The following is a 288,358-nucleotide window of genomic DNA, read 5'->3' on the forward strand; positions in this document are numbered from 1 at the left end:
ATGTGCAATTTAATCATTATTTATCTTATATATATAGACAGGCGATAGACCAGGAGAGGAAATTCATCTGATAATACCGGTAACCATATGTTGTTAACTACTGCTGAAATTCAGGTGTTTCCCGAGTACGTTACAGGGGCAGTTGTCTGTTACTGGTCGGGACTTAGTAAAGTAAGAGGAGAGGTCTTCATCGTCTGCGGCGCAGAAGAATCGTCTTCATCGAGAACCTCGTTGAAGTCAACTCGTTCCAGTAAGACAACACATCAGAGGTTGTTCAACGAAGACATTGTGCCTCCTGACGAAGCAGACGTTTATGCTGACTCTCCGACGCTACTATCTGTAGTACCAGTAAGAGCGACAAGCGACAAGAGCGACGATGCAGTCTACCTCCACGACGACACGATCGTCCCCTGCAACCATGACAGCTGTCAGCTGTTTGACGACCAGCCTCCACAGACGTCTGTCAACAGAGACAACAACAACGTAGAATCATTGCAGCTGCAAGTAGACGAAGAATACGCCTCAGCGTTCTCGAACGCTTCATCTACTCAGCATTAGTTCCAGTCTACAACGCAGAACTTCGACCCCGACTGATGACTTCATGATGCAGGTTTACAAGCGAGAAATGATGGCAGAAGGATGGAGCACAAACAACGTTGAAGAGAGAACTGCACAGCAGAACCCTACCTGATGACAGACAACAGCCTCGATACTCAGCCCTGCGAGAAGCTGTTCCTAAGACAATCATGTTCGTCCCACAAGCCTACAGTCGAAAGGAAGAAGAAGAGGTTCGGCAAATGTCCCTGAGTCTACAAGAGGTTCGGCGAACGTCCCTGAGTCTACAAGAGGTTCGGCGAAAATCCCTGAGTCTACAAGAGACTATGAAGTCACATCAGCAAACCGAAAAAACGCAGAGAGATATCAGCAACGCAGACAGCTACAGGGTTCGCGAACCCTCAGATCAACAGGCAGATTCCAGCAATGCACACATCTACAGGGTTCGCGAACCCTCAGATCTACAGGAGGAAGATTCGCGAAAGGAAGATTTGCGGAAGGAAGGTTCGCAAAAGGAAGCTTCACGAAAGTAAGATTCATGAAGGGAGCATTCGCGAATGCACTCGTGAAGACACAGTTCATCAGAGCGAGAATCGACTCATAAGATGAAGAAAGTGATGGCATCCTTTCGGATTCGGAAGTTACATCCTGGATCGCAAGTGGTCTGGACTTAGCGTCTCCATCCAAAGAGTCGAATGAAGTACTCACGTACAAGATGTTGAATGAGGATTTCGACTCTTTCACGATCCCGCCCATCGAACCGGACTTCAGATCGGTTAAGGAAGACATCGTACCTTCCGGCGAAGTAGACGTTCATCTAGATTTTAAGACCAACGATTACGTTCACACACACTATTTCATCGGTGAGACGATCTTCCCCTGCAGTTACGACAGCTACCCAGCTGTTTGATGATCAACCACCAGCAACGCAGATGTCTGTCATCAGGGATGAAGACAACGCCTCAGCGATCATGAACGCGTACACCGCATTTTATCGAGTTCAGCCCACATCGCAGAACTTCGTCCCAGGCGTGTTAATGAAGCAAGTTACAACGATGTCAGACAATGTTCGAGAAAGCACCAAAGATGAATCTCCATCATGCATGCAGTCGTGAATTGAATGTTCGTAGATGCCAGACTGGCTACGCAAAGTAAACCTGCATGAAGAAGATGTTGTCAACTTTGCACGAATGCAGCTACATTCAGATTTTCTCCATTTGACATCGTGCCTGCACAGTTTACAAGAGATTAAGGGAACATTCTGACAGTCGACGCCAGCCTAAGATTGGTGTCATCGCAGTTCCTCATTGAGACATCGCATCAGTCCCAAAAGTTATTAGATTAACATTACTGACAACCAGTAACAACGTCAAGGAAGCGTGGGAACCTCATCAGAACATCTAAACAAGATGACGACTGCATTGTCTTCATTGAAGAATAAGAAGTTGAAGGATAGAGACGCATCTCCCAGGGGGTAGTCTACTTACATCAGCACTAAGCGGCAAATAATTTTGCGCGCTTTTACTCAACCAACTACACCCGTGTTCACTCGTGTTATTCCTGGGTAAGCCGAATAGCAAGGTTACGGACAAGACTGAGTGATGATGAAGGAACCAACGACTGCACAAGATTTCATGATGATCGATTTGCTGCAACACTGGTGAGGTCACATATCTGGAATCTGATTGGTCCATGAGAGACAATGCCCTGCGCAGAAGGCGGTCGCAGTTCACGTACCAGGAAGTCGTCTACAATTGTAAACAACCCTTCCAACGTGGAAAGACTTCATCTGGGACAGATGGTTTCTAGATGGTACAGCGTGGTTCCATCGTCTTCATGGGAGGCATATGGTCTTCTTCTGACAGCAGATTAAGCGTTGTTTATCTGGAGGCTTGCAGTAACAAGTGACAGATGGTTTCTGTTCGCGGCAACCAGTCTACTATAAATAGACTTCACATTGATGTCAGCTCGCTTTCAACATAGATCGTTGGCGATTTGAAGATGAAGAATGACGCATCATTGCTGCATATCATCGAGATTCCGGTAATAACATCTTCTTTACCACTGAAGCGTGTACCTGGTTGGAATTACCTCAACCATATAACTGTTTTACATGAGTAATCAGCTGATTGGAGCGCCTCGACAGCAACAAGCGTTGTGCTGTGTTGGATTCTGGCGGAAGCGTTGCAGTTAGCAAGATTTGTTGTCAATCAGAATGGCATCATATTACCGGCAGATCGATGAGTCAAGATTCAAGCCACAGTCATCTCTCCGTTGTCAGCAGATACGACCGTAGAAGTCTCAAAGACGACAATATTATTTGGATGTGAGCTGACAAAGCAGCAGGACTAGAACCTCCAAGAGTTTCCAACCAATACGAAGTCAGAGCTGCTAGATATCAGTTTCAATGGAGGGCTGCTTTTGGAAGTCGGACACGGAGTTTGCCAACCTCAACCTCAGAGACATCACCACCGAGGATGCCTCCGGCATTCACCAGTTTGGGCCACTTTTTGTAGCACTACACCTAACGGTTCCACAAAGGCGCTGAGTTGGGAATCTCACCCTTTATCACGTTGACTTGTTCATAACCTTCACTCTAGAGGGTTTTGGTTGAGAGTCCATGCGCTCCGTCTACACCAGACTAGCAGGACTGATTAAGACTCTGTACGGGTAAGGGATCGCAACTCATTTATGGTAACGATCTTATCATAATCTATGGGTTGTTTATAGATAACTAGTAAGAACAAGATACTAGTATATCTAAAATCCACATGAATCTAAAAAGATTCACTTGTCTTAGAGAAGTATGACAAGATGTGGTCCCCCCGAGTTGACAGCGGAAGTTAGAAGAACAGGATCCAGGAAGTGCAGTTACACATTTCCCATGGGGGGAATACAGGACGTATCTAAGAACAGCTGATGAATCCACGAAGTGGCTTGACCCACCACCAATCCGTCGGATTCTGGAAGCCAATAAGCATGAGTCAGGATAAGGAAAAATATGTAATTTTTTGAGTAAAATTGATATTTTATACTTATCCTGACTCATGATGTCAAGCCCTCCCAGCCTCCCCGCAGAAGACACTTCGGGTTTCCCAGCAAACCCAGGTGCATGGGCTTATTCAGGAGAGAGTGACAAGCATGGCAGGTCACATGACTGTTTGCGCGGGAAAAGGGAGGCAACTCGTGGGTGAGAGAATTTTTACGTCCTCTTCAGGCAACTACAAGGGATTCTAAGTGTTCCACTACCATTCGCATGGAAAGAAGAGAAAGCCAATAAGCATGAGTCAGGATAAGTATAAAATATCAATTTTACTCAAATATTACATTTATGTCACTGTGATGACATCAATTTAGGATTAGGCCGATGTCAAGAAAATATTGATCACTTACGTGGTTTAGGGAAGTTATTTTGGTTGACGATGCATTAGGTTTGATTGAAGAAAAACAAACACACACAAAGGAATTGGTGAGGCGATAGGCGGTATACTTTAAATATGTCAACGGTGAGTTTAATAGTTTGAGGCATACATTTCAAAAGAATGGTGCTTAAATTTACTTTGATGAAATATATGTGTACATATATGATGAAGATGAATTTGCAAAAAATAAAAAACTCAAGAGAATTTAGAAATAAATCTCTCATTTTTCTCCACTTGGGGAAAATGCGACAACTATGGGGTATGTCCTTGAAAATAACAGCTTAGAAAACGATGTACATGTATTTCATATGAGCAAAATTCATCACCGTGTAAATACCACTCACCCCAAAACACTCGCACAATCCAGTGATTACACCCGTGTGGTTACTTACGCCTACTTGTAACGCCTGCCCTTATACCATTTCCGACTCAACAGATGTTATAATTTGCATTTGATCCTTGTGGATTTGTACCATCGTTGCTGCTTCTTTTTCTTAATGTTTGATTGATGTCTTTCTCATCAGAGTTAAAAGTGGCAGCAATACGACCAGACAAGAAAACGTCAGACCTGCTTCGTGATATAAATGAATTATTGTTCTAAGCCGAGACTCTGTGAACTACCATCCAGAGAGATGTTGAATCCAAGTCCTTGACCGTTGCATCATGAGAGTTCCAGCAGGTAGCTTCCTCCAGACGCTGAGATTCACCCGTTAGGAACACCAGGACATCATCACACATGTCAATAGTTTGACATTAAAAATGACAAATACCAGAATCCAGAATTGTAACTTGTTTTTATTTCAGTGTGTAATACACCTTTTCATGTTAACTTGTAAGGTACAACTCAGATTATACGATTTGATATATATGTACATGCTGAAGTATCTTCTTATCATCAGACGGAGACTCTACGGAGGAGCTGCCCGTGCACTCGGCACAGAAGGGGCCCTCCTCAATCTTGTCAGTCATCAGGAATATATCATATCACATTATAATTCTTGTGGGTGTTTAGGTACATGTTGAGCACATCCTAGGAGTTTCACATGAAAGTTTTTTTATGGTAAGAGGGTACTTTCTTGAAGAGCACCTGCTCGCCTCTGAAATGAAAGAATGATTTTATTGCCGTTGGGATGACTGGTCAGGACATATATCCACGTTTAAGGGAGGACTTGTTTCTGGTAAATTGGCAGTCCAAGCAAATTCTGATCAAGTCAACTTTCTTATTAAAATGAAATTTTAATATGTCCACCAATCGATGACCCAAGCAACCTAACAATGACAATGTATAAAATTAGGGCAGTAGAAAGTCGGATTCAATTCCCCACACGGGTTCTATGTGTTCAGCCCATTTACGGTGTCCTGCTGAGATATTGCTTGAATATTACTAAAAGCAGCATACAACCGTACTCACTCACTCACTCACTCACTCACTCACTGACCAATACAGCATGTGGACCTGGAACATTTACATACGATGATGTAGTATCTTGTTCCCCCTCATTACATTCCCAACAGTTCCATTTGTAAAACAAATTTGTTGTGATGTCTCCTCAGCATAAAACATCCAAACCCAGTCAGACAAACCAAAATGGATAATTATGAAGATTAACTTACCAATACTTAATTTTCTTCTTTGCCATCCTTTTCTGCATCGTCAACCTTCTTGTCGCCACCCTTGATTGTCTCCCCTTTCGCCTCTTCATACGAAAGAGGAGGAATACCCTTTGCCTCATAGACAGGTGGAACAACTCCTACTGTGTAAATATTGTCCGGCAGTGGGATTTTCACAGCTTCTCTGCTCAACTCAAACGAGTGCTTCGAGCGGCGACATTTGAGACACAGACAACATGTGAGACTGAGAACGAAGAGAAGGGCAAAGATCCCGAGAGCAACAGCAAGAATCAACCACAAGGGATAGCCGAAAATCTCCACCTTGTGTTCTACATCCACTGTAGGATGGGCCTTGGATGCTATGTGGTCGGGGTCCTCGTTGGTGAAGTCGGTCTTCATCACTGGTACTGAAAACATTTAACATGTCAAGTAAGTCAATATTCGTCTCTGTGACAATACGGTCATGTAACCTTCTGATCCTCCACACAAAGTCCTTGGCATACTCCACGGTAATATTTATAATCCTGCATTTATTCACGTATAATTGTCAAAATGGTTTTATTGATGCTTTTCCCCAATAAAGCAACATACGCTACTGAGCCTGGCACCAAAGGTCTTTGGTACCTTAAATGGTATTTATTACAGACCGGTGTCCTCCATCGTATAAACTTGTTGTTCAGAATGTTACTGCTCTCGTCTATATGCCAGTGCATTTACAAAGATTGTTGTTCTTTCGTAACACATTTGATGTTGCATTATTCCGCGTTTTTCAAAATCTAGTCTCAACAACTGTGAATCGCATTAAATTACAATATCTTTAGTGGCTGTTTCAACGTTTTGACACGTCAGAGTTTTTCGCTCCCCTTTGAACAGTAAATCAAGTTCAGAAATACGACAATTGTCCTGGGCAAGTTCATGTGTTGAAACAGGTGATAGGTCTCTTTGTTGAATTCGGTGATTCAGCAAGTTCTTTGAGCTCGTGTCGCACGATACAGATTTCATCACATAGTTCGTTTAGATGTAGTCCATGAGATACTTGTGAACATTCTGTGATGCTTAGTTTGACACTGTGATATTAATCCCACTCACCAGGGTTAGGGCTAGTCTCCAGCGAGGTGGTGGCCGGGTCAACTGAAACAAACATGGAAAAACACACATCAAAAAGTACAGGCATGCCTGGGCATTCACATAGTAGCAAGACTAATGCATCTGTGTGTCTATAACCCTCGAGTATAATCGAACCGTGAAGATCCGATGTAGAATAGGTCTTCAGCAAACCATGCTTGCCACAAAAGGCGACTATGCTTGTAAGAGGCGACTGACGGGATCTGGTGGTCAGGCTCGCAGACTTGGTAAACACTTGTCATCGGTTCCCAATTGCGCAGATCGATGCTCATGCTGTTGATCACTAAATTGTCTGGTCCAGACTCGATTATTTACAGACCGCCGCCATATAGCTGGATTTTTGCTGAGTGCGGCGTAAAACTAAACTCACTCACTCACTCGAGTATAATCATCAGGGTGGAAGGCATCAGGTTGTATATTGCTTGAAGGAATGAACAGCCAAACTTATGCCGTACATCCACCTGGCGAATTAGGGGCAGCCAGTCTCTATAAGTCAACCAATACCCTCTCTGGACTCAGGATCAAGTTCCCAGAAACTCATGCTTGTCATGAAGCCGTTTACAGTTGGTGTTCGGGTTGAGTGACTTGGCTGATTGCCGTCACCTCATCCCAATGGCATGGCTCCAAACGTTTTGAATCATTGGTTTGTCGAGTCCAGATGCGATTACTTACATGCCATCGTCACTGCGGACACAAACAACACCCACTCACTCAAACACCACTTATCAAACACTATCTATTCAAACTTGTTCATTTCTGTATCTAAGCATAAACTTCAGGAGGGCTGCATTTGAAGCATGCAACATGGGCGACAGACCACATCACCAGCATACCCTTCCTCAATAGCAGTATCAATACAACCTTCTTCATTGAAAGATCAAACAAAGTCAGTATGCATGATTTCGAAAATATAGTCTGGAACATATACGACGATAAACTTCAAGTAATTTCATCACGTCTTGAAAAGCAAGGACATATAGAATCTCCTGGTACATACCTGGTTTGGGCTGCTCAACTTCCGTTACAGCGACTACTGGAACTGAAAGCATGTCGGACAAGTTGAAGTGTGTTACGTTAAACACTGAGGCTGTTGTTGGGTTATCTACACTACAAGACCCACAGGTGTTACGGGAAGGGGTGTGGCAGGACAGCTGCTGCTCTCTGTGTACAGATGGACCCATACATACTTCCTCTTCAATGTGTGGAGTTGGTTCACCTCAAAATACAAGGCTACACCCACGTTTTGGGTCCCTGGGGGAAATCTGTTCTATAGTTTTACTTATGGAGGCACTCAAAGCGTCCTACACATGAATGGTGGCAATTAACTAACATTACAGTGGGACGCGGGTCTTACATAGGTGGGAACAATTCCTACATGGTAAATATTATCAGGACAACGGATTTCTACAGTTCTGCTGAACTCGAGTGAGTGACATCAACAACACTCGTGACCGCATGGATGGCGGATTCATGTCCACAGATCTAGTTGGTTAACCGCACCCTTGGATACACGCGAGGGAGTGAACGTTCAGCAATATTCCCACTATACCAGGACTGTCTGTATATTATAAGGTCTGGATCAGGCATTCACACGTGGATTCTAACATGCACCTAAAACCCTTTCCTTTTAAACCCATGTACCAGTACTAGTAGCTGATGACGTCAAGGTACGGGGACCCATAGCCAGGCCATTCGTCGTAACCACCCGATATACATCAATAGGCTATTTACACGTGTATGTAGGTCTTACCAGGCCATACCTTGTAACCACCCGATATACAACAATGGACTATTTACACGTGTATGTAGGTCTTACCAATCTCGCACATTTCTCCGGTGTAGCCGTTGGAGCAGACGCACATAGCGACGCCGTCAACGTTCTCGCACACGCCGTTGTTCTCACAGCCGGGAATACAGATGGCTGCAACACAACATGACCTTCGTTACCAGCAGGTCTCGGTGAGTGAGTGAGTGAGTAGGGTGGGCAATGACCAAGAATGCAGTTCCACCACTGCTATCAGAATAATGTGGAGCACGTCCAAAAGGACCACAGGACAGAGGTATCTACAGCTATGCCGTGCCGACCTTCAACACACCGGACTTGCTTCAAGCAGTATTTCAGATAAATATACTCCGACACCAAGAATGACCTTCAAGCACAGAACCCACGGAGTATCGAACCCGAACCACTCAAAAATACAAAGGAAATACTCACGGATTTCACAGTGGTCTCCTCCAAATCCGCTTGTACACTCGCAAACCTCAACATCGTCCTGGATCACCACGTATCCGCCGTTCATGCAGGAGCGTCTGATCGGCACCTCGCCAGCCAGGACCTCGGGTACCTGGGGCACCTGCGGTACCTCATCGGGGGTCTGGGGCTCCGTGGGAGCCTGAGGCATCAGCTGGGGAGGGAGTACAGGAGGGAAGCGGGGTTGCTGGGGCTGGTTCGGGAGACTCTGTCTGGTCGGAGGTCTTGAGACTGCAGATGTACGTAAATAGTAATACTAGTAATAGTCCGCTTATATGGCGCTCACATCCAGGCACATTGCCTGCTCACTGCGCTACGTACATTACTATTCCCGGTTATAGGACACTATCGTAGTTTCCGATACTTTTTCAACTCCCTGGGGATCATACATCCATGCTGCCTGTTAGGCGCAATGAACTAAACACTCACATTGCCAGAACATCCTCACGGGTACCCATTTTACAGCTGGGTGTTTTCGGAAGTATGTACCACGTGTGTGTGTTACCTTGTAAAGCACAGAGGTTGCCCATGGCGTTCAGAAGGGATGACAGCATCCTCCGTGTGATGATCACCCTCATGCCACGCCCACACGCCGTCTCCCCGGCCATGATGCACGGTCTTAGACGTCGTCCTTGACTGCAACAGATATGGCAACGTTGATCACAAACACTAAGGGAGAGATCTTGGTATGACCACTTCAGCAGTCTATAGACTGTAAGTGCGGGTATATTTAGAGGACACAGGTAACCCATTAGTCCAGAGCTTTCTCTCATCGTCAGGGCTATCGCCTGTTATATAATTGCTCACATGCAAGGGTTAGAATCCTAAATTCACCCTGATATTGATTATGGAGATATATTTTTGTGGTTTCAAATGTAAATTTCATTTATGACTGAACACGTTGTCCTCCTCGGTTTCCTACCCTAATTTGCGCCGTGAGATCTACAGGTAACCTAGATCTGACAGTAGTCTTCTACCCAAAGGGCGTTACCATGGCAACTCAGAACCAAGAAACTGATGAAAGAGCTCCCGGATGTAACACGTCGATAACTAACGTCCAGGTCACCAGAGAAGTCAAACCTTATTACCTGCATATTACTCGGGCTACTTCCGGCTTCTGGGGATTGAAGACGTCGGCAGGGGCGGCCAGGACGCCGGCCTCCCGGAAGCATCGCGTCACGCCTACTTCGATGATCTGCTTACACTCCTGGTCTGAGGCTGAACAGGAAACATTGCCGAAATATAAATGAAACTTCTACAACCGACCTTCAGATCCACTCCATGATGGCCACAGCGGAGATATATCAGTTTCTTCAGACAACTGAATACCAGCCCACACATATACATCTGCATTTGAGAGGTGCCATGCTCCACCACCCAGTGTGTCTGTGGCCGCCACACGCAACTCGTGAAAGTGTAACATTATGTTGGCCATCTTAATACGTCAATAGAGTGGATAAATCTGCTACTGTCCATTTGTCTGAGCCGAGACCCCTGTTGGTTCCATTTAACTAGGTATTCCAGTCTGGGGATAATCAAAGAACCATGGAACACCCTTTAGTGTGTGTTGCAAACCCCACAGGCAATGAAAGAGCAACTCAAGTCATGTACAATGGTGTTCTTCTCTTCTTTTTTGTAGTATGCATAGGTAGTGTAGCATATAGCTGAATGAATGAGAGCAATGTTTTTTTAGTTATTCGCGGTGATCCATTATGCTAATCAAAAGTAATATTTCCCTCTTCTGGAGATTTGTGGGCACTTGCAACAAACATCGAACTCTTTCACAAAATATCCACGATAAAACGCCAACTATAATGTTTGGAGTTTCGGGTCAACACCGATCCCCATGTACCAGATAGCTGGTCGGATGACCGGACAAAATACAATTTCAGACTGTCACCAGCTTGACCAAAACCAAAACTCGGCTTGTAAGAAATCCAATACAGCTGGAATATGACTGTCTGCATCTGCAGCGCAATCCAACATTTAGGTTATGATACTAAGATAAACTCACCGATAGAAGGTACGTTGTGAGATGGGCTCCCGTGAGTTCCAGCCCTTGCTGGGGCATCTCCTGTAGGGTCCGACTGTGGCATCGCAGGACTGACTGTAGGCTCCTGGACATCTGGCTCCTGGGTTCGTGGAGGAAGCTGGTTGACTGCAGATGGGTTCACCATTGGTGGAATTCCAAGTCTGGTTGGCATGACAACGGGAGGCGCGATCACTGGACGAGGGGTGTTGGGTGGGATCCTGTTAATGGTCGCAGTGTTGACTGGGCTCCCCCTCATCAGTGGGATGGACGGGACGCGGTTGATGTATGCCGTCTGTGCCGGAGCCTGAACCGGAAGTCTATTCACTTTTGGCAGCTGGTTAATGGCTGCTGTGTTTATAGGAGGTGTGATGTTTGTGCTACTGGGCCGTCGGACTCTGTTGATGTAGGCAGTGTTCACCGTGATTCTGGTGGGTCTACGGTGGACTAACTGGTTGATGTATGCAATGCTCATTGGTGCCTTTACTGCCGGCCTTTGTCGTTGTGGGAGCTGGTTGATATATGCAACGTTTGGTGTAAGTCTAGGCGTGCTACCTCGTTTAGGGAGCTGGTTGATATACGCAACGTTTGGCGTTATTTTGGGTGTGCTACCTCTTTTGGGGAGCTGGTTTATATACGCAACGTTCGGCGTTATTTTGGGTGTGTTATCTCGTTTAGGGAGCTGGTTTATATACGCAACGTTCGGCGTTATTTTGGGCGTGCTATCTCGTTTAGGGAGCTGGTTTATATACGCAACGTTTGGTGTTATCTTTGGCACATTACTTCTTTTAGGGACTTGGTTTATATAGGCGGTGTTGACGGTAGGCCGGGCATAAGGGTTAGGGTTCTGGGGAACCTTGTTGATATAGGCTGTATTGACCACTGGCTTGGCGGGTGACGCTGGTGCCCGGGGGGACCTGGTTGATATAGGCGGTGTTTACAGTGGGGCGAGGTGACAGCCCCATCCTAACATTATTCATGGTTTTCCGTGTCCTGCTGTTCGTTCGGTCCATCAGGAGTCTGACCAGAGTTGGATTAATCGGAAGTGGACCTCTACCCGATGGCGAGAGTCTGGCTAGTTCCCTGATAAGTCGACCAAGCTGAAGGTCTGGTCTGCCACGGGGAAGGGCAGCTCCTGGGTGCCTCCCCATCGGGGGTAGGACCACTGGGCGGGCCATCCTTGTCAGCGGACTCCGGGCTGCTACGGGAGACTTGTTCTGGCAGAAGGCCCCAGAGAAACCCGGCGGGCAGATGCAGCAATGTTTGCCTTTCCTTGGGAATCCGCCATTGAGGCATGGACCGCGCTGGGATGGGGGGAGGCACGCTGGTGGCTGCGGGGAGATAATATGAGGTATTACTGGGGAGATAATATGAGGTATTACTGGGAGATAATATGAGGTATTACTGGGATTCCAGAGTCAGAAGACATTGCTACTGTTGTTGTTTAAGGAAGCCAACCATCTGATACTCTAGGTTTGGGAGGCTTGGATTTTTTGTTTCAGAAAAGGTTTAAATAGTAAACTTGGAGTTAGGTATTTTAACAACAGATCTATTTGTTTCTATGTGCAGGATAACAAACAGTTGTTGTCCAAAAACATTGCTTGGATTCCACATTGAGAGAAACACCGTGAGGCAGAGACTGACAACATAGGTCTGTTGAAAATGCAAGACTCGTTCCCCTATCAATAAAATACGTGCTATAATCACGACAAACCAATCAGAATGCGTTTATGATTATAGGCAATTGGGTCAAATAATCCCTCATTTATTTATGTTATTTATTGGTATAGCTGTTTGTGTACAATTGCACAGAAGTGACACTGACAGCTGCCATACTGAACAAGTGGTTGTAAATGTCGGCCGTGTTATATTCAGAAAAAAAATTATATATATAATGTTACAAAAACTGATTGTGGACATGATAAACTAAGACTGAACCAATTCACTTAAATGTTTACACTGGGCATGAGCCGCTGTTCGGCTTGTCCTGGAATGACTCGAGTGATGGTGAAGGTGAACGTTACTTCACTCACGTATATCGCACTTCCCTGAGGGACTTCTCCTCCAACCTGGGCAGCACACCGGCACGGGGACGTATCTGTGGGTGGGCAGCGCTATCTGACGGGTGCACATCCTGTAGCCGCTCCTTGGGAAGAAGCAGGGTTTACTGTTATGTTCAAGCTTTACATTAGGTTAACATTTACAACAACAACAACTACTACTACTACTACTACTACTACTACTACTACTACTACTACTACACTACTACTACCACTACCACTCACTACCACCACACCACTACCACCACCACTCACCTCCACCACCACCACTCACCACTCACCACCCACCACCACCACTCACTCACCACCACTCACCACTCACCACCACTCACCACTCACCACCACCACCACTCACCACCACCACCACCACCACCACCACCACCACCACCACTCCACCCACCACCACCACTCCACCACCACCACCACCACCACCACCACCACCACCACCACCACCACCACCACCACCACCACTCCCACCACCACCACCACTCACCACCACCACCACCACCACCACCACCACCACCACCACCACTCCACCACCACCACCACCACCACCACCACCACCACCACCACCACCACCACCACCACACCACCACCACCACCACCACCACTCACCACACTACCTACCACCACCACCACCACCACCACCTACCACCACCACCACCACCACCACTACCACCACCACTCTACCACCACCACTTACTACTACCACTACCACTACCACCACTACTACTACCACTACCACTACTACTACTACCACTACTCACTACTACCACTACTACTACTACTACTACTACTACTACTACTACTACTACTCTACTACTTCTACTACTACTACTACTACTACTCTACTACTACTACTACTACTACTACTACTACTACTACTACTACTACTACTACTACTACTACTACTACTACTACTACTACTACTACTACTAAAGCCCGTACAACAATTACGTGAGTTTGTACCGCCGCTGTTTGAAGGCCTTCTATAATGAGATCTACTGACCATTGCAGCCTCATGATCATCAGAGTGATGTCAGGGCTGACCACTTTTGGGAGAGGGATTCCTGTCATGTCCCGGGGGTGGCAGAAATAGGGCACGGGGACCTTCACGAGGCTGGTCTCCTTCTTCAAAGCCACACATCGCTGGTGGTCGATAGGGATCAGTGGGGGCGGGGAGTCCGGCAGAGGGCCCAGGCTGTAACAGACATGCTCACAAATAAATATGGGTTTTCTACATATATACATTTTCTATAATTGTACTAGAATATATGCCATAAGGTAAATACAAATGTATAATTAAATTTTGTTGGCAAATGAGGTCATGTTAACAAAAGCAGACAAACATATATAGCAAAATATTTATGATATATTTTTTATATATTTAGTTTGTTTTTTATTCATGTATTTGTTTGTTTGTCTTAAGCCCGGGGTGGTGCTGACTTCAATGCAGAATATGAGCGAGAGAGTTTGCACCGCTATTAAGATTATGTTTGCCATATCAAAGCTAGGGAAACAAAGTATGGGTTTCAAACTCTCTACTCTCAAACTCTCTACTCGCATATTCACCGTGGCAAATGTACACTTTTCTAACTATGGTATCCCACCGATATTCGGTATTGGGAAGCTTGCGTTGGGTGTGGCGTGTGGCGTGTGGCGTGTGGCGTGTGGCGTGTGGTGTGATGTTGGTTTGGGGAGAGGAACAACTCTAACACATCAAGTACTCACTGACGCCAGGTTTAATCAAACCTACAGTATTATACATGACGCTGGTGTACAGCCACATGAAGCCGACAAGACGTCACCTGAAATACTGGCCAAGCTAGCGTTAACTCATCCCTACCTTTCCTTTAGGTACCCGAGAAAGACAAGACCTCACCTGAAATACTGGCCAAGGTAGCGTTATCTCACCCCTACCATTCCTTTAGGTACCTGAGAAAGACAGGACGTCACCATCCAAAATATCTCTGTTTATCTTCTATATCTTTGCTAGTGTAGCAGTCTAAAGAGACGTACTTTACCGTGCTGGCATGTGAAGGATCTCATTTGTAAGAGAGAGAGAGAGAGAGCCCTAGACGTGCCTGACACAAGGAATGCTTCCCGTCAACATCAGGATGTAACGCGTAATTCAAATCTATTTACTTCCGGACAAACCAATTGGATGTTGTTTTTATATGTTCATACACAGACCTACCTGGTAGATTCATTTACAATACTGGTCATATATCTGAGGCAGCCATAAGCTGGAACTTTGCTGTACTTTGTAACATTCAAAATAATGTGAGTCAGGGGAAACCCTTCTGTCTAAAGCGGCCTTCACACGGCAAACTAAAGTTTGACGACACACGTTGTTGGAATTTTAAAAATTGTCAAACACATGTTGCAAAACATTCGTGTCATTTGAGCGCCATGTCTCTATCGGTGCGGCCAGGTGACGATTTGGTTGACTGCGATTGGTTGTTTCTGAACAACACGCGATTGACAACACCAAAAGTTTGATGGAAAAGTTGGTGAATATAGAGACCGATACTATTTCTCGACAACAGTTTGACAACTCTGAAATTGGTGTTGGTGGCGAGTTGTTAGAATGTTCACACTCTGAAAATTGAGTGTTGTCAAACTTTAGTTTGCCGTGTGAACGCCGCTTAAGGAGGGACAAATCCGTTGCCCTTAGTCGCGTCCCTTAACAGTGTCAGGATCCGGCTTCGGGTCGAAATACAATGCCATCGTGCTTGGATTGCAAACATCTGACTTGCGTGACTTAAGACTTTCCTAACATGTTAGGCTGTACAGCTTGTTTACGGCCATACATCAAACACGCTTGTATCTTGTCCGACTGCATTTAATATGAAATGCACGCCTGCAAGGCCAAGCAAAATGCGCATGTGCTGTAGCTAATGACCTTGACGAGTGAATGTAACTGCCTGGAGGTACACTGAATATTCAAGGACTATGTAAAGGCCCCTCCCACTGGTACATGCCACACAGACGCAACGTTACATGTCAAGCTGCATACCTTCCTCTGAAACATACAATATAGCTACAACCTGGCGAACGATTAATCGAGAAAAGAACACTGAAAAGGCCGTGTGTCTTTTTTAGAGAGTGATATCACAACCGTCAGAGAACAGCAACACTGCTCTGTTGTACACGTCCTGTGTATCTCTGTTAGGATAACCAATCTCAACGCCACTCTGTTGTACACGTCCAGTGTATCTCTGTTAGGATAACCAGTCTCAACGCCTCTCTGTTGTACACGTCCAGTTATCTCTGTTAGGATAACCAATCTCAACGCCACTCTGTTGTACACGTCCAGTGTATCTCTGTTAGGATAACCAGTCTCAACGCCTCTCTGTTGTACACGTCCAGTTATCTCTGTTAGGATAACCAATCTCAACGCCACTCTGTTGTACACGTCCAGTGTATCTCTGTTAGGATAACCAGTCTCAACACCACTCTGTTGTACACGTCCAGTGTATCTCTGTTAGGATAACCAGTCTCAACACCACTCTGTTGTACACGTCCAGTGTATCTCTATTAGGATAACCAATCTCAACGCTACTCTGTTGTACACGCCCAGTGTATCTCTGTTAGGATAACCAGTCCCAACACCACTCTGTTGTACACGTCCAGTGTATCTCTGTTAGGATAACCAGTCTCAACACCACTCTGTTGTACACGTCCAGAGTATCTCTGTTAGGATAACCAGTCTCAACACCTCTCTGTTGTATATGTCCAGTGTATCTCTGTTAGGATAACCAGTCTCAACGCCACTCTGTTGTACACGTCCAGTGTATCTCTGTTAGGATAACCAGTCTCAACGCCACTCTGTTGTACACATTCAGTGTATCTCTGTTAGGATAACCAGTCTCAACCCATTCCCTTCCACAGCTCACTTCGGAGTCCGATTCGATTGAAGTCGTCCAATCAGATCACCCAAAAGAAATTCATACTAAGTTATGGATAGGAGAGAAACGAAGAACTGGTGGCGAGAGGGTCCATGGTGGCCATCATGGCGGACATTAGGGTTTGGTTTGTTGGTTAACGCCGCACTCAGCAATATCCGTGGAGATTGATTGACAACAACAACAACAACAGCAACAACAACAACAACAACAACAACAACAACAATAACAACAACAACAACTACTACTACTACTACTACTACTACTACTACTACTACTACTGTAAATAATATAACTAATAATAAGATGAAGAAATGGACGGTTATATCTTCATTGGTTAAAGTGTTCTTTATGTGACTCATTGCTGGTGTACACAAAACTATGGACGGTCTGAGGGAGCGATCTGTAAAAAGGTGAAAGGCTGTACCACTGAAGTATTTTCTCTGTCTGCTGTCGAGCTTATTTCTGATTTAGTAGCTCAGGGGTACTAATGAAAACATGAACACTGGGTTCTCTGAAAAGAATACAACGTGAAGGTCATAGGTTGTGTATATTACTTCGCAAAACATCTCCACCACAGTCACGGTCTGGCTCTGCCCTGACTGATGCACAATAAATAATACCTCCCCTTACAGAGCCACGCACGATGTCGTGTGACCCCCAGGCACCGCGAGGCATGCGTGGTTCTAACAGTGGGCCTCATGTCTCCACCGTTCAACAGCGCATAATACTGAGATACAGGAAACATCTTTGGAAAAGACAGTCTGTGATTTTGTAAGAAAATGCTCAATGTGCTCAACGTGCTCAACCTGCATTTTCGTATTGTCGAACATTCCTGATCAGCTTTGCTACACAAAGGAACGTACTCTCAACATTTCTACAGGAACTTCCGTCGGGTACTTGTCAAAATAAAAGTAAAATTTGTCGTGCGCAACAAGCGTGACCCAGAAATGTCGACAGAGAGTATAAAGATATTAATGTCGAGGAACAATACAACCACAGACCCACAAGAAGTAACAACGTACTCTTTGTCGGTATGATGTAGTGGTATAGATGACGGATCACTGTAGGTCATGATCAATGTATATCACCTGAATGAACCACTCACCCCCGGGGATGTCATCAAGGGATATACAGAAGAAAGAAGCTGCTTATGGAAGGATCAAGTATTTTCACCAAACAGTTTTTTTCCAGAGAAACCGAAGGAATAGTAAATACCAAACTCCAGATAAGACAAGACTCCATGAACATGAGTAATTTCTAAGTTCAGGGACTTAAGACTCTTCAAATTATCGCAAGGAAACCTTTCTTAATCAGGACGCACCATTTCTTGCGTATTCGTCCGGATTAAAGAAGTTCCAGATTAACTAACCATGTGTAAAGTTATTATTGTGCTGTATGTTGAGTAAGTCGTTCCAAGCAAGTCCGTCCGGTGGGAGATCTGTCCATACTGAGAGGATCCAGATAAACGAATGTTTGTTGTATACTGACGTCAAACAATGAATGAATTTGATTCAGTTTTGTTATATTTTAGACATGTTCAGGAGAACACTCTTTCCAAATATGGTGTTCAAATCGAACTTCTCAATGAACACCGGCAATGTTTATAATGATCCCGTTGTTTACACATTTAACAATAAATGAGGATTTATTGTATTGACTATATTATATTTCCGGATGTAACGAAACCCGTTTAGAAGCTCCACATCGGGACATGGTACTGACAGATCAAGGATAATAATTACAAGCGAATCCAGGGCTGAAACTCATTACAAGCAGTCACGTGGGTGATTTCTCTGTAAACTATCAATGTATCTATGTTGTAAACACGGAGATTCAGATGTAAATTATACAAGAACTATATTTTCTGTGTTTTAGTGTGCATCTACTAAATTTAATTTGTTCCCCAACGCCCAGCTAGTAATAAATATAGGTAGATATATATGAATCTGTATTGACTGAATAAGAAATGGGTTAAAGAAATTAGGGTATCGGGAAACCGTCATGCACTCCCTCCCCTACGATGTCTCCTCAATCACAATGAAGGCTTATACATGTATCAATCGTTAATCACCCTCATCGTATCAGTAACTTATGATGGTTATACTCATTCAACAAAGGACTGTCCCGACATTGATGATGATAATATTAGTTATTGTGTGTGACGTCACTGACACTGACGGATGGATCCGATTGTCATTGATGCATTCGTCTTTGAGTCGTCACGGCCGCATCATTGTCGTGCTTCATCACCATAACTCGTCCTTAACGCGACCATAATCTCAGTATCACGTTGTACGACGTTCACGGATATAAAACACACCTCGGTGCTGTATGTTATTACCCGGTCATATGTTATTATACACACTCTAATAACTTAAAGTGTCAACATTTGTTGACTGATCGTGCCTCACTGTGGTATTGGATCACCAGTTCGGGGCGTGTAAATCGTTTCTGAAAGCCAACATCAGTAAACAATGATCTGTTTGATTGGCATTTTAGAAGTTGGTGAATAATAAGAAGTAAGATACGTTTCAGAATAGATTCTAGTGGTTAAAGCGTTGGTTCGTCACGCCGAAGACCCGGGTTCGAATCCCCACATGGGTACAATATGTGAAGCCCATTTCTGGTGTCCCGCGCCGTGATGTTGCTGAAATATTGCTAAAAGCGGCGTAAAACCTAACTCAGTCAGTCAGTCAGTCTTACTTTTTTATCATCAAACTGTCTTTCCACTTTTAATTTAGTAAATTATCTTTTTGAATATTGTACTTTTTTAGCCAGCGCATACATCAGTGTCTGTCAATGCCTGTATCAACATGATAGATATATTCATTTTTCAAAACCGAATGAGTGAAAAACGCTTTATACTGCGGGAATGTAATCCCTGCAGGAAACATACAGGACATTTTTACTAATTAGAATGGGTTTTCTTTATTCAATTACTGGGCGATACGCATGCTCTATATATAATGAAGGAGGAAGGTTTTACTCATTTACGAGTGACCCGTGAAGATCCGGGGTAGAATAGGTCTTCAGCAACCCATGCTTGCCACAAAATGCGACTCTGCTTGTCGTAAGAGGCGACTAACGGGATCGGGTGGTCAGGCTCGCTGACTTGGTTGACACATGTCATCGGTTCCCAATTGCGCAGATGCTCATGCTGTTGATCACTGGATTGTCTGGTCCAGACTCGATTATTTGCAGACCGCCGCCATACAGCTGGAATATTGCTGAGTGCGGCATAAAACTAAACTCACTCACTCACTCATTTACGAGTTTGGTGAAACAAACAAAAAATAGAACAACAGGTAAGAACAGTGTAATATATACTCACCCCAAAAAGAAACGCATCATGAAAATAGCAATTTCATGTAGCAATGAATTAAAACGTGATTCATTTTACAAAAGGTTTTGCTCTGTTTATGAGTCCTATGGTGTTTATGTTTGAAACATCACAACAAAACGCACCATCCGTAAAATACCCGTATTTAAGAGCATGATTTTCAATTTAGGCGTGTAGTGTCACAGAATACACAATTCACATGCAATGCACGTGAAAGTTGGGGATCAAATAGTCTCAATGATGGGTATAAAAGGTTGATCGCTGTCTGTCGATTATTCACTGTATTTGGAATATTGTTGACGAACGCAAAATGCCACGTCTAAGTGAAGCCAGCCGTTATATCGCCATTGGATTTGCTTGAAGCTGGCCAGTCTCAACGTGCAGTTGCCCAACGCATGAATGTTCACCAAAGCACCATTTCACGGCTCTGGGAGAGATATCACCGGCAGAATGCGGTAGCAGATGTCCCTCGTAGTGGGCGACCTCGAGCGACCACTGCGGCGCAGGATCGCTACATCCGGGTACATCACCTGCGTCATCGAACAGCTACGGCGACCAGTACCGCTCGACAAATACCCGGATTGAGGCGGCTTTCTGCACAGACCGTCAGGAACAGGTTGAGAGAGGCTGGTTTACGTGCCAGAAGACCTTATTTTGGCCCTGTGCTTCGACAACAACATCGTCGACATCGAGTTCAATGGTGCACCAACGTTCAGGCCTGGAACCTACCGAATTGGCGTAGAATCTGGTTCAGTAATGAATCACGATTTCTATTAGAAATACGCAAGGGAAGAATGCGGGTGTACAGACGTCGATGTGACCGTTTCGCCGACGCTTGCGTTCCCAAGGGGGACAGATTCGGCCGGGACAGTGTAATGATGTGGGGAGAGATCACCTGCCGTAGGAGAAGTGATTTGGTGATGATCCAGGGCAACCTGACAGCTCAACGGTACTGTGACGAAATCCTACGCCCACACCTCCTTCCAATCACTGATCGCCAGAGGGAGTTGTTTCAACAGGACAATGCCAGGCCCCACACAGCACGTCACACTAGAGACTTCCTCCAGAACCACAACATCAATGTGCTCCCCTGGCCCTGAAGATCACCGGACTTAAACCCGATCGAACATCTGTGGTATACCCTGGACAGACGGGTGCGACGCTGTAACCCTCAGCCCCATACACTCCAGCAACTTGCACAGGCACTACAGGCAGAGTGGTCTGCGATTGGGCAACACGAGATTCTGAGACTTATTCGTTCGATGCCGAGGCAGTTCTGGATGCCCACGGTTGTCACACGAGGTATTGCCTTTAGCGCCACCACACGTCTCCATGTGACACTCAAACTGACTTTCCTCGAATTGGTGCCAAAGACGGATAAGTCTGCATTCCCAGTGTGCAATTTCGCTATATTTCATTGACTCATAAAGCCTACAAGATGTTTCAAAATAAACATAAAAATACAGTTGAAATTCCTATATGCGTTTCTTTTTTGGGAGAGTATATTTGGTGACACGTTTCCAACAAAAATGACAAACTGGTTTGGGGCTGATAAAAGTATGTACTTTGTGAGACCCTACCACTTTGCCCTGTTCTCTCTTATAACTATCTTTACGCTCGTAGTATGTCAATATTCAGACAGTTTATAGTCTATAATGTGAAAACCATACCACCATGATTGATTGTCCTAGATTATTTCGTCATGAGAAACACTTCCTTAAAGATGTGGTGTATCAATTAACTGTCTTCCTTGACGGTTTCCATTGTGCGCTGGGCGATGGAGTAGCCGAGTGATTAAACCGTTCGCTCCTCACGGCTTGCCCTCATATCGCCTACACCTCATATCGCCTACACCTCATATCACCTACACGCCGAAGACCCGGGTTCGAGTTCCCACATGGGTACAATGTGTGAAGCCCATCTCTGGTGTCCCCCGCCGTGATATTGCTGCAAAATTGCTAAAAGAGGCGTAAAAGTAAACTCACTCACTCACTCCATTGTGTGTTGCTGTTGTACAGTAACCTTACCACTCACATCAACGTAGGGCACGTCACGTCTTCAACTAAATAATAACCTGAAGCTGGCTGTTTTAATACCATTTTCAACGAAACAGCTCTGAAAACTATTCTGTGTCATTTAAGTCACCTAAAAGTAGTCCCGCCATTAAGTGTCATTTCGCATTTAAATCCAATTGTCCAGATATATTATTTCATTGCTAAATAAATGATATAGCACGAACTAGAAATAAAGAATGCTGCACAAATAATATTTAATATATTTCTTGCTTCTTGAGATCCGACCTCTTTCGTGACATCTGTAGTATTCCTGTCTTTAACCTTTCACCCCTGGGGACGGCGACCTTGACGATGGGTTATGTGTGGGGCATGCGGACAATGGTGACAGGCGTGACAGTCTGTCACACACACGGATACAGATGCCATGCGACCTCAGAATCCTTGGGTCGGTGTAAGTAAGATGGACTTGTCCTGACTTCGTGCAGGTTAAGGGTTCTTCTTAGAGAAAAGTCTTTGGGTCAAAGTTTGCATTAATGTATGCAGGTTACAGAGGTCAGCGTGGATGTGTAATGGTGGAAACATACGTCAGAGTCCACGTTCTCTGTTTGGAAGAAAAACGTTACGTTCTTCCATGAACTGTGAGTCATTGCATGACAGTGATCTGCACGTGACGCACCTGCATGGAAGTCACGTACACCTGGGCACTTGATGCTCACGTGTAATCTAAGATTTCAAACATTGTTGTATTCACTGAAATAAAACCTCGTTATCTGACTTAAACGCATATGTTTTTCAGCTTCTTAACTTTATATATAGAACAACGAAGTCATTTTTCTACATTATATGTGTGTGTCTCGCGGCTTGCCATGTACAGAGAGAGCGTGTCAAACCGCGGCGGATAAAAACACGGCCATATGTCCTGCCATGGCGGCGGGGTAATTAAACACCAGAACCTGAAGTTAACTACACGATGTTGAAAATATTGCACTTATAGAACTGGATTTACAGACAAGAACGGTTAGCTCTGAACACGATTATGACAACCTCTGCTATGGTCATAAGCCCGATAAATTAAGTCGTTTGGTTTCCATATACACTTTATCATCTTTAGATGCTTATCTTATTTGATGACTCAAAAGCCTCAGATGCTACATTGTAGAGTTGCGTCCTTAACTCGAACCCCAATTGCAGAATTTCTGCCAGATGTAATTTAGTATAATTGTGTATCACACAAATATAAATATATTATATATATATTGTTGTTGTCACTTCCAATTTTGCCACGTGGAATAATCATTTAATTACTATGATTGTATACAGGTAACGGGGTATATAAAGCTTGGACAGAGGACCTGCCACACTGTTGGTAGTTAAAGACCTCTCATCATCCTGATATAACTGAACTGTTTCTAAGAGCAGAAACAGAACATTAACAGCCATAGGGCTGTAAAACCACCGCTCGAATGAACACTGACATTTATTGATGAAGACAGGCACTGATGAAGACAGGCATTGACAAGACGTTCTCATGAAATCGATCTTTATGACGTAACCATGTATACATGGGATTACATCCATTTAATCTGTGTAGTGTTTTTGTCAAAAGAAGAAATAAAAACGGGGGAACAAAGGAATGCCGCAAATATCCCCGACCTGGGACACTGAGCTCAAGTCACGTGACACCTTTATTCGTGAACGCCTTGAAATAATGTCATGCAATGTTTAAGCCTCAGAGTTTATTTCGTGTTTTGAAGAACGGAATAAAAACTGATGGCTTCCTAACAGATGATTCTTTTATGTGGGGCTAATAAGTTGAACGTCATAAACATCGTGAGATTGTCCCTTTTCAGATGTTCTTGTATGGGAAACGGGTAAACGACGGGTGGGAGAAACTAAGTGAAGGCAAATATATGTAACTGTCACAACATCAATCACCAGAATTTGTGTATGTATATATTCTAGTTACACGTGCACGTATTTGGACAGGATTTCAACGACAATACAACTTCCCACGTGGAAGGAAGGTCAGAGATAAGAAGGTCAGAGATAAGAAGGTAAGGGATGTTAACTGAAGCGCTTTTCGAGTTTAAACCCAACAAGATTTAGATCGTAGTATATATCAGGGGAGGGAAGTGTAGTGGCGAACCTGGCTATACCACTATAACGCCCTTGATGCTGAGAAACTAATATTTATAATCAGATTTAATGTCCGATTCGAACCACGATCGTACGATCATGACACAAATAATGGTCCAACTCTACCCAGCTAATTGCGACGCCTTAGACAACATGGCCGCCAGTGCCCCATTATTACGGGTTACTTGGTACAGTTTAACTTTCAGCATTTGCTAAGCTATGGCACAGCTTGCACTCTACTAATGCGCTTCACACCCAGTAACATATTCAAATAACACGACAGGCCGTATAACATTTACATAATGTAACGTGTAAATGGACGATAGTTCTCCGGAACTCACTGTACACCTGGATTAGACCATTCCTTGGTCAGGTGTCGAACTGATATCAAGACCTGTGTCTAAATGTATTGCATTACTAAATCCATCTGTATCGGTAATTAGATATATATTACAATAAACGAGAAAACTAAGATGTGGCCATGTAATTACGGGACAATCACGTCCACGGGCAAACCTCGTTGGGGATCATTATCAGGCGATATGTGTTGCCATGGTTCCCAAAGTAAAGGGGCCGAGTACATTCTTTGTTTTGATTACTCCAACGTACCCATTTAAAACTGCCTTTATATATAAACAGTACGTACAGTTGTATCTGTATAAACCATTAAACGTTTTACAGATAATTACAATGGTATTGGCTTAACGCTGTTTTGTCAATATTTCAGATCTGTCTCCGGATCTCAGCTTGACCTTGGATAAAATCCCGAAAGGATGCAGGTTTTACACAATTAACCTTAGAACAAATTTGGAGTGAATCCTGGATTCGAACCAACTCGTAGCATCACCTTGGCCCACTGGGCCACCCGTGTCTGCATAAGCCGATTTAGTGATGTATCCTGTTCACTTACCAATGTTAATGTTGCACAGAATTGTTATACGTTACATAAATGTAAGCGGTATTCGTAAAGAGACAATGGAATGTCAAATCAATAGTACAATCCTAGATATTCACGTGAAAAGTCGTTATTAAATATTGAGGAAATTAAGTATACTGCTTTCATGCATACTCCCTCTCGCCTTTCTCCCAGCACACCATAAAGATTAGTTGAATGGAATATATGTTATTGGGTAAAGTTTCACGGCGTTTTTAATAGTACTTCATCAATATTCCAGCTTGTTACACTAGGATAGGGCTCCCTACAGTGTTCCTGTTGTAGACTGACCTTATAACCTTAGCATAATGAAGATATCACACAGCAGCTATAGGGAGGATGTAGAACTGGCGATACAGCTGAAGAAACCAGTATGTCGGCTCTTGACTCAGTAGGCTGAATCGGGATTTTAGAAACTGAAAACTTCATGAAACATGAAGATAAATGTGATCGAAAACGAAATCTTCAACTTTACAAGACGTGAAGAAGCGACCGCGCGTTAGTGTTTGAACTTGATTCAACAAATCACTCATGTAGTTGATGCATATTTCACGGAAACATATTGAAATACAAATAAACACAAAACTGTTCTGATACTATTTAGTAGACATTTGTCCCCCTGACGAGCCACGGCGACCCTTCCTCCAGTTACGTATGAAAGACATGACAAATATGTTTTAACCTCAGGGTAAACTAATTACTACTGCCCTCCATGTTTGATAGGTACGGCATGTGTGTCAACACTGACACGGGTCAAGACAGGTTTGTTATCCTGTCCAGTCTTTGTGATCAAGCTGGTTTTGTGAAATATTTCTCACAGTTTCATACATCTTCTTTATGGACATGTTTGTGTTTGCAGGTGAGGGCATGACGTCATGCGCGTCAACCTCTCGGCGTTATGTCATGCTCGTCGCCAAGTGGCAGTTGGTAATGACCAACAGGCTTGGCTAGTTCCCACAGGACTAGAGGTAGGTCAGTGTGTAAATACACATATGTAATTCATGAAGAATATACGTACTATGAATAAAGGTTTTGAGAGTTTTCTGTTTGTCTTCTTTTGTTGTCAGTTTGCATGTTTACCCCAAAAAATGTTTACCTTCATAAGTTTGAAGTATATGTGCCAACCATTTGAAATAATTTTATATCGCAAATAAATGTTCTCATTTTTCGAAACAAAAGAAACGTTTTCAGTTGACACTTCAAAGACTCTCATATTTCAATTGGGGTTTATCCATCACAACCGTTACTTTCACAATAGAAAGTAATTATTCTTGTCAATTTGTACTAAAAATACGCTGTGTTTACTAGGCCATCAATCGTGACACTGTCAGCACGTTTCAGCAAAAATTCATATCACTGTAAAATAATATGCACGTTTTCTATAGTAGTCACACGAACACATTATCTGAAGATAATTAGCTGTAAGTGAAGAAAACCTTAAACGAAAATTATTCACGGACCTTAAAAACTTTACCTATGACCCAAGAAGATGGATGACAAGCCTTAAAGCCAACGCCAGTTTAACTCTTTACACAATCAAAAACAAACTTGACTTACCCTGGAAGAGCAGGAGGAGGGGGAAGGGCCCCGAAAACTAGGGGGACAAGGAGCGTTAGGAAACCTTGCCACACACCCATCTTGCTGGTCTGTTCCACAAAGATTATCCCACAGGTGTCCCTGGTTCCGGGGACAGTCTGACTTTATTCCAAGTCGGGGAGTAAGTGACGACTCTTCACGGCGATCAGGTAGGAAGACAAGCCCGGGGGTATGGGAGACGGGATGTCACATATAAATCACGACCCACCAGTCCAACTCTCGTAAAGATCCCGTGAGAGGTGGAGACTCTACTGTCATCTTGTAGGTAATTCTCGTCGTTTTATAGGCAACAATGGTTTGGTCAACGTAAACTTTGAATTATGATATTACACCTGTTGGATTTGCATTGAGCGTGAGTCGGTGAAGTAATGTTGATTAATACAGGTTTACCTGCATGGCTACATACACTTACATGTACATAGATATAGGGAGAGGCGTTTCTGGCTGGTTCTTTATAAATGAGCGTTGCATATGTTACAGTTTTAGTTTGCATTTCATCATTGGAGAATGGAAGGTTTGAGAATATGTAATCCACACACCAAGGAAAATGTATAAGAAAACTTGGTCTGGAGATGGTGGTAGGATATATGATGCTTCTCTACCCAGCCAACTGAACTGAACTTTATACACACTCCGGCTGTGCTCTGCGGCATTAGAGGTACACGTTTACATCATTATGTACAATATAAATACATGTATGAAACATAAAGTGCTCATATATACAACCCACCTCCCCATACCCAGTAACTCACCTACCCCCACCCTGTAACCCACTTCCCCCCGCCCCACATACCTCGTAACCCACCCTCACCGCCACCCATCCCATAACCCTCCTTCACCGCCACCCCAACCCATCCAACACACTCAGTTTTCTAAATATGTATATGAGATTAATAATGAGGAGTCTTAGATCAAGGTGCCTCCTCGAGTTCCACGTGCATACCGTAATGGCCGACCTTAGCTCGAGGTTTAAAGCGTTAGCGTATTGTAGGTTTCACAATTATAGTTGATAACAGGTATTGTTTACAGATGTTCTTAAACTACTTAATGACATTAAACGATTTCACGTGCACGTTACCTATTTAAAGACATTGATTTCTGTATGTAACCTTCTAGATGACACGGGTTACTGTTGTCTACACCTGTATGTTACCTACTTAGTGACACTGGTTACTGTTGTCTACACGTGTATGCTACCTACTTAGTGACACTGGTTACTGTTGTCTACACGTGTATGTTACCTACTTAGTGACACTGGTTACTGTTGTCTACACGTGTATGTTACCTACTTAATGACACTGGTTACTGTTGTCTACACGTGTATGTTACCTACTTAATGACACTGGTTACTTAATGACAATGGTTACTGTTGTCTACACCTGTATGTTATCTACTGAATGACCTGTTACTGTTGTCTACACGTGTATGTTATCTACTTAGTGACACTGGTTACTGTTGTCTACACGTGTATGTTATCTACATAATGACACTGGTTACTGTTGTCTACACGTGTATGTTATCTACTTAATGACACTGGTTACCGTTGTCTACACGTGTATGTTACCTACTTAATGACACTGGTTACTGTTGTCTACACGTGTATGTTATCTACTTAATGACACTGGTTACTGTTTTCTACACGTGTATGTTACCTACTGAATGACACTGGTTACTGTTGTCTACACGTGTATGTTATCTACTTAATGACACTGGTTACTGTTGTCTACACGTGTATGTTATCTACTTAATGACACTGGTTACTGTTGTCTACACGTGTATGTTATCTACTTAATGACACTGGTTAATGTTGTCTACACGTGTATGTTATCTACTTAATGACACTGGTTACTGTTGTCTACACGTGTATGTTACCTACTTAGTGACACTGGTTACTATTATCTACACGTGTATGTTACCTACTTAATGACACTCATTATTGTTGTCTACACGTGTATGTTACCTCCTTAATGACACTGGTTCCTGCCATCTACGTTTGTTCGTTACCTACTTAATGACACTGCTTCATAAACAATCACAATTCACCAACTGATCGATCTGCCGTCACCATTGTGTAGCAGGGATCAGTAATGGTAAGAGTACGCATGTCGCGAGACTTACAGAAGCTCCCGTAACGTCATAGGTGCATATTTGTAATGTCTGTCTATTAAATATGACAAGTTTTATCCTGATGTCCAGGAGCTAAACGCACATATTAAATATGACAGGTCTGTTGTGACAGAGCACTGAAAATAACAGATCATCGCGATCCAATAACGATTGTCAATCTGAAAAAAGATACAATCTCCAAAGCACATTGAATCATGAGAGAGAGCTTTTCGGCCACTCCCAGGTCTCAGACATAGCCTCCCGACTGCTTGGATTTGCTCTTAATGCTGTAATAGATTCAACGCTTCGTCGCTTTAAGTTACATCAATACCTTGTAAAATGTGGGATGAATGACTGCTGTGACAAGAAATTGAAAGTTTACCAGCAGTTTACTGTTTTTTCAAGTAAGCATATCAACAACAAAAACTCATACTGCGCTCGAAAGGAATCGACATTTCGCAAACATAGCATGAGATATGTAGTTCTACATTTAGCTGTAATATTACACTCGGCACAGAGGTAAATCCAAAGGTTCAGGAGAATACATGGGTACCTTTTGACGTTTTCAAGACATTTGTTTGTTGAATACAACAGTTATAACGTAGGCACGTGTATCCACGAGAACGGCTCCTGTGATTGATTTGTTTCTGGTCAAAGTCTCTGTCTGAACCTGTATAGCCACAAACACTACCAAGGTGGTCAGTTACTGTTTGTGTGTGTGTTTGTTTGTTTGCTTGTAGGGATGGTAGAAACAGTACCCATGCAGTGTCCCATGCTTACACCTATTTAATAACTAATAAGACCATTGAACCATTGCAATATTCAACATCTGTGATAGGTGATGCCACTATAAACGCTATAGATTTGCACTCTCAACGTGCGGGACATCATTACCCAGGGATCAGAGTGAATTCAAATTTTATTCCCAGCTCCCCGGGGAGTATACGAGGTAGTTAGCGTCTCTGTCACATCTGGCCTTGTCCCCTAGACGTCAGTGACCATGACCAGCTATATTCTTACAGCAAGATAACCAGGGAAACTACCAGGTTTATTACTGCATCTTATATGATCAAACACGCATATATATCGCGTGCAGACCTTACTGCCCGCTTGTCCCGTTGTCGAGATGCGGTTTGCCTAGTGCTAACGGTGACCAACTCACTCACTCACTCACCCACAACTGCACTATTCCACCTCACTCACTCACTCGCCTTTGTAACTGAAATAACACTATGCTCCACGATCTTGCGTTTAGTTAGGGACCCCGTGGTTTTATATGGTTATGTCAGTCTGTTGGAAGTGTAGACATGATTCTTAAAGAATTTAGAACTCGGTCTGTTAATATGTTTATCCATATGAGGCACTTGGCTTCAACATTGATTTCAAAAGCTGTGCCTTTGCGTGACGTCACGTCTCAAACAGTTTATTACATTATACGATAATGAGATTATTACCAGCATGTTTATTCCATACCTTAGATGTCAAATCAATACACAGGTCATGGCATCATCAGTGGAAGGTTCAAGGTGACTCTTCTTCCCATTTTATCTCAATAAGTAGGCATGGTGATTAATGTTTTCTATTCCAAACACTAACGACATGTGTTGATGTCTACTTCACCCAAACTAGATGTCATGTGCTTGTCCGTAGACCCTACAGGTACAGCTGTCTCCTATTGTTGATGTCTACTTCACCCAGATGTCATGTGCTTGTCCGTAGACCCTACAGGTACAGCTGTCTCCTATTGTTGATGTCTACTTCACCCCAACTAGATGTCATGTGCTTGTCCGTAGACCCTACAGGTACAGCTGTCTCCTATTGTTGATGTCTACTTCACCCAGATGTCATGTGCTTGTCCGTAGACCCTACAGGTACAGCTGTCTCCTATTGTTGATGTCTACTTCACCCAGATGTCATGTGCTTGTCCGTAGACCCTACAGGTACAGCTGTCTCCTATTGTTGATGTCTACTTCACCCAGATGTCATGTGCTTGTCCGTAGACCCTACAGGTACAGCTGTCTCCTATTGTTGATGTCTACTTCACCCAGATGTCATGTGCTTGTCCGTAGACGCTACAGGTACAGCTGTCTCCTATTGTTGATGTCTACTTCACCCAGATGTCATGTGCTTGTCCGTAGACCCTACAGGTACAGCTGTCTCCTATTGTTGATGTCTACTTCACCCAGATGTCATGTGCTTGTCCGTGGACCCTACAGGTACAGCTGTCTCCTATTGTTGATGTCTACTTCACCCAGATGTCATGTGCTTGTCCGTGGACGCTACAGGTACAGCTGTCTCCTATTGTTGATGTCTACTTCACCCAGATGTCATGTGCTTGTCCGTAGACCCTACAGGTACAGCTGTCTCCCTATTGTTGATGTCTACTTCACCCAGATGTCATGTGCTTGTCCGTAGACCCTACAGGTACAGCTGTCTCCTATTGTTGATGTCTACTTCACCCAGATGTCATGTGCTTGTCCGTAGACCCTACAGGTACAGCTGTCTCCTATTGTTGATGTCTACTTCACCCAGATGTCATGTGCTTGTCCGTAGACCCTACAGGTACAGCTGTCTCCTATTGTTGATGTCTACTTCACCCAGATGTCATGTGCTTGTCCGTGGACCCTACAGGTACAGCTGTCTCCTATTGTTGATGTCTACTTCACCCAGATGTCATGTGCTTGTCCGTGGACCCTACAGGTACAGCTGCCTCCTATTGTTGATGTCTACTTCACCCAGATGTCATGTGCTTGTCCGTGGACCCTACAGGTACAGCTGTCTCCTATTGTTGATGTCTACTTCACCCAGATGTCATGTGCTTGTCCGTGGACGCTACAGGTACAGCTGTCTCCTATTGTTGATGTCTACTTCACCCAGATGTCATGTGCTTGTCCGTAGACGCCTACAGGTACAGCTGTCTCCTATTGTTGATGTCTACTTCACCCAGATGTCATGTGCTTGTCCGTAGACCCTACAGGTACAGCTGTCTCCTATTGTTGATGTCTACTTCACCCAGATGTCATGTGCTTGTCCGTAGACCCTACAGGTACAGCTGTCTCCTATTGTTGATGTCTACTTCACCCAGATGTCATGTGCTTGTCCGTAGACCCTACAGGTACAGCTGTCTCCTATTGTTGATGTCTACTTCACCCAGATGTCATGTGCTTGTCCGTAGACCCTACAGGTACAGCTGTCTCCTATTGTTGATGTCTACTTCACCCAGATGTCATGTGCTTGTCCGTAGACCCTACAGGTACAGCTGTCTCCTATTGTTGATGTCTACTTCACCCAGATGTCATGTGCTTGTCCGTAGACCCTACAGGTACAGCTGTCTCCTATTGTTGATGTCTACTTCACCCAGATGTCATGTGCTTGTCCGTAGACCCTACAGGTACAGCTGTCTCCTATTGTTGATGTCTACTTCACCCAGATGTCATGTGCTTGTCCGTAGACCCTACAGGTACAGCTGTCTCCTATTGTTGATGTCTACTTCACCCAGATGTCATGCTTGTCCGTAGACCTACAGATGTCATGTACTTCACCCAGATGTCATGTGCTTGTCCGTGGACCCTACAGGTACAGCTGTCTCCTATTGTTGATGTCTACTTCACCCAGATGTCATGTGCTTGTCCGTGGACCCTACAGGTACAGCTGTCTCCTATTGTTGATGTCTACTTCACCCAGATGTCATGTGCTTGTCCGCTGTAGACCCTCACCCAGATGTACAGCTACAGGTACAGCTGTCTCCTATTGTTGATGTCTACTTCACCCAGATGTCATGTGCTTGTCCGTAGACCCTACAGGTACAGCTGTCTCCTATTGTTGATGTCTACTTCACCCAGATGTCATGTGCTTGTCCGTAGACCCTACAGGTACAGCTGTCTCCTATTGTTGATGTCTACTTCACCCAGATGTCATGTGCTTGTCCGTAGACCCTACAGGTACAGCTGTCTCCTATTGTTGATGTCATGTGCTTGTCCGTAGACCCTACAGGTACAGCTGTCTCCTAGTGAAGGGGACATGGACGTCCGTGGTCCAGTCTGACCTCTCGGCACAACAGTCGGTGTGAAAAGGTTAGTTCTCCTGAGTGACCGTGGCCCGTTATTCCTTTTGGAGTAGCCGCCGAGTTCATTACAATCATTTATTGCAAGGATCTGAATTTCGTATAAACAGGATGTCTATATCAGACTGTCTGGTATAACTAAACTGGTATAACAGTGTATATAAATATCTATCTATCTATCCATCTACATATCTATCTATCTATCTACCTACCTACCTATTTATCTATCTATCTATCTATCATCATGCGTGTGCGTGTGTGTGTTCAAGCAGAAGCCAGTCGACTGTCCACTTGACCCCACAAAGAACAACAACCATATTTTCCAGCTCACCATGTAAGAATGAAAGTCAACTTTACATGGTACCAGCTAACCATTCGTATTTCTTCACTTGTAAAGAGCACCTGTTTTCCAAACCTTCACACACGGTAACCTTTTTAAACATGCCAGTGTACAGCCAGCCGCATATAAGAGACATTACTCATAGAGCATGGGTGAGGCGACACCTGTCTTCGTTATTGTTACAATATTAATCCAGTTCCTTGTAGCGTTCTGGGTTTTCACAACTATTTTCTTCACGCCCACTGACGAGAAACATTTTTTTCGCTGTTTATGTTTATATTTTCTGACGACTTCAAACGCCACGATTTCCCATTATGCAATCAATCGCAAAAACACGTGACGCGATTTGAAACCAAACTATCAGGGCTCCTGTCTCTATCCTGAATGAAGGATGACGATGTCACAATGTCGTATGACAGCTCCATACATCACTCTTCTGTCTAAGCAGTCCTGTTATATAACGCACACCTATCAGTTAGCACACTGTGAGGAGGTCTGTGCAACATACGTGATGCCGGAATGTTACTCAACCTGTCTGGCGCAAGTTAGTGATGGAACCAGTCGGACTGTTTGATCGACGGTTGACCGACAAATATTGTGTCACTGAAGATGGCCCTGACACAAAATATGTCATTACATACATGTTGAGTGTGTTTTACTATTTTGATAAGTTCTGTCATCTCCACTGTGTCACTATAACCCCCGGATATAATGCAACGGATAGTCGGGTTTAGCAACTGACACATTGCAAGTAAATACTACTGAGTGAGTGAGTGAGTGAGGCAGTGAGTGAGTGAGTGAGTGAGTGAGTGAGTGAGTGAGTGAGTGAGTGAGTGAGTGAGTGAGTGAGTGAGTGAGTGAGTGAGACCAAAATGGGCTTCACACATTGTACCCATGTGGTGATTCGAACCCAGGCCTTCGTCGTGACGAGCGAACGTTTTAACCACTTGACTGCTCCACCGCCCCAACACTGATAAGTGACATGACACTTTGAACAGTAATATAGTTCACTTATAACATGGCGAGGAAGTAAAAGCCCAAGTTGACTGGACGGCTACCACTGTCATGTATATATGGTGCTGACAATCACGATGTCAATCATTACAATAGCAAATATATATGTAAAGGGGTGAAGTTCAGCAGCGTACAAGAGTACATATGGAGATTCTCTCCTACGAGTTTCAACTTTATCTTGGGGGAGATAAATTAAAAAGCGTTGGAGAAATATTCATTTTGTGTCATGGTTTTGTGAGGAGTGAGTGAGTGAGTGAGCGAGTATGGTTTTACGCCGCTTTTAGCAATATTCCAGTAATATCACGGCGGGGGACACCAGAAATGGGCTTCACACATTAACTATCAGCCTAATTATGCATTGCATAAAGTATTTTATAGGGATTGATATTGCCTCTTGTGCTAATACAATAATCTATATCAAACAAAGTTTTAAGTCTGTGAACTCGAACAATTAGACACAGTGGTTAATAAGTCGGGGTAAATTCCCCTACCTCGAGTTTCCATTTGGTATCAGAAAGTGAGAGAGTAGAAATCCCTTCGGCAATACGTCATCCCCCATAACAGTATGAGTGAGTATGGTTTTACGCCACTTTTAGCAATATCCCGGCAATACCACACACTGCCCACCTTTAACTGGATTCGGTACGAACTAGTTTCTTCAGATATGTGGTCACGCCGACCCGTATTCGATTCCCTACATGGGTACAATGAGTGAAGCCCATGTCGGGTGTCGGACGGAGTGATATTGCTAGCTTAATACTCCCAACGGAGTAAGACCACACTCACTCACTCACTCACATTTAAAGTCTGAAATGACAAATGACAATACTGTATTACCCGTGAGGGAATTCTTGTGTAAAGTACAGCGCTCAAACATTGATGAAATTATTAAATTGTTTTCATACAATAAATAACAGACATATAACACGCTAACAAGGTAAGACAAACACTAGGAATCATTTAAAAGATTAATACTGGCAGGAACAAAGGATTTCATGCCACGATTGGATTTAAAACGGGGTAAATTATAATGGCGCCTAGAAGGCAGTAATTTATATTCATAGTGGATGGGATGATCTGGATCAGATATAATCTTACGGGCTGACTTGAGAACTCATATATTTCATTTATATTAGGTAGAAAGAGTTGTCAGTCAGCCCGTAAGAACGTGACACCAGATATCACTTGATGGTCTCGGCTGTGCTGCAGCCAAATGTTAAAACGAAATGTACATAGTTTTTAAATAGTATTTAGTGTCTCATAAGCCTTATCGGCTGGGTGAATTTTATTGATTCTATTGTGTATTTTATTTCATGTAATCGTTCACGTGACACTTTATTAAACTATATCTGTCTGTCTGTCTATGTTGGTAAACCGGAAACACTTCACATGCCGACACTTCACCTGCTGTGTCCTGTACATAACCAGAAATGTCTCTGACACGTATGTTTTTAAGGGCAGCACACACGTATTTCCAGAACATATTTTACAGGAATATTTTCATGATTCGGTAGCTTTTTAACAGGAGAGGACATAGTAGGAAATCGCGATTTCTGGCCGACCGGTTACGGAAAAACAAGACATACTTTTATCGGGTAATAGAGTTAGTGAGTGAGTTTTGTTTAGTGCCGCTTATAACTGTGTTCGAGTTATATCACGGCGTGAAAGCTTCATGTTCGAGGAAAGCCGGAACTGACGCGGGTCTCAGACGTTTATCGTGACCACTGGTTTCGATCCCACAGCCATTGTACTCTAGTGTACTTAAGGGAGGCAACTCTGCGCAGCGCCCTGGATGACTGGTCCAGTCGTACCTCAAGGTAACACAGTAATGCTTTTTTCTTTTAACACAGCGTATTTGGGCTACTGAAGCCTAAAACGACACTAAAATGGCTAAATCGGTTTTGTTCCCATTTTCAACACAAACTTGATCCAACCTTCAGCAGTTATTACAAACTGTTATCAATATTGAGTCCACCTGTTGTAAAGTCACTTATTTCAGTTCGCTATTTCTATTGCATATATCACAACCTGTAAACCAATGGTAAAATTCATAGCGAGCTAACGCTTTATCTACTGTGCTATTTTCAAGCGTTAAGCCGTCACCAAACATGTAAATGTAAGAACGATTCTCCAGAAACAGCAGTAACCAAGCATCTACGACTGTTGCTATAACGACTGTTTCTATAACGACTGTTCGATATTTTCTTACAATTTGTAAAAAATGAAAGCAAATGTCACCTGTGTAAGCAAATATGTGACTGGACTTCATCATTGATTACATCTATGTAAAATTATGGGGTAAAACAAGGAAAAGGCATCCCTATGACTCTAGCCTTTGGTGATTTCATATTTCAAAGAGCGTCATACAACTCTTGCTCAGGCAAGATCAAGGTGATTTCGTCGTTCAAGGTGACAACATTCGTGTGGGACCTCAGGTGTATCTGACAGTACACATACAGATTCGTCCTCCGGCCATCTGGGTGTATCTGATGGTACACCTACAGTTTCGTCGTCTGGCCTGGAGATGTATCTGACGGTACACCTACAGTTTCGTCGTCTGGCCTGAAGATGTATCTGATGGTGCACCTATTGTTTCGTCGTCTGGCCTGGAGATGTATCTGACGGTACACCTATTGATTCGTCGTCTGGCCTGGAGATGTATCTGATGGTACACCTATTGTTTCGTCGTCTGGCCTGGAGATGTATCTGACGGTACACCTATTGATTCGTCGTCTGGCCTGGAGATGTATCTGATGGTACACCTATTGTTTCGTCGTCTGGCCTGGAGATGTATCTGATGGTACACCTATTGTTTCGTCGTCTGGCCTGGAGATGTATCTGATGGTACACCTATTGTTTCGTCGTCTGGCCTGGAGATGTATCTGATGGTACACCTATTGTTTCGTCGTCTGGCCTGGAGATGTATCTGATGGTACACCTATTGTTTCGTCGTCAGGCCTGGAGATGTATCTGACGGTACACCTATTGATTCGTCGTCTGGCCTGGAGATGTATCTGACGGTACACCTATTGATTCGTCGTCTGGCCTGGAGATGTATCTGATGGTACACCTATTGTTTCGTCGTCTGGCCTGGAGATGTATCTGATGGTACACCTATTGTTTCGTCGTCTGGCCTGGAGATGTATCTGATGGTACACCTATTGTTTCGTCGTCTGGCCTGGAGATGTATCTGATGGTACACCTATTGTTTCGTCGTCTGGCCTGGAGATGTATCTGACGGTACACCTACACCTTCGTCGTCTGGCCTGGAGATGTATCTGACGGTACACCTATTGTTTCGTCGTCTGGCCTGGAGATGTATCTGATGGTACACATATGGTTTCGTCGTCTGGCCTGGAGATGTATCTGATGGTACACCTATTGATTCGTCGTCTGGCCTGGAGATGTATCTGATGGTACACCTATGGTTTCGTCGTCTGGCCTGGAGATGTATCTGACGGTACACATATTGATTCGTCGTCTGGCCTGGAGATGTATCTGATGGTACACCTATTGTTTCGTCGTCTGGCCTGGAGATGTATTTGATGGTACACCTATTGTTTCGTCGTCTGGCCTGGAGATGTATCTGATGGTACACCTATTGGTTTCGTCGTCTGGCCTGGAGATGTATCTGATGGTACACCTATTGTTTCGTCGTCTGGCCTGGAGATGTATCAGACGGTACACCTATAGGTTCGTCGTCTGGCCTGGAGATGTATCTGACGGTACACCTATTGTTTCGTCGTCTGGCCTGGCATGCTCTAAAGCGCATGGTGCACATTGTGACCCCGGATACCTCAAGCTGCCTGTAAGGTGCTAGAAGGTATATAGTCATATGACTTGTCCCATCGGGTACCCATTTTCTGCTGGGTGAACAGGGGCAATTTTGAACAAACTCACTTGCCTAAGGTGAGACCACATGTATCACATGTGCTTCGTTGTTGGGCAGGACCGAAGTCCTAGAAACTCTCAGGAGTCAAGCTGCCAAACACGGTCACCCATCCAGGAACTATCCGCACCCAACGTTGCTGAACTTCAACTTATTTGTGACCTGGGCTGTATGAGAGTAAACACAAATTTCACCAACCTGCAGCCAAGAAAACGTTTACAATACAAATGCAATTGAAAGGGCCGTAAAATATCAGCAGTATATACCCTGTTCGTGTTGTATCGGGGATATGGCAAATGGAACCAGGCAGCGAGACCGACAGTGCACTGGGATGACTGCATATTGCAACTGGGGCTACGCTAGTGTCAGTGGGGTACGTATTATACTTAGACACGTTGTGGAATCAGGTCGGATAACACGTGGTGGTTACTCAGTTTGGAGAGAGACAATGTCCTTGTCTTACACGTGGCACCAAATGCATCATGTGCACTTACACTGACAACGGACAACAGTCTGGAGTTCAAATAAATGACATAATTCGGTTTGGGGCTGTTCTTGTTGTTTTTAAGCTTCAATGTCCAACACTGTTTGTAGTTACTGTCGGGTTATTTCGGGTATTTTCGGGTATTTCCGGGTATTTTCCTGTCCTGTGTTCAACGTCTTCCGTGTTGCTTCAAAATCAATATTCCTCTGTTGTAATCAGGTAATTAATTGTTTGATATCAGGAAAGAGGAACTGGTGGATGTCAAATGTTAATTCAGGTTATTGGTTTTAGGTTTATATGAAGATGGAAGTCTTGATCCAGAAGATACTCGTATTGAAATAAGTTATCTGGCTCGTACATAACAACCGACTTCTTTTCTTCCGTTTGCTTTTAAGCATTGTTTTCAAAGAAATAATAAATATTTGAAAAAACATAACGTAATTGCTGGGAGTTATAAGATATTAATAATACCAATTCAGCTTATCTTTCAAGAATGATTATATTATCTAACATATTTTATTGTACCAAACGTAATCGTGTTAATATTTAAACGAATATCTGTCTCTCATATATTAACTAATTAAGTTGACAAATAGAAATTCTACAAAATTGTTAGCGGTATTCATGTAACTTTACCGCTAATTAATATTTAGAGTTCTCTCCCTTAGAGCACCTGCCATAACAAAATTATTTCGATGCTGAGACCGCCTGTGTTTACTTCATGAGTTCTTGCAACGGAAATGTGCGTTGTGCATGATACGACTGCACACGGACATTTTGCACATTGCTGTTCAAGTTGAAGTAAGTTATGGCGCGTAAGAAATATGCGGTACACCTTTGCATTTTTAAAATGCCTGGGGTACAATGACCTCGTCTTGTCAAGTCAATGACCCATCTATGGCATCAGAAAGTTTGTGCTACAAAACTGTTGTTTCTTTGCCATGGTTGCTCTGACGTGTGGTTGTCGAATGTATGGTAGTTAGTGCTTGTCAAATAGTATGTTTCAATGGCAAAGGGACATTAATGTATCGCCCATGTTTGTTTCCGCTTGTATCATTGTGACTCATGACTGTGGTGCCAATATGAGACTGAGAGGGAGGGGCGGGTTATTGAGTGTAGCTGTTTGCTCTTGATGCTGTGAAGAATAATGATCTGTTGGAAAATATGGAATAATGTAAGAATACAGTGTGCTTGAAAACATAATTAAGTTCCCTAGACACAGTGAGGTGCCATTATATATTATGGGTCAAAGTAAAACCTGCAGGCTAATGGAAGCAATTTATAAATATGGCACAACATTGGCGAAAGTGGCCATGGTTGCTTCAGACTAAACTTGTGCCATGTGTTATTTAAGATGAATTTACATGAAAAGTAAGAAAACGATCATTGTCATTTTCACTGTTTACCATGTTTACATGATTTATAAAACTCATTATAATGTACGTCTATACCGATATTTGTATTAATTTTGATATTTTACATTTCAGAAATTTTGAGTTCTAATGTACAGACATTAAGAGTGTTCACCATGTTCAATACATTATGTTTTGTTTCTTTACATATCTCTGGGTGTTCTAGCTAATGAAATTTTATTCTTCCATAATTTGTCAAAAGGTCAACCTGGTTTGTTAAAAATCTTAATCTAATTGTCCAAATCCAATATCCAAACTATTACAATTAGTTTTGCTATCACTCAGCACCAGTATAAATGGCTGTCCAATCAGATGGCAGGACTGGTTAAACCAAATGTCAAGTGTTCTCTAAAACATATCTTTAGAAAACATGCTAATCTCTTTGAGCCAAACAAGTATTAACTGCAGGTGAGTTACAGAGCCTTGCATTGTGTTGCAGGTGATACAGGAGCAACATGTAAGGTCTTCATCGGGGATGTTCTCGACCATACAGTGCTGACTCAGCCAAACACGTCACCCCGGCCACAACAGCCATGGCATCAACAGTGTCTCAAGCATCTCCCACACCTAGCAACCAGTCGAGCAACACCTCCACCCCTACAGACATCATGATCGTAGGGTGTCTTGGCAGCTTCCAGACTGTTGCCTGTATCAGGTAAGTACTGCATGACACGTTGTCTCCCTCAACCAGACTGTTACCTGTATCAGGTAAGTACTGCATGACACATTGTTTCCCTTGACCAGACTGTTACCTGTATCAGGTAAGTACTGCATGACACGTTGTCTCCCTCAACCAGACTGTTACCTGTATCAGGTAAGTACTGCATGACACATTGTCTCCCTCAACCAGACTGTTACCTGTATCAGGTAAGTACTGCATGACACATTGTCTCCCTCGACCAGACTGTTACCTGTATCAGGTAAGTACTGCATGACACGTTGTCTCCCTCAACCAGACTGTTACCTGTATCAGGTAAGTACTGCATGACACATTGTCTCCCTCAACCAGACTGTTACCTGTATCAGGTAAGTACTGCATGACACATTGTTTCCCTTGACCAGACTGTTACCTGTATCAGGTAAGTACTGCATGACACATTGTTTCCCTTCACCAGTCTCCTGCTCAGCAGCTTCCGTAATATGTCCCTAGGTCAGGCTAGCTATTCTCGAAACGTTCATAGACCTACAAACTTCTTAAACCTATTCTTAACACATCAAAGTTACGAAGTCTTAAGGGTTCGAACGTTTTGAGAATATGGGCCCAGATCTGTATGTTGATTCAGGTTATCTCCCTTGACCAGACAGGATGTCTTAAACAGATGCTTGGTACATATGGCTGGCTTTGTCCTGTTGGTAATGATCACAGGCTTCTGATGTATGCTTGATACAATAATTATTCATGATTTCCAACAGAATCAGTGTGTTAATCCTGCAGATGGTGATAGTGGAGTTCCTGTCCTGTGTGATGATAGATGTTTTTGATTTCCTACAGGAACAGCGTGTTAACCCTGCTTGCCGTGATAACGGCGTTCCTGTGTGTCATGAAGGTGGCCAAGCTCCACATGGTGCAGCACCAGGCCTGCCATCAGTACATCATATTCTACTGTGCTTCACTGGAATGTCTCCTTGGGTGAGACTTCTTACTCAGCTTAATCACATGGGGACAGTTAATCTGCTATAGACTATAGATAGTTAATCTGCTATAGACTATAGATAGTTAATCTGCTATAGACTATAGATACTTAATCTGCTATAGACTATAGATACTTAATCTGCTATAGACTATAGATAGTTAATCTGCTATAGACTATAGATACTTAATCTGCTATAGACTATAGATAGTTAATCTGCTATAGACTATAGATACTTAATCTGCTATAGACTATAGATAGTTAATCTGTTATAGACTATAGATAGTTGATCTGCTATAGACTATAGATAGTTAATCTGCTATGGACTATAGATAGTTAATCTGCTATAGACTATAGATAGTTAATCTGCTATAGACTATAGATAGTTAATCTGCTATAGACTATAGATAGTTAATCTGCTATAGACTATAGATAGTTAATCTGCTATAGACTATAGATAGTTAATCTGCTATAGACTATAGATAGTTAATCTGCTATGGACTATAGATAGTTAATCTGCTATGGACTATAGATAGTTAATCTGCTATAGACTATAGATACTTAATCTGCTATAGACTATAGATAGTTAATCTGTTATAGACTATAGATACTTAATCTGCTATGGACTATAGATACTTAATCTGCTATGGACTATAGAATGTTAATCTGCTATAGACTATAGATAGTTAATCTGCTATAGACTATAGATAGTTAATCTGTTATAGACTATAGATACTTAACCTCTTATAGACTATAGATACATAATCTGCTATGGACTATAGAATGTTAATCTGCTATGGACTATAGATAGTTAATCTGCTATGGACTATAGATAGTTAATCTGCTATAGACTATAGATAGTTAATCTGCTATAGACTATAGATAGTTAATCTGCTATAGACTATAATCTGATAGACTATGGATAATAGTTAATCTGCTATAGACTATAGATAGTTAATCTGCTATAGACTATAGATAGTTAATCTGCTATAGATCTGCTATAGACGATTGATAGTTAATCTGCTATAGACTATAGATAGTTAATCTGCTATAGACTATAGATGGTTAATTGGCTATAGACTATAGATAGTTAATCTGCTATAGAAGATAGATAGTTAATCTGCTATAGATGATAGATAGTTAATCTGCTATGATAGATAGTTAATCTGCTATAGATGATAGATAGTTAATCTGCTATAGACTATAGATAGTTAATCTGCTATGGACTATAGATAGTTAATCTACTATAGATAATAGATAGTTAATCTGCTGTAGACTATGTATATAGGTGTTCACTGGGTGTTGGGTAGGTCTATATCAAGGTATGTTCTCTCTACACAGGGGTGTTCACTGGGTGTTGGGTGGGTCTATATCAAGGTATGTTCTCTCTACACAGGGGTGTTCACTGGGTGTTGGGTGGGTCTATATCAAGGTATGTTCTCTCTACACAGGGGTGTTCACTGGGTGTTGGGTAGGTCTATATCAAGGTATGTTCTCTCTACACAGGGGTGTTCACTGGGTGTTGGGTAGGTCTATATCAAGGTATGTTCTCTCTACACAGGGGTGTTCACTGGGTGTTGGGTAGGTCTATATCAAGGTATGTTCTCTCTACACAGGGGTGTTCTCACACTGGGTGTTGGGTAGGTCTATATCAAGGTATGTTCTCTCTCTACACAGGGGTGTTCACTGGGTGTTGGGTAGGTCTATATCAAGGCATGTTCTCTCTCTACACAGGGGTGTTCACTAGGTAGGGTCTATATCAAGGTATGTTCTCTCTCTACACAGGGGTGTTCACTGGGTGTTGGGTAGGTCTATATCAAGGTATGTTCTCTCTACACAGGGGTGTTCACTGGGTGTTGGGTAGGTCTATATCAAGGTATGTTCTCTCTACACAGGGGTGTTCACTGGGTGTTGGGTAGGTCTATATCAAGGTATCTCTCTCTACACAGGGGTGTTCACTGGGTGTTAGGTAGGTCTATATCAAGGTATGTTCTCTCTACACAGGGGTGTTCACTGGGTGTTGGGTAGGTCTATATCAAGGTATGTTCTCTCTACACAGGGGTGTTCACTGGGTGTTGGGTAGGTCTATATCAAGGTATGTTCTCTCTACACAGGGGTGTTCACTGGGTGTTGGGTAGGTCTATATCAAGGTATGTTCTCTCTACACAGGGTGTTCACTGGGTGTTGGGTAGGTCTATATCAAGGGTATGTTCACTCTCTACACAGGGGGTGTTCACTGGGTGTTGGGTAGGTCTATATCAAGGTATGTTTCTCTCTACACAGGGGTGTTCACTGGGTGTTGGGTAGGTCTATATCAAGGTATGTTCTCTCTACACAGGGGTGTTCACTGGGTGTTAGGTAGGTCTATATCAAGGTCTCTCTACACATGTTTCTCTCTACACAGGGTGTTCACTGGGTGTTGGGTAGGTCTATATCAAGGTATGTTCTCTACACAGGGGTGTTCACTGGGTGTTGGGTAGGTCTATATCAAGGTATGTTTCTCTCTACACAGGGGTGTTCACTGGGTGTTAGGTAGGTCTATATCAAGGTATGTTCTCTCTACACAGGGGTGTTCACTGGGTGTTGGGTAGGTCTATATCAAGGTATGCTCTCTCTACACAGGGGTGTTCACTGGGTGTTGGGTAGGTCTATATCAAGGTATGTTCTCTCTACACAGGGGTGTTCACTGGGTGTTGGGAGGCTTTGCTCAACTGGACTTCGTCCTGCAGTGGCTGAAGCTGCTTCAGTTCCTAGTGATGTGCCACTTCTACTGGACACTGGCTACCAGAGCTCTACGCAGGGAGAAGATAGCAAAGAGGTAAGATATTCTATTTAATGTGGCATAACATTCAACTCGCTCATTAGGAAACCAAGCCTGTGGTCCAGTTGACAACTCACTTTAGAGTAGATCTCTTGTCCGTTATTTGTCCAAAGTTTATGGGGTTTTATCCAATCCTTTCATGTTTGTGGCAGCAAAATGGAAAGATGTCTTAGCTTAAAGCAAGAAGGCTGTGGTTCCTTGGCGTTCCTGTGCTTGTACATGATGTTTCCTTGGCGTTCCTGTGCTTGTACATGATGTTGAACTCAAACATTTCTCTTTCTGTTTTTGTGATTATTAATATTCCCACCAATCTGTAATCACATCAGTAGGTTGTGCTGAGGCCAGGAAGGCCTGTCTGGTATTTCATGAGTGACAATCCTACTGCAGGTTCTTGACACCATTTCTGATGGCAGCGTGCGTGTACTTCACCGTAATCACTGCGCTGGGTATCATCAACGTCCAGTCAACACTCACAGAGTGCATGCGTAAGTCTGCTGCATCATCCAGGCATAGTTCATCCATACAGACGACTGCTTCCTCACTTGTATGTCTGGTGGGAAGAAATCTGTTATCCCTGAATTAGATGAAATCTGTTATCCCTGAATTAGAGGGAATATGGCATCTCCGAATTTGATGGAATATATTTCTAAAAAAGACCAATTGTAGCAAATATGATGTCCCAGAATTAACAGAAATATGGTATTTCTGCATTAGATGGAAAATGGTATTTCTGCATTAGATGGAATATGGTATTTCTGCATTAGATGGAATATGGTATTTCTGCAATAGACGGAATATGGTATCTCTGAATTATACATAATTTGGTATCAGTGAATAAGAACGCAAGTGATATCTCTGAGGTAGAGGAAATATGAAGCCCATTTCTGGTGTCCCCTGCAGTGATATTGCTGGAATATTGCTAAAAGCGGCGTAAATTTAAACCCACTCACTCACTCACATAATTTGGTATCGGTGAATAAGAACGCAAGTGATATATCTGAAGTAGAGGGAATATGGCATCTCTGATTCCAATGTATGCTTGACATTGTTCCCCACAGAGCCCTACTGGCTGGAGCTGTCGGCAGCAGAGTTTGTTATCGTGCAGCTGTTTGCTTTGGCTGGATTCTACATCACTCGACGCCTCAACGAAATCAGCACCCTTGACTCAGTCAGGTGGACACAGAAAAGAGACCTTTGGTGGTAGGTAACATGTTCATGAAGATATTCACCAACTGTACAGAGTAGTGTCCCTTGATTGTGCCAGGATCCACTGGGCCTTGGTTCCAGTCATGAATTTACATCTGTTATGAACAGTGGTCTTTGAAAAATCTGTAAATGTGCTTGGGTTTACCAGGAAATGGTCCCTCCTCGTTAATAATAGTGCGAAAAGTGACAACAAAATAATTATCGTTTGTTGAACAACTTTTTTGTTCGGGTGTCCAAAATTATTACACAAATCATCAGAGTTGGTCTGTCGATTTCATGTGACTCTGCAAAATTTGGTTTTGTTGTAATTATTGTCCCTGCCGCAAAGTGGAATGGGGGACTATGTATTCAGCAGCGTCTGTATGTACGGACGTACGTACGTCCCGATTGTCGTTAACGAGATATCTCATGAACTCTTGTACCCAATGTCTTCAAATTTGGTGACAGCCTACATTGGGGGATTATGCAGACAACAGTCGATTTTGGTGACCTTGACCTTATTTTCAAGGTCACCACAACACTTTGACCACTTTTCAAACTCTTGTTAATGCGATATCTCATGAAGTATTGTACCCAATGTCTGTGATGTAAAGTAGTGTGGTAAAACCCATCTCACTCACTTGTGTCCTGCTTTTCAGTATCATCGTGGTATTTGAGATATCAGCCCTCGTTGGGTTTATCTATGACGTCACTCTCCAGATCAGTAAGTTTCTTTAAGAAGATTTACTTTCTTTTCTAAATTAAAATTGATAGAAATAAAAATATTTAAGAAATGTTTTGGTCTCTGCTACTTATACATGTAATGTATCCCAACACGAGCTGAATTCAACGTTCTGGTGATTTCAACGATTGCATTGCTCGCGCTATATCGGGTGAGTACGTGTGCGATCGGTGTGCACAAACAGTTTCACTGGTAGGTTGGGTGCCCAGTCGGTGTCTTGAGAAGTTTTATTGACAATGGAAATCGGGAAGTAAATTTATATGAAAAGCAAACAAACATCAATATTATTTACCCGAGATCGTTAATACCACTTACGATGCAAAATCAGTTCCCTTTATAACAAAACATAGCAAGCGAAAATTCAGTAAGATCAGTCGTCTGCTGGTGACAGGCAGTATATAAATAGGAAGCCACATGATCACAACACTCTCTCGCAGTGTGGAGCAAAAAGTATGGCTGATCATCGAAAACCCATACAAAATACCCGGATGTTACGAACGGCAACAGTTTCGCCGATACGATGTCATCAACGCTATTTTTGTAGGAAACACTTGATATTTTTGTGTGAAATAGATGAATATATCCTTTATCAGTCGAGGTTAGTAAAATAAAAAGTTTAAATGATATTACAGATAAAAATTACGTTTTTGTCTTACATCGTAAAAAACCCCTGACACCGGGATATTGTACACACATAATGATAGCATTTGTGGTTATTTCAGTTGACATTAGCAGTGTGAAGCTTGTACAATTTGAGGTGACATTCACCTCATACAAATGCTCATCAACTTGTCAGACAAGTGACCGTATGAAAATTAACTTCCTCAAATTGAATGAGGAGAAAACTGAAGTTCTTCTTGTCGGCTCCTATCAACAACTACAAAAGATACCTGATTCTAAAATCACATGCAGAATTGGAGATACACCAGTAACATCATGTAAACAAGTACAGAATCTGGGCGGTTTTTTTTGACTCCAACATGACAATGAAGAATCAAGTAGCAGTAGTTTGCAAAACAGGTCATTTCCATCTCCATCAGATTGGAAAACTCCGCAGATACCTTTCTCAAGATTCAACTAATATGCTAGCTCAATCACTTATCATCTCAAGATTAGATTACTCTAATTCCCTGTTATATGGCAAATCCTCAACACTCCTTCATATACTTCAACTCCTCCAAAATACAGCTGCCAGAATCATTACCAGGACATCTAAGCACCAACATATCTCTCCTGTTCTCAAACAACTCCATTGGCTACCAGTTTCCAGCAGAATCAAGTTCAACATCCTATTCCACACCTTCCAATGTCTCCAAGACAGACTCTGCTCCTATTCCACACCTTCCAATCTCCAGAAGCCCTTGTTCAGCCTCACACACCTTCCAATGCCAGACAGACTCTGCTCCTATTCCACACCTTCCAATGTCTCCAGGACCTTCTCCTAAAGCCTCAGCCCTATTGTAAAACAGCCTAACATGGCTCCTAGAAGACAAGGAGCGTATTTTCAGAATGCAGCAGATTCAAGGCAGCAGCATCTATGTGGAATGCTCTTCCAGACGACATCAAGCTATCAGAAATGCCAACAACATTCCGGACAAACTTAAAAACCCATCTCTTCAAAATTGCCTATGACTGTTAAAACAAGAGGCACCGTGTATATACTGTGTATATACTGTGAACATGTGAAAGCGCCAGTGAACAGTATACCTGGAACCTTTCAGCTATACAAAATGATTAGATTAGATTAGATCAAAACTTCAGGGTGACTGGATAATTGTCATCTTGTTTGTGAACATAAAACCTCACTCATTAGGTACTTCTGTATTCTGTAGTCAAAGGAAGCTCGTCAAGCCCTAAAGACCCATCTCAATCCAGGTTCATCTCAATAGTTCATCTCAATAGTTCATCTCAATATGTTCAATAGTTCATCTCAATAGTTCATCTCAATAGTTCATCTCAATAGTTTTTTCCTTAGTGTTCTGTGAAGAAATATTCAGTGTTCTGAATACATTGTATTTGCAATGCAGAATATTGACTGCACTGTGGTTTTGTATGGAGTCATGAAAGTCATAGGTTTTTATGTTTAATTCTTACTGTAATTGTTACAAGTTGAATGAATCTCCACCATGTTGAGATATAGCTTTATGAAACTACAGGTTCACTATCTGCTCTCCTTTCAGTTGGAGATGAAAGCAAAGGTTGCAGTGCAATATTTGTGAGTATTTTACTTGTCTGATTGTTGATATTCAATGGTCAAGTTTTCCAGGGTATTATTCAACAACAATGAAGAATGGAGAATTAATTGCAGTTTCCAAAGTCAATTTCATTCATAACCGCTATGTCAGAACCTGATATGAGGATCTGAGTTGTATTTCTTGTGATAATGTTATGTCATATCAATGACAACAGGGAAGGTACACATATATTCACAACAGGAACAGAATACCAATCTGTCAGAGGGTTTCCATGGCAACCCTCGAAACATATATACACTGACATTGCTTAGACGTGTCTTTTTTCTGCACAGTATTCGATAACAGCAGTGAGCATCATAGTGGCCTTTCTAACTTGAACATACCCGTGAAGGTCGGGTTAGAATAAGCCTACAGTAACCCATGCTTGTCGTAAGAGGCGACTAATGGGATCCGGTGGTCAGGCTCGCTGGCTCGGTTCCCAATTGCACAGATCGATGCTCATGCTGTTGATCACTGGATTGTCCGGTCCAGACTCGATTATTTACAAACTGCTGCCATATAGCTGGAATATTGCTGAGTGCGGCGTAAAACTAAACTCACCGAATCACTCTAAGTTGAACACTGAGCCTATATGAGTTCCTACTGAAACTAGTGAAAGGGGCACTGCCATAATGTCAGTGTGATGTCTCTCATCCTGAAATGAAACATTTGTTTATTGGAATAAGGTCTGTGAAATGTTTCCATGGTTTCAGCTCTACACTCAGGAACTGTACTCCCCAATCTTCGTTGTCTTCACAGTGAGTACCATGTAGTTGATTGTAGCCCACCACTCAGGCATGATAGTAGCTCGTATGCGACATACCCACAAGAGCTGTGCTCTCTCAATATTGTTGACAAATCAGGGTTTAATGATGATGGCAGTATGGAAATGGTTAGCTTGGATTATGAAGCAATGTTGTGTGTTGACATCATGATTACTTTGTGTTGCTGCTTGTTCACCTCGTTATCAAAACAAAAATTATTGTCCTTTAAAATGTCAGATGTTTTTCCATCGATAATATATCATTTTTAACTTACCTTACCTCATGATAATGTGCATATTACCTTTGCTCATCCGATACAAAGATTGGAAATGTGATCGATAAGTATCCTTGTTGAATGCTATCATGAAACTGGTGACGTGTTGATCTCGTCCGGCGAGCGGAAGCACCCCCCCAATCCCGTCATGGGACAACGAGAACACGTCACTTTATCCTTAATCGCACAGCGAGTTGGCATGTATACAATATTTCTGTTTCTTTTCTAACTCTATGTGTTTTTGCTCACGGTAAGGTTTTCCTATTGTATCCTTCTACCATGATATGATGAAAAGCTACTCACCGTTGGCTGTTTTTTCTCACTGTCACGGTCTTCGCGGTGTGTTGTTTTGCTTTGTTTTGCCACGTGTTGTTTATCCAGCTTCATACCTTTTGTCAGTGTTTTTGTCCTCGCTAGACCATTGTATGTATCTTGCTTTCTAGTTGTGTCATATTTTTGTGTGTTTGTTTCTTAAAGGTTGGCACATACTTGCTAGATGCTACCTGTGTGTGCATTCTCTGCAGAGCTACCTGTTTGCTCTCTGTTGTTGTTTAGTTTTGTATTCCGCTTTTCACCTGTCGCTGTTGCGTTAAGTTGTCGGCGTTTCTTTCTTATTTGGGTAAGCGTGCGGTGTATACCAAAGTTATGTGGTTTTGCGTGGGCCTTGCCTTCCCATATAGGCTTATATTTGCTTTATCATAACTGTTTGTTATGCTATATTTTCTTCGTTATAATGTTAATGTTTACTTAACATGTGTTCAACAGTAATTGTTTTTCTGTTGTTGCAGTTTGCTGTGGTTAGTTCATGCCACGGGTTTACTGCAATCGGTGCAAGTCTCAGAAGTCGGCTAAAGACCCCCATCCTGCTTGCCCGGATTGTTTGGTCGACTCAGCATGTACTTGGACCTCTCGGTGCTCATGTTGCTGGCACCTACCTTCCACTTTAAAGCGTTCTTAGCTGCTCGGAACAAACGTTTTACTCAACGCAAGCGCCTCATGTCTTCTAACGACGCCTCTGAGACTGCTCAGGTTCCTTTGACGCCTACGGCTCAGCTTGGGAACGTCTCTAGGCCTTCAGCGGATCGGTGATCTACGACTTCGCCTCCCTGCCAGTCCTCATCTCCGGAACGCTCCAGAGCGAGCCTCCTCACACAGGCCCAGATCGACAATGCTGTGAATCCTGGCGCTCCATCTATTCTTCAAGATTCCCAGCTTATGGAGCTCTTGGTTGGTTTACTGGAACGGGAGGATCGTCAGCGTCCAGATGATCGTTCTAAGGAACGCCAGCACTCCTCTGATCGTCCGTTGTCCGGAGATGACCAGCTTTTGCCCACGAATTGGCAACGCTCCCCTCAACCTTCACCAAGCCGTTCACCTGCGCGGGATGCTCAGCATTCTTCCAAGCGTGCAATGGAGTATGACGCTCGGGGTTCTTCACCCAGACGTTCCCCTCGGCGCTCCTGTTCTGCCAGGCGCCTCGCCAGCGCTCACCTCGGCGTTCACCTAGGGGCTCTCCTCGGAGACAACTTTCACCTCTTCATCGGTGTTTACGTTCCTGATCAACTTGTTTAGGTCGCGGGATTCCTCATCTCTTGTGTCGGAGGCTCAGTTTGTTCTAGATTACGAGGAAGAAGACAACCAGGGTCTGACGCACTTGGGCATGGAGAGTGTTTACGCCTGGATAGCTGATAGACTTATCACTTGCCCTTCTCCAGGGTCTGATATTCCTCATGCTACCTCCATTTGGGATGAACCAGCTCTCCTTCTGCCACCGCATCCCATGGTTGCTGATGCCATTGCTTCACTTGATGAAGATTTCCAAAAGTTATCTCTCAATCCTTCCATCAAGCCTGCTAAACATCGCCGTCAGGATTACAAGGTGCATTCTTTTGACTTTGTGGATTTTGGCGCTACACAAGATGAAGCGGCCAAACGATTGTCGGATGCTTCTCAAGCTCAATACAAGGTCCCAGATGCCAAGTTGTTGGCGATTGATACGGAACTCCGTCGAACCTTGAAGCCCCTCTCTGTGCTTGCTTCGGCCACGGAGGCCATGTCTCAAGATCTCTAGGAGGATAACCCTTCCCGCTCAGATCATCTTACCACTATGTTTAGATGGCAGGCGCCCGTTTGCTGCTCCCACCTTATTTCGCGGATAAGATCCCGGATGTCTTTTCAGAGCATGCCTCCTTGACCCAAACTGAGATTGCGCTCCGATCTTTTCGTCACTTCGCCACTTTGTCAGCGCCAGCTACCAGGACCACCAACCTTTACCAATCCAGGAGGACGTTGGTTCGTGGAGCCTTTAGAGGGCGTGGCAGGGGACGTCCCAACGACTTCCAACGTCGTCCCACCGGTAACCAAAAGGACCTGGGCAAGACCGGCAAACCCAAGTACAAGCGCCGCTGATGTTTTGATCGGTCACGGCCCCCAGCCGTCCATATCCGTGATATACCTGTAGGCGGGAGACTCGGGGTCTTCTGGCCCAACTGGACAATCCTAGGAGACCCCTTTGTCACCAATCTTCTCAAGACAGGCTACAAGTTGCCAGTAGCCATGTCGCCGCCTTTGACCACCTCGCCCGGTCTCACGAATATTCCATCGTTCAACACCAGCACCTGTTGACCAACATTCAGGCGTTGTTGGACAAGAAGGCCATAGAACAAGTACTAGAGCCTAGCAAGCCCAGGGTTTTACTCTCCCATCTTCTTGGTACCCAAAAAGAATTCTCAGAAGATGAGGATGATACACAATATGGCGGTGTTCAACAAACTTTACCTTCCGAGAGCCGCCATTTTCATTTTTCAAGATGGTATCTCTGATCCAGCTACGAACCAAACTGTCCCCCAAGGATTGGTTGGTCAGTCTGGATCTTCAAGACGCATACCTTAATGTTCCCGTTGACGAACCTCACCGGAAGTTCCTGAGGTTCATTTTCAACGGTCACCATTACCAGTGAAAGGTCCTGCCGTTTGGCATCTCTATGGCCCCATGGCTTTTCACTCAAATTACAGCACCGAATTCCCGGTATCGTCATCTTCAGGGGATAGAGTTCGACCAATACATAGACGACTCTCTCATGAGTCACAAGGCGTGCCGGCTGTTACGCAAACAGAGGGACTTTACACTCAAGCTTTGCCATCAACTCGGTTGGATCGTCAACCTCTAGAAGTCCCACCTAGAGCCCTCCCAACAGTTGATTTTCATAGGGGGTTTGTTCCTGACAGATCAAGACCTTCTGCGGGTTCCACCGGACAGATCTGCTGATACTTATAGTGAATTTATAACAGAACTGTAATATCTAGACATTTTATAGTTTGCCAATGTGAATCATAATTCGCACACACACCCTAGTGTATGTTGTCTGTCTCATTACACTTCATGGTGAAAAACAATGATTCTGTTGAATGCTACGACAAATGATTAAAAACAAAATGCAAATATTAAAATTAAAACAGATTAAAGTTATAGGAACAATATCAGGCCATTACCTTGTTTGAGGAATGTATCCATCAATATCCACAAAACTGTTCCAAATGATGTGTCTTTTAACAGTTTAATATACGAAAAAAGTGATAAATCTTTTCAGGTATTGGTGTATAGTCTCATTGGTCACCCAAGATAGCACACCTGGCAACTAATTGCATAATGTCCGCCTTTCATTAAAAACAGTAATTTAATTAGCCAATAATGGGCAATCAATCAATGTATTGCCGGTTAATCCTTTGAAAGAAGGACGTTGTTTTGACGCGCAGACACCGACACGGCAGGGTGTATTCAGTATAGATTAGTAAATCTAGATACATAAATACTACCTTTTGACAATTCCGCTGTGTAAGATAAAAGTAATTAATCAATCAGCGTGTTATCGGTTAATCCTTTGATCGATGTTTATAATGTTGAATATTTACTCCAGACACAAGAAATGCCAAATGGGAACCTTTGTCGGTAATCTAAGTGTGTTACCACCTAATTATACCTGTTATAAATTCATTAACTGACCATCAAGGAATGATGACAAATAACATGTGTAGGTTTATACCACCTAACACGGGTTACAACAAGGGAGTATTAATTTCTGTATTGCATGTGAAAACTTATGGGCCAACACTGTTTTGAGAATACAAACAGATTTTTACATGACATGATTAAATATCGAGGTAAAAACACAGAAATGGGATCAATTTGGATCAGTCATTAAACAAATAGGGCCTAACGACACCAATCAATTGTGACAGAAGCGCCTATGAAAACAAGTTGTAACTTCGGAAACTAGGCAAAGCAGGAGACAAAATTAAATGCCAGTAGATTGTGAAAACATATAGCTTTCATTTTCCACAACAATTGTCACGATTTCAGGTTTATACAAGCCTGTAAACAAGATAATTTACCCCCTAAAATGTAGATGAATTCTGCATCTGCCCTCAAAGCTATTCCTCATATGACGTCACAGAGTCGTGCCGCTCTGATTGGTTGAAATTTCGTTCGCGGGTGCACTGAAATTGTGCACTGTTGTCAAAAAGGTCGATTTAAGTCAATTAAAGGTCGAAATGAGTAGTTTTAATGACGGGGTTTCATTTATAACGATGCCAGTTAGTGATTTATGTATTTTTACCCCCTAGGGTTTATGTGACCTTTAAAATGTCAGATGTTTTTCCATCGATAATATATCATTTTTTTAGCTTACCTTACCTCATGATAATGTGCATATTACCTTTGCTCAACCGATACAAAGATTGGAAACGTGATCGAGAAGTATCCTTGTTGAATGCTATCATGAAACTGGTGACGTGTTGATCTCGTCCGGCAAGCGGAAGCACGCCCGCAATCCCGTCATGTGACAACGAGAACACGTCACTTTATCCTTAATCGCACAGCCCGAGTTGGACGGTATATACGATATTTCTGTTTCTTTTCTTACTGTTTCTTTGTGTTTTGCAACGGTAAGGTTTTCCTATTGTATCCTTCTACCATGATATAACGAAAAGCTACTCACCGTTGGCTGTTTTTTCTCACTGTACGGTCTTCGCGGTGTTGATTTGCTTTGTTTTGCCTCACGTTGTTTATCCAGCTTCGCTTTGGCAGAATTAGGTACCTCTTTGGTCAACCTGGGTTGTTGTTGTCCCTGCTTGACCATTGTATGTATCTTGTTCTCTTTCTTTGTGTCATATTTTGTGTGTTTTTCTTCGTAGAGGTTTTTCACATGCTTGCTAGTAATGGCGGCTGTCGCTAGGTGTGGCACATACATGCAGAGCTACCTGTGTGTGCTCTCTGTTGTAGTTTAGTTTCGTATTCTGCTTTTCCCGCCGTTTTTCGCTTCACTGTCGCGTTAAGTTGTCAGCGTTTTTTCATATTTGGGTAAGCGTGTGTATACCAAAGTTATGTGGTTTTGCACGTGGGCCTTGCCTTCCCATATAGGCTTATATATGCTTTATCATAACTGTTTGTTATGCTATATTTTCTTCGTTATAATGTTAATATTTACTTAACATGTGATCAACAGTAATTGTTTTTCTGTTGTTGCAGTTTGCAGTGGTTAGTTCATGCAATGGGTTTACTGCAATCGGTAATCTCACTTGATTTCGCCTCCCCGCCAGTCCTCATCCCCGGACGCTCCAGAGCGAGCCTCCTCACGCAGGCCCAGATCGACAATGCTGTGACTCCAGGAGCTCAATCTATTCTTCAAGATTCCCGGCTTATGGAGCTCTTGGTTGGTTTACTGGAATGGGAGGATCGTCAGCGTCCAGATGATCGTTCTAAGGAACGCCAGCACTCCTCTGATCGTCCGTTGTCCGGAGATGACCAGCATTTGCCCACGAATCGGCAATTCTCCCCTCAACCTTCACCAAGCCGTTCACCTACGCGGGATGCTCGGCATTCTCCCAAGCGCGCAACGGAGTGTGACGCCAGCGCTCTTCACCTAGACGCTCCCTTCGGCCTCCGTTCTCCCAGGCCTCCTGTAACGGGATGTTCGCGCCTCATCGCCGCACTCACCTCGGCGTTCACCTCGGTGCTCTCCTTGGAGACAACTTTCACCTCTTCATCAGCGTTTGCGTTCCCGATCACCTTGTTTAGGTCGCGGGATTCCTCATCTCTTGTGTCGGAGGCTCAGTTTGTTCCAGATTACGAGGGTCTGATGCACTTGGGCATGGAGAGTGTTTACGCTTGGATAGCTGATAGACTTATCATTTGCCCGTCTCCAGGGTCGGATATTCCTCGTGCTACCTCCATTTGGGATGAACCAGAGCTCCTTCTGCCACTGCCATGTCTCAAGATCTCTCGGAGGATAACCCTTCCCGCTTAGATCATTTACCACTATGTTTAGATGGCAGGCTAGAGTTCTGTCTGATGTGGTGGATCACGTTCGTTCGGCCTTAGCTACCACCACTGTGACTAGGAGGACTGGGTTACTCGCTCCCTGTACCTGGCAGGAGGAATTCAAGAAAAGACTGATGCGTGCCCCGTTTGAGGCTCCCACCTTATTCGCGGATAAGATCCCGGATGTCTTTTCAGAGCATGCCTCCTTGACCCAAACTGAGATTGAGCTCCGATATTTTCGTCACTTCGCCACTTTGTCAGCGCAAGCTACCAGGACCACCAACCTTTACCAATCCAGGAGGACTTGGGCAAGACAGGCAAACCCAAGTACAAGCGCCGCTGATGTTTTGGGCGGTCACGGCCCCCAGCCATCCATATCCGTGATATACCTTTAGGCGGGAGACTCTGTGTCTTCTGGCCCAACTGGGCAATCCTAGGAGACCCCTTTGTCACCAATCTTCTCAAGACAGGCTACAAATTGCCAGTAGCCATGTCGCCACCTTTGACCACCCCGCCCCGGTCTCACGAATATTGCATCGTTCAACACCAGCACCTGTTGACCAACATTCAGGCGTTGTTGGACAAGAAGGCCATAGAACAAGTATTAGAGCCCAGCAACTCCCCAGGGTTTTACTCTCCCATGTTCTTAGTACCCAAAAAGAATTCTCAGAAGATGAGGATGATACACAATATGGCGGTGTTCAACAAACTTTACCTTCCGAAGCCACCACATTTTCGGATTGTATCTCTGATCCAGCTACGAACCAAACTGTCCCCCAAGGATTGGTTGGTCAGTCTGGATCTTCAAGACGCATACCTACATGTTCCCATTTACGAACCTCACCGGAAGTTCCTGAGGTTCATTTTCGACGGTCACCATTACCAGTGGAAGGTCCTGCCGTTTGGCATCTCTATGGCCCCGTGGCTTTTCACTCGAATTACAGCACCGATTTCCCGGTATCTTCATCTTCGGGGGATAGAGTTCGACCCATACATAGACGACTCTCTCATGAGCCACAAGGAGTGCCGGCTGCTACGCAGGCAGAGGGACTTTACACTCAAGCTTTTCCATCAACTCGGTTGGATTGTCAACAGTTGATTTTCATAGGGGGTTTGTTCCTGACAGATCAATACCTTCTGTAGGTTCCACCGGACAGATGGCAAAGAATCCTCAGTCTTGCTCGGCGGGGTTTGTCACACCCGCTTACACTCAGGGAATGGCAGTTCCTAATAGGTCTGTTGACGTCGGCTCAGGATCTTACCACCAGAGGGAGATTAATGCTCAGACCGCTTCAACGGTTCCTCTCGCCTTTCATCCTCTTAGACGACCTCAGGTTGCGGTTTCTGCTGCCCCTTCATCTTCATCCCTTTCTTCAGTGGTGGACTATCGAGTCGAACGCCTGGGCGGCAGTCTCTCTTTGACCGAATTCACACCACTGTGAACTTTTGTGGGACGCTCTGCAGGCTTGGGGCGCACACTTGGACTCTCAGACAGCGGCAGGGCTCTGGTTAACCGCACAGGCTGGTTGGCACAGCAACAACCTAGCGCTTCAGGCTTTCATCTTAGCCATTCAGCACTGGATTCATTCGCTACGGGGTTCCAAGCTCTTGGCGGCGTTGGACAACTCGCTTTGTGGCTTCGCTCGACTATCCTCGCAGCTTACGACTCCGCTGGTGTGCCTCACCCAACCGCCAACAATCTGCACGAGATACAGGCCATGGCTCTGCACAGAAACTGCTCGGTCCCCACTATTATGGAAGGTTGCTTTTGGAGGTCTAACACAGTCTTCGCCAGCCATTATCTCCGGGATCTGGCAGTCCAGGATGTACGGGGGCTTCAGACCTTTGGCCCGCTTGTGGTAGCTCAGCAACTGACGCGGCCCTTTTCTTTTGTCTAATCATCTTAGTGAAAGTTTTAAGGTTAACCCACGTTCTCTCGTGTTGTGCTTTCCTTATCAGGGGTTCTAACGGTGGTTTACTGTTCTTGTTTCAACGATTCCAGTTCAACAGTTTCCATGTCCCCGGTTGTGCTGTTTTGGTCTGATAGTTTTGACTGGTCACTCGCTGGTGTCCGACCCTCCTGCCTTTCTGTCGGATCAACATGCACATTACCATGAGGTAAGGTAAGTTAAAAATTTATTAAAATCTAAATATTTTAGATATTTAAATACTTACCTTACCTCATGGCGTCTTACGCCCTCTCTTCGATGGATCATCTCCTCCCCGCTCTGGACTCCGCTCGGACTTCAGGATTCGGATAAAGTGATGTGTTCTCATTGTCTCATGACGGGATTGGGGGGCATGCTTCCGCTCACTGGACGGGATCGACACGTCACCAGTTTCATGATAGCATTCAACAAGGATACTTATCGATCACGTTTCCAATCTTTGTATCGGATGAGCAAAGGTAATATGCACATTACCATGAGGTAAGGTAAGTATTTAAATATCTAAAATATTTAGATTTAAATAAATTTAGTCACTGAATTTGAATATGCTGTTGTTCTTGATGTTGTAGATGCTGAAGCTGCTGGTTCCAATCTGGGTGATGCTGTTCGTGTTCCAGGCCACGCCCCCCTCGGCCAGTGACCGAGAGGACCTGCTGCCTGTGTTTAGTGAGGATGGGGTCAGTAATTCACATATCTTTTGTTTCTCTGTTGGGTTAAACAAACAAAACATGAAATAACTATATGAAATCATAGAAGGACCTTTCGATTCTGTTGATGATGTGGCATGGGTGGTGTGGTGTGTGCAGTTGCGTCCCTTTGTCACAGCAGGATCTGGTTGAAATCTCAACTATCAACATACCCATTGGGGCGAGGGGTAGCCTAGTGGTTAAAGTGTTCATTCGTCACACCGAAGACCCAGGTTCGATTCCCCACATGGGTACATTCTGGTGTCCCACATGGGTACATTTCTCCCACATGGGTACATTTCTGGTGTCCCCCGCCGTGATATTGCTGGAATATTGCTAAAAAGCGGCGTAAAACCATACTTACTCACTCACATGACCATTGATTTCCTGGCACATTATGTTGTGATATATCTAAGCCAGTTCTTACACCATTCACTACCAATGAACATTGACGTCTAAACGTTGTTGCAGACGTCGGTGTTCAGCGAGGACCAGCAATACCGCCAACTGTACCACCCCACCGAGGACTACCGCAGCACCATGAGTGACACATCACCTTCTCCTACTATCCCCAGTGTTGCCACAGCAACTGGTGTTCGTCGCACAGCATCCAAACCTAGAGCCAATCAAAGAGGAGAGCATGGTAGCCGCTACACCGCCTGTAGCTGACGCCACTGGCTCGTACCCAAAATCAAAGTTTTATATCTAGAGCTATATTATCTATGAAGTAAGATCTGCCAATGACAGTGCTAGCTGTCATTAAGCAATATATGTTTGAAACAACCTTATCAGGGCCCCATCATCCTGTTGGGCGACATTGAGACAATTGTACCAACCTAATGTGGGAAATTCTGCCTATTTATGGTTCTAGTTCTAGTTCAACAAGAATTTCTTTTGTTGAGCAATGGAAGTACTACTGAGATGTATGTAACTATGTATTATTAGGGAACAGTTCAAAGTGGGATAATACCTTTCTCCAAGAAAACATCAGAAAATTTTCTTTGTCCAGTGAATGTTACTTCACATGGTTTTCGGATACATATACTCAGCAGCATAAAACGTCAGTACGAATTCAAAATTAGATAGGCACTGTAATCAGATCATTACAGAAGTGGACGTAATATGCAAAAACATTTTTTGTGTACAATATCTTAAAACATCGATGAATAGCACAATTCCAAGACATTACGTGAACGTTTGCAGTCCATTCAGACCCTTGACTTCAGTATCTAGTGTGACCACCACGTGCGGCAATATCTGCAGCACAGCGTCTATGCATGGAGTACACCAATCGATTGATGAAGGCCATTGGCACCTGGAACCATACTCTGAGAAAGGCCTGGCACAATAAATCGGCTGTGTTCGGCCTTGGTATGACATTATTCAGTCTCCTCTGAATTTCATCCAAAAGATGATCAGTTGGGTTTAAATCAGGACTAAGGGCTGGCCACTGCATAACGTTCACACTGTTCTGTTGTAGGAAGTCCCGTGTAGCTCTGGCAGTATGGGCCCGGGCGTTATCATGCTGGAAAATGTTGTTCCGGTGACGTGCGAAAAGTGGTATGACATGGGGTCTGAGAGCTTGGTTGATGTAGCGCTGTGATGCTGCCTCCTCTCCCTGGACCAAGGTTCTGGAACATCACAGGACCCACTCTCTGGTTCAGGCCTATTCCACCCCATACCATGAGGCTTGCACCTCCCCATGAGTCTCTTTCCATAACACATTGGTCTCAATAACGCTGGCCACGTCGTCGCCATATTCTTGTTCTGCCATCTGCAGTTGATACGCAGTACCGACTCTCATCTGTGAACAGAACAGTTCTCCATTGCCCGTATTGCCAGTTTTGGTGTTGTAGGGCAAACTGTAGACGTTAACGCCGATGACGAGGGGTGAGGATAGGTCCACTGTAAGGTCTACGGCAATGGAGGTTCCTGCTGTTAAGACGTCGGGGTACTGTATCAGTACTGATTGGTCTTCCGTGTGTTCCCACTGTCTGGCATGCTGTTTCAGATACCTGCATGAAGGGATTCTGTACATGCTGTCGCACAACCTGGCGGTCTTGTCGGCGATCATTTGTGGGGTTGGTGGCCCGGAAACATTGCTGCAGCCAAGTGATTGGCAATGACTTGTGCAGTGTGGCCAGCTTCAAGTCTTCCTAGCGCCTGGTTCCTCTGAGCTGTCGTGGGTCGCGGCATCCTGCTGACGTTGTAATGTGAATGTTTCAACCAGGTTTGGGGGTGCATTTTATAGGGCTGGGCCTTGTGAACAGCACGTGCAGCATGAGTTGCATGAAAAACATGGAGAACACCGTACATCTCAGATCAGGTTGCATTTTTGAGACCATTTCCTGGGTTCCATTCTGAGTTTGGGAAGGAATGTCTTTGCTCAGGTAAAGTTGGAGATGTTGTCAAAAATATACAATCAAAACATTAAATGAGTTTACAGTTATCCGTTTCTGTGAAGGAAAATTCCAAACTGACCTATCTTTTGCTGCTTAGTATACATCACAGTAGGACTTGTCACTTACTGACATGTACATCCCATTAACACTGACATTTAAGTGGAAAATATTAACCTATCATATATCTTCTATTGTGGACATGCTCAAGACAGCATGGTCTAACGCAGAGGCCCTGTTAAGGTTTTGGTATGTTATTTATGTGTATCTGCTGTTATAAAATGCTGTTTTCGTACCCTGCCCTTGACCCAGGAATGACATTAGTGCTATCACAAACCGCCGTTAGGACTAGGGGTACTGTAGGGGTGTCCATCCAATACACTGGTGATGTGTTCCTGGTTGGTTTAAAATATTACAGAACTACAAAGAACTTGATATGTTTACCATGTGTATGGAGATATTTTGGTTGGCATTTATTTATAAGGCTTCACAGTGCTCATTGACATATCTGAAACATGTTTATATTAGTAATACCAATTCAGATTTGTACTCGTGTGCTTTAAGTTTAATTCCTATTGTTTCTCATAATCTTGAAGGACAGTTTAAGTAGGTCCTTGTTATTGAGGTTTCCCTGTACCGACCTAATCAGGATCCAGAGGATTTATCAAAAACATTAGGTGTACAGTGCTAATGGAAAGATATAGATATGTAAGTATGAGCTGTAATATGTGTATGATGTAAAGTATACTATTCACACTTTGCTAAAGATAAAATCATGGATTCAACAGAAAACTATGATGTGGGGTCAAATTTGGTTTAAATATCTAAGCTTATTGTAAGCATGGATCCTAGGTTTCAGTATGTCACTGTGTCTTGTGGAACCCATACCTGCTATTGACAGGTGTTGTGTACTTGTCAATGTCAGTTTTATGGTTTTATGGTTACTCATGTATCAAGTGCATATGGTTAAAGTGACTCTTTGCCTAAAGAGGGGTGGCCATATTATTATTTATCCAGTTTTAAATGGATACAATTTCAAATTATGAATTTATGTTTAAGTAAAGTTGTGAATTTTTGTGATCCCTAGCAAAGTGTGAGTAGTATATCAAGAGCTACAAGATGTATTGTTTCAATCTGTGTGTGTAACACTTCACACTTTGTCACTGTTTTTTTTCTCAAGTATTTTACAAACTTGATCATTCATGTGATCAAATTACTTTATTTTTTACTCACAAATACTTTATTTTAGATTCTTTTAGAATTTACACCTATAGATATATATCGTAAAGTATTTAAACATTTTCATAATTTTATACTTGAGTTGTAAGGCTCCTCGTGTCTACCATGACAGTTCCATAGTGGGGAAAGCTTATTCATCAACACACCTTTGAGCCACAAAGGATTAATTAGTTGTTCGTCAAATGTGTTCATCAGCTATAAGGAACAGACAGAAAAATGACAGCATAAAGATCTGTCTGTTGTCGAGATTGGAAGTTCCTATTCGTCAGGTTGAGAGATTGGTCACATTGGCATTGGCGTCGTCCACATTCACAACAAAAAGCATGTTTCTTGACGAATGTCTCTTTTGTACTATTTCCAGGCAGCAGTACCAACGAACAAGTAATGAGTTAGTTGTGACCTCCACACGTCAACATTTCATCAAGCATTGTGTTGTGTCAATGTCACTTCTAGTCATAGAAGACTTCTAGGTCTAGCACTGTGTACCAGTGATGTTTTAAGGATGTTTACTTTACCATTTGCTCATGCTCTGTATTGGTCTATTTATTTGTTCAAGAAATGTTGTTCATGGCTTAATTTGGTGAACATAAAATTATTTAAAAAACTCTCCTGAAGTTACCAGGTATGAGTTACCTCCCCTTGAATGTACAAATTTAGAGTGACTGAGGATAAGTGATGAAACTTTATTTAAAAACACTCAGAAACTGAACATTTTGTTTCATAGCATACGTTATTTTGTTGAATGAATACTACTCCACATAAGTTAAGGAACACACAGGTCTGTTATATCAGTATAGTGATTATGTACACTAGTAAACGAATCCGGTGTTCTCGAACCTCTATTTACTATGTTTTTGAATGTTTTACCTTGTTGACACTATCAACACAAGATCTGTTGTTACTTTGTATGAAAGGGTGTGGTAACAGGTTGATAGTCATGGCAAACCTGTCTTTTTTGTATCTGAAATGAAACAGAACTAGTTGTAATATTTACTCCCATGTAGTTCTCAGTTTCACACAAGGCACCAACTTGGTAGCAATTCATTTTGTTATCATATTCAAAACTTCCAAATGCGAGGTATCCTGTTCATTACTGCATTACCATGGTTACAGCATTTATATTTGGCATGTGAGTGAATCATTGTGTGTCGTGCTGTTACACAAAGTAACAAAAAGACCCGGATATCAGAAGAGAAAGGCCATCCTACAGCTTGATAACAAACTGTTAGCCCAAGTTCTGCATTTATATTTGATGTCATAATGTATGTCCTCCCTGTTTATGTTCAAGTATTCTGATTTTCCAAATCAGTTTATCAAAATGCAAAATTTTAATAACTAACCTTTCATATATAGTAACAATATGGAACATGATATTTGTATGATTCTTAGATTTTGAAACATTTTACATGTTGTCGAAAATATTACCAGCTTACAGTTGTATAGATGTTTGCTGCTGCTGTGATTAATTTAATGATGCACCAATTCACCTTCACCTGGTGCTGTACCTGAGGTGGCAAGAGCACCTGTAATTGTGTACCTACCTTTTTCTTCACTGTTGGTCCTGAGATGGAGATTCATGAGTGTTTTTAAATAGTGTTCAGTCATATGAAATGTCTTGTTCCTTATTTATTCAAGAAGCTTCGGTGTTGTTTTTGGGTAGTCTGTGTTTTTCTGATACCAAAGGTTTCGAGTTGAAACTATACCAGTCTGAAGTGAGAGTTGAGTCCCACCTACTCCAGAAATGTCCGTATGTACCCATACTGGATGGTTTAACATCACCTTGGCCCCGACTCCCCAATAAAGCCTACAGTGCTTTCAGGGGCATGTGGTTTGGTAGATCCAGAATATTGGTCATTAAACACATCTGTCTTCTAGTTCACTGTTTATGATGTCTATCAATCTGCTGTGATTACCCCTCATTACACAACGTGATTCACATAACGTGAATTATAATATCTAGACAAAAGGGGACAGTGCTCCTTGACTTGGTGACCAAAAACAAATCTCGGTATCAACATGCCGATTGTGTTTAGCACCAACCAGGTACTGGAGAAGGTATATATATTTACAGAAAATACCTGTTTTGATTTAACTCATTATATCTATCTTGTCTGTGTATCGGTCTCCAATAACAGAAATGGATGGTCTGAAATACTTGATTTGGGTTTCAAACTTTAGTTAACTTTTTCTACCCAGTAACTTATACAATTTTCAGCACAAGTTGTTAGATGTGCCATACTTCACTACATGTAAATAAAACAAAAAGTATTTGACTTTGTCTAAGTGTTTATGTTTCATCATTAATGATGTTAATGGAGGTTCCTTCATGGAAGTAAATATTATAGAAAAAACATGGAGGTGAAATAGCTGAAGCTGACATCTTGACGCTGAGCGAGGAAGCAGATGACCAGCTTCCTTCACTGGACATATCTGACACTAGCTGTACACCGGTTAGTGTGTTGGTGCTGACCACACAACACCAGAGTGGCCAAACAGGCAGCAGTAAACATATTCATTTAGAAGGATGGTCATATAAATCTCACGTCTGCTCAAGTATTGCACTTTCAGGAAGTGAATAAGTAGGTGGCTAAGCATTGTGAGAACCATCGATGTAATCAGAAACGAGGACTGTTAGTCTGTACAGCTACTTGTTCAAGACACTGAAGGTGAAGTACAAGAGGCAACTGTTCTCGTCTCTTCCTGCAATCATGATTCACAAGGAAAGGGTGTCCTTACAGAAGTCAAGTTCATCTTGTTGGTCCCAATCCTAGCAATACTAATTTTATAAAAAGACAACATCAGTGACAAATGTTGCAGCAGAAGTCCTTGGTAACAGACGGTCCATGCGGCAGATCTTGTACAGAACACTCATCCCAGGTAGAAAATGTCAAGTACATAGGAGACGCATCTTTGGAGGCCAGCTTGGGTTCACTTTCTGGAAAGAGAGGGAGTGATCACAATCAAAGCAATTAATGATTTCTGATTTTTTCTGGTTGACTAAAGCCAAGTTGAACATATTTTCACACATGGTTATGAGAAGGACTGTGTCTTCAACTTACTGTCTGTGATGCCAGGAATCCAGTAGTCTGACTGTATCGGCGCATGGCCTCCCGGACATCGGAGGGCAAGATGGCCTGGTTGTGTGACATCTCCATCAAGTTAGCAGGACCACTCTGAAACACAAGGTCAAACGTGGGGTCACGGGGGATTCATGGGACTAACTGGGAAGCTATCAAGGATGTACACGCCCCTATGAATCATAAGAGTGAGGGATACAGCTGGCAACATGATATTTTCATGAAGTGCCGACCCCAGGATTGACATGGTTAAGAAGGTCAGCATTCAGTTGATGTTTGGTACATCATCATTCTATATTTTTAGGTTTCTTTGGTGAACTTGGCTTTACAAGCTATAAAGCACGACACTGTTATGTGTGAAATCCATACCAATCCTATTGACAGATACTGGATCCTGTAATTCTCGATGGCCTAATGTGGGTTCTGCATTAGAACAGGAACCTAAGCATGCTGATATTGAGGATGTGAGGCGATGGGGGTGACCCACCTGCCTCAGTGCAGCAAGGTATAAACATGAACACAACACTCACCTTCTTCCGTTTCTTTGACTTTGATTTGGACGAGCTTGAGCTACTACCTCCTGACCCCTGGGGTAAGGTCAAGGTAGGGGCTGAAGTTGACCCTGGAACTGATGGGGTCGTGGGGGTGGAGGGAGGACTTGACTGCAACAGTATAGGAGACATGTTAAGGATCAGCATAATTAACAGAAGTGTCAATATGAATTCTTGCATCACAAACTTACACATGACAATGTCATACAAGATGGGCCTGACCCATGAAGATTTAGGGTAGAGTAGGTCTTCAGCAACCCATGCTAGCCACAAAAGGCGACTATGCTTGTCGTAAGCGACTAACGGGATCGGGTGGTCAGGCTCGCTGACTTGGTTGACACGTGATCGGTTCCCAATTGCGCAGATCGATGTTCATGCTGTTGATCATTGGATTGTCTGGTCCAGACTCGATTATTTACAGACCACCGCCATATAGCTGGAATATTGCTGACTGCAGCGTATAAAACTAAACTCACTCACTCACTCCCTCAAGATGGGCCTATATTTTTCATCGAAGTTTGATTCTGTGTTGAAAAGTAATATATGCAAAGTTTTTCAACAACCGGATCGGATGTACGTTTACTGCCTGTTCTCCCCTATCACCATGAGGCCAAAGTTACACATCAACTACAGTAATCTCCACAGATAACAATTGGTGTCTTAACAGTATGTCTGTTTGATTATTATTCCTTTTCAGCAGCCACTCATCCAAGCTTCCCCTTTCAGATTTTTATTAAACAGACATGTGAATACAATACTTCATACACTGTCTGCTCAATGGCTATTCTCGTCATGATATGGCTGAAACATTGCCAATGTGACGTTAAATATAATAACTCACTAGCTATTCAAGGCCACCCCTTTGTGTAACTAAAGTGTGCATACCCTGGTAGGTGACGCCATGAGGGACATCTTGTTGCTGCCCAGGATGGACGACAAGGGCACAGCATCATGGTAATTGAGGCAGATGTTTGGCTGGTTCTTCGACATCGGGTCTGAGGTTGTTGCCCTCATGTCCTGCTTCACAATCAGAGCCAGGTCAACAATCTGAAACACAAGGATTTTATCAGGTTTCCCTAGGCAAACATTCTGGACATTTGAGCAAAACTTTACCTGAATTTGACTCTTAAAGGAAGCAGTGAATTATTAAATGGGAGGTCAATTTTCAAATTTGGAAAAGAAATATCTATTTTAATGTTATTTGAGTTGGACAATTCAAAAGCCCATTATTCTTTTTCAAGTCCAAATTCAATTAATCTAAAATATCTTATCCATGATTACCTGAGCGACTGTCTCATATGCCAGGTAGCTGATCACCTCCCAGGCCTGTAGGTTTGGCTTGACATCAATGGTGACTCCTGCCATGACCCAGTCCTTGAATCTCTGGCTCTTGTACTTCCGACCTGCACAAACAAGTCCAGCACACTGTACAGTAACAGTCAGGTGAAACACACTGTTGTACATAGTGACAGTCCAGTCAGGCACACTGTTGTACATAGTGACAGTCCAGTCAAGCACACTGTTGTACATAGTGACAGTCCAGTCAGGCACACTGTTGTACATAGTGACAGTCCAGTCAGGCACACTGTTGTACATAGTGACAGTCCAGTCAAGCATACTGTTGTACATAGTGACAGTCCAGTCAAGCTGTTGTACATAGTTGTAGTCAGGCACACTAGTGACAGTCCAGTCAAGCACACTGTTGTACATAGTGACAGTCCAGTCAAGCACACTGTTGTACATAGTGACAGTCCAGTCAAGCCCACTGTTGTACATAGTGACAGTCCAGTCAAGCACACTGTTGTACATAGTGACAGTCCAGTCAAGCACACTGTTGTACATAGTGACAGTCCAGTCAGGCACACTGTTGTACATAGTGACAGTCCAGTCAAGCACACTGTTGTACATAGTGACAGTCCAGTCAAGCACACTGTTGTACATAGTGACAGTCCAGTCAAGCACACTGTTGTACATAGTGACAGTCCAGTCAAGCACACTGTTGTACATAGTGACAGTCCAGTCAAGCACACTGTTGTACATAGTGACAGTCCAGTCAAGCACACTGTTGTACATACTGTTGTGACAGTCCAGTCAAGCACACTGTTGTACATAGTGACAGTCCAGTCAAGCACACTGTTGTACATAGTGACAGTCCAGTCAAGCACACTGTTGTACATAGTGACAGTCCAGTCAAGCACACTGTTGTACATAATGACAGTCCAGTCAAGCGCACTGTTGTACATAGTGACAGTCCAGTCAGGCACATTGTTGTACATAGTGACAGTCCAGTCAAGCACACTGTTGTACATAGTGACAGTCCAGTCAAGCGCACTGTTGTACATAGTGACAGTCCAGTCAAGCACACTGTTGTACATAGTGACAGTCCAGTCAAGCGCACTGTTGTACATAGTGACAGTCCAGTCAAGCCCACTGTTGTACATAGTGACAGTCCAGTCAAGCGCACTGTTGTACATAGTGACAGTCCAGTCAAGCACACTGTTGTACATAGTGACAGTCCAGTCAGGCACACTGTTGTACATAGTTCGATCCAGTCAAGCACACTGTTGTACATAGTGAGAGTCCAGTCAGGCCCACTGTTGTACATAGTGACAGTCCAGTCAGGCACACGGTTGTACATAGTGACAGTCCAGTCAAGCGCACTGTTGTACATAGGGACAGTCCAGTCAAGCACACTGTTGTACATAGTGACAGTCCAGTCAAGCACACTGTTGTACATAGTGACAGTCCAGTCAAGCGCATCGTTGTACATAGTGACAGTCCAGCCAAGCCCACTGTTGTACATAGTGACAGTCCAGCCAAGCCCACTGTTGTACATAGGGACAGTCCAGTCAAGCACACTGTTGTACATAGTGACAGTCCAGCCAAGCCCACTGTTGTACATAGTGACAGTCCAGTCAAGCACACTGTTGTACATAGGGACAGTCCAGTCAAGCACACTGTTGTACATAGTGACAGTCCAGTCAAGCACACTGTTGTTCATAGTTACAGTCCAGTCAAGCACATTGTTGTACATAGTGACAGTCCAGTCAAGCACACTGTTGTACATAGTGACAGTCCAGTCAAGCGCACTGTTGTACATAGTGACAGTCCAGTCAAGCTCACTGTTGTACATAGTGACAGTCCAGTCAAGCTCACTGTTGTACATAGTGACAGTCCAGTCAAGCACACTGTTGTACATAGTGACAGTCCAGTCAAGCGCACTGTTGTACATAGTGACAGTCCAGTCAAGCACACTGTTGTACATAGTGACAGTCCAGTCAAGCGCACTGTTGTACATAGTGACAGTCCAGTCAAGCTCACTGTTGTACATAGTGACAGTCCAGTCAAGCTCACTGTTGTACATAGTGACAGTCCAGTCAAGCTCACTGTTGTACATAGTGACAGTCCAGTCAAGCGCACTGTTGTACATAGTGACAGTCCAGTCAAGCTCACTGTTGTACATAGTGACAGTCCAGTCAAGCTCACTGTTGTACATAGTGACAGTCCAGTCAAGCACACTGTTGTACATAGTGATAGTCCAGTCAAGCACACTGTTGTACATAGTGACATGGCACCAAGATCAGGCTTTACATATTGTACATACATGGGAACAGAACTCGGATAACGAGCCAACACATGGCTACTCTGTGTACCATGTACTAATGTGACTGTAACACAATACAGATGATCAGATATCGGGATAGGATGTTGAACAATCAACAAGATCACCGAGCCTGACCAACCAGTTCATATAGAACCCTGTACAACCAGCATGGGTTGCTGGTGACCTGTTGTAACCTGCAGTACTTACTGAAGCTCCCTTGTCGGGCCTGACAGTACACTGTGTACTGTTGTACCTGCAGTACTTACTGAAGCTCCCTTGTCGGGCCTGACAGTACTCTGTGTACTGCTGCGGTGTCATACTACGAGTCTGTACCTCTGCACGCTGGAATGCATCAAACAAAGCTGATAAACCACACGAACCAGTCTAGGACAAAGCATTAGGTACATTTTATACCCTGGAATTAATACCAGACTTGCTTGGCAAGGACCACTGCTTCCTTCTCACACGGCTGATACAAGAAGGACTTCAATCATTACACCTACTAAATATCATAGTTTTCATATTACATTCCTCCATTATAATAAGAGTGAGTGAGTGAGTTTAGTTTTACGCCGGACTCAGCAATATTCCAGCTATATGGCGGCGGTCTGTAAATAATCGAGTCTGGACCAGACAATCCAGTGATCAACAGCATGAGCATCGATCTGCACAATTGGGAACCGATGACATGTGTCAACCAAGTGAGCGAAACTGACCACCCGATCCCGTTAGTCGCCTCTTACGACAAGATAGTCGCCTTTTTATGGCAAGCACATGGGTTGCTGAAGACCTATTCTACCCCGGATCTTCACGGGTCTATAATAAGACATACATTGAGAGTTCGTCTATCAATGGTTGAGTTTCTTCACTCTAAGTTCACAGAAAGAGGTCACTAACTTGAAGAAGCTCATACTAAACATATTTGTAAGATGGAAAACAAATTATCAGGTACTGTATGACTATGATGCACTGTGATTACTGACCATAAGTCTCTCGTGTTTAATCTCATCCGCTCCCTCCTCGTCAAACAGGGCCAGCAACTCTCCTGAAACACAGACACTGTAGCTCAGCTCTGGAAGGATGTGATCATAATGAGACTGTTCTTACAGGAAAACATGCTACAGTCCTGGAATGCTTGCCGTGACACTGTCAGAGAAGCAACTATTTGTTAAGGAAATACACACACTGTGTTTTCAGTGAGGAGCTTTGTTCCTGTAGGTTTGGCAGAGCAATACTCAATTTGAAACAGAAGACGTCAAATGACAAAACTAAATGTGTCTCTTTTGTATGAGTGAAGATAATCAGTGAAGTAGCAAGGGGAACACACAGGCAGACCATCCACAGGCAGACCATCCGCTGCCAGACCATCTGCTGCCAGACCATCCACAGGCAGACCATCCACAGACAGACCATCCGCTGCCAGACCATCCACAGACAGACCATCCGCTGCCAGACCATCCACAGGCAGACCATCCGCTGCCAGACCATCCGCTGGCAGACCATCCACAGACAGACATCCACAGGCAGACCATCCGCTGCCAGACCATCTGCTGGCAGACCATCCACAGACAGACATCCACAGGCAGACCATCCGCTGGCAGACCATCCACAGACAGACATCCACAGGCAGACCATCCGCTGCCAGACCATCCGCTGGCAGACCATCCACAGGCAGACCATCCGCTGGCAGACCATCCACAGACAGACCATCCACAGACAGACATCCACAGGCAGACCATCCACTGGCAGACCATCCACAGGCAGACCATCCACAAGCAGACCATCCATTGGCAGGATACCCCTCGAGTACAATGTTTTGACTACCCATGAAGATCCGGGTTAGAGCAACCTATACTTGTCGTAAGAGGCAACTAATGGGATTTGGTGGTCACTGACTTGGTTGACAGATGTCATTGTATCCCAATTGTGTAGTTTGATACTCATGATGTTGATCACTGGACTGATTGGCCCACACACAATTATCTATAGTCAGCCACATCATAGGTGGAATATTGCCGAGAGTGACGTTAAACATCAAACAAACAACACAATGTTTTGTCCTGGTTGTCAATTTTAATGAAACTGATTCTGGCTTTCAACACTGTGTATACACAAACATTGCTTTTTTCATTAACAGTTAACTTTACTTGCTTGAGAGACATTAAAAGTGTTCAGCACAGGTACTTCATCTACTGACAAAGTTGTAATCACCTCCAAAAATGTGAGAATTATTACGAAACTGCACATCAGTATTCTGACATTGAACTGGTGAAAGGAAAGACAGGAAGTACCAAACCTTCAGCTACTGTTTGTTTTAACATATGTCCTTGACACTCTTGACACTCTTTTAAAGCATATTGCCACAAATACTTTAGATAACTGTAACTGTGTATTTTAAACAACAACTAACACTGACTGAGAATTACTGCAAACATCAGGTTGAGGATTGATGCGGACACCCCACCAGCTGGTACAGAGGTTGCTAATGTGATTTAAAACCTCTTCTAGACCCATCAGAAATTTAAAAAAACCCAGCAAATTAAACTTCATTAAGAAATTAAGATAGTCACATTACCTGTGCTGTCAATGGAGGCAAGAAAATCATAGCAGATCTTCCTCCGTTTCTTCACAGGCTGACTTTTATCAGCTGTAATCAAGACCAAATATTTTCAATGCCATGTGTAAGAAGTTTAATTATTAAAGTTCAGTGTGTGGAACTACACGTGCTGCATCAATACCCAACACAGGACATGTGGTCCAACATTGTTAACTACACCAATTATCACAGGCAAACAGCAATGGCTGATTAAATATTCACAGTGTTTTTGCATCAGACTGATTAAACACTGAACACTGGAAACAAGAGTTGTCTCCCTTGAACCACTGGGGACCATGACGAAGTGGCAATGTTTGCTTCAGATATTGCTCATACAAAAAATCTGACACAAGAAAGATCCATTAGTTGTGTTTAATCAGTTCTTGCATTCAACAAAACACAAAGCTTCCAGTGTTAAAAACAGAATCCCATAAAGGTTTTAAAGTATAACTATGACTTCAGTTCATGCATTTAATTCAAATTAATTCATCATTAGTTAATATAACAAAACTTTAATATAGTGAATATAAACAACAGAATGTATCATCAGTCAATACTGAAAATGCTTTTGACACATGTCCTGAACATGTAATGTCCAACACTGGCTTCCTAAGGAGGTTTGATGAGGATGAGATCGAGCCCATATTTTGAAGAATATGTCACTTGAACTAATTTGGATCACAAGTCTGGTCAGCTGTACTATTAACAATCAAGGCACAGGTTACTACTCTTTCTCAACTGAACAAGTCTGAAAAATGATTTTGGATGATGAATAATATCTTACCTGAGTGTATTTCTTTATCACATCTCAACAATAACTGATAAATAAACAACTCCTCCATAAGCCTCTGAGTAGCAAAAGACACTCAGTTTAAAAATAAAAAAATTAAAAGACACTTGGTTTGAAAAACAATAAAATCCAAAGACTCTCAGTTGTCAAAAACATAAAAATTCAAAGACATTCATTGTAAAGCTTGAGAAATCAAACAAGACCTGGTTTAAAAAAGAGATTATCTGTTGATCAGGATTAGGAACCTTTTCCTTTGACAAATGTTTGTGTGACATAACACTTATCTACTGACTCATGGTATGGCTAGCACAAGTGTAAATTTAACAAAGTCATCACCATACAAACAAGTTACGTCACACTGAACTCAATGACAGACAGTCGACATGTCTGGTGATGATGGGTCAGTTACCATGATGATGATGGGTCAGTTACTATGGTGATGATGGGTCAGTTACTATGGTGATGATGGGTCAGTTACTATGGTGATGATGACAGTTACTATGGTGATGATGGGTCAGTTACTTTGGTGATGGTGATGATGGGTCAGTTACTATGGTGATGATGGGTCAGTTACTATGGTGATGATGGGTCAGTTACCATGGTGATGATGGGTCAGTTACTATGGTGATGATGAGTCAGTTACCATGGTGATGATGGGTCAGTTACCATGGTGATGATGGGTCAGTTACTATGGTGATGATGGGTCAGTTACTGTGGTGATGATGCAGTGAGACAGCCAGACTTCACAACAAGGTGATGAACTGTTATAGGATTTCCACCCACCTGAGTCACACGTCTCTTCATCCTCGAACCCTCCGCTGCGCAGCGTTGAGGCCTTCAGGTCCTTCACCTCCATGTACTTCAGGAGACGACGGAGTTTTATCTGAATAAAACAGTCAACACTGTGAGTCTGCAGACAGTTTTATCTGAATAAAACAGTCAACACTGTGAGTCTGCAGACAGTTTTATCTGAATAAAACAGTCAACTCTGTGAGTCTGCTAAAACAGTTTTATCTGAATAAAACAGTTAACACTGTGCGTCTGCAGACACAGTTTTATCTGAATAAAACAGTTAACACTGTGAGTCTGTCGTCTCATCACTGTGAAACACAGTTTTATCTGAATAAAACAGTTAACACCGTGCATACAGTTTTATCTGCTGCAGACACAGTTTTATCTGAATAAAACAGTCAACACTGTGAGTCTGCAGACACAGTTTTATCTGAATAAAAAAGATGCTTGATGTGCATTTAGAAGTTGGATGGTAACATAACATGATATGGTATGGATTTACAACTTCTTCATTATTCATAAATCAACACACAAGTTGTAAAGCCATACCATACGTTGTTATGTCTGAATAAAACAATTAACACTGTGAGTCTGCAGACACAGAGTTTTATCTGAATGGTGAATTGTTTTTTTCTGTCACTTTTAGCAATATTCCAGCGATATCAATGGTGGGGACACCAGAAATGGGCTCCACAAATTGTACCCATGTGGGTAATCAAACCTAGCCTGTGCCATGACGAGCGAACGCTCCACCCATTAGACTACCCCACTGCAGCTGTGAGATGAGACAAACAGTTTGTGTTACTGACCTTGTCCTTGCGTAAGAGGAAGAGGAAGTCCTCCATGGCGATGAAGCGACTACTACGCGATGCTGCAACATCCGATGCCTGCATCATCTACACAGAAAACAAATAAAACATTCAGTCAATCATGGAAAGTAAAATGCGAATAACAGGTACAGATACAGAACACAAGTGTGGAACGTTACATTTGTGAGAGGTTACAGGTGTGAGAGGTTACAGGTGTGAGAGGTAACAGGTGCAGAACGTTACATTTGTGAGAGGTTACAGGTGTCAGAGGTTACAGATGTGAGAGGTAACAGGTGCAGAACGTTACATTTGTGAGAGGTTACAGGTGTGAGAGGTTACAGATGTGTAATGTTACAAATGTGACAGGCTACAGGTATGGAACATTACATTTGTGAGAGGTTACAGATGTGGAATGTTACAAGTGTGATAGGTTACAGGTGTGAGAGGTTACATGTGCAGAACGTTACATTTGTGAGAGGTTATAGATGTGGAATGTTACAAGTGTGATAGGTTACAGGTGTGAGAGGTTACATGTGCAGAACGTTACATTTGTGAGAGGTTACAGATGTGGAATGTTACAAGTTTGATAGGTTACAGGTGTGAGGTTACATGTGCAGAACGTTACATTTGTGAGAGGTTACAGATGTGGAATGTTACAAGTGTGATAGGTTACAGGTGTGAGAGGTTACATGTGCAGAACGTTACATTTATGAGAGGTTACAGATGTGGAATGTTACAAGTGTGATAGGTTACAGGTGTGAAAGTTACATGTGCAGAACGTTACATTTGTGAGAGGTTACAGGTGCAGAACGTTACATTTGTAAGAGGTTACAGGTGTGAGAGGTTACAGATGTGGAATGTTACAAGTGTGAGAGGTTACAGGCATGGAAGATTGCAGGTGTGGAAGGTTACAGGTGTAGAAGGTTACTTGTGTGAGAGTTCTATTTGACAGGTGACTGGCATGTAGAGCTATAGGTGATGGTGGTTGCAGGTGTTGAAGGTTACAGGTGCACGAGGTAATACTTAGGAGAGGTCACAGGCCTGAAAAACATAGATACAGTGCAGGAAATGTTACGCTTGGTGTTCTCAACCATTTACACATATAAGTATTCACAGCATCAATTTATGACACCTTCCTTCTCCCTTTTTGTCGGTCCCATCTTACTTCCTCGTTACAGGTGAAACAATGCCATGTTTTTATTCAGCATCAGTGTTATGTGCACACTCAAACTGAGATACACCAAGGATCAGGTACAATAAAGTGTATCATCAGCCAGCTTCAAGGCGGCCTCAATACATGGATCCAGACAAACAAAACCAATGATGAACATCGTGACCAACATCCCACGTAGCCAGACACCAAACAGAAGAGTCACAAGATGAACATCGTGACCAACATCCCACGTAGCTAGACACCAAACAGAAGAGTCACAAGATGAACATCGTGACCAACATCCCACGTAGCTAGACACCGAACAGAAGAGTCACAAGATGAACATCGTGACCAACATCCCACGCAACTAGACACCAAACAGAAGAGTCACAAGATGAACATCGTGACCAACATCCCACGTAGCTAGACACCAAACAGAAGAGTCACAAGATGAACATCATGACCAACATCCCACGTAACTAGCCACCAAACAGTAGAGTCACAAGATGAACATCGTGACCAACATCCCACGTAGCTAGACACCAAACAGAAGAGTCACAACATGAACATCGTGACCAACATCCCACGTAGCTAGACACCAAACAGAAGAGTCACAAGATGAACATCGTGACCAACATCCCACGTAGCTAGACACCAAACAGAAGAGTCACAACATGAACATCGTGACCAACATCCCACATAGCTAGACACCAAACAGAAGAGTCACAAGATGAACATCGTGACCAACATCCCACGTAGCTAGACACCAAACAGAAGAGTCACAAGATGAAAATCGTGACCAACATTCCACGTAACTAGACACCGAACAGAAAAGTCACAAGATGAACATCGTGACTAACATCTCACGTAGCTAGACACCAAACAGAAGAGTCACAAGATGAACATGGTGACCAACATCCCACATAGCTAGACACCGAACAGAAGTCACAAGATGAACATCATGACCAACATCCCACGTAGCTAGACACCAAACTGTAGAGTCACAAGATGAACATCGTGACCAACATCACACGTAGCTAGACACCAAACAGTAGAGTCACAAGATGAACATCGTGACCAACATACCATGTATCTAGACACCAAACAGAAGAGTCACAACATGAACATCGTGACCAACATCCCACGTAGCTAGACACCAAACAGTAGAGTCACAAGATGAACATCATGACCAACATGCCACGTAGCTAGACACCAAACAGAAGAGTCACAAGATGAACATCGTGACCAACATCCCACGTAGCTAGACACCAAACAGAAGAGTCACAAGATGAACATCGTGACCAACATCCTAGCAACTAGCCACCAAACAGAAGAGTGACAAGATGAACATCGTGACCAACATCCCACGTAACTAGCCACCAAACAGAAGAGTCACAAGATGAACATCGTGACCAACATCCCACGTAGCTAGACACCAAACAGAAGAGTCACAAGATGAACATGGTGACCAACATCCCACGCAACTAGACACCAAACAGAAGAGTCACAAGATGAACATCGTGACCAACATCCCCAAGCTAGCCAGCACACCAAACAGAAGAGTCACAAGATGAACATCTTGACCAACATCCCACGCAGCTAGACACCAAACAGAAGAGTCACAAGATGAACATCGTGACCAACATCCCACGTAGCTAGACACCAAACAGAAGAGTCACAAGATGAAAATCGTGACCAACATTCCACGTAACTAGACACCGAACAGAAAAGTCACAAGATGAACATCGTGACTAACATCTCGTGTAGCTAGACACCAAACAGTAGAGTCACAAGATGAACATCGTGACCAACATCCTAGCAACTAGCCACCAAACAGAAGAGTGACAAGATGAACATCGTGACCAACATCCAACGTACATGCTAGACAGCCAAACAGAAGAGTCACAACATGAACATCTTGACCAACATCCCACTTAACTAGACGAACAGAAGAGTCACAAGATGAACATCGTGACCAACATCCCACGAACTAGCCACCAAACAGAAGAGTCACAACATGAACATCGTGACCAACATCCCACGTAACTAGACACCGAACAGAAAAGTCACAAGATGAACATCGTGACTAACATCTCACGTAGCTAGACACCAAACAGTAGAGTCACAAGATGAACATCGTGACCAACATCCTAGCAACTAGACACCAAACAGAAGAGTCACAAGATGAACATCGTGACCAACATCCCACGTAGCTAGACACCAAACAGTAGAGTTACAAGATGAACATCGTGACCAACATCCCACGTAACTAGCCACCAAACAGAAGAGTCACAAGATGAACATCGTGACCAACATCCCACGTAGCTAGACACTTAACAAAAGAGTCACAAGATGAACATGGTGACCAACATCCCACGTAACTAGACACCAAACAGAAGAGTCACAAGATGAACATCGTGACCAACATCCCACGTAGCTAGACACCAAACAGAAGAGTCACAACATGAACATCGTGACCAACATCCCACGCAGCTAGACACCAAACAGAAGAGTCACAAGATGAACATCGTGACCAACATCCCAATGAAGAAGCTAGACACCAAACAGAAGAGTCACAAGATGAACATCGTGACCAACATCCCAGCAACTAGCCAACAAACAGAAGAGTCACAAGATGAACATCGAACAGACCAACATCGTGACCAACATAGCAACTAGACACCAAACAGAAGAGTCACAAGATGAACATCGTGACCAACATCCCCATTAACAGCTAGACACCAAACAGAAGAGTCACAAGATGAACATCGTGACCAACATCCCCATGTAGCTAGACACCAAACAGAAGAGTCACAACATGAACATCGCGGACCAACATCCCACGCAGCTAGACACCAAACAGTAGAGTCACAAGATGAACATCGCGTGACCAACATCCCAATGAAGCTAGACACCAAACAGAAGAGTCACAAGATGAACATCGTGGACCAACATCCCAATGTAGCTAGACACCAAACAGAAGAGTCACAAGATGAACATCGTGACCAACATCCCACGTAGCTAGACACCAAACAGAAGAGTCACAAGATGAACATCGTGACCAACATCCACATAGCTAGACACCCGAACAGTAGAGTCACAAGATGAACATCGTGACCAACATCCCACGTAGCTAGACACCAAACAGTAGAGTCACAAGATGAACATCGTGACCAACATCCCACGTAGTTAGACACCAAACAGTAGAGTCACAAGATGAACATCGTGACCAACATCCCACGTAGCTAGACACCAAACAGAAGAGTCACAACATGAACATCGTGACCAACATCCCACGTAGCTACTACACACCGAACAGAAGAGTCACAACATGAACATCGTGACCAACATCCCCACGTAGCTAGACACCAAACAGAAGAGTCACAACATGAACATAAGTGACCAACATCCCAACATCCAACAGAAAGTCACAAGACACCAAACAGAAGAGTCACAAGATGAGTCACAAGATGAACATGGTGACCAACATCCCAATGAAGCTAGACACCAAACAGAAGAGTCACAAGATGAACATCGTGACCAACATCCCACATAGCTAGACACCAAACAGAAGAGTCACAAGATGAACATCGTGACCAACATCCCACGTAGCTAGACACCAAACAGAAGAGTCACAAGATGAACATCGTGACCAACATCCCACGTAGCTAGACACCAAACAGAAGAGTCACAAAGCCTGACCATATGATCCATGTTGTGCCCTCCTACCACAAGCATTGGGTTCAAGTATTCCATCTGCATGGTGAAGTGTGTCCTGTCATACACCACCCCCTCATCCGTTGATGACACCCCCTGGCCCACCCCCCGGGGCCACCCCTGCCCCACGGTACAGTGCTTGTACAGGATCTTCAGTACAGGATCTTCAGAACAAGCTCTTACAGGCCCAGTATTGAAAACACAGCAGAGATTAACCAAATTATGGAAAGAGTAAACATTGTAGAAACAGACACACAACATACAAACAAGACACAGTCCACTAAAGAGTGCATGATACTAATTAAAACCAACCATATTTTCACTGGAACCAAACACTGTAAATCATATAGACCTCAACACACTGAATACACACGTACCTGGCTAATCAACACATAATTTATGGTTTTAATCATTATGTTACATACTTTGCAGGGAATGTGTCCTTAGTGTGACAGTTTCTGTTTAAGGTCTATACATGGTCCAACAATATCAATATCAAACACCAGAAATAAGCTTCACACACTGCACCCATGTGGGGGATCGAACCCGTGTGTTGGTCATGACAAGCAACTGCTTTAACCACAAGGCTACCCCACTGCCATCACAACACATGGCTGTTGAGCATGGAGATAAGCTGCCCGAAGACAATTCAGACATCTGACACGTAACTTGCACTACAGAAGCCAGATAAGTTAACACCACTTTGATTCACCATTTGACATCAATTTTACATTGCCTGGTTTAGTAAAATCAATCCAGCACTAGTGTCAATGACCTGAGACATGTGAATGTGGGACAATCATCTCTTGTTGGTGCCAGCACTAGTGTCATTGATCTGAGACATGTGAATGTGGGACAGTCATCTCTTGATGGTTCCTGCATTAGTGTCATTGACCTGAGACATGTGAATGTGGGACAATCATCTCTTGATGGTGCCAGCACTAGTGTCATTGATCTGAGACATGTGAATGTGGGACAATCATCTCTTGATGGTGCCAGCACTAGTGTCATTGACCTGAGACATGTGAATGTGGGACAGTCATCTCTTGTTGGTGCCAGCACTAGTGTCATTGACCTGAGACATGTGAATGTGGGACAGTCATCTCTTGTTGGTGCCAGCACTAGTGTCATTGACCTGAGACACTGAGACTGAGACATGTGAATGTGGGACAGTCATCTCTTGTTGGTGCCAGCACTAGTGTCATTGACCTGAGACATGTGAATGTGGGACAATCATCTCTTGTTGGTGCCAGCACTAGTGTCATTGACCTGAGACATGTGAATGTGGGACAGTCATCTCTTGTTGGTGCCAGCACTAGTGTCATTGACCTGAGACATGTGAATGTGGGACAGTCATCTCTTGTTGGTGCCAGCACTAGTGTCATTGACCTGAGACATGTGAATGTGGGACAATCATCTCTTGTTGGTGCCAGCACTAGTGTCATTGACCTGAGACATGTGAATGTGGGACAGTCATCTCTTGTTGGTGCCTGCACTAGTGTCATTGACCTGAGACATGTGAATGTGGGACAGTCATCTCTTGTTGGTGCCAGCACTAGTGTCATTGACCTGAGACGTGTGAATGTGGGACAATCATCTCTTGTTGGTGCCTGCACTAGTGTCATTGATCTGAGACATGTGAATGTGGGACAATCATCTCTTGTTGGTGCCAGCACTAGTGTCATTGATCTGAGTCATGTGAATGTGGGACAGTCATCCCTTGTTCGTGCCTGCACTAGTGTCATTGACCTGAGACATGTGAATGTGGGACAGTCATCTCTTGTTGGTGCCTGCACTAGTGTCATTGACCTGAGACATGTGAATGTGGGACAGTCATCTCTTGTTGGTGCCAGCACTAGTGTCATTGATCTGAGACATGTGAATGTGGGACAATCATCTCTTGTTGGTGCCTGCACTAGTGTCATTGATCTGAGACATGTGAATGTGGGACAGTCATCTCTTGTTGGTGCCAGCACTAGTGTCATTGACCTGAGACATGTGAATGTGGGACAGTCATCTCTTGTTGGTTCCAGCACTAGTGTCATTGACCTGAGACATGTGAATGTGGGATCATCAATCTCTCTTGTTGTTGGTGCCTGCACTAGTGTCATTGACCTGAGTCATGTGAATGTGGGACAGTCATCCCTTGTTCGTGCCAGCACTAGTGTCATTGACCTGAGACATGTGAATGTGGGACAATCATCTCTTGTTGGTGCCAGCACTAGTGTCATTGACCTGAGACGTGTGAATGTGGGACAATCATCTCTTGTTGGTGCCTGCACTAGTGTCATTGATCTGAGTCATGTGAATGTGTGAATGTGGGACAATCATCTCTTGTTGGTGCCTGCACTAGTGTCATTGATCTGAGACATGTGAATGTGGGACAGTCATCCCTTGTTTGGTGCCTGCACTAGTGTCATTGACCTGAGACATGTGAATGTGGGACAGTCATCTCTTGTTGGTGCCAGCACTAGTGTCATTGACCTGAGACATGTGAATGTGGGACAGTCATCTCTTGTTGGTGCCAGCACTAGTGTCATTGATCTGAGACATGTGAATGTGGGACAATCATCTCTTGTTGGTGCCTGCACTAGTGTCATTGACCTGAGACATGTGAATGTGGGACAATCATCTCTTGTTGGTGCCAGCACTAGTGTCATTGACCTGAGACATGTGAATGTGGGACAGTCATCTCTTGTTGGTGCCAGCACTAGTGTCATTGACCTGAGACATGTGAATGTGGGACAATCATCTCTTGTTGGTGCCTGCACTAGTGTCATTGACCTGAGTCATGTGAATGTGGGACAGTCATCTCTTGTTGGTGCCTGCACTAGTGTCATTGATCTGAGACATGTGAATGTGGGACAGTCATCTCTTGTTCGTGCCTGCACTAGTGTCATTGACCTGAGACATGTGAATGTGGGACAATCATCCCTTGTTGGTGCCAGCACTAGTGTCATTGATCTGAGACATGTGAATGTGGGACAGTCATCTCTTGTTGGTGCCAGCACTAGTGTCATTGACCTGAGACGTGTGAATGTGGGACAGTCATCTATTGTTGGTGCGTGCACTAGTGTCATTGACCTGAGACATGTGAATGTGGGACAATCATCTCTTGTTGGTGCGTGTACCATAGTGCGATGTGAAACATGGAACACAACAGCCACTGCAGAATGACATCCACGACAGTTTGCTGCAGTTTGCCAATAGGCTGAAGCGGCTGCACATATGAAAATGAAATGGTCCACAGAGATAGATCAAACTTCCACAAGAGTGTCAAAATCAGGAAAGACACACATGCAAACTAGAGGGTATCTTCTGGGAATACATTTTTCTCTGACGGAAACATTCTTGTGTAGGATGTTAGTTATCAACACATCCCCTGCTAATACTTGTTATTAACATTGATATTTCAGGATTCTCTACTTTCTTGAAGCATGTATATTTTCAAATAAGATATTAAGGTAGTTATGACAATGGTTTCCTGTAACATATAAGGTCACATGTCATGGCCTCCTGATTCTGTGATATATTCATCTACTCACAAGGGATGCTATCTGAGCATGCACGATTTCTTCAACAAGAACCGCAGTTTCATGAAGTGGCCGTCGACAATCACCAAACCCATGCCTGAAAAGGAAGAAAGAATCATCAAACATCAAACTAACACGTCGGTCTAAACAAATTCTACATTAAGTTACGCAGTGCAGAGGTGGGAATTTGGGCAAGGAAAATACCACATCCAGGATTGTTTTATAAAGCACTTAATTGCTCCAGTCCCAGCAGTCAATGTTTCACAATCATCATGTCTGCAACACTTGATGAAATATGCTTTTGTCCACCCTTTGATCATGAATATCACAACTAGGGGTGGCTATTGCAGGGAATTTTCATATTGCGATATATTGCGATATGAAAGCATGTATTGCGATATGTATTGCAATATATTGCAAGAAGTTTTTTTTAACAACAAACTACTTAGAGTCAAGTTAATGCTTGATTTATAAAGCAAAAACACAACGCTTGATTAGGCTTTAATAAAAACTTTTAATCATGACAAAATAAAAATGTAAATAATGTTTGGCACAAATGAAACAAGGAAGGGAACAATTTTAAAATGAAAATATCCAAAGATTTTCGAGTGTAACGAAGTTTTCCGATTGCATGTCAAAATACCAGTTTTCGATCAGCGTATCGCAATACGTATCGTTTTCATGTCTGAACTGGTAAACCGGTTATATTGCGCAGCCCTAATCACAACCAGTCAATTTTCTATAATTCATGTCCCAACCAGCTGAAACTTGATTTGTCATGTCATGTACTACGAGCCATAGTATGATCCAGTATTTCCTCCCAGCCAATATTTAATATTTTACATCCCAAACAGACAACAGTTGATCACATTTCGAACAAACTGCCAGTATTTGATAATGCAATTGTTCCATTAGGCAGATATCTAATCACTCATGTCTTAACCAGACAATTTGTTTTCAGTATTTCACCCTATAGTTATTAAATATGACCCAAACAGCCAACATGTGATCACTCATGTCGCAGAAGACACAACTTCATACTGCCTGTAGCATCCAGCCATTATTTGATCAAACATGCCCCATCCAGCCAATAGGGTCAAACATTCCCATCCAGTCATTATAGGATCAAACATGCCTCACCCAGCCAGTATTAGATCAAATATGCCTCATCCAGCCAGTACTGGATCAAATATACCTCATCCAGCCAATATTGGACCAAATATGCCTCATCCAGCCAGTACTGGATCAAATATACCTCATCCAGCCAGTATTGGACCAAATATACCTCATCCAGCCAGCATTGGATCAAATATGCCCCATTCAGCCATTATTGGATCAAATATGTCATATCAGCCAATGTTGAATCAAACATGTCCCAACCAGCTAGTACTGGATCAAGCATGTCCCATCCAGATATTTTTGGATCAAACATGTCCCAACCAGCCAATATTGGATCAAACATGCCCCATTCAGCCAGGACCGGATCAAATATGTCCCAACCAGCCAATATTGGATCAAACATGCCCCAGCCAATATCTAATCATATCTGTGCCATCCAGGCACTACGTATTCTCATTACATATGTCCAGATGAGTGCGGTCTGGTCACTGCGGCAAGGTATGTCATGCTGTCACCTGACCCAGTGAACCAGCAGCTTCAGCAACAACACACAGCCCCAGCTACACCCACTTCATGCTCTGCTCTACTGACCTGGCTTGTTGAGGAGTGGGTGGCCATGATGCAAGAATACTACAGCCATCTATCTCTCCTGGGTCTTAACTGGTGGTTCCACATCTCCATTTATAGGCACAGTAACTTATGCCATTTGGCAGACTCTCTCAACACTGCTGTCAATGTTGTACACAATCTATGTCTCTGCCCACATGATATGTGAACAGGGATCCAGTCTCCCTACGTTACCATTTCTCCAAATGTCATTGTACAGGTCTTTGACAATTGTGTTGTGTCAGACTTTCATTAGTGGCTTAGGAGTGAGTGAGTGAGTGAGTGAGTGAGTGAGTGAGTGAGTGAGTGAGTGAGTGAGTGAGTGAGTGAGTGAGTGAGTGAGTGAGTGAGTGAGTGAGTGAGTGAGTGAGTGAGTGAGTGAGTGAGTGAGTGAGTGAGTGAGTAACATGTGATAAGTGTCTGCTAGGCTGCACCCCTCCAGTCAAGAGGGCAGTCAAGAGCATGTAATATAACCTTATATCTCCGAGTGAATGGGTTTTTATGGGCAATATGCTCCCGGTAGCTGTTTCTGTTTGTTCCTTCAGGACAATCCAAACCAAGTCATCACAATTCGCGAAAGTGTGAAACCTGTGAAAGTTGGTTTGAATCCAAGATTTGACCCAGTTATGTTTCTGGGTTTGTGACAAAACACAATCTTTAACAGGTCTATAAGCGAGTCTGGACGAGGCAAACCAGTAAATGAAACCCTGTCTCCGACTACTCTGACACCGAGTGATTGCTGACACCTGATTGACTCAGAACTCGTATACCTGAACACAGAAGCAGTGATTTATCTTAGAAAGATTCTGTTTAGTTTAGGTACTAAATTCTATTTCATGAATTTCACTATTAGTATGAATAAGTCGATAGCTTTCTAAATAGTATGTAACCCAAACGCTTAACATTTAACTTTCTTGCAAAAGCAGGGAGTATTTACAGAAGGCGAAGGCGTGTCACGTGGTCAGCTGCACCTTCAAATGCACATGTTCTAGCAGCTATCACGAAGCATGTGTCACTGCACTTGAAAAGAGACTCATCCTTAAAATGCATTATGACTTATCAGTGCCTTTGTCACAAATGTTATATTTGGGATGACTCTTTCTTAGTGAAGTACAACTTCTAATATGTTTAGTGGCATGGAGTCCCATTACGAATGTGTTACCCAAGACATTGTGTATTCACTGTGCCCCTGTACTAGCTGCTTGTACAGATTAAAAGGATGCAAGATTATCTTAACTGGAACAACATCACCTTCCACTTTTTCTTCAGTCGACACTGTATTGTGTGTTGTGGAGATTATGTTGGACCGAGGGTATTTCTACAGACTCTGGGACAGCGATGTATTCTGTAGAGAGTCCTAACTAAAACCAACTTGGATGGCATCACCATTGGTTGCCAAAGACACAACCAGTGTTGAGCATGCTGGACGAGCAGATTAAGTCGACTTTGGAAGATTTCATATATAAACTCACATATAGAAGATCACTGCTAATATTCAAGTATATGAATTTGCATTATCTCCTAGCTGATAGAAATCCCATATCTGGTCAACTTGGATACAAAATGGATGGCAGTTCAGGGTCACGAAATATTTACTTGGACGATCAAAACAAATATAATTCCATCAATGTCACAATAATAAGATTACAGTAAAGATTAAGTGCTGTGTGGCATTTCCAAAAATAGACAAGGCCTTGTCTCCAGCCCACGTCACAAAACAGCTTACTGCTCCTCCACATTGGGTTATTCAAACCCATCAAATTTCTTTCATACATTATCAACACTTATCCCTGCATTAGTAACATGCCTGCTTATTGAATACTAGCACTATTGGTCTGTGATTTCCTATTCCCTGTCAGCCCTTTATATCCTACTCCCTGTCAGCCCTTTATATCCTATTCCCTCTCCTTTATATCCTAGCCTCTTTCTCAGCCTCTTTTTCCTTCTCCCTTCTCCCTTTCAGCCCTTTATATCCTATTCCCTGTCAGCCCTTTATATCCTATTCCCTCTCCTCAGCCTGTTTCTCCTTCTCCCTTCTCCCTTTCAGCCCTTTATATCCTATTCCCTGTCAGCCCTTTATATCCTATTCCCTCTCCTCAGCCTGTTTTCCTTCTCCCTTTCAGCCCTTTTATATCCTATTCCCTGTCTCCCTCTCAGCCTGTTCTCCTCTCAGCCTGTTTCTCCTTCTCCCTTCTCCTTTCAGCCCTTTATATCCTATTACCTTTTCAGCCCTTTATATTCTATTCCTGTCAGCCTTTTTTATATATATCCTGTCAGCCTGTCTTTTTATATCCTATTCCCTGTCAGCCCTTTATATCCTGTTCCCTGTTTATATCCTGTTCCCTGTCAGCCCTTTATATCCTGTTCCCTGTCAGCCCTTTATATCCTGTTCCCTGTCAGCCCTTTATATCCTGTTCCCTGTCAGCCCTTTATATCCTATTCCCTGTCAGCCCTTTATATCCTGTTCCCTGTCAGCCCTTTATATCCTGTTCCCTGTCAGCCCTTTATATCCTGTTCCCTGTCAGCCCTTTATGTCCTGTTCCCTGTCAGCCCTTTATATCCTATTCCCCGTCAGCCCTTTATATCCTATCCCCTCTCCCTCTCAGCCTGTTTCTCCTTATCCCTTCTCCCTTTCAGCCCTTTATATCTTATTACCTTTTCAGCCCTTTATATCCTATTCCCTGTCAGCCCTTTATATCCTATTCCCTGTCAGCCCTTTATATCCTATTCCCTGTCAGCCCTTTATATCCTGTTCCCTTTCAGCCCTTTATATCCTATTCCCTTTCAGCCCTTTGTATCCTATTCCCTTTCAGCCCTTTCAGCCCTTTATATCCTATTCCCTCTCCTCAGCCTGTTTTTCCTTATCCCTTCTCCCTTTCAGCCCATTATTCCCTACTCCTACTTTCCCTCAGCCTGTTATTCCCTCTCAGATTGTTATTCCCTCTTCCCTGAGACTCCCTCTAAGTCTGTTATTCCCTATTTTCTCTCCCTCTCAGCCTGTTATTCCCTATTTTCTCTCCCTCTCACACTATTATTCCCACTTCCTTCTCCCTCTCAGCCTGTTATTCCCTATTCTCTCGCTCTGTCCTTGCAGTGATGCTACATTGACAGGTCACAGTGACATGCAGGTATTAGATTACACAATACATCTCAACTTGTCTGGAGCTCTGATCTGTGCCACTGTGAAATAGACCCACTTCATTTAGTTATGATTCTTATTTTAAGTAATTTAAGATTAAATATTAAAGAACAGGTTTTCGGACATCATGTAACTGTTTAAACACTTAACCACTGGTTACATCAATCACAGAAAACACTGAAAACAATGTGAGTGCATGAAACGTGGAAAAACAATAACAAGAGTATATCAAACATGGATAGAGAATAACATGAGTAAATAAAACATGGATAGAGAATAACAAGATTATATCAAACATGGATAGAGAATAACATGAGTAAATAAAACATGGATAGAGAATAACATGAGTAAATCAAACATGGATAGAGAATAACATGAGTAAATAAAACATGGATAGAGAATAACATGAGTAAATAAAACATGGATAGAGAATAACATGGAGTAAAATAAATAAACATGGATAGAGAGAATAAAACATGGATAGAGAATAACATGAGTAAATAAAACATGGATAGAGAATAACATGAGTAAATAAAACATGGATAGAGAATAACATGAGTAAATCAAACATGGATAGAGAATAACATGAGTAAATAAAACATGGATAGGGAATAACATGAGTAAATCAAACATGGATAGAGAATAACATGAGTAAATAAAACATGGATAGAGAATAACATGAGTAAATAAAACATGGATAGAGAAAACATGGATAAAACATGGATAATAACATGAGTAAATAAAACATGGATAGAGAATAACATGAGTAAATAAAACATGGATAGAGAATAACATGAGTAAATAAAACATGGATAGGGAATAACATGAGTAAATAAAACATGGATAGAGAATAACATGAGTAAATAAAACATGGATAGGGAATAACATGAGTAAATGAGAATAACATGAGTATATAAAACATGGATAGAGAATAACATGAGTAAGAATAACATGAGTAAATCAAACATGGATAGAGAATAACATGAGTAAATAAAACATGGATAGGGAATAACATGAGTAAATCAAACATGGATAGAGAATAACATGAGTAAATCAAACATGGATAGAGAAAATCAACTAGGGTACATAAAACATGGATAACATTAACATCACAATGCATATGAAATATGAACACTTTCTTTTGAAAACATCAATTAAAAGAATTAACATTAACTTCCTTGCAACTTGTGTAAGAAGCTGCTACATGTACGGGTGGGTACGTAACATTGTGTTGTTATCGCCTGACTGGTTGATATCTCTAGACCAGGGGCAGTAACTCTCCACAGCCAAAGCTACAGGAGTTATACATTCTATTAACAAGTGAACAGGTACCAGTACACCACAGACCTGGGCTACAAACAATGAACATCAGTCAACTGATAAAGAAGTGTGTGTGCTATTTCTCTTCTACCTTTCCAAACCAAAAGACATTCATTTTTACAAAGAACTTAAACACAATGAATATGGAGACCCGTAATTCCTCTTAATGTTACAGTGTCACCGATCTAGGTTATACAGTAGCCACCAGCTCAACTTTGAGAACAAATGATAAGTACTGAAGCTTACAAGAAGCCAGCTCGGCTGGGGCACGACTGCAGCAACATACGCTGGAGCACGCTGGAGCATGAGACAATCAAGTGAGCGTGCCTTCACCTGGTCTCAGCTCAAGCCTTGGTATACATTATACACTCATTCACACACGTCACATCTGTCATATCAGCACTTTACCTCCTGCACAATTAATGTCCAGAGACTACATGCATGCATGTGCATGCGCACAGTGTAATGCATGTGCATGAGGGGCTGCATGCAGCATCAGCGATTGCTGTAGAGAGACATAAGGTGAGTTGCATGTCAGAACACCATGTATGGTGGTTCAGCATATATGGATGACACTACCGTTTACCCCGGCTGCCTTCTACTGGCCATAACACGGAGACACAAACCAAATAGGAATATGAAAACTTTACTGTTAAAGTGATTCCCTTTATTGGAACATTAGCAGGATATAGTGTGAACATTCATTCCGAAATGGTCCAACAGTGTTACTGTAATCTACTTATACTCCTCTCACTTTGAAGTAGTTTGTCACTCTATATCTGTATTAACTAGTTGTGTTACTATAAGTAGTGTTATTACATCTGTAAGCAGTTGTGTTAATACATCACTACCCAACTGCTAGTGTATTAGTTCATAGTATCAATAGGGGTTGTGTCATTCTATATATACTATGTACAGTTGTTACTATATCTATGACAAGGGGTTGTGTCATTCTATATATGCTATATACAGTTGTTACTATATCTATGACAGGGGGTTGTGTCATTCTATATATACTATATACAGTTGTTACTATATCTATGACAGGGAGGTTGTGTCATTCTATATATACTATATACAGTTGTTACTATATCTATGACAGGGGTTGTGTCATTCTATATATACTATATACAGTTGTTACTATATCTATGACAGGGGTTGTGTCATTCTATATATGCTATATACTATAGTTGTTACTATATCTATGACAGGGGTTGTGTCATTCTATATATACTATATACAGTTGTTACTATATCTATGACAGGGGGTTGTGTCATTCTATATATACTATATACAGTTGTTACTATATCTATGACAGGGGTTGTGTCATTCTATATATACTATATACAGTTGTTACTATATCTATGACAGGGGGTTGTGTCATTCTATATATACTATATACAGTTGTTACTATATCTATGACAGGGGGTTGTGTCATTCTATATATGCTATATACGGTTGTTACTATATCTATGACAGGGGGTTGTGTCATTCTATATATACTATATACAGTTGTTACTATATCTATGACAGGGGGTTGTGTCATTCTATATATACTATATACAGTTGTTACTATATCCATGACAAGGGGTTGTGTCATTCTATATATGCTATATACGGTTGTTACTATATCTATGACAGGGGGTTGTGTCATTCTATATATACTATATACAGTTGTTACTATATCCATGACAGGAGGTTGTGTCATTCTATATATACTATATGAAGTTGTTACTATATCTATGACAGGGGGTTGTGTCATTCTATATATACTATATGAAGTTGTTACTATATCTATGACAGGAGGTTGTGTCATTCTATATATACTATATGATGTTACTATATCCATGACAGGGGGTTGTGTCATTCTATATATACTATATGAAGTTGTTACTATATCTATGACAGGAGGTTGTGTCATTCTATATATACTATATACAGTTGTTACTATATCTATGACAGGAGGTTGTGTCATTCTATATATACTATATGATGTTACTATATCTATGACAGGGAGTTGTGTCATTCTATATATACTATATGATGTTACTATATCTATGACAGGGGGTTGTGTCATTCTATATATACTATAGGGGGTTGTGTCATTCTATATATACTATATGAAGTTGTTACTATATCTATGACAGGGGCTTGTGTCATTCTATATATACTATATGAAGTTGTTACTATATCTATGACAGGGGTTGTGTCATTCTATATATACTATATACAGTTGTTACTATATCTATGACAGGGGTTGTGTCATTCTATATATACTATATGAAGTTGTTACTATATCTATGACAGGGGCTTGTGTCATTCTATATATACTATATGAAGTTGTTACTATATCTATGACAGGGGGTTGTGTCATTCTATATATGCTATATACAGTTGTTACTATATCTATGACAAGAGGTTGTGTCATTTTATATATACTATATGAAGTTGTTACTATATCTATGACAGGGGGTTGTGTCATTCTCTATATACTATATAAAGTTGTTACTATATCTATGACAGGAGGTTGTGTCATTCTCTATATACTATATACAGTTGTTACTATATCTATGACAGGAGGTTGTGTCATTCTCTATATACTATATACAGTTGTTACTATATCTATGTCAGGAGGTTGTGTCATTCTATATATACTGTATAAAGTTGTTACTATATCTATGACAGGAGGTTGTGTCATTCTATATATACTATATGAAGTTGTTACTATATCTATGACAGGGGGTTGTGTCATTCTATATATACTATATAAAGTTGTTACTATATCTATGACAAGAGGTTGTGTCATTCTCTATATACTATATACAGTTGTTACTATATCTATGTCAGGAGGTTGTGTCATTCTATATGAAGTTGTTACTATATCTATATATACTATATGAAGTTGTTACTATATCTATGACAGGAGGTTGTGTCATTCTATATATACTATATGAAGTTGTTACTATATCTATGACAGGGGTTGTGTCATTCTATATATACTATATAAAGTTGTTACTATATCTATGACAGGAGGTTGTGTCATTCTATATATACTATATGAAGTTGTTACTATATCTATGACAGGAGGTTGTCTCATTACATATATACTATATAAAGTTGTTACTATATCTATGACAGGGGGTTGTGTCATTCTATATATACTATATGAAGTTGTTACTATATCTATGACAGGAGGTTGTGTCATTCTATATATACTATATGAAGTTGTTACTATATCTATGACAGGGGGTTGTGTCATTCTATATATCATCCAAAACTGTGTTCCACTGGAGTTGGTATGACAGCAAAAGCCAGATGACGTCACAATGCCATGACATAGCTGCACTGCAAGTCCAATGGCAGTATCGTGTTCAGAGATGGAAATTTTTCATTGAAATCTAATGAAGAGTGATGTTTGATGATAGAATCTCACAACTGTGTCTTCTGATATCAAATATATCAACACTCGTTGAAAAAGTAAACATATCCTCGGCAAGCCTTGGATATTTGTAAGTTTATCAACTAGTGTTGATATAATTGATATCAGTAGACACTTAGGTGAGATTCTCTATATATTTTTAAGTAGTTTTGTCACCTACAGACAGTTGTGTGACTTTAACTTTAAACAGTGTTTGTAAGCAGCTGTGTTACAATAATGTAAGGTAGTTGTGTCACTCTATCCACAGACACTTGTGTTACTTTAACTTTAAATAGCTGATAACATATCTATGGTAAGCAGTTGCTTCACAATAATGTAAGGTAGTTGTGTCACTCTATCCACAGACACTTGTGTTACTTTAACTTTAAATAGCTGATAACATATCTATGGTAAGCAGTTGCTTCACAATAATGTAAGGTAGTTGTGTCACTCTATCCACAGACACTTGTGTTACTTTAACTTTAAATAGCTGATAACATATCTATGGTAAGCAGTTGCTTCACAATAATGTAAGGTAGTTGTGTCACTCTATCCACAGACACTTGTGTTACTTTAACTTTAAATAGCTGATAACATATCTATGGTAAGCAGTTGCTTCACAATAATGTAAGGTAGTTGTGTCACTCTATCCACAGACACTTGTGTTACTTTAACTTTAAATAGCTGATAACATATCTATGGTAAGCAGTTGCTTCACAATAATGTAAGGTAGTTGTGTCACTCTATCCACAGACACTTGTGTTACTTTAACTTTAAATAGCTGATAACATATCTATGGTAAGCAGTTGCTTCACAATAATGTAAGGTAGTTGTGTCACTCTATCCACAGACACTTGTGTTACTTTAACTTTAAATAGCTGATAACATATCTATGGTAAGCAGTTGCTTCACAATAATGTAAGGTAGTTGTGTCACTCTATCCACAGACACTTGTGTTACTTTAACTTTAAATAGCTGATAACATATCTATGGTAAGCAGTTGCTTCACAATAATGTAAGGTAGTTGTGTCACCATATCTATACAGTACAATTAGGGTTCGGCTTGATGTAGGAAACGTCTCCTTTCATCCCATCTGGCAGCAGACTCACTGCTGTGAGGACGCAGATGGACCAGTGTTTAATAACATCAGCATCAACATAAAAAGCATCAACATTAAAAACATCAACATCAGACGACATCAGTCAAGCGTTCATGCTCCATCTGTAGGTACATTTAACAAACCTTTACGACACAAAAGTCACTGTCATTAATGCCGTTCTCACAAATACTTCATCTTTGATTTCATCTTTGTTATCTGTTTTTAATCACTAAGCCCACATTTATCATTAATTCAATCAAGAAATGCAAATTAAATCTTTCAAATAAGGCCTCCATGCAACTGCAATTCAAATAATTTCCCAAACTTAGCAAACAATGTACACATATCACGCTAATCATTAACAGCCTCTCTGATTGAACTTTCTTCATTACAAACATTTGCATCCAATGACACAGCAAAGCTTTTCTAGAAAATACAAACATGTACTAATTCAATGTGATACATTACTTGTATTTTAGCCTGGTTTCAGGCCAGATTGGATTCTTTGATGTTGGCCAACTTGTCAATGGTGGCATATGTAAAACTGTCAAGAGCAGCCACAACTGTGAAGTCATTGTCACCATTAATACTGTATTCGCCCTTCACACACTCTCATCAACCATCGCAGCACAAAACACACATCATCAAACCATCATTTCCCAAAGGTTAGGATCCCATTTGTAAGAAACAAATTTGCTTATTTGAAAACCAGCTCCAAACATCAACATCTCACTCAGCTTTCTCCCAGGACAATGACAGATAGCAACCTTTGACAACCAGAAGCCAATATAGCATGAGTGTAAAGAGCATGTCCCACCATACAGCCATTGTATACTGAGAATAAGATAACTGTATATTTAAGGAAGGATGTTATTATTGTTTATAACCACTGTAGCGGATGCAATAACTTCTAGGCAGGTAATAACAAGAGTAAATAAAACACTGTGCAATCATGGACGGCATGGCGCCATTGGCCACATGCTTGTCCTTGAGAGCTTCATTCAAAAAGCTCACAATAGGAAGTTCCACACACCATATTGGCGACACAGCTGATTTATTTGATTGTAGGTTTGTGTAAATGGAGCTGATTTAGATAAATACTTTATGCTTTTTTGAGTAAAAGAAGATTTGTTGAATGTGGGAAACAGTTATTAGATTAAGAGACTTTCATACAACAGTCAAAGTAGAATTCCAATTCAAAATATGTACTCATAATGTTGTCTTTTGAGATAATCTTACAGAATTATGACACATTGTATTGAAACTTAAAAAACTATATTTTTAATGTTTGACATGTCACCTAGAAATATTTTTTCCCAAATCTATTTTAACAAAGACATTGGATCCAGGAACATGAGATACATACAGGATCATTATGTAGCTACCACAGTTGCAATGAGTCAAAAGCTACAAAGATGAAAAAAAATCAAACAGACATCATCAAATCCCATCTTTTCAAAATCGACTTGTTAAGAGTAAGATTTAACGGGGTCATAAATCTGTTATGTCCACTTAAAGAAGAGACCATTTCCAATATAGAGTTAACTCGGAACATGTAGACCATTCCTATTTCAAGTGTGGATACATTCAGTGGAAACCAGGACAGCTCACCTTGACCTTGATTTGGCCGCTCCATTTGCAAATTTCAAAAATTCATTTCAGATCACTTAAAACAATTTTTTTTGAAAACTTTAGTCTTCATTAATTTAAAATCATGAACTATGTTCCTGGGTACTTATTAGATGATCAACTTATTGCACATCATTCTCAAGAAGAGTGAGTGAGTTTAGTTTTATGCCACACTCAGCAATATTCCAGCTATATGGCGTTGGTCTCTAAATAATCGAGTCTGGACCAGACAACCCAGTGATCAACAGCATGAGCATCGATCTACACAATTGGGATACAATGACATGTGTCAACCAAGTCATTCTCAAACAGAAAATGCAGAAAGTATAGTTTATTTTAAAGCAAACTGCTATGGAAATAAGAATTAACTCCAAAAAACCGTTTGATAAAAAAAACATCCTAATTCTTTGAATGGCTGAGGTGCCATCAAGCCCTCAGTTTCCATATGTGGAGAGGACTAGTATGAGCCAGGTAGAACGTGACTATCTGTGTATGAGGCTCGGTGTGTGTGGGTGGCCTCTACAGATTACACCAACACACACAGGCTCAATACGCAGCAAAAACACTCAATCCAATTGTAGTCTGTGTAATTCTGTAAACTAAATGTCAACGTGTCAGTATCGTGAGTAGAATCTTATGTTCCTGCAACAATAAATATATCTGCCAGAACTTATGGGTCATTTCAAATATGTCATATCTGATATTTCAACTGAAATGCAAAAGAAATTACATTTGTTTCAGTTTGAAATGAATTATTATGTTTTTGGTCATGTTTTGATTATATTTAGAACTGCTGGCATTTTCTGACATTTAATGTGAAACATGTCTTGATATCTGATATTTTAAACATAATCCTGCTTTTCGGTGTTGGATAGTTTTCACATAATTTGAGATGTAATATAATCATGTTAAATGTGTTTTAATATCAGCAACTTGGTCAGGCAGTCAAGATACAGTCTAAGTCAGATGACAGGAGCTCTTCATTTCATGAGTTCTTCAGTGAACAAAGTTTGTAGTGAGTTCTTGACTTCATATCTTCTGGTCTACCACTTCAATAATGTAGCAGGGCGTGGAGTCATCCCACAGATGACATCCTTACCTGGTCAGCTTGCTGATGGGGTTAACCTCTTTGGTCATGTGGACAAGGCGTCTGGCTTCAGATCAGAAGGTCTGTGGTTCGAATCCGAACACGGGACTGGAAATTTTATGGAGGTAATTACTACCAGTTTCAATGGACATGAAGCCATCCGTTCTATCAAAAAGAATTTTTTTTTAGGGTTTTATTAGCATGTCCATCAGTTTTTCAATATTGAATTTCTCTTACACATGATTCTAATCAACCAGACTGGCCACCATGTTGGTATTATTGTCAACCGAACATTTGGCTGGTTCATAACTCATGTTCTGATTGGTATTTGTACATAGCAGTTCAACCAACCAAACTGGCATATGGTAATCAAGGGCAAGTAATCTGAAATAGTGAGAACCACTGGATGGATCCTCTATTAGTGAAGGTTTACTGAAATACACTGGCAAATATAGAGAATAGCTCGTTAGTGAGAATAGCTCGTTAGTGATTGCTTAGTTAAGTAAGTCAATTTTTGTAGCAAAGTTCTGTAGTCCATAAATGAGTTCTTGTGTGAAATTTTTGAGTTGACAAATTGAGTGAATTCTCTAGTGAAAGGGCAGCTTTATGAGTGAGTTGTTTAGTCCTTTTGCTGCCATAGAGTTAGTGTGAGATTTTGTGTGAGTAAGAACGATGACAAGTACATGGCATTCCCTCCAGCATCATTTCTAAATTACCCTAATTACAACTTAATTCTAGCTGTCTACCAGTCATATCCGTGTGACATGATCCAGCTGTACATGAACCTACACGTGGAAATATCGCTACCTCATACTCCCGTGATTGCAGAAAAGGGCAGGGCACTAAATTTGAACACATAAGTGTTTCAGCCTCTATGTAAGTTATTTTGGTTGATATAAGTATTAATCACACAGAACGTCAGTAAATTTGACGGCAAGCAAAATGGGATGTTGTCAAGGTAACCTGGCCAGTATGAACATACAGATATAGCCACTCATGAACCATCGTCTCCATATCACTGTCTGGAGTCTGTCCTCTAGCTGTGTCGCAGTAACCTCGAGTAGACAAGACCCTCACATTAGATCCATATCACTGTCTGGAGTCTGTCCTCTACCTGTGTCGCAGTAACCTCAAGTAGACAAGACCCTCACATTAGATCCATATCACTGTCTGGAGTCTGTCCTCTACCTGTGTCACAGTAACCTCAAGTAGACAAGACAGACACATTAGATCCATATCACTGTCTGGAGTCTGTCCTCTACCTGTGTCACAGTAACCTCAAGTAGACAAGACCCACACATTAGATCCATATCACTGTCTGGAGTCTGTCCTCTACCTGTGTCGCAGTAACCTCAAGTAGACAAGACCCTCACATTAGATCCATATCACTGTCTGAGTGTGTCCTCTACCTGTGTCGCCAATAACCTCGAGGACAGACAAGACCCTCACATTAGATCCATATCACTGTCTGGAGTCTGTCCTCTACCAATGTGCAATAACCTAGTAGACAAGACCCTCACATTAGATCCATATCACTGTCTGGAGTCTGTCCTCTACCTGTGTCACAATAACCTCAAGTAGACAAGACCCTCACATTAGATCCATATCACTGTCTGGAGTCTGTCCTCTAGCTGTGTCATGAGTAACCTCAAGTAGACAAGACCCTCACATTAGATCCATATCACTGTCTGGAGTCTGTCCTCTAGCTGTGTCGCAGTAACCTCAAATAGACAAGACCCTCACATTAGATCCATATCATTGTCTGGAGTCTGTCCTCTACCTGTGTCGCAGTAACCTCAAGTAGACAAGACCCACACATTAGATCCATATCACTGTCTGGAGTCTGTCCTCTAGCTGTGTCGCAGTAACCTCAAGTAGACAAGACCCTCACATTAGATCCATATCTGTACCTCTGAGTCTGTCCTCTACCTGTGTCAAGCAGTAACCTCAAGTAGACAAGACCTCACATTAGATCCATATCACTGTCTGGAGTCTGTCCTCTACCTGTGTCGCAGAGTAACCTCAGTCACATTAGATCCTATCCTGTCTGGAGTCTGTCTCACCTGTGTCACAGTAACCTCAAGTAGACAAGACCCTCACATTAGATCCATATCACTGTCTGGAGTCTGTCCTCTACCTGTGTCGCAGTAACCTCAAGTAGACAAGACCCTCACATTAGATCCATATCACTGTCTGGAGTCTGTCCTCTACCTGTGTCACAGTAACCTCAAGTAGACAAGACCCACACATTAGATCCATATCACTGTCTGAGTCTGTCCTCTACCTGTGTCTACAGTAACCTCAAGTAGACAAGACCCTCACATTAGATCCCATCACTGTCTGGAGTCTGTCCTCTACCTATGTCACAGTAACTCCTCAAGTAGACAAGACCCCTCACATTAGATCCATATCAATGTCTGGAGTCTGTCCTCTACCTGTGTCACAGTAACCTCAAGTAGACAAGACCCCTCACATTAGATCCATATCACTGTCTGGAGTCTGTCCTCTAGCCTGTGTGACAGTAGATCCATATGTGCCTGGAGTCTGTCCTCTACCTGTGTCACAGTAACCTCAAGTAGACAAGACCCTCACATTAGATCCATATCACTGTCAGTAACCTCAAGTAGACAAGACCCACACATTAGATCCATATCATCTGTCTCTGAGTCTGTCCTCTACCTGTGTCACAGTAACCTCAAGTAGACAAGAGACCACACATTAGATCCATATCACTGTCTGAGTCTGTCCTCTACCTGTGTCACAGTAACCTCAAGTAGACAAGACTCCACACATTAGATCCATATCACTGTCTGGAGTCTGTCCTCTACCTGTGTTGCAGTAACCTCAAGTAGACAAGACAGACACATTAGATCCATATCACTGTCTGGAGTCTGTCCTCTACCTGTGTCACAGTAACCTCAAGTAGACAAGACCCACACATTAGATCCATATCACTGTCTGGAGTCTGTCCTCTACCTGTGTCAGTAACCTCAAGTAGACAAGACCCTCACATTAGATCCATATCACTGTCTGAGTCTGTCCTCTACCTGTGTCACAGTAACCTCAAGTAGACAAGACCCTCACATTAGATCCATATCACTGTCTGAGTCTGTCCTCTACCTGTGTCACAGTAACCTCAAAGTAGACAAGACCCTCACATTAGATCCATATCACTGTCTGGAGTCTGTCCTCTACCTGTGTCACAGTAACCTCAAGTAGACAAGACCCTCACATTAGATCCATATCACTGTCTGGAGTCTGTCCTCTACCTGTGTCAGTAGTAACCTCAAGTAGACAAGACCCACACATTAGATCCATATCACTGTCTGGAGTCTGTCCTCTACCTGTGTCGCAGTAACCTCAAGTAGACAAGACCCTCACATTAGATCCATATCACTGTCTGGAGTCTGTCCTCTACCTGTGTCGCAGTAACCTCAAGTAGACAAGACCCTCACATTAGATCCATATCACTGTCTGGAGTCTGTCCTCTACCTGTGTCAAAGAGTAACCTCAAGTAGACAAGACCCTCACATTAGATCCATATCACTGTCTGGAGTCTGTCCTCTACCTGTGTCACAGTAACCTCAAGTAGACAAGACCCACACATTAGATCCATATCACTGTCTGAGTCTGTCCTCTACCTGTGTCACAGTAACCTCAAGTAGACAAGACCCTCACATTAGATCCATATCACTGTCTGGAGTCTGTCCTCTACCTGTGTCACAGTAACCTCAAGTAGACAAGACCCTCACATTAGATCCATATCACTGTCTGGAGTCTGTCCTCTACCTGTGTCACAGTAACCTCAAGTAGACAAGACCCTCACATTAGATCCATATCACTGTCTGAGTCTGTCCTCTACCTGTGTCACAGTAACCTCAAGTAGACAAGACCCTCACATTAGATCCATATCACTGTCTGGAGTCTGTCCTCTACCTGTGTCACAGTAACCTCAAGTAGACAAGACCCACACATTAGATCCATATCACTGTCTGGAGTCTGTCCTCTACCTGTGTCACAGTAACCTCAAGTAGACAAGACCCACACATTAGATCCATATCACTGTCTGGAGTCTGTCCTCTACCTGTGTCGCAGTAACCTCAAGTAGACAAGACCCACACATTAGATCCATATCACTGTCTGGAGTCTGTCCTCTACCTGTGTCGCAGTAACCTCAAGTAGACAAGACCCTCACATTAGATCCATATCACTGTCTGGAGTCTGTCCTCTACCTGTGTCGCAGTAACCTCAAGTAGACAAGACCCTCACATTAGATCCATATCACTGTCTGGAGTCTGTCCTCTACCTGTGTCGCAGTAACCTCAAGTAGACAAGACCCTCACATTAGATCCATATCACTGTCTGGAGTCTGTCCTCTACCTGTGTCACAGTAACCTCAAGTAGACAAGACCCACACATTAGATCCATATCACTGTCTGGAGTCTGTCCTCTACCTGTGTCACAGTAACCTCAAGTAGACAAGACCCACACATTAGATCCATATCACTGTCTGGAGTCTGTCCTCTATGTCACAGTAACCTCAAGTAGACAAGACCCACACATTAGATCCATATCACTGTCTGGAGTCTGTCCTCTACCTATGTCACAGTAACCTCAAGTACAAGCTATCACCAGGGATTTCAAACCATGACAGCACATCCTGAGAAGGCTAAGGGAGACAACTCTGCACAGTGAGATGCCTCATACTGCTAGGCCACCCATTCATTTAGCTGTAACTTGATGAAACACTAGGTATAAAGCCTGATCTCACTATGGGTCACGATTATACACATAGCTCCAATATTGCAGACTGTAGGGTTAAATATCAAACAAACAAATCAGACTGTAAACACATATCAGTCTCCATTTATTTCTTCATACAGAATTTTAGATTTGGTGATGCATCCCAAACACCTACAAATGACCATTCTGTTGACCATTCATTCATTTTTCTTATCTTTAAAAATCCCCAATATCCTATTGTCTCAACAATCCTTCTTTTTCTGTTGAAGCAAAATCACAACATCTAAAATACACAGAAATATAATCTGCTGGATAACCAGGTTAAGGTATTCCCCTAAGGACAATTTTTACTTAAAGACACTATGCGATGTCCCTGGCAAGTTACACACGTCAGCTTGAGAATGATATTTATCAAGATGGAAAGCCTTACGGCCCTTTGTACAAAATCTTAAACAAAACCCAACAAAATTATGAAGACCTGTGATGTTGATGACTGTGACCATTCATCATCTTGTTGGTAATAGACACTTCTGACGGCACATAACTCTCCTCTTTTCCAATGAACATAGGACAAAACCTAACCTAATTGAAAGCGTTACTCAAACCTCACACCTCCTAATCATGAGTATTGTTGTGCCTGGCCGTCATGGTGAGGTTGACATCTGGTGGGTATGTGATCCTGGTTTGTGGAGGAGTTAGGGAGAGTCCCTTAAGGACAAACATGTGACCCATTTTACTGTGTGATGCGTAGTAAGTGTGGCCACAGATTTCTAATGAATGGAAGTCCACAACGTGACAGCTTCGTACCAGTTGACCATGGGCCCCCTCACGTGAGTGATACGCCAGTCTTTGTTGAGGCCATTGTTATGGCTATAAACAAACATGGCAAGGTCGGATACCTGTCAAATGGTTTCGACCTCCTACTATAAAGGAAAACAAAATCTTGCAAAGAAAGCCTGTGTGGATAGAGTGACATTTGTCATGTGCCTCGGGGAGGGCAAGGAAACATACGTAACACATACACCCAGGACAGCTTCATAACCAGTCCTCAATGCTGTAATATTGCTTCACATTGAAGAGAATAGATGTATATGTAAACATGGTAAACCTTTTGTTTCTAAAGTGATATTTTATTTCTGAAACCCTGTTACAGGGAAAGGCCCCTCACTCACCCAGGGAAGTGAAGGGCCCAACTGCATTTATGATAAAATGTGAGGACAGGTTTCAGGTCTTTTTTGGTCTTTTTTTTTGTGCATAACTAAACACACAGACACACCCACTTTCACGCAGTCATACAACTGCAAACATGAAAACAATGGTAAGTCAAGTAATTAATGATACCCTCCTCTGAGCAATTTATGGTGTAGTCATACATGGTGTAATTTGTAAAAAGTTTTTCAAAATGCGGATGATACATCATCCATTTTCTCATGAAATCTGCTGCATTGTCATGAAGCTTGTGAGAATATTGTAATATGGTAAACAATTTGTCTTATTTGAACCAGGAATAGCTGCCATCTCAGAGGAATAGTGAACAACCAAGTTGAATGGATCTCCATAAATACGTTGAGTTATCTGAGGTTCTACACAACCGAAAATAAATGAATAAAGAATTAATACAATAGGATACATTTTTACTTTAGACAACCCTAAATTTGACAGATGAAGATCTAATAGTGCATTGTTTTACTGTATGTATTTCTTTCAGAAAATACAAAATTTAATTTGGGTTCAAACTTTGGTATTCATCTTATCAGGGTAATTCGTGACTAATTTTCAAGTCTTGGGACTATAAACTGAGTGGAGACAACTGGGAATTCAACACATCCAGTTTGAAATATTTGTGAAAATTGTGGTAAGCATAGTAGCCGGCACTATGACACAAGTGACTGACAATGACATACAAGTTGCAGACACATCCATGTTTAGGACAACAAAAACTCTGAATGTAGTATCGTCTTTCCCTTGACTGTTTCATTTAAATGTCTTCATGGAAAAATAATTCATCCATAAACAGCTCGCAGCTGTAATGTCTGCCATTTGGGGTAAGACAGTGAGTCATATCTGTTTCTGATTCCTTTTCCAGCAGCTGTACACTTCCAATGAACACTCACTCCAAATAAATATTTCACCTTCCGTAGTGTGAAGACGACAAATATATAACTAGAATGTTAAATATGGGATAAGGTCTAATAAAAAATTGAACAGAATTCTAAAAATGATAAAGAGAGAAATACAAGTTGTTGAGTTACCTGGTCCTATGTATGACAATGATGTGTATATATATATTAAAAAAGAAAAGATTATCCATTACTTTTGCCTGTGAGTACATAATGACACTGATGTGAAGCACGCCTGTTCCCTAACCTGTCGTTAATTACCGCGTACATTCATGCATGCGTGGTACAATGACTGCAGGCAGCCAGCGTGTGTGTGACCACCGATCGGCTCTCCACTAAATCCTATCACCTCAGCAGCAGCATGTCAGGCCGTCCACACAAGGAAATGCACAGCAAATACTTCCATTCTGACCAGGATAACTTCAACATTATAACCAAGGGGGGAGACAGTATTAAAACTTAACTCTTGATTGTTAAGAAATGGTCGCTGTATGATCTCATGCCTGTGTTAATCCTATTTTCAATGTAAGTCCTGCTGATGTGCAAAGGGCATGCACACAAGCAGCCAGAAAACCCAAACTTCATTCAGAAGTTGTTGCCAGGGGTGACAACTCTTCATCACCCAAGATTTGTTTCCGCTGTGGACACTCCTGGATGCCAGATACCTTACACATGATGGACTTGATCTGGAGAGGGAAAACATATCGCCTTACACATCTGTAAACAGTCAAGTCGGGACTGCAGCCATACTGCTGTGGTGGGGACTGTGTTCATACAAACATTAGTCAACCGGAGTTGTGAAAGAGGATCTGTATGTTTGTAAACCATATTCCCCTGACAAATTCCTGATGACATAAATGTCAGCATCCCACAAACTATTGAGATTATGTTTCATATACAGCTGAATTCTCAATGTTCACAATACATGTATATTTTTTCAATGTTTGCAATGCATATTTTCCATCAATATCTTGAATTTTTCAGCTGATACTTTTAAACATTTAAGAATAGCTTGGCTCCTTTACCTCAACTTGGTACCAATTTTTCAAGTTGGGCCAAATTTCTCAACTTAGCCTGTATTTGTCAACTTGGACACTAATTCTCAACTTTGGGCCTATTTTTCAAGAACCCAAGATGAGAAATAGGGCCAAAGATACAAAATAGGACACAAGATGATAGATATAGGACTTATTTCTCATCTTGGCCCTATTTCTGAACTTTGGACCTATTTTTATTCTTGGGCCCTATGTCTTATCTTGGGCCCTATTTCTCAACTTGGGCCATATGTCTTATCTTGGGCCCTATTTCTCAACTTGGGCCCTATGTCTTATCTTGGGCCCTATTTCTCAACTTGGGCACTATGTCTTATCTTGGGCCCTATTTCTCAACTTGGGCACTATGTCTTATCTTAGGCCCTATTTCTCAACTTGGGCCCTATTTCTCAACTTGGGCCCTATGTCTTATCTTGGGCCCTATTTCTCAACTTGGGCCCTATGTCTTATCTTGGGCCCTATGTCTTATCTTGGGCCCTATGTCTTATCTTGGGCCCTATTTCTCAACTTGGGCCCTATGTCTTATCTTGGGCCCTATTTCTCAACTTGGGCCCTACTTCTCAACTTGGGCCCTATGTCTTATCTTGGGCCCTATTTCTCAACTTGGGCACTATGTTTTATCTTGGGCCCTATTTCTCAACTTGGGCCCTATTTCCGTATATTACCGTCTATAAGACGACCCCATGGATAAGACGACCCCCAAACTTGACCCTTAAAATCAGTGTCAAAATGGTATGTTTCGTGCATAAGTCGATCCCCTGCAATGGGGTCCTAATCGCGGCAAACACAGACCACAGATAACTGGCAGTTACCAATAATTATAACTTTGGTCCACATTATTCACAGAATTCACAATCATATATATTGAGTCAGGAAACATGTGCACATCATATTGCTATTTCCGGCTCAGATACACACGGTAATCTTAATCCTTGCAAATAATACAATGCCCAGCAAAAACAACATAGAACTTAAAAGGTAAATAATCTTGTCTAGTGATGTTTAATTGCAAATTTGACGTCTCTACTGACAAAGTCGTCTTCTGTTGTTTGTTCACGCGAAGTGATATGATGTTGTTTTCTTACCCCTGGAAAAAAGTTTGACGAAAGCGTTACCCATGGATAAGACGATCCCCTTCTACAGACTGCTTTTTTTTGTCCTCAAAATTCGGCTTATAGACGGTAATATACGGTAATTAACCATTTTTATAGCAGTTTTAAGCTTGTCAGAATATGTTTCACTGATTTTAAAAATCCTGCAGAGGCAGACGCCATTTTGTTTACATGTCATATAGTCAGTCACAATCTTTAACATAAAATAAAATGATGCTTTGTACATTTAACATGGCGGTAATATAAATACATTGTAAGCTTCTCCTTAATATGGTCTGATGTACACCTTTTTGTAGCAGTGTCATCCCTCGCCTACCAGCTCGGCTGACACTGCTACAAAGAGGCGCACATCAGACCGTATTACCCTCGAGAGAAGCATACAACTTGTAGAGTGAGTGGGTGAGTTTAGTTTTACGCCGCTTTTAGCAATATTCCAGCAATATCACAGTGGGGACACAAGAAATGGGCTTCACACATTGTACCCATGTGGGGAATTGAACCCGAGTCTTCGGTGGGATGAGCGAATGCTTTAACCACTGGGCTACCCCACTGCCCCATGATACATAAGACATATTGTTAGCTGCCTTATAAAAACTCACTACTCAACCAACCAAAACAAAGCCCTTAACTTTCGTATGTTCCCCTGACCAACATGAACATCAAACTGAATTCAATCAATACTAAACAGTTTGTCAGCTTGCTAAACACTAGCTTCCAGTAGGTATTTAGTATGCTTTATATCCACAAAAACTGAAAGGAAGGTTACATGAACAGAAGGAAGTTGGCAGTGAGTTTTTGCAGCGACCGGTGACAAGGCAGCATGCATTCTAGGTAGAATCAGGGATTAAGGACTGTTTGTTAAATGGCTTATACGTCAGATAACTAAGTCAAGGCAGTCTGCGTAATTAACACGGAGGACAAGTAGGACATCGGAGAGGATTACCTCATTGGTGTTTTTATGTGAGTGCTGCATTCATACACAGCCCCAATACCAGTGCCACAAACGTGTGAGTTTTGCCTTTGTGTTTGCAATATGTCATGGTGTTCATAGTGCCTCCATGTTGTCATAGTTTCATGCATTTACACATATATGCATTTCGGAGAGTTAAAAAATCAAATTAATGTTCATTCTAGTTTTATATGTCTAGATATTGTTTGCACAATAAACACCAAGTTTCCAACTAGATAATGATAATATTGTAATACATTGGTTCTTAAAATCAAGATTTAATTTACTTTCAATTATAATAGTGTAATTTTGTTAAAACATTACTTGCCAAAAGCCAGAAACATTAATATTAATGTTTACTACTCATATCTTTCGAAAACAGTAAAAGTGAAATCCTAAGTGTGTACACTTTTATCTCTTTGCCATTATTTGCCTGATGCCAGCTGTCTACATGAATATTGGAACAATTTCACCATATCTATGCCCACTTTATGGACGACTGTATCCACGCGAGGCAATAACTTATACAGTTTCCTCCCAATGAGTGATATGCTGCAAAGCCAGTGTCTGGTGAAACAGTGGACTGACTGACTGACTGAGTTTAGTTTTACGCCGCTTTTAGCAATATTCCAGCAATATCACTGCGGGGGACACCAGAAATGGGCTTCACACATTGTGCCCATGTGGGGAATCGAACCCGGGTCTTCAGCGTGTGAAACAGTGGAAGTGAACCACTGCAGGTCACGGCAGTGCTGCTCAGTGCCACTACAGCTGTATGACAGTTGTCTGCAAATAACATCTAGACCAGAGACGGATGACCATTCTAACTACTTTTGTCTTCATGTCCAACTGTCCTTGTTTCAGTTTTTGGTGTTATTCTTCAACATTTATTAACATTATCAGTTCATCTAATTGGAACATAACAGTTAAAACAGCCTTAAGTGTTTTCACCTTAGTGTTTTAGTTCCTAAATCGTGTAAAGGGCTATATAAATTTTGCATATTATAAAATCATGAAAAAGCTAATCTTATAGCTAAAACATATGTGTTCATATGATACATGGACCAAACATATACCAACAAAACTGTCTGTGACCTTTAACATACATCCAACAATATTGATAGAGAAGAGAACAGTTTTAGTTGACAAATCTAATCATTTGATTAAGCTATTAATAACATGGCACCAAGAAGGTACATGTAGACCATTGTCTATTAATAATGTGTACATACAAGTCCAGTGCACATTAGAATCCAGCTGTTTTGTAAGTTATGTCAAGCACTAAAGAACAATACAGGAGCTTCTTGAGGTACTGAATTTTGAAAATGTTGCTTAAAAGGCTCAGCGGTTGTTTTTCTCTTGCTTTACTTTGATGCGGTGAGAGAGGCATTCGTGAACTGTCACATGACTGTGTCATATGGTCACAATGTCGCCACTGCTGCATTCACTAACCCGAAATTGCCCCCCTCTCTCGTCTGCAAAATAACACGAACAAACAATAGACCCCAACCTCCTCTACCACACTAATCCTTTCCCTCAATGTGTTTTCAAGAAAACTGTTATTGGTCATTCTTATGGGTAATAATGGTACACTGTGAGAAGGTATTATAAGAGGAGTCATGGTACTTCAAGTCTACTGTGGTATCTATGGCAACCCTAAATCTGGAACTTTCAACATTAGGATTGTGACAAAAACCTCTTGGCATCCATGCTAAAAGAAATGTGTAAATTTGGAAAACACTATGATGATCATTATCTGTAAGAAACATCATATATAGACAGTGTTCATACCTCACACACACACTAACTCTAAATCCATCACTTTCTAAACAGACACATTATCCGTAGACAAACAGACACATCCCTCACACACTGACACATGTCTCACCCACAGACAGCCTCATCCACAGACACATCCCTCACCCACAGACACATCCCTCACCCACACAGACACATCCCTCACCCACACAGACACATCCCTCATCCACACAGACACATGCCTCATCCACACAGACACATCCCTCATCCACACAGACACATGCCTCATCCACACAGACACATCCCTCACCCACACAGACACATCCCTCATCCACACAGACACATCCCTCACCCACAGAGACACATGCCTCATCCACAGACAAATACCTCATCCACAGACACATCCCTCATCCACACAGACGCATCCCTCACCCACACAGACACATCTCTCACCCACACAGACACATCCCTCATCTACATCCCTCATCCACAGAGACACATCCCTCATCCACACAGACACATCCCTCATCCACACAGACACATCCCTCATCCACACAGACACATCCCTCATCCACACAGACACATCCCTCACCCACAGACACATCCCTCATCCACACAGACACATCCATCACCCACAGAGACACATGCCTCATCCACAGACACATCCCTCACCCACAGAGACACATGCCTCATCCACACAGACACATCCCTCACCCACACACACATCCCTCATCCACACAGACACATCCCTCACCCACAGAGACACATGCCTCATCCACACAGACACATCCCTTCACAGACACATCCCTCACCCACACAGACACATCCCTCACCCACACAGACACATCCCTCACCCACACAGACACATGCCTCACCCACAGACACATCCCTCACCCACACAGACACATCCCTCATCCATCCACACAGACACATCCCTCATCCACACAGACACATGCCTCACCCACACAGACACATCCCTCACATCCCTCATCACCCACACACCCCTCACCCACACAGACACATCCCTCATCCACACAGACACATCCCTCATCCCCACACAGACACATGCCTCATCCACACAGACACACATCCCTCACCCACACAGACACATCCCTCATCCACACACACATCCCTCACCCACACAGACACATGCCCACCCACACACACACCCACACAGACACATCCCTCATCCACACAGACACATGCCTCATCCACATCCCTCACCCACACAGACACATCCCTCACACCCACAGACACATCCCTCACCCACAGACCTCACCCACACAGACACATCCCTCACCCACAGAGACACATCCCTCATCCACACAGACACATCCCTCACCCACACAGACACATCCCTCACCCACACAGACACATCCCTCACCCACAGAGACACATCCCTCACCCACAGAAACACACCCCTCACCCACACAGATGCTGCTCCCCACAGAAGCTGTGTTTATGTATACTGCCAGGCTGTTCCCACAGGTCACCAGTGTCCAAGAAGTGATACAATGGTCACTAACACAGCTCTCTTGACACCACTGAAGGGTATTCTTCCCCTTACCACTCTGATCCGCAACAAAACACAGATCAAGTTTGAGGATTCCCTAGATTCCCCTCGAGTCTGTATTGGTCTGGTAGTTCAACACATCCCAGCTGATAGGGTATAATAGCTGCCTCCTACCTGGCTCACAGTGTACACAGCCATGTCCACAATACCAACATATGTAACACTTCTTTGTTAACACCACTGATGACTCACTCAGCAAGTCACTCAACTTAGACGTGTAGACGATGTCATGTTTGAAAGTCAGTAAAGCTGAAAAAATATCACCCTGAATGATCCACATTTTCCTCACATCAAACAGTCATAAAACTCTTAAGAAACCACTCAAATGAATCAATTAAAGGACATTTTTGAAATTCTTGAAGAGAAAAGTTTACAGTTTTTTGCACTAGCATCTATCAGGTGGTGACAAATGTATCTATTCAATGATCATCCAAGATGTAGTGGTACCATGAACACAATTGAACATGTGACAGCGACATTTCAGCGGCCACGCAAACATCCCCTCCTCCCTCTCCTCCACTCAGTGACACATGCTTCAGGTTTGTGGTGTAGCATCCCACTCACCCAGTCTCCCACTCACCCAGTCTCCCACTCACCCAGTCTCCAGTACTGTTATGTAAGCAACTCTTCATCAGGCAATCCAGTGACACACATCATGAGCATCAATCCAGTGACACACATCATGAGCATCAATCCAGTGACACACATCATGAGCATCAATCCAGTGACACACATGGTGACACACAGACACATCATGAGCATCAATCCAGTGACACACATCATGAGCATCAATCCAAATTGGACACAATGACACACTATCAATCAAATCTTTAAGTCGGTCCACCTGATCTATTTAGTTACCTTTCACCACAAGCATGGGCTGTTGGGCCCAAGTTCTAGCCCGTACACCCCAAGTGGAGACAGGCATGGACGGCTGGGGGGTCCGTACCCCCAGGAGCAAACCAATGACAACACAAACAAACAATGACATAGCACGATGAAATACCACAAATATTGATATGACACCATGATGATTAACAAGCACAACAACATAATAAACAAAAATGATGATATACAAGAAAAGAGGTTTCCCTGTGCACACTTGCTCAAACAGTTCATCTCTATACATAACAATGATTGCCATTCTGCTTCAAACACTTGAGGTGTAAAAAAAAGTTGCATACCTGCAATAACTTTAAACTCAAACAATAATGGCTGACTGGAGAATGACTAACACACTTGACCAAATCTATGTCTAACAGGAAAGGTGCATTCCCGTCTCAAGTGGCTGCCTCACACAACACACCTTCATGTTAGTGGTGGGACCTCCACACATCTCAATGTTTGTGGTGTGACCTCCACACACCTCCATGTTCGTGGTGGGACCTCCTGTGTCTGTGTCATTAAATTTACATTTCATAAGCACTACAAGCTCATTCCAAGTCATGATTAAATTATCTTAAAGAATCCAGGCAATATGTGTTCCTAACATACTAATCATCATTTAAATATGCAAATGGCCTTTATGCAATTTGCAAAAAAAACAAATAACTACATGTTTTTTCTTTATTATTTTGTGTGCATTAACAAAAATAACAGGAACATTTGATAAATGACGCTAACCAATTATTTTTGATGATTGATCGGTTGTAATAGACCAATCATCAATTATTAGATTTTAAACAATTCCCAACACTACTCCACACATCTCCATGGTTGTGATGGGACCTCCACACACCTCCATGTTTGTAGTGGGACCTCCACACATCTCAATGTTTGTGGTGTGACCTCCACACACCTCCATGTTTGTGGTGGGACCTCCACACATCTTCATGTTTGTGGTGTGACCTCCACACACACCTCCATGTTTGTGGTGTGACCTCCACACACCTCCATGTTTGTGGTGGGACCTCCACACACCTCAATGTTTGTGGTGGGACCTCCACACACATTCATGTTTGTGGTGGGACCTCCACACACCTCCATGTTTGTGGTGGGACCTCCACACATCTCAATGTTTGTGGTGGGACCTCCACACACCTCCATGTTTGTGGTGGGACCTCCACACACCTCCATGTTTGTGGTGGGACCTCCACACACCTCAATGTTTGTGGTGGGACCTCCACACACCTCAATGTTTGTGGTGGGACCTCCACACATCTCAATGTTTGTGGTGGGACCTCCACACATCTCCATGTTTGTGGTGGGACCTCCACACATCTCCATGTTTGTGGTGGGACCTCCACACACCTCCATGTTTGTGGTGGGACCTCCACACACCTTCATGTTTGTGGTGGGACCTCCACACATCTCCATATTTGTGGTGGGACCTCCACACACCTTCATGTTTGTGGTGGGACCTCCACACACCTCCATGTTTGTGGTGGGACCTCCACACATCTCAATGTTTGTGGTGTGACCTCCACACACCTCTATGTTTGTGGTGGGACCTCCACACACCTTCATGTTTGTGGTGTGACCTCCACACACCTCAATGTTTGTGGTGGGACCTCCACACACCTTCATGTTTGTGGTGGGACCTCCACACACCTCAATGTTTGTGGTGGGACCTCCACACATCTCAATGTTTGTGGTGGGACCTCCACACACATTCATGTTTGTGGTGGGACCTCCACACACCTCCATGTTTGTGGTGGGACCTCCACACACCTCCATGTTTGTGGTGGGACCTCCACACACCTCCATGTTTGTGGTGGGACCTCCACACACCTTCATGTTTGTGGTGGGACCTCCACACACCTTCATGTTTGTGGTGGGACCTCCACACATCTCAATGTTTGTGGTGGGACCTCCACACATCTCAATGTTTGTGGTGGGACCTCCACACACATTCATGTTCGTGGTGGGACCTACACACACCTTCATGTTCGTGGTGGGACCTACACACACCTTCATGTTTGTAGTGGGACCTCCACACACCTCCATGTTTGTGGTGGGACCTCCACACACCTCCATGTTTTTGGTGGGACCTCCACACACCTTCATGTTTGTGGTGGGACCTCCACACATCTCAATGATTGTGGTGTGACCTCCACACATCTCAATGTTTGTGGTGGGACCTCCAAACATCTCCATGTTTGTGGTGGGACCTCCACACACCTTCATGTTTGTGGTGTGAGCTCCACACATCTCAATGTTTGTGGTGTGGCCTCCACAGACCTTCATGTTTGTAGTGGGACCTCCACACACCTTCATGTTTGTAGTGGGACCTCCACACACCTTCATGTTTGTGGTTGGACCTCCACACACCTCCATGTTTGTAGTGGGACCTCCACATGTTTGTGGTGGGACCTTCACCTTTTGTGGTGGGACCTCCACACACCTTCATGTTTGTAGTGGGACCTCCACACACCTCCATGTTTGTAGTGGGACCTCCACACACCTTCATGTTTGTGGTGGGACCTCCACACACCTACATGTTTGTGGTGTGAGCTCCACACACCTTCATGTTTGTAGTGGGACCTCCACACACCTCCATGTTTGTAGTGGGACCTCCACACACCTTCATATTTCCACACATATCCTGCATCTCAAACTACCAAGACACATGCATAGGAACCAGTTTCAGATAAGTATCAGTAACTGTGTCACTATCTGCACCATTATTTGTATGAAATTAAACTTGAGCATAAATTGAACCTCCACAGCCATAATTTCAGTGTTACTTTCATGATGTGAGAACATGTCGTGAGATTCAGCCCAATGATCTCTCTCCCGCATGGGTAGAGTGTGTAGAGCACAGCTCCATCCCCTATTGTGATATTCTAGTATATTGTGGTTAAAACCATATCCCACCAGAAGTCACAACAATATTCCTGTCTTAAACAGTATCCCTATTTCTAAAGACATTTTTAGAAACTATCAACGTAACAGTTAACACATGAGATGGCGGCCACACCAGTGAGCCTGTATATCTGGATTGACCACTCCTTGCCTAACCACATGGAGTGTCTGCTTCATAGTCGACTTGATTTTCTGCTCTATGAAGAAACCACAACTAGCCTATATATATAAGCAGGTCTCAACCCCCTGGGGTGCTTTCAGTGCCAGGGGGAATTGCCTTACAACCTTCACCAGGTCTCCCAATTCTTGTCTTGGGATGGAGTAGCCTGTTGACCTGATGGACAAGTTCGGGGTTTGAGGTTAGCTAGGTGCCTGGCCAATCAGAGACCACACCAAACAGGGATGGTTCCTACCACTCCCTAACACCCTACTCTAGTCAGCCATTGTCCACAGCCTGCAAGTCTACCTATGTATCCTTGTTACCACCAGCCGATTGGGCAGCCTGCATGCCACTTAGAGACGTTAAAACTTTGGAGCAAATACGACGACAGATGATAGGAGCTCTTGTGTCAATGGAGGGGTGAAAAAACAGGAAAACCACAAAAATGTTATCAGGCGGGAAGAGGGAGAGTTGGCGACTGCTGCATATCATCCTCGCCCCAACTAGGCACAGCACACAATATTTATTCAGATTGTTTCCAATTGGAACAGAAACTCATCTCAATTACTGCTTTTAATCTGATAACAGGCCTTAATGTGACAATCACGCCCTCCCTGTCAGACTCAAGTAGGAAATACTTTGAAGCTTTGTCACATTTACTTCAAAACTTTGCAATTTCTTATGATGCGTCTCTTGTTTTGATGACACCAGTGTCCTGCCTTGCCCCACTCTACCCTCGGGAGAGTAGAGACATCTGACCCCTGGTGTCCACAGTAGACGATGGGGACAATATCGCGCAACATGGGACCACAGTGACACCTGGTGTCAGTCAGGAGTACCACATAGGATTCAAGTCTGTTCATTAACAAGGTAAGTTTGAATGATTTATTTCTCAATTACTGAAAGATCCCGACTCTTGTGACTAACACATATCCACAAACATCATCCCCAGTCTGAACTAGGAGAACCATTACTCAGACGACATAGGTTTAAGAATAAATTCATTGCTAATTCATTAAAGCATTAAAACATCAATCTTGAGAATAACACAAACTCATATATATTAGATTTATCCATAAAAACAATCAAAGCACATTACATTTTTATGAAACAATATTAATTACTGCATCCAACAAAAACGTACAGCTGTACATTAGTGAGGTAAACGTTTACTGCTGCATCTGCATCACCACAGCCGTAAACTAGCAGCAGATGCACAGGGCGAACCAGATACTGTCATAGTTGGAAGGTAATATTCATGATCATTACCATGTTGATAAACGACCAGACTCGGAACTGAAATACATTAATGTTCAAGCATAATCACTCAGTTTGTCTCACCTCCATCATGACATTAGTTGACAAGTATCTGGACTTAGTTTCTCTAACAAATGATCTTCCTCCCATGGCAATGGCTGGGAAGTAAACATGTCACAGGGTGGAAATAACTTTAAATTTGCTAGTGTACTCTGGTACAGTGGCACATGTGAAATCACTTGCCCTGAACATTTTTCCACTATACCGGCCATTTTCTTGTTGAATTTTTTAAATAAACAACATATTTAACATTAGAAAGTCATCAAATCTGTGTCATCAAATCCTAAAGACTTAAATGTCCAACTGCCACCATTTTGGAAAATCTTCACCGGAAACATATGATGTCCCCAAAGCAAGAAGTGTTCTGTAGCCTGAGAACCAGGAGACCCTTCTGAAGATAGCCCCTCCTTGGCAAGATGCAGACCACCATAAACAAAACATATTTGCTTTTACTGACTTTCGTAACTGAGACTTGCTGCGATAATACATACTGGTATGATATATCTGTAGTGTGTGTGTGATATACCTGTAGTGTGTATGTAATTAGTATGTTATACACCTGTAGTGTGTGTAATATTATGTGTGTGATATACCTATAGCATGTGATACACTTGTATGTGAGATACCTGTAGCGTGCATGTGATATACCTGTAGCATGTGTGTGATGCACCTGTAGTATGTGTGTGAAGCACCTGTAGTGTGTGTGATGCACCTGTAGTATGTGTGTGATACACCTGTAGTGTGAGTGATGCACCTGTAGAGTGTGTGATGCACCTGTAGTGTGAGTGATGCACCTGTAGTGTGTGTGTGATATACCCGTTGTGTGTGATGCACCTGTAGTGTGTGTGATGCACCTGTAGTGTGAATGATGCACCTGTAGTGTGAGTGATGCACCTGTAGTGTGAGTGATGCACCTGCAGCATGTGTTATATACCTGTTGTGTGTGTGATGCACCTGTAGTATGTGTGATGCACCTGTTGTATATGTGATGCACCTGTAGTATGTGTGTGATGCACCTGTAGTTCGAGTGATGCACCTGTAGTATGTGTGATATACCTGTAGTGTGAGTGATGCACCTGTAGTATGTGTGATATACCTGTAGCCTGCATGTGATGCACCTGTAGTATATGTGTGATGCACCTGTAGTATATGTGATGCACCTGTAGTATGTGTGTGATGCACCTGTAGTATGTGTGATGCACCTGTAGTATGTGTGTGATGCACCTGTAGTATGTGAGTGGTTCACCTATTGAACATGTATGGGCACTCTCTTCCCACAGAGGTTACTCCTGTCATATCTTCCTACGTAACCTCTGTTCTAATACGGCCCTTTCATGGTGTGAGCGTTCAAGACTCGTGATTGGAGACAATCAGATTTAGTTGTGCAATCAACAGCGTTGTTTCAAAGTGATCATTGCAACCTCGGTAATTTCCGGTATAGCCGAGAAAACTAAACTTCTTCTGCTTGGCGATGCCATAGCGTTTCTTCTAGACAGAACTCAGTTATGTTATGCGGATACCAGTGGCGTCTCCATGCGCCCTCGTTGACAGCGGACAAACTAGCCATTAAGCGTCTTGTGTGTAACATCAACACAAGTCCCGGCAGATGGGGGATATTTGTGGCCCCACATTTGCTTGTGTTAGTCAAAGTTGAATCTAAGTCGATGTAATAGGTGTTTTGATTGGATAGAAAGAAGGAGATAATTTGTGTTGCGATGCTTTTTGTAGTAGGGATTTTACGAGAACCAGGAAAGTATGGACGATATGAACAGAGGTATGTTAGGAAGATATGTTAACCTCTTGGAAGAGAATAATGTATGGGATGCTCTTGGAAGAAGTCTGAATGTTCAAGAGCTGGATGCCATGTTGGTGCAGCAATGGTGCAGGTCGCGTAATGCTTGGCTCACGGGTGTCAGGCAGTCATTGAGACAATGTTGCCTTGCTGTTGTATACGAGCGGGGTACACTAGCGGTACTGAACAAGCTCTAATACAGATGGCTAGTCCCTGTGAAATCAAAAGGTGACCCCATCGTGCTACTACTGCCTGTGGAGGGTGCACCAAGCGCACCTTAATGCTTAATCCCGTTTTAGTGTATGCTCATTAGGTCCATAAACCAGATGCATCCACTAGCAAAAAACTTTGTTCTATACAGCTATGTTTGGGATATAAAGTAACATGTGAAGTTTCTTTTATTGTTTAGTATATGTGAGTATGAGTTGCATAATTGTGTCCCTCGGATGCTATGTGGCATGCTGTGGCGCTATATCAACCTGACATATCAAAATAATCAGCATTAAATAAACATTAAATACATCGGCACTCTTAATTTTGTGTAGTGAGAGCACTCACTATTAAATCTAGTATTGTGATCACTAGGCCATATCTATTATATCAAATGACTTATTTATATTCATGTAAATTAATATATTCAATCTTGATAATACTGTCCATAAATAACAGCCTCTAATGTGAAACCTTGCGTGGTTGATGTCACAGCTTTTTTTGCTTTTTGTGTCTGTGTTGGCTGTTCACAACATCAGGACTGATCCGCTGTTTGTATTCAACATAAGCTAACGTACGGCCCTGAGATTAATGTCCAATATTTAATGACCTACCTTTTGATCCACATTTTATCATGTGATATAGACACAGAAAATTCCATTAAATAATTCCTCCATTTTAGCCACACTCAATACCTAAATCATCCAGAGCAACAGCTGTCCAAATTTATTGAACATAAGTGCTTAAAAAAATAATAAACTTTAAACCAACAGCTCATATTCTCTGAATTCTATGATATCCTTTATTGCAAATAAAAAAATAAATAAAAAAAAATTCATTCTTGTTTCCGAATTATTGACTGTGATCATAACGGGCTACCTGATAAGGTGAATTCATCTTTGCCACATTACATAAATAGGTCACTTTCCACAATATTACCTTTATCTAAACCTTGTGAGATGGTGCCTAACAAACAGGAACACAATACATTCTGCAGACAGTTTAGACTGCGAATATATAATCAGTGTCACCTGAACAGTGAAACCTGATATTTTTCAATATCTAAACAAATATCTCTCTTTCTATCAACAATAGTTTATTCATGTTTTCTAAAGAATTTAAAACGGTCCTCAAGAACAAATACAAAATATACTCTGGCAGAAACACTTTCTGTGAACTCTTAATGAGTTTTACCTGATAAGGTAAATTAGTATTTTCCCATAACACAGTAATAGGCAATTAACCCCAGTAATTACCACCAGAACAACAGTAATTACCACCAAGCTTGACACATCATCGACTAGCTTACTACAAGTCATTAATATAAATGTTGACACACACATACAAAACACCTAATACATATTTTATGAAACAATGACAGAAGCTCTCCTCTTATCACCTGACTGATCAATAACTCGCACATTTGAACAGATGACATGTGCCGCAGCAGAAGCCCACAATGCACGATGTCCCTGATGCACGATGGTCTATATAAATATGTTGTCATAGGCTGTCCTGTCCCACCCCAACACCAAGTCAGGAGACATCCTTCAGTAACAATCAGGCTTGTGACAATAGTTCAGGTTCACTAGGCTATAGCTGGTATTGACAGAAGTTCCGTGAAGTGACATTGTACATTAAGCTGAAGCTCACTGCTTCTTTTATGTGATGTGGCTGAACATATTTCCTGTGCATCTAACTGAACTGGTGATTTAGATTAACATGAATATCGGTTGTAGGAAATCCTCACTTTAAAACTGTTACACATTAGTCGGGTGGTGTAGAATAACGTGTTGTAAGAATTCCCTTATATTTCATCAAACACTAAACACTTGTAGAGATTACTGTGTATACAGTTCTTCGTCAATATGCGAATCATGAGGAATAAAAATATAAATGTCATTACAAGTGGTGTTCAGTTGCTTACCTAAACCTAAGTTCTCGAATTTAAAATTTATGACATTCTGACAGTTAGTTATTTAGGACATTTAGGTTTATATTGGGCAGTTTCACCATGGTCTCAAATATACCCTCTGATGTTCCTACTGAAGCCAGAGTGACTGACAGATGGACAGATGGACAGACAGAGTGACAGATGGAGAGTGACACAGATGGACAGAGTGACAGACAGATGGACAGAGTGACAGACAGATGGACAGACAGATGGACAAAGAGTGACAGACAGATGGACAGACAGAGTGACAGACAGATGGACAGACCCATATGTATTGTTTCATTTTCAATAAAAAGTTGTATTTTCAGGTATGTGAAAGGATTTGCCATTTTACATGAAGTAGGGAATTCCTAGTGAGCAATAAAATTAATTATTGAAAGAATATTCCCTAGGATAGAGTCAATGGCCTTGAGTTGAAACAATGAAATTTAATTGTCTGGTTTATCAGTCTCTTCTATTGTGGTTTAACCAATCATATTTGCCTAAAAATACAATCTCACACTACTTTACTGAAAACTGTTTGAGACAATACTAAATGAGTTCCATATCCAATGTCCATAAAAGACAAAACATTTTATTCTACCAATTCCTTATTTGTTCTACACAAACATATTATTTTGTTATTTCATAATATTATTCAAATAATATTTGTTGCAAATGCAGGAAACTTCTGCAGTACTCACGTTTACCATAAGCCCCAAACATGACAAAGCAGCATGTAATATTATCCATACACATTTAATTACATGTCAAACCCCACAAATTGGACACAATATTTTCTGTCACTACCATGAAAACAAACAGATAAGATCAACACATATTACTTCTGGGACACGTTTCCGCAGAAACAAAGTCATGTGACCAAGGTGTAGGAGGAGATTACTTTGTCGTTGACCTGACGTGACACCATCCTAACGTAATATCTCCTTCTCCTCCTCTGTCACACTTCATAATGTCGCCTTCATAGGATGATGAGGGAACAGGGATTAGTACAATTACAGTATCATCCCCAACATGGAGTCCACCATACATGCCCCTCCAGTGAGGAGGTCTGTGTCTGGTAACCCTCACAAGTGCTACTTATGATGTAATGATTAAAGAGTCGCTCCTATGAAGCTGATGCAGAGTGAGTGAGTTTAGTTTACGCCGCACTCAGCAATATCCCAGCCATATGGCGGCGGTCTGTAAATAATCGAGTCTGGACCAATAGCCCAGTGATCAACAGCATGAGCATCGCGTCTATGCAATTGGGATACAATGACATGTGTAAACCAAGTCAGACAGCCTGACCACCCGATCCCCATAGCCGATTCTTACAACAAGCTTGGGTTACTGAAGATCATTTCTAACCTGGATCTTCATGGACCTGATGCAGATAATAGTGGAAACACAATTAAGATTGATGAACATAATACTAATAATAATAAGTTACTGAGCATCTTGTGGAAGAGCTAAAATCCAACTTGGATTGAAAATTTGAGACAAGCTCCAGAATGCCCATATTCAAGACAAACTCATGGCTGATTATTAATCTCACTTAGAGAAAATCTGAAGCTTAATGCTTGAAACAAGGACAAGGCCACAAATACTTTTTCTGTGCCAGTCCTTTCCTATTCCTTTGGAGTGTATGACTGGACAAAGAAAGACATCCAGAATCTTGTCCGCTTCTTGTCAAGGATCATGTCTGACAAAACAGCCCACCACCCTTGTTCCTGTTAATAGTTTATACATGATAATTATTTCGGGAGGTCAGGGTTTGATTGAAGATGCTCTTCATGATAGAATTTTACAGATTACTTTTGCACATATTTTTTTATCTGATGATCCTCTGGTGATGAAAGCAAGGAATTCCACAGCTATTTTAAGAGGGCCAAAGTTGTTGGACAGTATGCTAGTTTCGTTGATGGTGATGTACTGCTGATGGTACAGCCATGGGAGAAACCACTGAAGTCGTTCACCAAGTCATATTACTGCATCGTGTATGTATATGCAGAGTGTAGAGCAGACGGGCAATCCAACCAAGTCCTTCACCTGGATGAAGTCAGCTGGTCTTAAGAGTGAAACAGGACATTTTTCAGCTGCCCAGGACCAGTCACTTCTCACTCTCTATCAACAATATGTGACTCTTAAAGAAACTATATATGAAATGTCAACCGAGCAATGAATTTGCTGGGACTGTTCAACACCTTGTCAGTGGATATCCTTCCTTCGCACATATCTTAAACAGCATATCTTAAATGACACAATGGCATGTCTCAATGCTTCTGTTACCACCGTCGTCATACCTATGGCTTTGACTCTGAGGTTCATCCATGATACAACCCTGAACATGTCCAGAGCATCATGAAAAATCAAGCTTTTAAGCTTGTTTGGAATAGGCCCAAAAGACAGCCTCGTTCTGCCAACAAACCTGATCTTGTCCTTTTTGATATGTTATTGAATTTTCTGTCCCTTTTGACAGCAATGTAATTGGCAAGATTCGGGAAAAGCATGAAAAATATGCAGACCTCGCCTCTACAATGTCTCCCTTGCATCCCAAGTACACTATCAGACTCCCCATTGTTGTCGGTGCCCTTGGGTTGGTACCTCCTGATCTCTTGACACAGATCAGGAGAGTGCCCAGGTTCTCCACAGACCTTCTGACACTCTGGCTAATGCAGAAACCAGCAATGTTAGGAAGTCTTAATATTCTCCTGAAAGTCCTTGGTGGGTTTGACTTAGCACTTCCTATTCCCCGACTGGCCTGACGGGGCAAGGGACCTGAACTAAAGATGAGTATGACCAGCACAACTATACCCGGTCACGACCACCCAACATCTCTCTGCTCAAATTTATCATCTGTAAAACATAATAATAATGTATAAAAATGATAACTTGTGTTCATAAATTTTGTAAACTAAGTGAAATGTACATGTAATGAACTTAATTACATTTCCAGGTCCTCGATATAGTGCTGAAGTAACTCGTGGAATAATCTGTAATTTGATAATGGCTCTCAGAATGATTATCTAGTCACTATTATATCTAACTGACAATAATATAACAGAATGTATTGGAATTTGTTACATTACATTTATTCATTTATGAAGTATTTTAAAAAAAAGGGCAACTGACAGTTGTGAATAATGCTTTCTGTAAGGAGTAGGTGTAAGCAGCCTTTGGTGCAACTGTCATCCGTTCGAAACTGGGCTCTGTCTCTTGACAGCAGCATTACACACGATCGCGAGCACAAATCTGTCTCACTTACTTCAGCAGGGTCATGTATTAGTTAATTATTCAAGATGAATATATTAATTTCAACAAAAACGATTACATCTGATTGATGATCAGTGTTAGCTCTGTGAATGACTATGAATATTAGCATGTAACCAGCTCATTTAGTGTCATAGCGAAGCCGAACAGCACAGTTCACGGACACACCACATGGCGTGTCCATCTGCTCAGAGAAGACAGTTTGTTAAAGCTATGCTGATTTATCTAGGAATGTGTTCGTTTATGCTCATTTCAGCAATATTCCAGCAACAGGGTGTCAGGCTATAAGTACGGGCTTCACATACAACCAGTGTAAGGAAATGAACCTGGATCTGTGGTGAGATGATCAAACACTTTAACCACTAGGCTATCTCATTCACTAACATTCTCAGAATCTGCCTATCAGAAATACTGACAGCATAAACGTTTTTGTCTGGGTGTTAATGTCAACAGATTGTTGTCTACACTTACAAATCGAGTTCAAAGTGTTATCCCTGACCTACAGCTGTTACCATGATGTTGCACCAGGATATCTGAAAGAACTTCTCCAGAAATATACTTCATGCAAAAACCTGAGATCCAATGATCAACTTTTATTTACCATCCCCAGGACCAATCTCAAATCCTTCGGCCAGAGATCATTCTCATTCTGTGCTCCTTCTCTCTGGAACTGTCTTCCTTTTGATATCAAAACCTCCCCATCTTTAGCTGTCTTCAAGTCCAAACTTAAAACCCATCTCTTCTCCAAGTTCTATCCTTGATACCTGCACTTTGAGCAACCACAACGGATGGAAAATAGCGCAATATAAATGCACTTATTATTATTATTATTAAAGGTTTCTTAATGGCCTCTATTTATCATCTGTTAGAGATTAAATGTTGTTTTCTGGTACTGTCAACAACAGTCAGGATACATCATACTGGCTTATAACTATATAGCTAATACAGTCTGAGGAAGGTAAATCAGTGATTGTACTGGCAGAATAAATAAAATTTGTGAAATAATAATTTAATTTTCTATTTTTTTAGTCTTTAAGGCAATGTTACATCCAAAAGCCAATTTTAACAATGGTATCACACTTATGAGACAAAGCCTAAAAGAAACCATTTCTGAAACAACACTATTTAATTCTTTTGGAAATACCATCAGATATCCATCTTAATCACTCTCGCTACAGACATCTAAAATAAGCAATATTAAAATGCCAGTAACATCGGAGTTGCTGTGACCCACACATCATGAAACAAACATAAAGGTGAGAGAATGAAGTCAGCTCACTAAATCAACTGCCAATCATGGCCGAAGAAAGGCATTGCTTTCTGTAGATGCATTGTGGGAAGCCTTTGTAATCAGTGTCAATTTTCTGGGCAAGTGGTTATCTAATTAAGTATGTTGGTCGGCACTGTGCTGGTGACCCAAACTGCTGAGTGACTGGCCACTGGTAAACCGGGTCTCGAGGTCACATGAGGACACAAATAATTACTTCCTGAGCAATACGATGATAAATGTGGCCAGATTTTCTCAGGCATTCATTACAAATAATGTTGCTAATCATTCTCAATGGTAATTAATACATTCAAATTTAATTTTTTATTACAGTCTTCTGTTCTATTATAGAAATGCTATTTTGCCTGTAATTCATTACAAATATAGGATTCTTACAATTCAAAAATATTATTTGTGTAAAATGAATTATATATTAATAATTGACAAGTATAAAAAACAAATCTTAATTTTGTTTACATAATTATAAATTTAAAAGCATTTTTAATGTGATTTGTATTAACATTTGTTGTTCTACAGCAATATCTAAAATTAAAATGAAGTTTGGACCGAAAAGTCAGAGTCATTTCCTCATTCACTGAAGTCCTATTTCCTCACAGAAAACTTTATACATCAATCATATCAGTGAAACTTATGAAGCATACAAAAAACACATAACGAAAACAAATTCAAGAAATATAGGTTGTACTACTAGGAATAGAAAATCCATATAATTCTTGTAACCGTTCCTATTTATCTGACATTTGACAAAGGAATCAAATGCCAATACCAGTATTCCCATTTCCTTCAGTTTACATGTTCATTATTAAATACCGGCAACGTCGGAGTGAAACATGAAATGATCACACATGACAGTTATGTTTTCACCAATTCCTACGAGACTTCACCCAGTGCGATTTCCGATCCTGAATGACCTTTGTCCATGATCACATGACAACACCGAATAAAAGTTGGTAAGACGCGTGTGCACTGAAGGTCCGACACATGTTGTGCCACATCGACAAGAACTAATCACCATATGTGAGGCTGCTGACCTCCGACCTCATCTCCTCTAATGAAATTAACATTGAAGAGCAGGTGACAGATTTTGACTCCAAGTTGGGAATGAGAGTTGAAAATATGAACTATGATTAGCTGCCTAATCCCATGCCCCAGTGATTTGCAAACAGAGAGTCTTCATTTGTTGGCTAAAATCAGCGTTTACCAATATGAATGTCCTGCCGGGCTATTGTTAAGGTCTAATGAAGAAACTGATTGGCTAAACAAAGACATCAGAGAACATGTCGATTTCACTGTGTCAATAAATACACAAAACGTACTGAGTCTGTTTGCAAACAATATAATTATTTTGTCAACCTTATGAGGTGACATTGTCATGAATGTACAGAGAATGGTCCTTCAATTGTCTGCCTCCAAGCTGTGTAGTGAAGTTTTAAAACGGTTTTAGTTTACACTAACAATAATTAACATACATCAAATGTTTTTTGTTAATTACACGTTTTAGAATCCTTTTTCATATCTACATTCAACATGTTGAACAAAACCATCTCAAACTTTCACACCATGCCCTCTTTGATTTTAGCAAACAGCACATGTAATTTATTCATTGAACTAAAATTTTACTGCCTTGCAAATCATAAAATCTTTTGTCCTTTTAAATTTCATACTATCCTGGAGATAGAATCACATTTCATAAAACTGCTGTAACCTGGAGAACACTGCAGCATAAAGAAACATAATCTTGGCAAAAACTGGCATCTCCTTTGTTGAAAATAATATCATCTTCCTGTAAAATATTAGCGAAGCATCATGAAGTTGAGAGTTGTAACATTTGGGACTTTTAAATTTTCCAACAAAAAGTAATTAAAAATTTGTTCATTGTTGAAATGATTCCATTTGGATGTGCATGTTTTAAATCAAAGAATTTTATTCATTTTGTAGAAACAGGCCTTTAGATATATTTCAATTTTGAATAAATTAGAAATATTGATAATTATCATAAATTATCAACAATGGACAGAAACAAAAGGAAGAATGGAAACTATATTTTAAAAAAAAGGACTTCTTTTGGACAAACGTCTTGACTTGAGGATTGTAAGACAGGTTATAGCCTGTAAGCACTCTACAAACGAAGCACAGGTTTCTGTGCAGGTAAAACTGGTATCGATATTACAACAAATATACAAAGTCAAGCACTACCATTTTAAGTCAGTGTGGTAGATATCTGTGACATCCCCTAGCCTAGCATTAGTGAGTGAGTGAGTGAGTGAGTGGTATAAGCAGCACTGTAGAGTCCTGGTACTTCAGTTACTGTACGTCAGCTCCAGATGAGGAGAAAACATGATGTGTGATGTGGATCTTAGACAGTTACCACTCTGGTCAACCCATGAATGCTGACAAACATGAAAACATAAAGTTTCCGGCATGCCTCAGTTTGAGTGTGTGATACTATCGACCATACAACTATCTAGGCATACTAGAACACTGACCATTTCATTGGACGATGGTGTTGATATTCCATGTATCCCAATCAAGGCAAATCTGGGATTTGAACCCAGGCCAGTTTGTACAGGTTTGCAAGTGTACACAGCTACACGTGATGTGTGAGACTTAATCACGTAACTACACGATTTGTTTACACTGTTTACAGCACAGAACAACAAGTTAATATCTGTGTATTGTAGAGACACTTGTCACAGGATTAAACTTGTAACATATATTTACTATCCTTACAAAATTCATTTTATTACCTTAAATGAAGATACAGTAAAAAGTTTAAGTACATTTTCTAGGAGGGTATGGTTTTTTACATTTTTTTTAATTGGAGTAGAAGGAATCAGAAGTTATCAATAATCAGTTTTTATATTGTATGAAATGATGTAAGTTAAATCATTTTTAAATTTTTGGGGGTCACAATCTAAAGTTTTCATTGTTTGGGTTTTTTAACTTGTGTGTAAATTCTAATTATATTTTATTATGAATTTATCATCAGAAACCAAACTCTACAGGAGATATTCCCTGAGTGAGATCAAATGATATCTTCTAGGAGATATGGGAACAATGAAACTGCACCACAATGCTTTGGAGATGATTTTGATGTCATTGGTTACCATGATGTCACAATCAAATGACATCACAAATGTGTCTGCCACTGCAGCTGCACTCTTTCTGTTAAAGACACTGGGCCTAGATTTTTGAAGCTCTCTTAGAGCTAAGATAGTTGTAAGTTAATGTTAATGTATGGCACTTACAACTATCTTAGCTCTAAGAGAGCTTCGAAAATCTAGCCCCTGGTTAATACAGTCAGCAAACTCAACAACGTTTGAAGAATTATCTTAGATGACAGAACCTCAGAGTTTCAAACTTTTATAAACTCTCAACGAGAGTATTTATGTTTCTGGCCTTAAGGTTCATATAGTTTTATTAACATTAGCTAGGCTTGCTCGTGCAAAGTACTTTTAGGTCAAGTTCCCAAGTAGTCAACTGCAAATGCACAAGGATTAAGGTACAAGTCACACACATACAACCCTTAATAATAGAACAGGTAGATCAGTTTGCCATTTTCTAGTGGTCATTCCACATAACCTGCTGTCACATGGCGTGACCAGTCTCACCCAATCAAAACAACCATATACCAATCAGGATGTTACACCGTACAAGGCGGCACATTCGCTACCATTGCCCAATGAAAATGTGGTATGGGATCACATAGATATCATATATCATGCTTTGGTCATGGTCTCTTAGAATCAATTATGCAGTGACCAATCGGCTGGGTAGGCTACATGCAATGTGCTCCTGTTACAGCAGAAGCTGAGGCCTCACACTTTGTTAGGACAGCTTTGTAATGAGCTGTACATCTGCATTAGTTTTTCTCAATTTAATCTGTTAATGTCACGAACAAATGTCACACTCCCATCCAAACAGATAACATTCAGTATATATTTATAGCTACAACAGGATGCTGTGGGAAAATAATTACTTATGCTGGCAATATTTCGGCGTATAATGATAACATATTACGTGATACCATATGCAAGAATAGATATACATGTATGAGCAACTATTTTCCTAAAATAACAACTTGGTTACAGTTATTTCATATTCTTTAGCTGAAAAATGTAAATCTTTGTTTTTGATCTCAGCTAAATTGTTTGAACATTGAGATTAATATATGATTACTGATTAGGAATCACTATACATACCAGTGGTGGTGGTATAGTTTAAGGGCGACTTGTACCAGCAGTAGGATCTATTTGCTCCCCACATCAGATATTGTTTGATGACAATGGTTGTGTCCCTTGAATACCTTCAATTGTAGGTCAGACTTTTTTTTACCTAAGTTGTATCAAATGTCCTATATTTATATGGACCATTATATAACACTACTGAGTTAATGAAAGTGCTCCGTGAATGTGTTAATGGAAGTGGAAACAACTCAGAGTCTGTTGGTTAAAAAATATTGTGCACAAAGGGGAATGCACCTCCCTGGGAGCAGTCTGTCACTGCCTTGTAGCAGGAATTCTGAAATAAAAATTGGTAATTAAACGAATTTTTTTGTTTGCTACAATATGCAGGTATTAAAAACAAACATCTGCCTGTTCTTTACTTGCACAAAGGCTACACATTAATCTGTTTGATCTGCTTCATTGTTGTTATTCTCTCCAAATAATTTCATACAATATGTTCCAAATCTGATTTCACGATTTCCAAAAAATGCCAAACTGATTCTTTTCATCTTAACCCATTATTTGTAACTGCCACCAAGTTAATCAGATAAATCACTTACACACTGTCCGTACATCCATTAGTATATCAGACAGAACTTCTATCAAATCTGTCCAATTGATTACAAAATTCTTTTGATTTATGAAATATTATTAGTAGCTCACATTTTTACCAGCAAAATAATTTTCAGTGAACATAAATATAGTAAATATTTCTATTTGATTTGTTCCATTTAGGAAATATTTTTCCTCAAAAGAATTGTTCAATGACTATAAACATGGTAAATATTTCTACTTGATATTTTTCATTTATGAAATATTAGTAATTGCTGACATTTTTTTTCCTTTACATAAATAAAAATGCATTGAATATCGTTCAACCAAATCTGTTCGTTGTTTTTCAAAATCCTGGTCAATTTCCTGAAAAGACTGAGGGAGGCTGCAGACTAATCAAATTAATGAATCCTTGTCCATTATTCGCGACAGGGACAGTCAAAAGACTGTCTCCATTTTGCCCATGGAATCAAGGCCATGACACCTGGAATCAGTAATTAAAACAGGAGCACCGATTTAAACATTTACAACTTCTTGAGCAAAATTCTGTCACAAGGTCTCCGGGGATAAAAATTTCTTTTGATATTGTTGTGCATTAATTATTCATCTAATCAGAGTTCATTAAAGAAAGTTGTGTTTGCGCAGGGCAGGGCAGCGAATTATCAGACCTGTCATCTCTTAATAAGTATCCATCTGGAGACCTATAGCAATGAAGGATATTAGCTGTGCTAAGATCAGGTCGCTAAGGCCGGCAGACACAGATCAGTGTCATTGTTAAGTGACAATCATACAGATGAACAAACCACCTGACAATGCCCCACAATCAAGACTCTGTAAAACTTCACATACCTAATCAAGTCGAGAGTACGTAAGCTCACAAGCCAAAAGGCTCGCTCCTTGTATTTACCTTAGCTTGGCCCGTTATGAGGTTTTTATGGTCGCCTTATTACACGTGCTAATCGAGCCAGCATCGCAGGGGCTATAAAATCTGTATTAATATTTCTCAATGATACGCATTAAATATTCAAACAATGGCAGGCTTGCGATGTGTCCCCACTAATCCCATGGCGCCCCCTACACAGTCCGACTGGGCGTGAACAAAGGCTCAAAGGCTCCCCACTACCCAGGCAGCGGTGTTGGAGCATGGGGGATGTTAGGTCTAGGTGTGGAGACAGCTATTAAGACTTCATTACCAAACATTGTATAAACACCCCCCTTGGGGTCACCATCTGGTTGTTAGGGCACCTCAAAGGCTGTGTTCCTCCTTCCAACACTAAAAGGAACTTACTGGTGGGGACACCCCTCCTTTCCCCCACCCACAAGGAACTTACTGGTGGGGACACCCCTCCTTTCCCCCACCCACAAGGAACTTACTGGTGGGGACACACCTCCTTTCCCCCACCCACAAGGAACTTACTGGTGGGGACACCCCTCCTTTCCCCCACCCACAAGGAACTTACTGGTGGGGACACACCTCCTTTCCCCCACCCACAAGGAACTTACTGGTGGGGACACCTCCTTTCCCCCACCCCCTCCTTTCCCCCACCCACAAGGAACTTACTGGTGGGGACACACCTCCTTTCCCCACCCACACTGGGAACTTACTTGGTGGGTAGGGACACCCACAAGGAACTCCTGTGGGGACACACCTCCTTTCCCCACACACAAGGAACTTACTGGTGGGGACGCACCTCTTTCCCCCCACCCACAAGGAACTTACTGGTGGGGACACACCTTCTTTCCCCCACCCACAAGGAACTTACTGGTGGGGACACCCCTCCTTTCCCCCACCCACAAGGAACTTACTGGTGGGGACACACCTCCTATCCCCTACCCACAAGGAATATGTTTGTGGGGACACCCCCTCTATCACAACCTACAAGGAACCTTTTCTTAGTGAAATCCCTCCTATCCTCCACTTCATTAAATATTTGGGTTTGACTGTAAAAATGGTTCAGAGGTTCTAAATACATACTTACTTATAACCTCGGCCTTTTCCATATTTTCATCCTAAAATCAAAACACTTTTTTCACAGTTGTCAATCTTTCACAGAACCCCGTTCTATCACAAGCAAGTAACATGGAAATATAACTAATTTTGCATAAATCAAATTTCAACAATACTGATTCCTCAAGTTTTGATAAGTAGATTCCTATGTTTCTAAGACAGCCAAACTGATTACTCATAAGGTGGTAGATACAGGCCTAGAAGGTATTCCATTTCTCATCTTACTTATCATCTGTTCAGCAGTAAGGTTTGACTCAAGAGTACAGTGGTTTTTAATGCAATGGGTAATTGTGTAGTTCACACTCAATGTCCACAATAAAACATTTGGGTTAACCAAAGGAGAGTCTCCAACCACATTTTCTACATATAATCCCCTGTTAGAGTGAGAAAGCCTCATAGTGACAATGTTGGTCAGCCTTGCTGTCCAAATGGTCAAATCCTGCCGACTAATCAACCCCTCAAAGTCAGGTGTGAATTAATGATACCATCAGCATAAGTGACAATTACCATCCAAGTGACCAATTAGCAAGTGGCTAGTGATACAACTGATTGAATAATTGCACAAAGACAGCATTATCATAAGAATAACATCCCGTATTTGCCGGGACCTTGTGTCCCTTGAGGGACGATCGGCCATCGTTTCCACGAATCAACTTGACGAGAAATTGAGCTGACAATTTTACACTCCATCACTTATGACAAAGATTGTACAAGTAGAGAAATTAGAATCTTTGAGAGATCTGAAATTGACAGAGAATTTAATCTTCACTTCCCTGTTCTGATTTATGAAATTGAAAGCGCCCCATACAAATTAAGCGAAGCCGGGAGATAGTAAACACTGATCAGAAACTGGGATGGGAACAAGCAGGTCTGGAGATGATTCATCCAAAATGCTGCCGTCCCGATGATGAAACTTTCAGATCACAAAAACTGATTGAATTTATTAGAAATTAATCTGTGATTCTTCTCCACACTTTGAGAAGGCAAAAGGTTTAAAACTTAGAAGATTAAACAACGCTACATGCAGGATTGGCCAAATGTTTAAAATGGCAGAGCAATAAAAGTCAAATTCATTCTCCGAGCCCACGCTTCCCATCCTCTTGACAGTTATGTAATTAATGTACAGTTTTAATTATTCCTGTGTCCAAAAAAAGGCAAATATAATCCAAGGAGTTATATCACAATTTGCAATAATCATTGCAACCTTTGACCTGGAGGCATCGTTGAGACTCGGTAACATCCCAGCAATTGCAAGGATGTTTTTCATGAGAAGAATCACAGAAAAAAACAAACAGGCATAAGAATCAGAATCAATAATCGGAACGACAAAACCTTGTACCAATCATCCTGTCTTGCTGTCGGAATCTAACACCGATCAATAAATTCTATTTCAGATTGCTATCAGTTATGATATCATGTATTTATTTTCTGAATACAAAACTAATTTTTTTAATGTTTTTAAAAATTTACACACTTAAGGAAACAAAGATACATTTGAGAAACCCATCAATGCTGCTTCCTATATCACTGCAATGATTCATATACAACAATGAAGAAGGGCTGAAGGCTAAAAGGACCCACCTAATTCCATATAAAAACTTGGGATTTCTGAAATTGATCATAGCCTTTCGGTGTTCTGGGATACAAAGTCACTGACAATCCTGTAGGCCTCACATCCTCTTCCCCAATACACGGGGCTTTTAGTTGGAGGCTGAAAGTTCTAGATTGTCATCAACAGCATCGTTTACAGAAATAGGAAAAACTCTCAGAGACTTTTTATTCATTGCTTAATAAACATTTTGTCAAAGATGATTTTTTTCTGTAAAAGAAGGAAATCATTTACTGAACATTTAAAAAAATGTACATTTACATGAATAATTCTCTAACAAACATATTTGCTGTTTATGCTAATTATATGTAGAGAAATCAAACATTGTTTCTAATTTTGTAGATATGACATACAACCCTGTTTAAGAAACCCAGCTTTGTTCATTCCCATGAAACAACACTACAAGAAATACACTTGGCTTCCATTCAGTACATATCTGTAACTTCCACAGTGTCATCAATGGTGGAAACATGCATGTAGGACAGAAAACACACGATAAACCGACACAAACAGACCAGTTAAGTTCAGAGAGAAAAACATATCTGTAAAACTGTGGTCTATCAGAGCCACAAGAATCAATATGTGCTCCTCAACACACAACATAAACAGGAACACACTACTTTGTAAATCCCCAGTTGGGTGTTACATGAATACAGTGCAATAAATGGTCACAGTTGACTTTACTTGAGTGGGGGGGTGGGGTAGCCCCATTGTACAAGTGTTCGCTTGTCACACCGAAGACCCGGGTTTGATTCCTGACATGGGTACAGTGTGTGAAGCCCATTTCTGGTGTCAGCCGCTGTGATATTCCTGGAATCTTACTAAAAGCGACATAAAAATATACTCACTCACTCACTTTACTTGAGTGTCACATCGAACTTAGTCTATCCGTTGATCCTAACTACCAGAACGAGCTAGTCCTCATCCAGAGCTAGCAAACAGGTCCACCAGCTCCATGAATGAAATGAATGCTTACTAAAGTGATAGGTATTATTTCAAGCCTAAAAAAACTGCTATATTTTAAAATATTTATGCTGTCAGGAATTACAATACAAGGGCAGACCAAAACACCAAATTGAGGGGTTCAGTTTCTGTTGACAAGTTCAATAGGGACTTGGTCTCCAAAACTCAAAAGCAAGTGATTTATTACTTTTGGCTTCTGAAAAGTGGTCCAGTTAATATTTGAGCATTGTAATGGAATAAACATATGAAGGTATATTTTTAAAACAAAATGCAAATGACCAAAGACTACATTCCTGAAATTTCTTAGTACTTCCTCAGATCATAAACAGTATGGGATGATACAGAAGCATTATAAGGAGTCAGTGACTCAGCATTGCAATACTGCACGACACAACACCAACACAACCCTGACACAACACCATGTACCATTTTCCCTTACACAAAAAAGACATTTGAAAGGCCCATACAATGAGTCCCCCCAGTTCTCATTCGCACACGGCCATGTTTGTCATGTCCGCAGAGTGATGCACACCGTCAATGTGACAATGTCACCGTCACATGATGGATTTGACCAGAACAAAGGTCACATCTCGAGGGCACGACCTCTACACTAGTCTTTTCACCACTCTCTGTTATTGAGGCAAATCTATAGAAGAGCCTTCAAACTGACAAACCCTTTGACAAATAAGGTGCCGGTTAATTTGCTCCCAGAACTGTAGGTCTTATCAGTTTATGCTTGTCTTTTAACATCATGGGACCTCTCTCTCATGGCTGATTGTTCCACGGAGCATCGCCAATGTGACTGAGTCAATTAATCTGCGCCAAGGTCATGGGAGGTGATGTTCCTTCTTACACTTGTAATGGATTGCTTACCAATATCAGTTATACTCGGAACCAATTCCTCGGCTTACCGCTTATTTCCAGTGGCCAATATAACCCGCTTGTCAGTCTCCTGTCTCGACTCTTTGATTAATTCAAAGATTCCTATCAAAGTTCAGAGAAAGGAGTACAAAACTGGGATAATGGATTATCTCTTCAAAAAACATCCTGAAAGGATGGATTAATCCTGAGTTGAAAAGATTTTTCATTATGATCTTTCGGATGAACTCTTTTTTTGAAAGGTTTCCGAGCAACACTTAATCTTAATGAAGCCTAAGATAGATGATCCTACCGACTACCACATGACGATGTACAGTGTCATGGGTCATCCCAGGCAATAGTGAGTGAGTGAGTTTAGTTTTACGCCACTTCCAGCAATAACTCTGCAGGGCACAATGGGACATAATGGGAAATAAGTTATTGTACAAATGCATTCTTACAGTTGTATTTCAATCTGTAGTTACAGATTTTGGTCCATTTCTGTATTATTTGTATAGTTCAGATTGTGAAACATTTTGTCTGAATATTAACAAGGGCATGTTTGATCAGTGCAATGCATTTCATGCAGCGTGTACTTACTTATTATGCACTGAACTAATATCACAACTTCTAACAGTACTGCTATCAACCCCTGAAGTACTGTCATCTGATCCCATTCTTCAAAGTGAATGTTGGAATTTAGTCATCGTAACAAAACTAAAGACAAGTATCCCTATGATCAGTCTGTAAAACCAGATCAAGCACCCTGTTCCCTTCAGTGCTGATTATGCTACGACTGTCGTAACTTCTACTCTTCAACAAAGACTAATGAGTGGATTGCTTCAATCACCTTGATCTGTAAAGTGACCTTAATGCTACAACTGTCGTAACTTCTACTCTTCAACAAAGACTAATGAGTGGATTGCTTCAATCACCTTGATCTGTAAAGTGACCTTAATGCTACAACTGTCGTAACTTCTACTCTTCAACAAAGACTAATGAGTGGATTGTTTCAATCACCTTGATCTGTAAAGTGACCTTAATGCTACGACTGTCGTAACTTCTACTCTTCAACAAAGACTAATGAGTGGATTGCTTCAATCACCTTGATCTGTAAAGTGACCTTAATGCTACGACTGTCGTAACTTCTACTCTTCAACAAAGACTAATGAGTGGATTGCTTCAATCACCTTGATCTGTAAAGTGACCTTAATGCTACGACTGTCGTAACTTCTACTCTTCAACAAAGACTAATGAGTGGATTGTTTCAATCACTTGATCAGTAAAGTGACCTTAATGCTTGATCTGTAAAGTGACCTTAATGCTACTTAACTGTCGTAACTTCTACTCTTCAACAAAGACTAATGAGTGGATTGCTTCAATCACTTGACCTTGATCTGTAAAGTGACCTTAATGCTACGACTGTCGTAACTTCTACTCTTCAACAAAGACTAATGAGTGGATTGCTTCAATCACCTTGATCTGTAAAGTGACCTTAATGCTACGACTGTCGTAACTTCTACTCTTCAACAAAGACTAATGAGTGGATTGTTTCAATCACCTTGATCTGTAAAGTGACCTTAATGCTACTGTAATTGTCGTAACTTCTACTCTTCAACAAAGACTAATGAGTGGATTGTTTCAATCACCTTGATCTGTAAAGTGACCTTAATGCTACTGACTGTCGCGAACTTCTACTCTTCAACAAAGACTAATGAGTGGATTGTTTCAATCACCTTGATCTGTAAAGTGACCTTAATGCTACGACTGTCGTAACTTCTACTCTTCAACAAAGACTAATGAGTGGATTGTTTCAATCACCTTGATCTGTGAGTGGATTGCTTCAATCACCTTGATCTGTAAAGTGACCTTAATGCTACGACTGTCGTAACTTCTACTCTTCAACAAAGACTAATGAGTGGATTGTTTCAATCACCTTGATCTGTAAAGTGACCTTAATGCTACGACTGTCGTAACTTCTACTCTTCAACAAAGACTAATGAGTGGATTGTTTCAATCACCTTGATCTGTAAAGTGACCTTATTGCTACGACTGTCGTAACTTCTACTCTTCAACAAAGACTAATGAGTAGATTGTTTCAATCACCTTGATCTGTAAAGTGACCTTAATGCTACGACTGTCGTAACTCATATACATGTACTTCTAATTAAGACCAATGACTCACACAGTGCTACGATGAACCTGTTGCTTAAGGTGACCTTAATGCTACGACTGTCGTAACTCATATACATGTACTTCTAATTAAGACCAATGACTCACACAGTGCTACGATGAACCTGTTGCTTAAGGTGACCTTAATGCTACGACTGTCGTAACTCATATACATGTACTTCTAATTAAGACAATTGACTCACACAGTTCTACAATGAACCTGTTGCTTAAGGTGACCTTAATGTTGCGACTGTCGTAACTCATATACACTTAGAATTAAGACTAAAGAATCACACAACCCTATATATGATGAACCTGTTGATTAAGGTGATATCAATGCTATGTCAGAACTAGCCACTTTAACACAAACATAGGCCTTGCTATGATGACTGTAACACATAACACAGTCATAACACATATAGTGAGGAAAGCAGTTGTACATGTAAATATCAACATCTCTACCACATGCCTCACAGTAACCAATGATAACATGTGAACCAGTTGTAAAATACACAGAAAATAAGTTGCCAGGAGATATATACATCGTGCTGCTGTCATTTTCCATCGCTCATGTCTAGGTCTTTGAAGTTCATACCATAGGAAAGCTGTCATCCCAGCACTTCCTGACACGCTGTGGCAAAACAAGCCAATAAAAACCACACTGGGAACATTTCCTTGTTCTCTTCTCCCCCCCCCGAATGACCTGACCATCCCTGTATACGTTCGCCACAAAACAGTCTTTACATGTTGTATCTGTCAGCTAGAAGATGGTCTCCCTGTCATCTTCGAACATATTCTCAAACATGGAAATGTCCAGAAAATGGAACATGCAAACATTTCAAAATCACAATGTACTTTTGAAAGGGTATTGACCTTCAATATTCACCGTGATCATTGCTACAGAACAATCAAGACTATATACCTGCAGCAACATGATAGACTTTGTATTCTGTCCATAGTCCAAGCGAGTGAGTGAGTGAGTGAGTGAGTGAGTGAGTGAGTGAGTGAGTGAGTGAGTGAGTGAGTGAGTGAGTGAGTGAGTGAGTGAGTGAGTGAGTGAGTGAGTGAGTTTGGTTTCAGCCTGCTTTCAGCAACATCCCAGCAATATGATGGTGGCAGACATCAGAACAGGTCATGAAACACTGCATCCATGTTGGGAATCAAGCCCGGCAGTTTGGTGTGAGAAGCTTTAAACACACTATTCCTTACTAGATTAAGGAATAATAAACATCTATGTAACCTCATGTTAGACTGGAAACTGTTCACAGCCAAAATGTAACTTGAAAATAACTTTGAAAAAAAAGGATTCATTTTCCTGCTATTTCCTGTTTCTAAAGGGTTCTTCCTGAAACTGAAAATACAAGAAACAATTGTGTCCAGGGTGCTGTAGGAAGTGTTCACACATTCAGGGTCCCACTGAAGTACTTGAAAACACTAAAAACAATGTGTTGAGGGGTTAGATAACACAACCTATTATCATATAAAGATCAATAATTGAACAAAATTCACGAACAAGTTCAATAAACATCCATGCAACTATGAGATGCACACCTTTCGAGTCCCAATGAAACACACGTATAAGCTTAATCAATTCTGTTGAGCAGTTTTTGTGGAGAAGTGGATAGACCTAATCCCCTATTTCACTATCATCAGAAAGAAATTCAACAAAATTTATCTAAGTTCAAATGTCTCTAAACATACCAAAAAATATAAAATACAAAAACAAAATATGAGATGCACACCTTTAGTCTCTATAAAAGACATATCTAAGCTAAATGAGTTTTGAGCAGTGGTTTTTGAGAAGAAGTGGATAACGTACACCCCCTGTTGTATGGGACGAACAGGATGAATAGACCACATTCAACTAAGATGAAACATCTGTAGAAGTGACAAAATTAAGAAATTGGATGAACAAGGTATGAGATGCACACCTTCAGAGTTCCAAGGAAACACACGTAGAAGCTCAATCAATTCTGTTGAGCAGCTTTTGTGGAGAAGTGGATAGACTTCACCCCCTACAACACTATATTCAGAGAGAAATTCAACAAAATTTATGTAAGTTCAAACGGCATTAAAATTGGAAAAATAAATAAAATACAAAATCAAAATCTGAGATGCACACCTTTAGAGTCCCTATAAAGCACATGTGTAATCTAAATGAATTCCATAAAGTAGTTTTTGAAGAGAAGTGGATAACGTACACCCCCTGTTGGATGGAACGAACAGGCTGAATAGAACAAAATTCAACTAAGTTCAAACATCTGTAAAAGTGACAAAATTAAGAAATTGCATAAAAAATTATGAAATGCACACCTTAGAGTCCCTACGGAAGAGATGTAGAAGTTCATTCAATTCTGTTGAGCAGTTTTTGTGGAGAAGTGGATAGACTTCATCCCCCTATTACACTATCATCATAGAGAAATTCAGCAAAATTTATCTAAGTTCAAATGTCTCTAAACTTACAAAAAAACATAAAATACAAAAACAAAATATGAGATGCACACCATTAGAGTCCCAAGAAAACCCATGTATAAGTTCATTGAATTCCACAAAGCGTTTTTTGTGGAGAAGTGGATAGAGTACATTCCCTGTTTCGTACGTACGGACAGACACGGAGGGTAACCCTATATGCCCCTAGCCATATATGGCGTGGGCATAAAAATACACTTCTCTGGTCTTTTCCTATTCAAGACATTTCTGATCAAATAAATTTGTTGTTTATAAGCTAAATATGAACCAGTACCTAGGTTTGGAAAAAAATCTATTCTCATTATTGGGTAAAAGCATATCTTGGAGAAATCAGTACTTAACCAGATTATATCTTTTCAAACGTAGGTCTGAACATATAAATGAAAATTCCATGGCTTTATCTATAAATTTGAACTTCCCACCATCACACTTAACCATTGAGCACCCCACTTTAGAACACTTCACCATCGATAGAACACCCCAACGAGGAACACCTCCACCACTGAATATTCCATTATTGAACACCCCACCTTCTAACATCCTTTATAAAACACCCAGTCAGTGAACATCCCACAGCAGAACATCCACCAATAGAACATCCATCAATAGAACACCCATCAATAGAACATTCACCAATAGAACACACATCAATAGAACACCCACCAATAGAACATCCACCTATGACTCCTATGCAACTCCAACATTATTCCTGCTGTCTGTAGAACCTTATCAACAATTCAGCACATAGGTTCAAACATATGACATACACATATCACTTATACAACAATATACATTACTCGAGAAAAAGCACCACCCAATTCTTTCACCTTACTATAGTAAATCTGTTGATATACATATATGCGTATTAACCCTTAAGATGCACTCAGAATTCAGGTCATTCCAGATCATCTAAGAGAAAGTAGGTTGTGGTAACCTTGAACAGAATTACACCTTGGTCTTTCATACTGTTCTATTTATACATGCTGGGATCAGCCTCTGTTGTTAGGTACACCTTGTGACCAGAAAAACCATGCTAATCATCCATGCATACAAGCACCTGTTTCCCACCCACCCGTTTCAGGGTCAGCTCTGGTTTATTCTCATGTGTGGGTGGTGTAAAGTACCCGGGGTAACAAAAGAATCTCCGCAGTTGTATATATCGGGGTCTCCTTCTCGGGAATCCCCCCTATTGAAGAGGGAGGGCCCTTAGTGCGGTGTAATAGTAGCCTCCACTGTGTCAAGTTGATGGATACCAGTCTGTCATAAACTCGGGACAGTTCTTCACCCCACAAGAAGATGCTACATGGTTTGCTGGTTGTCATACACAAAATCTAATTGAGCAGAACTGTATTTATTCACATTTATCATCAGAGGGGTAAGAAGTTTTGACTGGGCACTGAGTGAGTGAGTGAGTGAGTGAGTGAGTGAGTGAGTGAGTGAGTGAGTGAGTGAGTGAGTGAGTGAGTGAGTGAGTGAGTGAGTGAGTGAGTGAGTGAGTGAGTGAGTGAGTGAGTGAGTGAGTGAGTGAGTGAGTGAGTGAGTGAGTGAGTGAGTGAGAGGAGGAGGAGTGAGTGAGTGAGTGAGTGAGTGAGTGAGTGAGTGAGTGAGTGAGTGAGTGAGTGAGTGAGTGAGTGAGTGAGTGAGTGAGTGAGTGAGTGAGTGAGTGAGTGAGTGAGTGAGTGAGTGAGTGAGTGAGTGACAGCAGCAACAAGCACTATGTTGGGAATCAAACTCAGGCCTTTAGCATGGGAAGCAAATGTTTCTTGACAGCTTCAACATCTGAGTATTTACAGGTAGTCATCCACCTGAAAAGCTTGAACAAATGTTTCACAAAGCTTCCTTCAGTGACCCCATGTGAATCTGATGACAGGCTGTTAACACTACACCAATATCAGCACCCAGTAATTAAACATCCAGTGATGTTGTCTCACTGAGGCTTGTTATGTAATAGCAAGGCAAGATGATTTTACCACTGCTTCAGCTGTCTTCCCACTCAGTCCTACACCACTAGCACAACAGGCAGACAAAGTCATCTATACTCCCCCGCCCATTGTCTGAAGGGAATATCGCACACAAACAAATGTGACAGTGTAGTTATTGACTGGTTTGCCCACCTGCTTGTGGGAGAGACCTACTACAGGAGCTACTGTAAAGCATCTCCATAAATCTTTGTAGAAATATCTGCTGTAATGATAAATGTTCTGATCATCTATGCGAGGGCTTCGAATATTGAGTATCCTTGGGTATTGCACAAAGCATTTATCTAACAAGATGAACTGAAGTATTTAGCACTATGATACGTGTGTCCATGCAACCCTAATGTATACACAGAAATACGAAACAAGTACAGGTATGGCACAAGACGTTGTTGAGCATGCTTGCCCCTCAAAATCTGTTGAACTTCTCATACATCTCCTAGAAATATATTCTATTATATCCATGTTTGGTTCAGTGTGTATTAGTGTGCTGATTAATTAAACCTACTGAACAGCATTACTGTTGCAACAGCCACATTGAAATGCATATCAAATGTGGGTATTATGTCAAAGTTAAAACTGTTTCCATAAAGAGAGAAAACATCATGGTTTTCCTGTAGCCCTTGCTTATCTGCCCAATTTAGCAATATTCCAGCAACATCATGGCAGGGGACACCCTAAAATGGGCTTCACACATTGTACCCATGTGGGGTACAAGGACAGGTTGAAAGGTGACATTTCTACAGGTTTTGCTACAAGTTACTATTAAAAAGTCTAGTGGTCTAAAAATGTTTATATCACTGCATGGGGTTAACTATGTCATGGATGTACCATGGGTGCTAACAGGAGATTTAAGTGTAGAAATCAACATAAGCCAGTAAAGACTTAGTGATGTTTATTTGTGGCTTGCCAAACAGGACAATGTCAATTCTGAAACCAATCTTTATTAAATGATAGTGATAATATAATCAGCAACTAATTGAGGTCACCTTGACAGCCAAACTGGCCATGGAATATACGTGCAAAACAATCACCAACTACCAGGAGTTCATTCCAGCAACAAACACCCTGCTGTTACACATGACCACCATACGTAATACATCAATGGCCAGGGGAGTGAACAAGATCTACACTGGTCCTGTGGTCCCTGACTAGTAAAATCAGGACCACTAAATGATAAGTTTCCAGTGATCCTGTTTTTTTAATTTAAAAGATGTTACAAGTTCAAATGAATATAATAGCACTGATAGTTAATTAAATCTACGAATGTTATTTTGGACCAATGAAATACAGACAGGACCACTAATTATTGTCTGCTCACTAGTGTTGGGAATTGGTTATAATCTCACAATTGATGATTGGTTCATTACAACCGATCAATCATCGAAAAAAATTGGTTAGCGTCATTTATCAAATTTTCCTGGTTATGTTTGTTAATGCATAAAAATATAGAAAAAACATGTACTTCGGTGTTTTTTGCAAATTGCACAAAATTCATTTACAAATTTCACATCTTTAAAGGATGACTAGTATGTTAGGAACATAAAATTCCTGGAATCTTTAAGATAATTTCAATCATGACAAGGAACGAGCTTGTAGCACTTAGAAATGTAACAGACAAAACCTACCTTGTGAAAAATGTTGTTAATGCAAACAAGTGTGCCAAAATTGTTTGTGTTCGATTATGAGAAAACATGATCGATTGCTTGGTCGTTAAGTCATTGCAACCAATCTTCGATTATTTCAATTAATCGGACCACCACTACTGCTCACTGGTCCTGTGGTCCAGCGGGATATTTTGAAATGTTTCTAACACTGGCAGGAGGTCCTGTCCTGTTATCCCCAGGTTTACACAATCGCCACCAAGGACCTGTCCTGTTATCCCAGGGTTTACACAATCGCCACCAAGGACTTACTATAACACTTAGAATATACTCTGGGATGAAAGAAACTTTGGTCACTTTCAAAATCCAGTCAATTCTCAGAATGTATTAGTGACTCAAATCTGTGTCATTTTCTAGTGTTCTTGATAAGCATCAGTCACAGTGGTTATTCTATTTACAAATGTGGAAATGTAGCATGTGAGTCAGATGGGTGTAACAGCTACCATTACATCAGTCCTGTATTATTCACAGAGTCACGTTTAAACGCTCAATTTGCCCAAACACTTCAAAACTTAACAGTTCATAAAGTACACATATAATATTTCAAGAACTTATGTTTTAACCACTACATGTCATATCAAAATGTCACTATCAGTAGTAGTAATTAATGTTCCACTGTTCTGTATATACATAAGATATCTATTCAGTATTATTACAAAAACTATTAATTCATTGTACAATTCAACTTGCTGAAACTTGCAGTTATTTATTCATTTTATAAAAAAAGCTGCTACCATATAAAATTACATAAATTTTCCAATGAAAGTCTGAAGCAATAAATCTGACATTTATAAAAAAGACCAGATGAGCAAACCAAGTTTTAACAAGTTGTAAATCCTGTGTTCCTCGTAGATTTTTTCATTCCTGCACACATGTATCAAAAACAAGGCTAATGAATTATACATAATCAATAAACACGTTCAACCTTTTCTGGATTTTCACAACCCCTGGTATCACTGCTTTTCAAAAGACAATAATTCATTCACCTAGGTTTCGAATTTATTACTTTTGCTCCTAACGAGTGCACTGATTATGCCATCCTGAAACAGTTACAAGGAAAACAGCTGCAGACTGGGGCAGCACCCCTCGCAGCTGAGCTCTACTGCACCGCCATGCAAACACAACTCCATGTGCGTTCAGCCGGAACGAGTCCCAGCCATAGAACAAAAGTCCCCCACTGGGGGGGTTACGTCACAAAAAACCCTGCAATTTTACCGCCTAAAAGAGTTAATAGACTTGAGAAGTGACACAGACGACTAAACATATGCTTCAATAATGGCCTTGTTTAAGTGATTAAAACTATTTTCACCAGCTAATACTTATAATGAGTTTGGTCAAAAGGAGAAAAAAATTCCAAAGTTCTCCATTGGTTGAAATCTCAGTTGTTGCACCTGCGAAGTGTTCTGTGAATGGGTAGAGATGAAGATGCAATATTGGACACTGCTCAACACATCCGATAAGCTTTTGTTCTCAACATCGCATGGAGACAGCTCATTGATTGGTTGAAAGAGGGCTCAAACTATGTGTGGAAACCAAGTAACAAGATTTCAATAGTAGCCTGTCTTTGCGTAGCCAGGTAATGATAGAGAGGCTGTTTATGCTGTTCAAACCTCACACCTCCCCGGTACTAAGCCCTCCCCTCACACACTGTGTTGATCTAACCACACATCAAGGAGGATGCTGTTTATTTCGGGCATTCAACAATGTTTAATTATACACTCCATTGTGAAAGAAAAAAACTGATTCCATTTAAAATATTTGCAAGATAAATAGGTGTTGTATGTAAAAAGATTATACCATAACTTTATCAATAAGTAGGAATATTTGTATGTAAAATGTATATGGAGATTTGAATCTTAAAAGAATATTTTATAGATGTATATATGAAATGATCTAAAAAGATTGCTAGTATATGCATAATTCATACAATTAGAAACATCGGCACACAGACTTTTGACATATCCATCCAGCTGGAAGATAAAGAAGTCTTTCTGAGTGTTAGTGAATAATAAAGTGTTACAGGAAAGTTTCACACAAAATGATTTTAAATTTATTGAAAATGTACCATATAACTGATATTTTGAGAAAGCACCAAAATTATATATGTAATGACAATCATAACTTCTATTCAACTCTTCATATATGTAATGCCAATTATAATATTTAGTCAACTCTTCATATATGTAATGCCAATTATAATATTTAGTCAACTCTTCATATATGTATTGCCAATTATAATATTTATTCAACTCTTCATATATGTAATGCCAATTATAATATTTATTCAACTCTTCATATATGTAATGCCAATTATAATATTTATTCAACTCTTCATATATGTAATGCCAATTATAATATTTATTCAACTCTTCATATATGTAATGCCAATTATAATATTTATTCAACTCTTCATATATGGAATGCCAATTATAATATTTATTCAACTCTTCATATATGTAATGCCAATTATAATATTTATTCAACTCTTCATATATGTAATGCCAATTATAATATTTATTCAACTCTTCATATATGTAATGCCAATTATAATATTTATTCAACTCTTCTGCTGGAATAGTCTTCCTTGAACGCTGTCAAAATCAAGTTTTCACTTAAGGTTCATTCCACATTCAAAGTGTCAGATATTACTTCCCAGTGGTTCCATACCATCCTGTAGCACTGACATGACAGTACCCGACAGCTGGATCAGAACATTGACATGACAGTACATGACAGCTGGATCAGAAGATTGACATGACAGTACCCGACAGCTGGATCAGAACACTGACATGACAGTACATGGCAGCTGGATCAGAACATTGACATGACAGTACCCGACAGCTGGATCAGAACATTGACATGACAGTACATGACAGCTGGATCAGAACATTGACATGACAGTACCCAACAGCTGGATCAGAACATTGACATGACAGTACCCGACAGCTGGATCAGAACATTGACATGACAGTACATGACAGCTGGATCAGAACATTGACATGACAGTACCCGACAGCTGGATCAGAACATTGACATGACAGTACATGACAGCTGGATCAGAACATTGACATGACAGTACCCGACAGCTGGATCAGAACATTGACATGACAGTACATGACAGCTGGATCAGAACATTGACATGACAGTACCCGACAGCTGGATCAGAACATTGACATGACAGTACACCGACAGCTGGATCAGAAGATTGACATGACAGTACATTGACAGCTGGATCAGAACATTGACATGACAGTACATGACAGCTGGATCAGAAGATTGACACGACAGTACAGGACAGCTGGATCAGAACATTGACATGACAGCTGGATCAGAAGATTGACACGACAGTACCCGACAGCTGGATCAGAACATTGACATGACAGTACATGATAGCTGGATCAGAACATTGACATGACATGACAGTACAGGACAGCTGGATCAGAACATTGACATGACATGACAGTACATGACAGCTGGATCAGAACATTGACATGACAGTACATGACAACTGGATCAGAACACTGACATGACATGACAGTACATGACAGCTGGATCAGAACATTGACATGACATGACAGTACATGACAGCTGGATCAGAACATTGACATGACATGACAGTACAGGACAGCTGGATCAGAACATTGACATGACATAACAGTACATTACAGCTAGATCAGAACATTGACATAACAGTACATGACAACTGGATCAGAACATTGGTATTCTTTGGATATGTTGTGAGGTGAAATAAGGAAATAAAATACTGGAGACAATTCTTACATAATTCTATGAGGAAACATGCTAATATTATGGAACCCGCAAACCTTGTAATTTCTCTAGCTGGAAAGAGGAGGAGAGTGGGCCATGGGAGAATAGAGGAGAATGAGTTGGGAGGTCCTTGTTTCATTAAACATACGTTCTGTACTCTGTATGAAAGACTTGTCACTAAACCTTATAACTAGTACATAAAATACAGAGCTCGCAGACCAAGAACAATTTCATGAAATATTTCTCATGGAAAAAATCTTTAAAAACAAATTTATTTAAAATTTGAAGGAGTCAAAAAATCCCTATTGACATCTGAAGCTGTCTTGGTGTCCCTCCTATTCCACAGTCTGGCCAACAACCTAACCAGTGGAAGGTCTTGATGGATCTTTGGTACTAGGCACAAGCAGTGCTGTTTGCATCACAAGTGGAGTGAGTGTTGTCGACGACGACCAAGTATTAAACGACTCACAATACTGTACTGATAATACTGAGTGTGAGCCCTACTCGCGACAACCTCAGATTCAAATCAACATATTCACTAAATGCTGCAGCAAGCACAATGAACCAGCTGCACAATTTCTTTTTGGACAAACAAAAGTATCACCAAAAAATCTCTTTATCATTGAAAATGCAATCATGAATTTCTAACTGATGGCCAAATAATACTATTTTTAAGTGGGACATGTTTTATAAGAGACGTTAAAGCCAGCAAGTTCATATGAATTGTGCAGAGGAGAGGGTGAAATGGGGAGGGGGTGAAATATGGGGGAGGGGGATATTGAGATGGAGGGACATGCTGTCGGAGCTCCACACAAGGTTCAAGTAGCTGTTGAGAGTTTGAGCTACTGCTGTTGGCCACATTTTCACCATACTCCTTGATAAGCCAACAGTGGCTACCATCTGCCTGGCAATTTTTACATTACTTCCACAAACCTTTTTTTCATCGTGAGGTTTTTGTCAATCATACTCATCATTTACATCTGTATGCTGCTTAACAGACGACAATAGAGAATCCCAGGCTCACGGGGCAGGCAAATCACCATAAATTGGATGAAAATCCTGCTAATTTTGTCACTGGGCCCTGAGATGGACACTTGACAAGTGATTAAAAAGAGCAAGGGTCTTGTGAAGAGCCTGCCCCTGATGCAGTGGTCAAACTGGTCACATACCGCTCATGCAAACCACGTTAGGGTCTCCTTAGACACTGACCAGAGTGCCGAGGGAGGTCAAAACAGCAATCAAACTATTTCAGTGGAAGTGGCCTGTATTCCTTCGTGAAAGACTCTTAAAGGGGGCCACTCCATACACAGATCTTGCCCAATATGCAATGGATTGCCTCTCCACATACAGATTTTGCATATAATTATCCATATGGTGAAACATAACCAGTGTCACATATGTCATATGTGCACATATCACTTGTGCCTAGCAACCATTGTGTCTGTATTTCATCGCCTGTCACATTATTAAACATTTGAACGCGATGTCAACTAACAGGGCCGTCAGACTTATTTACCGTGATTTACTGCACAAATGTACATGTATAAAATGAATAATAAATTATTACACTCAAGCAAGTGTGTCAGATGACTTATACCAAACTCGTGCAAAATTATGTATTGCCCTCGCTCTCACAATACAAACTTGCACACTCTTTCGTATAAGTTATATGATACACTAGCTCGTGTAATAATCTCTGTGCAATACATTGGCATTCTACATACATTCCCAATATGAGATATATTGCCTCTACATATACAGATCTTGTCCAATATGCAATATAATGCCCATTCATATACAGATCTTGCCCAATACACTATATATTGGCACTCCACGAACAGATCTTGCCCAGTACACTATATATTGCCTTTCCACATACTCATCTTGCATAAAATGCAATACACTGGCATTCCACACACAGATCTTGTCCAATATGATATGTGACATACTGCCTCTCCACATACAGATCTTGTCCAATATGTGACGTACTGCCGCTCCACATACAGATCTTGCCCAATATGCAACATATTGCCTCTCCACATACAGATCTTGCCCAATATGCAACATATTGCCGCTCCACATACAGATCTTGTCCAATATGATATGTGGCCACTCCACATACAGATCTCGCCCAGTGTGCAATACATTAATTCTTCACATACAGATCTTGCCCAATACATAATATATTGCCTCTCCACATAAAGATATTGCCCAATACATAATATATTGCCACTCCACATAAAGATATTGCCCAATATGCAATATGTTGCCTCTCTACATTAAGATATTGCCCAATATACTATATATTGCCTCTCCACATACAGATCTTGCCCATTAGGCTATAGACTGTCAGTGGGATACAGATCAGCGACTCTTTGACAGTTTAGGGTGGACGAAAGGTAGGTATCTACTGTCTACACAGATATAGTAGTCACAGTAATAAGCCACTCGGCTCCACAGAGCAGCACTTGACCAACGGTTAAGTCTATTTTACACATAACAGACCTTTCACTATAAAAAGGTCAAACTAACTCTATGGTTGACAAAACTACTGTCACTTTTAGTTACACTGACATTCAAACGTTCGTTCACTACCTTGGGATCTCTGAAAATAACTTTACGCTTTAACTTGCGTAAGATATTATCTTATAATTAAGCCCAGGGCAGTGATTACAGTGAACATGGTACATTTAGTACTGAGAGATATGTTACAATATGTTGTACTCACATCATCTGTTGTATCTCTGATGTGAACCAGTTTGTGTTGGACGACACTTTACTCCCTCCGGGCGAAGTCTGCATCTTGTACACAGGTTAAGGACACGCAGCTCTAAAACAAAACAATACGTGTCAGGGTATGGATGTTGTTCAACACCATAGACATCAATATTCCAGTCATATCAAGATGGTCTGTACTGACTGACTGAGTTTGGTTTTACGCCGCTTTTAGCAATATTCCAGCAACATCACCGCCGGGGACACCAGAAATGGGCTTCACACATTGTGCCCATGTGGGGATTCGAACCCAGGTCTTGGCGTGACGAGCCAACGCTTGGTCTGTACTGACACCATGACTCACAAACCATGACAACGATCAGCCAACCCCATACTCACTTTACCGTTACCACAATCCACAATTTAATGTAACCCTCAAATCGTAATGTTATTTAACCTGTGAAACCTCATTTTCATGGAATCATCAATTTCCTCATTATAGTTTAGCTCTTCAATCCGCATTTTAGCATAACCACACAATCCACATTTTAGCAACACCTATGAATCCTCTTTTTTTTGTAACATACATTCTGCATTTTATCAAAAATATACAATGTGCAGTTAAGTATAACCACCCAATCCACATTTCAGTGTAACCACCCATTCCAAATTTAGTATAACCACCCAATTCCCATTTAGTGTAACTACGCAGTCTCTATCTTAACCATTCAATCTACATTGTGTTATTTTCAGGGCAGATTCAAGAGGGCATATTTACCTCTGCAGTTGTATCAATATTTGATCATTGGTTGGTCAATTCCACGGTGGGCAAATTTCAATATATACACTTGAGCATTAACTAAGCACCAACCAATACAGATTGTTTTTATTTGCTACAAACATTCCATCGATCATAGCCTAGCATACTGGAATGGACATTTAAAACAGGCACTTCACACAATACCTCAAAAGCTATGGGTCATACATTCATGTACTATGAAGGCACCAAGCACATTCTGGTACAAAACTTCACAATTGCAATATGTGCACTACAGTTTCCTGAACACTATTAAAAGATGACTGTGTAAAAATAAACTTTTCATCACATTGCAAGACGTAGACTTTCAGAGACTAAACAATGGCAAATTATTAGCATGTGTTACGCAGGGATGTCTGTCATAGCATTGGTGCCAACTTGAACATCAAACACACAGTTATTAGTCACCTTGTGAGGAGGCATGTGGCCACTAGTGAAGTAAAGGATCATCTACAAGACTTGGGATGACCAGCGAATGTGATTCATCTTGCCATGATGCAATCCCATGACCCATGCCAAAGAACAGCTCCGGCAATGGAAAGCTGGAGTCCCAACTAGTAGCATCAGGCTGTGGGCAGCTGGTCTGAGGATACTTCATCCAATCAGATGTCCCTTCCTCACAGACAGACACAGGAGGAACATTTGGCATGGGTGAGTCTCCAAGATAACCGACATGGGGGAGGGTTCATTGGTCTGATGAAACACACTATCTTCTACATGGATGGTCATTGTGTGGAAACATCCTAACGAGTCATATCACCAGGAGATGATCCACCCAGCTGAACTTGTTAGTGCTGGCACAGTGATGATTGCAAGATGGATCTCATTACAGTCCGAGGACGCTGACTGGTCAGTGTTATCTACTAGAAGTACTGGATAGCCCTGTCTTAAAACATTTTGATAACATCCCCTTGCTAGTCATCAGATGTTCATCAAAACATTACCATGGCCCACAAGGAGCCACGATATAAACCTCATCGAACATCTTTAGACTACCCAAGATCCTCTTGCTCAACATCTGTAGGAACCGATGCAGACACTCCATGAGGAAGTGCTATTGGGGGATCACGATGCTGAGGATTTGACGTTTGATGGCCAGTATGAGGAGGAGAGACTGACTGATGTGAATGACAATGTTTCAGATAAAATGTTTACTAAACTATCAATCTGTTTAATGCATTTAAATGTTTCACTCTTGTTGGGTACATGATAGTAGTCAAAACAAAAAGGACTTGATATTTATTAGTGCTTCTCATCTCCAACAGTGCAGACACCATAAATTCTTGTACTATTATTATACCAATGGCAAATTCCATCATTTAGTGGTGGCAGTCTTCTATTAGGACTGGTTTCTACTGTAATGGAAGGGAACCGCATCTAAACACGGCCAAAACCCAGTGCTGGTGTCTAAGCCGGACATTAGAGACATGTTTGGCTTGAAGTGCCTGGTGACCTTTTAGATCAGTTTTCTGATAAAAATATTACATCATGTTCACCTATAATTAATGAGTTATTAATCAACAGATTTCTCATATTCCTCATGATGTCAGAGTCATCCTAATGTTCTGCAATATTCAGAACTGACACATGATGGCAACTACATTGTCACAAAATCCTACAGCAGACACTGAGAGAAACAACTACAACTCCTCCCCAGTGCTGAGTAGTGCCGACAGTTGACGCAGCAGAGTATATATAGTACATGAAATCTGGTAAAATATAGTCAGACTGGAAATACACTTGTATCAACTACACAGACAGAACACACAACGCATTCTAATGATAAACTGATGTCTACAAAGTCTACTTATCCTCAAAAACATTCTCCAAAAATATTCTTAAACTTCTGTTTACCATAGAACTGGGCCCGTTTCACAAAGTTTCGTAAGCCCAAGATCTTGTAACTTTAATCATAGAATTCGTCGTACCTCCTATGCTACAGTATAGGAGGTAGGAATGCTACGAGGAATGTTACGAGATCTTAGGCTTACAAGAGTTTTGTGAAACGGGGCCCTGGGCATTAAGTAATACATTATTTTTGTGTCTGAAACAAAGGATTTTCTCCCAATCCTGCATGGTCTTTGAATGACGGCAGCAGAATATCATACCAGTGCTTGTGAAGACCACAGCAGAGCAGCACAGTACTTGATGGTTTGATCAAATATGTGCCATACTAGCATACTCATATGGTTGAAAATTATATAAACGGAAAAAAATGACTCAGCGTAAAGTGCTATTTCAGTAAGAATGTCAAGTCAACTTCTATAAATATGAAGGAAACATGGGCTATCCCTTCTAAAAGTGGCATGGTCTATGTATATAATACACTAGTGACGTTCCTTAAACTCCTACGCGTGTCTGTATTTTTCACACGCAAACCAACCCCTTGGTATATATAACGCTGTTGAAAAATTTCAGTCATTCTGTTGTCACCAACTTTGGAAGCACAATATGGCAGCTGTCAGTCTCCACCCAGCCTACTCTCTCTGGGTCCAATCTTACTGGCAGAATGTCCGATTTTATTTTCAAAACAGTGAGTTACTTCCATCTTTCTCATCTGACAATTATTATGCCTTTTTTAATGGAACTGAGTGTGTGCAGTGCTATCACAGCTGATTCAAGACACTTGACAGAGAAGGTGTCACCAAAACATATTCCTGATTTCATCTATCATCAAACGCAGGCATGTGATATTTCCACCTAAATATTCTCGCTTTTTTATCATCTTAATTATGATGTTTTGACATCTAGCAAATATCTTCTGATTTTCTACAATGCCTTTCTTGGCAAAACCTCCATGACTTTGTTGGAGTATTGTTATATGCTGTTTAAAACCATACCCACTCATTAGTCCAACAAACACAAGTCTTCCGAGTGTAGTCGTCCGTTACCTGTGTCAATCATCTGTATTGATGAGTCCTTGCGTGAGAGAGGATGGTTTTAGTCTTATCTTGCTTTTCACAGTATTCAAGTTTTATCTTGCTTTTCACAGTATTCAAGTGTTATCTTGCTTTTCACAGTATTCAAGTTTTATCTTGCTTTTTCACAGTATTCAAGCCATAACAGTTTGGTGGATACCAGCAGGGGCTCACACCTTTTCCCTATAAACTAAATGGAATCTGTTTCCCAGGGTAGTCAAGATTGATATTCTGTATTAAATTCAATTGGACTGATGTTTTGCCTGGTGGACAGAAGTCCCCCGAGATTCACCTTAGGTTCGGTATAATATTTAAGTATGCTGAGTTAACTACAATAGCAATGTTTGGTCCGAGTCCCTAATACTTAGTGAGTTAAACTTTAACATCATTAATACTGACCCCCAATGTGTTGTAAAACAAATCTATTTCCCAAAACATTTGTCTTTACTTATAAGCACTGGAATCTCTGTACTTCTACACAGTATTTATAGTTCCAAACTATATAACTGGATTTTCCGTGCCATCGATCACTTGATTGTCTTGTATGGCTGGTTACAGTGTCAGGCCAAAAATACTTCCTTTTTTAGGCAAATTTTGGAAATGGCAGGTGCTACTGGTAGGGCAGGACTTGCTTACCCTTGATGCCAAGTAATAGTTCTTTCCATACTTTCCGAGGTGTGTCAGCCCATACACCTACATTTTTGCTCGTGAGGCCCTCCTCAATAAACTATTTACACCTCACTTGTAGGCGAGTACTACAAGTAGTGTAATTTATGTCAATATTATATATTTTCACAACACATTTCCTTTTTGGAGCCCCTATCTAAACAATGCAGCTGTTGTCGATATCAACAGCGTGGGCCTGTGCGTTGCCATGACATTGCACGTGAATCTTGCTTAGTAGTCATGCCATGACTCTGCTCCCATGCATTTCACACGTTGTATTTGGGTAAACCATTTCAGAGAATGATTTTTAGTTTTGTGCTTTGGATGGAATCTTAACTTTGCAATATAACTTGTAGTTTTAACTTTAAGAAGTGCATTCCATAAAAAAAATTCTTATCTTTAACTAGCTACAATTAAGGTTCGAAAAGTTTTCAACTGCAGATTAATTGACTGTGTTTTAGTGGTTGTGTTTTCGGGTACTCGTGGAGTCGTGCAAACAAACGCAACAATGCACCTGACTTGGCCACTTGATAACACGTGATCATGAGCGTGCACCGTGTGCTTTTACAATGGAGATGAGCGACAGTGAAGACGCCATTTTGTCAGAACTTCACAGGACATTCAGGAAAGGTACGTGAATATGAATTTGTAATATTGTTCATATCGTTCGACATTATAGCATCTGAATATAAAATGTTTTTGATGCTGGTAAAATGGCTCGCAAATATTGCAATTATCGTTACAATAGTTCAGCTGCGTATGCATACTTTGAATCGTTTTTTACTTGGTTTCAGGTTACCACAGCTACACGTCTTTTCGGGAATAAGGTCGATGAACAATTGGTCATGGAACGTACAGGCCACAGAAGCTCGGCAGTAAGGCTGTACAAGAGAACTTCTGACGGTCTTCAGAAGGAGATATCGGACATGCTGCAACCACCAGCACTGGACACGAAGGCCACGGGTACATCTTCCCCACCATCAAAGAAGATCGCAATCGAGACAGCAGATAATCAAGATGCCGCTAATGAACAGCGAATCAAAATTACATGTACTAACTCTGCGGGAAACGTCATTAATATCAGTTTGTAACAGGTCCAGAATAAATGACTAAAATGATTCTTGTTGTTACTTTTAGAAGTATAACAAAACCGTAGGTGTATGAAAAAACGGTAGGTGTATCCGCACATACACCTACAGTTAGAACAAAGGTATCCCATGGCAACGAGCCACAAGTGAGGTGTAATCCCTGGTGTCATCACTGATTTTTAAGTGAATCATTCATATCATTTTCACAGCATTTTTTCCCTTACACCAAACAGAATTTGTTTTGGAAGATAGTCGAGACTGGGAATCCTTCTCTATTTAACAATCAGGCTACCCAGCACATGTCTCTATTAATGCATCTCTTTTCCCTCTGTATCAATGCATCTCTTTTCCCCTCAATCAATATATCTCTTTCCCCTCTATCAATGCATCTTTCCCCATCTGTATCAATGCATCTTTCCCCATCTGTATCAATGCATCTTTCCCCATCTGTATCAATGCATCTCTTTCCCCATCTGTATCAATGCATCTCTTTCCCCCTCTGTATCAATGCATCTTTCCCCATCTGTATCAATGCATCTCTTTCCCCATCTGTATCAATGCATCTCTTTCCCCATCTGTATCAATGCATCTTTCCCCATCTGTATCAATGCATCTCTTTCCCTCTGTATCAATGCATCTCTTTTGCATCTCTTTCCCCATCTGTATCAATGCATCTCTTTCCCCCTCTGTATCAATGCATCTTTCCCCATCTGTGTCAATGCATCTCTTTTCCCCTCTGTATCAATGCATCTCTTTCCCATCTGTATCAATGCATCTGTATCAATGCATCTCTTTCCCCATCTGTATCAATGCATCTCTTTCCCCATCTGTATCAATGCATCTTTCCCATCTGTATCAATGCATCTTTTCCCATCTGTATCAATGCATCTATTTCCCCATCTGTATCAATGCATCTCTTTCCCCATCTGTATCAATGCATCTCTTTCCCATCTGTATCAATGCATCTCTTTCCCCTCTGTATCAATGCATCTCTTTCCCATCTGTATCAATGCATCTCTTTCCCCATCTGTATCAATGCATCTTTCCCCATCTGTATCAATGCATCTCTTTCCCCATCTGTATCAATGCATCTCTTTCCCCCATCTGTATGCATCTCTTTCCCTCTGTATCAATGCATATCTTTCCCCATCTGTATCAATGCATCTCTTTCCCCTCTGTATCAATGCATCTGTATCAATGCATCTTTCCCCATCTGTATCAATGCATCTCTTTCCCCATCTGTATCAATGCATCTCTTTCCCCATCTGTATCAATGCATCTCTTTCCCCATCTGTATCAATGCATCTCTTTCCCCATCTGTATCAATGCATCTTTCTTTCCCTTCGTATTAATGCATCTCTCCCACTGAGTACATAGCATATCCCAAGTGAAAACCAGAAAACCTTTTGATAGTTACAGCCATGTGTTATGACAATCATTGCTATTAACTTATCTTATGCCAACATTGTCTTCTTTTTGGGTTACAAATACTGTACATTCACTACAATTGTACAATTATCTGATATTTTTCGATAATAAGACGTTTTACTTCTAATAGGCCTATGCTTCCATATGGCAGAATTGTTTCATCAGCTGTAATTCATCTGTCAGTATCATCAATCACATTGTCACTACTTTCACAAACCAGTTAATTTTTCAGAGTGGCCTAATCTTAACTTTTCAAAAAATACAAAATTGATTACTATTGATGTGATCCCATTAACTTCTTGGGTGTATTAACAGCAAAGTTTCATATTTTATGAAAAAAGCTCAAACTTATGACAACATAATTGATTGCCCCCACCTCTTGACAAAGTAACAGAAGATCACAATCAGAATGTCCCAATAACCATCTCAAAAGTTTATAAGCAAACAGTGTTTATCTTTACAGAATGAATGCATACACACTTGACAAACTCTAAAACAATTCAGTTATCTTGCATCATATCACTCACTAACATCATGCCTAGGCTGTAATAGGATTGCACCAGCTGACCCAGCTCCAGACGCTGTTATAAGTAGGCGATATCTCCCAATCAAAGCCATTCACCAAGTGTTGGGGCCAGGATCATGTTACACATACATGATATAGTATATATGTTGTCACATGATTAACAGTGATAGCCGCAGCAATGGCTGGAATGTCCTTTCAGTAATACAATAAACACTCACCCTGAGGTAAGACTTTCTACACTTAACAGTAACTTAATCATTATCAGGAATGTGGATTTGTTTTAACCACTATGTAATGTATAAGTTTGTAAAACTGGAGGCCTTCATGTCATTATTATCTGATGTATCAGTATTTTATCTAGGGTATCATGCTGGCTTCATATTGACACTGCAGTTTCTGTTTAGATATTGAAATCAGGCTGGGATTCATATCCTAATAGGGAACTGTAAGGAAACAGTTAACAAATACCCCATATACATCCATTGTTGGATTTACGGCTATATACATTTTCAGTATTGTTATTATTGTTGCAGTCAATATATAAAATGTTATACCACAACAATAACAATTGTAGATTATCAAATGTAGCGTGTCTCCATTTTAAGAAGAATACCATCGAAATATTCACTAATATAGCTTCAATATTTAGTACTATACTACTCACAATTTGCTAAGGATCACAAACATTCACAACTTCACTTAAAATAGATCTATAATTTGAAATTGTATCCATTTATAACTGGATAGATAATAATATGGTAACCCATCTTTAGGCAAACAGTCACTTTAATCTAACCTTATGCACTTGATACATGAGTAACCATAAAAATGGTTTTAATGCTTTTAATGGCACCAATCAACCATTTGCAAATCATGGAACGAGTCATTGACAAGTACACAACACCTGTCAATAGCAGATATGGGTTCCACAAGATGAAATGACATACTGAAACCTAGGATCCATGCTTACAAGAAGCTTAGCTTATTTAAACCAAATTTGACAGCACATCATAGTTTTCTGTTGAATCCATGATTTGATCCTTAGCAAAGTGTGAATAGTATATTTCAAGGGCATGCCCCTTCATATCAAAATGCAGTCACATGCAATGATTATAGTTGTGGATGGTGATGTCACTTCACAAACAAAACTGAGGTAGCTTCAACATGAAACTATGGCAGCGACTGAACTCAGACTATTTAACATGACGAGACAGATACACAAAACAGTTCACTATCTCTTGGATCATTTCAGTTTTAAATGAAGTCTTGCCATCTTCTGCTATCAGTTAATGAGATTCCATGGCATAAATGGCTCCTTTAGTATGTGTTCCTTTATTTTTTTCTCTCAGTATAACTAAAGTTGTTGATAACAGATGAGTTGTAAACAATTGAGTAATATTTAACGTACATGAGTCTTGTTTGTATTCTGGTTTCCGTGGATACCTGACTTGTACATATGTATACTATCCACTAACATCAACACGAGATTGTCACATACTCATTACAGAAGCAAAGATTACATTGCATGGCAGACACATCTTGTTACTGTCTTTCAAAATTTTATTATATCTGATTCGATTAAAAAGAATTTTAGATTGACAATATAAGTTACAAAATTCCTTTTCATCAACGTCTTGGGTCAAAGGATGTGTACTTCAAATGAAAACACAAAAGGTCCCTACAGTTAAAGCTTCTTATTCCAGATGCTACTGTTCATAATGAAGTTGTCCAGATTAACACATTTTTGGATTAACGAACCATGGGTGAGAGCAATATTGAATTATTTATCAACCTTTCATGGAATGTACTGACTAACAAGGTTTCAACAAGCACCGAAACAGGATCTGGGAAAAGGGGTGCATTCAAAACACAAAAGTACTAGCACATGATTCAGAGACACGATTTGCATTTATTAGCAAATATTAGTCAATTGAATGTTGTGCTAAAACACATTACCAAATACATTACTATAATTATGTTTTGTACACTTCTAACCCCCAGTCTGAATTTGTCAGTCCAAGTTCTAATCCTTAAAGAGGAACAAGAGTAAGGAATTCCTAATTGATCTATGGAGTAGAAATGTAACAAGATGTATTTTCTACAATTAAAGTAATGTTTATACCATTTATAAGATCATTCTGCAAAAAATAACATAATATTGCCTAACCCTGGTTTAAGTCATTTCATATATAAACCCTAAACTAACACACACAAAAAATCTAAATCTATTTTCAAGACAGCCTACATGATAAATGTAAACTGTGAAATAACGTAAGTTATTCTCAGATAGTTAGTATGGCATAAGAGTTATCTACTATTGTTGATATCAGTCGATGGGTATCAGTGCACATTAAAGTTACTAGAGAGGAGTAGGCTTCTTCGTATATATCATCACAAACACTGCACTGGTCTACCACCATGGGAAAGGTCGTGAACTATTTTCAAGGTTTATGTGAAAGACATCCCCCTATACAAAGAATGCGAATACATGGGATCAAAGAACGGGTTCGCCATGACCTGTCACATGACAAGAGTCTGAGGTATGCGGTTGAGCCACCCACGCACCCAACATACCAAGAGGGTGCGGGGGTGGACACAAAACACACTTAAATTTCTTAACATGTGATTTTAAACGCCACGCATTCGGGTGTAATCGTCACTGTTTATGGCGTACCTGAATTGTGAAGAGGATAATTATACATCCAGATTCCAAGATTATGCATTTGTTTCGGTGACTGGTATGTTTAGATGGGTTTGCTTTGCTTTATAATCGCATAAACAGCGTTAGTGGTCACAAGCTTTATCACACGTTATGATGGCAAGCCGCCATTTTGTACAAACATATACTACGGCGCATGCGCAGGGATGTTATCCCATCACGTGGGTCTACCTGTCACTCAGGTATGTCAGTGTTGTTCAGGGTTGCGGTTAGATCAAAGAGCGGCCAGTTAACCACAAATATGTCGCTTATTAGTAAATGACAGGTAGGACTGTTTACACCTTAAATATAAAATCGCATCCGTCTGATGCTTCTGCTTCATTTACAACAATAACATTCAAAGTCAATAAGCTTTGCCTTTTATCAACATGCAACAGGCTATTACGCAATGTTTATTTAGCCCCCATAACTCGGCGTTGACTGAAATAACATGTCACCTCCAGTAATTGGGCCAGAGCGACAAACGGTAAACCACGCTGCCAGTCCATCACCGTACTTTGGGAGAATTACTCCGACGTAATTAGCAAATCGCAATAGAATAAGTTTATTATTAATTTATATACAGACGAAATGATGAACTGACATGTATAAAATACTCATTCTTACAGGTCTTGAAACAAAGTCCAAAATTCTAAGAAAATAGTATTGTCAAATTAAGCTTAGTTTAATTCCAGTACAATTGGCTAACGTAACTTAGATCATACTGTATGTTTTCACGCAACGGATCAGCTGTTTACCTGTCAGGCTTGAGTGATTTCCCTTTGTTCCTCCGAAGCGGAAGAAAGTTCCTGTCTAAATAAATACCTTACGCGCATGAGACGACGCATATTTAAACATCTAATTCATATCCGATATGAACTGTCCATGTCATCAATTAGAACTGGTTTGTAAACATGAGCGTAGTAGTTCCCTCCTCCGAGTCGAGTGCGTAAGAGGGTCTGGCCGCGGAGTGATATCGTGTGTAGGTCGTGGGTTGAGTCAGCCAGTAGGAGCGGCCAATATAAAGTTAACCGCTGACTACTTCCTCTCATTCATAAAACCACAGCCTAACCAGAGGTTCCGTGTCAGCCCGTCCTTTACAGTGTAGCTCACTAATATTTCACCACATGCATTTACCCACAGATTTGAACGGTGTTCCACCGTTCCCGGAGTCCCCCCATACCATGGCCGGAGAGGTACTGCCCGGGGTGCCTGGAGGGGAGCGGACCTACACCTCTATACTCGGTGACCACCCTGGGGAACTTGTACGCACCGGCAGTCCAAACTTTGTGTGTTCAGTCCTCCCATCACACTGGCGATCAAACAAAACTCTACCAGTCTCATTTAAAGTTGTCGCTCTGGGAGAAGTTAAAGATGGAACGAAAGTAAGCATTATGGCTGGGAATGATGAGAATTACTCTGCTGAATTAAGGAACGGTACCTCCTATATGAAGAACCAGGTTGCCAAATTCAACGATTTACGCTTCGTAGGAAGAAGCGGTCGAGGTGAGTTAGTGTACTTATTGTTTTGTGTCATGTAACAAACTTTCTTGCCTAACCTTGTTTTACGCCAATATGCACTTGCCCACACATCCAGTGATTAATAGATGCGGAAGTCGGATGGCGAGGGGTGAAGTATTCTATTCAGAGTCACAATGACTCAAGCAGTAACGGGAATTTACATACGCAATAGACTGGATGTTATACCACCGCTCTGTTCCATATATACAACCGCCTATTGTGCAGTTGGATATGCATGAATGTATGCAAAATGTTTCCCATCGCATTGTATCCGGAGAGGTATTTATATAGGCTTATAGCCTGTCTACCAATCCGTTCATTAAATAATGAATAAATATTGTTTAAAACGCATGTATTCTTCAACTACACATACACTGTACGATCTGTCATTCGCATGTGGGACATATATACACAGTGTCACGGGCCATGCATGTCACTATTATGAAACCTATTTTATTCTGTCTACCATTAACCCTCCATGTTCCACCGCGTGAACACCATCCTTAAAGTAGTTTTTTTTATAGCATCCCTGGTTACTTGTTTTCCTGTTGTATGAAATCATCTGTTTAATGTTGTACTTTTTTCCGGTTTTTTACGTCATCCGTTATGATTTGTGTGAAAGGAATTTTGGTTTCATAGAAAGAAGGAAGTGATTACCCTCCAACGCATGTCCCTTCACTAATATCACTGAATTAAGGCGGTACGGTTGTGTAATCTTCAAAGACGGATTGTAGTGATTTAGTTATTACGAACGGTAATCGCATTAAACAGCTCTCGCAAAGTTTAACACAGGATACCAAAATAATGATCACACAACTATCATTACTATGATTAATTGTGATAACTTCGTAAGGATTCGTTTATTATTCAAATACACTTTAGGTGAAATCCTCTTTTCTCCTAATAGCTATACATTGTATGTAGTGTTCATCTTTTTGAAGAAAAACTAACAATTTCCCATCAATGTTCTGGCACGTATTCTGGTATTTGATTACGGAGTCGCGTTTAACTTAATCATGATGAAGTTTACTGTTATGTAGAGCCCCTGCCGGCGTAATAGCTCGTGTATGTCAAAACATGGAAGGAAGCGCTGGGATACACACAGATATGGCTAGGACCACCATTCAACACTGAGCTCTTTACACTTATCTCGATGTGACTTTTGTAACGAGGGGCATATCAAACAGATCAGTGTGTACAGTCACTTACACATGTGTCAGACTGAACATGTTCCAGGGATTCTTCACTTCCATATTCCTGGAATTGTCCTGACAATACATGAAGTTGTAAATGTTAACTCTTTAGGGATGAGATGAACAGGCAGTTCCTAACAGTTGAGGGGTGACAAAGGTAGACACTGTGTATGGAGAACTACTTCTTTATCACACTGTATTAGTGACGTTTCGGTGCATATCCTTAAACCACTGTCAAGCAAGAATGACTTAATGGGTATGTTCCAAGGACAGTCACACAAAGAGGTAACGGTTATCACTGGTGTTCCGTGTCGCATCTACGTTGTTTAATAACACCTGCTGTTTATTGCCTAACAGACGAATGTTCTGCTCGTGTGGCTCTTACTTCCCACTGGCATTATCTGTTGTCGCGTTTAGGCTCCAGACGGTGGGATTATAAATGTACCGGACGCCAGGTCTTCAAAGGCAGAAAACAATCCGCAGGGAAATATATGATTTATATATATTGGGCTTTCATATTTATTTGAAATTTTGGCAAGTTCATGAAATTGTAGGATTTAAAGTTTCATTGTCTTCGATAAAGTAAGACGATATCACCAATCAATATCTAATAGTCTAATGTGCAATATACATTTTATTCAATATGTAGATGTTACATTGTGTGAAACAATATTGTTTTTACTGCCGTGTCTTTGTTACAGTTACGTTTGTCTTTTTGCAACAGTGTGGAAATTTTGAATCATTGTGTGGACAACCTTGGGACAGTGGATGTCATTACTTTGTTAGCTGTGTGCCAACTGTCAGTGAAGGATGTACCACCATCAATTATCATCTCGCAGAACTGGTGTATATTTCAGCCCGTATTTCCTCCTGTTGGTATAAATATCAGTTAATACATGTAAATTTCAAAATCGGCCGTCAATTTCTTCAACATCACGACCAGTTAATGTTCGAATTCGCCACCGCCAAATATAAAGAGGTACATGCCGCTCCAACTCATGCATTTAACCCCAATTATTATTTTCATGCTATTTGTGACCGCCTGTTATGACATCTTACCCCTCACAAAGAAACAAAGACCCGAGGTCGGGTATGCAAATTAAGAAGAAAGGCGACATGAGATGAGGCATCTTGAACGACGCTCGTAGTCTTACGGGGCGGACAAAGCCGTCACACGGCATGATGCCAATGTCTTCCTCTCCTAGTGCTTCGCCTAATTAGCAAGGGCAGCCAAGACACGCAATCCGCGGCATTGTTTTAAAATGACATGGACAAAAATGAAAAGCAACAACCATATTATTATAGTATCGGATGGCCCCCATCGTCTTGTCTGACATCCGCGCCAAGTGATAGTGCGTTTGACGTTGCAGGTGCATGGCCAACGGTGCCAGTTAGCTAGCCAGCGAGTGGCGGTCTCTTCGACCACAGCCCCCTGATACGGCTGGCTTACGGCGCTTTGCGGGATATGTGGTCAACCGCCGCTACCATATAGCCGTGCTCAAAGGAGAACGCACAGACTAATTTGAAATCGAAAAAAAGTATCTGACAATTTTTTCGGAAATTAAGATTTATTACTGTCAATAGGGACTCTTGTGTTTTTAAATTAAGTTTTGAATTTGTTCAACATTTTGATATTTCTTTCTGTGAACTGATTATTCCAATTATGGTTCGATTTCTTTAAGATCATACAGAGATGTTATTTCAAATATTGACTTGTTCGTACTTAAAATGTGTACAATTTGAACGTTTGTTCACGAATTAGGGCCGATTACTCACGAAAATTCGGCGTTTTGGCCCAACTCGAGGAATACGTGGAATTATGGAATTTCCCTTAATGAAGTTTTGGATTATGTGAAATTAAGAGAGGCGCGTGCCACAGGAAATGCTCGAACTGGAAAGCCCTTTTGATGTTTTAATTGGTACGTTGTGGGATGCTGGATTCTTGCACTTCTGGAAACCTGCCATCTCGTGGACCCGCCGTTGCCTCGGGTGCGGCTTGAGCATTACAGTTTAAACATCGTACAATGGTTTTGTGAGGACGGCGCAAAAGAGTTCATTTAAAAGCTTTTTGAAGTTTCCCAAAGACTTTCAGGAACTGTGACAGGAATGGGTCATGACCTCTTTATATCCTTCAAGAAAGGTCACCCTTTATTAAATAACGACTATGGGATAACGTCAGTTGTTATTTACATCATCATGTGTCCAGTGACTAACTATTACGCATTTACCTATCAGCGTGCATATAACCACAAGTATGCATTTGCACTGTGCGACTTCGTTGAATAACACGAACATAATGGTTTCCTACGAACTGAGGAAAGCTTGTTAGAACCTGAGAATAACGATCCTGGATTAGGTTTGATAAACACACACGATAAGTTAACATATATATATACATCGAAAAGGAATATCAAATAATATATATAATACGTAAAGTTCGTAGTACATACGTTAACTTGGATACTTACGTCTCCTGCATCAATAGTTTTCCGGTAGACAGTATTTTGTAACACGATTTCAATTTGTTCCTCGTGAACATGTCAGATGTCAACCCATTTCTTCGTTCATCCAGTGTATTATATTTGCATGATTGTGATAATATAATGAATATATATTATGCATAGGATAACCGAGTGTGCTGTTTGTGTCAATATTTACGTCCCGTTCAGCAATGTTATCTCGTGTGTCGGGCCCGTAGTTCGCCTTAGGGCGAGGGTGTGTCATCCTTGATGTCGCCCCTAAGCCACAGCTTGTGTGCATTTTACTAGTACAGAAAGGCATGAATAGTATTTACACAGTTAGCCCGATGAGACATCGTTCAGTACGCCTGCACTTAGCGTTGTATACGAAGTACAGGATTCCACGTTGGTTACGTCAGGTGAGGGTGAATATGTTTGTGCACGGCGGATAAATCAACGTCAGACCAAAGACATCGATTTGAATTTTAATTCGGCAAAATACCTAGCTCTTATCGCAGAAGTGAAGATCTCTATTCTTTTGTTAGCATGACAATTGGGAAATGTTTTTGTTAAGCCTGAAAGCCCTGCTTTAGGAAAACACTTGTGCTAAGTGAATATTACGATTAAGTGGAGTCTGGGCGTATTTTTTATGCGATCGTATCGATAGACTTTGAACAGGGGGCGTAGTTTGGTCAATATCTGAGCACTGATATTCATTAAGATACAGTATTCAACGCCACATATATTATGACAAATAACAAATCATGTATTAAGAGGCGACGACTGTCAAAGGGGTGCTGGCTGTAACTCGGCGACTCCGGTCGTGGCAGTAGAAGTATTGGGCATGCAGTAACCAAAAGCTTCAGGATTGTTCGAACCAAAGAAAATTGACAAGACATGAAATATCAACGGACAAAGACACTCGAGTCTCTTGGTTTGGGTTTTGATTGATTGAAGAAAGCGGTTCAGCCGCCATAGAGGCAAACCCATGTGTGAGCCTGCTACGCCTTGATTGCATTGTCTTGCATAACAATAAGAGTCTTTCTGGGGAAGGAGCTACACTGCGAGTTGCAGACAGTTAACAAAGACAGAGCGATATGGCAGATGTGCGCAAAAAATTTCGCTTTTCACTTCTTTTTCTGAGGCGACTACACGCTATGTTATTTTCATAATTCCCACCACGATCGGACACTGTACATAAAGGGGATGTGTAATTAAAATAAATACACGGTCCCTTTCACGGAATCAAACTGTCGCGCGTGTCTTTGGTCGCGATGTTTACACGACAGTGGGAATGGTGCCTATAGTTGGTCCACATCGCTGAAGGCTGTTGACGTTATATTGCTCCTTTAGTCGGGAGATATACTGTTTATTGCCCACCTGCCCGGTTCTACCAATAACACACATTTGACCTTTTCAAACACCCACTGTAATCAACACCACGGGGAATTAAGGCCGCATGGATTCTAGATCGACGCGTGGTTGTCGCCGCAGATTTTAACTTTGGCAGGAAATCTTGCGCAATGTTCACATACATATATAGTATGTTACAGCGTTGTATCGGAATACTTGGGTCGAAGACGTGATGGTCATCGTCGTCTGCTCTCCGCGTGCCCACTCGCTGACATTTGTGAAATGACGATTGCGGCGATGTGTGGGTTGGATTTGATATTTATGCACGATTTGCGAGGGTGAAAACATTCGACAACCGTTCGACCGCAATTCTGACATTTTCAATTACTGAATATCGATCTGTTTAAAGTTAAAATTTCATTTCACCATCCGAAATGAGCGAACGTTTCACAATTCTTCGTCCGACCAAGGACTAGCATTGACTCTATAACCCGTGATCAGAAAACAATTATGAGTTCAAATTCATGTTTTATTCTATTATCTCTTAATTCATATTTTGCTATTTGTATTTTCTAATCCGACAAATACTATCATTATCCAGATTGTTCTCGTAAACATTGATTTTGTGATTTGCGACCCTCTGATTTTTTTTCTGCTTTCAAACATGGCGAATGCATAACCGTGAAAATTAAACCGATTGTCGTTTATGTGCTCGTGTCGAATGATTCAAGGCAAAATAATACATCCCTGATACAATTACACCCAAACACAGACCTGGGGAGCACGCAATCTCAATATCGGCTGCGAATTAACAGACATGTTGCTTGAAGTCAATTGTTATCAATGGACCGACGAGAGCAGAGGCCGGGAACATACAACATTGACCTCTGAACCCAGGTGTGACCTTTGACTCCAGGTCGTAACTTTTACAAGTACTACAGAGGTGTACATGTTGTAAGGATATGGCGACGGATTTGTCTGATAGGAATGTGGTTAGAGCGCTCGTGTTACACTGACTCATCGGCATAACTGTTTGAATCAGTTGTGTTGACCAAACAATTCCCATAACACCCACGTGATGACCTTGGGTATATGGAGCAACGAGAATATCAGATCATGTGCTTATGTCACATTTCATTGAGGAAGTTCCATGGCGTATCTGCAGTCCTTCGACGTCAATCAGATAACGCGCCTCCGACTTGTCTCACCTGGTGTCACTTGGTAGACACTTGTTATATATACATACAGTAATTTTTTGTATTACAGTTTTATTCCATTGAATTATTTATCTTTATATCTCAAATCAAAGGTCAACAACCTGTCTAACGTTCTATCATTTTGATCTCCACGTAATTACATTTTGGAAAAAAATAAATGTATAATACCCTTTTTTTTAAAAAAACATCTCTAAAATCTTGATGGTGAAGTGTGCAAAATAATAAATCTGTGCCTCCAAGACAAAACTAGCAATAAACTGCATGCAGTTGAGATTTATCGTTTGATAAAAACCTTGTGTCTGTTTAACATCTGTCAGTGCCTCTCTCTGGTCAATATTGAGATGACAAGTCTGGAGGTATTCACTGTAGGGAGGTGACTAATGCAGCAGAGCGAAAAGAACAATTGCCCCCAAAAAACATTTTCAATTTATTTTATGATTCATATTTACAATGGGGAACAGTTTTCACTCTCATGCCAAACATTTATTTGAATGGGGGAAATTACTCAGGCACAACATCTTAATATGGTGGAAATTAATCTTACACCAGTCGGCTTCCTTTCAGTGGAAATATAATGATTAGGAGTAATAAGGAATGATATAAATCAGGGGACAGCCTGGGTGATGTACTCAGGTGTGATGGTTCAACAGCTTAGTTGCTGCACACAACCTGAGTGTTACGTGCCATTAAACAAACTACAATACACCTATTTAGATGAAACAACTGATAGGGCTTCAAAATGTTTCAAAGAGGTCGAGACAGTGTTTGAGACCTTTGACCCTTGACAAATATATTAAATTATGACCATTAATTTTTAATAACATATTGTAATGTTTGTTTTATTTTAAAAAGGCCTTTGTTAAATTTGAAATTTTGAAAGTAAATTTTCAAAGCAATAAATTATATTTTCTTTTTCCAAAAAATAATTGAATTTTTTCAGATCAGTCAACAAACGAATACATTGTTTAAGGAGCTTTGTAGATGGAAAATACAAAAATTCGTGGTCATTATCAAAGGTTTAAATGTAAATGTCATTGTTAAAAAACAGATAGCCGAAGGATCAGCGTTATCGGTAACCCACATGCACGTGGGTCATGGCCTACTGCACCCTCTCAACATCTCGTGTGGCTGTTTTTAGTGGTTATTAACAGGTTCGCTGGCGTGTGACCAGTGGTCCCCAGACACCAATATTATCAAGGCTTTTTCCTCACAGTGATACATGGGAGCTTAAAAAAATATTGGTTCTTTGAAACTAATAGTATGACACCCATTGAAATGTGGCGATAAAGTATTGATGGAATATGATAAACAATATGGTTCCGTAATGATGACTTTGTGCAGCCATCAGGGCAGCCATTGTCTGTGGGCAGGACAGCTCTCATCTCCACCGAACATCACCTGTAAACAGTTAGTCCTGATGATTTATAATTAATGGAAAACATAAATCATTCAGTTCTGATGGGAATTAACTTTGGCTGTTTAGTAATTGTTTCATAGATATTTGGTTAAGATTACTTGTGTTTTAGTATCATTTTGGTTGTGTGTCATGTTAATTTTCTGTAGATGTCTTTGTATGTATTTTAAAAATTTGTTCTTAAAAAATATAAGTCTTGTCATTTTTAAAAGATTTTATGACTTGTAGTACCGATGAGGCATCTTGTCAATGACTGGAATAGATTTTATGACTGTGATTATATTTGTGTTACTCACAAGTCAGGAAAATATTCATAATGAGACAATAGATTTCATCATTTTGGTATTTATTTTTAACATCCTGTATCAGTTTATTCAAGGTTTCCATTTGAAAATAGACATACTCTCCCATTTGAGAGGAAATGGGTCCTCATTGGTGTATTTAAGGTCTGATACCCACATAACTTGGAAATGTTTAGATTTGTTATTAATGTTGTATTGTTACAGTGTTGCTGTTTGACAACTTGCCATGTTATACTGACTGTAATGTACTTGCCATGGTATACTGACCGTTATGTACTTGCCATGTATACTGACCGTTATGTACTTGCCATGGTATACTGACCGTTATGTACTTGCCATGTTATACTGACCGTTATGTACTTGCCATGTTATACTGACTGTTATGTACTTGCCATGTTATACTGAGTGTTATGTACTTGCCATGTTATACTGACCGTTATGTACTTGCCATGTTATACTGACTGTTATGTACTTGCCATGTTATACTGACTGTTATGTACTTGCCATGTTATACTGACTGTTATGTACTTGCCATGTTATACTGACCGTTATGTACTTGCCATGTTATACTGACCGTTATGTACTTGCCATGTTATACTGACCGTTATGTACTTGCCATGTTATACATGTTATACCGCTATGTACTTGCCATGTTATACTGACCGTTATGTACTTGCCATGTTATACTGACCGTTATGTACTTGCCATGTTATACTGACCGTTATGTACTTGCCATGTTATACTGACCGTTATGTACTTGCCATGTTATACTGACCGTTATGTACTTGCCATGTTATACTGACCGTTATGTACTTGCCATGTTATACTACTGTACTTGCCATGTTATGTACTTGCCATGTTATATACTGACCGTTATGTACTTGCCATGTTATACTGACCGTTATGTACTTGCCATGTTATACTGACCGTTATGTACTTGCCATGTTATACTGTCCGTTATGTACTTGCCATGTTATACTGACCGTTATGTACTTGCCATGTTATACTGACCGTTATGTACTTGCCATGTTATACTGACCATTATGTACTATTATGTTCCAGGCAAGAGCTTCTCCCTCACTATCACAGTCAGCACCAACCCACCAGAGGTCGCCATCTACCAGAAAGCCATCAAAGTTACCGTGGATGGCCCACGGGAACCCAGAAGTAAGACAAGTAAGGGTTGACTCCAACTCGATCTCATATGCTTGCTCAAACACCTTATGTTCTGGGTTCGAATCCCAGTTGCACCTTGGTTTGTCGGTGTCATATGTGTGACTGGACTCTATCTTAAATCTTTTCCAATCAGACCTCTCACTCTCTGTATAGTGACAACGAGTGCTCTGATTGGATTTAATGAGATTGCTACCTGTGTCACCTATGGCTTTTCTTCCACATGCAGCTGACACAGTGGTATCAATAAAACATCACAAAACAGCCCCAGCTGAACTCGCCTGGGCCCTTACACAGACACTCCTAAACATTTAATTCTACCAGAGAAAAAAATAAAAATCTGAAAACAAATTATTAATATGATTGGGTATTTTAATATGACACATAATATGTGTATTTTTGGAATAAATTAACATTTTAATGTTTTTAATTCATGAATATTGATGATTGCTCAATGTAATAATAAATCATAATTTATTCATGGATGAGGTAATAGAAAAATGTATGACATTAATCTTTTCATGGAAGTAATTTTTTTGATATTTGACACTGAAATTTTAATATGTTTTTTCTAATTATTAAATAATGTAAACTTTTTAAGAATCAAAAACAGTATTTATGCTGGAAGATCAGGTATGAGTCACACAGGACCAGCTTTGTGATACTCTGCTTCGTCAGTATTAGAATAGCTCCAACTTGCCCCGTTTATTCATGAACAAACACTGAAGAACTGAGGACATTTTGCAAATTGGTTCATTAAGGACATTTGAAAGAAAAAACTGGATGGTGAAGTAGGGATCTCATTGGTGTATTATCAGTGTTCCAAGTGTTTGAAGAGGGCAATCACGGCTAGTTAAACACCAACACTAGCTGCCTACAAAACCATAGTGTGGCCGGTGCAGCAATTCGGGCTAACCCACTGCACACAAAAAAACGCACGTGCATTCTCTCACGAGGTCGAGGGATGCCCCAACCACACAAAGAAGCCATGCAGAATGGCTTTGAGGATGAAATAGATGGAGCTCTTAGTTAGCCACCAGCTAAACTGAAGGTCATTTGAGACACTAATGTTTGTCTATTCAAGTGTCCGTCACAGCTGGTCAAGGGCCAAATGGCTACTTTTTCATTCAATGACCACCTTGTCATCGTTCATGTGACCACTACGGTGATTTGTAAAACATGAAATGGACAGTATGAGCTGCAAATGAGCAAATCTCCCATCAGCTGCATGTATTGTTAAAAAACAGCATTGTTGGTTTCTCTATTTCCACCTGGCCCTCAAAGCTGAACACTCGGGACTGTTCTGAATGGAGCTTAGCTTGGCAACAATCGCCCTGCCTGATAAGTGCTGGAGTCTGTCATTATTTGTCATCCATCAATGTTAAAGATACACTGAGGCCACTTGTATGTACTGGATGTCGCTACAACAGCATGTGGACCTGCTCATTGCAGGCTGGGCTTTGTGTTGCCTGCGACTACACGCTTACCTCCTTCCCCGGTGTGTGACCCCCTCAACAAACCCCTCCCACTGACACCCCTGTGACACCCCCGTGACTCCCCTTGTACACACCCAGTCCCTCCCCAGCACACCCAACACTCCCACCTTGCACTCCAGTCTCGCCTTTACTCCACGGTACCCAAACTACATCCTGCCGTCAGTTTTATATTTTGATAATTTGCACACAATTCTGCAAACTTTTAAGCACAGTTTTTGTGAAAGTTTTGCCCCTGTTTGACCAGTGGCAGCCGTTTTGTGATAACCTTCCCCATGACTGGAATAGCTTGTTGGAGTGGCTCTGGCATTCAGGAGTGTGACATACATACAGCATAAGTAACTTATCTTCAAAATATAATCAAAATATTGAATTCATTTTTTCATCAAATCATGTTAAAAATGTTAAAATCAAAAGAATATTGTGAATTGGTTTACATTTTTCTATTTAACACAAACATGTCAAATAGATATTATAAATGATTTAGTTTGAATAATGTACATACTGGAGTTACACATTTCAGTAGATCTGTGTAACTCTTTACTTTTGTAAATTACATGATAAAATTCTGCCATGTATTTCATGAATTCTGTTGCAGGTAAATACAAAATTCTGCCCATGTTCTGCAAAATTCAAACTAGTCAGCTAGCCTGAGACAACTAAACTGACTGGTAGCATTTCATGATTTCTCAAGGAACTGAATAATCCTCAAGTAGATCTCTGATGACATGTTATGTTACCACTGGCCCTCTGATCTAGTCGTAAACCACATTTCTAAGGCTAAGTGTATCTTCCAGAGCTACACACGGATGACCGTCGCATCCACCACCGAGTTGGGCCCCTGGAGCTGACGCTGGAGAGGAGCCCGCTCACAGAGCCACTTGTGGATCGCAGGTTTGCCCATCTTGCCGAACTAGAGCGTCTTCGCCGCGTGTCGTCCGGGCCAGCCGATGTGAGACCACACCATACCACTGACGTTAACGGACTACCCCCAACAGGTACAGGCAATGCCTTAATGGGCTAATTTATTGGGTTGAAATACTGATTAAAAAGAAATGTGGTTATGTGTAGTCTTTATTACTTGGAAACACAAAGATATATGCTCCAAACACAAACTTGAAGGTCATCTGTATACATGTATATGCAAGTGAAATTGTCATCCTTTCTCCGTTTCCTTATCTTTAGACGGTCACTTATAGTTTATCAATATTTGTATTTTGTGGGAAAAAAATGGAAAATAATTTTTTTTTTAATATATATTTGTATATCACTGAATGTCTCCACAAAAGAATATGTAAGTATGAATCATCTACTGGTCCACTGGAGGACTTGCTGAAGTTCAATAACAAATGGCCCTTGGCAATTTACACATGTCGCAAACTGATGGCTACTAAGTCAAAATGGTGTAGAAAGTTTGGGAAGGATTCAGTAAGCCTGTTGAGTTTGTTTTTATTTCTATTTATATTCGTGATCTGTCTTGGATTGTTAAAAATATTTAAAAACCTTTTAATTTGCTTTTAGTGATTTAACTTTCAGTTAGCGTATCATAATTTTTATTGTCCAGGAAAAATGCCAATCGCTTTTTTCATGACATACCCTCTTGAGAAAAACATTTTTCTGTAATCCTACCGAAAAACATTAAATGTTAAAGATAGTGCTTTGAATACTATAGATAAGTGACATTTAAGATTTGTCCTGTTTCTTATTCATATTACAAATATATTTCATTCTCTCATGGTAGATCTTAAATGTTACTTAAAGAATAAAATAATATCTCTCCATTGCTATTTAAATGTGATATTTGCATGATTTTTTTCTCAGTGTTGTAATGCATCTGAAACTTTATTTTCCAGAAGTTTTGATGAAGCAGTTAGAAAGTACCAGGGGAGGGTGGGGCGGCTACGACACAGTGCCGTACACGAAGGATGTCATCTACCCCACCATCACCACCCACAGTACCCCACTGTCTCAGTCACAATCCGTCATTGTCTCACATCTCGCTGGTACGTTGTCAGTGTCCTATATTCTTCCAATCCAGTGGCTAAGTCTAGTATAGTTAACAACTGCCTACTCTAGCCTCCATTTTCATTCATGTTTTCAATTCTATTTTTTTATTTCATGAAACAATGCATCCATAACATTTCTAGCTTTTCTCCAGTGAAGCAAATGCATCCTTGCCACAATACATGTTATTTGTCATGTTTGTTTCATGACAACCCTATACAATACATTCAGTTACATTTCCCCCTGTATTTATGAATTACAGAAAATGTGAATGACATAAATTCAAAATGTGATCTCATTACTAAAATAACTATTTCCATTTTTCAGCTGCCCATTCCTCTGCTGTAGAATCTCGTGAGCGTGAATCTCGCCTCCAAAGCCTGCAAGACCACCCAGTTGTTACCACGCATAGCCTTGTGCCTCATGAACGTCACCTACCCCTGGTGCCAGAGGCTCAAAGACCAGACTACCCTAGTCTAGAGCCACGCCTACCAGTAGAACGCAGAATCACTATAGAATCTCGGCTCCCTCTTGTGTTGCCACCATATGCAAATGCATCCGATGTTCGCTTAAGTGACCCGCGTATACCAGAACCCTTGTACCCAGAGACAAGACCCTTGTTTGTACCCCCTCAGACTCTGCCCTACACTGTCAGCAGTTCCAACCTGTCTATACTGGAGGAGAGTCGGGCAATCTCTACCCTGCCCCTGGCAGTTACTCATGGCACATATCCTGGTATGACTCCTCATGAGTTCTTCAGTTCCATCAACCCTCCAAGCTCAATTGCAGCGGCTGCTTCCTATTTAGCAGGAAGTCCGCCCCGAGTGCTGCCCCCTACCTTCCTGTACCCTCATCTGTATAGCTCCTCCCCACAACAGTATCAGACTCGCCTCTACCTGCCCACAGGGGAGGTTAGGACATACGAGGTGCTTGGGCAGAGGCCGTCAGACCTTCCCCCAAAGGTTGAGAAACCGACTCCTGTATCCCCGTCCTCACGTTTAGCACTTGAGGGACCTATTGCTCGACCTGTTCGAGATGTTGAACTCACTGAGGAAGGAACAGGGTCTTCCGATTCATCGAGAGACATACCACCAAGACATGAAGACTCGGAGTCGTCAAAGTCTTCACCAAGAAGACCTGGGCATGATGAACCAGCACCTGTGTGGCGGCCATATTGAAATGGTTTTTGAAATGTGATTTGGGAGTGTGACAGTTGGTCCTATCCAACTCTTGTGCCTTGTTGAAGTGTTCATGGTTTGACCTTGACCTTCAGATCGAGACAACTATTACAGTGGTTCTGGGCATAATGCAGTGTATGAGAAATTCTTGCTCAGCTCTGCATACCTGGGGAAATTGTGCCATTGATACCGACAGAGCTCTTGGGTTCCTGGACTGAAAGGCGAAGGGAACAGTGTTTGAATTGAGAACTGCAAAGCAGAGACATCTTTGAGTTTGACCTTGACCTTATCTTCAGCTCCAGAACCTGTTCTATAATGACGAGCCACAACGTTGTGCTGGTTCGAGACCATTGGAGGAGAGCACTGGACCGGAACAATGCACCAGAACGTTACAGTGCCAGAGCTCTGAATGCATCATGTCAGCAGAATCCTGGCTATGAGCATTGTGTGATGAAGAAGACCAGCCATTCCATGGGGTCAGAGTATTATGACAGGTGGTCATGAAATCCTGTGTTGAATATTTGTACAAATTGTGTTGTTGATAAGGCTTAAAGTGTGGTGCTGTTCCAATGACAAGATCAAATTTGGTGCCAACCCAAAACAATGTATTGACCATAATGAATGAGAAAGGTTTACTGTATTAGTGGCGGATCAATAAGACAATTATTGATTGTGACATGTTCCCAAGCTGTGAAGGCAGAATAAGAAATTGTGGAAAATATGTTGAGTGGTACACAGTTTGGAAAAGTATTACAAGGAGATTTTGGTCAGCTGTTGAGTTGTACCTGGTTTGCAATGGTTTTAAAGATTTGGTCAGCTGTTGAGTGCAACTTGACATTTAAGTTATATATTTATTTGAAGACTGTTTGATGTTTTAGGACTAAAACAATCTACAATATGATTGCTTTATTATATCATATCACCATTTAAGCAGTTTCTCCAGTTGATGTTTTGTGATATGTTTAACATGAATGAATAATTCATGACACATGTTACGTATATCTTGGTGAATTGTCTCAGTCTTTGTCATGGTAAGGTATTGTTCAGTATTGTGTGCCTGGCAATTGGGAGTAGAAGTTTTGATACATTTTTAATTGTTTCCATAACACTGTTTCCTTACGGTAGTATTGTCCGTGATCCAGCAGTACTCCACTGTTGTTACAGGTGTGACTTACAGCACAGTAATTACAGGTGTGACTTACAGCACAGTAATCTACATCAAAACTTACTTGTTTCTATTCAAATTTTCAAAAATGGAGTAGAGATGTTCAATTTTAATCTTATTTGAAAATTGTAATTTCTCAGTTGAACAAAAGAAAAGAGTATAAAGAAGTAACCTTAGCATGCTGGATGACTTGGTTGACTTGGTGTGTTTTGTCTTTCCTGAACTGTCCACCTGTGTGTCCACCTGTATGTCACGTCTTGGAAGTGTGTCTGTCACTCGGTATTACATTCAAAGGTCACCTGTTGTGATTTCTACAAACATTCAGTTTTAATCTGGTCACAAACTTAAAAACATTCTTAAAGGTTTATATTTACATGTAAATAATAGCTTATGTAAATAGAGCATCATTTACACAGCTGTATTCAGCTTAGTACAAACATTATGTGGAGACCAATACACAATGGGGATTAATCAAAATTTTACAAATCAAAGGTATTTTGTACTTATGAAGGTTTCTGTAAAACAGAGTTGTGAGCACTGCAAGGCCCTTTTTGGGCATGACAATTTGAACAAAGGACTTACCAATGCAGCTTGAGTATTGGACCTATTTTATCCATAGAAACGCTGCGTCAGTATTATATGCGTGATTGATCACATTGCTGCAACGTATATAACTCATGAAATTGATATCCACACTTTGCTTTGAAAGACATAAAAGAAACTGAATTTTTTTATTGCCTAAGTTTTTCAACAAAAACGAACTGAGTGAAAATAATTTGAATGTATAGTTTGAGAAATTTGTTTCAAGAGACGGTGATCAAAGACTAATATATAATTGTTGTTTTGAACAACCATCAGCATTGCTGACTTTTTTAAAGCGATGTAATGTTTTACCTTTACAAAGTATACCTTGTATTTGAAGATGGGAATTGTGATGAGTCTCTCGTTATTGAAGCCTGCAGTTCAGTATTCATTAGTGATGAACGTTTGTCCCCGCTGCTGCACCCTGGAACACTCATATACCGTCTTCACACATGGTCCTAAACAATCGTGATTCTGGAAACAGATTTCTGCCTATGCATTGATGAGCATTCATGAACAAAGTATTGCTGAATCGCAACTTCCCTGCTCCGCTGTACTATAAGGATGATGCTATGAGTGTTCCCTGTTACTGGAGTACACAATACTCACGTGTCCGTGTACACATGGATACTGCTCAACACACACCCTTCTCCTGTATAAAGGTGTCACAAGATATATTGACAAGCATTTGTGAAGCCGGATGACGTCGTCCATTATTCCGTGATGTCAATGCCCCAGCATTGAGAACTGCTGATCGCCATTCAAACGTGACCTTGTAAAGTGCTCATTAGTGATAGTTGTGATTGTTTTGTCATATATTTATTTTTTTGTACATTTTTGAGTGCTTTACCAAAGATAAGAGAAGCGTCATGTCAACAATTGTCATTGTCATTGCCATGTTTGTTCTGCCAATCACATGCATAGTTCACAATTGGGCGTGGCCAGTCACCTATCAATCACTTGCTGTCTTGGATGCTTCACCTGACATTATCCTCCTTGCAGTCCTAAGTGTTTATTTAGCTAAAATTTATCTAAGAGAAATTTCTTTAAATATTATTGTATTTTGTTAATATTGTTTATTGTTATTATATATACCAGCAAAGGAAAGAATATACTCCTCTAGAGTAGGAATGCATTTCTTTGCTGAGTTTAAGAGTAATGAAGTTAAAAGTAATGATATACTCAATGAGATAGTAAGTGAAGTATTAATGTTTATAGTCAACATTCCGCATTCATCCTAACATATCCCAGCATGGAGACACGAATTGCACTGATGCCTTGTGTCTTCTTACGGAACTAGAAACATTCTGTAAAATAAAATTAATTTATTGTAGTCTGAAAATGCAGTTTAATCAAAATGATTATTTTTTTCCTATTTTGATGTATTTAATACAGTAGGATGCTAGCATCTGGAGGAGATCCATGTAAATAGGGACATTAGATAGTGCTCATTCGAAGACTTTTGTCTTTGTGTTTCTTACAGATACTCTGTAGCTGGTCTAAGGAAAACATATTTTTATATGAAATTGTGATAGATTGTGTCATGGTCTTGTTATCATATCTTTCATGAACAAATAAAACTGATTTATACATTTGTGTCTTTTAATCTGTAGAGTAGGGCATGTGTTTGCCGAACTCATTGTTGAACAGTTTGATTTTCTTGGTAGAACAGTACCTTGGGCTGGAGCTGGATGTCCGTGATGTAATGGTGTACAGGATACAGTTTGTACCATGATGTTTCACGGACACTAAAGGACTGCTTCCTGGTCGGGTGGATATAATGTCCCGAGCTGATAGTGGGTGGGTGGACCTTGCCGCAGTATACGGGAAGACTTTATAAGATGGTGTATGTTGTTACCCAGCCTGACAGACGGGGTGGACCTTGCCGCAGTATACGGGAAGACTTTATAAGATGGTGTATGTTGTTACCCAGCCTGACAGACGCAGTGAGGGGATAAAACAAGACACAACTCCAGGACCAGGGTGCCGTTGTACAAAGCCACCTTAGCGCTAAAACTACCGTAGTCCATGTTAAGGTATGGGAACTGTGGTCACCTTAGCGCTAAGATCGCTTTGTACAACGGCACCCTGGTCCTGGAGTTTGTGTCTGACCGGGGTATCCATATTAGACTGAAGCACGATACTTCCAGACAAATACCAACAGCCGAACCACAGTGTGTCCACGTCGTGGTGACATTATCTTCAACCCCTTTCACCTCAACTGATCGGGAGTTGCTGGGTCAGTGCAGAGTTGCGTCCCTTAGTCGCTCGTAAATCTAATGATCGTGGAGTCGAATCCCAGACTTGCTCTCAATCTTGGTTTGTTTACACCTTACCTTATTTCTGAAATACCGATTAGTGCGGCCTTAAACCGACCACACAAGAGAACGTAACCACTTCATGGGAATCAGAGAAGCATGATATATTTAGGGTAACACGTTTGGTTGAACGAGCTTCATTCTTTGCTGCATATCAATGTAGAGGGGTTAGCGACTACCCTAAATACATTGACATAATGTGTACTTCACGCACGACAGTACAACAACGACTTGACCAGCACTAGACATCATGTAGAGGGGTTAGCGGCTACACTAAATACATTGACATAATGTGTACTTCACGCACGACAGTACAACAACGACTTGACCAGCACTAGACATAATGTAGAGGGGTTAGCGGCTACCCTAAATACATTGACATAATGTGTACTTCACGCACGACAGTACAACAACGACTTGACCAGCACTAGACATCATGTAGAGGGTTAGCGGCTACCCTAAATACATTGACATAATGTGTACTTCACGCACGACAGTACAACAACGACTTGACCAGCACTAGACATCATGTAGAGGGGTCAGCGGCTACCCTAAATACATTGACATAATGTGTACTTCACGCACGACAGTACAACAACGACTTGACCAGCACTAGACATCATGTAGAGGAGGTTAGGGGCTACACTAAATACATTGACATAATGTGTACTTCACGCACGACACAGTACAACAACGACTTGACCAGCACTAGACATCATGTAGAGGGGTTAGGGGCTACCCTAAATACATTGACATAATGTGTACTTCACGCACGTCAGTACAACAACGACTTGGCCAGCACTAGACATCATGTAGAGGGGTTAGCGGCTACACTAAATACATTGACATAATGTGTACTTCACGCACGACAGTACAACAACGACTTGACCAGCACTAGACATCACGTAGAGAGGTTAGGGGCTACCCTAAATACATTGACATAATGTGTACTTCACGCACGACAGTACAACAACGACTTGGCCAGCACTAGACATCATGTAGAGGGGTCAGCGGCTACACTAAATACATTGACATAATGTGTACTTCACGCACGACAGTACAACAACGACTTGACCAGCACTAGACATCATGTAGAGGGGTTAGCGGCTACCCTAAATACATTGACATAATGTGTACTTCACGCACGACAGTACAACAACGACTTGACCAGCACTAGACATCATGTAGAGGGGTTAGCGGCTACACTAAATACATTGACATAATGTGTACTTCACGCACGACAGTACAACAACGACTTGGCCAGCACTAGACATCATGTAGAGGGGTTAGCGGACTACACTAAATACATTGACATAATGTGTACTTCACGCACGACAGTACAACAACGACTTGACCAGCACTAGACATCATGTAGAGGGTCAGCGGCTACACTAAATACATTGACATAATGTGTACTTCACGCACGACAAGTACAACAACGACTTGACCAGCACTAGACATCATGTAGAGGGTTAGCGGCTACACTAAATACATTGACATAATGTGTGTACTTCACGCACGACAAGTACAACAACGACTTGGCCAGCACTAGACATCATGTAGAGGGGTTAGCGGCTACTACCCTAAATACATTGACATAATGTACTTCACGCACGACAATTACAACAACGACTTGGCCAGCACTAGACATCATGTAGAGGGTTAGCGGCTACACTAAATACATTGACATAATGTGTACTTCACGCACGACAGTACAACAACGACTTGACCAGCACTAGACATCATGTAGAGGGGTTAGCGGCTACACTAAATACATTGACATAATGTGTACTTCACGCACGACAGTACAACAACGACTTGACCAGCACTAGACATCATGTAGAGGGGTTAGGGGCTACACTAAATACATTGACATAATGTGTACTTCACGCACGACAGTACAACAACGACTTGACCAGCACTAGACATCATGTAGAGGGTTAGGGGCTACACTAAATACATTGACATAATGTGTACTTCACGCACGACAGTACAACAACGACTTGACCAGCACTAGACATCATGTAGAGGGGTTAGCGGCTACACTAAATACATTGACATAATGTGTACTTCACGCACGACAGTACAACAACGACTTGACCAGCACTAGACATCATGTAGAGGGGTTAGCGGCTACCCTAAATACATTGACATAATGTGTACTTCACGCACGACAGTACAACAACGACTTGACCAGCACTAGACATCATGTAGAGAGGTTAGGGGCTACACTAAATACATTGACATAATGTGTACTTCACGCACGACAAATTACAACAACGACTTCACGGACCAGCACTAGAAATCATGTAGTTAGAGGTTAGGGGCTACACTAAATACATTGACATAATGTGTACTTCACGCACGACAGTACAACAACGACTTGACCAGCACTAGAAATCATGTAGAGGGTTAGCGGCTACACTAAATACATTGACATAATGTGTACTTCACGCACGACAGTACAACAACGACTTGACCAGCACTAGACATCATGTAGAGGGGTTAGCGGCTACCCTAAATACATTGACATAATGTGTACTTCACGCACGTCAGTACAATAACGACTTGACCAGCACTAGAAATCATGTAGAGAGGTTAGGGCTACACTAAATACATTGACATAATGTGTACTTCACGCACGACAGTACAACAACGACTTGACCAGCACTAGACATCATGTAGAGGGTTAGCGGCTACCTAAATACATTGACATAATGTGTACTTCACGCACGTCAGTACAATAACGACTTGACCAGCACTAGACATCATGTAGAGGGGTCAGCGGCTACACTAAATACATTGACATAATGTGTACTTCACGCACGACAGTACAACAACGACTTGACCAGCACTAGACATCATGTAGAGAGGTTAGCGGCTACACTAAATACATTGACATAATGTGTACTTCACGCACGACAGTACAACAACGACTTGGCCAGCACTAGACATCATGTAGAGGGGTTAGCGGCTACACTAAATACATTGACATAATGTGTACTTCACGCACGACAGTACAACAACGACTTGGCCAGCACTAGACATCATGTAGAGGGGTTAGCGGCTACACTAAATACATTGACATAATGTGTACTTCACGCACGACAGTACAACAACGACTTGACCAGCACTAGACATCATGTAGAGGGGTCAGCGGCTACACTAAATACATTGACATAATGTGTACTTCACGCACGACAGTACAACAACGACTTGGCCAGCACTAGACATCATGTAGAGGGGTTAGGGGCTACCCTAAATACATTGACATAATGTGTACTTCACGCACGACAGTACAACAACGACTTGACCAGCACTAGACATCACGTCGTTTGGCTCAGTGAGTTCAGTTTTACGCCGCATTTAGTAATATTCCAGCAATATCCCCGGCTTCACGCATTGTACCCATGTGGGAAATCGAACCCGGTCCTTCGCCGTGACGAGCGAACGCTTTAACCACTAGACTACCCCATTGCCGGCTCATTCTCCACTTAATGAATACCACGCACGGAGCACCAGCAAGTACTGATCATTCACTACTAGTAAGTGAGTGAGTCTTGTTTCAACAATATTTAGTAATATCAATACCTGGACCAAAAGGAATGACCGTCACTTTGTACCCGTTTTGGAACGAACCCGGGAGCTCCGCGTGACGAGCGAACTCTTTACTCACCTACACATCCACCTATACACTGGAGTGGACGCTAGTCAGTATTCATCTCTAGCCTGCGTGAGATTTCATTACATTAATACTTCCACGAATGCCACAATGACCTATAGACATGTCACTGGAGCCTCAACACGGTCGGGGTGTTCCAGGCTATATGTCTCGTGACATGAAACGCTCCAGACTGAAGGGAGGGATATGATCACCTCACCTATAACTCGGATGAGACACAGGTGGTTCTAACTACCCCCCAGTGATAACCCATAGCGAAAAATGGGTCGTATAGCGTCGGATCAAATACTAGTATACACTGATTGGCGTTATAATCGGAATAATGATAATGAAAAGGAGACCTATGCTTTAAATGCGAATCATCGGCACCCTGGGATACATGCAAACCAAGCTGTGTATTAGGCGTTAGCAGCTTGTGTGTAAGGCTATCCCAATCTACCCATTACATGCCGAGTTGAAACAATATACCTTTACTTCAGTCAGTGAGTGACTCAGCAATATTTCAGCTATATGGCGGCGGTCTGTAAATAATCGAGTCTGGACCAGACAATCCAGTGACCAACAGCACGAGCATCGATCTGAAGCAATTGGGAACCGATGGCATGTGTCTTTTGTGGCAAGCATGGGTTGCTGAAGACCTATTCTACCCCGGATCTTCACGGGTCCCTTTACTTAGCCTGAAGGCGCTACACATGACAGCAGAATGATGATCGCTGTCAAATGGCAGATGACGTCACAAATACTTTTGAATTTTAGATTATGAAAATAAGTGGAATTAAAATTTGATATTTACCTTTTTCCAATACAAACTGAAACATAGACTCTGTCTATCATATCTGAAAGTGTGCATATTTTGGCATTATGCTCGATGGCGGTTCCACGTTGTTCCCTGCGTACCTCCTAGAGAGTGTTAATGACAACTGCCGATCGGTACCTATGAACATAATTTTCAATTAATCAACAAACGTGCCCTGAAGGCTAATTCCGACAGGAGTCCTATATTTGTATTGTCCTATAGCGTCATGGAGTTCTGGGACAGGAGAACCACATGAAACACAAACATACGAACAACGTCACCCACAGCTTTTATTTAGGAGATAAACATCCTGTGTTGGCCAATTTCCGGGTGTTATTGAGTATCTGAAGCACGGGAATTCATTTGGAACCGACGGCGTCAGCCGGAGGTTTCAAATGAAATATTCCCGTGCTTCAAATACTCAATAACACCCGGAAATTGGCCAACATTGGATGTTATTGACATTGTAAACACAAAAGTAAACCAAAAGGTCCACACACGTTTTTGTGTCTGCACTCATTGACATAGAGTACGGGTACAGCAGTGCAATGTCATCAGCCGGCCGTTTCGGCTGTCTCCCATGGTAGCATCTAGAACTGCTCATTTGTGACGTCATTCGAACTTTACGTCACAATATGATTTGAATGACGTCATCTCAGCTGAGGACGTAACAATACAATGGTGTGAGCGATGTTTGTATGTATTAATACGCAGCGAATTTCCGGGAATACCATTTGAATCGAATACCGTTTTTCAACCAATCAGATTAAAGAACACAGTGACTTTTGGTTTACAATGTCCTATGACATCATTAGAAAGGAGAAATTATAGACGTTGGTAAAACTGGTTGAATATTATTTAATGCCATTGCCGTATGGCGTTAGCAGAAACGTTCCAGGTCATACACTCACTTCTTTTAACACAGTTGGTAGTTAAAATATATCCATCTTTAACTGTAGCCATGTATTGAATATCTAGATGATGAACCATAGTTAATAAGTTATAGTGGAGTTATGTCCAGGTACGACCAGCCCTTGTAAACAGCCCCATGTATACCACGACAAGCGTCCAGGAACGACCAGCCCTTGTAAACAGCCCCATGTACCACGACAAGCGTCCACGAACGATCAGCCCTTGTACTGACTGACTGACTGAGCTTGGTTTTACGCCGCTTTTAGCAATATTCCAGCAACATCACGGCGGGGGAGACCAGAAATGTGCTTCACACATTGTACCCATGTGGGGATTCGAACCCGGGTCTCCGGCGTGACGAGCCAACGCTTTAACCACTAGGCTATACCCCACCGCCCACCAGCCCCTGTAAACAGTCCCATGTACCACGACAAGCGTCCAGGTACGATCAGCCCTTGTAAACAGCCCCTATACCACGACAAGCGTCCAGGTACGACCAGCCCTTGTAAACAGCCCCATGTATACCACGACAAGCGTCCAGGCACGATCAGCCCATGTAAACAGCCCCATGTATACCACGACAAGCGTCCAGGTTCGATCAGCCCTTGCAAACAGCCCCATGTACCACGACAAACGTCCAGGTACGATCAGCCCTTATAAACAGCCCCATGTACCACGACAAGCGTCGCAGCTGGGGCCTATCCCGACCCTGAACCGAACACTAAACCCATGTATCCTTATTTTCGTTAGTGAGTGATTATTGTTTTACGCCACCTAAACCATATTCCAGCAATATCACGGCAGTGGACATAAAATATGTGCCTCAGCTCTTTGAACCTACGCGGGGAATAAAATCAGAATCTCCTGCTTGACGGTCGACGCATGCTTCACCCACCGGGCTAACCTATTCCCCCGTGTTGTTAGCATAGATAATAACCACCTGCTTTGAGAGAACTACAAGACCCCACACTGTTGGCCGTTGTCGACGTCAGGCATGTCATGTGTCATGTGTCTGGGCATGTGTCTTGTCATGTACCATGTTTACATTATCATTACATCCCTACCTGTGCTCCTCTGCTACAATCAACAATGACTTTATCGATGTATATACGATAGTGTCTGGGGTCATATAGCAAAGGTTAACGGCCTTCAATCAACGATTCTCGTGTAAGTGTGATGTCATGCACAGCCTACATGCAGTTCACGCACCTGCAAATTACCAGGTCACAGACAACGACGTTGATCACAGTCCCAGTCGGCATCTACAAGGTGTCCGACAGAATATTTAATAAACAGTTAATATTCAGCCCATTGTAATACACAGTGTCATAGCATCCCTTGCTAAGACAAAGTATCAAAATATTTCGGTATTTGAAAACACATTGTCACATTGTCATTTCACAAACACAAAATCGTTCCGGCAAGATATAGATGTAAGATGCCTATGCCTGTGGATGACTCTAATACAAGAATGCCCATATATGGATAGATGTAAAACAAGAATGGCTATTTGATATTTACAGTTTTGTGTATTCCTCTCTGACTGTAACATTTTACCGAATTTGTTTTAATCGGAGTTTACTATGTTTCAGTTACCATGTTAATACGAATGTGGTTTTGAAAGCTTACGTAGTATTTGTCGTACTTATATATCAAAAGGTGGCTGGTGCTAGATTGGCGCTAATTTGTATATACATGTATATGTATATTCTGTCTGAATCGTACAGTTTCTTTGCTAGACCTCAATGCATGCTAGAGTGAGTGAGTGAGTGAGTTGAGTTTTACGCCGCTTTTAGCAATATTCCAGCAATATCACCAGAAATTGGCTTCATACATTATGGGGAATCGAACCCCGGCCTTCGGCGTGACGAGCGAACGCATGAACCATTAGGCTACCCCACCGCCCCTTGCATGCTAGAAGCATGGGTGGCTATGCACGTGGCTATTACCTCGTATGCCAAATGTAGATGCAAGATGTAAGCGGCGGCGGCAGTACCGCCATGGTATATACCGTCTGCAGTGGGCATCTCTATACACGGGCGGACCGAGGCCTCCCACTCGTTGTAAATAGGGAAGTCACGACACGATTTAAGCGTGACATTTATCTGTTATCCTGAAATATCCCGTGACATTTAAATCACAACAAGTGGACTTTCTACCTACACAGTCCCCGCCGTTCTCTGCTGCGTAGTAATACTGAAGAAATTGCCTCTCTGATTTACTGGAACCTACAGTGCGTCAGATGAAATGGAAGCGATATATTTGTTTTAGCTCACCTGAATCTGTGCTTAAGTGAACGAGTTTGGTTCTACGTCGCTTTTTACAATGTACCAACATTATTGCGACGGTGGGTCTCGACCCACTGGGCTATCTGGCCGCCCATACAGAAGGCATTGGTGCTCTGATTAACTAGCCCGCATGTCGGCAGGCAGAATGGAAGCATTATCCTTATCGTTCCGTGCCTCTCTCTCAGTATTGTCCTTGTCCTCCGTTTGTGCAGAGCCGTGTGCCCTGGACACGCGAGAAACCTATGAGCGTGTGTTCGAATCCCGTTTCGTCCTTATGGTTTCTAGGTTTGCCAGCACCAAAGCCGTGCTCCTTGGTATCGCCAAAGTAACCGTCTGAGGAACGCATCACTCTCCCCGCTGACATTAAGCAGACATGTCATTATGTACCTGGACTGCAGTTAAAGTAACGTAGAACTAAACACACTCACTCACCCCAATTCCACCATGACACAATAAAAGGCTGCATCACAACTGTAAACCATCTGACCTTTGCCCTTCCATCTAGGTCAAACTGACACACCGTTATATACGTAAAGTACTGGTGCTCCGGTGTTATACTGAACTCTGTGTGGGTCAGATGCTCTGTGTGGGTGAGATGCTCTGTGGGAGACACAGTGCCAAACTGACACACCGTTATATACGTAAAGTACTGGTGCTCCGGTGTTATACTGAACTCTGTGTGGGTCAGATGCTCTGTGGGAGACACAGTGCCAAACTGACACACCGTCATATACGTAAAGTACTGGTGCTCCGGTGTTATACTGAACTCTGTGTTGGGTCAGGTGCTCTGTGTGGGTCAGATGCTCTGTCGGAAACACAGTGCCAAACTGACACACCGTCATATACTTAAAGTACTGGTGCTCCGGTGTTATACTGAACTCTGTGTGGGTAAGATGCTCTGTGGGAGACACAGTGCCAAACTGACACACCGTTATATACGTAAAGTACTGGTGCTCCGGTGTTATACTGAACTCTGTGTGGGTCAGATGCTCTGTGGGAGACACAGTGCCAAACTGACACACCGTTATATACGTAAAGTACTGGTGTGTTATACTGAAAAGATGCTGGTGCTGCCAAACTGACACACCGGTATATACGTAAAGTACTGGTGCTCCGGTGTTATACTGAACTCTGTGTGGGTCAGATGCTCTGTGGGAGACACAGTGCCAAACTGACACACCGTCATATACGTAAAGTACTGGTGCTCCGGTGTTATACTGAACTCTGTGTGGGTGAACTCTGTGTGCCAAACTGGTACGTAAAGGTGCTCGGTGTGTGGGTACAGGAACTCTGTGCGCATCAGGTGCTCTGTGGGAGACACAGTGCCAAACTGACACACCGTCATATATGTAAAGTACTGGTGCTCCGGTGTTATACTGAACTCTGTGCGGGTCAGGTCCTCTGTGTGGGTCAGGTGCTCTGTGTGGGTCAGATGGTCTGTGTGGTTCAGATGCCCTGTGTGGGTCAGATGCTCTGCGTGGGAGACACAGTGCCGACGCGACAGGGTCTAGATTTTCGAAGCTCTCTTAGTGCTAAGATAGTCGTAAGTTAATGTTAATGCATGGTACTTACGACTATCTTGGAGCTAAGAGAGCTTCGAAAATCTAGGCCCAGGTCAGTCACTCACTGTAAGGCAAGCCAGTGGCTGACGACATGAACAAGGTTCGAGACTATCGGTGACACCAGGTCACATGTTGTCACCAACGGGTCACCAATGGTTCTTACGACAGACAGTGGAAGGCAGTGAATTTAGACCAGAAATCATGCATCCCTAGTAATATAACCATATGAAACTAATAATCTGTATCAGAAAGACAATGGAAAATGTCTAAGTGTAAACTAATAATCTGTGTCAGAAACACAATGTGAAATGTGTAACAGTATAATACTAATAATCTGTGTCAGAAAGACAATGTGAAATTTGTAAGTGCAAACTAATAATCTGTGTCAGAAAGACAATGTGAAATGTGTAACAGTATAATAATAATAATCTGTGTCAGAAAGACAATGTGAAAAATCTGTGTCAGAAAGACAATGGTAAATGTGTAACAGTATAATACTAATAATCTGTGTCAGAAAGACAATGGGAAATGTGTAACTGTAGACTAATAATCTGAATCAGAAAGACAATGGAAAATGTGTAACAGTATTGCACTAATAATCTGTATCAGAAAGACAATGTGAAATGTGTAACAATATTGCACTAATAAATGTATCAGAAACACAATGGAAATGTGTAACAGTGTTACACTTATAATCTGTGTCAGAAAGACAATGGAAATGTGTAACAGTATTGCACTAATAATCTGAGTCAGAAAGACAATGGGAAATGTGTAACAGTATTACACTAATAATCTGTATCAGAAAGACAATGGGAAATGTGTAAGTGTAAACTAATAATCTGTATCAGAAAGACAATGGGAAATATGTAACAGTATTACACTAATAATCTGTATCAGAAAGACAATAGGAAATGTGTAACAGTATTACACTAATAATCTGTGTCAGAAAGACAATGGGAAATGTGTGTAACAGTATTACACAAATAATCTTATAATCATAAAGACAATTGAAATGTGTAACAGTATTGCACTGATAATCTGTGTCAGAAAGACAATGTGAATGTGTAACAGTATTGCACTATTAAAGTATAATACTAATGGAAATCTGTATCTGTTACACTTATAATCAATGTCAGAAAGACAATGAAATTGTAACAACTAATAACTAATAATCTCAGTCAGAAAGACAATGGGAAATATGTAACAGTATTACACTAATAATCTGTGTCAGAAAGACAATGGAAATGTGTAACAGTATTGCACTAATAATCTGAGTCAGAAAGACAATGGGAAATGTGTAACAGTGTTACACTAATAATCTGTGTCAGAAAGACAATAGGAAATGTGTAACAGTATTACACTAATAATCTGTATCAGAAAGACAATGGGAAATGTGTAACAGTATAACACTAATAATCTGAGTCAGAAAGACAATGGGAAATGTGTAACAGTATTACACTAATAATCTGTATCAGAAAGACAATTGAAAATGTGTAAGTGTAAACTAATAATCTGTATCAGAAAGACAATGTGAAATATGTAACAGTATAATACTAATAATCTGTATCAGAAAGACAATGTGAAATGTGTAACTGTAAGACTAATAATCTGAATCAGAAAGACAATGTGAAATGTGTAACAGTATAATACTAATAATCTGTGTCAGAAAGACAATAGGAAATGTGTAACAGTATTACACTAATAATCTGTGTCAGAAAGACAATGGGAAATGTGTAAGTGTAAACTAATAATCTGTGTCAGAAAGACAATGGGAAATGTGTAACAGTATTATACTAATAATCTGTATCAGAAAGACAATGGTAAATGTGTAACAGTATTACACTAATAATCTGAATCAGAAAGACAATGGGAAATGTGACTGATTTAAACATATTTTATTCAGTGAAGAGAGGGATTAGGAACAAGTTATCCAACTTAGGTAATCATCTCTCGAGTATTTACAACATGATCGATATACAACAACATACATGTAATGTAGAATGAAATATAATACAGAAATGGTAGAGACCTATCTACAGAGATGGTTATTTACACATATGAAAATATTTACAGCATTCAAGAGAAATGCTTGCTATTTAATATGTAATGCTGAACTGCTTTAAATCTTGCATGATTTTGAGTATATTGTAAGTTCTTGCTGCCACTTAATAATAATCTAAATTTAAAGCATCATCTTGTACTTGTACTGTGTTCATTATATAGCGAACACTCAAACATGAAGTGATAAACATTTTCACATAAATTACCACATTCACATTTCGATTCTGACATAATGCAAAAATTAAATAAATCATAATTCAAATCATTTACATGATATGTTAAACGAGTGTATGAATAATATTTTGTTTGCGGATACCTGTAGAAAAATATGATGGTGCCATGACAATAGGTTTCTTCAAATATGTTTTAAACGTATCTGTTGATGGTAACATTCGCTTTTCTAATGGAATACTGTAGTTGATGGGATAAAAGATTGACTTGAGTGTCTAAGTCTATATGATGGTCTTACAACATTTTCAGAGTTTCTAAGGTCATAAGTTGTAGAGTCACGAACAGTCTGAGGAAGTAAATCTATCAGATAAGAAGGTGCATTATTACATTTTATTTTATAATATAAGGTTAACTTTCTTCTTTCCCTACGTACTGATAATTTTTTCCCACCCAGTTTCGAACTAGAGATATTAAAGTGAGGTATAGTTTGGTAAACCAATAACAATACGGGCTGCTTCCGGTTGTAGTTGTTATGTCACAATGACTGTTCAGAATTACACCTATCCCAAACCTCGCAGGCATATTCAAAATGTGGTCTGATAAACATAATATAAACCTACTTAGTAAGAATTTCAATTTACGCATGGATTTTATCATCTCAGAGCTTGATGTAACTATTTTCTCAATATGCATTTTCCATTTCCCATATGTCGAAAACGTTAGACCTAAGTGTTTATGTTCGTTTACATTACTAATTTTACATCCATCAAAGTATTAAGTTATGTTATCACTTTGTTTTCTAATGGGTAAAAATGATAGCTTCTGTTTTATTTGGATTATATTTAACCAGCCAAAGTTTCCCCCAAGAGCTCAGCTTCTGTAGGTTGGAGTTTAAAGTAGCCTCAAGCAGCCTATGATCAAGTGATGAACATGCAAGTGATGTATCATCACCAAACAGTCTTGTAATGTGTAACAGTATTACACTAATAATCTCTATCAGAAAGGCAAGGGGAAATTAATAACTGTTTTACACTAATAACGGTGAGGTACAAATCGAAAAACATAAGCGCAAGCTGTATACCCGTGGGTAGACTAACGCTTTGTTTCTGTATATATAAATGATGTTGATAGTAACAAATAAACCCATTGGAATTAAGGAGCCCCAGTGAGATGGGAGATTCTGAACCTGAGTAAATCTAGACTTGCTTCATTTAGGGCTTTAGAATTGCGGAGAGGGTTAGGCAGTTGGGAAAATAATGTTGTTCAGGGACTGTGAGACAGTCCGTGGCGTGAAATGAATCAGGTGATTGTTTAATGTATGCCCATGGTTTGTCACGCCCACAAAGTAAGCTGCCAATAAACGCCATTATTGTCTAACAAAACTAATATAACCTGTCAATCAAATCAAGAGGAACTCAAAAGCTGCGAATCAGAAAACCATATTTCAGGAAGAAGGCGGCTGTTTCGACTGGCATGGTCAGTGACCGTCAGATTCAAACATTAGGTTTCTGAGAACTGGCAGTTGGCGGAATATCCTTGTATTTGGAGTGTCTCATACCGATAAATAGCAATAAAATATTACTACCTGTATAAAGGCCGGCCAACTTCATGCTGATGCACGTGAACAGAGAGGGAATAGTTTTTGGACTTATTCCACTTTCCATAAATGAAACAAACCCGCTTTTGCCAGTGGGTGTGGCTTAATTTTGTATATTTACCGGGAAAGAATGTAATAACATGTGACCAATTCAGTTGATCCGAAGGCAGAAATTACAATGTACACAATGAAAATTTATTATTCCCATTTTAAAATATCGATAACATTTTAGTATTAGAAGGGTTTTGCTTTTGAGACAATAAACATATCCACGTCAGTTTTAATCTGTCGTTTAATGATGTAAAAGTGCGACTATAGATATGACGCCCTGCATATGGGGAATCGAACCTGGCTCCTGGGTGTGAGCAACCGACACTTTAACCGGTTGCCTATCGCACTATGCATGAAGAAGCGGCGCCGTGAGAGGTATACATGAAGCCGGAGTGTATCACATAGTTGGCCTTCCCGTAACCTGATGTCTGACAATGCACTGATTTTCAGTTATGACTGCGCTAATCAGTATAATCAGGCTCAAAGAACCCCTTTTACTGCAGATCATTACGAGTCCTTTTTAAGTTCATATGACATCCTTTCCTTATTATGTGTACAGAAAACAGCAATTTTCAGCTAGGAGATTGTTTTCAGCTGAAAGTATGCTGAAAGGTTCCAACTCCCCCGCTGTCGATGTCAGCTTCAGCTTCACGGACGCCGTTCCTGCCGATCGGACTGTACTTATCGCGTGGCCACCAAACTAACAAAGAGTAGGGGCGGAGGGTGGTGGGTGGGGAGGGTGGGGGAGATTAGGGTATGAATCACTGTTAACACTATAGCCCTGGGGTGGTGGGTTGAGGGGAGGGGACATGAAGCATGCTGCGTATGACGTGTGATTTGTGCGTGTGAAGGGACTGTCGGAAACTTGATTTTTAAGAACAAGTAAGTTCTGAGAACGCCAAATGAATGTCTGTGACGGGGAATCGAGTCAGTGATGGGGTTCTGTGTTGGAGCGCAGATTGTCATCACACCTTGGCTGGGTGGTGAGCCAGTCTAATCAATTATAGACATGATTAGAGTGGAGCTGGTGCTGACTGGAACCAGACGGTGTCGTTGTTTGTTGTTCATGTCCACTGTCTGTCTGTTTAACAGTGTCTCTCTCTCTCTCTCTCTCTCTCTCTCTCTCTCTCTCTCTCTCTCTCTCTCTCTCTCTCTCTCTCTCTCTCTCTCTCTCTCTCTCTCTCTCTCTCTCTCTCTCTCCTCTCTCTCTCCTCTCTCCTCTCTCCTCTCTCCTCCTCTCTCTCTCACCCTCCTCCTCTCTCTCTCTCTCTCTCTCTCCTCTAGTAGGACCTCTCAGGTTGGTGGGGCACTCTCTCTCTCTCTAGGACCAGATGTGGGTCTAGGTAGGACCAGGTAGGACCAGGTGGGTGGGGGCACTGATGTAGGTCTAGTAGGACCAGGTGGGTGATGGGGCACTGATGGACTGGTCTAGTAGGACCAGGATGGGTCTAGTAGGACCAGGTGGTCTAGTAGGGTACACTGATAGGACCAGGTGGGTGGGGCACTGATGTAGGTCTAGGACCAGAGGACCAGGTGGGGCACTGATGTAGGCCTAGGTCACTGATGTAGGTCTAGTAGGACCAGGTGTGTGGGGCACTGATGTAGGTCTAGTAGGACCAGGTGGGTGGGGCACTGATGTAGGTCTAGTAGGACCAGGTGGGTGGGGCACTGATGTAGGTCTAGTAGGACCAGGTGGGTGGGGGGCACTGATGTAGGTCTAGTAGGACCAGGTGGGTGGGGGGCACTGATGTAGGTCTAGTAGGACCAGGTGGGTGGGGCACTGATGTAGGTCTAGTAGGACCAGGTGGGTGGGGCACTGATGTAGGTCTAGGACCAGGTGGGTGGGGCACTAGTAGTAGGACCAGGTGGGGGGCACTGATGTAGGGTGTAGGTCTAGGACCAGGGGGGAGGTGGGTGTGATGTAGGTCTAGTAGGACCAGGTGGGTGGGGCACTGATGTAGGTCTAGTAGGACCAGGGGGTACTGATGGTAGGTCTAGTGGGGCACTGATGTAGGTCTAGTAGGACCAGGTGGGTGGGGTACTGATGACTGTCTGTAAGCCGGAATCCCCACGGGTGCGAGTGTCAAGAGATGATGCATGTGTTGTACACGAATGAGGTGTGGTAAACGCTTTACAGTTGTTACAATACTTCCCATAGTAAAAGATTGCATTTGGACTAAAGGCACAACCAGGAAGTATATTCTCTGACACACCAATCAGGACATAGTGTTAACTTTGAGGATGGTGCTCCCAGGTGTGAGTACCTGGGTTGGAGAGGGGACGAGAGAAGGATGACTTCTAAATGACTAAGGTTGACACGTCATCGTATCCTATTTGCGTAAATCGATGCTTATGTTGTTGATCAGTGGATTGTCTGGTCCAGACTCAATTATTTACAGACCGCCGCCATATATCTGGAATAATGCTGAGTGCGGCGTAAAACTAAACTCACTCACGTAGTCTGTCCTACAGACCCTGAAACAAATATACCAAAGAAAATCCATGTAAGTCTACTATATGTAGCAAGTCTAGAAAATGAAAGGAAGTCTCTGGGCTCCTTTTGATTATATTTTATTTTATTTTTCCCCTTTTTTTCTGTAAAATATGTTCATTTCAGAAACTAGATGTTAGTCTAGGCTTCTCGCTGCTGATAGGTACTATAGGAAAGGCGTCTGGGGTTTTAGGTTGGAGACGGTATAAACTATTCTCAGACACCTACACAAAACGCGCAGTTGGTTATTGTGAATCATTCAGATGTTTTTCACAACACAGTCTTTCTCTTGGTAAATCTGACGACGAATCATTTCTTGCAATAACAGCATTTTACATTTTTATAGATTGTGATGACCTCGGCATGTCCTCCTGGGTACGTCATCACCTCTAGATGGTCATATCGGAGCGCCAGTAAATCTTTGGGGCGGTGGGGTAGCCTAATGGTTAAAGCGTTGGCTCGTCACGCCGAAGACCCGGGTTCGATTCCCCACATGGGCACAATGTGTTAAGCCCGTTTCTGGTGTCCTCCACCGTGATGTTGCTGGAATATTGCTAAAAGCGGCGTAAAACTAAACTCAGTCAGTCAGTCAGTCAGTCAGTAAATCTTTACGAATTGTTGAACATCCTCAATAATGACATGTCTCCGATTGTAGGACACTTTTCCTGTTGTAAATATATTCCTGACATTTGTTCGAGGATCTAATTTCCCACACCTATTCTCCACCGTTTTTTTCAAGGTCCAAGTCTATGTTTTTTTATGTCAGAATACGGCCAATGGGTAGTTATTTTCACTTTATTCTTGTTTATATAAGTTCCTATAAATTTTGCTAGCGCTGACATACGAGCTATGCAAATATTTCACCTTTTTCAGCGTGCCGCTTGCAACTCACACACTGAACATGTTTAAGAATTATTAAGCAATACATGATCCTTATAGCATTCTGCACAGAAGATCACAACCCTGTTTGTGAACAAGATATATACTGTGCCAATGATAAATAACAGGGACACGGTAAATACCACGGCCGACGTCCTTATTTATACCTATTCTGATTAAAACCCTGATTATTGAGATACGCTAGTGATTTGTAACAGCAAATAATTCTTAATTATAAATGTAATAAATCTAAGAGGTCATCACAGTTAGACCGTGATGTAAAACCAGCACCGGGATGCAGTTGTGACAATGTCTACTAACCTCAAAAGTCACAGTGTAAATATTCCATTGTGTTACCCATGAACCCCTGCCCTGTAACATTGTTTGAAAGACGAGGCTCTAACCCGAGTTCAAGTGACGACAGCTCTATGTCACTGTCACACCGTCTAACCAGTGGCCCGACTGACACTGCTCCAAGGCTGTCCGGACTCGATTATTTACAGACCGCCGCCATATAGCTGGAATATTGCTGAGTGCGGCGTAAGACAAAACTCACTCGCTCCACAAACCTGCGAGTGCTTTATCTGGTGGTCTACATGATCATGTAGTCTGTGTACCACTGACAAGAGTAAACAGACAGGGTAACAATGGCCTAAAGCTAAGAATATGCAATGCTTTTACTATCAAAACGCAACCCCAACGCAACGTTTGGTACAGACGTATAGAGAGTTGACGAGTTTTTGTGAACGCAAACAGCGGTCGAAGATGGAGAAGACCTGTATGGGACCAGCAGACGTCGGAACAGATGCAAACATTCCAAATAAAGCTTTGAATGAGCACGAAAACAAAAACATTGTTCAGGGTGGGTATATTAAAGAATATTAACCGGCCTCACATATAATATTAACCAGTGTCTGTCTGCCATGGTTATTGCTTCCTGTTCCAGTGCTCCCCGCATTCAAGCGATGCAGGAGATTCAATATCCAGTCAGGAAGTGTCGCCAACTTTAGATTAAACCTACGAAATCATATCTTCCTACAACTAATTTGTATCCAAATTAGCGCTTTTAGATTTGCAATTTTGCGCCAGTGGTGTTCAGCCAAGGCTAATATCGCCTGTGCAGGTCTCACTGCGGCATATGGCGCTTTCTACGTCTTCGGCGACATTCTTAATCCATCAGAATACTACAAACTGACATATGTTTCGACAAAATCCGTGATTTCCCATGTCGGCAGCCGAGGACAAAGCGACGACGGAAGATACAGTGTGCAACGTTGACACCCTGTCGGTATTTTCGCAGATCCTGGAAGACGGAGCGCGGGAAACATGACTCGGTCGCATGGCGGCAGACGACCCAATCCCATCTGTCACAATACTGGTTATTTCACACGACAGCGAAAACGTCGTCACGACATAGCACGACGTCCATGTCGCCACCTCACTCTTTGAATGCGAAGGTGACTCGCCGACCGCTGCTGAAAACTGAGATGGGCAGTACGCCTCTCACCTTTACAATCAACCAATCTTGTATACCCCCCATGAAAACGTGGGATGTCGTTAATAGATTGTTTTGAGATAAAATCGACTGGCATTACTGTTTTATGGCCAAGAAATACTTAATCCCATCTTTGTTGCTGGACACGTGTCTCCATCCCTGCTATCTGGGTTTCAATCATCCGTAATTAGATTTACCAAAGTACAAATGCCTGTTGTATTTTTGTCATATGCATGCAAGTCTCGTTTAATTACAGTTTTCCACCGTTTATTTGCCTCATTGTGTTTACCTCTCACTGACTCTTAATTAGGTTGCCCAATAGCCGCAGGGTCCAAGTTCCACAACGCGTCTTTTTATACAACGGCTATCGTTTGGCTGTGGCGAGTATACAACGATAGTTGATCACTTTCACTCGGTTTGTCCCGTACTATACCGGGATAGACCGAATACATCCGAGTGAGATCACTTGGTGGACAAAGATCTGTAGGTTGACCCTGGAATATAATTATTAAGATTAAATAAATTTAAATGTATAAAGCAGCCCTGGAGTGACCAGGAACCCTAAATTTAAGAGATAAGTATTGCTGAGTAGGCGATGGCCACGGAGGGGGAGATACAGAAGATGCTCTAGGGTCTGTGGGAGAGACTGCACGGTCCTGGCCAAGTGACGAACGCTGAAGGGAGTCAACTACGCACATGGAACTTTATTAACTCTGTTATTAAGACGATGACACAACAAAACGCTCTTTTCAGTGTGACAGTGTTCATCCAACCATGAGCTGTTGTTAACATGTTTGAAAGTTTTAAACGATGCGGCTTTTCTTGGAAGACGCTTTGACGAGAGGGACCTTCACTGACATCTTCCTGTCGTAGCAATTATCACCATTACTAAAGCTTTTATGTCAAGTTTATGCTGCGAAAACACTCCACTCTAGCGGGACCCGACCATACGCCCTCGAAGTGTTCCGTTACATCTTGCTTTTAGCATGCCTCATCGATAATCAGAAACTATCTGAACGCCATTACTTCTAATATCCTCTTAAGAAAGTGCCGGTCATCATAACTTGACACGCTATGATCTCGGCACCTCCCAGCGTTCGCTTCTCACCTTCAGTGTGATAATGACTATAACACCTCTCTCTCGGCCACGCCAGGGACGACGGGTCACGTGTTTGTCAACTCAACCTACACGTTATGCCAGTATTACATCCTGACTTCTCATTGTGTTCGCCCTAATGAATAAGTGGAAGTCGCGGTGGCTGAGCGGGTTATCAGCTGACTTTGTGTGCTGGAGATTAGGTGCCTGACACCGAGGGTATGGGTTCGAATCCCGGATGGGACTCAACCCAGCAAAAGTACTAGAATCTGTACTTTACTAAGAAAGTGTAATCCCAAATATAACATATGTTACTAATGAATGAGCACTGCTACTGACGCTGAAAGTTTGGAAAACAATAAAGTGACACCATAAGCCTGTAATTAACAAACTGACAAGTATCACATCGACAAGGTATGTAAGTAACACATGCACACAGTGTTGTCAGTAAAACATGGCACAGTATGATTGTAAGTAACCAACTGGCACGGTAGGACTGAAAGTAACAACTGGCACGGTAGGATTGTAAGTAACCAACTGGCACGGTATGTTTGTAAGTAACCAACTGGCACGGTAGGATTGTAAGTAACCAACTGGCACGGTAGGACTGAAAGTAACCAACTGGCACGGTAGGATTGTAAGTAACCAACTGGCACGGTAGGACTGAAAGTAACCAACTGGCACGGTAGGATTGCACGGTAAGTAACCAACTGGCAACGGTAGGATTGAGTTGAAAGTAACAACTGGCACGGTAGGATTGTAAGTAACCAACTGGCACGGTAGGATTGTAAGTAACCAACTGGCACGGTAGGACTGAAAGTAACCAACTGGCACGGTAGGATTGTAAGTAACCAACTGGCACGGTAGGACTGAAAGTAACCAACTGGCACGGTATGTTTGTAAGTAACCAACTGGCACGGTATGTTTGTAAGTAACCAACTGGCACGGTATGTTTGTAAGTAACCAATAACGGTAGGATTGAAAGTATCCAACTGGCACGGAAGGATTGAAAGTAACAAAGTACAGGCAAACACGGCAGTGGGTTGTCTCAAACATGGTATGTTTGTAAGAAGTGATACAATAAGTTCGTGGGTTCTTGGTTTACTGTTCTGAAAATAGTTTTTTTTACGTTCAATTTGGTCTGTACAGGAAGCCAACGTAACGTTCGAACAGCAATCAGCGCATTTTTATTATTTTCTTCCTTTTACTCCAAGTGACCCTGTGTTTATTGGCAAAAAAATCCGTGTACCAAGAAATGACATCAAAGCCGTGTTATTACAGTGCGCCTCATCGGGGAGTACAAGCTCTTCCAACTACAACCGAGCCGAGCTGCAGTGCTGAGTATTACCTGTTGAGTACAATACTATTGTTTCGTCTAGCGACACGCGTCACTACAGGCATTTCACGAGCATTAAGATGACACAAAGACAAGTGCATGAAATATTGTTCATAAATCCAATTCATTTACCCATTACCCTACACATCCAGGTTTGACCGGCTTTGAAGACTCGAAGCCTCTGATTTCACACATCTACATGTATGGCGTCGAGTCCAACACATTGGCAGCTACAAGTACAGACATACAGAAGGCCCCGGTAGCTCCCACCTATCACCAATACAGTTTTAGTCGACGGGAACTTGAAGGTATTGGCAGAATCTGTTTCGGAAACATGATCTAATATTGCATTCTTCTAGTCTCGAACAACCGATAACTCGATAGAATTCGATTATTCCTTTGGCTCGTGAACGAGGTTTCGTACCATTGAAAATGCTCTGGCAGCTGGTACATGCTGAATTTGTCAGTGCAATATAAATACTGTACAAACCTGAAGCCAGGTCTAAATGCCTAAGGCGGCGGTGCCGGTGCGGTGCGGTGCGGTGCGGTGCGGTGCGGTGGTATAGTGGTTAAAGCGTTGGTTCATGCCAACAATGAAAAGGACTTAAAGAAAAATGGCCATATGATGGCTCATTGGAAAGCTTATTGTACCTACTTTTGTATGTGAAGTCATTTTCTGGTGTCCCCAACGTCATAATACTGGAATATTTCTAAAAGCGGCCTAAACCAGTACTCACTCAAAGTAGCACGAAGACTACGTCAACAGGAGGGATACCCGAAATGTGGTTATGTTAATCATCACTGAATTCCGTTGTTACCGTTTCTTCAATAATACATCGAAATAAGGTATTAACCCTATAAGATACCCTTTTGAAATAGCATCTTTTCTTTTAGCATTTTAGTTGTCATCCTGTAAGGACGAAATCCACCCAGATATATTCTCTTATAATTAACATTAAAACCATCTTTGAAGGATGACAACTTCGACATATTGATAAAATTCGATGACACAGTCTTCTACGTGGCTACACATAAGTTATATATAAAGCTAACCGTTAGGGGAATTACCACTAAATGTCAAAGTGGTTGTCTTCAAACAGGCAAATTAAACACGTAAGTGTTTCTTTGGCTTGCCATCCTTGGAGAAATATAGCCATGCACGAGTATTGTCAAGCTTTTGTAGACAGACCATATTACGCTGAATGATTGTTTTTAAGTTTTTGATTGTCATCCCAAACCGATGATTTTGTCTGGTTTGGTTCCGTGACGCCGATGTCGCTTCGTCGACGCTGTTGACGCTAGCCGATGTGTGACGCTGTTTTAATTAAAGAGGTTGATTGTAGACAAAGTGATTAGCTTTGGAACGTATGCACGAAGACAAAAACCCAGTCATGTATGCCTTAAGAGAGTACAGGCTTACAAAGATGATAATAGATCGCTAATGTGGAGAGTCCACATTGTTATAGGAGATGTCCATCTCTAACAACTTCAATCCTCATTCTACAGCGTTGCAATTGTTGCAAGGGACGTTTCCGGAGAATCTTACCAAGATCCGCTGACCGGATTTGACCGTTGGGTTGTCAGCACCTGGCACGTAATTGCTAAATGCCTTCTACCTGCATCGTTTAGAGGTTTGCCCACAAGATGATTATTCAGTGACTGAAGTACTGAACTAACGCAGTTACGCCCAATCCAGCTACACTTTTAGTAATACCCAGTAATTTGAAAGAGTCTGTATAACTTCTTTGAGTTGCATATAAAAGTTGGTGTGATGATCGTCGGGGAGAGTTCTATGGATATACAACTTTATTAATATTGTGAGAGACGTTTCGCTGCAGCTGCTAACTGTATAACACCGTCCTCAAGCAAGATGCATGTTTGTTTGACGACGCACTCAACAATATTCCAGCTATGGCGGCGGTCTGTGAACAATCGAGTCTGAAACAGACAATCCTGTGATCAACAACATGAGCATCGATCTACGTAGCTGGGATACGATGACATGTGTCATATTGCTGGAATATTGCTGAGTGTGGCATCTAACAATAAACAAGCAAACAAACAAACAAACAAACATCTGAGTTCCACTAGGCGACTCGGGTTGTGAGCCAGGGCCCAGTTCCTCAAAGCGATCGTAGCGCTACGACAGACGTAAATCTATGTTAAAGTATGGGAGTTACGATCATCTTAGCGCTACGATCGCTTTGAGGAACAGGGCCCAGAATAGTTGCTCACGTCACTGGATTGTCTGGTCCACAATCGATGATTTCGGTGCCGCCTCTTATGGCTGTAACGCTGGTGAGTGCAAGGGTTGACAATAAACATGTATTATTACATGTGTTTCCTGTGGCTGTTCCAGGTAAGCTTGTCGTCAAAACCACCACCACACCCCCCCACCCCCACCCACCCCCACCACCACCCTGCTTGACTACATGGACTGTGTTCGAAAGCACACCTGTGAACTTACGTAAAACAACATTTTGCCAACAATAGCCAGAGCACTGACTGATTGCTCATAAAATTAAGATTTTCCAGACAGCTAATTTCTTCCTATGACACCATAGTACTTTTTTTTAAGTCTCCGATTGTGACATCACCGACAAATTAAAACCCGGAAGTGAAAATTTCACAACAACTTGGCACATCGGACGGATGGTGTCTCAGAGGGTATAGGGAGGCGCTCACCTTAAGTTCCCGGGGGAGGTGGGACTGTGCTTCCCCGGCCCGGGATATCCTCACCCAGTGGTAGAGGGTGCAAGACGCGACCTGTGACACGCGTCATCGCGACACAATGTGTCATCGTCAGTGATTTTCACAGGACATGTGTTGGTAATTAATCTGCATGGACGTCAGTGTTTTGAACAACTAAATGTTCAAGCTGGCGCGGAATTTAACTATAAGTGGAGTTTGGAAACCGGGACAGACGCTGCACATGTAGTTAAGTGTTTTGGGTCGTTTTTAGTTTCCGAATACATTGAACCTCTTTGTTAAAACAATGGCTCGATCGAAACCTAAACATCCATGCCTGAATGAATATTTGTATAACTTTGGTTGAGACATTCCCGAGTGTTGCAATTGCTGTGAACCTGTTTGAAATGCGATGAGCCTTTTGGACTGCATATTTAGTCAGCGGGAGTATATATACTCGCCAGTTGTGCAAATATACGTCACGAAATGTCCGGAATTCGCGAAACCGTGAATATTGAAAAATATAGTTCCGAACCCGACGTTAATAAGCTGATTGCATACTTACTCTGTTAATCCGGATACCGTGCGGCCCGGACGACTTCAAAACCATCCCGGTTAACGGGGTTCCACTGTCCATAGGACAACTCTTTTCAATAACATTAGCTTTCTATGAGCTTCTCCGATCCATCCGAAAATCTGAACTACCTGGAATGTCGAGCGTAATAGCACCATATTCACCCACCCACTAATATAAGTATTGATTAATTATCCCTATAGGGGCGGTAGGGTAGCCTAGTGGTTAAAGCGCTCGCTCGTCACGCCGAAGACCCAGGTTCGATTCCCCACATGGGCACAATATGTGAAGCCCATTTCTGGTGTCCCTCGCCGTGATATTGCTGGAATGTTGCTAAAGCTGGCTTTAAACTAAACTCACTCACTCAGTAATCCCTATAAAGGAAATGGCACAACTCAACCTTTCCCCACACGGCGTAGACATCACGTCACAAGTGTGCACAAGTGATACGCTTTCATTGAATATGACCAAGTCAGCTAAATAATAAAGATCGATATCGCATATTATGAATATTTCCTGAATATACTAGTGTAATATAAACAGCAAGACCAGGGAACCCTTAACTCAACGATCAATCGGAACGGATTCCACTTGGCACAGCCTGTAACAGTAATGAATAAACCACTGCAAGTTAAAATTACAGACCAGTACAACTTACAAGTAGACTGGCAACAGTTTATGAAAAATGTGTATTCAAACAAGTATTTCAATTCTTTCACGAATTAATAACGTATTAACGAACTTTTTGTCTGGACATTTACCAACACACATATTATATTTTTCTCATGCAAGATAATGATAAAGGGGTGAGAGCAGCCTTTTGTGACATCAATAAATGAATAAAGGAATACTATCAAAACTCAAAACTTGCAGAAAACAGAAAGTACAATGTAGTTACTGTAGGCCAGAGGTCCCCTGCGGTGAGAGTTCCCCAGGGATTGGTCTTAGGTCCCCTGCTATTTATGATGTACATAAATCATTTTATCGACGGTAATGATACCAAACGCGTTGCCAGTTCCCCGGGTTCCATGCCTGTACCCTGTTGCACCTTTGGACATGTCGTTGTCGGTGTAGTCGTGTCAGGTCAGGTCCAACTTTTGGTCGATATTTCTCGAATTCCCACTCCTCTGAGACGATTTCTGATGGTTTCGTAGAAAATTCTTCGAAGACCAGGCAGCTGTCCTGCAGTGTCCGTTGCTGGAACAAATCGGTGACGTAGGTGGAACACCCGGATGAATCGGTCCTGAGTAGAAGTTGTCACTCTTGGTCTTCCACTTCTAGGACGATCTTGGGTCGAACTGAAGCGGGCATATCGATGACATAATCGAAATATGGTGCTGTGGTGGACGCTGACGTGTCTTGCAACGGCAGACTGGGACTCCCCTGCTTCCAAACGTCCAGTGGCGATATTTCGGTAAGTAGCATTCAAGTTACCATTTGTTATCGTTTTTGTCGTAAATTTCGGAATGGAATGATGAATTTGGTTTGGCCTTTTGTAGTGAATGTTTCTATTTATGTTTCCGACACATTGCACGTGCATTACGTGGAAAGCTTTTTCTGCATGTACTTTTCATGTATCGTGTTCATTTGTTTAGGACAAACGTTTACAAACTCATTTTGGGATGCGTTTGGGCGCAATACACAACAACCACGACATGATTAACTGGGTTCAAACATAGGACTTGTCTTAATGACGATTGCTACTACTGAAAACGCCAGTTAAGAGTGTACTTGTAATGGAAAAGTTGACTGTCTGTGAGGTTTCTGATTGTTTTTATTTGTTTGTCATTTAACATCTAACCAGTATACCAGTTGTATGTTCTTGCCCTGTAAATAATCATGTCTGAACCAAACAAACCAGTGATTGATATCATGAACATAGCCCTATGCCGCCAGGAAACGATGATACACAAGGAACACAGATCATCCGGTCCATCGTGTATCCTCTATGACAAGTACAGAGGCAGTTTGGACTACATCCTTCTCGGAGTGCCCACGACAAGTACAGAGGCAGCTTGGACTGAATCCATCTCGGAGTGTCCACAACAAGTACAGAGGCTGCTTGGACTACATCTCTCTCGGAGTGTCCACAACAAGTACAGAGGCTGCTTGGACTACATCCCTCTCAGAGTGCCCACGACAAGTACAGAGGCAGCTTGGACTGAATCCATCTCGGAGTGCCCACGACAAGTACAGAGGCAGCTTGTACTGAATCCATCTCGGAGTGCCCACGACAAGTAGAGAGGCAGCTTGGACTGAATCCATCTCGGAGTGCCCACGACAAATACAGAGGCAGCTTGTACTGAATCCATCTCGGAGTGCCCACGACAAGTAGAGAGGCAGCTTGGACTGAATCCATCTCGGAGTGCCCACGACAAGTAGAGAGGCTGCTTGGACTGAATCCATCTCGGAGTGCCCACGACAAGTAGAGAGGCAGCTTGTACTGAATCCAGTGCCCACGACAAGTAGAGAGGCAGGACTGAATCCATCTGCCCACGACAAGTAGAGAGGCAGCTTGGACTGAATCCATCTCTGGAGTGCCCACGACAAGTAGAGAAGCTTACTGAATCCATCTCGGAGTGCCCACGACAAGAGAGGCAGCTTGGACTGAATCCATCTCGGAGTGCCCACGACAAGTAGAGAGGCAGCTTGTACTGAATCCATCTCGGAGTGCCCACGACAAGTAGAGAGGCAGCTTGTACTGAATCCATCTCGGAGTGCCCACGACAAGAGAGGCAGCTTGGACTGAATCCATCTCGGAGTGCCCACGACAAGTAGAGAGGCAGCTTGTACTGAATCCATCTCGGAGTGCCCACGACAAGTACAGAGGCTGCTTGTACTGAATCCATCTCGGAGTGCCCACGACAAGTAGAGAGGCTGCTTGTACTGAATCCATCTCGGAGTGCCCACGACAAGTACAGACTGAGGCTGCTTGTACTGAATCCATCTCGGAGTGCCCACGACAAGTAGAGAGGCTGCTTGTACTGAATCCATCTCGGAGTGCCCACGACAAGTACAGAGGCTGCTTGTACTGAATCCATCTCGGAGTGCCCACGACAAGTACAGAGGCTGCTTGTACTGAATCCATCTCGGAGTGCCCACGACAAGTAAGAGAGGCAGCTTGTACTGAATCCATCTCGGAGTGCCCACGACAAGTACAGAGAGGCTGCTTGTACTGAATCCATCTGCTCACGACAAGTAGAGAGGAGTGCCCACGACAAGTAGTACAGAGGCTGCTTGTACTGAATCCATCTCGGAGTGCCCACGACAAGTAGAGAGGCAGCTTGTACTGAATCCATCTCGAGGTGCACGACAAGTACAGAGTGCCCACGACAAGTACAAGTAGAGAGGCTGCTTGTACTGAATCCATCTCGGAGTGCCCACGACAAGCTTAGAGAGGCACGCTTGTACTGAATCCATCTCGGAGTGCCCACGACAAGTACAGAGGCTGCTTGTACTGAATCCATCTCGGAGTGCCCACGACAAGTACAGAGGCAGCTTGTACTGAATCCATCTCGGAGTGCCCACGACAGAGGCTGCTTGTAGAGAGGCAGCTTGTACTGAATCCATCTCGGAGTGCCCACGACAAGTAGAGAGGCTGCTTGTACTGAATCCATCTCGGAGTGCCCACGACAAGTAGAGAGGCAGCTTGTACTGAATCCATCTCAGTGCCCACGACAAGTAGAGAGGCAGCTTGTACTGAATCCATCTCGGAGTGCCCACTGACAAGTACAGAGGCTGCTTGTACTGAATCCATCTCGGAGTGCCCACGACAAGTACAGAGGCAGCTTGTACTCGGAGTGCCCACGACAAGTAGAGAGGCTGCTTGGACTGAATCCATCTAGAGAGGAGTGCCCACGACAAGTACAGAGGCAGCTTGTACTGAATCCATCTCGGAGTGCCCACGACAAGTAGAGAGGCTGCTTGGACTGAATCCATCTCGGAGTGCCCACGACAAGTACAGAGGCAGCTTGTACTGAATCCATCTCGGAGTGCCCACGACAAGTAGAGAGGCTGCATCTGGACTGAATCCATCTCGGAGTGCCCACGACAAGTAGAGAGGCAGCTTGTACTGAATCCATCTCGGAGTGAGAGGCCACGAACAAGTACAGAGAGGCAGCTTGTACTGAATCCATCTCGGAGTGCCCACGACAAGTAGAGAGGCAGCTTGTACTGAATCCATCTCGGAGTGCCCACGACAAGTACAGAGGCAGCTTGTACTGAATCCATCTCGGAGTGCCCACGACAAGTAGAGAGGCAGCTTGTACTGAATCCATCTCGGAGTGCCCACGACAAGTACAGAGGCAGCTTGGACTGAATCCATCAGCTTGGAGTGCCCACGACAAGTACAGAGGCAGCTTGGACTGAATCCATCTCGGAGTGCCCACGACAAGTACAGAGGCAGCTTGTACTGAATCCATCTCGGAGTGCCCACGACAAGTACAGAGGCTGCTTGGACTGAATCCATCTCGGAGTGCCCACGACAAGTAGAGAGGCAGCTTGTACTGAATCCATCTCGGAGTGCCCACGACAAGTACAGAGGCAGCTTGTACTGAATCCATCTCGGAGTGCCCACGACAAGTACAGAGGCTGCTTGTACTGAATCCATCTCGGAGTGCCCACGACAAGTACAGAGGCAGCTTGTACTGAATCCATCTCGGAGTGCCCACGACAAGTACAGAGGCTGCTTGGACTGAATCCATCTCGGAGTGCCCACGACAAGTACAGAGGCAGCTTGTACTGAATCCATCTCGGAGTGCCCACGACAGAGCTTGTACTGAATCCAGAGGCAGCTTGTACTGAATCCATCTCGGAGTGCCCCGACACGACAGAAGCTTGTACTGAATCCATCTCGGAGTGCCCACGACAAGTACAGAGGCAGCTTGGACTGAATCCATCTCAGAGTGCCCACGACAAGTACCAGAGGCAGCTTGTACTGAATCCATCTCGGAGTGCCCACGACAAGTACAGAGGCAGCTTGTACTGAATCCATCTCGGAGTGCCCACGACAAGTACAGAGGCTGCTTGGACTGAATCCATCTCGGAGTGCCCACGACAAGTACAGAGGCAGCTTGTACTGAATCCATGCCCACGACAGAGTAGAGAGGCAGCTTGGACTGAATCAAAGAGCGGAGTGCCCACGACAAGTAGAGAGGCAGCTTGTACTGAATCCATCTCGGAGTGCCCACGACAAGTAGAGAGGCTGCTTGGACTGAATCCATCTCGGAGTGCCCACGACAAGTAGAGAGGCTGCTTGGACTGAATCCATCTCGGAGTGCCCACGACAAGTACAGAGGCTGCTTGTACTGAATCCATCTCGGAGTGCCCACGACAAGTAGAGAGGCTGCTTGTACTGAATCCATCTCGGAGTTATGGTATCCGCCAGGAAAACGTATTAATATAAATAAAATGTGTCTGGCGTGTTTCAGTGTCTGTGATGTACAAAACAGTTCATGAGGTGAGGGAAATAACGGTGCTAATAGCCACAGACATCTGGTAATTGCTATGGATGTGCGAAGTAAGCACCATATTTTCTTCACCTTACGGCGGCTATTGTCTCCCAACACGTATAAAACTATTTCCATGGTTAACAATATGGTCGTATATGACTAATTTGAACGTACATAGGAATTTAAGTAAGATTTATCCCTGTTTATAACATTCTCCTGATTTGTACAGTGTTAACGACATACAGTGAATTCAACGTAGCCACAATGTTTGGTTACGCTGAATCCAACGATTGATTTATTTTTAAATGCATGAACGATATTGTACACTTGTTTACATTATATACCAAAAAGCAAGAAAGTATGTTTTTTTAAAGTACATTCGAAAATGCTCATCAGCAGACTTTTTAATACAGTCGGAAGACAAATATGCTGAGGAAATGAAACAGCTCAAATATAGTTTAAACATTTCACATTACATTTAAGTGAAACTGAAAGAAAACATATTTCAAAAGTATCTATCAAAATTCGAAAAAGTGTCCAATATTACGGTCAACGCTTTTAAAACCTTATCTGTCGTTGTTCCCTAAATTCCCCAAACTGGTAGGGTTATAGGTTTACCTCCACCTCCCTACACTGGTAGGGTTATAGGTTTACTCCCACCTCCCTACGCTGGTAGGGTTATAGGTTTACCTCCACCTCCCTACACGGGTAGGGTTATAGGTTTACCTCCACCTCCCTACACGGGTAGGGTTATAGGTTTACCTCCACCTCCCTACACTAGTAGGGTTATAGGTTTACTCCCACTTCCCTACACTGATAGGGTTATAGCTTTACCTCCAGCTCCCTACACTGGTGGGGTTATAGGTTTACTCCCACCTCCCTACACTGGTAGGGTTATAGGTTTACCTCCACTTCCCTACACTGGTAGGGTTATAGGTTTACTTCAACCTCCCTACACTGGTAGGGTTATAGGTTTACTCCCACCTCCCTACACTGGTAGGGTTATCGGTTTACTTCAACCTCCCTACACTGGTAGGGTTATAGGTTTATTCCCACCTCCCTACACTGGTGGGGTTATAGGTTTACTTCCACCTCCCTACACTGGTAGTGTTATAGGTTTACTTCAACCTCCCTACACGGGTAGAGTTATAGGTTTACCTCAACCTCCCTACACTGGTAGGGTTATAGGTTTACTTCAACCTCCCTACACTGGTAGGGTTATAGGTTTACTTCAACCTCCCTACACTGGTAGGGTTATAGGTTTACTTCAACCTCCCTACACGGGTAGGGTTATAGGTTTACTCCCACCTCCCTACACTGGTAGGGTTATAGGTTTACTTCAACCTCCCTACACTGGTAGGGTTATAGGTTTACTTCAACCTCCCTACACGGGTAGAGTTATAGGTTTACTTCAACCTCCCTACACTGGTAGGGTTATAGGTTTACCTCCACTTCCCTGCACGGGTAGGGTTATAGGTTTTCTTCAACCTCCCTACACGGGTAGGGTTATAGGTTTACTCCCACCTCCCTACACGGGTAGGGTTATAGGTTTACTCCCACCTCCCTACACTGGTAGAGTTATAGGTTTACTCCCACCTCCCTACACTGGTAGGGTTATAGGTTTACTCCCACCTCCCTACACTGGTAGGGTTATAGGTTTACCTCCACCTCCCTACACTGGTAGAGTTATAGGTTTACTCCCACCTCCCTACACTGGTAGAGTTATAGGTTTACTCCCACCTCCCTACACTGGTAGGGTTATAGGTTTACTCCCACCTCCCTACACTGGTAGGGTTATAGGTTTACTCCCACCTCCCTACACTGGTAGAGTTATAGGTTTACTCCCACCTCCCTACACTGGTAGGGTTATAGGTTTACTCCCACCTCCCTACACTGGTAGGGTTATAGGTTTACTCCCACCTCCCTACACGGGTAGGGTTATAGGTTTACCTCCACCTCCCTACACTGGTAGGGTTATAGGTTTACCTCCACCTCCCTACACGGGTAGGGTTATAGGTTTACTCCCACCTCCCTACACGGGTAGGGTTATAGGTTTACTCCCACCTCCCTACACTGGTAGGGTTATAGGTTTACCTCCACTTCGCTACACGGGTAGGGTTATAGGTTTACTTCAACCTCCCTACACTGGTAGGGTTATAGGTTTACTCCCACCTCCCTACACTGGTAGGGTTATAGGTTTACTTCAACCTCCCTACACTGGTAGTGTTATAGGTTTACTCCCACCTCCCTACACTGGTAGGGTTATAGGTTTACTTCAACCTCCCTACACTGGTAGGGTTATAGGTTTACTTCAACCTCCCTACACTGGTAGAGTTATAGGTTTACCTCAACCTCCCTACACTGGTAAGGTTATAGGTTTTCTTCAACCTCCCTACACGGGTAGAGTTATAGGTTTACTTCAACCTCCCTACACTGGTAGGGTTATAGGTTTACTTCAACCTCCCTACACTGGTAGAGTTATAGGTTTACTTCAACCTCCCTACACTGGTAGGGTTATAGGTTTACTCCCACCTCCCTACACTGGTAGGGTTATAGGTTTACTTCAACCTCCCTACACAGGTAGAGTTATAGGTTTACTTCAACCTCCCTACACGGGTAGAGTTATAGGTTTACTTCAACCTCCCTACACTGGTAGGGTTATAGGTTTACCTCCACTTCCCTGCACGGGTAGGGTTATAGGTTTTCTTCAACATCCCTACACTGGTAGGGTTATAGGTTTACCTCCACTTCCCTACACGGGTAGGGTTATAGGTTTACTCCCACCTCCCTACACTGGTAGGGTTATAGTTTTACCCCAGGCTCCCTACACGGGTAGGGTTATAGGTTTACTTCAACCTCCCTACACTGGTAGGGTTATAGGTTTACTTCAACCTCGCTACACTGGTAGGGTTATAGGTTTACCTCCACTTCCCTACACTGGTAGGGTTATAGGTTTACTCCCACCTCCCTACACTGGTAGGGTTATAGGTTTACTCCAACCTCCTAACACTAAAGCCAGTTTGGTAACGTAAACACTGTTTGCCCTTAACCCTGAAAAGCTGCAGGCCCTGATTAGAATGTGTAGCTCCCATATTTTAATATGGAAATAATATTCCTAGTTTTTGGGGATGAGTGATGAGTGAGTGAGTGAGTGAGTGAGTAAGTGTACTTTTACGCCGCTTTTAGCAATATTCTAGGAATATCACGGCGGGGGACACCACAAATGGACTTCACACATTGTACCCATTTGGGGAAACGGGTCTTCGGCTTGACGAGCGAACGCTTAAATAACCACTAGGCTTACCCACCGTCCCTATTGAGGATGAAAAAGCTGTCGGACATAAGGACCTGCAGAAAACAAAAACTGTGGGTCCGAGTGGTTTTAGTCGGCTTCGGGTAAAGGCTCATTCAACTGATGCCGTCACGTACTTTCACTTAATTTGGATGTGAAGTTGTCGGAGGTAGTTACGAACATGTATAATTCGCGGTGTTTCATATGCAGCAACACCTAAGGTATGCACGATTGTACATATCGTTCTAGTTTGAAACGGCTGTCAAGTAGTATCGTCGGTTCAACGTCTTTAGCGTGGATTCGTAGTTCCAGTTGGCCATGACGTTACCGCTGGTTGGTATATGCAGATCATGACGTACGCTGCTGTATGGCTGTAAGGTTAATATATATCAATTCGGTAACTGTATTACATAGTTTCTGTTGAGATTGAGACGAAGTTCATAACATTTGACAATTTACAGTTGTCAGGACCGTAATACTATCTAATGTCAGCACTGGTTTGGAAGAAACTGTATTTTGATGCCTTTGTAATCTGGAATCAACCTAAAACAGTCAGCATGTTATGGAAGTTTGTAGAAAGTATTTAGATTATAAAAGTTGGAAAGCGCATTCCACTGTTGTCTTACATAGGAAAAAAACAGATTTTCGAAGCTCCTTCAGTGTTTGGATGGCATACATTAACTTACGACTATCTGACGACAGGGAGTGTTTGGATGGCATACATTAACATTAACTTACGACTATCTTACGACAGGGAGTGTTTGGATGGCATACATTAACATTAACTTACGACTATCTTACGACAGGGAGTGTTTGGATGGCATACATTAACTTAGGACTATCTTACAACAGGGAGTGTTTGGATGGCATACATTAACTTAGGACTATCTTACGACAGGGAGTGTTTGGATGGCATACATTAACATTAACTTACGACTATCTTACGACAGGGAGTGTTTGGATGGCATACATACATTAACTTAGGACTATCTTACACTACACGACAGGGAGTGTTTGGATGGCATACATTAAAAACTTAGGACTATCTTACGACAGGGAGTGTTTGGATGGGCATTAACTTAGGACTATCTTAACAGGGAGTAACATTAACTTACGACTATCTTACGACAGGGAGTGTTTGGATGGCATACATTAACTTAGGACTATCTTACAACAGGGAGTGTTTGGATGGCATACATTAACTTAGGACTATCTTACGACAGGGAGTGTTTGGATGGCATACATTAACATTAACTTACGACTATCTTACGACAGGGAGTGTTTGGATGGCATACATAAACTTACGACTGTCTTACGACAGGGAGTGTTTGGATGGCATACTTTAACTTACGACTATCTTACGACAGGGAGTGTTTGGATGGCATACATTAACATTAATACGACATTACGAAAATAATACATTAACTTAGGACTATCTTACGACAGGGAGTGTTTGGATGGCATACATTAACTTAGGACTATCTTACAACAGGGAGTGTTTGGATGGCATACATTAACATTAACTTAGGACTACTTACGACAGGGAGTGTTTGGACTATCTTACGACAGGGAGTGTTTGGATGGCATACATTAAAATAAATACGACTATCTTACGACAGGGAGTGTTTGGATGGCATACATTAACTTAGGACTATCTTACAACAGGGAGTGTTTGGATGGCATACATTAACTTACGACTATCTTACGACAGGGAGTGTTTGGATGGCATACATTGACATTAACGTACGACTATCTTACGACAGGGAGTGTTTGGATGGCATACATTAACATTAACTTACGACTATCTTAGCTCTAAGAGAGCTTCGAAAATCTAGGCCCAAGGAGTGTTTGAATGTACTGCTGTCGTCATGGATAACCGGCTTTAAGCTGTTTTTGGAAGGCGATAACTAACAGTGTCTACTCGGCTGCATGACGTGTTTCACAATTTCAAACCAACCCGATATAGTTGAAACTGTTACCGTTTGACAGACAAGGTGAGTTTCTAAAGCTGTGAAACTTTTTCCTCTTCCTGTGAAAGGCAAACAGGGAAGAATTAGTCACACAAGCCTGTGTCATTCGTAACTACTCATGTCATTCCGGCAAACCGTAGGTCACGGAAAGAGGCGAGCAGTTACGAATAAAGCCTGTGTAAGGAGACACAACCTGAACAGGGCTGGTTTCCCATCGCGGTGTACTACTCTAAAGAGGTGAGATGAGGTGAAATTGGGTTTAACGTCGTGCTTGAGAATATTTCGCTCATATGACGACGTGCATGCGTGTGTATGCGTATGTGCGGCTGCTTGTACTAGCCCAGACTTAAGCTGGTTTTATAGTGCTAGCCCACTGAGATATCATGCCGCAGTGAAGCATAAATAACCCACTCAGACATATTATACTGACTCCGAGCCGACCAGTCCTTGTTGTACTCAATGCCGAGCGTCAGGCAGGGACCAACAAGTACCATATTTTAACGTCTTTTGGTATGACGCGGTCGGGGATCGAACCCGCGACTTTTCGCTCTCCGGGGGGACGCTCTAACCACTACAGGGGCGGTGGGGTAGCCTAGTGGTTAAAGCGTTGGCTCGTCACGCCGAAGACCCGGGTTCGATTCCCCACATGGGCACAATGTGTTAAGCCCATTTCTGGTTTCCCCCGCCGTGATATTGCTGGAATATTGCTAAAAGCGGCATAAAACTAAACTCAGTCAGTCAGTCAGTCTAACCACTACACCACGGAGGCGGTCTCTACTCTAAAGAACGGCAGTTTATTGACTAAAGTAATGATGTAGGACGAACAATTGGCTAAAGCGGCGTCACATAAAGTGTGCGACTGTCAGTTTAATTCCGCGTTCAACAATATTCCTTCAAAGCAAGCATGAGGAAAGGGGATCGACACAACATGAGGTAAAGGGGTCCATTTTGACCTGGAATCCCTACAGGGGCACAAGCTTGAGAAACTGGGGACCCATGTAGACCCGCCCTTTGTGCAGGGAGACAAACATTAGAATCAGGGGACCCATGTAGACCCGCCCTTTGTGCAGGGGAGACAAACATTAGAATCAGGGGACCTATTCAGATCCGTCATCCTAAAAGGGAGACAAGCATGGGATACTGGGGATCTATACTGCCTCGCCATTCCTAAAGAGAGACAAGCATGGGACACTGGGGATCTATACTGCCTCGCCATTCCTAAAGGAGACAAGCATGGGACACTTGGGATCTATACTGCCTCGCCATTCCACTGGGGATCTAAGGGAGACAAGCATGGGACACTGGGGATCTATACTGCCTCGCCATTCCTAAAGGGAGACAAATGGGATACTGGGATCTATACTGCCTCGACATTCCTAAAGGGAGACAAGCATGGGACACTGGGGATCTATACTGCCTCGCCATTCCTAAAGGGGAGACAAGGGCCATTAGAATCAACCGGAAGACAAGGCCTATTCAGATACGTCATTCCGAACCGGAGACAAGCATGGGACACTGGGGATCTATACTGCCTCGCCATTCCTAAAGGGAGACAAGCATGGGACACTGGGGATCTATACTGCCTCGCCATTCCTAACTGGGAGACAAGCATGGGATACTGGGGGGATCTATACTGCCTCGCCATTCCTAAAGGGAGACAAGCATGGGATACTGGGGATCTATACTGCCTCGACATTCCTAAAGGGAGACAAGCATGGGACACTGGGGATCTATACTGCCTCGCCATTCCTAAAGGGAGACAAGCATGGGATACTGGGGATCTATACTGCCTCGACATTCCTAAAGGGAGACAAGCATGGGAGACAAGCACTGGGATCTATACTGCCTCGCCATTCCTAAAGGGAGACAAGCATGGGATACTGGGGGGATCTATACTGCCTCGGATCATTCCTAAAGGGAGACAAGCATGGGACAACTGGGGATCTATACTGCCTCGCCATTCCTAAAGGGGAGACAAGCATGGGACACTGGGGGATCTATACTGCCTCGCCATTCCTAAAAGGGAGACAAGCATGGGATACTGGGGACTCTATACTGCCTAAAGGGAGACAGCATCCTACTGGGGATCTATACTGCCTCGCCATTCCTAAAGGGAGACAAGCATGGGATACTTGGGATCTATACTGCCTCGCCATTCCTAAAGGGAGACAAGCATGGACACTTGGGAACACTTGGGATCTATACTGCCTCGCCATTCCTAAAGGGAGACAAGCATTGGATACTGGGGATCTATACTGCCTCGACATTCCTAAAGGGAGACAAGCATGGGACACTGGGGATCTATACTGCCTCATTCCTAAAGGGGAGACAAGCATTCCTATACCTCGCCAAAGGAGACAAGCATTGGATACTGGGGATCTATACTGCCTCGCCATTCCTAAAGGGGAGACAAGCATTGGATACTGGGGATCTATACTGCCTGCCGCACTGGGGATCTATGCCTCTGGAGACGCATTGGACCATACATTGGTTTACTGGGGATCTATACTGCCTCGCCATTCCTAAAGGGAGACAAGCATTGGATACTGGGGATCTATACTGCCTCGACATTCCTAAAGGGAGACAAGCATTGGATACTGGGGATCTATACTGCCTCGATCCATTCCTAAAGGAGACAAGCATTGGACACTGGGGATCTATACTGCCTCGCCATTCCTGACACTGGGGATCTATACTGCCTCGCCGTTTCTAAAGGGAGACAAGCATGATAAGCTGGGGCCCTTTAATTCTATCTCCTCTTTTCAGGATGAGGTGAGGTGAAATGGGGTTTAACGTCTAACTTGAGAATATTTCGCTCATATGACGATGTGTATGTGTGTGTATGTGTGGCTGCTTGTACTAGGACGCTGGTTTTATAGTGCAAGCTGGAGAGATACCATGCCGCAGTAATGCATGAATACCCCACTCAGACACATTATACTGACTCCGAGCTGACCAGTCCTTGTTGTACCCATTAATGCCGAGCGCCAGGCAGGGACCAACAAGTACCATATTTAACGTCTTTTGGTGTGACGCGGCCGGGGATCGAACCCGCGACCTTCCGCTCTCCTTTACAGTGAAAATAATGATTGGTCAGAGGCCGTTTCACGCTGTCCACATATTGACTAACGACCAGACGTCACTAGGGTTAAACACGCATTAGCGATGTGTTTACATTACTAGAGTCATCCATGCATGTAAGTTTGTTCTACACTGACTCCTTGACGTTCATTACACTCTGTGTCTTAAGGAAGCGTAAGTTTGTTCTACACTGACTCCTTGACGTTCATTACACTCTGTGTCTTAAGGAAGCGTAAGTTTGTTCTACACTGACTCCTTGACGTTCATTACACTCTGTGTCTTAAGGAAGCGTAAGTTTGTTCTACACTGACTCCTTGACGTCCATTACGCTCTGTGTCTTAAGGAAGCGTAAGTTTGTTCTACACTGACTCCTTGACGTTCATTACGCTCTGTGTCTTAAGGAAGCGTAAGTTTGTTCTACACTGACTCCTTGACGTTCATTACACTCTGTATCTTAAGGAAGCGTAAGTTTGTTCTACACTGACTCCTTGACGTCCATTACGCTCTGTGTCTTAAGGAAGCGTAAGCTTGTTCTACACTGACTCCTTGACGTTCATTACACTCTGTATCTTAAGGAAGCTTAAAGGTCACATGCAACCAAAAATCAAATATAATTAAAACACAATTATCACTTATTCATGACATATAATATGCATTGCTGATTATGAAAAAACATATAAACAAAATTATAAGCGTATAATCGCAAATCAAAAGTGCAATATTTTGTACTTCGGTTTACCTCCCTCGAAACGAAGCAGCCGGGATACCGAACCCAGTCAGAGCGGGTGGGTGTGCACTCAAGTGTAACGGCTGGTTCATTTGCAGATGCCCTCACGGCTAATTGTGTGTGTATATATAGAGATGTTGGGTTTTGTAAATACATGCTCATTTTTTGTGTATAACATTTTGCAATCAACAGACATCATAACATGTCATGTGTTTAAGTATTACACCTGCCTGTCTGTGTAATTACATAATGTGACAGAGACCGAACTCGGGCCATAAATCAATGCATTTTGTTTATGGTGTATAGCCTGATTGGTGTTAAGTTCAAATTGCATGTGGTCAGTGATAGCAGTTGTTTATTGAATATTGTCATTAGCAGACAGGCAGGCAGACACACAGGTGTCAATAAAACAAGACATTGAGTTTTGTCTGTGACAACGACATATCTATATCACAGTTAGAAATTGTGTCAACGCTAAATAATGACATTGCTTTTAAGTGATCGTTTAACTTAGAAAGTGAGCTCGGTAAGAAGAACGTGTGGTGAAATAGACAAATGAAATTATATAAACAGTTAATTCACTGTCATAGACAAACATATAAAAGCTCGCGCCTGTGAGATATCAACAAAACATTAGAAAAAATAGCTCACACCAATACCTTCACCAAGTATTCACCCGAGAACCCGCTTCCAAGCTGCGCGAACCTATTTACTTGCGCACGTGCTATGAGCGCAGCCCAGCTGTTGAAACCCGTTTTCCCCAGAAAAGTCTGGGGAAAATTAGTGAAACGTTTGAACTCCGATTTCGCGCGTTTTTTTTCATCACGTTATTTTTCAACTTTATAAGTTGAATTTGCATTTTTGACGATTTGTTTCGGTAAGTCCATACCGAAAGGTATCAGAATCTGCAAAGTTGTGTTTTACGTTGCATGTGACCTTTAAGTTGGTCCTACACTGACTCCTTGAAGCCCATTGGGCACCGTGTCGTATAAGTCGTTCTTTCAATATGACTTATCACTTGCCGACATGTTAAAGAATAAAATACTTAATTTTAGAAATTGCACACCATGCATATATTGTAAATGTTGGAGTAAATGTAGATAAACAATATTTTATTATTATATAATGTTATGTTTTATTTCCTCCACTGAACTGCCAGTCTAAAATCATCTAGTGTTGCATTAATATCGTCTTTTATCATATATTTTATAGTTTTTCATCCAAAGCCACCCCAGATTCAATACAAATTATGTTCTTTATAACTAGTCGTTGCCTCCGAAGTACTCGTTTATGAACGCACGCGGATGTTGAAATGCAACAGGCTTTACATAGATACAATCATGTCTCTAAGTAAGCGTTCATATTTGACCCGAGCTGTATCATCTGTGTAGAGAGATTTTTTATGAACTGAAAATATAATAATATAATCCGAGTGAACAGACTGATATTCAATGTTCTAAGTCGGTCCTGATTAACACATTTCTTGGAGGATGCAGGCGTCTTTGAATTGTTGCCAAAATACAGGGATCATTTGTCAGTGCCATGATTCCCTGCTACCTCCATGCTGTTCTTGAAAGAACTTTTTCTTTGACCGCCGTATTTCATATCTTAAATGAGCAGGGACTACCAAAAGCAATACTAATAATGGCCACGACTACAAGAATGGGTGATGGTCAAAGACAAGGAGCATTATAATATGTGCGAATCTGTGGCAGATGCGACTGTATTGTGAGGAACTCCGCCAATCAACATCTCCTACAGCGTTGTATTTGTTAGGCGATAGTAATCGCCTTCAGCGATCGAGAGGATGTTGGGTTTTGTCAGCCTCTGACTGCCCAACAAGAGACGTCAGAGGCTGCGAGATGAATTGATCGACTTACAAAGCAAAAAGGACAATGGGGGATCTCTGGAGAAACAGACAAATTAATTTGATAAACTGCATAATTAACACTCACGACCCCCTCCTATTGCTAGGGTCACCCGTTGAGTGGTTCCAACGATCAGGGCACAGTTAGGTCATGGGGTTTATCAAACAAGTTACGATTATCTCCCCTTATGGCCTTGACTTTGACATATGTTACATCTCGTCGACAGATTCCCTAGGTGACGGAATGATATTGCTCGAAGCGGTTTGATTCCAAAGCCTGATAAAACACTACATTCTATGAGTGAGAGACATATATTCGCTACACTCTCGCTTGTGATTACACACGTCTAGCTGTTGCGTTGAGCTGGTGGCGCGGATAAATTCAATCAAAATAATGTATACATGCAGATGTGTAAAACATCTAACCAATTGATCTTTAGGTATATCCCGAATCTATTCCTATATGTAAGGAGAAGACTTTAGCATCGATCAGATAATATTTTGTAGGACGTTTCTATTTATTCCATAACAAGGCTGGTTTTTGTGGTTAATGTGTGCATGCACCGGTTGTAATTACAGTCACGCACTTTGCTGAGCTCTAAATTACGTTATTTATCATCTCTGTTTGTTTGATATAATGCATTGTGTAAAGTGCAGTGTTATTTTCAAGTGCCAGATTCAACAACGCGAGTTTTACTACCATACTTCAATATCGTAGTAGATTGTTCCGCCAGACCCATACATACGCAAAACCGCCATGTTACAGCAGTAACTGACCGCTCCACCCGACACGACGGAAATCAGCGGACACTGGTGGTGTTCTCTACCAGCAGTAAGCCTGGATGTTCTTGGTTACAAGGACTGGAAGGGACTATCGGCACAGTCTGTTGCGAGTGTTCTGTGACACAATGAGGGTACTTTAAGGCGAAGGAAGCTGAGATGAATAGTCGTTATGATACGTAGAACTGAGGATGCTAAGACGAGGATAGGTACTTTGAGATGATCATATTGACAACTTGAGGTAACAAGGTGTTTAGATGATAATATGTTGAGGTAACAAGGTGTTTAGATGATAATATGTTGAGGTAACAAGGTGTTTAGATGATAATGTGTTGAGGTAACAAAGTGTTTAGATGATAATATGTTGAGGTAACAAGGTGTTTAGATGATAATATGTTGAGGTAACAAGGTGTTTAGATGAAAGTGTTGAGGTGTTTAGATTAGATGTTGATAACAAGGTGTTTAGATGATATATGTTAACAAGGTGTTTAGATGATAATATGTTGAGGTAACAAAGTGTTTAGATGATAATGTGTTGAGGTAACAAGGTGTTTAGATGATAATGTTGAGGTAACAAGGTGTTTAGATGATAACATGTTGAGGTAACAAGGTGTTTAGATGATAATATGTTGAGGTAACAAGGTGTTTAGATGATAATATGTTGAGGTAAACAAGGTGTTTAGATGATAATATGTTGAGTTAACAAGGTGTTTAGATGATAATATGTTGAGGTAACAAGGTGTTTAGATGATAATGTGTTGAGGTAACAAGGTGTTTAGATGATAATATGTTGAGGTAACAAGGTGTTTAGATGATAATATGTTAACAAGGTGTTTAGATGATAATATGTTGAGGTAACAAGGTGTTTAGATGATAATATGTTGAGGTAACAAGGTGTTTAGATGATAATATGTTGAGGTAACAAGGTGTTTAGATGATAATATGTTGAGGTAACAAGGTGTTTAGATGATAATATGTTGAGGTAACAAGGTGTTTAGATGATAATATGTTGAGGTAACAAGGTGTTTAGATGATAATATGTTGAGGTAACAAGGTGTTTAGATGATAATATGTTGAGGTAACAAGGTGTTTAGATGATAATATGTTGAGGTAACAAAGTGTTTAGATGATAATATGATGATAATATGTTGAGGTAACAAGGTGTTTAGATGATAATATGTTGAGGTAACAAGGTGTTTAGATGAGAGGTAACAAGGTGTTTAGATGATAATGTGTTGAGGTAACAAAGTGTTTAGATGATAATATGTTGAGGTAACAAGGTGTTTAGATGATAATATGTTTAGGTAACAAGGTGTTTAGATGATAATATGTTGAGGTAACAATGATATGAATATGATGATATTGTAAGGTGACGATACGTTGAGACAGGAGACATCGAGATATGGATACGTTGACATGTGAGGATCCTGAAGATCGATTAAGATGAGGAAAGGTGGTTGAGGGGGTGTTGCGCTGAGATATCACACACCGGGCAGGTCACCTCGGAGGCGCCGCGACACGGAAACAAAGGTAGAGGTACCACTGACCATCTTTTACCTTGACCCTTTCTAAGCATTCTCTGCAGGATTGTAGTCGACCAAGAATTTGGTCAGTGCGCCAGTGAGTGAGTATTATTGACGCAATTTTACCATGCTTCATATTTAATGTCGCTTATATCGTGATGGTGATGCTCATCTAAACGTCAGCACTCTGACAAAACCAGTGAGAACGCCCTCCAAACCTAGATATATGACCAAGGTGATCCCGGATTCGAACCAACTATGATTCCGTCACGCTTGAGGGCCGCGACAGCGAATAGCGGTTCGTTGTACCGCCGGGCCATCTTCATCTCCAGGTAATGGTGAAGCGTCTTGTACAGGCATATTTCAATAGTCCAATCCCATTCGACCAGGGCTGGTTTCCCATGTATTACATGTTCGCAACAGCAATACCACGATCACAATACGGACGTTGGTTTAACGTTAGTGCACATGTATTTGAAAACAAACTACAATGTAGCCATTATTTGAACACTGCATGTGCTTCTCCTTGAAAATCAACGTTTTCTCACGTTTTTTGATAAATATAAAAAAAAACTCGTCACAACCGTGCCTCTCGTTTCTATTCTTTGGATATGGATTAGAAAGGGAAAACTTTTATAAAGAGTTGCAACCTCGCCATCAAAAGTGCAGTGAAAATCGTTACGTGACACTGTTGGTCACATGCACGGCGCTCTCTGCATGAGTACCCGTGCTTCTACGCAGTGGCGACAGCGTAATGTGTTTGGTAAAATACGCCAATAATTTACAAACGTGAAAAGATCTGGGTCTCCCTGAAAGCATTGTGAGTCGGACACATGTCGGAGTTGGTTGAAACGGGTGGGGTGTGGCCGACGTTAACTCACGTGGTTCTTAACTGTTATGAAAAGGAAGTGGACAGATGTGATGCATCTTAAAATATCATTATTTATTTTTTAATAAATTTAAAAGAGAAATTGATGTAACCATTTGATAACGTGACGATTGATGCAGGGTGCTGCGCTATCGCTGACAGGTGCGTAAATGTTGCATGAATGTGCAATCAACGCCTTGCAGGTGAACGTCGACACGCACACGGGCGTCACAGATGCATACTGGCCAGCGTTCCCATCGAACTGTTGGTGAGGGGATGATTACCAAACAGGTAATTCTCATTGCCCTTCGCGTTAGACGTTGATTACGCTGTGTTCTCGCGAGACTAGAACAAAGCTCTCTTTCATGTATAATTGATGTACGCATTAAACCGTTAGCATCTTCAGTCGTTCACCATGTGCTGTACCATCTCCGTGGGGGGTGTCGCGTCATGTAGGTGTCGACCACGTTACAAGGGCGCCGCAACTCTCACATCGGCATTCTTCGTGTCCGCTTATCCCCGATGGCCAAATAACGTAGTATCTCTTAATTTGAGAACACGGCGGTGTTAAACACGCACGGAGATACGAATGAATCAAGGGTAACGGAAGAAAGTATGGTTTTACGCGGCTCTTTTGGCTGCATTCGATGAAGGCATGGGTCATTAGAAATGTGTTTCACACAATTAGGGAATCGAACCCGGTCATCCAGTGTAACCTCAAGTTTTAACCATTAAGCTACCCAATCGCCAAAATATAATATACGAAATGAAGGGGACTAAGGACTTTGTAATATTTTACACCCGAATAGATCAACAGCTCCTGCTCAGCTCCCGTGACTCGCCCTAAGCTGGGTATATTGCGGTGGGGTGTTAACCAACACATTACCTTCTCCTCCTACCGGGTACCCATTCACAGTTGTATCAACAGAGGCATAGTTCGAACAAAGGCACTTGCACACTGAGACACAGCGTTTTTGAAAATTCTTTGTCAATACTTATATTGATACAAAATACAACAAAAATAGTTAAACAAATTTAAGATAGCCTATTAAAACGATTAGCCTATTGTGTAAATTCGCATCACAGCATTTGTTATCGCTTAAGTTCATTACTATGTCCACGTTCACTAGTACAAAACTCGTATATCTACAAACTGGACTTCAGAGGCTGCGATAAAGGAAGAACCGATTCTAGTTCCTAACAAACTCATGGCTGTTGCATATGACCATGATCTGTGGGCGCCGACTTTGCGGTGGCTGATTTCATTCACAGTCAGATGATAATCCAGTGATGTCATTCTCAGAAACACACTGTTAGGGCACAACTATCTACACAGTGTGGAAATGATTTACTTGTTTCTCGTCATGGCGTTATGAATCAGTGCAAAAAAGCTATATTGTGTTTGGTGAAAGGGTCTTTCAAAGTTTGTATTTCAAAGTTTGTGTGTCTGTCATAGATTCCATGCTTAACAAGCACCTGCTGTTTCTAGACACATACAGTGTACGTCAGTTGATACCCCCCACAGGGAGCATGTATCCCCGGGTACATAGCATGTCGACATAACACACACACACACACACACACACACACACACACACACACACACACACACACACACACACACACACACACACACACACACACACACACACACACACACACACACACACACACACACACACACACACACACACACACACACACACACATCGGTGTCCACTGTTGGCATGTTTGTTGACAGTGAGCATACAAATACAAAGGTTCTGTTCGCATACTGAAATAAATTAATCTAAATTCATTTTAAAAATGATAATAGCATAACGTTGTCGCAGTAACACCCTGCAACAACAACCACCACCACAACAACAACAACGATACTATTGAACTAACATGTATGATAGGAAAATGAGCGACGTGAAATGTAGTTGTCCAAAACCAATATCTGTAAAGTTTGTAATAGTACTAGCAGGCACACAGGTCTATATTACAAATCACACATATATGTGCGTCCCTATACACGTGACAATCATGACCGACACTGATCCTAGTTTTGCAATACCTTTCAGTAAATCTGGGTCTTGTACTCTTGTAAAGGAGAACAGAGAACAGCGACTCGTCAAAAGTGTGTGTGTGAATTAGAAAATGTGTTGTATGATTGAAATGTAATCACATAAGGAACGGTGAGACTTGTCGAGGCTTTGACGGTGCCCTGTCTACATGCGCGAAGAAACGGTGGAACCACTTTTGCTGAACTTGTGATCTTGAGAGTTACCAAGAGGTACATGCAGGCCTGCTGTCGCGGCAACTTGGACTCCACCGGGCTGGTTGCGACATCATCGGTAATAACCCCAGATGGTCTCAAATTAACAACTGATTACTCAACAAAATGTAAGTCTACGCTTGCCATATGTCGCGTGTGTTGGTGTCAGCCAGTAGACTGGCCCTGATTGATCGCGCACTTGAGAACGAGGCAGACAGTCGGACAGTCTCGCATCTTTTCGGTTACTCCGAGATGCTTATCAACGACTTTTTTGAGCTGAGTGTGAAAAGGGAAACTAATTTCCCCGAGTGCCGAATTTTCAGTATTTTCTTTCAGAAATAATTATGGATATCCTGTTTCTTGTCGATATGGGATGTCTGTTCATATTAAAACCCAATTCGTTATGTTCATTTTGGAGACAAACGTCACTACCCAGCCATTGTTCAGCGTTCTTTCTTTTCTGAAACATGTAGTAACGCGAATCTTAATTATCGAATGAGTGGCACTTTAAAACAAACTTTCATAATGACATATTAGTATCCTATATCCTGTTTGGAAACTTCCACTTATCGGAGTGAGTTTCAAGATAATGTAATTGTGTCTGTGATAGTACTAGGTGGCTACTATTTCTAATATGCCAATGTACTAAACCAAAAGCTTAAGCCAAAAAAGACATCAGTCGTCAGTTGAGTTCGTGCCTGGTATTTTAGTGAGTGACTCGCTCAGCGTCTGAGACACAATATATCACTGTACAGTGTTTGGTTGGAACGCTAGAAAGATATGACCGAATCCCAGTCCTTCCCGATTCCGTATGTAGATTTGTCAGCAACATATACCCGTACCCGTACATTCTACCAGAGTGATGAACGCCTGAGGCCGGCCTGCAACACTACGGGCTTTCCTCCTACAGTGAGAAGACACGGCGTGGTATAACTGGAACACTGCGCAAAACGACGTTTCGTGATGGTTTGTGTTTGGTATAAAACATTGCGTGAGAAGTACATATCTACTAAATTTATATCATACCCTACGCGAGATAAACATAACATGCTTTTGGCATCATCCATATGCAAACTGTTTCAGAATAATCGTTGATTAAATATTATTCTCTCTCTCTCTCTCTCTCTCTCTCTCTCTCTCTCTCTCTCTCTCTCTCTCTCTCTCTCTCTCTCTCTCTCGCCATAGAGCTGGAATATTGCTGAGTACGGCGTTAACAGGAACCAAACCAATAAGAACCACATGGACTAAGCTTGGTTCATTTTGCTGACATGACAAAAAAGCATGTCCTTTGAATAAGCATTTCATGTGTGTTTCATGTCACCGATAATGACACTTAGGTGCATACAACATTGTATCAACCACTAACAATCAAGGAAATATACAATCGTTTCGAAACAACATTCCTCAGAGCTTAAATCTGTTTTTTTAATGCTTGGAACGCAATGTCTCATTTTAAGATATCAGAATATTATTGTAATCAAACAATCAAGGAAATATACAATCGTTTCGAAACAACATTCCTCTGAGCTTAAATCTGTTTTTTTAATGCTTGGAACGCAATGTCTCATTTTAAGATATCAGAATATTATTGTAGTCTAGCAACGTGCATCTCCAACAGGTCTGTGTGGAGTCAGATGTTTTAAGGACCATTAAACGCCGAGATCCTCTAACAACTGCTCTATGAGAAGGATCTAAAACTCTGATAAAATGTACATTTTCATTTTAAATCTCATTTATCAAACTACAATGAAAATCTTCTCATTGTGGAAATATATCATGTCCACGTGTTGGGTAGATGCTCAAGAATAAAGTAATTTATTTTCCATGTTGTTTTTTGGTTTTGTTTTATAAATATGTATATTAACTAGTAATGGCAACGCACGCGCTAAATCCGCAAATGTATTTTACATCACATCTGCTGGGATTCAAATTTATTTTCGAGATAACGTGTAATATTGGGAGCTTTACTTTTAATCCTATCTCGTTAGGAGGGTTATATTTGCCACGACGACAAAACATATTTGAAATCCACAGAGCATATAATGCACGTGCGTCAATTATCAAGCTATTGTTCCATCACTGCGTAAAAACACACCTAGTTCCCGGGATGTCTACTCGTTCAACGTCAAAACACATGATCGGATATGAATGGACTCATTCTATTTTTTCGTAAAACATTGTACACAAAGATTAAAACCATCATGAAATAAAAAACCGCCATATTACCCGATTATCGTTATTGCAGTTTACTAAGCGCGATGAATTAATTGTGTCATAAATTTCACAATTCCCGTAACGTCCACATGTTTGCCCTGCATGAGGTCTACGAGTGTACTCGAGTGTGACCGATGATGGCCGAACCGCGCCGATGTTTTAGGATCTCCATTCTTCATTGTTTGGCTGATCGCGGTTGCACAACGCCGACGTTTGCGGTCCCCGGCCAGTCGGAATCGTCTGCCATACGTTTTTTCATGGCGGCGTCCCTCCCTTCCGTGCGGCATTTAATTGTTCCTCCTGGTTTGGTTTTTGACGGAGTTCAGCGAGTTTCAAAGACGCGCTTGGTGGCAATGCGATTCCGTGTGACTAATAATCTCCTGGTCTCCCTCAGGGACGTGCCTCGGCTTCAACGTCTGGGGCCGTTTCGACAGGGGGAAGAAAAAGGAAAAAGACAATAAAAAATTCACAAGGAATTAATGGGATCAATTCAATACCTGATATGGACATAGGAACGGTCAGATACAGACGGGGGAGGTAAAGAGAACAGCTACGCGAACTGCCATTTTCTGAATAAAAATCCCAAAACATTGCAACATTTTGGAGGCCGGGGAAAAATAGAATTTAGCATACGACAGATAAACTTTTGATGCCCAGCCCACATTTTTCGTGGTGAATTAATATCTGGATGTTTTGTGAACAATTTCTGTAACAATTATACGGTTTGATTGTCTTTTCACGGTTATATTAATGCAGTTTCCAGAAAGGTGGGGTTAGATTTTATGCTACACGTTGAAAGAAGACACGCACAAGGAAGAAACAGTAGGCATATACACATGGTCACTGACCAGTTTACGTGCAAACGTACTTCCGCACGTGTTGTCAACATTGTGACGTCAACGTCCATGAATATCGAGACAGCGTGAATGACGTCATAACGCCGTCGTGACAAGACTAACGTATCCCGATAAATATAAATCCAAGTGATAAATACTCGAAAATCAAAACATATTATATAAAATATATATAATTTTTAAAGTAGAAATACTCGAAAATCAATACATATTATATAAAATATTCATAATTTTTAAAGAAACCACATTCCTGTTGTCAACCGGTTTGGCTAACGTTAAAGCTGAATTGTCATTGTTATGAACTGATTGTAAAAGATATAATTACAGGTCCACAACATAATCGAAACAAATACGTCCGGAGACGGACAACATTCGTTATAAGCAGGATGTATGAAACTTAGCACAATATTAATATTTTATCTGTCTCGAAATATGCAACATTCCCGTCACGACTCTAATAATGGCTGGGCTTGTGGCATAGTTACCTGACAAAAGCATCAACAGAAACACCGGAATTTATTTCATCATCCGTCAGTATTTATATATTTAACCAGAAGCAGCCTTGGTTTGTTACCCCGTTCGAGAACACCTGGTGTTCTATTCGTATAAGTTTCACGTCTGTTTTGCCTTTATGCCGAGTTGAGTCGGGACATGGTTTAGCCCGCCACCATGTCTGGCCATGACGTTTATACCAGACCGCATGGTGGCGACGTAGCTTATTAAAGCGTCGCACGTCCCGCCCTAGACCTGGGTTCGATTCCCCTTCATGGATACAAGGTGCGAAGCTAATTTCAGGTTCCTCCGCCGTGATATTGTTGCTATACCGGCGTCAAAATCCTACTCACTCACTCACGCTTATCTTAAATAAAATGTCTGACGCCATTTGAAGCGTGTAACTGGTATAGGTTCAAGTAAGACACACTTCAAATATGTAATGGATGGGCGAATATAATCTAAAGATAACTGAAAGTATACTGAGCTAAAGTTGAGATAGTTGAGTACAGCAAAGAACGGTGGGATACATTCGTCATGGTGGGGCGGTTGTGTGACGCCGTCACTGGAGACGTGGGCCCTGTTCGTTACTCATGCTGTTTACCATTGGGTTTACCTGCCCCAAGTGTACAGGTCGCCTTGATGTTGCTGGAATATTGCTGACAACAACACTCACTCACATCACTCCTGGTCCACCGTCTGTTGTATCTAGCCAAGGGCGAACGCTGAGAAACATCATGATTTACATTTGGGTTGATACAGAAACTGACAGGTGAAACGAGAAAAAATACGAATTTAGGGATTGACAAATAATCCTAAAATTTTCGTCTAAAACGGAATTACTGTCAAATACATCACACGTGTAATTATGAAGCACACGGACATCCCTGTATATTATCCTACATAGCTCCTAATGGTGTCTTTTAGCTTCATAATTACACCGTCAGGAGTTCAGCGCCACGACATATATTTATCGTCATGACCATCCCAAACAAACTTGCCTCACGACTTCCGGCAGTGCTGATACACTTATAAACAACCACCCTAACGATGACACGAGACTTCTAGAGCGCGAATTGCAGGAAGCAAATTGTCGCAATATTGTAGTTATAAACAACGCGATCTTTTCATCTAGATAGAGGTTTGAGGGCTAATATTGTAATCAAAGTTAATTATGTTACATTTGCCCTTGAGAATCTCGCGCATCCTTCCTCGTGGAGAAAATCACATGGCCACTGAGCAAGGAAAACGAATAACTGCCGTTAATGAATGATTTAGGACGTCCTTGCTGTGCGGGCTTCTTGTTATGAAGTCTCGTTGTTGTTGGCCGTCAAGTCATCTCAGCGAATTACCTGCCAACTTATTATGACGCCAGACAAAGAATGTAATCCGGAGTTTGAAAACATTTACATGTTCTAAATTTAAAGTTACAAAAAAAATAAAAAATGATAAGAGTCGATGAAAATAGAAAACTGTAGATACTTTTCACATATCTTCAATGTTATATGTTTTGTTTTAATTTTACAGTTGAGATTTCGTTTAAGTTTTCCTAAGCAGTTAAGGGATCACAAAAGTTTAGGTCCTATTCAACAACATTCTGCAGCCAATCTGATTGAAGTACTTGGTAGGTGTGTTACAGAGATGAATCATTCTATGCATGCACTACCTGCCCTCAAAGTGTTCAAAAATATACTCATGCCAATAATGGTTGTTACCCCCCTCCCCGGCCCAACCCCACCTCACACCCCACCCCTCTTTAATTAAAAAAATTGAAGGGGGTGACAACCATTATTGGCATGAACCATTATTGGCATGAGTATACATAATTAATGAAACAAAATGTCTTTTGGAGAATACTGATCGTGAACAACAGGCTACTTCGTATACATATCTTCAATGATGTGAGTGAGTGAGTTTAGTTTTACGCCGCACTCAGCAATATTTCAGCTGTATGACGTCTTCAATGATGTGATCCAAGGTGAGTGAGTTGGGTTTTACAACCACTGTTTCAGTTGTATCAAAGCGTGTCAGTTCCATGTGAGAGGAGAGAGCGAACTGATGCAGCTTGGGAGAAATCTACAGGCATGGATGGGTGCTGACCGACCCACAAGCACGACTGGAGAAAAAAACGGTCATCGGATCCTGGCCTCGAGACACCCTACCTGGACCAAGTCGCATTAAGGACACAAGTGTACCAACTGAAAGAAAGGGGCTTAGCCCACTGGGCCATTCCACCGTCATGACGACCAGAGGCACGGATAAAACATACACTATAACAGAGATCTTCAAGTACACCTTACTATTAAGGTCCTTTCTTTGGTGTTTGTTTAATAAACTTAAACACACATAGTTATGGCCTGTCACTGTCTCCTGAGACGTTAAGGAAATTATGAGTTCAGGAACTTATATGTGTTAAATATTAATATTGATAAGATCTCTATAGGGAACGGTGCAGTAGGTTCCCGCCTTAGTGCCGTGGCGATCCTAACTCTTTGACACAGACTAAGGACAATCGAAGCGCTAAGATCACTCTGTGGAACCATGCTGTCCTAGACATAATTATATAGAGAATCTCACCCGAGTGTCTTTTTATATCAAATATATCACCACGACTTGATAAAGTATCAAATGTTTACTTTTTACAACTAGTGTTGATATATTTGATATCAGAAGACACGAAGGTGAGATTCTATTTATCATCAAAAATCACTCTTCATTAGTTTTCAATGAAAAATATACATCTCTGAACACAGTACTGCCATTAGATTTGCAGTGCAGCGATGTCATAACATTGTGACATCATCAAGTTCATGACGTCATAGCATTGTCAGGGCATTGTGCAAAATCTACTGTCTGATCTCACACAAGCAATATCTCCTGTGGAACACAGTTTTGGATGATAAATAAGCATACCTTGGTTAAGAGGGGGACAATGTCTAGATAATGAATTTCTCCAACCACTTACAATGGTCGTGTCTGAGAGGGAATATGTCAAATACGACAGTACGCTTCCGATTGAAGTCTATCGGGTCAGCTAAAAAGGGTGTTTTTTTTACTTCTGTCCAGCAAATGACCGCTTGCCGAGAGGGAGGAAGAGCCTTTAGTCAGCTAATTGCCTCATTAACCTACTTGACCTGCATGTTTACAGCTGACCAGTCCCCTGGAGGGACGCGATGGGGTTTGAGGGGTTGGAGGTGGGGGGCAAGAAGGACGTGCATGATGTGGCGAAGAACCACGTGACGAAGTTAATGAATACGGATAAAATAATTATCATCATATCGTATATCTTCCCGCGTGTACAATAAACCCAAGTAAGTGATACTTCAGGCACGTTAAATAATTTCAGCATACACTACAGGTCAAAAGAAAGTTAACACTTAGAAACAAGAACTGTAAAACCATTAAGATTGTTATCAAAGCGTTACTAGGCCGAAAACTGCCTCCGAAACATTAGAAACCTTCGGTAAAACACAACTTTAGTGATACCCGTATCAGAAACACCATCATTTAATAACCACTGTTTCATATGTTGGGTTTTCCAGGCAAATACAATATTTACGGGTTTTGCTATATTTAGAATTTGATGAAAACATTGTTTCAAATTGGTTAAAACATATTTGATAGTTTAATGGAAAGAGACAGTTTGTCAATTCACCACTATAACATTTCAACGGCTCATCAGCTCAAAATGAACCACACCAGACTTTCTAAATATATTTAGCTTGCAAATTAAAAGTTTATACACACTCCTATATTCCCGCAAAGCGATTCGAAAGTCCGTTAAACATGATAACTGTTTCCATCGGTTAACCATAATATGCCGCTCAACAGAAGTCAAAGAATATGCCATGACCTAACTTTGACATTTTACTTTACTCGTCTGAAAGACGCTGGTGTTTCCTAGCTTCTCTCGAGCATGTCTGGTGTTTCCTAGCTTCTCTCGAGCATGTCTGGTGTTTCCTAGCTTCTCTCGAGCATGTCTGGTGTTTCCTAGCTTCTCTCGAGCATGTCTGGTGTTTGCTAGCTTCTCTCGAGCATGTCTTTTGTTTCCTAGCTTCTCTCGAGCATGTCTGGTGTTTCCTAGCTTCTCTCGAGCATGTCTGGTGTTTCCTAGCTTCTCTCGAGCATGTCTGGTGTTTCCTAGCTTCTCTCGAGCATGTCTGGTGCTTCCTAGCTTCTCTCGAGCATGTCTGGTGTTTCCTAGCTTCTCTCGAGCATGTCTTTTGTTTCCTAGCTTCTCTCGAGCATGTCTGGTGTTTCCTAGCTTCTCTCGAGCATGTCTTTGTTTCCTAGCTTCTCTCGAGCTTGTCTGGTGTTTCCTAGCTTCTCTCGAGCTTGTCTGGTGTTTCCTAGCTTTTCTCGAGCTTGTCTGACGTGTAAGGTACTGCTGTAGGCGGAGTTTGTTGTAATTGAGAATCGGGCTGTTTACTCACATGATTTACAGAAAACAACAAAACAACACAAGAACGACGTTGGATACTGACTCACATGGTATTTATCACTCAGTCTGGTGATATGAGTTTCAAAAACTCCCAATGAGAAATATTTTTACCTCTTGTTCCTACACCGCCATACTTTGAAAACCACACTAGAAGCTACACAGGCTCTCCTCAAGATTTAATTGTATTTCCCACATGTGTGACTGTTTATGTTTGCTCCATACTCTCCGCAATAAAAGACATGTCTCACCAGATACTAGATATCTCACACTGTGCTCTAGTTTGTTCACATATAGTGTTTGATCCATACTCTCCGCAATAAAAGACATGTCTCACCAGATACTAGATATCTCACACTGTGCTCTAGTTTGTTCACATATAGTGTTTGATCCATACTCTCCGCAATAAAAGACATGTCTCACCAGATACTAGATATCTCACACTGTGCTCTAGTTTGTTCACATATAGTGTTTGTAAAATGGAATTAACCATTAGTCTTGTCCCCGTGTTGATAAGGACACCCCTGTATCACTGTTCCACTGGTTTTATAATTGATGTATACAGACGTTAATGAATGTGAATATTGTGCTTATATGCATCACATCTGCGGAGCAAGATCATAAAAACACGCATTTCCTACAGCACCCGTGACAGCTTATATTTCAAATCTTGATTATGAGATTTTGCCGACATGTGCTCGTAAATTTGTAGTCGTGATCCCATAAAGCCATTAGCCTGAGGACCTTCATGAACAAAGCACACGCTGTCAAATCTGTTTGATGCGTCTGACAACGTCTGCGTTATGTTTTAATAACTAATAATTGACCTTAATCTCCGCCTTAATCCTCTTCGCTGACCATTGACCCCTTGTGACGGGGTATGGGCGAAGATCAGCCCCTTTAAGAGAGGTCTAATAGGCTATCATTAGTGTAATACTGGTTTGTGTGGCCTGACATTGGTGTATATAATCTTTGTGTCCAGTACTACCAATCAAAAGAATTTGTTAATGGTGACACTCAGCTTGACCATCACCGTTCGTGGCCACTCCTCTTCACGGAAAAACACGACGTGACACGAGGCTTTTCTATGGTCGATGGCGAAGGCGACCCTGTTTTTAGTTATGAATCAATAAGAAAAATACATTGCAATTCATTCTATTTTTTAAAAGAATGTATTTTTAATTATCGATTCTTGTATGATTAAACCATTAAGGTTGTCCCCAAATTCGGAATCCGTGACCACATTGAACACAATGTAACATTACCTTCGATTAAGTCATGTATTCGTTCCCGTGACATCCCAAGTGTGAGGAATCGACATGATTGGGTTTCTGCTGATCATATTTACGGAACCTACGGTAAGTGTGGATGTCGGCGAAATGTTGCAAGCACCGGCTCCGGCTTATCATATATCAGCGCTATATTGGTGATGCCGACCGATAGTTTGACTTAATCAATGACCGTATCGAGATAACGAGGCATGGTATTCACATGCTCGCTCCTAATTGACTTCTGACCTGTCCAAGATGGGCGTGTCTTCCACCACGCCCCGAGGATCTGGCCCGAGATGGTCATTAGTATTGTTGGTTGTTTGTGATTGATGTAAACCGAAAATACTGCCTCTGTATCCTGCCATCAGGTAGTATGCGTGGGAACGCAAGGAAGCATACACGGTTTTGTCAGCACAATTTTAAGCATTAGTAGTTGTTCGAAATATTGTAATTTTTGATCTGGGTATGTAAGCCTCGTAAAGGGCTTTGTGTCGGTCGTCACACACGATGTGTACTCTGTTCTTTAGGGCTATTTCTTTGAGGAAAACAGAAAGCATTTGACGGAACACCAGGCGTTACAAACATGGCATTCAGATGACGCGCCGATGACAAACACTACACTATGACAATACACGTTCATATTAAAAGTTATTTTTATGGGGAAAATAGGAGGCAGAATATGAGACCAGTCACGATATGTTCTGTCTATATTTATAAGTGTAATTTCTCTTTGCGTAATATGTTTCAGGTGTTCCGAACATTACATGGATTGGGCTAAATGACGCACAACGAAGAGGGAGGGTCCGGGTTACAGGGTTACACTGAGGACTGGTGACAGGGTTACACTGAGGGCTGGTGACAGGGCTACTGAGGGCTGGTGACAGGACTACACTGAGGGCTGGTGACAGGGCTACTGAGGGCGGGTGACAGGGTTGCACTGAGGGCTGGTGACAGGGCTACACTGAGGGCTGGTGACAGGGCTACTGAGGGCGGGTGACAGGACTACACTGAGGGCTGGTGACAAGGGTACACTGAGGACCGGTGACAGGGCTACACTGAGGGCTGGTGACAGGGCTACACTGAGGGCTGGTGACAGGGCTACACTGAGGGCTGGTGACAGGGCTACACCGAGGGCTGGTGACAAGGGTACACTGAGGGCTGGTGACAGGGCTACACTGAGGACTGGTGACAGGGCTACACTGAGGACTGGTGACATGGCTACACTGAGGGCTGGTGACAGGGCTACACTGAGGACTGGTGACAGGGCTACACTGAGGACTGGTGACAGGGCTACAATGAGGGCTGGTGACAGGGCTACACTGAGGGCTGGTGACAGGGCTACACCGAGGGCTGCTGACAGGGCTACAATGAGGGCTGCTGACAGGGCTACACTGAGGGCTGGTGACAGGGGTACACTGAGGGTTGGTGACAGGGTTACACTGAGGGCTGGTGACAGGGCTACACTGAGGGCTGGTGACAGGGCTACACTGAGGGCTGGTGACAGGGTTACAATGAGGACTGGTGACTGGGCTACAATGGGGTTTGGTGACAGGGCTTCACTGAGGACATGACAACGCGGAGGACATGACAACACTGAGGACATGACAACACTGAGGACATGACAACACTAAGGACAGGGCTACACGGAGGACAGGGCTACACTGAGGACATGACAACACTGAGGACAGGACAACACTGAAGACAGGGCTACACGAAGGACAGGGCTACACGGAGGACATGACAACACCGAGGACAGGGCTACACTGAGGGCAGGGCTACACTGAGGACATGACAACACTGAGGACATGACAAAACTGAGGACATGACAACACTGAGGGTTGGTGACAACACTGAGGGTTGGTGACAGGGTTACACTGAAGACTGGTGACAGGGCTACACTGAGGACTGGTGACAGGGCTACAATGAGGGCTGATGACAGGGCTACAATGAGGGCTGGTGACAGGGCTACACTGAGGACTGGTGACAGGGCTACAATGAGGGCTGATGACAGGGCTACAATGAGGGGCTGGTGACAATGAGGGCTACACTGAGGACAGGGCTACACTGAGGACTGGTGACAGGGCTACAATGAGGGCTGATGACAGGGCTACACTGAGGGCTGGTGACAGGGGTACACTGAGGGTTGGTGACAGGGTTACACTGAGGGCTGGTGACAGGGCTACACTGAGGGCTGGTGACAGGGCTACACTGAGGGCTGGTGACAGGGTTACAATGAGGACTGGTGACTGGGCTACAATGGGGTTTGGTGACAGGGCTTCACTGAGGACATGACAACGCGGAGGACATGACAACACTGAGGACATGACAACACTGAGGACATGACAACACTAAGGACAGGGCTACACGGAGGACAGGGCTACACTGAGGACATGACAACACTGAGGACATGACAACACTGAGGACATGACAACACTAAGGACAGGGCTACACTGAGGACAGGGCTACACGGAGGACAGGGCTACACTGAGGACAGGGCTACACTGAGGACATGACAACACTGACGACATGACAACACTAAGGACATGACAACACAGAGGACAGGGCTAAACGGAGGACAAGGCTACACGGAGGACAGGGCTACACGGAGGACAGGGCTACACTGAGGACATGACAACACTGAGGACAGGGCTACACTGAGGACAGGACAACACAGAGGACAGGACAACACTGAAGACAGGGCTAAACGAAGGACTGGGCTACACTGAGGACAGGGCTGCACTGAGGACATGACAACACTGAGGACAGGGCTACACTGAGGACAGGACAACACTGAGGACAGGACAACACTGAAGACAGGGCTACACGAAGGACAGGGCTACACGGAGGACATGACAACACCGAGGACAGGGCTACACTGAGGGCAGGGCTACACTGAGGACAGGACAACACTGAGGACATGACAAAACTGAGGACATGACAACACTGAGGGCTGGTGACAGGGTTACACTGATGACTGGTGACAGGGCTACACTGAGGTTTGGTGACAGGGCTACAATGAGGACATGACAACACGGGGGACATGACAACACTGAGGGTTGGTGACAGGGCTACACTGAGGACTGGTGACAGGGCTACACTGAGGACTGGTGACAGGGTTACAATGAGGACTGGTGACTGGGCTACAATGAGGTTTGGTAACAGGACTACAATGAGGGCTGGTGACTGGGCTACACTGAGGTTTGGTGACAGGGCTACAATGAGGACATGACAACACGGGGGACATGACAACACTGAGGGTTGGTGACAGGGTTACACTGAGGACTGGTGACAGGGCAACACTGAGGGCTGGTGACTGGGCTACACTGAGGTTTGGTGACAGGGCTACAATGAGGACATGACAACACGGAGGACATGACAACACTGAGGACATGACAACACTGAGGACATGACAACACTAAGGACAGGGCTACACTGAGGACAGGGCTACAAGGAGGACAGGGCTACACTGAGGACAGGGCTACACTGAGGACATGACAACACTAAGGACATGACAACACTAAGGACAGGACAACACTGAGGACATGACAACACTGAGGACATGACAACACTGAGGACAGGGCTACACTGAGGACAGGGCTACACTGAGGACATTGGCTACACTGAGGACATGACAACACTAAGGACATGACAACACTAAGGACATGACAACACTGAGGACAAGACTACACGGAGGACCGGGCTACACGAAGGACAGGGCTACACTGAGGACAGGACAACACTGAGGACAGGACAACACTGAGGACAGGGCTACACGAAGGACATGACAACACTGAGGACATGACAACACTGAGGACAGGGCTACACTGAGGACAGGACAACACAGAGGACAGGACAACACTGAAGACAGGGCTAAACTGAGGACTGGGCTACACTGAGGACAGGGCTACACGAAGGACATGACAACACTGAGGACATGATAACACTAAGGACAGGGCTATACGAAGGACAGGGCTACACGAAAGACTGGGCTACACACAAGGACTGAAGGACTGACACACACGAAGATGAAGAGGGAGCAATAAGTCAAACAACTATTCGATATGCGGAAAAAAACAATGTGCTACCCCACAAAAATAATACAGAATATTAAAAAAAACTAGTATGGAAATATATTGAAATATACCACATCGCATGTGCAATATCTGGTTATCTGCCTGCTGCAATATATTTGAATTAAAACAAAGAAACCAACCCCGAAATTGCCATATTCTTATAATGAAAACGCTGAAAACATCAGAAGATTAAAATAACGAGAACACTCCTCCACCACAAATGTTTCATGTAATTGATTTTTTAACGGATGATAACCTTAAAGCTAAAAGAATAGGAACATTAAGCAGGCCTATGATCAGGGTCATACTACCCAATGCACTAGCCCTGACTGAGCGTTATGTACAAAATTACAGTTTCTCTCAACTTTGCCAGAAGCCAGGAAATCGTTGCCACCGCTTTACGAACAGATAGAAGCAGATGATGGTGGCATATGGGCGTGGTCCGGTGGGTGACGGGGGTCCTTAGGGTGGCGGTGGGGCTGCTGGGCTAATATTACATTGGCTATCCTGAATAACCTCCTCGTATCCTCGTCCGTAGCTGTGGGTAATAATGGCTGCTCTAGTACCTATAAGGCGGCTACTGCTGGTTTTACTATGGAGTGCTGGCATTGTTGTCTGGCCACTTACTGGTGGCACAAAGCATGTAACATATATTTGACCTAGAATATTTAAATACAGTGATTCCAAATGCATAAGCCCGCGCCTGATTTACAGGCCATTAATGCAAAGGTTTCATGTGTCAGGTATTATGAGAATGTCGAGATGGTAATGAACCTTTGTGAGTGTCAAAGTTCGGATGTCGCCGCTCAATGAATAAACCAATGTACAAGGCATTTGCTGTGTTAAGCTTGAGAATGAGGTGGAATTCATGTAACGCGCACGTGCTGGACGTGTCCCCTTACTCTGGCGCCCGGGTAATTGGAGGGGGAGGCACGCTAGGTGGGATAGCGTTGTTGGTCAAAGGTGTAGTGTTTGTCATCACCCTCGAAAACAGGTGTTCATCACACTTGACTGCGTGGGGAAGCCTGACTGGTGCTTCTTGGGGGCGTGTCCACATCTCGACTGTCAGTTTAAAGTCGGATTGAAGATACGGTGTTGTTAAAGAAAAAACTGGACTGCAACAAAGGTGTGCTATTATTGCATATGGTGTGGTCGATTTGATTTTGTTTACCACCGTAGAATATTCAATATCAATGTGAACTGTAAGTGATCGAATCTGGACGAAACAAACCCATCATCGACAATTTGAGTAACAGTTAGAAACAGGCGCGGTGTAATGAAACAGAATTAGCCAGATAACTGATCACTAAATTCCATTATGATACATCCATTATGACCATCCGAGTAAGTATGGTTTTACGCCGCTTTTAGCAATATTCCAGCAATATCACGGCGGGGGACACCAGAAATGGGCTTCACACATAGTACCCATGTGGGGATTCGAACTCGGATGTTCGGCACTCTTCCTGCCACTCATATGGTGTTAAGATAGACTAAAAGACATCTGTGATATTCTTTTCAAAGCGACGTTACACCAAACCCACTCACTCACTCACGCTGTAATGGATCATATCATACATGGGTTTACATTTCCCTTTGTGTGGATTAAATCCTGGTTTGAGGCGTGACAAGCGAAAAAAGGAAAAATCTCGGACCGCCCACCCAGAATTAGTACAGTGTGTACTGGAGAGCTGGGATGTTAGTTTGAGGCAGGACAGTTTAAAAATACAGGTACATACATCTCTTTCTCTGAACGGAACTAAGCAGTAAGTTGGGGTGATAATGAGGAACCGCGTCACATTGTTTTTCAACGCATCCAGCATGTCCAGAGGGCAAATTAATGTTTTACTTTGCGTTTCTAAAAAAAATAATAAATAAATAAAAACATTCCCAAACAATTAAAAAAAAACAGGCCAAAGGGAATTTCTAGCCACCTGGATAGGGTTAAGATCTGCTAACATAAGACGTTAGGGCTATTGTTCCTTCAGTATACCAAAACCCACCCTCTCTCTCTCACTCACCCCCCACCACCCCCACCCCTATCTCTCTTCAACACACACACACACACACACATACACACCCAGATGGTTTGCTACACACCCGGATAAAGACACACAAACTTTATTTACTTGATGACCCAAATGTAACCCTTTAATGCGACAAACAAGTTGGAGTGTTACCGCACGGCGGCGGCGTCTAGCGAACTACAGCACCGATGACCACTTCACGTTTACTGGGGCAGGTGATGGAACGGTTTTACGATCAGGCCTCAATTGCCGTGCAAGGGACATTGTCATGTCTCGCTTTTGCGAGCCTTGTCCCACTAATGCTTGCGTCCGCGAAACAATAAATCGGAGTTAAGCCCTAATAAAGATCTGTCTGAAGAACACACCACAAACAATTGATGCCGTTTAAGCTGTTTTGGGGTTAGGTTGGCCTGGCTAGCGAGGCATGTGCGCCCGCTGAGTGTAGCGGGAATTCATTTCGACAACCACTGGCTGTTCAATTAATGCCGGCTACAGTTACCAAAGTTTGAAATCCAGTCTTAGACCGCTGGAGATCCGCGTTCCTGTTGTCTAGTTCCAATGTACCATTGTACCCCGCTCCAGAGAAGTCATTATTGTCCGTGTTTTGTGTGCGTGTGCCGGGACTACTTTCCTTAGCCGTTAACATCGTGGCACGTGCTCCGTTGATGATGTATTCAGGCGCTACAAGGCTAAGACGAACAGTCTCACTCCTGAGTTTGTTGATAAATAGATTATACTTTCACTGAATAGGAACTGGATTATTTTACGCAAGATAATTTTAATCCAAGACCAACAATGGACCCGAATTTGCCACGCGACCTATGCAGCTATTTTTGCTCGTTATGCGGAGCTATTGTGGTATTTAATTTGATTTTCTTCCCCGTTATGTACCCCTAGGAAATGATCAAAATTCAGGTTTTGATGGGTCCTTTATCAAGTGAGATCAGTTTTAATTTTTCATGCAAATTAATAATTACTGCAGTCGTGCGTAATATGAAATTCTGTCTTTTGAGCGGCTACATGCACCAAGGCGCAGAAACTGCTGTGGGGGTTGACACTTTTACATTCTACCAACATAACAATTACAACGTCACAATCAATATCAGCAACAAACAAACTCCGAAAATAAATTTTCAACTCTTTAAAATGCATTTGCGTTTCCTTGAACTACTCGGCATATTGAAAGTTCTCATTCACGGTCCTATAAAGAGTAAACCACTGGTAATGCATTGCACATGCGGAAAGAAAGGCCTACGTTTGAACGGGGTCAATATAACACGGGGTCTCCTTAACAATGAAAATACAATTAGCATTTTGACAATATATAATGTAACTTTGTATCTTTGCGATAAAACCAGTAACAGAAGGTAGAGGGAAGAAAGATTGGTTGTCCAAATTCATTAAAAAAACACGAGAGAAAAAAACAAAAAACAACAAGACCTCAATCCTGTGTTTTCGATTACAAGATAGCCATGTGCATTTGTTTCTAAATTACTAATTGTTCGAAATGCCATCAATGGTAAACTCCTAACTCGCAGGAACCTGGATTCGCTTTGGGCAAAACTGCCTCGTGTATTTGACTGGAATCAAGTCATCCGTGAAGATAAACAAGCTGTCAGGAGCACTCTCGTCACTTCCAGGGAGTAGCATATGTTGCAATCGAGCAAGGCCAAAAACCCCTGCCCTTTGTAGCTGCCTTTGACCTGACACGTGACCGAACACACCCGAGGTTAGCGCGCGCTGACCTATGTTCGCCGACCAATCAGGGTCCTTGGAGGGCCGGTTTATCTTGACCGTTAATCGGTTTGTTGGTAATCGGTCTTTTTCTGTTTAATTAAGGGGGCTGTGTGAAGGATGTGGGGAGAAGGGTTGGATTAAGCAGCTACAATTAAAACGCCATCACCAGTTGCCGATAATAGTGAACTTGCGAGTCATTAACATCCGGGTCTCGTGAATATCAACCAACATGATTAATAGGTGGTTCAGTTAACCGTTTCAGTTTGGACTGTTGATACAAGCTGTCCCGAGAAAACATTACACGTCCTGGTCTATGGAAATACCCGGAACGTGTCGGGATATAAAGCATGGGCAGATGAACATTATACTGGGCTCATGTTTGCATATCTATTGATGGCAACCCGGCCAACCAACGTAGATCATACCAATTGATGAGAATAAAGGCGACAAAGCCCCTTTAGTAGCCACAAGAGCGTTCTGCTCAAAACAGAGTTGACTGCACGGTTCCTACAGTATTATGAGCACGCAAACACATGATCAAACACACGCAAATACATGATCAAACTACTGTCGGAATCGAACAATTGCACAATCGTTACGAATTACGATCAAACATTGATGATTTGCGAAAGAGTAACCTTGTCCATCGACGGCACCCGTAAACGTAGATAAATGTCAGTTAACTGTTCACCTGGAAACAGAAACAAACAAGCAAACAATTAAACAACAAAAACCACACACACACACGTACGCACGGGAGAACGCACGCACGCACGCATGAAAATTTGGTTCAGGTCTATATTAAAATGGGAGATCCTCCAGTGAGTGGTGGATTACTTGGTCGCCTTTAAAAAATATTGACAAACTGTCTGGAGGGGACACTACCTACCACTACCACCACCACTACCACCACCATCACCACCACCAGCAGCACACGTCTTATGAGACATTTAAAGGTTGCAGAATTTCTGTGTGGTGCCAGTCATTCCTCCTACAGTGCCTCCAACAGACGTGTACAATACGTAGGTGTATTGGCAGACCAGAAAACGTTTCAACAAATGTCCAAGTTTCAAGGATGAAACTATTATTTATTATACTTATTGACTGACTATATTTAAGTCTACACTCTATGAGACTAAATCTATCAGTAATATACACGAACTAGTTAGCTATTGATTTGGCACTAGAGGTGGCATTTACCGCGAGAATCACGACATGGACCCGTCCTAGTCATCAGTACTGTAATTAAAAAAGCGAAAATAATTATATCAGAGTGCCCTTGGACTCAACTTATATAACTTTGCTTTTTATACTTCTGTTTTATTCGTGGTCAGTTGCGTATTTTTGTACTTGTGAACAATCTATATGTCACTGCCCTGTCTATGTTGTTTGCTTGGTAACATAGGATGATGTAAGTCTGTTGTGTCCCGGAAGTACCATGGTGTCCTCGACATTGCAACAGATTAATGATAGAAGATGTTGGCAACAAGGTAGAAATCAAACCGTGTGTAAACCTGATCTTCCATTTGAGCAGTAAACTTACTTTGTACATCACCACCACCGTTGTGGCGAGATTTTAACTTTCCACATGCGAGCAGGTTATTCTGGAAGACAGGCTAAACTGATCACATCTGGGGTGGAAGGTTACAGGCACATGCTATTCTATGATATCCTATTTTCTTGAAGAAACAGCGCGAGTTTTTCCTTCAGGATCTTTGCGATCATATAACGAAAAAACAACAACATGGAAATGGTTGCCCACACCCGTATATTTCGAAATCAATCTTGCCTAATAACAGTTTGGTTGATCCTGACATTGTGTTTGAATTTTCAAAAACATCATTATCGCACCTCGCAGGGATTGAACGGCATGGAGCACAGATGTGCGCTGGCCAAACGGTGAGGCACACACCCAGCTCATTACCTCCCCTTTACGAGAGAGCTCTCCAGATGAAAGTCACAAAGCTGGTGCGGGCTGGGTAAGACATGTATGTGCTCCATCAACACAGCCGACAACTCATTATACGCAAATACGCCTTCACAGGAGGTTTCCAATCATTACAGCTTAATTATATATTGCAGCATATATAAATTATCTTTAAAAAACGAAGCTATTATTTTATTACTGAGCGTGGAGTTAAGCTGATGTTCTATCTAATCCCACCAAAGCTCTGGGGCAATATTATTACAACTTACAACAAAGAAGATCATCTGCTATGGCTGAACATTGGCCACTGGCGCAGCATACGGGTTGCACATATGTCGTCACTTCCCATTAGCGCCCCCTCGTGGCCAACTTCGTCACCACAGTAACCGGCCTGGGTAGATGGTAACCGCGACACACCCCCACCTCGTTACAGCGCTGTTCTCATCATATTACTCACTGGAGGCCAACATAATGGCCGCCACACGATGCAGAATCTGCCATTTAGGTTCGATCCGATGTCAGCCTTTATTTTTATTATTTTCTATTCACGACAGCCATAGGTTAGTGGCATTGGGTAGGCACTATACGACCCATGTGTGGAATCAGTCAACCTTACTTTAATAATGTCGGAGTTCGCTGCGTTTTTTGTCGTTGTGATAATTTGATTTGAGCGGAATGGCACTGCTGACAAATGAAGAATCATAATCAGGTGTTCGAACCCGAGAACAGCAGAACTTGGTCCATCTGCCGTACACCACTGGGCCCTTGCCCTATCATGCAGGCAGTAGCTGCTCTAACGTGAAATATGATCCCAACTCTTGACCGTGTGTCCTGTATACATAGACTGAGGTTACCAGTTGATCACCAACAGTTGAGACCACGGGACAACGTCGCTACCTCAGTCTGTGCCCCAGTGTCGTCAGGGGATGGACGTTTCCCCACATTCCTCTCTCAGAATATACTTACAGAATATATATATATTAAAGATGTGTGTGTGTGTATTCTGTTGACGTCAATTGACGACGTCGGTTTTGAAGAGTCAGATGCACTCCGCGGTAGGGCCGACGTGTTCAAATACCATGTTCTCTTAGTCGCCGCTACACTGTATGTCGACTGATACGGTACACCGGTGTAGTAGTGCCGTCTCTGCCGTTGACGTCGCCGTTACAAAACCATTTCTCAGATGAATTGTCCGGATGTAGCGCTCAACATATATTAAAGATATGTGCGTTTTGTTAAGTCATAATGAATGAGTGAGTGAGTTCCTCACAGCTGTTAGTATGGGGTTGAGAAAATGTAGATAACCTAGTGAATGTACTTCTGAAATACGCAGAAAGTAAACAGCAAACGTACTGGTGGACCAGGTCAACAACCTTTGAATAGTAGCGTTTGTTAATGTGTCATGTTACATTAACAGAACGTTTGCACAGCCACATTATCACGTATGTCGTGTAAATACATTGTTCTATATTAATACGAACATGTATCCATGGTTACATTTTGTTAATCAAGTGTTTTTAAACTTTTAACAATACACATACCTTTAATGAACCTCTGTGCTTCACACCTCATGTGTTGAACAAATACTGCCAACAGAAATAGTATCAGTTCAAATCCCATCTCGTCACGCCGAAAGTCCATGTTCGGTTCCTCAATTTGGTACACCTTCGTCTTCTTATATAAACTAGTGCTCAAAAGAAAGTATACAGTGTGTTTGACTAAACCTGGAAAGAAAACAAAAACTTATATAAATGATCATCTGTTTAATTCCAACAGAGTATTCATTCTGCAGCCAATGTACTCATTTCATAAAAAGTCGAAAGTAGCGTTTGACTGACACTGAAAGACACGTTATATCATAGTTTAACACAAATCAACACGGCGGTTTTTGTCCTGCAAAATGTCATCAAATGTTGAATCAATAGTGAGTGTGACCACCATTGGCTTCAATACACGCCAAAACACGTCGACGCATTGAGGTGAAATTGGGTTTTACGTCGTGCTTGAGAATATTTCGCTCATATGACGACGTGCATGCGTGTGTATGTGTATGTGCGGCTGCTTATACTAGTCCAGACTTAAGCTGGTTTTATAGTGCTAGCCCGCTGAGATACCATGCCGCAGTGAAGCATGAATACCCCACTCAGACATTTTAACTGACTCCGAGCCGACCAGTCCTTGTTGTACCCATTAATGCCGAGCGCCAGGCAGGGACCAACAAGTACCATATTTTAACGTCTTTTGGTATGACGCGGTCGGGGATCGAACCCGCGACCTTCCGCTCTCCGGGCGGACGCTCTAACCTCGACGCATTGATGACGTAAGAAGACGAATGACGTTAGGCGTGATCAGTTGCCATTCCTGTAGGAGACATGGTTCCAGTCGTTGAGCGGTGACAGGTGGAGCTGGTAGTCTTCTGATTTGTCGATCCAGGTAGTCCCATAAGTGTTCTATCGAATTCATGTCGGGAGAACATGCTGGCCACGGCAAAACAACGATGTTAGCGTTATACAGAAAGTTGTTTGTCAGTCTTGCTGTACGAGGCCTTGCGTTATCGCGTTTGTAGACAATACCACGTGGTTGTTGCTGGATAAATGGCAACACAACAGGTCGCAAAATGTCATCCCTGTATCTTCGAGCATTCAGGTTGCCATGAATATTCACAAGTGTCGTTTTGAGATCGGTGCAGAAACTCCCCCATCACCATCGTGCTACCGGCTCCAAACGATCGGACTTGCTGAACGCAATTCGGCGCTAAACGCTCACCTACTCGTCTTTAAACACTAGCCCGGCCGTCATTACTGTACAGGCAAAACCTACTCTCGTCGGCGAACGTCACAGGTCGCTAATCACGCATCTGCCAACGTCGAACTCGCCTCGCCCATGTCATTTGACGACGTCGGTTTTGAAGAGTCAGATGCACTCCGCGGTAGGGCCGACGTGTTCAAATACCATGTTCTCTTAGTCGCCGGTACACTGTATGTCGACTGATACGGTGTAGTAGTGCCGTCTCTGCCGTTGACGTCGCCGTTACAAAACCATTTCTCAGATGAATTGTCCGGATGTAGCGCTCATCATATTAAAGATATGTGCGTTTTGTTCAGTCATAATGAGTGAGTGAGTGAATTCCTCGCAGCTGTTAGTATGGGGTTGAGAAAATGTAGATAACCTAGTGAATGTACTTCTGAAATACGCAGAAAGTAAACAGCAAACTTACTGGTGGACCAGGTCAGCAACCTTTGAATAGTAGCGTTTGTTAATGTGTCATGTTATAAATATTAACTTACTGACAGAACGTATGCACAGCCAAATATTATCACGTATGTCGTGTAAATACATTGTTGTATATTAATACGAACATGTATCCATGGTTACACTTTGTTAATCAAGTGTATAAATTTGTTTGACCATACACATACCTTTAATGAACCTCTGTGCTTCACACCTCACGTGTTGAACAAATACTGCCAACAGAAATAGTATCAATTCAAATCCCAAGGGTGTGGTGGGGTAACCTAGTGGTTAAAAGCGTTCTCTCGTCACGCCGAAAGTCTGTGTTCGGTTCCTCAATTTGGTACACCTTCGTCTTCTTATATAAACTAGTGCTCAAAAGAAAGTATACAGTGCGTTTGACTAAACCTGGAAAGAAAACAAAAACATATATAAATGATCATCTGTTTAAATTCAATAGAGTTTTTATTCGGCAGCCAATGTACTCAATTCATATAAAATCGAAAGTAGCGTTTGACTGACACTGAAAGACACGTTGTATCATAGTTTAACACAAATCAACACGGCGGTTTATTTCTGCAAAATGTCATCAAATGTTGAATCAATAGTGAGTGTGACCACCAATGGCTTCAATACACGCCAAAACACGTCGACGCATTGAGGTGAAATTGGGTTTTACGTCGTGCTTGAGAATATTTCGCTCATATGACGACGTGCATGCGTGTGTATGTGTATGTGCGACTGCTTGTACTAGCCCAGACAAAAGCTGGTTTTATAGTGTTAGCCCGCTGAGATACCCTGCCGCAGTGAAGCATGAATACCCCACTCAGACACATTATACTGAGTCCGAGCCGACCAGTCCTTGTTGTACCCATTAATGCCGAGCGCCAGGCAGGGACCAACAAGTACCATATTTTAACGTCTTTTGGTATGACGCGGTCGGGGATCGAACCCGCGACCTTCCGCTCTCCGGGCGGACGCTCTAACCTCGACGCATTGATGACGTAAGAAGACGAATGACGTTAGGCGTGATCAGTTGCCATTCCTGTAGGAGACATGGTTCCAGTCGTTGAGCGGTGACAGGTGGAGCTGGTAGTCTTCTGATTTGTCGATCCAGGTAGTCCCATAAGTGTTCTATCGAATTCATGTCGGGAGAACATGCTGGCCACGGCAAAACAACGATGTCATGCAGAAAGTCGTTTGTCAGTCTTGCTGTACGAGGCCTTGCGTTATCATGTTGGTAGACCATGCCACGTGGTTGTTGCTGGATAAATGGCAACAAAACTGGTCGCAAAACGTCATCCCTGTATCTTCGAGCTTTCAGGTTGCCATGAATAATCACAAGTTCTCTGACTGAGACCGGCGCAGATCCATCATCACACCATCGTGCTACCGGCTCCAAACGATCGGACTTGCACTCCGTGGTAGGGTCGACGTGCTCAAATACCATGTTCTCTTAGTCGCTGGTACACTGTATGTCGACTGATACGGTGTCCAGTTTGATGACAGATTTGTCTGACGTGGCATATTATTTTTAGCTCTTTTTTACTTCTGTGTTGCTCACGAGTCGCGTAGGCTATTATATACCGTCAGTATACACATGCATTTCGTGTTGCAAAAGGAAATGTCGTTTTTGTTAGCTCCTTGTTGGGCCATTCCGACAGTTCTCTCTCTCTCTCTCTCTTTGAATTTGCCTGTTACATGACGTGTCGTGTTACATGACATGAAAGATCTCTAAGCTGAAACCTTTTTATACATTTGATTATTTACACGACATTGAGATCGGAAATATGCACATATGGAGAAGAGCGACAATGACAGTTATGTAACTATTGTCCATATGGATGTGAAGATCTCCTCCCACAAAACTGTATATATATCCTAGTACTTAATATCACGGCCAAATCTGTATATATATCCTAGTACTTAATATCACGGCCAAATCTGTTTAAATGTGTAAACTTCTAAAGTTATGTAAAGTGTTGAATTTGGCCTGATGTATTTGTACCACTATAATGTAAAACTGAGAAACTCCAATGTAACACTGCACCCATCTGCCATCTTGGTATGGATGCTGGATAGTTTATCTATGTATATATACTCTTGTACGAGAGATGGTCGGGACGGTGGGGTAGCCTAGTTGTTAACGCGTTCGCTCGTCACGCTGAATACTCGGGTTCGATTCCCCAAACGGGTACAATATGAAACACATTTCGGTCGTGATATTGTTGGAATAATGTCCACAGCTGTTGGTTATGAGAACACACGTGACTGACTGACTGATTGTTTGATCAATATGGGTTTGACTTATTGCACCCATGTAGCATTAGCAGTGAAAACCTACAAGTCTTCTGTTAAACCCTAAACTCTGTTCAAGGCCCCTGTATGCGGTCATGTGCTATCGGGGTATCCAATCATATTGCGACCTGAAACCCAGTAGTGTTACGTCTTGATCTGGCAACCATGACAGGGTCTTCCCCGAAAACACCGAGTGGTCAACAGCATGAGCAACAAGCCACGCCACCGGGATATAATATTACGTAGTGTTGTTGTGTCCCCACGTGTTTGTATAAAATCTCAACTATGGAGGATGGGGTCTATACAGTACCTGACAATACAGAAGATCAAACTTTTGCCACACACCAAAACCAGCTGACAAACATAAATAGGATAAGGACAAACTTTATGGATGAACAACTTCTTTATTCGGCTGATGCCACGTTTCGACGTTATATACTTGCCTGACAACGATACAAGAATCTGCATCGAAACGAAAGAAGTTGTTCATCCATAACGTTTGTCCTTATCTGATTCACCAACTTCTAAACTTGCCAATCAAAGAAGTTCAAACATAAATTGAACATACACATGAAATTTGGATTTGAAACAAAACATTACAAATGTTATCAAACGTTACGAGGCTACAGTCGCCGAAACACGTGAAATACAAACTCCAAACACAACCAGGATCTCCGTTTCATTTACATCACCATAGAATAACCAATTCGTGTAATAGGTTAATGTTAACTGTGGGCGGACACTTTCTTCTGCCCGATAGTTCAGAATTGTATCAGAATATTCTGAGAAAACAGTTTAATACTATTTCTGAACGTCTCAGTTGAGAAATATAAAATATGTCTAAATGTGTGTTATTTTTAATCTTTTTAAGTGCATTTAATACATAAAATTATAAAACTGGTTTAAGTAAAAGCAAGCAATGTATATGGATACTTGCCAAAGCCATGCAGCTTGTCTCTGATTAAACACAATATGCAAAGAGCAAATAAAGCATAATATTAAGCATTCAAATTATCCGTGAGCGTGTGACCAGCTTTATCGTTATTTCTGAAACTGCCAAGTTCACTTTGGGTGCCGATGTGTGACAATAGGCGGCCATTGTATAACATGGGCAATATGGACAGCTCCGTGGATATCCGTCAAATGTGACCGTGTCAAATACAGATATTAAAATGCTTCTGAAAGATGAACTGTGAAATGAGCTGTATGGCAGTCTCATGCTCCTGTCATTTCAGAATGGTTTAAATGAAGAGTGCAGCGGTGTGAGACAAGATGAGTCACTTACGAACTGTGTATCGCAGCGCGCGAGCTCGCGAGTCTGTCTTCACGCGCTCGTTAATACACACTGGAGATGTGCGCGGCAATCACGCGCCGATTGCGCCTGTCGACCAAAAACTTGAAAATGAATTATTATGAATTGCGAATATTAAAGGGTTGATTATGACAATGCCCTCTCACTCGCATCAAGCGGACGGGTCGCTGTCGTTTGTTCACGCCTAATATCGTCAGACATTGAGATTAACCTTTGCCTTGATGTTGTGCAAGATCTCGTGAGATCTGCCGTGATCGTCGGCATCGCGGTACTTTACCCATCCCATCGCCAGTCGTCTCCCTTCGTACTGGAATTATCACAGTTAGGTGGGGGGTTGGTTTCCAAGGCTCCTTTTGAGCATAATTCAAGCCTTTGCCCCAAAATACCCATCTGTCCAGTTTTCACAGTTCTTGAAAAGATGAGATTGTTCATTTTTTGGTTACACTTTTGTTTATTGTGATGTGATGTCGCCTTGATTGTTTTGTCAGTAATAAAGTAGGGAGCAAGTGGGGCAATATAACGGCTTTCATCACTGATGCCGGGCCGCCAGAACCATTGTCACGGTCGCGGGGATTATTTAGACTGTCATCGAGTCATAATCAGGTTTTTATTTAGTCATGAGACAAATTTATTTTATTAACACATAATGTATTCCTGCACATGGATGACTGGATCTGGTACATTAAAGTGTTAGGCAGAGCACTGGCTTGGATGTTTCTTTGAATGGTGTTGGTTGACGTAAAAGGATTGGAAGCCTGCAGGGGATCTCACAGGAGTGAGTGAGTGAATGTAAATGTTACATGTATTCTACGTGTAAGCCGGTATCAATGTTACAAGTATTATACGTGCAAACCCGTATTAATGTCAGTGGTATCCCACGTGTAAACACGTATATATGTTTCAAGTATTCCACGTGTACACATGTAGAATGATGACAATTTTTATGGATATATACAACTTCTTTCATTGTGTAAAAGGAGACGTTTCGACATAGATTCTAATGTCGTTGTCAAGCGAGTCAACGACAATAGAATCTATGTCGCCTTTTACACAATAAAAGAAGTTGTATATCCATATACATTGTCGTCATTCTTCATCAACTCAACTTCTGAAATGCCCGTCAAAGAAGTGTACACGTTTATTAATTTTACATGTTATCCACGTGCAAACCTGTATAAATGTTTAAAAGTATCCCAGGTGTTACAAGTCGACTACGTATAAAAATGAGAACAATTTATTTCAAAGCTGAAATTTAGATAAAACCTCCTCATTTCCCAAACCTCGTATATGCTCGGTCCCTCAAGTACCAACAGTAACTCGTGTGTGGTTGTGGTTCTGTGGGTGGAGACTATCGACCACGGGGTGAGGTGTTAGCATCGACAGACCCGTGCCCACAATGGCACAGCTGAGGTCAACAATGGCACATCTAAGGTCAACAATGGCACAGCTAAGGTCAACAATCGTACAGCCGGAGTGACTAAAATGGTCACCGATGATCGTGGTGGAGCTGGTCTATAATCCATCATAATCCATCCCCAAATTGTCCCATCCAAGACAGGCACCTCCCTACATGGACGCCCAGGACGGAACGTTACCCGGGGACACACCAGGACCTTTGTCACTGACAAACCGTTTAATCGGGGCTGATTAAAATAACAAAAGGTTTGATTGTGATAGACAGTGGGAGTACGGACCCACAATATTACCGGCTATTTGTGTTCAGAACTGCCATAGATGTCCGTATTGATAGCACGATTATGACAGTTTGACGCGGACCGAAACAAACTGGACATGTCCGACTTAGTGGAAAGATTAATTATACCAGTGATCAGTGATGTCCTGGTGGACAATAGGTAGAATATTTTTATAGAAGAAATGACGGATCGTTGTTAAATTACTGCTTTTATCCCCGATTAATTTGATGAGGAAACTATAGGCCAAGGCTTCCCATATGTCGGTGAGTTGACGGTCCGACTGGTACGACTACAGCGTGGGGCTGCATGTGGGCTACAACAGAGGGCGCTGGTGTTGATGACGGAAGTGGACGAGGCACATTCAAGCCCCGTGGGGTGGACTTGGTGGGGTGGAGTTGTTAGTGCCAGGATCGGGATGAATATAGGCGCTATTGTAACAATATGTTTTGACATTATCGATGGGTCTGGCGTTCAGGTGGCGGGATTCATCTCTCTAGGAATAGATCAAGTAGAACAATGTCTAGGGGGGGTATAATAAGTCCACTGAAAGGGGAGACAACTGCAGGACAATCATTTACGGACAATGGACATTTAGACAATCATATTCGTAGACAATAGTCATACACTCAATCATTGACAGAACAATCTTTTATAACGCTGACAATGACATACAGCCAAATGATGATATACGACAGATTAATGTAGGACAATGATTATATTTATGACAACAAAATACGGACAGACAGATATTTCATTATAGTCTCACCTCAGCATTTGATACATAAATATATACACATACATTCTGAAAAGGTTGAGCCATTCCAGATCGGAAATTCCGAGATGCATATCGTATGTATGGAATAACACTATACACACATGGGGTATACTGTATTACATTAATATATGTTAAATATGTCAGCCCGTCGTTATCAAGATGGTACAGCAGGGTTTGACAGGTAGAACACAGCTCAGGGCATAACAGCATATAAATAACCTTATCTTCATCGGGAAAAACAGGGCGGCGGGATAGCCTAGTGGTTAAAGCGTTCGCTCGTCACGCTGAACACCAGGCTTCGATTCCCCACATGGGTACAACTTGTGAAGCCCGTTTCTGGTGTCCCCCGCCGTGATATTGCTGGAATATTGCTAAAATCGGCGTAAAACTAAACTCACTCACTCACAGTCATCCGGAAAAAACGCATAAAACATTCTTCAAATTGGGTACACTTTCTGAAATGATGAAAAGATTCAACATGATACAATGGACACAGCAGCAAAACATGACATCCCTCTTCAATAAAATTCTTATGATAAAGACAAACGGTAATCGATAAACGCGATCTTACATACAGCATGTCTTCGCTGGGAGATTGCTTTCTGGTTTTGTACATTGGTTTGGGAAATATTTTGTTAATTACAAAAATACGAAATATTTCATAACTCCAAGTGGTTTCAGGCTACAGAAGCCATGACAATGAAACACACGGAGCAGCCGAGGACTATCATGCTATAAAGTAAAAAAATAATTAAAATGAGGATCGGACAACCGTTAGCCCCAGATTACTGGTAACAATTACTCTTAATTAAGAGAGACGGCCCCCGGTTAATCCTTCGTTATCGTAAATCCTCCAGTTCGTGTGCGCCCAGGCCGACAATAAATATTTGTATTTCAGCCGAGTTGAACAAACGTCGGTCTGACGCCATCATCAAGCAAGTATCATCTTCTTAATGGTGTCTTTCTTTGGATGAGCGAGTTGAAGTTAACGGAACATTATGTCAGTTGTGTCCAGAATGTAAGATTGTGGGAGGGAATCCCGAAGTAATTCAGGTCCAAAGTTTGTGTGATGATGACAAACATAGAAGACTTTGGGTCAAATCACGTCCAAAGATTTCTGGCTTATGGATGTAGCTCCGAACTGGGGCACATGGGTCGGCCTAACTTACAGTCTGGGGAGATCTCCAATAGGTACAGCACTATATGCTCTTACAGGCCTCAGGCCTCTATCCCCCTGTCTGACGTTGTCCGTCAAGGGGCACCAGGCTCTGTCCTCTATTCCCCTGTCAAGGGGCACCAGGATCTGTCCTCTATCCCCCTGTCTGACGTTGTCTGTCAAGGAGCACCAGACTCTGTCCTCTATCCCCCTGTCTGACGTTGTCCGTCAAGGAGCACCAGACTCTGTCCTCTATCCCCCTCTCCGACGTTGTCTGTCAAGGAGCACCAGGCCCTATCCTCTATCCCCCTGTCTGACGTTGTCTGTCAAGGAGCACCAGACTCTGGTTCCTATCACCCTGTCTGACGTTGTCTGTCAAGGAGCACCAGACTCTGGCCTCTATCCCCCTGTCTGACGTTGTCCGTCAAGGAGCATCAGGCTCTATCCTCTATCCCCCTCTCCGACGTTGTCTGTCAAGGAGCACCAGGCTCTATCCTCTATCCCCCTGTCTGACATTGTCTGTCAAGGAGCACCAAACTCTGGTCTCTATCCCCCTGTCTGATGTTGTCTGTCAAGGAGCACCAGGCTCTGTCCTCTATCCCCCTGTCTATTGTCCCTCTGGCCTCTATCCCCCTGTCTGACGTTGTCTGTCAAGGAGCACCAGGCTCTGTCCTCTATCCCCCTGTCTGACGTTGTCCGATAAGGAACACTAGACTCTGTCCTCTATCCCCCTGTCTGACGTTGTCTGTCAAGGAGCACCAGACTCTGGCCTCTATCCCCCTGTCTGACGTTGTCCGTCAAGGGACATATGCTCTGTCCTCTATTCCCCTGTCTGACGTTGTCCGTCAAGGAGCACCAGACTCTGGTTCCTTTCACCCTGTCTGACGTTGTCCGTCAAGGGACATATGCTCTGTCCTCTATCCCCCTGTCTGACGTTGTCCGTCAAGGAGCACCAGACTCTGGTCTCTATCCCCCTGTCTGACGTTGTCTGTCAAGGAGCACCAGACTCTGTCCTCTATCCCCCTGTCTGACGTTGTCCGTCAAGGAGCACCAGACTCTGTCCTCTATCCCCCTGTCTGACGTTGTCCGTCAAGGAGCACCAGACTCAGACTCTGTCCCCCTCTATCCCCTGTCTGACGTTGTCCGTCAAGGAGCACCAGGCTCTGTCCTCTATTCCCCTGTCTGACGTTGTCCGTCAAGGAGCACCAGACTCTGTCCTCTATCCCCCTGTCTGACGTTGTCTGTCAAGGAGCACCAGACTCTGGTCCTCTATCCCCCTGTCTGACGTTGTCCGTCAAGGAGCACCAGACTCTGTCCTCTATCCCCTGTCTGACGTTGTCCGTCAAGGAGCACCAGACTCTGGTCTCTATCCCCTGTCTGACGTTGTCTGTCAAGGAGCACCAGGCTCTGTCCTCTATCCCCTGTCTGACGTTGTCCGTCAAGGAGCACCAGACTCTGGTCCTCTATCCCCTGTCTGACGTTGTCCGTCAAGGAGCACCAGACTCTGTCCTCTATCCCCTGTCTGACGTTGTCCGTCAAGGAGCACCAGGCTCTGTCCTCTCTATCCCCCCTGTCTGACGTTGTGTCCGTCAAGGAGCACCAGACTCTGTCCTCTATCCCCTGTCTGACGTTGTCCGTCAAGGAGCACCAGACTCTGGCCTCTATCCCCCTGTCTGACGTTTGTCCGTCAAGGAGCACCAGGCTCTGTCCTCTATCCCCTCCCCCTGTCTGACGTTGTCCGTCAAGGAGCACCAGACTCTGGCCTCTATCCCCTGTCTGACGTTGTCCGTCAAGGAGCAGCAGACTCTGTCCTCTATCCCCCTGTCTGACGTTGTCTGTCAAGGAGCACCAGGCTCTGTCCTCTATCCCCTGTCTGACGTTGTCCGTCAAGGAGCACCAGACTCTGGTCTCTATCCCAGTGTCTGACGTTGTCTGTCAAGGAGCAGCAGATTCTGGCCTCTATCCCCCTGTCTGACGTTGTCTGTCAAGGAGCACCAGACTCTGGCCTCTATCCCCCTGTCTGACGTTTTGTCTGTCAAGGAGCACCAGACTCTGGCCTCTATCCCCCTGTCTGACGTTGTCCGTCAAGGGGCACCAGGCTCTGTCCTCTATCCCCTGTCTGACGTTGTCCGTCAAGGAGCACCAGGCTCTGTCCTCTATCCCCCTGTCTGACGTTGTCCGTCAAGGAGCACCAGACTCTGTCCTCTATCCCCTGTCTGACGTTGTCCGTCAAGGAGCACCAGACTCTGGCCTCTATCCCCTGTCTGACGTTGTCCGTCAAGGAGCACCAGGCTCTGTCCTCTATCCCCCCTGTCTGACGTTGTCTGTCAAGGAGCACCAGACTCTGGCCTCTATCCCCCTGTCTGACGTTGTCCGTCAAGGAGCAGCAGACTCTGTCCTCTATCCCCCTGTCTGACGTTGTCTCGTCAAGGAGCACCAGGCTCTGTCCTCTATCCCCCTGTCTGACGTTGTCTGTCAAGGAGCACCAGACTCTGGTCTCTATCCCCCTGTCTGACGTTGTCTGTCAAGGAGCACCAGGCTCTGGCCTCTATCCCCCTGTCTGACGTTGTCTGTCAAGGAGCACCAGACTCTGGCCTCTATCCCCCTGTCTGACGTTTTATCTGTCAAGGAGCACCAGACTCTGGCCTCTATCCCCTGTCTGACGTTGTCCGTCAAGGAGCACCAGGCTCTGTCCTCTATCCCCTGTCTGACGTTGTCCGTCAAGGAGCACCAGACTCTGTCCTCTATCCCCCTGTCTGACGTTGTCCGTCAAGGAGCACCAGACTCTGGCCTCTATCCCCTGTCTGACGTTGTCCGTCAAGGAGCAGCAGACTCTGGCCTCTATCCCCTGTCTGACGTTGTCCGTCAAGGAGCACCAGGCTCTGTCCTCTATCCCCCTGTCTGACGTTGTCTGTCAAGGAGCACCAGACTCTGTCCTCTATCCCCTGTCTGACGTTGTCCGTCAAGGAGCACCAGACTCTGTCCTCTATCCCCTGTCTGACGTTGTCTGTCAAGGAGCACCAGACTCTGTCCTCTATCCCCCTGTCTGACGTTGTCTGTCAAGGAGCACCAGACTCTGGTCCTCTATCCCCCCCCTGTCCCCTGACCTGACGTTGTCTGTCAAGGAGCACCAGGCTCTGTCCTCTATCCCCTGTCTGACGTTGTCTGTCAAGGAGCACCAGACTCTGGTCTCTATCCCAGTGTCTGACGTTGTCTCTCAAGGAGCAGCAGATTCTGGCCTCTATCCCCCTGTCTGACGTTTTGTCTGTCAAGGAGCACCAGACTCTGGCCTCTATCCCCCTGTCTGACGTTTTGTCTGTCAAGGAGCACCAGACCAGGCTCTGGCCTCTATCCCCCTGTCTGACGTTGTCCGTCAAGGGGCACCAGGCTCTCTCCTCTATCCCCCTGTCTGACGTTGTCCGTCAAGGAGCACCAGGCTCTGTCCTCTATCCCCCTGTCTGACGTTGTCCGTCAAGGAGCACCAGACTCTGGCCTCTATCCCCCTGTCTGACGTTGTCCGCCAAGGAGCACCAGACTCTGGCCTCTATCCCCCTGTCTGACGTTGTCCGTCAAGGAGCACCAGGCTCTGTCCTCTATCCCCTGTCTGACGTTGTCCGTCAAGGAGCACCAGACTCTGGCCTCTATCCCCTGTCTGACGTTGTCCGCCAAGGAGCACCAGACTCTGTCCTCTATCCCCCTGTCTGACGTTGTCCGTCAAGGAGCACCAGGCTCTGTCCTCTATCCCCTGTCTGACGTTGTCTGTCAAGGAGCACCAGACTCTGGTCTCTATCCCCCTGTCTGACGTTGTCTCTCAAGGAGCAGCAGGTTCTGGCCTCTATCCCCCTGTCTGACGTTTTGTCTGTCAAGGAGCACCAGACTCAGGCCTCTATCCCCCTGTCTGACGTTTTGTCTGTCAAGGAGCACCAGACTCTGGCCTCTATCCCCCTGTCTGACGTTGTCCGTCAAGGAGCACCAGGCTCTGTCCTCTATCCCCTGTCTGACGTTGTCCGTCAAGGAGCACCAGACTCTGTCCTCTATCCCCCTGTCTGACGTTGTCTGTCAAGGAGCACCAGACTCTGTCCTCTATCCCCCTGTCTGACGTTGTCCGCCAAGGAGCAGCAGACTCTGGCCTCTATCCCCCTGTCTGACGTTGTTGTCCGTCCAAGGAGCACCAGGCTCTGTCCTCTATCCCCTGTCTGACGTTGTCCGTCAAGGAGCACCAGACTCTGGCCTCTATCCCCCTGTCTGACGTTGTCCGTCAAGGAGCACCAGACTCTGGTCCTCTATCCCCCTGTCTGACGTTGTCCGTCAAGGAGCACCAGGCTCTGTCCTCTATCCCCTGTCTGACGTTGTCTGTCAAGGAGCACCAGACTCTGTCCTCTATCCCCCCCTGTCTGACGTTGTCCTGTCGACCAAGGAGCACCAGACTCTGTCCTCTATCCCCCTGTCTGACGTTGTCTGTCAAGGAGCACCAGGCTCTGTCCTCTATCCCCCGTCTGACGTTGTCTGTCAAGGAGCACCAGACTCTGGTCTCTATCCCAGTGTCTGACGTTGTCTCTCAAGGAGCAGCAGATTCTGGCCTCTATCCCCCTGTCTGACGTTTTGTCTCTCAAGGAGCACCAGACTCTGGCCTCTATCCCCCTGTCTGACGTTGTCCGTCAAGGAGCACCAGACTCTGGCCTCCTCTATCCCCTGTCTGACGTTGTCCGTCAAGGAGCACCAGACTCTGTCCTCTATCCCCCTGTCTGACGTTGTCCGTCAAGGAGCACCAGACTCTGTCCTCTATCCCCTGTCTGACGTTGTCCGTCAAGGAGCACCAGGCTCTGTCCTCTATCCCCCTGTCTGACGTTGTCCGTCAAAGAGAGCACCAGACTCTGGCCTCTATCCCCTGTCTGACGACGTTGTCCGTCAAGGAGCACCAGACTCTGGCCTCTGTCCTCTATCCCCTGTCTGACGTTGTCCGTCAAGGAGCACCAGACTCTGTCCTCTATCCCCCTGTCTGACGTTGTCCGTCAAGGAGCACCAGGCTCTGTCCTCTATCCCCTGTCTGACGTTGTCCGTCAAGGAGCACCAGACTCTGGTCTCTATCCCAGTGTCTGACGTTGTCTCTCAAGGAGCAGCAGGTTCTGGCCTCTATCCCCCTGTCTGACGTTTTGTCTGTCAAGGAGCACCAGACTCTGGCCTCTATCCCCCTGTCTGACGTTTTGTCTGTCAAGGAGCACCAGACTCAGGCCTCTATCCCCCTGTCTGACGTTGTCCGTCAAGGGGCACCAGGCTCTGTCCTCTATCCCCCTGTCTGACGTTGTCCGTCAAGGAGCACCAGACTCTGTCCTCTATCCCCCTGTCTGACGTTGTCCGTCAAGGAGCACCAGACTCTGGTCCCTCTATCCCCTGTCTGACGTTGTCCGCCAAGGAGCAGCAGACTCTCTGTCCTCTATCCCCCTGTCTGACGTTGTCCGTCAAGGAGCACCAGGCTCTGTCCTCTATCCCCCCCTGTCTGACGTTGTCCGTCAAGGAGCACCAGACTCTGGTCCTCTATCCCCCTGTCTGACGTTGTCCGTCAAGGAGCACCAGACTCTGTCCTCTATCCCCCTGTCTGACGTTGTCCGTCAAGGAGCACCAGACTCTGTCCTCTATCCCCGTGTCTGACGTTGTCCGTCAAGGAGCACCAGGCTCTGTCCTCTATCCCCTGTCTGACGTTGTCTGTCAAGGAGCACCAGACTCTGGCCTCTATCCCCCTGTCTGACTTTGTCTGTCAAGGAGCACCAGACTCTGTCCTCTATCCCCCTGTCTGACGTTGTCCTTCAAGGAGCACCAAACTCTGGCCTCTATCCCCCTGTCTGACGTTGTCTGTCAAGGAGCACCAGACTCTGGCCTCCATCTCCCTGTCTGAAGTTGTCTGTCAAGGAGCACCAGACTCTGGCCTCTATCCCCTGTCTGACGTTGTCCGTTAAGGGGCACCAGGCTCCGGCCTCTATCCCGCTATCTACATCTCTCTATGATACTTATAAAACGATGATAGTTAAAAAACCATGTCGATTAACAAATACAAAGCCCAAAACATGGAAGATGTTTTCCATCACACCTTAAGTAAACCTCTGTGGACTTTAACTGGATATAAAGCAACTAAATAAGGAGACAACAATGTCTACACTTTCAACACAGCAAACACATTATTATTATTTTTCAAGTTCAATTCCTATACTGTAAACAAAAATGTGTAAACAGAAAGGACCCTTATATTTGAGGCAGGCAAATGTAAACTGTATAGAACTTGTCTTGTCACCCTTCATTCTGTATGATGTTCTGTATTTGTCGTCATTCACTTGATGCTCACTCAGTGACGTCATCACAGGTATGATTAGGAGTAGCGCCAGTCAGTCCTTCTGGATTACCTGACAAAGCCTGATATGCATATGTAAGAGGGTGCCATTTGTTATTTCACATGCCCATGACAGGTATTTAATCTAAGATGGAGGTTATGAAGCCAGGTAGGAGGCCGTGAATGTACTGTGTGAGACGTTATGTACACATGGTCCAGCGTAGCACGAGGAGGAATGATTAGCTAAGATGCAAACAACATGAATCAAGGGATTAACAGGTAATACGTTGATTGATTAATCACTGTTATCTCACTAAGTTGACCGACATGAAGTTTTCACTTGTACCGTTTTATTGCAGCAGACGGGATACACCCATCGTTGAGCTTGAAGTGCCTGTGCATGATGTAAAAACAATGTTCAAAGGATTAGCCGATAATAATCCATTGATAACAATACATCGAGTGATCATTGTTATCCAACGCATGGATTTGCTGAACTAGTGCGGGAAAACGCATGCTGTTTTGGTTGACCAGACAGATGTGACAGCAGTCGGGAACACCCGAAATGTCAAATCGCATGATCATTTGAGGAACGAGCATAAACTCCGAATTAAACTCTAAATAACGCTTTTTGTAAGAATGTCACAAAAACACGCGACATTGAGCAACTGTTTTGTGTAGCTGCAGGTTTACTGGATATTGTCCATGTATGTGGATAGAAACGAATTCGTTCCTCCAACAACAACTGATGTTATAATTCAACCTTTGTCAGCTGTAACTATGATACTTGCTGTCTATATATATGTTCATCCATTTGCTGTATGGCATTGATAACAACCATTGCAGGTTTCTTGGTGGACTTCTTTCTAGGACTGTCTCCCGTCATTTTATTTATAGACGTGTAGATTGGAACACCCCCGCATGATCATACACATGTTGCTATAGTGAAATCATCAGTTTGTAACAAGTCAAAGTAGTGAAAAAGTATTGCTAAAAGCGGCGTAAAACCAAACTCAGTCAGTCAGTCTTAATTAATGTCAAGGTAAAGCTTACTTAGCTTTTATGTTCTCATATCTGGGACAATTGCAGTAAAGAACAAAGTCACTCCCTTGAAAAATTACACCTAGATGCTCTACGCACAATATGTGGTGCTGTACGCGGCACCAGTCATGAGAAATTATATTTTGAAACCAATTTTTACCCATGAAGGAAGGTCTATTCAAAAACTAAAACTGATGCACAAAATTGTACATAATGAAACTCCGACTTACTTGCAAAACGTACCCTCTATGCTAGATCCATTATACCAGATGTAATCAGACAATGGAACGATCTGCCACAATCAACAAGCTCTGTTAATAATCACTCTGATTTCAAACGTTTAATATCTACTCGTAAAGGTGCCTCGTTCTTCTTTGATATCAATATTGGTAATAGACAATGTCAAGTAATCCATGCACGCCTCAGGCTCGGGTGTAGTGATTCAAATTCTCATACGTTCGATAGACACATCACTTCAAACCGGGCCTGCTCTTGCGGTCACCCGAGAGAAGATAATATTCACTACTTCTTCACCTGTCCGTTGTATAATGACTTACGTATTTCAATGTACTTTTATCAACATGGATACGACATACATTCGGTATTATATGGTAATGTTAATGTAGACTCTGAAACTAACAAAAAGTTGATCTCCTCTGTTCACCATTTCATCCAGTTTTCAAAAGATTTAACATGACTTAAGAAATTACTAATAAAGTTCAACAATTAAATAACATATTTTACTCAACGAGCAAACGTGTGGTACCAATACATTCTATTATTTTATTGGCAATTGATTTTCTGTAAATAGCTTCCGTAAATATGTACATGTTCGGGAGAGGCATTTATATAAGCTCACTGAGCTTGTTTGCCAATCCCTTTTCTTTCTCTTGAAATAAAATATGTTTAAAACTTTACTAAGAAAGTGTAATCCCAGATATAGCATGTGTTACATTTGACCACTTTCTAAATGACACTGTGTAATCACATTTGAGAAGATGTTTTTGATGCCCCGTGACCGGACATCAGCGACAGGTGCATGTCAATACTATGGTTATGTGAAAGATATTAACCATTTCAATATCATACAGTTATTTTTATCATGCACATATCAGATGTATTTTAGGCTAAAAAATGTGAACATATTTGGCAATACTAAAACATCTTGTCTGTTATCGTATAGGTAACATACTCGGCCACACTAAAACATCTTGTCTGTTATCGTATGAGGTCTTTGAATGGCATTTAGAAGTGATACCCACAAGGAAGAGAGTTTTATAGATGTCAACTTCTTTATTATGAGGAACACAAGGTTTCGGAGTATATCATTACTCCTTCATCAGCTGACATGACCTTGATGATATCCCATTCAAAACGTAGTCAAGATATACCCGATGTGACTTAAAATCTTAACTCACCCACTCTTCAAAACAGATAAGAAAGTACACGAATGAAAGCTTCCCATTAAATATATAAAAATAATATTTTTATGTAATTCTATCATCATGCTTTCACACATTAGACCTTTTGTATCTATAGCATATTTATCGATCAATGGATTGTCTGGTTCAGGCTCGATTATTTACAGACCGCCGCCATATAGCTGGAATATTGCTGAGGGCGGCGTAAACTAAACTCACTCACTCACTCACTCATGGAATATTTATCCATTCCTTCTTGAAAAGTATAGAAATACATTTTTCGCTTAGCAAATACTTCCTCGTGTAAGTCTATAGTGATATACAACTGATTTCTTTTGCATATCTATTTTATTATTATATCACATAGATTATAATTGTATTCCATATTGCTTTACCCCCAAGCATAGTAATATATATGATCTATAACCACGAGCGTAGACTGTGCTTCCACAGATATTTGTAAACCTGGGTATGACTTTTCAGTCATGAGAAACTTTTTAGCAAAGAACCCCATTTTAAAACTACTAATGATAATCGAATATTTACTTATTAACACATGTAACGTTTTGTGCCAGGGGAGTTTCTTGAATTAATGGTACCGCGATTATTGGAATAAAGGCCATAATATTCGTTTCACCTCCCCCGGTTCACTTTTGTGAATAAATTTAGAGCGTACTTTTTGAAGATATCTCAGTGGTACTAGTTAAAAGCTTTAACAACTGACAAGGAATATATTTCCATTTCGGTAACAATAGGGATTTCAATACCGTAACACTTCCAACAGGGGTGATTGTTTGAACTTGACATTTCATTTTCATTTTTTATGTTATACATGTGTATGTATGTCCTCTTGTGTCTTCAGAGACTACCCAAATCATTTTGGGCTTTTCTTTTTTAATTTTCAATCAAGAAAAATACAGTACAATATCAAAAACATTTATTCTTCCTATGTTTTTATTTTTTTCTTATCATTATCCCCCAAAGTTCCAGGCATAACAAACAATACGATGATAAGTGATCGTTTTGACGTCAGCTGTGCCAGACACCGGGAGACAAAGCCATGATCTAATACATCATATTTAAGTTGTTGCAACACATCCGGGCCATCGGCAATAAAACCTACACAAAATACTCTCAAATTCATTATATTCATTTAGTACAAATGAAATCATGTTTGCAGTGGGGGTAAAAATTCAATAAAAAAAATAGCTAAAATTCTACCAACCTTGTGAAATGCGATTGTATTTACGATGCCGGCTCGTGTGCGCCACATTTGATATTTAGGAGGAAAACTGGCGTCGCTCGCGGAACCAGTGAATGCTCAGACAACATTGGTCAACATGGGGCGCTGTTAGTACCGGTTAAAACACGAGAATGTAGGGGCACCGCTCATCAATGTGTTTTACCTTAGTTAAGGTATAGAATTCTACTTGTATGTTGAGGTAAAATGTATAGCTCAGGTAAGGGACCGTTCATAACTTATTACTAGGGGGGCGATGATGATTTTTATGGAGAAGCATGTACAATGTGACCACACTCCCCCTTCCCATATGTTTAAGCATAATCTTTAAGTATTGTCATGGTATTGTCATGTGGTGACAAATTAGGTGACACCCACTTAGAATCATTAGAATCATCATATTCTCTCCCCCAAAAAAAAAAAAAACCCCAAAAAACAAACAAAACAAAAAAAAAAAAAAAGCCATAAATTAGGAACGGTCCATAACTAGCTGGTATGCTTAGTCTGAGAGAACCTGTTCAGCCACACGGGCGTCTTGCAGTGGCTTGAAGACGGCGTTAATTTGTCGGTCACGACGCTTATCGGGGAGTGGAATCCACCTGTTTTCACATCCATGGTTGTCACCGGAAACCAGTTTTATACGGAAACACTCCTTTTAGTGGTATAATCAACATGGAATTTCTTTAATCAACCCACGGTTTGTTTATGAAACGAAAAATATATTCGAATAGTAGTTAATAATTGGAACTCATTTTGGAGACAATACTGAAATCGGACACCACTAACTTGTGCTTACCGTTTCAAATTATTTTTATGCATTGTATATGTGTATATACCCGGTATATTCAATATAAACCTTGTTATGTATTTCCAATACATGTATATAAATTATGTTCAACTTAAACCTATTCCTATATAAAGTTAACTATTACAATGCGGTATATTTATTATTTATGTTTTGATTGTTTACCAATCAAGTATTCGTTTGTGAAATACAACTATGTTTAAACCATACACCCCAGCTGTAACAACAGTCGTCCTTCGAACTCAACATGAAGGGTGAGTGAGATTGGTTTTACGCCGCTTTTAGCAATATGCCAGCAATATCACGGCGGGGGACACCAGAAATGGGCTTCACACATTGTACCCATGTTCGAACCCGGATCTTCAGCGTGATGAGCCAGTCAGTCAGCAGTCTAAACCAGACGTTGAGTGGCGGACAATATCACTGTACACAGCATACAACATATAGCGTCATCTTTACTATATCTATGTTATACCAAGTCATATCGTTATATGTCCTGAAATACGCGCTATAGACATATGGACATTGGGAATAGACGACTCATAATACGCTGTGAAATATGACAATCCCGTGATGGGCTGAAATCAATTGTATTTTTGTTTCATACGTGCTACTACATTTATATCCTCAAACGTCGCCACTCCTGAGTGATATCACGGTTATTTCTGTACTTGTAAGTGAAGTTTGCGCACATGATTGTGTATAAATGCCTCATCGAAATATTGGATCCATAAATTCATACCGGTTAAAACATATGACCACAAGCTGGGGTACAGCCCAGGTTTACCGCACGAAACAGTTGCAGTTATATCACTGCGCCAGCGATGTTTACAGTATTGAATGCAAAAATTCAATTATTTTCAGGGTATAGGCGATATGGCTCGCCTACAGGTGGGGGAGGGTGTGTGTAGTAGATCTGACAATGAACACTAATGACTTCTTCTGCCGTAATTGTTTATCAGCTACCCCCTCCCGCCTCGCTAAACACCAAGTGCAGCGTGTCCCGCTGGAGCCTTAAAAAAACAACAGAAAACCAAAATTGTAACCCATCTCAACTAATCAGCCAGACATGCGCACAATGCGTCTTTTCAAACAGCAGAGTTTACGTAACCGTCTAGCGAGCATGTGCCGCTGTCACGCGCCATCACGGCACGCTCCCACACAGTGTAAGCCGCTTCTCCAGGCTAGAAGCAGGGACGACGACTCCAACTCAATAGAGATCATTTACATATGTCACCGCTACGACACACGTCGGCATCGACGACGGATTGGTACGTTAGGCGGCCACGATAAGCATGGTTTCCCAGGCGATAACTTTCTTTCACATTCTCTTCAGTACTCAACCCACCCGAATAAAATCGCTTGGAAAGTTTTCGGTTTGCCTATTTCTTGTGGCAAATTACCCTGTAAACGATAGCCGGGGGCGTACGGCTGGGGCAGGCCTATGTCGGGCAAGCTGTCGCAGGGACCCATTTGAAGGTACGCCACCCGGTCTCCATACACCACTAGTTTGGGGAAAACTTTCGAATAAAATCCAGGTCTATTGAAAAGGTTTATTAATTAAAAAGCAGTTACACCAAACATGTATTATAACTCTAAACTTGTGGAGTTTTTTTAACTTTGTTTTATTGCAGAGAGCCTGGTGTATTTAGCATTATTGCCGTATTGTGTTGCCTACTTTGAAGGTGTAACGTAGAGTTGGAATGAACTTTTTTATTCATTTTGCAATTGGTTGTCAAAATTTTCTTTGTGTTTTTCATGTGGGTGCATCTTACACAAAGAACATGAACTGTCGTTAATGTCAGCGCTGATTTACCGTTAGAGTAGCGAAACTGGAATAAACATGTACGGCTTCTTGTACAAGGAGAACCGAGCTGATTACTAGCAGCGACACGGGTATAAACATGTACAGCTTCTTGTACAAGAAGAACCGAGCTGATTACTAGCAGCGACACGGGTATAAACATGTACAGCTTCTTGTACAAGAAGAACCGAGCTGATTACTAGCAGCGACACGGGTATAAACATGTACAGCTTCTTGTACAAGGAGAACCGAGCTGATTACTAGCAGCGACACGGGTATAAACATGTACAGCTTCTTGTACAAGGAGAACCGAGCTGATTACTAGCAGCGACACGGGTATAAACATGTACAGCTTCTTGTACAAGAAGAACCGAGCTGATTACTAGCAGCGACACGGGTATAAACATGTACAGCTTCTTGTACAAGGAGAACCGAGCTGATTACTAGCAGCGACACGGGTATAAACATGTACAGCTTCTTGTACAAGGAGAACCGAGCTGATTACTAGCAGCGACACGGGTATAAACATGTACAGCTTCTTGTACAAGGAGAACCGAGCTGATTACTAGCAGCGACACGGGTATAAACATGTACAGCTTCTTGTACAAGGAGAACCGAGCTGATTACTAGCAGCGACACATGGGTATAAACATGTACTTGTACAGCTTTGTACAAGGAGAAAGCTGATTACAGCAGCGACACGGGTAAACATGTATACGTACAGCTTCTTGTACAAGGAGAACCGAGCTGATTACTTCTTGTAGCAGCGACACGGGTATAAACATGTACAGCTTCTTGTACAAGGAGAACCGAGCTGATTACTAGCAGCGACACGGGTATAAACATGTACAGCTTCTTGTACAAGGAGAACCGAGCTGATTACTAGCAGCGACACGGGTATAAACATGTACAGCTTCTTGTACAAGGAGAACCGAGCTGATTACTAGCAGCGACACGGGTATAAACATGTACAGCTTCTTGTACAAGGAGAACCGAGCTGATTACTAGCAGCGACACGGGTATAAACATGTACAGCTTCTTGTACAAGGAGAACCGAGCTGATTACTAGCAGCGACACGGGTATAAACATGTACAGCTTCTTGTACAAGGAGAACCGAGCTGATTACTAGCAGCGACACGGGTATAAACATGTACAGCTTCTTGTACAAGGAGAACCGAGCTGATTACTAGCAGCGACACGGGTATAAACATGTACAGCTTCTTGTACAAGGAGAACCGAGCTGATTACTAGCAGCGACACGGGTATAAACATGTACAGCTTCTTGTACAAGGAGAAGAACCAGAGCTGATTACTATGCAGCGACAGCTGATTACTAGCAGCGTATAAACATGTACAGCTTCTTGTACAAGGAGAACCGAGCTGATTACTAGCAGCGACACGGGTATAAACATGTACAGCTTCTTGTACAAGGAGAACCGAGCTGATTACTAGCAGCGACACGGGTATAAACATGTACAGCTTCTTGTACAAGGAGAACCGAGCTGATTACTAGCAGCGACACGGGTATAAACATGTACAGCTTCTTGTACAAGGAGAACCGAGCTGATTACTAGCAGCGACACGGGTATAAACATGTACAGCTTCTTGTACAAGGAGAACCGAGCTGATTACTAGCAGCGACACGGGTATAAACATGTACAGCTTCTTGTACAAGGAGAAACCGAGCTGATTACTAGCCGAGCTGCGACACGGGTATAAACATGTACAGCTTCTTGTACAAGGAGAACCGAGCTGATTACTAGCAGCGACACGGGTATAAACATGTACAGCTTCTTGTACAAGGAGAACCGAGCTGATTACTAGCAGCGACACGGGTATAAACATGTACAGCTTCTTGATTACTAGCAAGGAGAACCGAGAACCGAGCTGATTACTAGCAGCGACACGGGTATAAACATGTACAGCTTCTTGTACAAGGAGAACCGAGCTGATTCACCGTTAGAGCAGCGACACGGGTATAAACATGTACAGCTTCTTGTACAAGGAGAACCGAGCTGATTACTAGCAGCGACACGGGTATAAACATGTACAGCTTCTTGTACAAGGAGAACCGAGCTGATTACTAGCAGCGACACTGGTATAAACATGTACAGCTTCTTGTACAAGGAGAACCGAGCTGATTACTAGCAGCGACACGGGTATAAACATGTACAGCTTCTTGTACAAGGAGAACCGAGCTGATTACTAGCAGCGACACGGGTATAAACATGTACAGCTTCTTGTACAAGGAGAACCGAGCTGATTACTAGCAGCGACACGGGTATAAACATGTACAGCTTCTTGTACAAAGGAGAACCGAGCTGATTACTAGCAGCGACACGGGTATAAACATGTACAGCTTCTTGTACAAGGAGAACCGAGCTGATTACTAGCAGCGACACTGGTATAAACATGTACAGCTTCTTGTACAAGGAGGAGAACTAGCAGCGAGCTGATTACAGCTTCTTGTAGCAGCGACATTGGTATAAACATGTATAAACAGCTTCTTGTACAAGGAGAACCGAGCTGATTACTAGCAGCGACACGGGTATAAACATGTACAGCTTCTTGTACAAGGAGAACCGAGCTGATTACTAGCAGCGACACGGGTATAAACATGTACAGCTTCTTGTACAAGGAGAACCGAGCTGATTACTAGCAGCGACACGGGTATAAACATGTACAGCTTTGTACAAGGAGAACCGAGCTGATTACTAGCAGCGACATTGGTATAAACATGTACAGCTTCTTGTACAAGGAGAACCGAGCTGATTACTAGCAGCGACACGGGTATAAACATGTACAGCTTCTTGTACAAGGAGAACCGAGCTGATTACTAGCAGCGAGGGTATAAACATGTACAGCTTCTTGTACAAGGAGAACCGAGCTGATTACTAGGTATAAACATAAACATGTACAGCTTCTTGTACAAGGAGAACCGAGCTGATTACTAGCAGCGACACGGGTATAAACATGTACAGCTTCTTGTACAAGGAGAACCGAGCTGATTACTAGCAGCGACACGGGTATAAACATGTACAGCTTCTTGTACAAGGAGAACCGAGCTGATTACTAGCAGCGACACGGGTATAAACATGTACAGCTTCTTGTACAAGGAGAACCGAGCTGATTACTAGCAGCGACACGGGTATAAACATGTACAGCTTCTTGTACAAGGAGAACCGAGCTGATTACTAGCAGCGACACGGGTATAAACATGTACAGCTTCTTGTACAAGGAGAACCGAGCTGATTACTAGCAGCGACATTGGTATAAACATGTACAGCTTCTTGTACAAGGGAGAACCGAGATTACTAGCATTAAACATGTACAGCTTCTTGTACAAGAAGGACCGAGCAGCGACACGGGTATAAACATGTACAGCTTCTTGTACAAGGAGAACCGAGCTGATTACTAGCAGCGACACGGGTATAAACATGTACAGCTTCTTGTACAAGAAGGACCGAGCTGATTACTAGCAGCGACACGGGTATAAACATGTACAGCTTCTTGTACAAGGAGAACCGAGCTGATTACTAGCAGCGACACGGGTATAAACATGTACAGCTTCTTGTACAAGGAGAACCGAGCTGATTACTAGCAGCGACATGGGTATAAACATGTACAGCTTCTTGTACAAGGAGAACCGAGCTGATTACTAGCAGCGACACGGGTATAAACATGTACAGCTTCTTGTACAAGGAGAACCGAGCTGATTACTAGCAGCGACATTGGTATAAACATGTACAGCTTCTTGTACAAGAAGGACCGAGCTTTGTAATTGTGGCAGACATCCAGGAACAGCCCCGGAGGACATCGCTTTGGAATGGGTCTCCAGCAATCTATGCCGTCATAAATGGAGAGTTACCAGTCGGGGCAAACAGACTAAATAGATCGAATGGACAGACGCGGAAGCATTGTTGATGCCGTGTCACGTCTACCGGCGTCTGTGCTCATAACATCAATCACATGATTGTCTGGTTCACAGCCGGTTATTTTCAGACCGCCGTCACATACCTGTAATATTGAGGAAAGCGGTGTAAAACAACATGTACATTCAAGATAATGAAGTCTTCTAAACATTTACCTTTTTAATCAGCAAAACACGCAAACCGAAACACGAACATTACAGGAAACATCAACATGTTCACTTGATTTAATTCTGCAAGACAATAAACTGTTAAGTCGCTTGAAGTAATATCAAACATACAGAATATATGTACAGATGTACTACGGAAGGTAGGCTGGTGGTTTAATAACCTGGATATGTTTACTACGGAAGGTAGGCCAGTGGTTTAATAACCTGGATATGTTTACTACAGAAGGTAGGCCAGGGGTTTAATAACCTGGATATGTTTACTACGGAAGGTAGGCTGGTGGTTTAATAACCTGGATATGTTTACTACGGAAGGGTAGGCCAGTGGTTTAATAACCTGCACATGTTTACTACGGAAGGTAGGCTAGTGGTTTAATAACCTGGCTATGTTTACTACGGAAGGGTAGGCCAGTGGTTTAATAACCTGCACATGTTTACTACGGAAGGTAGGCTAGTGGTTTAATAACTTGGATATGTTTACTACGGAAGGGTAGGGTAGGCCTGCACTGTTTACTACGGAATAACCTGGATATGTAACCTGCTTACGGAAGGTAGGCTAGTGCTTTAATAACCTGGATATATTTAATAACCCGGATAGTGTTTAATAACCTGGATATGTTTACTATACGGAAGGTAGGCTAGGAGTTTAATAACCTGGATATGTTTACTACGGAAGGGTAGGGCAGTGGTTTAGTAACTTGCACATGTTTACTACGGAAGTTAGGCCAGGGGTTTAATAACCTGGATATGTTTACTATACGGAAGGTAGGCCAGTGGTTTAATAACCCGGATATGTTTACTATACGGAAGGTAGGCTAGGAGTTTAATAACCTGGATATGTTTACTACGGAAGGGTAGGGCAGTGGTTTAGTAACTTGCACATGTTTACTACGGAAGGGTAGGCTAGTGGTTTAATAACCTGGATATGTTTACTGCGGAAGGGTAGGCCAGTGGTTTAATAACCTGCACATGTTTACTACGGAAGGGTAGGCCAGTGGTTTAATAACCTGGATATGTTTACTTCGGAAGGTAGGCTAGTGGTTTAATAACCTGCACATGTTTACTATACGGAAGGTAGGCCAGTGGTTTAATAACCTTTTTTAATCTGGCCTACCTTCCGTTTTAGTAAGCATGTACAGGTTATTACGGAAGGTAGGCCAGTAGTTTTCCGTAATAATCTGGCTATATAGTTATTAAACCACTAACCTTCGAAATAAACTACCCATATCCAGGTTATTATTGCTAAACCGCTATTCCTTCCGTATCGAGCTAGTAAACATATCATGGTATGGAAGGCCAGTGGTTTAATAACCTGGATATGCTTACTACGGAAGGGTATGCTAGTGGTTTAATAACCTGGATATGTTTACTACGGAAAGTAGGCCTGTGGTTTAATAACCTTTTAATCTGGCCTACCTTCCGTAGTAAACATGTGCAGGTTATTAAAATCTAACCTACCCTTCCGTAGTAAACTATATCCATTGCCACTAGTTTCACTTTCCGAAGTAAACATATCCAGGTTATTAAACCACTGGTTGCCTTCCGTAGTAAACATATCCTGGTCTGGAAGGCCAGTGGTTTAATAACCTGGATATGTTTACTACGGAAGGGTATGCTTGTGGTTTAATAACCTGGATATGTTTACTACGGAAGGTAGGCCAGTGGTTTAATAACCTGGATATGTTTACTTCGGAAGGTAGGCTAGTGGTTTAATAACCTGCACATGTTTACTATACGGAAGGTAGGCTAGTGGTTTAATAACCTGGATATGTTTACTACGGAAGGGTAGGGCAGTGGTTTAATAATATGCACATGTTTACTACGGAAGGTAGGCCAGTGGTTTAATAATAACCTGCATGTTTACTTAGGAAGGTAGGCCAGTGGTTTAGTAACCTGGATATGTTTACTACGGAAGGTAGGCTAGTGGTTTAATAACCTGGATATGTTTACTACGGAAGGTAGGCCAGTGGTTTAGTAACCTGGATATGTTTACTACGGAAGGGTAGGCCAGTGGTTTAATAATCTGCACATGTTTACTGCGGAAGGGTAGGCCAGTGGTTTAATAACCTGTACATGTTTACTACGGAAGGGTAGGCCAGTGGTTTAATAACCTGGATATGTTTACTACGGAAGGTAGGCCAGTGGTTTAATAACCTGGATATGTTTACTACGGAAGGGTAGGCCAGTGGTTTAATAACCTGCATATGTTTACTACGGAAGGGTAGGCCAGTGGTTTAATAACCTGGATATATTTACTACGGAAGGGTAGGCCAGTGGTTTAATAATCTGCACATGTTTACTGCGGAAGGGTAGGCCAGTGGTTTTATAACCTGGATATGTTTACTACGGAAGGTAGGCCAGTGGTTTAATAATCTGCACATGTTTACTGCGGAAGGTAGGCCAGTGGTTTTATAACCTGGATATGTTTACTTCATAAGGGTAGGGCAGTGGTTTAATAACCTGCACATGTTTACTATACGGAAGGTAGGCCAATGGTTTAATAACCTGGATATGTTTACTACGGAAGGTAGGCCAGTGGTTTAATAACCTGGATATGTTTACTACGGAAGGTAGGCCAGTGGTTTAATAACCTGCACATGTTTACTATACGGAAGGGTAAGCTAGAATTTTAAACCTTAGGTGCCCAAGACGCATCCCTAAATTCGATTTGCAATATGGACATTTGTGTAACACTTATTTATCACTTTCTACAAGGGATGTCTAACAAACTGGCCGTCGGCCATATATCCCTGTGTTGCTGTTCTGTGCAACTGCGGATGTAAAACAGCCAGACCCGCGTGCTGCGGAATGTATCAAACACTACAGAAAACACAAGAAACACAAGCGAACCATATCGAATTATTAAACTCACACTCTGACAATAGTCGAGATAATTTGACTTGGATAGTTGTAACATCGATATTTCATTGCTTTTATCATAACGTGAAAAAGGTTGCATGATACTGTGACATTTGTAAACAAAACCACGTGGGTGTAGACGAAGAATGTTTGTTCCTATACCCGACAGCTACATACCCCTTCCTGTCATCAGGAGAAGTATCTGCCGACACAGAGTCCGACTCTATACTGATCATGCAGCCATGAATCACCAGCACATAGCGATGATATCAGGTGTTCTCATAAAGGTGAGCATACCCAGACACACCGGTGGCACTTGGCACAAATACATGCAGAGGCAAGGTAATTCTACATCTTTATAAACACAAGAACATATGGTACAAGAGAAATTAGAAAATACATTGGACGTCATTTTAGTCCTTGTCAGTAAAGGTTCAAATTGCATTTGACTGTAACCAAATGCTAGTTGCTTGACCTTGGTAGTGAGGATACGATTGAAATAACGACTGAAAGAAACAATATAACTACCGGTATATATTCTGAGGACGAAATATATTGGAATTTATAGATACATTCACTTATGACTCGTAAATTGATAGCAGATATCACGTGAAGAGTTATAATTAAATCTCTCCAGCAGGAATCATGTGACTTGATTTAACAATTAGTTTACACGAATGCTGCCAGGTGAGGCAAGGTACTGGGGCTGTGACGGATGGACAAGAACACACGCAGGTGTGAGACGGTGAAAGGATTCTGTTTAAGGGTTCCTAGAATATTTTAAATCACCTTTTGTTACGAATCACCATTTTCAAAAAATAATACCTGATGAGATTTTACGAAATTTGAAACATCCATTTACAGAACAATGTTCGTTCAATAAGCGTCAAATTTACGGAAATTGAAATAGGATATGAAATCAACAACTAACTTTCAGCACCTAATTGCGGGGGTCTTCAACAGAACATTACAACATTAATCACGTGATGTCAGAGGAAGATGGCGCCTCTTGTGCTATTAAAGGTCAGCAAGCCAGGATGACAATATCAAAATGTAAAACTAAAAGGTAAAAAAACCCAACTAAACAACCCCCCAAAACAAAAACCCAAACCCAAACAACGTTTCTAACACGATGCACACAAAGACGTTTTAGTGAGTCAAGATTTAACGTTGCAATTCCTTGTGAAAGATCACTTCATGAAGTAATTCGACAAATGCTACCTCTCTTCAATGGGTGAGTGGGTTTGGCACTGCACCGACGGGAACATGTCACCGATTTCTATAATACACTGAGTCACACCAGAGAGCACTCCCGTAAAACAACATGGATATGACTCTAATGTGCTTTCTGTCCCCGGCATTTTGTCGCACCTGTACTCATTATGGCAGAATTTAAACATTCATCATGTACAGCACAGCCATGATATACGGGTAGATGACTTCTCAACACAGAATCACCTTAACGCACTCGCTATTCAAGTCATTACGACTCTACCCTGTAATGGTATCCCCCCTCTTCGCTTCCCACCCTTAATGTACCCCCCTCCTCACCCTGTCATGGGATCCCCCTCCTCACCCTGTAACGCGGTGGGCGTGGAGCAGGGCTCGGTTTCAGCGTTGTGATTAAAGCAGCAAATACACGTCAACAGCCCATGAATATATTGTGATTTCAGCGCAACCTGATCACTGCTGATTACGTCGCTCAGCTGCTGTGTCTTACCGCACTTCTTTGTGTGTCTACGTCATCATTAACTGTGGTCTGGAAAATCAATGGCGGCGGTATCCTTGCGCCCCTGGTTCCGTCCTCCCTACCCCATCTGTCCTCGAGTTGAGTGTCGCGCTAATTAGAACACCCAGTAATTAGTATTCATTTACGTAATATAATTACTTCACCTTCGCCTGATGACTGTTAACACCCGAGCGCTCACGTATGGCTCCCTTGCTGAGGGTGACAACATTTAGTTCCATACATTCAGTTCATTAACACCAAACAGGCCGCTGGGGGAAAGCATACAATTCCAGGGGCTCTTATCTCACGACCCAAGTTTAAAGATTTAAGTTTCCAATTCGAGAATGAACAGTGAGAATCGTGTGGCATACTGTCCAGTTCGTGTAACGTTTTGAGAATCAGGAAGTGATACCTTGTTACACTGGTGGACGTGCTTTCTGAAATGTACCTATCACAAGGTCTATGATGCAGTGGGCACCTGTACCGCATGTTGAATTAAATTAAGAGTAAAACAATGTTAGGACAGAAACTGTCGGGCACCTGGTGATTGTGCGTCAACCTATCTGACGGCGTGCAGCGTTGTCATGTCGACCATGTCATGCTTGTCGTGGCAAGGTCTTCAATTTGCAAAAAAAATTAAGCAACCCTCCCTCCAACACTTGAAAACGTTGTCAGAGTGTTCAAATGCAGCATCACAATTCATAACACAACGCCAGTGAGTACAAAGACAGCATCACACGTCGCCACACAACGCCAGAGTGTACAAAGACAGCATCACACGTCCTCACACAACGTCAGAGTGTACAAAGACAGCATCACACTTCCTCACACAACGTCAGAGTGTACAAAGACAGCATCACACTTCCTCACACAACGTCAGAGTGTACAAAGACAGCATCACACTTCCTCACACAACGTCAGAGCGTACAAAGACAGCATCACACATCCTCACACAACGTCAGTGTGTACAAAGACAGCATCACATTCCTCACACAACGTCAGTGTGTACAAAGACAGCATCACACTTCCTCACAACTCACACAACGTCAGAGTGTACAAAGACGGCATCACACTTCCTCACACAACGTCAGAGTGTACAAAGACAGCATCACACGTCCTCACACAACGTCAGAGTGTACAAAGACAGCATCACACTTCCTCACACAACGTCAGAGTGTACAAAGACAGCATCACACTTCCTCACACAACGTCAGAGTGTACAAAGACAGCATCACACTTCCTCACACAACGTCAGAGTGTACAAAGACAGCATCACACTTCCTCACACAACGTCAGAGTGTACAAAGACAGCATCACACTTCCTCACACAACGTCAGAGCGTACAAAAACAGCATCACACTTCCTCACACAATCAGAGCACACAAAGACGGCATCACACTTCCTCACACAACGTCAGTGTGTACAAAGACAGCATCACACTTCCTCACACAACGTCAGAGTGTACAAAGACAGCATCACACTTCCTCACACAACGTCAGAGCGTACAAAGACAGCATCACACTTCCTCACACAACGTCAGTGTGTACAAAGACAGCATCACACTTCCTCACACAACGTCAGAGTGTACAAAGACAGCATCACACGTCCTCAAACAACGTCAGTGTGTACAAAGACGGCATCACACTTCCTCACACAACGTCAGAGTGTACAAAGACAGCATCACACTTCCTCACACAACGTCAGAGTGTACAAAGACAGCATCACACTTCCTCACACAACGTCAGAGTGTACAAAGACAGCATCACACGTCCTCACACAACGTCAGTGTGTACAAAGACAGCATCACACTTCCTCACACAACGTCAGAGTGTACAGAGACAGCATCACACTTCCTCACACAACGTCAGAGTGTACAAAGACAGCATCACACTTCCTCACACAACGTCAGGTGTGTACAGAGACAGCATCACACTTCCTCACACAACGTCAGAGTGTACAAAGACAGCATCACACTTCCTCACACAACGTCAGAGTGTACAAAGACAGCATCACACGTCCTCACACAACGTCAGTGTGTACAAAGACAGCATCACACGTCCTCACACAACGTCAGAGTGTACAAAGACAGCATCACACGTCCTCACACAACGTCGGTGTGTGTACAAAGACGGCATCACACTTCCTCACACAACGTCAAGTGTACAAGAGACAGCATCACACTTCCTCACACAACGTCAGAGTGTACAAAGACAGCATCACACTTCCTCACACAACGTCAGAGTGTACAAAGACGGCATCACACTTCCTCACACAACGTCAGTGTGTACAAAGACAGCATCACACGTCCTCACACAACGTCAGAGTGTACAAAGACAGCATCACACTTCCTCACACAACGTCAGAGTGTACAAAGACAGCATCACACTTCCTCACACAACGTCAGAGTGTACAAAGACAGCATCACACTTCCTCACACAACGTCAGAGTGTGTACAAAGACAGCATCACACTTCCTCACACAACGTCAGAGTGTACAAAGACAGCATCACACTTCCTCACACAACGTCAGAGTGTACAAAGACAGCATCACACTTCCTCACACAACGTCAGGTGTACAAAGACAGCATCACACTTCCTCACACAACGTCAGAGTGTACAAAGACAGCATCACACTTCCTCACACAACGTCAGGTGTGTACAAAGACAGCATCACACTTCCTCACACAACGTCAGAGTGTATTACAAAGACAGCATCACACTTCCTCACACAACGTCAGAGTGTACAAAGACAGCATCACACTTCCTCACACAACGTCCAGAGTGTACAAAGACAACATCACACTTCCTCACACAAAGTACAAAGACAGCATCACACTTCCTCACACAACGTCAGAGTGTACAAAGACGGCATCACACTTCCTCACACAACGTCAGAGTGTACAAAGACAGCATCACACACTTCCTCACACAACGTCAGAGTGTACAAAGACAGCATCACACTTCCTCAACACAACGTCAGAGTGTACAAAGACGGCATCACACGTCCTCACACAACGTCAGTGTGTACAAAGACAGCATCACACTTCCTCACACAACGTCAGAGTGTACAAAGACAGCCAATACACACGTCCTCACACAACGTCAGAGTGTACAAAGACAGCATCACACTTCCTCACACAACGTCAGAGTGTACAAAGACAGGCATCACACGTCCTCACACAACGTCAGGTGTACAAAAGACAGCATCACACTTCCTCACACAACGTCAGAGTGTACAAAGACAGCATCACACGTCCTCACACAACGTCAGTGTGTACAAAGACAGCATCACACGTCCTCACACAACGTCAGTGTGTACAAAGACAGCATCACACTTCCTCACACAACGTCAGAGTGTACAAAGACAGCATCACACTTCCTCACACAACGTCAGAGTGTACAAAGAGACAGCATCACACGTCCTCACACAACGTCAGAGTGTACAAAGACAGCATCACACTTCCTCACACAACGTCAGGTGTACAAGAACATCACAGGTGTGTACAAAGAACAACATCACACTTCCTCACACAACGTCAGAGTGTACAAAGACAGCATCACACTTCCTCACACAACGTCAGAGTGTACAAAGACAGCATCACACTTCCTCACACAACGTCAGAGTGTACAAAGACAGCATCACACTTCCTCACACAACGTCAGAGTGTACAAAGACAGCATCACACTTCCTCACACAACGTCAGAGTGTACAAAGACAGCATCACACGTCCTCACACAACGTCCAGAGTGTACAAAGACAGCATCACACTGTCCTCACACAACGTCAGAGTGTACAAAGACAGCATCACACTTCCTCACACAACGTCAGAGTGTACAAAGACAGCATCACACTTCCTCACACAACGTCAGGTGTACAAAGACAGCATCACACTTCCTCACACAACGTCAGAGTGTACAAAGACAACGTCCTCACACAACGCCATCACACTTCCTCACACAACGTCAGAGTGTACAAAGACAGCATCACACTTCCTCACACAACGTCAGAGTGTACAAAGACAGCATCACACTTCCTCACACAACGTCAGTGTGTACAAAGACAGCATCACACTTCCTCACACAACGTCAGAGTGTACAAAGACAGCATCACACTTCCTCACACAACGTCAGTGTGTACAAAGACAGCATCACACGTCCTCACACAACGTCAGACAGTGTACAAAAGACAGCATCACACTTCCTCACACAACGTCAGAGTGTACAAAGACAGCATCACACTTCCTCACACAACGTCAGAGTGTACAAAGACAGCATCACACTTCCTCACACAACGTCAGAGTGTACAAAGACAGCATCCTCACACTTCGTCTCACACAACGTCAGAGTGTACAAAGACAGCATCACACTTCCTCACACAACGTCACGCAACGTGTACAAAGACAGCATCACACTTCCTCACACAACGTCAGAGTGTACAAAGACAGCATCACACTTCCTCCACACAACGTCAGAGTGTAAAAAGAGCATCACACTTTCCTCACACAACGTCAGAGTGTACAAAGACAGCATCACACTTCCTCACACAACGTCAGAGTGTACAAAGACAGCATCACACTTCCTCACACAACGTCAGAGTGTACAAAGACAGCATCACACTTCCTCACACAACGTCAGAGTGTACAAAGACAGCATCACACTTCCTCACACAACGTCAGTGTGTACAAAGACAGCATCACACTTCCTCACACAACGTCAGAGTGTACAAAGACAGCATCACACTTCCTCACACAACGTCAGAGTGTACAAAGACAGCATCACACTTCCTCACACAACGTCAGAGTGTACAAAGACAGCATCACACTTCCTCACACAACGTCAGAGTGTACAAAGACAGCATCACACTTCCTCACACAACGTCGTACAAAGACAGCATCACACTTCCTCACACAACGTCAGAGTGTACAAAGACAGCATCACACTTCCTCACACAACGTCAAGACAGCATCAGTGTACAAAGACAGCATCACACTTCCTCACACAACGTCAGAGTGTACAAAGACAGCATCACACTTCCTCACACAACGTCAGAGTGTACAAAGACAGCATCACACTTCCTCACACAACGTCAGAGTGTACAAAGACAGCATCACACTTCCTCACACAACGTCAGAGTGTACAAAGACAGCATCACACTTCCTCACACAACGTCAGTGTGTACAAAGACAGCATCACACTTCCTCACACAACGTCAGTGTGTACAAAGACAGCATCACACTTCCTCACACAACGTCAGAGTGTACAAAGACAGCATCACACGTCCTCACACAACGTCAGTGTGTACAAAGACAGCATCACACGTCGTCACACAACGTCAGAGTGTACAAAGACAGCATCACACTTCCTCACACAACGTCAGAGTGTACAAAGACAGCATCACACTTCCTCACACAACGTCAGAGTGTACAAAGACGGCATCACACTTCCTCACACAACGTCAGAGTGTACAAAGACAGCATCACACTTCCTCACACAACGTCAGAGTGTACAAAGACAGGATCACACTTCCTCACACAACGTCAGAGTGTACAAAGACAGCATCACACGTCCTCACACAACGTCAGAGTGTACAAAGACAGCATCACACGTCCTCACACAACGCCAGTGTGTACAAAGACAGCATCACACTTCCTCACACAACGTCAGAGTGTACAAAGACAGCATCACACTTCCTCACACAACGTCAGAGTGTACAAAGACGGCATCACACGTCCTCACACAACGTCAGAGTGTACAGAGACGGCATCACACTTCCTCACACAACGTCAGTGTGTACAAAGACAGCATCACACTTCCTCACACAACGTCAGAGTGTACAAAGACGACTTCACACTTCCTCACACAACGTCAGAGTGTACAAAGACAGCATCACACTTCCTCACACAACGTCAGAGTGTACAAAGACAGCATCACACGTCCTCACACAACGCCAGTGTGTACAAAGACAGCATCACACTTCCTCACACAACGTCAGAGTGTACAAAGACAGCATCACACTCCCTAACACAACGTCAGAGTGTACAAAGACAGCATCACACTTCCTCACACAACGTCAGAGTGTACAAAGACAGCATCACACTTCCTCACACAACGTCAGAGTGTACAAAGACAGCATCACACGTCCTCACACAACGTCAGAGTGTACAGAGACGGCATCACACTTCCTCACACAACGTCAGAGTGTACAAAGACAGCATCACACTTCCTCACACAAGGTCAGAGTGTACAAAGACAGGATCACACTTCCTCACACAACGTCAGTGTGTACAAAGACAGCATCACACTTCCTCACACAACGTCAGAGTGTACAAAGACGACTTCACACTTCCTCACACAACGTCAGAGTGTACAAAGACAGCATCACACTTTCTCACACAACGTCAGTGTGTACAAAGACAGGATCACACGTCCTCACACAACGTCAGAGTGTACAAAGACAGCATCACACTTCCTCACACAACGTCAGAGTGTACAAAGACGGTATCACACTTCCTCACACAACGTCAGAGTGTACAAAGACAGCATCACACTTCCTCACACAACGTCAGAGTGTACAAAGACAGCATCACACTTCCTCACACAACGTCAGAGTGTACAAAGACGGCATCACACTTCCTCACACAACGTCAGTGTGTACAAAGACAGCATCACACTTCCTCACACGTCAGAGTGTACAAAGACAGCATCACACTTCCTCACACAACGTCAGAGTGTACAAAGAGATCATCACACTTCCTCACACAACGTCAGAGTGTACAAAGACAGCATCACACGTCCTCACACAACGTCAGTGTGTACAAAGACGGCATCACACTTCCTCACACAACGTCAGAGTGTACAAAGACAGCATCACACTTCCTCACACAACGTCAGAGTGTACAAAGACAGCATCACACTTCCTCACACATCGTCAGAGTGTACAAAGACGGCATCACACTTCCTCACACAACGTCAGTGTGTACAAAGACAGCATCACACTTTCTCACACGTCAGAGTGTACAAAGACAGCATCACACTTCCTCACACAACGTCAGAGTGTACAAAGACGGCATCACACTTCCTCACACGTCAGAGTGTACAAAGACAGCATCACACTTCCTCACACAACGTCAGAGTGTACAAAAACAGCATCACACTTCCTTACACAACGTCAGTGTGTACAAAGACAGCGGCACACTTCCTCACACAACGCCAGTGTGTACAAAGACAGCATCACGTTTCCTCAAACAACGTCAGTGTGTAGAAAGACGGCATCACACTTCCTCACACAACGTGAGTGTGTACAAAGACAGCATCACACTTCCTCACACAACGTCAGAGTGTACAAAGACAGCATCACACTTCCTCACACAACGTCAGAGTGTACAAAGACAGCATCACACTTCCTCACACAACGCCAGTGTGTACAAAGACAGCAGCACACGTCGTCACACAACGTCAGTGTGTAGAAAGACAGCATCACACTTCCTCACACAACGTCAGTGTGTACAAAGACGACTTCACACTTCCTCACACAACGTCAGTGTGTACAAGGACAGAGTCACACTTCGTCACACAACGTCAGTGTGTACAAAGACAGCATCACACTTCCTCACACAACGTGAGCGTGGACAAAAACAGCATCACACATCCTCACACAACGTCAGTGTGTACAAAGACAGCATCACACTACGTCAGTGCACACAAAGACACTCACATAACGTCTGTGTGTACAAAGACAGCATCACACTTCCTCACACAACGTGAGTGTGTACAAAAACAGCATCAGACAACGTTATTTTGGATGTAGCCAACCCGGGACACAGCTAGCCTATTCAGAAGTTTTCATAGAGACGGTATTCAAGCGAGGCTTGCTAAAAAAAGATTATTCCAGAGAACCAATCATGCTTTCTATATGACACGTTTAATTGCAGGAGTGCAAAATGTGTAAATACTGGAATGTAACATGCATACATTCAGCAATATTACGGAGCTGTACACAAGGGTCATGTGGAGAATCGAACCCGGGCCTTTCATGTTGTGTAATAAGCAAACGCTATAACCACTGAGGTAACCCACCGAACCTTACGGGAAGGGGGACGAGAGTCTTCACAACAAAGTCTGGGTCTGTTGTGAGATGTTTTAGCACATGAACCTTTCATCTTATATGACCAGGAACAAAGGTTTTATTAATTCGATTATTAAAATCTACAACTGTTGATTGTTTTTTTTGTCCAGCTTGTGAAATGTCAGCTGCGTACGAACGGGTATAAAAAAAGCAAAGCGTTTGTGAATAAATTTACTATGCATAATCACGTCACACGTTTTTCTGTCTGACATAACGTACTATTATGCTCTTTCGTCATGACGTGAGTAATTTGATTAGATCACCGCCGGGTTCTGAATGTACGCGTCTTTCAACACCAGCAATGCTTGTTTAACTACATCTCACTTGCTCTTTTGATCAGTTTGGAATGAATGCAGATCAAACTGATCAAACCATTAACCCCGCACAGACAGATCCCTTTCAGCAAACACAGATAATGTACTGTGCTTTATCGAGGCAGATGCGGTTATGGTGTAATATAATTTGAATACATAAATCAAATAAAGTGTAATAGTCCAAATCAGGTGTGCTCCCAACAAACTTTTACACAATCCAAGGAACGGATTCAGGTACATAATTTTCTACGAGTGTCAATGATTTACGGATAACTGTCAATCTGCAGTGATATAGGACACTTTAGAATGCAGGTGCATATTTGCATTATAAAAATACGTGGCATCCTGCTAATGTACGATTTATTAGAACGTCTATAGCACTGGAGTGGCATTCACCGCTCTCCATGTCCTCTTCGTCCGTTCACTGAGTGTGCACATTCGCGCTCGAGGTAGAATAATATTGCTCAAAATTTGGGTATGTTGAATTTAATTGAGGTAATTAGTTGTTTTGTGAGGCTACCTCGAGACCCTTCAGCTGCCTGAACGAGCACAAACGCCGCCATCTTGAACAGCTCCGCCTGGCGGACAACTGCGCACGTGCTGTAAAGGCTGCGTACTCTGTAGCGTACACGCGCGCAACGTTTGTGCACACCGAAATGCGCCTTTGAAAAGTGAAATTTCAATGGAGGTACTTAATACAACAAATTTCAGATCAAACAGGAACTCTTTGTTTTACAACTCGGCATTTCTCGGATTTAATGGCTATGTTTCTCGCCAGTTCGCTACTTAGCTGTTTTTTTCCCTCTGATTTCTTTAAACAGACAACAATGTGACACGTTTGATTCTAGGCAAAAAATCGATTTTTGAAACAAATTTGAGGTAATTATGAGAACTGTTTAACATCTTTTGAAAAACTGTTTCGCTTTATTGGATGAATAAAAGTTTGAGCATGTCGAAGAGACTTGGGGATGTAGGCTATAGAAAAAGCAATGGTTTGAGAGTGGAAGGGGGGTAATTATGACACGAGAGTACTGTTATAAAAGCCTCGCACAATGAGGCGGGTCTTCCAGCTACTGTAGTCGTGGCAGCTTCGAGGCATACAACTGTAACGGTTCACAAAAACACTATGGAAGGAGATGAGTTTAGAAATGGTAAAAAAATAATTCAAAGGATTGCCTTAAACAAATTTTAATTCGTTAGGCCGTGTAGGAAATGTCAGCGAGGTGGTCCCGGAAGAATGCTGTTAGTCTATATTATTCGTCTTGTGTCGAAGCTAAAATGATTGCCTTCAACTTTTATCATCATTTGTTAACAGCATTATGTTGTATTACAAGTTATACAATCGTATCACAAAACCTCTGCCAGTGAACGACCTATGCCCTGTTGAAATATCTCAATGTTCGACTGACTGACTGACTGAGTTTGGTTTTACGCCGCTTTTAGCAATATTCCAGCAACATCACGGCGGGGGACACCAGAACTGGGCTTCACACATTGTGCCCATGTGGGGATTCGAACCCGGGTCTTCGACGTCACGAGCCAACGCTTTAACCATTAGGCTACCCCACCGCCCCCTCAATGTTCGAGGTTACAATACCCATCGTTTGACGTTTCTCTCTGTATTGTACCTCTCACTATACATTTGCTTCCCGCTACAATACCTGTTCTTACTTTTGCCACCAGTTAAAATGCCTTTATGTGTATTTGTCTCTTGCTGCAATAGGTACTGTTAGATTTGCCTAACGCTGCAAGTGAGTGAGTGAGTTTAGTTTTACGCCGCACTCAGCAATATTCCAGCTATATGGCGGCGGTCTGTAAATAATCGAGTCTGGACCAGACAATCCAGTGATCAACAGCATGAGCATCGATCTGCGCAATTGGGAACCGATGACATGTGTCAACCAAGTCAGCGAAACTGACCACCCGATCCCGTTAGTCGCCTCTTACTAACGCTGCAAGAGGTATCGTTATGTTACCAGTTAAATGTCTCCATTTATTTATTATCCTATTATTTTTCTCACGCCACAAAACGTACAGACAATATAATTTCTCAAGTCATGGGTGCCGGGACGACTTCGCCAAGCGGAAGTACAATTCCCAGGTTGTACTGTACCAGAATCATGGGTGACACATGTAGAGCCCAGGTGTACTAACATTCATGAGTGGGCGGAGCATAAGTGACCACCTGACACCTGTTTCATAAAAAAATACGCATGGCAGCAATATATTTTGGTAAAAATAATAACACAGTGTAACAGTGTCAACAGATAACAATAAGTCACTATTGATTTCACTAACGAAACGAAACTTCAGTATCAAATGAAAATCTACACCTTGAAAAAAGTTCCTGTTAAACAACTTTCTTGATGTCAACACCCAAGCCATACAGATAAACACCTGTTTCTGAATGACATGTTTATACACCCACGGAACGTCCTTATTCTCCTCCGGCACTGGTTTTAGTGCTGCCATTTTGTATGTAAACCTTCTTATGACCTTATTGTATGTTTTACTAGAGAAATAAAGTGTTCAGTGCTGTTGCAGAGCCTTTAAATATGCCTTCTTTGACCCTTGGCTTCAAACGTGTTTACAACTTTCTGAAAGCATGACCCTGGGTTCTGTATTTTGCACCTGTTAATTGTCACCATGTTACAATGGTAAAATTGTTCACATAACATTGACACTTTAAACAAGGGGTGGTATTAAAGCAAAATTGTTTTTCAGATGTACACTTTAGGTATAGATAATCACCGCATCATAATAAATTGATCATATTTGACACAAGTCACTGACGGAGGTTCATTATGACACACATGAAACAATCGAATGTCAGGGTGAAGGTCATCTGTTCTCAGTATCCTGTATGGCCCCCACGAGAGTCCTGGCATCGTCGCACCATGGAACCATTCAGATTACGAATCGTGGCCTTAGGAATATTCACCCACTCTTCCTGTAGTGCTTGTGCCAGCCGTTGGAGGTTCTGTGGCTGTTGCCGATGTGATCAGCCGACGATGCTGTCAGTGAGAATGACGCCTTGGACTGGTCGGTTTACGGCAATTACCTACGGCGCGTAGACGGTTCCTCATTGTCTGGGCTAAAATCCTACGGAATGCTGGTATTGCTGTAGGCCGTGGTGAGTCTATCACGTAAGTCTGTCACGTGGTTGACCGGACTGATTACGGTTCCATAATATTTAATGGTGCTTGGCGATACGTCAGTCGATTGCATTGTTGTGTAGAGCTTCTGTGTCGAGGCATTTATTATATTTCCACTTGCTGTACACGTGTGATGACAGACAAATGAAAACCCATCGTTTTCATGGCCCAACGATTCATGATGCACGTTCATTTCATGCTAGTGTGTTTGACCGCCACGCACCCACGTGGCTGCCTTTCGCCGACCTTTCCGGCATTTTGGGGCGTACTTTATTCTACATACACAAATCACTCCCGATGCATACATACATTTGAAATTCATATTGGTGATGTACTTCGTATGAATATCAGCAAAACTCAGTCAGATAATTTTTTTCTCTATTTTTGCGTTTCTTTTTGTGCAGAGTATATATACAGAATGAGACGTGTATCGTGAAAGTGTAATCATTCCATTTTGTCTGAATTGACTGACAAATAATTAAATGATGGAAGATGGACTGATCATTCCATATTAGCTCACAAAACAACCACAGTCAACACAAACTATAGTTTGGCATGAAATGCATGTGGACCCGGTTTTTTTGTAAATATCTCTTCATCCAATGACCCAATCGATCTCAAACTGTGCAAGTGGATGTTTTGTCAGACAACCTAATCAAATTGTAAATCACCGATTTTATGCATTTGTATTAAAGAATCTGTCTATGTAACTGTCAACAAAATAAACAGCAGAACTTGCAGAGGGAGGGAGCCAATGACCTGTAACAGCGGCAGTGTTGGGTCATAAAGGTCAATGCACGTGCAGTTCATGATAGTTACCTGTGCACTGCACAGTGATAGACCGTTTGGATCATTCACATTGACTACTTCTAGCTGTCATCATGAAAGCTTATTCAGATGATGCTAAACGTTTAATTAGAAATGTGTTGAATTTTGTTTATTTTGTAGATGACACATTTTGAGTTGTTGTTCCCCACGGTGGCGGGTTTTCTTCCATTGGCATGGAGAATGTTGTTAAGGCTGGAGGACGAGGAGAAGTGTCATCTACAAAATAAACTGTGATTGTGGGCAGAGCTACATAGGCGAAACTTCCCGACCCATCAACACCCGAGTGAAAGAACATCAGACCTCTGTTACCAATTCCGACAGCAAATCAGCCATTTCCGACCACATCAAAGCAAGCCCCAATCATCAAATAGAGTGGTCTGACATCACCATTCTCTCCAACAAACAAACAAACAAACAAACAAACAGACTTCACTAAACGCAAGCTCACCGAAGCAATTTACATCAAACGACAAAAGCCCACCATCAACCGAGAACAAGGATACTTCATTCCATCCGCTTATGATGCACTCATCCACCAAGCCCAATCTACTGTATAAACTCTGCTGTATAAACATCTCATTATTATTTGTACATCATTGGCTTCCACGCCTGTCCTTTGTCTACTCTCTGGCTTCATCAGCTTTCTGCCTAGCCAATTATGTTAATTATGTTGTTTTCTTTGTTACATTGTTACATCCAGTATATATACACTTCCCCCTTCTTCATGTTCCATTATGCTTGACAACGGTACAAGAATCTGTATCGAAACTTCGCACTCACGAATAAAAAGAAGTTGTTTTCCATAAAGTTTGTTCTATAGTGTACTTCCCAACTTCTAAAATGCCACTCAAAGAAACTTTGTATGAGCCACAGTATTTTCCGTTGATGTGCTGAAAAGGCTCAGAACATTTCAGTCACCGCTTGTATAACCGGGGGCCTTTCATCACAGGTTGTAACAATTTTTCGTTTCACTTGAAAGGCATGCTTGGTACATTTTACTGTCTCTACAAACGTAAACAACAGCAGTTTAAGTAGGATTTGTTTCCAGCTGTAACCGGGGCGCAGAACACTACCATCTACTGTGTGTTAAATGTGGGCCCTTTAGTGAAGATAAAGAAGAGGCAGGTCAGGGGCCTCCCGCGAACCGCCAATCATGTTAAAAAAAAGTAGTTTTATACATCTGTCATCAACAGTTGGAACACTACCATCTACTGTTGTTTCCAGCTGTAACCGGGGCACACAACAGTTGGAACACTACCATCTACTGTTGTTTCCAGTGGAACCGGGGAACACTACCATCTACTGTTGTTTCCAGCTGTAACCGGGGCACACAACACTGTTGTTGGAACCGGGGAACACTACCATCTACTGTTGTTTCCAGCTGTAACGGGGGCACACAGTTGGAACACTACCATCTACTGTTGTTTCCAGCTGTAACCGGGGCACACAACAGTTGGAACACTACCATCTA

At 42.3% G+C, this 288,358-nt stretch overlaps 5 protein-coding genes across 12 annotated transcripts; 2 read left to right on the forward strand and 3 right to left on the reverse strand.

Annotated features, from left to right (window-relative positions):
* Positions 1-4,754: 4,754 nt before the first annotated feature.
* On the reverse strand, positions 4,755-11,619 carry LOC124255211. Its single transcript, XM_046689049.1, has 9 exons — positions 10,979-11,619; positions 10,053-10,182; positions 9,470-9,600; positions 8,929-9,195; positions 8,530-8,634; positions 7,711-7,752; positions 6,678-6,719; positions 5,592-5,995; positions 4,755-5,074 (listed from the first exon to the last, which is right to left on the reverse strand). The coding sequence occupies exons 1-8, from the start codon at positions 11,466-11,468 to the stop codon at positions 5,598-5,600; spliced, it is 1,605 nt and encodes a 534-aa protein (XP_046545005.1). The 5' UTR covers positions 11,469-11,619; the 3' UTR covers positions 4,755-5,074; positions 5,592-5,597.
* Positions 11,620-11,763: 144 nt separating this feature from the next.
* On the reverse strand, positions 11,764-27,226 carry LOC124255213. Its single transcript, XM_046689051.1, has 4 exons — positions 26,947-27,226; positions 14,063-14,254; positions 13,027-13,139; positions 11,764-12,324 (listed from the first exon to the last, which is right to left on the reverse strand). Exons 1-4 carry the CDS (start codon positions 27,024-27,026, stop codon positions 12,047-12,049), a joined length of 663 nt encoding a protein of 220 aa, XP_046545007.1. The 5' UTR covers positions 27,027-27,226; the 3' UTR covers positions 11,764-12,046.
* Positions 27,227-39,549: 12,323 nt separating this feature from the next.
* Positions 39,550-59,951, forward strand: LOC124255212. Its single transcript, XM_046689050.1, is given in 12 exon segments — positions 39,550-39,682; positions 40,733-40,948; positions 41,786-41,923; positions 44,602-44,742; positions 45,133-45,230; positions 45,804-45,945; positions 46,590-46,654; positions 48,853-48,887; positions 49,620-49,664; positions 58,781-58,888; positions 59,369-59,509; positions 59,511-59,951. Coding segments are annotated over 11 exon segments (1,131 nt in total). The 5' UTR covers positions 39,550-39,682; positions 40,733-40,826; the 3' UTR covers positions 59,607-59,951.
* A 4,858-nt stretch (positions 59,952-64,809) lies between these two features.
* LOC124255219 (transcription initiation protein SPT3 homolog) lies at positions 64,810-159,676 on the reverse strand. Of its 5 annotated transcripts, none has more exons than XM_046689061.1 (13): positions 159,539-159,676; positions 148,653-148,752; positions 83,170-83,254; positions 74,755-74,841; positions 73,937-74,036; positions 72,343-72,414; positions 70,751-70,812; positions 70,034-70,109; positions 67,445-67,566; positions 67,049-67,210; positions 66,143-66,274; positions 65,595-65,708; positions 64,810-65,470 (listed from the first exon to the last, which is right to left on the reverse strand). In XM_046689061.1, exons 2-13 carry the CDS (start codon positions 148,724-148,726, stop codon positions 65,423-65,425), a joined length of 1,134 nt encoding a protein of 377 aa, XP_046545017.1. In that variant the 5' UTR covers positions 148,727-148,752; positions 159,539-159,676; the 3' UTR covers positions 64,810-65,422. The 5 variants fall into 5 exon arrangements, with proteins under 5 accessions (XP_046545017.1, XP_046545016.1, XP_046545019.1 ...); XM_046689060.1 differs by lacking the exon at positions 159,539-159,676 and adding an exon at positions 158,757-158,922 and having other exon boundaries at positions 148,653-148,754; XM_046689063.1 differs by lacking the exons at positions 148,653-148,752; positions 159,539-159,676 and adding an exon at positions 109,997-110,015.
* Positions 113,944-175,271, forward strand: LOC124255217. 4 transcript variants are annotated; one of them, XM_046689058.1, is made up of 6 exons: positions 113,944-114,716; positions 159,924-160,286; positions 169,302-169,415; positions 171,703-171,903; positions 172,759-172,908; positions 173,237-175,271. In XM_046689058.1, the coding sequence occupies exons 2-6, from the start codon at positions 159,965-159,967 to the stop codon at positions 174,085-174,087; spliced, it is 1,638 nt and encodes a 545-aa protein (XP_046545014.1). In that variant the 5' UTR covers positions 113,944-114,716; positions 159,924-159,964; the 3' UTR covers positions 174,088-175,271. The 4 variants fall into 4 exon arrangements, with proteins under 4 accessions (XP_046545014.1, XP_046545013.1, XP_046545011.1 ...); XM_046689057.1 differs by lacking the exon at positions 113,944-114,716 and adding an exon at positions 158,968-159,066; XM_046689055.1 differs by lacking the exon at positions 113,944-114,716 and having other exon boundaries at positions 159,802-160,286.
* Positions 175,272-288,358: the final 113,087 nt, after the last annotated feature.

The sequence above is a fragment of the Haliotis rubra genome, unplaced genomic scaffold (assembly GCF_003918875.1).
Source record: "Haliotis rubra isolate DU_JTF1 unplaced genomic scaffold, ASM391887v1 Scf598, whole genome shotgun sequence".
NCBI lineage: Eukaryota > Metazoa > Mollusca > Gastropoda > Lepetellida > Haliotidae > Haliotis > Haliotis rubra.

Bases quoted from the DNA above. Each gene is read 5' to 3' on its own strand.
- LOC124255217 (XM_046689055.1), top strand. From the start codon at position 159,908: ATGCATTTACCCACAGATTTGAACGGTGTTCCACCGTTCCCGGAGTCC. The intron at 160,287-169,301 runs GTGAGTTAGTGT...ATTATGTTCCAG, and splicing joins CGTAGGAAGAAGCGGTCGAG to GCAAGAGCTTCTCCCTCACT. The intron at 169,416-171,702 runs GTAAGGGTTGAC...TGTATCTTCCAG, and splicing joins GGAACCCAGAAGTAAGACAA to AGCTACACACGGATGACCGT.
- LOC124255213 (XM_046689051.1), bottom strand. From the start codon at position 27,026: ATGGGTGTGTGGCAAGGTTTCCTAACGCTCCTTGTCCCCCTAGTTTTC. The intron at 14,255-26,946 runs GTAAGTCAAGTT...TGTCTGTTACAG, and splicing joins CCTCCTCCTGCTCTTCCAGG to CCTGGGCCCTCTGCCGGACT. The intron at 13,140-14,062 runs GTCAGTAGATCT...CTTCTTCCCAAG, and splicing joins ATGATCATGAGGCTGCAATG to GAGCGGCTACAGGATGTGCA.
- LOC124255211 (XM_046689049.1), bottom strand. From the start codon at position 11,468: ATGAGCATTGCATACATCAACCAGTTAGTCCACCGTAGACCCACCAGA. The intron at 10,183-10,978 runs GTGAGTTTATCT...TTTCCTGTTCAG, and splicing joins TCACAACGTACCTTCTATCG to CCTCAGACCAGGAGTGTAAG. The intron at 7,753-8,529 runs GTAAGACCTACA...ACATGCTTTCAG, and splicing joins CGGAGAAATGTGCGAGATTG to TTCCAGTAGTCGCTGTAACG.
- LOC124255219 (XM_046689059.1), bottom strand. From the start codon at position 101,885: ATGTTCATTGGAAAAGAGGAGAGTTATGTGCCGTCAGAAGTGTCTATT. The intron at 70,813-72,342 runs GTAATGTGACTA...TCTGTGTTTCAG, and splicing joins TGCCTCCATTGACAGCACAG to GAGAGTTGCTGGCCCTGTTT. The intron at 67,211-67,444 runs GTAATCATGGAT...CTTGTGTTTCAG, and splicing joins CATATGAGACAGTCGCTCAG to ATTGTTGACCTGGCTCTGAT.